The 216,134-nt window shown below is 39.8% G+C and overlaps 5 protein-coding genes and 1 long non-coding RNA gene across 20 annotated transcripts; 2 read left to right on the forward strand and 4 right to left on the reverse strand.

The window, feature by feature from the left end:
• Positions 1–16,924: 16,924 nt before the first annotated feature.
• TLR10 (toll like receptor 10) lies at positions 16,925–85,278 on the reverse strand. 9 transcript variants are annotated; one of them, XM_032495906.1, is made up of 7 exons: positions 62,133–62,174; positions 39,839–39,934; positions 26,310–26,455; positions 23,437–23,553; positions 22,686–22,796; positions 21,337–21,449; positions 17,339–20,084 (listed from the first exon to the last, which is right to left on the reverse strand). In XM_032495906.1, the coding sequence occupies exon 7, from the start codon at positions 19,994–19,996 to the stop codon at positions 17,561–17,563; it is 2,436 nt and encodes an 811-aa protein (XP_032351797.1). In that variant the 5' UTR covers positions 19,997–20,084; positions 21,337–21,449; positions 22,686–22,796; positions 23,437–23,553; positions 26,310–26,455; positions 39,839–39,934; positions 62,133–62,174; the 3' UTR covers positions 17,339–17,560. The 9 variants fall into 9 exon arrangements, with proteins under 9 accessions (XP_032351774.1, XP_032351797.1, XP_032351787.1 ...); XM_032495896.1 differs by having other exon boundaries at positions 20,173–21,449; XM_032495883.1 differs by having other exon boundaries at positions 16,925–21,449.
• LOC116668407 lies at positions 24,121–38,149 on the forward strand. Its single transcript, XR_004325579.1, has 3 exons — positions 24,121–24,200; positions 29,666–29,670; positions 38,138–38,149. It is a non-coding gene; the product is annotated as an uncharacterized LOC116668407 (long non-coding RNA).
• Positions 30,568–41,832, reverse strand: TLR1 (toll like receptor 1). Its single transcript, XM_006185605.3, has 3 exons — positions 41,811–41,832; positions 39,839–39,934; positions 30,568–37,163 (listed from the first exon to the last, which is right to left on the reverse strand). Exon 3 carries the CDS (start codon positions 37,094–37,096, stop codon positions 34,706–34,708), a length of 2,391 nt encoding a protein of 796 aa, XP_006185667.2. The 5' UTR covers positions 37,097–37,163; positions 39,839–39,934; positions 41,811–41,832; the 3' UTR covers positions 30,568–34,705.
• Positions 53,406–85,363, reverse strand: TLR6 (toll like receptor 6). Of its 2 annotated transcripts, XM_032495973.1 has the most exons (3): positions 85,234–85,359; positions 62,133–62,209; positions 53,406–60,093 (listed from the first exon to the last, which is right to left on the reverse strand). In XM_032495973.1, the coding sequence occupies exons 2-3, from the start codon at positions 62,166–62,168 to the stop codon at positions 57,634–57,636; spliced, it is 2,496 nt and encodes an 831-aa protein (XP_032351864.1). In that variant the 5' UTR covers positions 62,169–62,209; positions 85,234–85,359; the 3' UTR covers positions 53,406–57,633. The 2 variants fall into 2 exon arrangements, with proteins under 2 accessions (XP_032351864.1, XP_032351857.1); XM_032495966.1 differs by lacking the exon at positions 62,133–62,209 and having other exon boundaries at positions 85,234–85,363.
• A 10-nt stretch (positions 85,364–85,373) lies between these two features.
• Positions 85,374–149,787, forward strand: FAM114A1 (family with sequence similarity 114 member A1). 3 transcript variants are annotated; one of them, XM_032495987.1, is made up of 14 exons: positions 85,374–85,626; positions 93,705–94,060; positions 104,275–104,362; positions 117,311–117,424; positions 117,550–117,653; positions 120,037–120,171; positions 125,676–125,828; positions 131,557–131,680; positions 137,321–137,412; positions 139,171–139,332; positions 140,163–140,302; positions 143,071–143,143; positions 146,021–146,074; positions 147,869–149,787. In XM_032495987.1, exons 2-14 carry the CDS (start codon positions 93,713–93,715, stop codon positions 147,968–147,970), a joined length of 1,689 nt encoding a protein of 562 aa, XP_032351878.1. In that variant the 5' UTR covers positions 85,374–85,626; positions 93,705–93,712; the 3' UTR covers positions 147,971–149,787. The 3 variants fall into 3 exon arrangements, with proteins under 3 accessions (XP_032351878.1, XP_032351870.1, XP_032351881.1); XM_032495979.1 differs by having other exon boundaries at positions 85,378–85,626; positions 117,547–117,653; XM_032495990.1 differs by lacking the exons at positions 85,374–85,626; positions 93,705–94,060; positions 104,275–104,362; positions 117,311–117,424 and having other exon boundaries at positions 117,553–117,615.
• TMEM156 (transmembrane protein 156) lies at positions 129,530–204,249 on the reverse strand. Of its 4 annotated transcripts, none has more exons than XM_032496002.1 (7): positions 204,046–204,249; positions 188,157–188,426; positions 185,293–185,553; positions 183,360–183,479; positions 181,319–181,402; positions 168,940–169,042; positions 129,530–129,784 (listed from the first exon to the last, which is right to left on the reverse strand). In XM_032496002.1, the coding sequence occupies exons 1-7, from the start codon at positions 204,131–204,133 to the stop codon at positions 129,727–129,729; spliced, it is 984 nt and encodes a 327-aa protein (XP_032351893.1). In that variant the 5' UTR covers positions 204,134–204,249; the 3' UTR covers positions 129,530–129,726. The 4 variants fall into 4 exon arrangements, with proteins under 4 accessions (XP_032351893.1, XP_014418337.2, XP_032351895.1 ...); XM_014562851.2 differs by having other exon boundaries at positions 129,535–129,784; positions 168,940–169,045; XM_032496004.1 differs by lacking the exon at positions 129,530–129,784 and adding an exon at positions 166,059–166,619 and having other exon boundaries at positions 168,940–169,045.
• Positions 204,250–216,134: the final 11,885 nt, after the last annotated feature.

Genomic DNA, 216,134 nt, shown 5'->3' on the forward strand with positions numbered 1-216,134 from the left:
GCAAAATTGAGTGGAAAGAAAAAAGAATTGAATGGAAAGTACAGAGATTTCCCATATCCCCCCACCCCCACACAAGCACAATTTCCCCCACCATCAGCACCAGAGTGGTACATTCGTTATAATTGATGAGCCAACTTTGACACGACATTACCTCCCAAAGCCTGTAATTTACATTAGTGTTTGCTCTTAGCGTTGTACATTCTGTGGGTTTGGACAAATGTATAATAATATGTATCCACAATTGGAGTATCATGTAGAATTGTCTCAGTGCCCTAAAAATCCCCTGTGCTCTGCCTGTTCATGCCCTCCTCCCTAACTCCTGGCATCACTGATATTTTTTAATGTTTCCATAGTTTCACTTTTTTCAGAATGTCATATTAGTTGGAATCATATAATCTACAGACTTTTCAGATAGACTTCTTTGACTTTTTGATATGCTTTACATTCCTTCCATGTCTCTTCATGGCTTGATAGGACCCTGATTTTTGAAAGTATCTTTTCTACTATAGTGTAGTAGATATTTACAAATATTTATACCTTAAAACTAGATAAACACTATACACTTTCACCCATTTCCTGGAATAGTTCTTCTCTTTTCCACCTTCGAGGGAAGGTTCAGGGATCTGATAGAACCCATGGCCAGCCTTTACTAATGTATTTAGTGTCTGTTATTGACCACTGTTTCAATGCTATGACTGTGTAACAAATATTCTCAATATTTAGTGGTGCATTACAAACATTTATTATGCTACAGAATCCGTGGGTCAGGAGTTTGGATATGGCCCATCAGAGATACCTTGTCTCTGCCCTGCAGTGTCCGAGGCCTCAGCTGGAGGACTTGAAGGCTGGAGCGTGGAATCTTCTAAAGGCTCATATTTCCAACTGTCTGGCAGTTGAAGCTGGCTCCCTACATGGTTTAGTTTAGGCTTCCACACAAGCTGCTGCCTGGTTTCCAGGGTGAACATCCCAAGGGAGAGAACATCAGGCAGAAGCCTTATTCCTTTTTATAATCTGGCCTTGGAAGTCAATCGTTCTGCAGACTCCTATTTATGGAGGCAGTCACAGGGTCCACCCTCCCCAACCCAAGTCTCAGGCGAGGGGAAACAGATGATGCCTGGTGGTGGGGAGTGGAAAGTTTGTGGAAGAACACATGAAACTGGAAATATCACGGTGGCTATTTTTGGAAAATACAGTCACCTTTGTGTGGCAGGGGCTTTGCCAGGTCCTGGGAATTTGTAGTGAAAAAGCCATGGTTTCTGACCTCAAGACCAGAGAGTAGGTGAACAGGCAGTGCCACTATCATTTTAAGTTCTAGGGCAGTAAACAACCCAGCTACTTCAGAAAAACGTCACAACCCAACTTTGGAGCTCAGAAAAGGTTTCTCAGGAAAATTCTTGCAGAATCTTATGCAAAATCTCCCCTGCATTTGTGAAAATACATCTGCTAGATCCCACTCCAACCCAGGCCACAGGGCCACCTCCAGAAGCCACTAGCAGAGAAACCGTGGGTACACACCATCCACCTGAGCTGTCACCAGTCTTCCTCAGTCTCCCGGAGAAAGACACGATGCTGGCAGGAACCCGCCACACCTCCTTCAAGGTGGCAATTGGACCCAAGCAGCGCAGAGGCAGTGGCTCTGAACTCTGGGGTCACCTGGAATTGCTGACAGAGTCAGCATGTCATAGAAACAGGCATGTTAGAATGAACTGTTCAAGCAGGTTGTGTTGAAAATGGTCCGAGGTCAAAGATGGCAGAATCAGACGTGGGGTAATGTCTCAGTTAATGCTTCCATTTCCGTTCCTTCAACACATTCCAGGCTTCAGAGAGACTCAGGAGAGCACTGTTTGGAAGAAACTAATCTAGTTTGCACCTTCATCTTACAGAGAGAAAACTGAGAGCCAGAGAGATTCAAGAGATCCCCAGAAGATGGCCCCAACCCCCAGGGTTGCTTTGGGGTTTTTTTTACACGATGCAAAGCACTAGAAAACATTGCTTTGAAATGTGAGAGCAAGTGTCCAATGAGCAGGGGTTTTGGGGGGCGGCTATCAGTCAGTCAGTTCCCCAATTCATGAATTAGCATTTGGGTGGGATGCCACAGATGGACACAGAGGTGGGTGTCCCCACTTCTCCTGAAGGGTCATCGCCCCACATGCTGAGGGGGCCACCCCCCCACCACCGCCCTGCCTGCCCTGCAGCAGACTCAGTTCCCTCAGGGCTGAGAGAGGCGGCCGAGGCTGAAAGAATGATGCAGCCTTTTAATTTGCTCTTAATTATCGTGGCCTGGTAACCCTTCCAAAGACCCTTCACGGAGAGTAGTTTCATTTTTCCACTTATTAACCTCATTCACTAGACTGAAGAAAGAATTCCCATCCCTCAAAATCTCTCGCTTTCATTCTTCTAATTCCTTTTTTTTTTCCTCCATCACCAGAAAAGTAATGTGTGTAAAACCGGAGCCAAGAATATTGTGGTTTCAAACACAAGCCTGTTTGGAGCAGCAGCCCGTGGGATTGTTGCATTTCAGCCTCGGGAGCTGCCCCAGTGGCCTCGGTCTGTGAAAGGGAGGGGCCTGAATGGCCCTTTGATTCAGCCCAGATCTGGGGGCGGAGGGCGGGGGAGCAGGCCTGTCATTTGACACTCTCTGTTGGGCTTGGCCCTGGGCCTCTTTTCCTATTCAGGCCTCCCTGGAGCCTGCTGGCCTCTCTGAGGATGCCCTGACTTGGCTAGTTGCTGCGATGCCAGAAATTCCTCGCTGCTCCTCGGGAAGGATACCAGCCATCCCGGGGGCTCGGTGAATTCCGAGCTTTGAGAATGCTGCTCTTCTTAAAGAAAGTTCCTCCTGCTATTCTATACATACACACACACACACACACCCCACATACACACACCCGACACACACTCCACTCCCTGTCCTGCTTTAATAGGCCATTAACTGTGTGTTCGTGAGTTGATTTTTAAAGTATGTATTATTCTTGATATTTGCATGGAAAACCTAAGACAATAAACAGACAAATTATTAGAACTGATGGAAGGGCTTAAAGAGGTTCAAAGACAAATACAGTGTTGCGGTTATAGCTTTGGATATTGGATGAGTTTGAACCACTGCTCTATCACTTACGATCTTAAGACAATTTACTTAAGCTCTCTGCATGTCTCTGGAGTTCGGTTCCCTCATCTATAAATAGTTGTAATAATAAAACCTCCTTCACAGAGTCATTGTGAGATTGAATGCATTCCATACATATGAAATGCCTGGAACAGTGCCCGGTACAGAGTGCGGATTATATAAATGTTAGCTATTATGATAAATGTCATGGGCTTTGAGATCAATACACAAAATTCGATTATGTCCAATACGTGGCAGCAAATCGTTAAATATTTTTTAAAGATTGTATTTATATTATTTAAGATAGCATAAAGTAAGATATCTAGGAATACATCTAACAAATGATGGCACACTTTAAGAAGAAAATTATAAACTTTTATTGAATGTAGTTAAAGACGAACCAAATAAGTGGAGAGATATTCCATGTTCACGGAGAGGAAGATTTATTATCTTGAGGACCTTTTTTCTCCCCACATTAATCTAATTCAAAGAAATTCCAAGCAAACACTGATGGGTACTTTTAGTGTGTGTATATGTGGAACTTGACAAGCTGATTCTAAATGAAGATTAAAGAGCAAATAATTGAGAGGTGGAGTATCAGCACAGAGGCTGACAAACAAAACAGTGAAACAGAATAGAGAGCCTGGAAAGACACCCCTGTATTTATGGAAACTTGATATATGGCAAAGATGGTTTTATAGATCAGTAGGAATAGGATAAGTTATTCCAAAAACAATGCTGGGAAACAGATCCAGACAAAGAAAACAAACTGTGGTTACCAGGTGGGGGAGGGGGGCGAGGGATAGATTAGGAGATTGGGATTAATAGATACACATTACTATATATAAAATAGATAAGCAACAAGGACTTACTGTATACTGCAGGGAACTATATTCAGTTTCTTGTAATGAGCTGTAATGGAAAAGAATCTAAAATGTATACATATATGTATGCATATGTAAAAATGAATTGCTTTGCTGTGCACCTGAAATTAACACTGTAAATGGACTACACTTCAATACAAAATAAAAATTTAAAAAAAAAAACAACGCTGGGGCAACTGGTCAGCCATTAGCAAAAGCTCAAAATTGGATCCCTGCCTTACCTATACTCTGGAATAAAGACTTAAATGTGAAAAACACAATAAAGAAGAATATCCCTATGACATTCCTGGGTCAAAGAAGAACTTTTTATTTGTTTTCTTTATCAATTTTATTGAGATATAATTGACATATAGCAAAGAATTTCTTGAACAACAGTTGGAACACACAAACCATAAAGGAAAAGGTTGATACATTTGACTATGTTAAAATTAATTTTCTGCTTAACCAAGGTAGGTTAATGGTTCCAGCTTTACACTCTCTCCAGGTAATGGAAGAATACAAACACATTGGTGCCCTTTCCGTGGTGACTTAGCAGTGCCCGCTTATAGAGCAGGCAGAATAGGCATGTCTGTACAACCAAGTGAAGCTTGACCATGGGACTTGCTTTGGCCAACAGGATGCAGAGTAACATACTTGATACATAACAGGGTAACATACCAGAGATACTAAGTGTGCTGGTGTGGTTTACCTTGTAAGTTACCACCTATCATGAGAAGAGCATTCCCTCAGCAGTGGCTGCTGTCCTCAAATGAGAGCCATGCAGAACAGCCCCAATCAGACCTGAGTCTGAAAACAGAACCAGCCTAGGCGACCAACAGACTGTCAGTTAGGAACATAAAATTCTGTCACCACAAACCACTCAGATTTTGAGGGTGGTTTTTTATAATTATTCTAGAAATAGCTGAGTAGCACATTAACTTAATTAAAAGAAAAAAATGGGTGAAGGGGAAGATGCCGGGGGCTCACAGATTCAAGGACAGGGTGGAAGCGTGGAACCAGGAAGGAGCTAGGCTATTTCTGGAGGTGAGGATTCCAAAACCAGTAAGCTGTCTAAAAGCAGGTTCTGGAGGCTGGGACGAAATAGAATTCTTCTCTATTTCTTTGATCCTCTGGTCAAGATTCAAATACCAGGAAGAGAACATGTAAATGTCCTAGCCTGGGCTGCCCAGTCACTAGCAGTGCCAGAGTCTTGGTCACTGTCTCCCAGACCGTGGGAAAAAAGAATGCCTGAAAGGAAATGATGTTCTTTTAAATAGACGGGCTTGAAACTGGGCAGCCAGAAATAAGAAATGGCCAAGACTCATACTAACCAAGCAACCTTCTGCTTATGCTATTTCTTCCTGAGGGCCTGCAGAAGAGAATGACCACCAGCATGTGCACTTACCTGGTCAACTCAGCAATGATATTTTTCACAGAAAACTGGTGTTTGGTCTTGAGAGGCTGTCTAACTGTTACCTGCCAGAACTGTTACCTTGTGTCTGTGTAGGACCTAACTCTGCATTCCACGTGACAGCACTTCCTGGGGAGGGCCACCTTTGCCGCTAGCTGGTCTCCTAGAGGTTTCCTCTGAGGCCACCATTTTCCACTGGCAACACGGAGACCAGAGGAAGAGTCTAGACAGAGCAGAGAGTAGCAACAAGCAGGTTGGTGGGTATTAGATTTTCACTTTGAAAACCTAGGTAATCAGAAAAGTCTTTCTCTCACATAACCAGCTGGGCACAGTTGGAGGTAATTTTGCGATGGGGAATAACTCAAACAGAACTTTGTTTTAAGAAAATTATTCTTTCTAGGGGGTATAGGTTGGAGAACAGAAGGGAGGGGTTGGCCATGGAATCTGTTTGTCTCCATAGTTGTAGTTTTTCAATCTAGAAGTGTAACCATGGGGAACCTTTTTGAAATCAGTTTCCTACTCCCCAGAAGTCTCCCATCCAAGGCCAAGGCAAGCCTGAGCCTGCTGATCACCAGACACTAAAAGAAATCAGCTGTGTTCAGGATTACACAGTACGGCGTCAATAAAGTACACAGGGTGTGCTTCTACATCAGGGCTCCCAGACTGCGAGCTATGAATCCTCTGAGAGCCTTGGAGCTGTTCCAAGAGGCCCCAAGTCTAAATACACCCCCACCGCAGTCTGAGGCCGGGTAGATAACATATCTTATGTGTCTGCACTACTCTTCCCAAAATATATGCAGAAGTGATTGGGTTTAATTCAATGCAAATTCATTTCCAAGAGTTACTAGGGTCATAATAACCGTTTCTTGTCAGTGTAGATTTTTCTCAACCAATAAATATTACAAACAAAATTACTGTTAGGGCTCTACAAACTAGAGATAATATAGCACCTGTTTCACTGAACTGATGTGAGGTTTAGTTGACTAAATGCATGCAGGTGCTCAGAACAGTATTATGTTCAGTAAATTCTAACCGTTATTATAAAGCCAGCCTCATGTTTGAAAGGTGGGGACCACTCATCTAGATGATCTTTAGAACCATCCTTGTGACACTGAGTTTTACCGTCTTTATGAATTTTATGATAAATCTTGTGAAGGGGAAAGAAATATTTTGAGATCTGTTGATCCTGCAGTTTCTGACGCAGAAAATAGTTATGGCTATTCTTCTACTCGGGTAGAAGTCATCCTTGGAAGAGGGCCCATATCTCTTTGATTGACAGCGTGGTGGAGAGAGGCCGAACTTGGAGACCTCCAGGCACTAGTACAACCTTCATCTGTTTCCTCCAGCGATGAATAATTATAACTGCTGTCCTGTCAACAGCAGCTTGCCCACTGGAAAGCTCAACTGCAACTACTAAAGTAACCACAAGGTGTCGCTGTGACCCAAAAATTTCACGCCAGGGCCAGTACCCGGGGGCAAGACCTCGGATCATTTTCAAAGCTTTCTTTCCCAGCGCTTCTGAAACCCTACTGTGCAAACAAACCAGCTGGATCTGGTTAAAATGCAGATTCTAATTCAATAGGTCGGGATGGAGCCTGAAAGCCTGCATTTTTAACAAGCTCTCAGGTGATACCGAGGCTGGAACTTTTAGCAATTCTCCATTGTTGTTGTTTTGATGTGGGCCAGGAATAAGAATTAGGCAGACCCGAAAAGTGGCCCCATTTTACCCTTTCGGAGGAAGTGAAGAGGGAGGGAAAAAAAAGAAAGAAAGAAACAACAGAAGAAAAAGAGTCAGCTTTCTTTGAACGTTCCCATCCCAGGAGCCTCCTGCAGTTCCATCCTCTGAAGAGTGATGGATGTGGCAGGTGCCCCAGTCAAGGTGAGCTGTGGAGAAGGTCAGAGTAGATCCTCCCGGTACGTTCTTCGTCTGACACAAGGGCTCTTTAAAGAACTAATTGCAGAACTTGCAAAACACCAAGTGGCCAGATGCTTCAGCATACACGCCATAGCTCCCCCACTAAAAGCCAAGTCAGGCCGAGAGTCCCTGGAAGCGGATTGGAGAGAGCCAACCAGAGAACTGAAGTAGTCGCCCGACCGGAAGAGACGCCGTGCTTCTGGTTACTCTTGTGTGCACAATGGGATCTATTTTAATACCGTGAACTTCCGCTTTCCGCCCCGGAAAGGCCCCTGGAGGGCAGCCAACCGAGTGAAACTGCTTCTAACCCGACTTCAGCGTGGCGCTGGCTTCAACGTTAGACGCTGCAAAAGGAGAAGTTGCAGTACAGCTGGTTCCCGCTATGCTGATTTCCTCTTTCTTTCCTTCTTTCTTTCTTTCTTTCTTTTCTTTTTCTTTTCTTTCTCATTCCTTTCTTTTCCTTCGGGAAAATGGAAGGGATAAGGGAGGAAGGAGGAAGGAATTGGGAAGAAGGCCTTTCCTTCCTTCCTTCCTTCCTTCCTTTCCTTTCCTTTCCTTTCCTTCCTTTCCTTCCTTTCTTTTCTTTCTTTCTTTCTTTCTTTCTTTCTTTCTTTCTCTCTCTCTTCCTTTCTCTCTTCCTTTCTTTTCTTCCTTCCTTCCTTCCTTCTTTCCTTCCTTCCTTCCTTCCTTCCCTTCTTTCTCTCTTTCTTTCTTCTCTTTCTTTCGTTTGCTGTGATCTTCATATGTCATTTGTGTCCTTTTTATTTTCAGGCCTGAAGCTGGGTTTTAAGACAGAGATTTAAGAATTAAAAACAAATTTCTATCTATTCAGTTTTTATTTATATTCGTTCAGTTTAAAGCTTATCCAGCTTCCTGCTTGTAAAGTCTACGGAAGAGGTCGGCTCTAAGTCTTTTCTAAGGTTCTGACAATGGAGTTAATTTCCCCTTCCATCCCGTCCTGGGCCTTCTTACTGGCAAACCTCCCCATCCAATTTGCATGAAAGATGCAGCAGGGTATCCTAGCTGAACCCAAACTGGAAGAAGAATTTGGCTGTTGGGGTGATGGTCACCCCTCTCCATTTATATGCATAAATTGACATGCATAGTAGGGGGAGAGTATTTGGAGAGTCACAAAGGAGGGGTGGGGAGGAGTACCGGAGGGGGTGGCAGGCTGTTTCATACTCTTTTGCCTCCTGGACTGGTTTGGGGCTCCCTGGAAGGGTAGGAGTGAGTACTAAACAAATGAATTTCATGAAAGACTCAATGAGACTTCGGATCCCAGCAGAGCAGCTTGGGAACTCTGAGATGTTGACGCCCAGTTTGGGTTTTTTTTTTTGTTTTTTTTTTTAAATCTTGCATAACATATGTAGTTCAACTATTTGTTTCGATTCTATAAACCACACACTTGGCTTGGAGGAGTTGATTTCCTGAACTTTTTAAAGAATAAAATATTTTAAATTTCTAACCCAAACTTCCTATATAAATTGTAAAAGCTAAGGAATATGATACAGTTTTATGGTCTTTGCGTAATTGTGAATCCTGAACCGATCAGGTACAAAAACTGGAAAGAAAAACACAAATTTGCCCAATTGGCCAATTATACACAATTTCACCCTCATACATTTATTATTAAGCATCAAACAATTCAGTGATTTTTCTTTAATTTTCAGAAGAATATTATAGAAAAGAGCCCAAAAGAATGTTTGACAATGTTTTAAAAATGAGCAGAAATTTATATTTTCATGTTATAATAGTTACGGAAAAAATCCACCAGATCATTATTTTGATTATACATACTTACGGTACTATTTTTATTGGAATGAATATGCAGTGTTTTCTTCTTTCCTTAGTGCCTCTTTAATTAGGAGAGTTTCTGAGATTGTGTACATAGCCATAGTCACTTTTTATTAAAAAAAGTTGTAGAGAGAAAAAAAAAAGAAATACCAGAACTGGGCAATGAGTGGGCAAGGCAAACAGAAATCAATGTGCTCGTGAACATTTCTGTCCCATTTTCCCCTGTGGGCTAAGTTCTGCCCAAATTATCATTTCTCTACGTTTGGTCAGAATCCATCAATAAATAAGACTACATGAGAAAAAAAAAAAGTTGGCCGATGTTTTATAGATTTGGTAGTTTACAGTGTATATTTTTGTGCACCCAAATTAGTATTAAGTTGTGTTTTTGAAGGTTTATTTATCTAACAGGGTGATTTAATATGACATTAGATTTTAAATTATTAGTCATTTTTAGATAAACTATAAGCACTAGTGCAATTGTCATATATGTTTCCAGATTTTTTATTGAGGTATGATTGACATATATCACACTAGTTTCAAGTGTACAGCATACTGATTCGGTATTCGTATATATTGCAAAATGATCACCACAGTAAGTCTAATTAACGTCTGTCACCATACACAGTTACAAAAAATTTTTTCTTGTGATGGGAATTTTTAAAATATACCCTTTTAACCACTTTCAAATATGCCATCCGGTATTATTAACTACAGTCACCATGCTGTATTACATCCCCATGACTTGCTTTATAACCAGAAATTTGTACCTTTTGATGCCCTTCACCCATTTCACCTACCCCCCACCCCTGCCTCTGGCAACCACCAATCTGTTTTCTTTATCTTTGAGCTTGGTTTTTGGGTTTGGTTTTGGTTTTGTTTTAGATTCAAAATGTAAGCAAGATCATGCCTGACTCTGCCTGACTTACTTCATTTAGTGCAGTGTCCTCAGGGTCTGTGCATGTTGTCACAAATGGCAAGATTTTATTCCTTTTTTGTGGCTGAACTGCATAGCCATTGCATATACACCACATTTTCTTTATTCATTTACCCATCGATGGACACTTAAGTTACTTCCAATTTTGGCAATTGTAAATAGTGCTGCAATGAATAAGGGAGCACATGTGTCTTTTCAAATTAGTGTTTTGTTTTCTTCAAATAAATACCTGGGTGTGGGGTTGCTGGGTGGTATGGTAGTTCTATTTTTAATTTTTTGAGGACCCTCTATACTGTTTTCCATGGTGGCTGCACCAGTTTACATTTCCACCCACAGTTCACAAGTGTTCCCTTTCTCCACATCCTCACCACCACTTGCTGTTTGTGGTCCTTTTGATGATAGGCAGTCTAAAGTTGTAAGATGATATGTCATTGTGGTTTTGGTTTGCATTTATTTCCCTGGCGATTAGTGATGTTGAGCCTGTTGATTTGGTGAGACTCTGGACCCTGGCTTTGCAGCTTTGGAATGGCGAGGTGTCGACACTCGGTTCTGAGGAGACAGATGTTGAACATACCCCGGCGTGGAACTCAGCGCGGCTCCTCACCTTGAGATAAATGGATCTGGGCTTATTGGAGGAAAGCACCCTTTGCATGAACATTAACACCATCTACAAGGCACCTCATTCAGCAATGTCAGTTGTGCAAAGCTCCTTCAAGGACCTTGAAAGGCCCCAGGTCTAGCCACTTGAGATAGCTGGAGTGGACCAGACTGGTGGCAGCAGATGGTGAGTGTAGTGACAGTGTGGGGGTGCGAGCACACGCCAGGCTCCTTGGGGTCTCATAGAAGTAGTCATGGGGACCAAGAATTCGGGGTCACTGATGTTCGTTGCCTTCTGTGTAGCCACGAGCAGTGAGGACTGGCAGCTTTGGGGTTACACACTAAATCATGATAATTGCTCTTATGCAACAAGATACCTTCATCCAAGAACTGGGTCTAACAGGAACAGTGGTTGGTTTCCAAGCTCTTGGGAGGCAGCATTCCAGACAAGATATGAAAGCAGGCCCTGTCATCAGACTGCCTTGGAGTTCTGGCATTTACCTGCCATAAAATCTTAACTTTTTGGTACCTTGGGTACTTTGTCTGTTATATGAGAATAATAATAAAAATTTAATTCACAGACCTATGAGAATTAACAAGTAAAACTCATGACAGCCTTAGAACAGTGACTGGCCATAGACACCCAAGAAGGGTCAGCAATTTGTTTTGTTGTACACGAGACCAGGATGCTTAAAACAGCATCACGGAGACTGAGTCAACTCTTTTCTAGAAATAAAAGAACCAGGAGGAGGTCAAGGGCTGATGGGTCTCTGGATCTCCTCAGGGCTAGTGAGTCTAGGAATCCAAAGAAGGCATTGGTCCTAGTGACAATCAGAGCTAACCTGGTCGAGATTCTTCCAGCATCTTTCTCTGGCTGGTTTTTGCTCCCAGAGCCAAAGGTACTGCTGCCAGGAAGTCAAATGCTTCAGGTCCTTAGGCTTAGAGACTTCCTGGGCACAACTAAAGATCTAGCTTCCTCCCTGGGGAGAACAGATGTTAATAATGCATGATGTAAAATAAGAGATGCCTCTTTTTCTTTAGTTTTTTTTTTTTTTTTTTTTAAATAAAAGCCATAGGAGGGACTTCCTATAACCTTAATAGCTTGGTACTGGGATTTGCCTGTTTCAATCTGTCAGACACATCAGTCTTAGCACTGAATCTCACATCACCCATTAGCACTTGAGACAAAATCTGTCTTGCTACCAATGACTTATTTTGAAACTGAAATAAATTGTTGTGCCACCAAGAAAGAAGAAGCAGTGTAAGTTCTGGCTGCTAAGCCGGGATCTTCTCCTTCTCAGAGCTGCCTCGAGGGTGTGCAGAGCTGCAGGAAGAGATTTTTTTTTTTTTTTTTTTGTAGTACAGGGCTCCTGTCTGTATAAATAATCTGATTATTAAATGTCTCAAATGGTAAGGACTTACATGCAGTATAGTGACTTCTTCACGGAGACGGGTGGAGAAGAGTTACTTACACGTTGTTCCTCGTCTAATCGGCGCATCAGAAGGTTCTTTGTAGGGTCCAAGCATCATCTCTTTTGGTTCAAATCCAGAAACCATCTTTTCAGGCATTTTATTGTCCCATGCACTGTTCCTAGTTACTTTTGCACTTTCTACCAGGAAGAATGGTAGCAGTGCTGTAATGAATCACAAGGACCATGGCTCTTCAGAACCTGTTTCCATTGAACAGTATAGATCTTTTTGTCTCCACAGGTCCCCAATAGCATGCCTGTAATGCTTGTTGTATTATTACTCATGATGCTGCAGCATCTGTCCATGGTCTGGGCAGTACCAGGCCCTAAGAGTGTAATCATCATTACATACATGCCCTCAGGGAACTCCAGAGGCACGGAGACCCTTCAGAAAATTCAAGGAAGTCTCTCCATAAATCTGGGGGCAAGGGAAAGGGGAAGGGGCCTGAGGCATGGGCCATGGCAGAAGCATTATTAGTCCAGAACTTCCCCTTCTCCTCCTAAAAAGCAGATACAACAACCAGAACAGGACAGTGATGGGGGGTTGCGGGAAGGGCAGTTGGAGGAAAGAATCCGTAAAACCCATTTCTGGTGATTCATATAATCTGCAGACTCTGAAACAGTTCAGGGGCTGTCCTCAGCAAGCCCCTGGGGTGAAGCAGATCCCAACCAAAGGAAGTAAAGAGAGGAGCCAATGAGGGGGGCTGGGCAGGGGAAACCACTCAGTGACAGCTGGTCCCAGAGAATGTAAGCAAAAATACACTTATTGAAGGTGAAGAATACTCGCTGATGAGTAAAATCTGTGTGTCTGGTTTACAACAAACAACAAGGGCTGACACTGACGTGGGTGGCCTTGGCTGCCTGCCGGCCTTCAGAAGAGGCCAGTCAATAAAGGGCCCACAAAGTATCCTTGGGAGTGGCTGTGTGCCAGGCATGTCTTGGGCAGAGGTGGAGACAACATCTGTGAGCAAACCACACAATATCTTTGCCCTAAAGGAGTTTGCATTCTAGTGGGGGAAGACAGAATAAGCAAGATAAATAGAAAAATCTTACAGTAATTTAGAAGGTGGCAAATGCCATGGAGAAATAATAAGCAAGGAAGGAGCATAATGCATGCTGCCATTTTCAACTCAGTCATCAGGAAGTCATCACTGGAATGGGATTAGGGCAAAGGTAATACTGACATGTTTTGGGGAAATGTGAATGAATTTAGAATCCACTTGATTGGATTTTCTTTCAAATATTTCAAAAGAATTATTATTATAATTATTAGAATGTGCATGCATTTTTATTTACCCTTCAACTAGCATGGATACCACTAACAAGACACATTCTATGTGTAGTTGAATGGATAAAGGAGATGTGGTATGTATATATATACAACGTATATGCATATAATGGAATATCACATAGCCATGAAAAAGACTGAAACCTTATCATTTGCAACAACATTGATGGACCTAGAGAGTATTATACTGAGTGAAATAGGTCAGACAAAGAAAAGCAAATGCTATTTGATTTCACTTATATGTGAAATCTGAAAAACGAAACAAACTAATAAGCAAAACAAAACAGAAACAGACTCATAGTTACAGAGAATTGGTGGTCACCAAGAAGGATGGGGATTGGGGGGAACAGATGAAATAGGCAAAGGGAAGTTAAGAGGTACAAACTTCCAGCTATAAAATAAATAAGTCCCAGGGATGTAAATTGCACAGAGGAAACAGTAGCATTGCAATGACTCTGTATGTTGACGGCTGGTAACTGGTCTTATTATGATGACATTTCATAATGTATATAAACATTGAATCACTGTTGTACATCTGGAACTAATATAATATTGTAGTTAATTATAACTCAATAAAAAAAATTTTTTTTAAAAAGACACAGTCTGAAGGCAAGTACCTCTCATTGTAAAGAGAGACATGTCTGGGTGCTGTTAGGAGTTGTACTAGTCAGATGGCCCCACCTAGCCTTTCTAATATCAGCCCCAAACAGCCCCACCTTTGCCTTTGGACAACTGTTCTACAGCAACTCCATGGCCCCCTGTCCTTTCAGGGGAGCAGTGTGTCAGCAGCTGGCTGTTAAAACAGACGTCCAGGTGCAGGCCACCTTCTAATCCACAGCCATTGGCAGTTGTCCACTGAGCTTGCCACCACCGGTGAGGACGTCAGGACACACTATCAGACCCACTCCCTCAAGTGGCTTTTCAAGAAGCCCCACAGAGGGCTGAGATCAATGCCAGCAGCACATGTTTCACAGCACAACAGGTGAAAAACAGAGCTAAAGGACCATGGAATGTTTCCCCAGCAGAGTACCAGTGATACAGCTGTCCTCACAACCTCCACAGGAAACCAGGTTCCCACTCATTCTCTGTCCTTTATGTAAAGAACACATTCTGGCTTGTGGACAAAGGGCGGCTCCTTTAGGAGAAACCTTCATTGGTGAGTTACTGATAGAACAAGAGCAAGTTGTTAGGAGTGTGAATCAGGTTGTACATGCAGGATGCTTTGGCCAGTGGGGAGAGACTGCAGACAGAGTCCAGATCTCAAATAATTGTGGGTGGTATAGGCAGGATATGCAAATGACCCAACCCAGGGCTCTGATTTTGAGAATGGAGATGAAACGGTGGAGATACTGAAGTCAAATGCAAAATGTAAAAGCTACCTGATGGCATGTGAAATTCATTTCCTCTTATTTGAGCCATAACAGTCAAAACCAAACAAATTTTTGGATGGTATCTCAGTTTCTGAGAAAGGAACAGTACAATGGTTTGATAGGAAGGAATTAGGGGTTGTCCAACTGCTGAAATAAGAAGTTGCTTTGAGCTAAGCCTAATGTGTTTTTTTTTTTTAATTCTTATCTTTTATTGAAGTGTAGCTGATTTAAAATGCTAGTTTCAGGTGTACAGCAAAGCGATTCAGTTATACATATACATACATATATATTTTTTCAGTTATTTTTAAAATTGTAATAAAACATGTTTATTTTAAAAACTGTATTACTTGAAGGGATATAGCTCAGTGGTAGAGCACATGCTTGGCATGCACGAGATCCTAGGTTCAATTCCCAGTACTGACATTTAAAAAAATTTTTTAAATAAAAATAATGAAAACCATAAATTAAATATTGTATTACTAAATGAGAATTCTACCAGGGAATAACTCAGTCCTGGGGACTTTAGGGCTAATGTTACCTTTTTGGTACTTTCCAAATTAATTCGTCTTTAAACGTTAGAGTCTCACACTGAGTAATTTATGCAAGATTTACAGTATCTTCATACTGCGTCAGTCTGACTCCTCCAGAAGCCACGAATCACACTAATATCAGCAGCTGCTGAGAGCCTGGGGAGTAAGGCGTTCTCCCCATGCTCTGCGCTACTTCCCTGTGGTTTCCTTGGGTTCCCCCTTCTACCAGGCGGACCAAGGTTCACCAGGAAGAAGGAAGAGAGACACTCAGCCTCAAGGCTGCTGAATTCTAGCTCCTCTGAGTAGACTGGACACTGGCCAAGCGGAAGCATAACCTGGCTTCTAGATGGACACCCAGCCTTCTCCCTATATTCTCAGGCTGGCCATCTGCAGTACAGATTTTTTAATGACTACTTGTGTGAGGAATTCATGAGACCACAAACTGTAAGGAAATGAAGTAGATGCAGACCCCAATTTCAGCCTGCTTAGGAGACCGGTTTCATTGGGTCGAACGAGATGAAATAGACGTATATGTAAGTCAAGAGCAGCCAAATATTCGCAAATTCACCTGATTCAAGCTGTGCTCCAGAATCCTTCAATTCTGGGCTCTCTGAATTCTCTTCCTGACTTTAGTCTGATTCTTATCTTCCTCTTCAGCTTCTCAGAATTTGCCTTCAAATTCCATTCTCTACAGAATGGAAGCCAGTTGAGTCCCTACCAAGTTCCTCTAGCTACCCCAACGTCCATTCCATAAATATTCACTGAACACCTTCTCTGAACCAGGGACTGAGCAAACCGCTGCTGATACAAGGGCAGGGGCAGTCCATCCTAGCCTTTAAGGCACTCATAGAAGAATGAGAAAGGCGTATTTTGTAAACACATATAATCAGTTTGGTGATAGACATATGTCCAAATTGTTATGGAGAATAGGGGGCATCAGGTTTGGGGGGAGAAATGAGGAAGGTTTAAAATGAGTCAACATTTGGATTGTACCTGAAAGATTTGTTATTATGTAAGATTATGTAGGATTTCCTGAACAAACCAAGGCAGGAAAGGTATTACAAGCAGGTTGATGCCAAATTCTAGGGTCTAGGGACGTGAAAGGAGATGAACACTCTGGGAAAGGGCCAATAACTTGACAGGGCTCAGTGAGAGGACGCAAGGACGTCCGAGGTGACTGGTGTCAGATCTTAAAGGAGCGTGGCATTTTCTTTCTTTATCATGTGCGTGAGCTACAGAAATTTTCCTAGTCAGGGAAGTAACATGATGTTTGTTTCTGAAATATGATTTTCCTAAATTCAAGAGATCTTGTTTTCTTTCTATGACTTGTGAGACTGGAAGGGAAGACTCAAACAAAATGAGTAGGGTATATAGGCTTTAAAATTTATCTTTATTGAAAAACAACACAAATGAACTTATTTATAAAACAGAAAAGAGACTCATAGACATAGAAAACAAACTTATGGTTACCAGTGAGGAAAGCGGGTGGGGAGGGATAAATTGGGAGTTTGGGATTAGCAGATACAAACTACTTATATACAGAATAAATAAACAATAAGGTCCTACTGTATATCACAGGGGACTATATTCAATAGCTGTAATAACCTATAATGAAAAAGAATCTATGTATGTATAACTGAATCACTATGCTGTACACCAGAAACTAACACAACATTGTATATCATCTACTTCGATTTTAAAAATTATCTTTATTCTTTTCTCTTCTTACAAAAGAAATACAGATTCATTCAAAGAAAATCCAACATCACAGAAATATGCAAAATAGAAAGCAAATGCTTCCTATAATCCCACTTCTCAGACCCAAACCACTGTTAGGACACCAACGTACTGATAGACTTCTTTAGACCCTTATTTCAGTGTATAAACCCACACATAATTTTCTCCATAACAGTAAATATATAGCCACTTCATTTTTAAAAGGCTGTATGATATTTGCCTTACACATTAATGTGCCATAATTTATTAAATCAATCCTTGCATTAATGTACCATATATTATTAAATCAATCCTTATTTTGTGGATATCTGAGCTGTTTCCAATTTTTCATGATTATAAACAACACTAGGACAAACACCATTTTTATATAAATGTTTGCAATGGGTGTTTCTGTAGGATACATTCTTAGAACTCCTTCAAGGAACTGACATGAAGGAATGGTAGTTTTTCATTTTAATAGATATTGCTAATTTCCACCATAAAGGTTGTTATCAATTTATATCCTAACAGGGTATGCAGTCCCCAGTTTCCCTATGGGATCATGGGATTTTATAGGCAGTCTGTTCTTACCAAAGAGATTGTAGAACCTCGAGACCCTTCATTTAGCTCTGTGAATGTCTGTAGTTCACACATCTGTCTGGTTTCTAATAAATTAACATGAATAGCAGCTCGAAGGTTTGTCCAAAAAAGGCCACATTTACGTCTATCCTTGGGCCATTCCAAGTATGCTTTCTTTTCCATGAGAGCTTTCAACTTGGGATACCTGATAGGAATGCAGTAGAGTGGGATGGGTTCCAGTAAGATGATAATTATGTTATCAGAACTTTCATGGAAGAGATTGTGGTGGGCAAAGTAGAGTTCATAATGGCACCACTCACTCTGGACAAAGTTGGGAGACAAGACAAAGATGGACTTGTAGCTTTTCTCAATGCACTTTATGACATCTTCAGTAATGTTCTTGCCAGGGTCAGAGTTTCCCTCATGAAAACAAATTAGTATAGAACCATCTTCTTTCTCTAGATTGGGGATCAGTGCATGCTTTACCCAGGCAGAATCATGTTCACTGTATGAAATAAACACATGGAATTGGATATTTCTCTTGAGTTGTCTTTGGGTTGTCTTCCTAACCCTGTGCCATGTCTGTGCCCATTGACCTAGCATCCTGAGATACCAGGGCAGATCAAAGTGGAAACAGCAGAAGGCCACAGCCATCCCCAGGACTAGCATGATAACCACAATGGTGACAATCAACAAAGCTATGTTGCAAGATAATTCAGGAAGATGAACATCCTTTAACTGAGTCCCCTTCAGATTCAAAGGGTATTCACAAATGTATGAATCTGACCACCCAACCATCATGCCCTCTGAATATTTTTCAAGCTGAATGAAATCTCTTAATTCACAAGTACACCGGAATGGATTTCTTCCTGCATTTAGAATCTTAACTTCCTGGCAGCTCTGAAAAAAATCCAGAGATGGGCTGAGAATTAAGTTCATTTCAACGTTCAGAACTGAGAGTCTTCCGAAATGACTGCACCCAGGAAGATCAGTTAGAAGATTAAATGCAAGATTTAACTCTCGCAAGGATGTCAGATGAATAATCTCTTTAGGGACAGTTTGAATTTTGTTATCATTCATGTCTAGTATTTGAATATTTCTGGGCAAGCACCTGAAAACAGAGTCAGTAAATTTATTGGATGACAAATTCATGCTGATCAAGGTTTCTGGCCACAAGCAATTTTCATCATTTTCATGTTGTAACAGATTTTGGCTCAGATCTAAGTGCTTCAAGGATGTGTTGCTGGCAAAACAACTCACTAAGGAAAGCGTCTCCAACTTATTGTCCTTCAAAATGAGAGTTTTCAAATGAGGCAATTGGATAGGGGTTTTAAACACGTCATCTGTTAAGATATTATTAGCAAAATTTAAATATTTGAATCTCATAGGATAAATAGGGAACAGCATGTGAGGCATTTGTGCATCTGATATTGTCAGGTTTTCTATATCCATTTTGGTAAAAAGCAAGTAGACTCTCTCCTGTGGAATACTAAAAATTCTGAAGTGTACATGCTCCAATTTTATAGTTCTCATTACAGTATTTGAGTAGTCAAATGAATTGTGGTCAAGATAAACCTTACCTCCAAAAGTCACATGTTGGACCTGGAAGTATTCTACTGATGTATGCCAAACAAATTGGAAGATAAGGAGAAGGTCACCCCAGAGTAAATCAACTTTATTAAGTAACAGAATGGATGTCTTGGCATTCTCTAAAGTAAGATTCTGTTGAGTTTCATAACTTGTAGATTGACTTTTGCCATCTATATTCGTCATTTCTAGTATTTTTGAAGTCTTGATTCCATCACGCAAAAGAACCCAGAAATTTGTATTCATTGGTAAAACAATGTGAAGTTTTGTTGTGTTTAAGATAGGCAGGCTACCTTCCTCATAATGGGAAAGAGTTCTCAATCCTAAGAAGACAGTATTTAGATGCAAATGAGAAATTTTCTGGAAATCTGATTTCCGTATTTTTGCCCCACTCAGACCTAGGATTTCCAGGTGTGACATGTTGCCAGTCTCCTCACAGATAGGTATAGTATCAAAGTCATTGAAGGAAAGATCGAGATGTCTGAGACCTGCCAGTGAGTACCAGGTTACCATCTTCAATCTGTTGTAAGACACATCTAAATATCTTAACTCTGTGTTGAATTCAAAGGTCCTGATATCTAGCTCCTGGATTCTGTTATGGCACAGAATCAAAACTTTCAGTTTAGAGACAGAATGAAAATCTGAACGCTGGAGTTGAAAAAGGAGGTTGTAGGATAAATCCAGCATGGTTGCGCTTGGGGTCAAGTCTGTGGGAACCTTTCTTAAAGACATGTTGGAGCAGTTGATAGTCAATTCCCTTTCTTCCAGCAGCTTTGAAGCCCCACCACGCACTGATATAACAATACAACAAAATAGGTAAATGCTTCTGATATGTCTCATTGTAATTCCGAGAATTTTTTCACTGGTTCACCTCATGTGAATTTTATCACACGTCACCTCATATAAATGGTGAAGATGAGTTCAAACCCTGGAAAAACAGCATATAATGTTAAGTGGTTATGTGATTTGTTAAACCCTGTAGGACTTTTTAAGTACTAACATCTGACTATATTCACCTGAGATTATTCATCTAACATCCTTATGAGAGTTCAGTCTTGCATGTAATCTTCTAATTGATCTTCTTGGTTGAGATCATTTCAGAAGACTCTCAGTTCAAGAATTTGCAGTAGGGTTCCAACCCATATACTGAGTCTTTGATTTGATCTCAGAGCTTGGCTCCATAGATTTCCAAGTCCATTACTGTGTCATACCCCCATCACTGAGGCAAGTCAGGATTCCCAGAAGGGAGATAGATATATATAGTTGGCAGAAGTGCCTCTCACCCAGCTCAGATTAGGAACTGCATTGCCAGGACATATTCGACACCCTCTCCCACATCCCCTTTTGATAGCCTGAAAGCTTTAAGACAGTTAAAAGAAATTTTTAAAAATTAATACATTTTTAGAGCAGTTTAAGATTCATAGCAACATTGAAGGGAAGGTACAGAGATTTTCCATATACCTCCTGCCCCCACATGTGAACAGCCTTCCCTATTATCAACAACCCCCTCTCCATCAGAGTGGTGCATCTGTTACAACTGATGGACCTACACTGATACATCATAGTCACTCCAAGTCCACAGTTTATACTATTGTTCACTCTTGGTGCACATTCTGTGGGTTTGGACAAATGTATAAGGACATGTATTCATCATTATGGTATCATACAGAGTATTTTCACTGCCCTAAAAATCCTGTACGCCTATTCATCCTCTGCCCACCCCACAATCCCTGGAAACCACTGGTCATTTTTTTTGTCTCCATAGTTTTGTCTTTTCTAGAATGACATAATAGTTGGAATCAATACAATATGTATCTTTTCCAAATTGTCTTCTTTCCCATAGTAGTATGCATTTAGGTTTCTTCTATGTCTTTGCATGGCTTGATAGCTCATTTCTCTTTAGCACTGAATAATAGCCCACTATCTGTATCTACTAGAGCTTATCCATTCACCTACTGAAGGACATCTTGGTTGCTTCCAAGTTTTACCAATTATAAATAAAGCAACTATAAACATCTGTGTACAGGTTTTTGTGTGGACATAAGTCCTCAATGAAAGTAATCTTTATAACTGAACAGTGTGGGCCCCTGAATTAATGTTATGAAGCTGTTTACTCAACTTTGTTATTTGTGAATATAGAGAGTCTCTTAAGCTTATACCTGACTGTCAATAATACTTACCCATGCACATGGAAGGTCCGAAACACAGAAATAAAAAGAGTGGTTCTGGTCCTTATGCCTCCATATGTCTTCAGGTTGGTGGCAAAAGCAATCTGGATCACTGCCAAATAATACTGATAGTGATAGAATCAGTTTCCATTTCTTGAAGCTTTTCAATGAGCCAAGAGGTACACTAAACCCTTCGCATATATTATCTTACTTATTCATCACGAAACTCTGTGAGAGAAGTGCTGTTACCCACAGGTTACAGATGAAGACAGTCATGCATGCAGAATTCTGAGGACTTTGAGAGAAGAGTCAGGCTTCAAGTGTTTGATTGGACACAGAACAGAGGAGGTTGGGGAACTAAAAATTTCACAATATTATTATTCAAGATCTACTCTGCCAGGAATTTTTCCAGGCACTGAGGATACAGCAATGAGTAGAACAGACAGAATTTCTCTTCTTACACACTTACATTCCAGTAAGGGGTAAGAAAAGAGGCACTATAAACAAAGAAATACATTTCTATGTTAGGTGATGATCAGGGCTGAAGAAAACAGCCAAGATAAGGGGAGGAGAGGGTGTCTGAGGGGTGATATTGGTATAGGGGAGTCTAAAAAGGCCTCGCTGATAAGGTGACCTTCATGCAAAGATCTAAAGGGCAGAAGGAGCAAGCCTCTTGTCGTCTGGGGAAAAAGCATTCTGGAAAGAGAAGAGTAAGTGCAAGTTCAAAGACCAGATGTGGGAGCCTCTTCCGAAAATGTGAGGAGTGACTGGAGCGGAGTTGAGGAAGTGGATTGAAGAGGTCAGATCTTGTAAGGATTTGGGATTTTCTGCTGATTGAAATAAGAAATGAGTGTAGGATTTAGAGCAGCGGAGTGGCAGATTCTGATGCACATCTTAAAGCGTCCTCTGCTTGTTAGCTGGAAATGACTGGAGGGGCGCAAGCCTGGCAGGAAAGACCCCCGGGACACTAACGAGGAATTCATGACAGAAAGAGGGTAGTGAGGAGGGGGTGAGAAGTGGTTAGATCCCACTATTGTATGAGTGAAGTCTTCAACTTTATGTCCCCCGACACCAGGCACTCTGACAACACAACGGAAGGTAATGAGCAGGGTGAAACTTTCCCTGCTTCTACCTGCATGTTTATTGCACATTGACTCCCAGTCTCCCCTAGACTTGTCACCCCTATGGACAAGCAGGAGGGACCAGGGGCAAACTCAGGGTGTAGCGAGACTTCTCTCTAACGTTCACGTTGTTCCATTCTGAGAAATGTGAGCACACATGCACCCACGTGGGTGTTGAGGCGGGGACAAAACTGGCCCAACTGACACAAAAGGACATCTGGATTATTACCTCACTCTTACCTGGATTTTTCTTTCTCTAGAACCTGCCCAAGTTTGTTTTGTTTTATTGTTATTGGTGTTCTTGTTGAAGTGAAGAAATTCTAGGAGGCATGTCTTTATTTCCTAAAACAACTTAAAAATGAAAATACTTTGTATAGTTGTTTCATAGAAAATAGGGAAAGGGACACAGAAATGTTCAACTATCGTGTGATGTGAGTGTGAAGAGAGAATTTTGATTTTTGGCATGCCTTGTCCATTGTGCATTCAGGGGAAAAGGCACATGAAGGGCACTAGGTGGGGGTGGGATTGAGGAGGTGGCCCCCTTCACCTTCCCACTGAGATATTCCCTCCATGTTTATTTCCTCCAATCCATCCCAGGTGGTCCTCTCTTGGTCACCTCTTTTTTATGTAACGTTTAATATAGCATCCAATGACCAGTATAAGAACAAATACCAACATACAAAGAGAGCCTCTGTGATGTAACTTTATGTCCATGGTTATTTCCCGGATTTTACGAATCCAGTAAAATAAATTAGTTGCTAGTACCATCATTTTAATACATTACCCACATTTAAGATGACCCGAGTAACTCTTCTGTTTGATGAATCTATACGTTTATAGCTATTCAACATGTCTGATAGTATGTCCACGCCAAATTTACTCTCATGCAAATGAGGCAGTGGCCACTCAATGTCTTTTTGGGTAACAACTACCATTCACTGGGCTAAGTAACACTGACTTTACACAGATGGATCCTTACAACACTACTCACCATTTACAGATATGAAAGGTGGTGCTTAGAGAGGTCCTGTAGCTGCCTCATGGTCACAAAGTTAATCCATGGTGAGTCCAGAGCCGGGGCTCTTAGCCATTCTGCTATCTTGTGTCTCTAGGGTGAGTCAAGATAAATCTGTTTCCAATATATGCTATAACATATTAACCATGATGAAATTATATCTCACTAAGACATGTTGATTCTTTAACATTTCCTTATACACAGTCCAAGGAACCCAATGAGTAAGTCTGCAAGTGCTACCCAATTTAGGGTTTCTTTTTTTTTTCCGATTTAGGTTTTAGATCAATTACCTACAAGGACAGACACGGATTGAGCCATTATGTTGAGTACTGTCTTGGTGAAGCCATTGTATTTTGGGGTCACTTGTTACAGCACCCGCCTATGTCCTAACTAATGTGCTATTATCCTTAGAAGGAAATCCAAACCCAATACTGGATTACTAAACCCTCCATGGGCTGGTCTTTCTTCCTTGTAGGATCTCATTTCATATTATCCTGGCCCTCTGAACTCCAGTAAGACTGACCCTCTGCTCCATGGCCACATTTTGCTCTAACCTCAGGGCCTTTGCACTAGCTTTTCCCTCAGCTTGGGATGTTCTTCTCCCATCCTTCCTTGGCTGGATCCTTCTTATCATTGAGGTCTTGTCTGACAGTTCATCTCCTCTAAGAAACCTGACTTGACCCCCTAATCTAAAGAGGACATTTAGATTAACTTGCTAGTCATGCACATCATCCTATTTTGTTTCTCTACAAAACAGAGTACTTACCACTCCCTGAAACTTTTATTCATTTATTTGTTTGTTGACTACACCCCACCCTCACCTCTCACACTCAAGAGAAGGGGGTCTAACAACCTTGTTCACCTCTGTATCCCTGGCATGTACAACAGTGCCCAGTCCATGGCATATGTTCAGTAAATACATTCATGTATATAAGAATAAATGAATGATTTCAATTTTTTATTCCTTAGCCTAAGGTGGTATATAACATACTCTCAAAATATGTATCAAATGAATTAATTTGAGTTGTGAACTCCTGTTACAGTGCAGTGCATGATGGTTAAAGAGTAAGTTTACTGTCAGGGATGGACAGGTCTGTGTTCAAGTCCAATCTTAGCCCTTCACTGGATGTGATAACTTAGATAATTGATTTAACTGCTGAAAGGTTCTGCAGAGGCATAAGGAGATAATGTATATAAATCACTTGGTGTCACGCCTAGTATATCACAAATGGTAGCAGTTCGCAGGGCCAAAACTAAGGTGATTTCAGGCACAAATGTTAAGAGGCACCAAGAAACTCAGTAATCAAGATGAGTAATATTTTAGTAAAATATTTTTTTAAATTAAAGTGAATGTAAAATCCATGACAAACAAAAATTAAAATTTTTTCATAAAGACAGAATGAGTTTTACTGATTTCTCCTCTTGTCTCAAGCTCCAGTATGGCTTGGTAGGACACTGGATATAGTCACTAAGTTATGTCACTAAGACAATGAAGGTGTTTTTACCATTATTTTCTCACCAAGTTCTTCAATTCACAGCAACTTAGTTTAAGCTTTTCGGTCTAAGAGCTATGGCCCTTGAAAAATGCAGCAAAGTCTAACTCAGCTGTTTGTCTGGAATCCTCTGTGTTGAGATGTCATAGCTTTCAAGTTTTACCCACCTTTTTTCTCTCTGCCCAGTACCACAACCTCATGTGAAACTTATTCTAAAAAAGTGAAGTTAAGAAAGAAGTTAAGAAACTCTTTCTGAACTTCTCTTAACATAATAAAAGAAAAAGGCCCTATCTCTCAGGCAATGCATACAAGTTATGGTATTTCATTTAAACATTTTTAAAAGTCTGACATAAACTTTTGATGAAAGATGCAGTCAATAAATATATTATTATCATATTCATATTACTGTCACTGTGCACTGAAAGCTGGTGAAAAACAGAATGGCTTTCTTTAATAGTTTATGATTTAAAAGTCTAAGTCAAAAGACACCATGAAATGACTTGTGGTGGCTTGCCAGAGAATACTTAATCATCTAATTTTTCTTTACCCAATGATGCAAAAAAAAAAAAAAATGGAGAAGGGGTTAAAAAGGGGTTAAAAACCCATTGAAATTTGAATGATCTCTAATGAACATAAGAGCAAGGATGACTGACGTTTTATGAGTGTTTCCTATCTGCTTGGTAAGGAGCTAAATGCTTTCCATACGTTACCTTGTTCAATCCTCTCAACAACCCAACAAAATGATGGATATCCCCATTTTACAGATGAAGGCGCTAAAACCCAGAGGTTAAGTAATTTGCCCAAGGTAATCCAGTAAATAAGTGGTAGAACATGAATTTGAACCCAGAATCTGGTCCCTTCTGGATCCTAAATTGAAGGCATTTCAAACTCTGAAATGAAGAAGCTTATGGTGTGATTGCCGAGGCTGATTCCACTGGCAGGACTAGCTACCACTGTGGCCTCTTCCTTCCCCTCCCACCCCATGTCCCTTCTTCAAAGCTATTTATAGTCTGCTCTGTGTCACAACGTTCAAGAAGCCAGCAAAAAGGAAAGTCAAATTCTCAAGCACCTACAAGACAATTCTTCAAATCAATAGTGATCAACAGTAAGCCCCAGGGTCACTCACTAATCATCAATCTTTAGATTAATATAGGCAAAATAATAAAGACTAAAAACCTGAACACATCTGCTTTCCATCTACTGAATCAGTCTGAATATCTGAATAATCTGAGTAAATCTGAATAATCTGAAAATCTGAATAAATCTACTTCCCTCCCACTTTGTTTAGAAAAGACCCCATGCAATTCTTATTTCTTTTTCACGAGTGTTCTAACAAAGAAAGCTAACAGCTCTTACCCCCAGGCTGGCAGCGGCTCCGGCAGAGCTGCAGGTGCGGATGATTCATTGACAGAACCAGGACTGGCTCCAGGAGTGCCTGAGTCCAGCTTTTCTGTGAAGTTTGCACTCCTTTGCCCTCTACTGCATGCTGGGGGCATTACATGCTGCATAAGTTCATCATAATCTTAGATCACTTTTTAAAGAATTGCAGGAAAATACACACGACATAAAATCTACCATTTTAACCATTTTAAGTGTACAGTTCAGTGGCTTTTAGTACATTCACATAGTCGTTCAACCATCAGCACCACCCAGCTTCAGGACTCTGTCATCATCCCACACTGAAACTCTGTACCCATTAAACAACAACTCCCCACTTTTTCTTCCCTTCAGCTCCCCCGTAACCACTGTTCTACTTTCTGTCTCTACAGATTTGACTACTCTAGGCACCTCAAATAAGTGGAATCATACATTCGTGTGATTGCCTTATTTCATTTAGCATAATGTGTTCAATATTCTTCCATGTTGTAGTATGTATCACAATTTCCTTCCTTTCCTGTTTAAGGCTGAAAAATATTCCATTGCGTGTGTATACCACATTTTGCTTATCCATTCATCCATCAATGGGTATTTGGGTTGTTTTCACCCTTTGACTACTGTGAATAGTGCTTCTATGGACATGGATGTGTACAATTATCTGTTCAAGTCCCTGCTTTCAGTTCTTCAGGGTAGATGCCTTGAAGCGGACCTGCTGGACCCTACGGCAATTCTGTGTCTGAATTTTTGCAGAGCTGCCATACTGTTTCCCACAGCAGCTTACAGCACTTTGATGGTGCTTCACTTCAAGGTTCACATCAGTCATCCTGCCCTTCAAACTGGGTGGGAAGGCCAAGTGGTGATGAGAAGAAATGAAAACGGTGGCTGCAAAATTTCAGCAGTCTGATTGGGAGAGAGTGGGAAGGGCCAGAGGCCTCGTCTTGAAATGAAGTGGTAACACAAGCGTGGTATTTTTTAATGTAGTGTGCAGAGAAGAGGTCAATTTTTTCAAAGCATCAATTTTTGAAGTTTTACTTATGCTTGACTTTAGATTCACCTGACACTGCTGGAGCTCACTGAGGAAGGTGAAAATTTCCAAATGGATTTGTCCATGGGAGGAATAGTCAGTTTGAAACTGAATAATTATAATAAGTTTATGTAAATATGAAATTGTGTGTGTGGGGGGGTCCTTAAAACAAAATAGTTTTTCACAATCATATTGGGGATTTTTAGTCAAAATGTAATAACGTGTATTTGTATGTATATTGTAGAGAGAAAATCACACAATGAATAACTGTTTAAAGAAAAACACAACAGATACAGTCCGCTCTGCTGCCACCTTCACAGAGACGAAACCGTCTACACCTGGAAACAAGTACCGGGCCCGGGCCCGTGCCCAGCAAGAGTGCTGGAGAGCATTCCTAGCTTGTTGCACGAACTAGGCGCTAACATTCCCTTCATCTCAAGAATTCTCAAATGACTACAATCAGCACTCTCACATTCTAAACATCCCTGTCAAGGAAAAATAATCACTTGGGGTTTTTGGTGTCCAAAGACACATTTTTTTCAGAGCCCAACATTTTTAAACACTTTACACGGTCAGTGAATGTGGAATTTTTCTTTACTTATTTTTTTTCAATTTAATTTCCAGAAAGAAGCCAAGTTAGAGAGTAGTATTCTGTGTTGTCATCATCCCCATCGTGATCACTACCGCTTGCCTTCTTCCCAAGGGCAGCAAGTGTTACAAACAACATACTGTTGAATCCTCACTGCAAACTACATAGAACATACATATGATTCCCACTTGACAGATGAGTCTGGTTCAGAGAGAACAAGAAACTTGCCCAAGGTCATCATCCCGTAAGAAGTGGAATCAAGATTCAAAACTTGAGTCTATCTGGCTCTGAAGCCCACAATGTTTGCTTCAGGTGCCCAACAGTTTAAATACTATTCCCTCTGCCATCACCTGGAATTTCTAAAATCTTTAAACCCTTATTTGCAATAAGCAATAACAGTATGCTCAGAACCGTATGTGCTGACATCTTTAGCTAGTAATATTTTTCATTCTCATAAAACATTCTTATCCACTTTACCCTCCTTTTTCCCCCTTCTCCTCTTGCTCTGAGCTTCATAGATATCTGACATGATATGCCCCCATCTCTCTCTCTCTCTCTCCCTCCCTCCCTCCCTCCCTCTCTCTCTCTCTCATACATTTCCTCCCTCATGCCATCCCCTGATTTCAGACTTCTGCCTGCCATATAATTTGGAACCAACAGAGAACTTTGGGTTACCTCAACTGGATGGAGGTTTATTTTAAAGACACTACAGAAAAAAAGAGAACCCACAGGAAGTGAGGGAGCCCAGCGGCACACAGGCAGGCTTCACAGAGACCTGGAAGGCCGGCTTGCTACCCTCCAAATTGGGCAAAGGGCTCTTCTCTACTCTAGTTCTGACTCAGCTTCTCTTTGACTCTTTCTTTCTCAGCCTGCTTCTCTTTTTACTCCCAGCTTCTCTTTCCTGCTGCCTTTGCCTCTTTCTTCCCACTTTCTTCCTGCCTTTCTCAGTATCACGGCTGGTGGGCAGCACTGAAGCTCATCCTGAGGGTACAGCCCCCAAGATAAGAAATCTGATTGGCTCCTCTTTTTCTCACCATCCAAAATGGAGCATCTCTATTGGGCAGGGGGCCCCTGGACCACCCAATAGTCTGCGGGCTTCCTTTGTGTGTTGCCCCTGCTAGAGCCTCCCCTGATGCAAGCAGGAAGGAATATCAAGTGCACAGAGTCAGCCAGCCGGGCCCGCTGCTTCCCCCATTGCCCCTCTGCGGTCTGGGAGTCTAGTGTGAAGCGCCTGTTGATTGGGTGGCGCTCCTCTAGTAAGAGAAAATAGTGACAGAGGTTATGTTCCCTGAATTATATTTCGAAAAAACAAATAAACATTTAGTTCCAGAAAGAGATAGATGTGGATCTCCCAGATTTAGGCTCTCATTTCTTTGGGGGAGGGGACTATCATATTTAAGTTCTAAGACATACTGAACTTCCGGGAAGAAGGGTGAACATCTTCATGGGCCTGTCTGTGACCACATCATCAACATGCAGCACTCCTGTCCCTTGCCTCTCAAAGGCATGGTGCCTGGGACCTTGTTGATTAACTTTGATCATGGCTTTTTATTAAGGGTTGTCATCCACTTGTGTGGGTGTTAACTTGGGGAATTCAGGAAGCAACTGTGTCCTAGTATGAAGATGAAGTCTATTAGAGAGCTCTGAAACACCCAAGGAAGGCAGGGGTGAGCTGGTCCACAGTGTTGGGGAGCCACAGAAGACACAGTCCAGGAAGCACAGGAGAGGTGGCCGGGAGTTCAGAATGCCTCTGAAATCCTCAGGAGGGACAGCTTTCCTAAGGCTGGGCACTCAAGTGGCTTTACTTGAAAATACAAGGTGATAACCCCACACCTAGAAACTTTGTTGACAAAAAGAAAAAAGTTTCTTCAGTATAGCACAGGGAACTATGTTCAATATCTTGGAATAACCTTTAATGAAAAAGAATATGAAAATGAATATAAGTATGTTTATGCATGACTGGGACATTGTGCTGTATACCAGAAGTTGACACATTGTAATTGACTGTACTTCAATTTAAAAAAAAAAAAAAAAGAAACTTTGGTGACAATCAGGTTGCACTAGTAAGGTTGAAGTTTTTCACGTGTTTGCTTTGTAACTGGACTCTGTTTTGAGCTGTCCATCTCTTCACCAATAAATCAATCGGGATCTTAGTGCTTTTCTATTTTATCTTATCCTTTATATAAAAAAGGAAGAGAATTTTTATCTGAGATATTTGCTACCAGTTTTACTTCCCAATTTAGTATTTCCCCGTTTGCCATTTTTAGTTGGTTTTGGTTTTTTCTTCATTTGCTTGTTTGTTTTAAGATACAGCTGTTTCCCGGGAAGGGGGGGTGGGGGTGGTTTGTAGTCAAATTCCATCCCTTTTCTAATTTTTTTGAATCTTAGAAAGCCCAGGACAGTCTAGACTGAACATGATCAGCAGCTTAGCTCCAGTTCCACATTCGGTGGCATAAGGGAATGAAGATAATAGCAATCACAATAATAATAATGTCATCATTAGAGCTAATGTTTATCAACCTTTTGCAGACCCACTTTCCTCTGACTTCTTAACCATATAAGAAAGGTTATCATGCCCATTTTACAGATGAGAAAAAGGAGGCTAGAAAAAGTTAAGCACACAGTTACAGAGAAATTGAGCCAGGATTTAATTCCAGAATGCTTGTGTGCAGAACCCAGTTCCATAACCTTTATTCTCTGCTACTTTCAGCTCTAATGGAGACCTAGTTTTATTCCCCTAAACCCCATTTTCTTTTTTCTTGGTCGTAAAAATTTTAAGTACAGAAAAATGTAAAAGCAAAAGCAAGCATCAACCACAGGCAAGTAGTGATAATATTTTTGTATATTTTCATCTAGATTGTATTCTCTGCATATTTTTAACATATTGAAACCATCCTGTGCATACAATTTTGCATTTCAAAATTTCTATGGTTTTCATTTCTGCTGTAATGTAAGCATTCTCTTATGTTAATAAAAAAGACTTCCCATACATTGTTATTTTTAAATTGTGGTAAAAAACACATAACACAAAATTTACCATCTTAACCCTATACACTATTTTTAATAATTGTAAAATATGTCACGAAATGAGCCCAGCATGTTTCTTCCATTGTTGGAAATTTGGAGAGCTTCAAAATTTTCACTGTTAACAATAACCTTGCAGTTAACATACTTGTAAAGAAATATTTGTCCACATTTCAACTTATTACCTTAGGATATATTTCTAGAAGTGGAATTACAGGTCACAGATCATGGCTATTTATATATTGCCAACTCCTTGGTCCTTCTATTACCACTATATAAAATGCCCCCTCCCCTGCAGCCTTGTTAGTAATAACAAGCTGATAAAAATGGAACTGTTTTCATCTTAATTTGGTCGAGAACCCTGGGTGAAGTGTGAGACTAGATAACTGAGTTTGTAACCCTTTGCTTACTTCTAGCCAAGAAAAGGGATTGGAGAGTCTGAGAGGTGTTAAGATTAGAAGAGGGTTTGGAGAGCTTTTGGTGTAATATGAATTCCCTTTTATCTCAATCCTAGGAAAAGGGGCTTCAACAGAACCACTTGGAAAGTTGGTCATGTAAACTCTGCCCTTTGGGGGACATATTGCAACCAGTCTTTAATTCATACCTTGAAATCTAAAGGTCTTGGCTAGCTACTCTAAGGGTACCTTTTACTAATAATGAAATTTAGGCTTAGAAATTTTAATTGTTCAAGATCATGCACATATAAGTAATGGAGCTATAATTGAAACCCAGTTGTTCCAAATCAGAGCTTGCTAATTTATCCAATCTGCGATGTGCCTTCTCATTTCTTATTTTCATTACTATGTATTTGTCCACACTTTGAACTGAATTCCTCATCTCCCAACTTGGAATTCTTTGGCAGGAGATTCCACAAGCACAATCTCAACCTCCTAGCTGCCTCTTTAAAACCACTTAGGAGATCAGATATTTATACACAGATTGATGTAACTTCTCAGAATCTTGAGTTTGTTAGATAAACTTTAACTGACTTTATGGCTGCCTTTAAGGATTTTTTTTTTTTAGACTTGCAAGATGTGATGGGTTGAATCGTGTCCCCTAAAATCCATTTGTTGAGGTCCTAAACCCCAGTACCCCACAATGTGACCTTATTTGGAAATAAGGATAGTGTAGATGTTATTAGTTAAGGTGAGGCCATTAGGGTGGGCCCTAATCCAATATGATTGGTATCCTTATAAAAGAGGGGAGATTGGGGCATAAATAGGCATAGAGGGAAGACCATGTGAAGAAACAGAGAGAGACAGTCATCTAAAACCAAAGGGTAGAGGCTGGGAGCAAATCCTTCCCTCCCACCCCTCAAGAGGACCCAACCCTCCTGACATCTTGATATTGGACTTCCAGCCTCCAGAACTATGAGTCGATAAATTTCTGTTGTTTAGGCCACTCAGAGTGTAGTACTCTGTTACATCAGACCCAGCAAACTAGTGCTAAGCAATTGAAACTTGGAATTGAAATGCAACTAGGATTGCAATTGAAATACACCTAGTGCTGAGCAACTGAAACTTGGTTATGAAATCTTCAAGTTCAGTAACAGGAAGGGCAGTCATCCTAGAGAAAACAGGAAGATCCAGGTCTAGCAACGGTTGCAACTTCCATTACAGAACAAGCGCTTTTCTCCATTTTTAGTATATATTTCATGGTTTCAATTTGTTTTCCACTATTAATTCTCACAGAAGTATAAATGATGACTTTCTTGTATTCCTAAATGTCAAGTCCATAGCTTGTCTTTCCAGACCCTTGACACTATGATCTTAATCTAACTCTCCATGCTTATGTCTCACTGTTACTTTTCATAAATTTCATGGTCCAGTCAAATTGGGACAGTAGTCCCAGAATAGGCCTGGGTATTCCTGTCTTTGCTCCCCCATCTGTCTATTTAGAATGGTCTTTCCATTCTTCATCATTATGCATCAAAAAAATCCAAAGTTAAAGTCTCCTTCAAAGCCCAATGGAAAAATGACCACTTCTAAAAAGATTTTTTTTTTCACTCAATCTAAATGGCCTTTGAACTTCCATTTATATTTTTGTTCCATTGATTTTTATTTTTGTTATCTGGATTCATAGGGCTTTTTTTAGGGCAAGAAATAACTAGTATATTAAGTCTTACTTGAGTTTATCCTCCCAAAAGTGAAGACTCACACAAGAGCTTTATGTGCAGGTCATTTGGTTTGAAGAAGTGGTCTCAGGACTCAAGAGTGAGGGGACTGAGAAGAATGAAACAAGGATGAAGGCAAAGCCAATCCAAGAGTAAGTTATTGAACTGGTTACTCCTGTGGCCAAGGAAGGTTCAATCCCACTGGGGACTCTCTGAGGAATGTGCAGACTATGCCTCATTTTCTTACCCAAAAATAAAAGAGAGAGGAATATTTATCTAATGGCTCCCGTCCGTTTGGTGGCCAAAGATCTCTTTGGACAAGATCTCTGGAACTTCCAGGTGTGTGCATGTACCAGAATAACTGAACAGGATTCCACAAACATCCTGGACAGTGGTATTAGTGAAGTCATGGAGCATAAAGTGAGAGATAGATGGTGCAGCTACGATGAGGTGCTGCCAGGCTACACCTGCCTAGAGATGGCTGTCAGAGTAAAAGTGTCTAGACAGAATGATTGATGAGTATGAAAAATAGCTGTTATAATAAAGCTGGAAAGAAATCTGACATAGCCCACTCCTTGCACTGCTCCAATCTGCTCATGCCCTATTTTAATAGTTTCCCAAAAGACAGGAATACTATGTATAGAAGCAGTACACATCGGCTATATTCCTCCTTTTGCTCAAAAGAGCAAAGGCTCCCATGCATTCTAGTTCAAACAACTAGAATCTCAGCAAGATCTCCAGCCACAGAAAACCAGACTCAGAATTTCCATTTGACCTGAGATGTAACACACTCTGGGATTAAGTTCCAATGCAGACCCTGAGACGAGTATTCAACTGCAAGCAGTTTATTTCAGAGGTGATCCCAGGAAACACCCTTGGAAGAATGAGGATATGAAATAAAAATAGAAAGGAGGCCAATAAAGTCATTTCTACCATAGAAAATCAGGATTGCATCCTACTGGGAGATTCAGCGGGAATGTAAAGTACACCCCAGATTTGTCCCCCCAAAATGAGTGAGAAAGTTGAGGTATTTATCTGCCAATTCTCTTTCTGATATTGGTGGAAGGCTGCTTCCAAGGATACCCTCCAGCACTTCTGAATTTCCCTTTGTGTGGGTAAAGTGGGTTCTCATGGCCAAGAAGAAAATCCTTCACGGAGAGACTCTCCAGCATTAGCAATAAGCAGCCCTCAACATGCAGAGGCGAATGTTGAGTGGAAATGAGGAAGACACCAACAGCTATAGAAATCTGCTATGGAAACCTAGCTACAGGTATAAAAGGCATGGGGTTTTCTAACATTGACCCTGGCACACAGAAACATATCAACTGAAGTTGTTTGAACAGGTGCTTCTCTCGATTACATGATAAATTCAGTGAATTCAGTCCTAGCAAAGAAACAGATGAATCCCTCATGTTAGAAATCAACCATTTACATAGAAATTATATCACTTCATTTACTTTTCTTACCATGTATAAATGGGGAACTGAGGCCTGAGAGGATGTACACATTTTTGTCTACATCTTAAATTTAAAGTCATGTTTAGATTCGTGTTAATGCAAAATAAAGTCATTGTTGGAACTTGCAAAAGCAGCAACATTTTTTCTAAAAGCAGCAGAGGAATATTTTTAGATCTGTGTGTAACTTAATTCTTTTGATTTCTCCATCAATTTAATATTAATAGATGCTCTTAGATTAGCCCAAAAAAGTCCACGTTTGCTATTCTCCTTGGGCCATTCCAAATAAGTTCTCTGTGCCATGAGAGCTTTGAGCTTGTGATAGCTGTTAGGAATGGAATACTGTGGAATGGGATCCAGCAAGATCAGGATTAAGTTATTGGATCCTTCATGGAAGAGGTTGTGGTGGGCGAAGTAGAGTTCATAATGGCACCACTCGCTCTGAACAAAGTTGGGAGACAAGACAAAGATGGACTTGTAACTTTTCTCAATACAGTTTATGATATTTTCCATGATGCTCTTGCCGGGAACAAAATCCCTCTCATGAAGACAAATCTTTATATCTTCTTTTTCTAGGTTTGGTAGTAATTCACTCTTTACCCATGAAGAATCGTGCCCACTGTATGAAATAAAAGCATGGAACTGGAGAGTTCTTTGGAGTTCTGCTAAGGGTACATTCCTAGCCCTGTGCCGGGTCTGGGTCCACTGACACAGCATCCTGAGATACCAGGGAAGATCCAAGTAGATACAGAGGACGGTCACGGTAACAGCCACCAGCAGCCCAGTGACCCCAATGGTGACAATCAGCAGAGCTGTGTTGCAGGATAATTGAGATACGTGGAAGTCCTTTAGTGGGGTTCCCTTATAGCTTTCTGGATAGTCACACTTATAAGAATCAGGCCAGTCCTCTACCACTTCACTTGGTACTTGGCCTATACCCTGGATAAAGTCTCTTAGCTCACATGTACATTGGAATGGATTGTTCCCTGCTTTTAGGGACCTAATCTTCTGGCAGCTCTGGAAGAAATCAGCTGATGGGTTGGAAATTGAATTATAGTCAATGATCAGTACAGAAAGGCTGCTAAAGGTACCACATCCAGGAAGGTGGACTAAAAAATTGAAAGCAACATTGAGCTCTTGCAAAGCTTCTAGACTGGTGACATCTTTAGGGATGCTCCTTATTCTGTTATTGTGAAGATCAAGAACCTTGACCCTGGGAGGTAAACATCTGAAAACAGAGTCAGAAAGTATATTTGAAGACATATTTAAACTTAATAAACTTCTAGTCCAAGAGCAATTTCCTTCATTTTCATCATACCTTAGAGAATTCTGGCTAACATCCAATTGTTGTAGAGATGTCATTGTCTTGGTCATATGAACTATAATTGCAAGTTCTTTTAACTGATTCATTTGTAAACTGAATGTCTCCAAATTAATCAGATTTCCACAATTTTTAAAAACCATGTCTGTTAAGACATTATTGGAAAAATCCAAATACAGAAATGGGCTAATTTGGGATGGGCAAACCATGTGGACCATGTGTGTAGCAGACACTGCGAGATGTTGGATGTTCATATTTGAGAAGATTTCATAGATATAACTTTGTGGAAACCCAAACACATCAGTGACGACTTGGTGTATAGACAAGACCTTCAGTGAAGTGTCAGAATAATCAAAATCTCTGAAGCCAAGGTGACCTTGTAGTTTCACATTTGAAATTGAGAAATACTCAATGCTCGTATGCCAAACCAACTGGAGGATCATGATGAAAAAATTCCAAGTTGTTTCAATGTTGTTTAAAGTAAGATTTGATAACCTTGAATTCTTTTGGAGTTTTGACAGAACATTGTGGAAATAAGGACATCCATCATCACCCAGAACACATTTGATGTTAGACAGTTCCAGACTTACTGCAGTGCTGAGTGACACGTCCAAAGTAAAATGGAATTCCTTTCCTGTGGGGAAAACAATGTGCAGACTCTGTATGTTCAGGTCTTGAAGGCTCTCAGGGTCTTCTTTTCCCCCGTAAGTGTCTCCTAAGACCAGTAAAACCTTATTGATATGCATATGAGCAATTGGCAGCAGACTACGTTTTTGAAACTGTGTGGCACTCAACCCCAGAAACTGTAGTTGAGACATGTTGCCAAACTCTTGGCAAATGGGCAGGGCATCAAATGCATTAAATGAGAGGTCTAAGTGCTTGAGGTTCAGAATAGGGTGGCAAGAAATCTGCTCCAGCTTGTTGTGGGACAAATCCAAGTATTCTAATTCCTGGTTGAATTTGAAAACACTGATATCAAGATACTGGATTCTATTATGAGAAAGTATCAAAATTTTCAGTTTTGATAGTGATAGGATGTCAGGTGCCTGAAGCTCAGAAATAGAGTTTTGTGATATATCTAAGACTGTTGTTTTCAGGGGTATGTCTTTGGGAACACAGATGAGACCTGTTTTTGATCTATCAACTAAAAATTCACTTTCATCAGATAATTGGATTCTGATCTCAAGTGTTAATATGAAGATGGTGGCAAAATGGAAGATGCCAGACTTCATTTTAGTCATTTTGTAACAAGAGACATTCCCAAGGGTAGTTGCTATTCTTCAGAGTATCTTGATACAGATACAGATCCTAGGGGAAAAAAATCCACATTAAGTGATTGTATTAAATTAGGGGTGGCTGACATTAAACATTTTTTTACTAGAGACTCATAAAATGAAGGCTACACTCATTGGAGTCCCACACCCTGAAATCAGGGAAATATATACACTGATAAATAATTATACTACATCTAATCAAATAACTTTTAATATGGATGTGCAATGGACGCCCCCCACCCCCCCAAAAGATATATCCACCTCCTAACCATGTCCTAATCTCCTAATTGAATATTGGGTATTGGTAGAGATAATTAAGTTAAGAATCTTGAAATGAGAAGATTCTGGATTATCTAGGTGGTCTCTAAGTCCAATGACAAGTATTATAAGAGAAAGGCAGAGGGAGCATTATTTACAATTGCCAAGATATGGAAGGAACCTAAGTGTCCATCAATAAGTGAATGATAAAGATGTGGTATATATATACAATGGAATATTACTCAGCCATAGAAAAGTGAAATCTTGCCTTACAGCAGCATGGATAAATCTAGAAGGTAGTGAAATAAGTCAGACAGAGAAAGACAAAAACCACATGATCTCACCTATATGTGGAATCTAAATAACAAAACAAACAAAATAAAATGAAAGCAGACTCACAGATACAGAGAACAAATGGGTGGTTGCTGAGGGGAGGGGAATGGAGGAAGGGCAAAATAGGTGAAGGGGATTATGTGGTACCAACCACCAGTTAGATACTAAATGTTACAGGGATGTAATATAGAGCATAAGGAGTATGGTCAGTAATACTGCAATAACTTTGTATGGGGACAGATGGTTACTGGACATGTTGTGGTGATCATTTCACAATGTATGTAGATGTCAAATTATTATGTAGTACCCTGGAACTAATGTAATATTGTACGTCAACTACATTTTAATCAAAAATAATAATTAAAAATTTTAAGAATTAAAAATTCATTTTAAAAAGGGGGGAGGCTGTAGCTCAAGCGGTAGAGCACATGCTTAGCATGCCCGAGGTCTTAGGTTTAATCTCCTGTACCTCCATTACAAAAATAATTAAATAAATAAACCTAATGACCACCCCCCACCAAAAATAAATAAAAAAGAGAAAGGCAGAGAGATATTTGATAGAGACAACACTGACAAAGAGAAGAAGGCCATATGAAGACAGAGGCAGAGATTGGAACCACACACTGACAAGGCAAGGAATGCCAAGAGCCAGACAGCCAGCAGATGCCAGAGAGGCTCCGGAGTATGGCTCTGCTGACACCCTCATTTTGGACTTCTGGTCTCCAGGACCATGAAAGAACAAATTTCTGTTGTTTTAAGCCACCAAGTTCTGATAATTTGTTACAATAGCCACAGGAAACTAATACAGATGGTTTTACATATTCACAGGAAAGTCCTCTGACCCCAGCACTCTCAAGATCATTTATTACTAGGATCACAGCTGGTGTACCCTCCACCTTGGAAATGTACCTCCCCATGGCTGTCTTGAGAGTTCCCTTCCCATGCAGGTGAATTAGGATTCTTTTCGCATTACCTTTTGTTACCTACACACAATTTGCTACCTAACTTTGATCTTATTAAAAGGGTAATTAGATCATGATAAAAGATCTCTCACAAAATCCATTCATCTGTTGATTTATTTATTCAACCAGTGTTTGTTGATAACCTTCTGACCATGTTTTAGGAACTAGAGATAAAGCAGTGAAGTGGGTAGAGTTGTAATTCTTAAGAGCTTATTATCTAGTGGGGAGACAGAAAATAGGCAAATAAATGACTGAACGTAATTTCGTAGAGTGATAAGTGTTATATAGAAAATTAAAGCAGGGTAAATCGATCAAGAATAACAGTAGGTATATAACAGCGGTTGGTGGTAGCTTTTCTAGATTGATTAGTCAGAGAGGGCCTTTCTGAGAAGATGGTATTGGAGTAGAAACTAGAAGGAAGCGAATGAATAATCTATGGGAAGATCTGGGGGAAAAGCATTTCTGACAAATGAAAAGGCTGGCGCAAAGGTCTTGGGATGGGGCTGAGCTGGGTTTGTCTGAGACACAGTAAGGAGGTCAGCGCTAGCATGGACTGAGCGAGCGTGAGGAGAGTTAGGGCCAAGATCACAGGGTGTAGAGGATTGCTAAGAGTTGGGTTTCTATTCTAAGAGTGATGAGGGGGCAGTGAGCCCTGAAAGGTTTTGAGATGGGAGCAGCTTCCTCCTCTCTCTTATTCAGAAAACCTTTTATCTTTCATTCATCAAGTATATATGTATTCCCTATAAAACGCTAGGCATCATTCCAGGCTGTGCTTGTTGCACCAGTTGTCAACCCACCACAGTTCAGATTCTACCCTGTTATCACCATTCCAATGGCACATGAGACCAGAGGGAGTTCTGCTGGTATGAACCCCAGAAAGTGATACATCCCGCCTCACCACCACAGACCCTCTCGGCAGGGACTACATGGCTACACAGATCTTTCAAGGAACTAATTCAAAATCCCCTAGAACTGCATTAGACAAGCAAGCCATTAATATCAGTGAAGAGTCAAATTCCTCTTCACATGTCCCCTCACATCTCTCTCTCAACAAGCACAGAAGAACCTACATAATTCATCTCAGAAACAACCCTGGGTTGCAAAATTTCCTCAATATGCAAATTTATCTGGTTTCGGGGACATTGCTTGGACTTACCCTTTCACAGAGGTGCCCGATGATGCCTTGGTGGTCCTGACTTCTTCAAACATAGAAGAGGTTTGGGATGCCCCTCCATCACCACTCATGAAGACTCTGTGCAGAGAAGGGGACACAGACATTACAATGAATGTTAAAAGTAAGGGTGGCATTTTTATCTCATTGATTGCATTTAGACAAAAGACCCAGAAATGTCCCAAGTCTTCCTCTCCAGATTCCTGAAAGAGCTACTCATACGAGGAGAAATGCTTCAATGAGAATCCAAATTCAAATCCAGATAACATGCCTGAGCCAGTGCCTAACATCTCAAAACAGAACTATGCCGTAAAACGTAAATTGAAGTAAAAGCAGTTTGGGCTTGGTTCCAGTGGGGTTCCCTACTTATTCCTAAGCCAGAATCAAAATCTGGGGATCTTTCTACCTTCCACCCAACTCCAGAGTTCAAGGAAGCCGTGGTCAGCATCGTCAGGCATGGGACACAGACAGTGTCCAGAGAGACAAGGGGCAGAGATAGGACTCCATGCATGAACATGAGTGCTTAACACACAGTGAACCCACCACAAGCAAGATGAACGTTGTTCCTGTTTCCTTACCAAAAGCAACCAGCACAACAGATTTACATTTATAAAACTGCCTGTCTTCAAGCATTTAATGAAAGCATGGCTTCCGTTTTCTATCTAGCTGAAATCATTGACTCAAATATCTCCTATTTGCCCAACCTCCATCTTGCCCTTTCATTTAGAGTCCTTATTGGGAGCACTCAGTTTATGAAACTATCATTATTTCTGTAATTAAGAAGTCAAAGTGTCATACACACAAGGAACTGATTTTTAGATACTTACAGGAGCTATAAATTGTATATACCAAACTTGCTAGATCAGTGAAAAATCAGTATTTTCTGTGAAAGTCCTATGATCAGCACTGAATCTCAACTATAGTAGAGCCTCAAAACTGTTTTACTACCAAGTAGAATTATTAATTTGCAAACATGGTCAGTAAAAGGATGCTTTAATTTGAAAGTATAAAAGTATTTCTGGTGGGCTTGTGTAAATTTTTATGATTATGATAGGTTTAGCCTCACCTTGTATGATTCAATGCACCAATACAGGTGAATTGCCTCTGTTTGGAGACTTCAGGAGCATTAGATCAGGACTTTGACTTGTCTTAATGGCCAATACTCATGCAATCAATCTGGCCATTAAGTTCAGTCCTGCAAATATTTATTGAGAGTCTTCTTTGCACCAACTAGCTATTAACCACAGGCTGAAAGGATCAGAACCAACTCAGGAGCTTTTCTGCTTTGTTTCCTCTGTGGTTTTGTGAACATTTGCTTTCTGTTGTAAAGTTGCACTCACTTTCAACTCTTTGAATCAAATTGGGTGTAGCCTGGGAAACATTTTCAAAGCCTACCATGCCACCTGACTGGTAGAGCAACCCAGAGCATTTTCAGTGGTTTGAGAAAACAGAAAAGAATAGCTCATGGGAACAGCCCAGAGAAAAAACTCAAATGAACCTGCCCCTAAAAACAAAGGTGGTGTTCAGCAGCACTGACTCCAGGAGTAATTTACCTACATCCCATTGTCCTTGGCATCCTCATGGCCAAGAGACTAAGGGAGAGGACTGGATGAAGAGCAACGCCACCTGCGATCAACAACTAGCATCTCTGTAAGAAACCCTTGAGGAGACATTTATGACCCAAAATTCATCTGCCAACCCAAATATGTCTCTCAAAAGCAAGTCACGCATGAGATGAGGTCCATTCAAGAGAAAAACACACATAAAAAAACCCTTTCTCTGACTTAGGACAAGGAGCTGATAAACAAATGCTAGTTCGAACCACAGTGAGTACACAACAGAAATAAGCCACTTAGAAAAACACCCAGAACTTAATCATAGAAACTTGTGAGATTTTTGTGTCTAATAACTAGTAATACTATTATTTTCTTTTGTAGTTTAAAAAGATATCACTTACCGAGATGACCTGTCCTTCTGTCATGCTGGCAGTCTGTAGGAAAATCAAGTACTTCCTCAAACATTTATTTGGTAACCACATTTAATGTTGCAGAGGGGGGCGGGGAAGCTCTTTTGTGCCATCTACTGAATCCCACCGAAATTACACTATACAGTCAGTGTAAACCTGCTTTCTCCTATTCATCTGTAGAAAACCGTCTGGTTAATTGATAAACCTGCATTAAAATAGGTCCACTTCTTTATGGCTCTCCATATTCCACTAGTCAGCTCACTATTGTCCACACTAACAAAGTGAAGGAGGTGCTATTAATAACCCACAGTTGATTTATTGGCTGAATTCAAAATGCTTATCTTGTAGCTCTGCTGGTGAAGGTGGGAGTACCGGTCTGAAGTATTTCAGGTGGTTTGCTTTCCTTGTCTTTTGATCAAGCCGCTATTAAAAATGACTGAGAGTGGAACGAGGGAGGGGGTCAAGATGTACTTTTTGCTAAAACTCATTCATAAAGAGAGAGCACTCATGTGCTAATATAAAATGCATGCTAATCACGTCTTTTCTGACAAATTGCTTTTCAGAGAAAATCCGGTGCTCAATTTTTTCTTCCATGGATATTTCAAACTTTCTTCAAAAAGTGATTTTTAAAAAATCTTCATGTGACAAACGTGCTGTCTAACAATCTCTTTCCTTGGATAAGGTCCAAGACACTTCCTGTGGGTTAGTTGTCAGCACACGCAAGAAATCCAACCGGATAGCTCCACTCTTGTCTTTTAAAATAACAATAACAGTAACAAAACAACAAGACAAATAAAACTAAGAAATGCTAGCTGTCTTTCCTCTGAGCTTGTGCTCAGCCTAATACTGCATGATGTCCTGTCACAAGCTGGACTCAATTCTTGCTGGAATCAGCTTTTCTACCACAGTGAGCAAGGCCAACTTCCCTAAACTAAAAGCCTTGAGATTATCTTTCACTTCAATATTCTGTCTTTCTCTGTTTCCTCCTATACCCTCTGTGAGCTGGCCTTGAGATGAGTTAAGGCCATGGGACCCAAGGCCACGACTACAGAGCATGTTTGTAGTATGCAGTAAATAATTGCTCCACGCATGCGTCAATTATATAAGGTTTAGAACAAAGAAAATAGAAGTACGCATGTGCTAGAGATGTTCTGTAAGCCTAATGAACAAAGAAACTCAGACCACGCATGTGCTGACAGAAAACAGATAAAAGCAGGACAGGTGCATCATAGGCGTGCACCTCCCTGTGGCAATAAAGTGTTGTTAACCCCGTGGTGTCTCTGGCTGAAGTCTGTCTGGCGGTATGGCAACTCCTTGTGCATTTTTTAATTTGGGCCGCTCACCACCTAGAACACCATGTCAGCCTCCCTCGGCTGACACTTGGCGCTGTGAGCAGGATGAGGTGAGTGCCCCCTCTGAACCCCCTGCCCCTGACAGGGATGCTCTGATGGAAGCAAAGTGGCCCCCTACCTCTGTATGGTACCCGGTGACAGCCTATTTGCTGACGTGGGCTCAGCCTGAGGATTGGGACACAGTGGCACCCCGGCCAGATGACGTCCAGAGGATGTTGGAGCTGTTAGAAAATAATGTCCCATTAGCCCACCAAGAGGCAGCCGGGAGGGTAGCCTGGATGTTCTTATCTGTTTTATGGCATGCTAGCCAAGACATGAGAGATTTACAGATGCAAGCGGAGGAGTTGCAGTGCAGAGAAGAGGAGCTTAAGCAGAGACCCAGCACAGCAGAAAGGTGTCTGCATGGTGCTAGCCCCGCCACCTCTGAGAGCAGCTATGCCTGTGTAGCTCCAGTCCCACCATCTCCGAGAGTGATAAGCCCGGCTCCTAGCCCCGTTCCACTACGTCTATGGCCCATGATGAAGCAGCAGATGGAAGTGGAGGAGCCTATGGCTCAGGGGGGAATTCCTGCGGGGCCATGGCAAGTGACACGGCAAACCACCTATACGTCCTACACATCAATGGAATTGAGAGACCTGGCAAAGCAATGCAAGCAGCGTATGGGTGAGTCAATCCCCGCATGGTTACTGCGCCTTTGGGATGATGGGGCTGACCAGACCGAGCTATCTCTGAAGGAGATGGGCCAGCTGGCCAGCATAACAACTCTGCCCCTCACTGCGGCAGAGGCTGCAAACTGTTCCCCAGTCAAATGCTGATGCTGGCAACCATACGCTGATAAGCTGGTTAATGGCTGCTGTACACACTGTGTGGGAAAGTGCAGGGGATTTGCCTAAACACGTGAGTAAGTGGACCACATATTTGGACTTAGCGCAAGTTGTCCGGGAAATGGGCATGCGCCAGATGATATTTTCTTTGCATTTCCATAGTCCGGATGATGAGCTCCTTACAGCTCGAATGAAAGATTTGATTTTGGCTAATGGCCCAACAGGAACGTTTGGGACTATGGTGGCGCTACTAGCACCATATGTAGACCACCCCATACATGAAGTAACTGAGGCTCTGGCTCGTCTGGGGGACATAGAGGTGTGCCAAAAGGGGGTACGTGCTGCGAAGACTCAAGGTGAGCCCAAGACCCCCTGCTCCCATGCAGTGACTCAGAAAGGGAAGTCCACGCAGAGGAGGAGAAAGGGGAAAGCTCCAATTTTAGGAGGGCCCCGAAAGCTAGATTGCCAACAGATATGGTGCGATTTACTGGCAGCTGGCCTGGACCGTGTAAAATTGGATGGCCAGCCATTGGGGGTGCTGATGGCCTTATGGAAGAAATTATGGCCCGAGCAACAATATACTCCATTGCCAACCTCCCATCGGGCCCGAGAGGTGGCCTTTGCTGATTTCCTCCCAGACTAGGAGGAAGGCCAAGGTGTTCAGGATGTGGGGCACCCCGATGACCAGAGGCCACATGTTGAACTGACTGTCCACTGGTCCCCCATGAATAAACAGCGAGTGCTGGCACTAGTAGACACAGGAGCTGAAATTACATTGGTGCATGGAAATCCGGAGCATTTTCAGGGACCATGGGTTTATATAGAAGGATATGGAAACAAGCAAATGTGTGTTAAATGAGTGACTCTGAGTTTGGGCATTGGCCGTCTGCCCCCTGCTGCATATGAAGTGCATATATCCCCAGTAGCTGAGTACATTCTGGGGATAGACATTTTGCAAGGATTGCAAACACAGATGACTCAAGGGGAATTTCACCTTCGAGTTCATGGTGAAAACAGTTATACGGGGACACCCTCATCATGCACCTTTGATTTTGCCACAGGCCACGCGAGTGGTGAATGTCTGGCAAAATCGATTGCCCAGAGGCCATGAGGAAATAGGACAGACTATTCTGAAGCTTGAGGAAGCTGGTATAATTCGGGCTACGCATAGCCCATATAACTCTCCAGTGTGGCCAGTGCGGAAGCCAGACGGCTCCTGGAGGATGACAGTGGACTATTGGGAACTGAACAAAGTCACTCCCCCTATGCATGCAGCTGTGCTGAATATAACAGATATGATGGACCAGCTGTCCCATGAACTGGGTACTTGTCACTATGTGGTTGACCTGGCTAATGCATTCTTCTCGATAGACATAGCCCCTGAGAGCCAAGAACAGTTTGCCTTCACCTGGGAAGGCAGACAATGGACATTTGTTGTGTTGCCGCAGACTGTGCCATGGCCTGGTGGCCCAGGATCTGGCTACATGGAGCAAACTGGATACTGTTTGTTTGTTCCATTATATTGGTGACATAATGTTAACCTCTGATTCTCTTTCAGATTTGGAAACCAGGGCCACAGCGCTGCGAGAAGCCCTGGCGGGCTGGGGGTGGGCCGTGAATGAGGACAAAGTGCAAGGACCTGGATATTCTGTCAAATTCTTGGGTGTTGTCTGGTTGGGTAAGACAAAGTGCTGCCTGAAGCAGTAATAGACAAAATCCAGGCATATTCCCGCCCTGAAACAGTTAAACAGTTACAGACTTATTTAGGTCTTCTGGGATACTGGCGGGTGTTTATTCCTCATTTGGCCCAAATAGCTAAACCCCTATATAAGCTGATTAAAAAGGGAGAAGTCTGGAATTGGTCTGATGAGACCGAATGTGCATTTGTTGAAACTAAGCAGGTGGTAGCCAAGCACAAGCACAAGCACTGTGCACTATAGATCCAGACCTCCCTTTCTGGTTGACAGTCCATTCGGACAATGATGGATATGGCTGGGGCTTATGGCAGAAACATGGGCAGCGGAAAGTGCCCATAGGATTCTGGTCTCAGTTGTGGAAAGGGGCTGACTGTCATTATTCTCTGATTAAGAAACAGTTGCTAGCAACTTATGCATCCTTGATTGCCACTGACGGGGAGGCAAGAGGTCCAAGTGCAGTCCACATACTCTATTGCAGGATGGGTACAGACATGGGCAAAGCAGCCCCAATCGGGAACTGCCCAAACCCCAACTCTGATGAAGTGGGGTGCTTATTTGGAACAGAGAGCCCAGTACACCGCTAGCCCCTTGACTGCAGAGTTGCAGCAGGTGTTAGGGCCTGTGAGATTTGTTGCACCTGATGTACAGACTCTCCCTCAACAAGAGGTGGATCCTGTGCCCAGTCCCTTTTGTGAAGGGAAAGGGCCACCCCCGGGAACTGCTTGGTATACAGATGGATCTTGTAAGGGCAGTCCACCCACTTGGGTTGCAGTAGCACTGCACCCTGCCACTGAAGCCTTCTGGTATGAGACCGGAGAAGGCCAATCCAGCCAATGGGCTGAGTTACGGGCAGTATGGCTGGTGTTGATGAATGAACCTAGCCCCTTGCAGATTTGTACAGATAGTTGGGCCATATATCGAGGCCTTACGTTGTGGATACCCCAATGGGCCCTGCAAGACTGGATGACTGGGCACCAGCCCCTATGGGGACAACAGATGTGGAAACAGTTATGGGATAAAGGCCAAGAAGGTCAGTATACTGTTTACCACGTACCAGGGCACCACCTGGCCCTGGCACCGGGCAATGATGCTGCTGACGTGCTAGCCCAACTTCACCCTATACAGGCCATGGTTCCAGCACCCGACATAGGTCCCTGGCTCCACAAGAAACTTGGTCATGTTGGCTTATACACAATGAGACAGGTAGCCGACTGGTGGGGCCTGCACCTGAGCCACATGAAGCCAAAGATGCCGTGCGGCAGTGTCCATGGTGTGCTAAGCACCACCCACACCAGCGGTGATGGCCCCAACAGATGGGGAAGATTGCACAGGGAATTCAGCCATTGCAGGTACGGCAAATAGATTATGTAGGCCCCTTTGCTCCTAGTACAGGCTTGCAGTACCTGCTGACAGTGGTAGACACCGCTACTGGTCTAGGTTTTGCTTATCATGTGCCCCGAGCTACACCAGACTCTAGTATTAGTGCACTGGAAGTTTTATGGGACTTTTATGGGACTCCCTTAGAAATACAAAGTGATAGAGGGACCTCTTTTACTGCCCAACAGACCCAGGAATGAGCCAAGGAAAATGACATTAACTGGATATTGCATGTGCCTTACCGTCCTCAAGCAGCAGGAATGATTGAACGGTACAATGGCCTATTGAAGGACAAACTGAGGGCTCTCAGACCACAAGGGCGAGGCTGGAACAGTGTCTTGCCACAGGCAGTACGTCTTTTGAATGAACAACCTTGCTGTACAGGTATGAGCCCACTGGAAAAGTTATTGCAAGGGACTATTCGGAGGCTCAGAGTTGGGCCTGTGCAGAATGCCTCCGATGTCTCAATAGCGGGGCACGTATTAATATTATACGCCCCCAGGGTGTTGAACTTGGGAAAACAGGACACCTGGACATGGAAGAATCAGGTCCAGACTGAAGGCCCCTGGCTAGCCCTTTTGGAACCATGGGGCAATGGGCTAGAGAAAGCCCTGCAGGTAACCCCACGAGTGGGGGAATGGCCTTTTGATGTGCAGGTTACTCTAGGGAAAACAGGAGTGTCCCTACTTAAAGGAGCAGAAGCCCTACGGCTTTGGGCAATTCCACTGACAGCTCCTGAAGCTCTCCCAGAGTGTAACCAACCTAGTGTGGGCGGGCTGGTGTGGTACCACTGCCCAGGGCGAACAGCCCTTCCTGCCACTGTCCTCTCACGGGATGAGAAAGTGGCTTGCATCCTCCCGGAAGGGAGAGATTTGCCAATCATGGTGTCCACCTCTGCTCTGTCCTTCCATCCAGGGTAACAGCAAATACCATGTTCTCCTGGGCACACACATTCACGTGAGTCCATAACATCTCTCACTGTTGGGTCTGTACTGAACTTCCCATAGAAGCAGGAGATGGACTGCTGTGGCACCTCCACCCCATGTCTGGAGCTAATTGGAGCACCTTGATTCGATGGAATGCCAACAGGACAGCGAGATCGCCCTGGGACTTGCGGCGGCAGACTATTGAAGAGATACTCCGACGTGAGCGGGGCAATGCCCCCCCTCCCCAGCTGGAAGGACTGTACGGAATGAGTGGGGATGGATGAATAGTGTTCATGTAAAAGTGAGAAATTAAAGCCCCCTCTATATTGAGCAGTGGTTTGAACACGAGGCTCCAAACTGCACAGTGGGGTGGCTCCCAGAAGAGCTATGTGCCAAAATTACTTATAATATAAATGCCTCCACCTGGTGGGATGGACGACCTTTAATTGGCACAAAACCCACCAATTTCTTGCCACCAGGGTACCTGTGGGTATGCGGCACCCACAGATGGTCTTATCTCCCGGCTAAATGGACAGGGCGCTGTACTTGGGGTAGAGCTTACTTGCCTGGACATGTCCGGCCCACTTTAACAGAGCGCCCCACAAACTGGGACCCACTGCACACCCGGTGGCACCAGGGAAAGCATGCAGCTTGGTGGTTTTATCCTATGGCCCTGTTCCTGCCTGGTGCTGGGACCATCAGTGTCGAATTACAGGTAGAAGCCTTGGCTCAGCACGTATCAGCTGTGCTGAATGTTACTAGGAGAGCTATAGAGGAATTGTTAGATGAGACTATCCAGATGTGAAAGGTGGTCTTACAAAATAGAATGGCATTAGATATTCTCACTGCAAGCCAGGGTGGCACGTGTGCTATGTTACATATTGAACGTTGTATCTATATACCAGGTCACCAGAAGGAAGTAGCTAAGGCACAGCATGAAATAGGTCAGGAATTGGATTGCATAGATTATGTAACTCAAGACCCCCTTAAAAATTAGTGGTCATCCTTGACGCCCTCCTGGAGATGGAGCCTAACTGTCCTGGCTTTTGTAGCTGCCTGTGTATTGGTAGGATGCTGTACTCTGTATTGTTGTGGTTTTGGGGCACAATGCTCTGCCCTATGGGCTAGGGTCCCCACGACCTAGGGGGTGGAATGTGAGCTGGCCTTGAGATGAGTTAAGGCCGTGGGACCCAAGGCCACAGCCAGAGCCTTGAGATAAGTTAAGGCTGTGGGACCCAAGGCCACAATTACAGAGCGTGTTTGTAGTATGCAGTAAATAATTGCTCCACGCATGCGTCAATTATATAAGCTTTAGAACAAAGAAAATAGAAGTACGCATGTGCTAGAGATATTCTGTAAGCCTAATGAACAAAGAAACTCAGACCGCGCGTGTGCTGACCGAAAACAGATAAAAGCAGGACAGGTGCATCACAGGCGCGCACCTCCCTGTGGCAATAAAGTGTTGTTAACCCCGTGGTGTCTCTGGCTGAAGACTGTCCGGCAGTGTGGCAACTTCTCGTGCATTTTTTCGTTTGGGCCGCTTACCCCCTAGAACCCCACATCAGCCTCCCTCGGCTGACACTACCATAGAATATTTCACCCACTTAAAGTGTACAATTCAATGACTTTAGGTATATTCGTAGAATTGTGCAACCATTACCACAATTTAGAACATTTTCATCACCCTAAAAAGAAGAACCATACCCCTTAGCTGTCACCCTTCAATGCCCCATATGCCCCAGCCCTAGACAGCCACTATAGATTGCACTAATCTCTTACAGATTTGCCTATTTTGGACATTTCATATAAATAGAATCATGTACTATGTGGTTCCTTGTGTCTTTTTTTTTTTTTTTTTTTACTTAGCCTAGTGTTTTCAAGGTTCATCCATGTTATAGCATGTGTCAGGATTTCATTTTTTTTTCTACATAACTTTCCATTGTATGGTTATACCACATTTTATTTATCCATTCATCAGTTGATGGACACTTGGGTTGTTTACACTTATGGCTGTCATGAATATATGAACATTCATGTACAAGTTTTTGGTAGACATATTTTCGCTTGGGTGTACACTTAGGTGTGGAATTGCTGCATCATATGGTAACTATGTGTAGCCTTTTGAGGCATTCCAGGCTAGCTGCACCATTTTACATTTCCCTCAGCAGTGCATAAGGGCTCCAATTTCTCCACATCCTTGCTAACACTTCTTATCATCTGACTTTCATTCTAGCCTTCTTATTGGGAATAAAGCGATATGCCATTATGGTTTTAATTTGCATTTCTTTGATACCTAATGATATTGAGCATCTTTTCATGTGTATATTAGTCATTTGTTTATCTTTTTTGCAATCTTGTTGAACTTATTAGTTCTAATAGTTTTTTTTAATTAAAGTATAGTCAGCTTACAATGTTGTGTCAATTTCTGGTGTACAGCATAATAGTTCTGTCATACATATATATATATACATATATTCATTTTTATATTCTTTTTCATTATAGGTTACTACAAGAAATTGAATATAGTTCCATGTGCTATACAGTATAAACTTGTTTATTTATTTTATATATAGTAATTAGTATCTGCAAATCCCAAACTCCTAATTTATCCCTTTCCACCCCCTTCACCCCCCCAGTAATCATAAGTTAGTTTTCTATGTCTGTGAGTCTGTTTCAGTTTCATAAATAAGTTTGTCTTTTTTTTAGATTCCACATATAAATGATATCATATGATATTTTTCTTTGTCTTTCTGGCTTACTTAGAATGACAATCTCCAGGTCCATCCATGTTCCTGCAAATGGCATTATTTTATTATTTCTTATAGCTGAGTATTATTCCATTGAATACAACTTCTTTATCCAGTCATCTGTCGATGGACATTTAGGCTGTCTCCATGTCTTGGTTATTGTAAATAGTGCTACTATGAACATTGGGGTGCATGTATCTTTTTGAATTAAAGTTCCCCCTGGATATATGCCCAGGAGTGGAATTGCTGGATCAAGTGGTAAGGCTATTTTTAGTTTTTTGAGGAATCTCCATACTGTTTTCCATAACTGCTACACAAAACTATGTTCCCACAGAGTGTAGGAGGATTCCCTTTTCTCCACACTCTCTCCAGCATTTATCATTTGTGGACTTTTGAATGATGGCCATTCTGACTGCTGTGAGGTGATACCTCATTGTAATTTTGATTTGCATTTCTCTGATAATTAGTGATAGTGAGCATTTTTTCATGTGCTTATTGGCCATTTGTACATCTTCATTGGAGAATTGCTTGTTTAGGTCTTCTGCCCATTTTTGTATTGGATTGTTTGGTTTGTTTCTTTGTTTGGGTTTTTTTTTTTTTTAACAAGCTATATGAGCTGTTTATATCTTCTGAAAATTAAGCTCAGTCTCATCTTTTGCAAATATTTTCTTCCATTCCGTAGGTTGTCTTTTTGTTATGCTTATGGTTTCCTTTGCTGTGCAAAAGCTTATAAGTTTGATTAGGTCTCATCTGTTTACTTTTGCCTTTATTTCTATTGCCTGGGTAGACTGTCCTAGGAGAACATTGCTAAGATTTTTATCAGAGAACGTTTTGCCTATGTTTTGTCCTAAGAGGTTTATAGTCTTATGTTTAAGTCTTTAAGCCATTTTGAGTTTATTTTTGTGTATGGTGTGAGGGAATATTCTTTTTTTTTTTAAACGTAAAAAAAATACTTTATTTATTATTGCATTATTTAATTATTTTATTTTGGCAGGGTGGGTGAGGTAATTCAGTTTATTTATTTTTAGAGGAGGTACTGAGGACTGAACACAGGACCTCATGCATGCTAAGCATGCACTCTACCACTTGAGCTATACCTTCCCCTTAAGTTTATTTTTGGGGGGTAGGTAATTAGGTTCATTTATTTACTTATTTTTAGAGGAGGTACTGGGGATTGAACTCATGATCTTATGCATGCAAGGCATATGCTCTACTACTTGAGCTATATCCTCCCCGAGGAGTATTCTAACTTCATTGATTTACATGCAGCTGTCCAGTTTTCCCAACACCACTTGCTGAAGAGACTGTCTTTACTCCATTGTATATTCTTGCCTCCTCTGTCAAAGATTAATTGCCCAAAAGTCTCTGTGTTTATTTCTGGGCTCTCTATTCTGTTCCATTGATCCATATGTCTGTTTTTTGTACCAATATTATGCTGTTTCGATTACTGTGGCTCTGTAGAATTGACTGATGTCTGGGAGGGTTATTCCTCCAGCTTCATTCTTTTTCTTCAGGATTGCTTTGGCAATTCTGAGTCTTTAGTGATTCCATATAAATTTTAGGATTATTTGTTCTAGTTCTGTGAAAAATGTCCTGGGTAACTTGATAGGGATCACACTAAATCTGTAGATTGCCTAATAGTTTTTTAGTGTTTTCTACAAACAAGATCATGTTATCTGCAAAATGTCATCTTCTTCTTTCCTGATATGGATGATTTTGTAACACGTTCTTGCCTGATTGCCGTCGCTAGCACTCCCAGTACAACGTGGAACAGGAGTGGTGAGAGCAAACATCCTTGTCTGGTTCCGAATTTGGGAGACAACTTTGAGTATTTCACCATTAAGTATGATGTTAGCTGTGAGTTTTTCATCTATGCTTTTTTATCAGGCTGTGGAAGTTCCCATCTATTCCTAGTGTGTTGAGTGTTTTTCATCAGGAAGAGGTAGAGAGTATGGTTTCTTAGTCAACAGGGAAGAAAACAAATGCTCTAACTACAGTGCCCTGGTTTGGAGGTGCCTCTCACAACAGGGTTAGTACAGTTAACCATTGAACAAAGCAGGTGTTAGGGGCACCTAACCCATATATAACTTTACAGTGGGCCCTACAATCTGTGGTTCCCCAACCATGGATTCAGCCGAGAACTGTGTAGTGCTATGTATTGAAAAAATCTGTGTAAGTGGACTAGTGCAGTTCAAATTCGTATTGTTCAAGGGTCAGCTGTACTCATGGTTGTGTTCCATTCCTTCCCTCCCTCCCTACTCTCCCAGCGAAAAGCACAATTCCTCTCTCCAACTGACCCCAGACCTCAAAGTGTGCCCCATGAAGTTGGCTGGGACTGAAAAATGGCATCACTTAGACATTTAGCTTTTAATTAATTCTCCCTAACTACTTAAAACTTTCCAGCAAATTTTTTAAATTGCCACCTGAGTAAATCTTAGGCAAAGGCCAGCCTCATCTCCAGCTACTGACCTGAAGGGAGGGTCCCTCTTTCAGTTTTACAAAACATCAACAAGCACCTTTGTACACAATCTTGGTCCAAGTGTTTTTTCACTGTCACCTTAGAATAATTCCTGAAAGGAATGAATAAATGCCTTGGATGATTTTTCATGTTTGTTGACAATTTCTATCACTTTTGTGAATTACTTGTTCATGTCATTTGCCTATTTCTATATCAGTATTATGTTTTTACTATTTAATTATACGTTCTTTTTTATGTTACTGATACTAACCCTCTGGCAGACTTTTTGGAAACTTCTTTGCTCATTGCTTACGTCTTTATTTCATGATCTTCTTGTACTTTTTATATAAACAAGTAAGTTGCTTTTCTCTTTGCTATTCCTGTCATTTAGTTGTGTGCTGGTAAACCAAGTTACAAAAAAACCAAGAACCCTCATTTGTAGCACCAGACAATATCTGCAGCATAAGTATTTCCACTGTAATTCATTTCTAGCTACCAACTGACCTGCTTGCAAAATTCCTGAATGTTTAACTAGTGGTTTCCATAAGCCTATACAAACTAGCTCCAGCAGACCACTGCCACATTTTGTGTTTAGGTTTAGAAAGATCTTCTTCATAACAAGGTCAAATAAATATGTGTGTATGTGTTCTTCTCAAAGATAATTTTTTAGTCATTTTAATTTTTATTATCCAAGTAATGTTTACTGAAGAAAAAATCAGGAAATATAAATAAATAAAAACAAAAATTTCAAATCAATTATAGTCTCATCCTATAGAGACACACCAATATCATTTTCATAGCAACTATGCAGACTTTTTCCTATGTACGTGAACATGCTTTAGGCTCTTGACTCCTGCTACCAAATTGCTGTTCAGAAAGTTTGCACAATTTACACACACACCCCTCAGATGACATTGGACCATGTATTCTGTTTTGTAATCTGTTTTTATTCGTCTATACTACATCATAAATATCTTTTCATATCAGTAAATATCCACCTACAACTTTGTTATTATTGGCTGAATAATGTTCCATTTTACTTATAATGTATTTTTAAAATATTTTAATTAACAATGTATTCAACCAATTGGCTATTGTTGGGTGTTGAAGTTGTTTCCAAACATTGTATTATTATTATAAACAACTCTGCAGTAAGCAGCTTGTTCATACATTTCCTTAGGATGTATATGAGCAATTATTTCCTTAGGATATATTCCATGAAGTAGACTTTCTGAACCAATGGATGTATATCCATACCATTATTCTCCGCCTTTTCTTCTATTACTATGAATGCTATGTCTATTTTTACGATTGTTTAATCCAAATATAGGACAGATTTTTAGGCTGTTAATCTGCCATATAATTCCAGAGCCCACCAACAATTTTAGTTTCCCTTTCCATCTGTTGATTCTATGGATTATGGAATAGGGTGCTGACTGGAACTTTTCCTATGACTTGGGTCCAAAACCAAAGCCTAGTGTTACTTACTCCACATTCTAAAGAGAGCTGCCAACAGATGGGGCTAAGCCGTCCCATCAGGGCATTCTAAAAAGCAGTTGAACCAAATAGTGCCTCCTCACCATCACCCCATCCTCACATTTCCCAGATACACAAGAATTCAGGGGAGGGCAGAGAGCACCAGCAGCACTGAGATATTGGTGTTTATGATATAACGCTGCACACTCTTCTCCAGTGGGAGAGGTGGCATCCTCTCCTTCCCAAGCCAAGTGCAATGGGTTTGCTGGTAGAATCACTCATGGAGACTAGACAGGAAGACTAGTTCTCTCTCTCTTCAGGTGGATGGTTGCTTTGATGCACAAATGTGCAGGACACCCCTGAACTTCCCGCCAAGGACATTCCCTTTCTGAGCAGCCTTAGAGAACATTACCCATGCCCTGGGGAGTTCAGGTGTGTAAGGAAACAGAGGGACTGGTATCTACTTTCCTGGAGATTTCTGTTGGAGTAAACCTTGCCAACAAGCAATCAGAGACTGTGGTGGCACATCCCTGGGAATGGCGGTGTGCCTCCATGTCAGCTTGCCTTGGTCCTCAGACTCAGAAGAGGCACAGGAGGACTTCATTCATTCTTGTGATTCCATATAAAGGAGAATGGAGGCCAGAGAAGACAAGAGTATGTGGAACAGAGCTAACTGGCCAGCCTGAGCCCTTGAATGGCTTTGTGGAGTAGAGTCAGCTACCTATCCTGGACTTCCTAACTATATTTGACAAATTATTTAAGAAAGAATAAATTTCTATGTTATTTGAGCTCTACGTTTGGGGTCTCCCTGTCCTGCAGTTCAGCCTGTACCTTAATAGACACAGTCACAGAATCAAACATCTGCCTTTCTGCCCCTCATTCCTGGTCTCCACATCAGAAAGCTAGACCTGGGAGAGGGCGGACCAGGAAGCATGCATCTCAGGTAGACCACGCCCTCCTCACTGTACACACGCGAAGACTGAGCTGTAAGCCTAGCTTATACGTGGGGAACAGAGAAGAGCTTTAGATGGAATTGGAGATTGAAGATTTTAAGCTAGATTCCATTACTAATACCTCAAAAGGACCAAAGAGATCTGAAATCTGCTCACAATATCACTAAGGGGTGGGAGAAGGGGAGAATTTTAGAATCCAGTTCATATTTAGACTTGACTCTGTTGAAATTCCTTATAAACTGTAATTAAAAACCCCCAGAAAGGTCCTTTGGCTTTAAAAATCCCTTCAGGTCCCTTTCACTGCCTGAAATGTATTCTCATTCCTTTCTAATCAAACCAATCTCCAGAAACCAAGACAGAAATTGACCTCCTCCTTTCCCAGTATTGTGTTTTGCATTCTTACTCTCGTTAGCATTCATTCTCTCCTATATCCCTGAGTCCAGTCGTGGAGTCACTGTCTTTCCCCTGCTCTCATACTCATCCAACCCCTTCTTTTTGCCAATCTCTCCCTTTTTTAGACTTCCAGAATGTCAGAACTGTGAGGAATACATTCCTGTTGTCCAAGCCGCCCAGCCTGTGGTGCTTTGTTCTGGCAGCACTGTTGGACCGATACACCACTCTTCTCGATAACCGTCATGCGACAGGCAACCTCACCCCGTCTCCTTGACTCCCATTCTCACCCTCACCGTGACAGCAGGTCATGATAGGAGCTCGACTTTTCTTCTAACTAACTGCAAGGGGAGGTCATTAGAAGGTTTTAAGCAGGGGGCCCTGTCACTTTGGGCCATCCAAGCCAACCTCTCACCTTCTGAATTCCCCAGATGGGAAGCACTTTGTCCATTCATTCAACAAATATTTACCAAGCACCTGTATTTGCAAAGCATTATTTACTGATCTCTATGTTCACAATACCCACCTCACTCTCAAAACTCTAGGGGACATTCATCCAGCTCTTCTGAGAGCTCTCACACCAAACACTGTCTGCTGCACTGGACCTGAGCGTTCCCGTTACTCTGCAAGCTTCCAGGCTGGGAGTGGGATAACAGGCTACTCTTCTAAGCCTAGAGTCCCTCTTCTTAGGCTTTGAAGGAAATCCAAAGCATTCTCCCCATAGGTCTAGAACCTCCCCTTAAAGACTCTCTAGTCACCCTTTTGAATCCAGCCTTCTGGAGATGGGTAATATGAGCTGAGAGATACTGGCCTCTTTCTGCTATTTTTTAGTAAGTCCAGCCTGGCTGTGCCTAGTATCTCAGTTTAAAATGTGGTGGTATTTACTACCTTTTGGCAGCTTTGAGGCGTCGCCAAAAGTCTAACACAACCAGAAAACTCCTATTCCATAACCAGTTACAAATAAATTTGGCTCTGAGTTTCCTCGGCAAGCAGGTAAATCATGTCTTTGGCCTCAACAGCCTATGACTAAGGCTATCTTTCCCATTATATATATAAACTATTATGCCATGCGTCCCCACTGGTTAATTGCATATTTGTGTAGCAAGGTCAAACATGTCATAAACGACTACTCAGATGTGAAAAAAAAGTCTTTATTTTCTATAACTGCTCTAATTTTTTCCCAAGTCCCAAAATTGAGTAGGATGACAGAACCCATCCAGAGGCAAGTGAGGATCCACAGAACAGCCCAAGCACCATTGCATACAGTTCTGAGGTAGACCCTTTCCTTGCTGCCATGAGGTCCCATAAACTGCTCACACAAAATCCATTTGGGAAAGGAGAAGAGAAAAGGAAGGTCCTTGAATGACTGAGCATTTACTCAGAAGAGACTGCTTCAATTTGAAATGGAATGGTTCAACCAGAAGAGACTGAGCTCCCTGTAACTGGCAAGTCTGAGCACCACCTCAGCCCTCAGCCTGGTTTAATTTTTAGGTCTTCCATGAATGCATGGAGATAACGGAGTCATCATCTGAAAATAACTTAAAACCACCATGTTCATCAGAATCCAAGTTAATGAGAGTTTCTTAAGTTGAATTTTCTGGGTTTTTTTTTTCATTAAGTTGGTACATCATCATTTTTGGTGATCAGTGTTAATTTCATATTAAAAGCAGCTCTAATATTAGCCCAAAAAAGTCCACGTTTGCTCTTCTCCTTGGGCCATTCTAAGTAAGTCCGCTGTGCCATGAGAGCCCTCAGCTTGTGATACTTGCCAGGAATGCTGTTCTGTGGAATGGGTTCTAGCAAGATCAGGATTAAGTTATTGGATCCTTCATGGAAGAGGTTGTGGTGGGCGAAGTAGAGTTCATAATGGCACCACTCACTCTGAACAAAGTTGGGAGACAAAACAAAGATGGACTTGTAACTTTTCTCAATACAGTTTATGATATTTTCCACGATGCTCTTGCCGGGAACAAAATTCCTCTCATGAAGACAAATCTTTATATCTTCTTTTTCTAGGCAAGGTACCAGTTCATTCTTCACCCAGGCAGAATCATGTTCACTGTATGAAATAAAAGCATGGAACTGGAGAGTTCTTTGGAGTTCTGCTAAGGGTACATTCCTAGCCCTGTGCCGGGTCTGGGTCCACTGACACAGCATCCTGAGATACCAGGGAAGATCCAAGTAGATACAGAGGACGGTCACGGTAACAGCCACCAGCAGCCCAGTGACCCCAATGGTGACAATCAGCAGAGCTGTGTTGCAGGATAATTGAGATACGTGGAAGTCCTTTAGTGGGGTTCCCTTATAGCTTTCTGGATAGTCACACTTATAAGAATCAGGCCAGTCCTCTACCACTTCACTTGGTACTTGGCCTATACCCTGGATAAAGTCTCTTAGCTCACATGTACATTGGAATGGATTGTTCCCTGCTTTTAGGGACCTAATCTTCTGGCAGCTCTGGAAGAAATCAGCTGATGGGTTGGAAATTGAATTATAGTCAATGATCAGTACAGAAAGGCTGCTAAAGGTACCACATCCAGGAAGGTGGACTAAAAAATTGAAAGCAACATTGAGCTCTTGCAAAGCTTCTAGACTGGTGACATCTTTAGGGATGCTCCTTATTCTGTTATTGTGAAGATCAAGAACCTTGACCCTGGGAGGTAAACATCTGAAAACAGAGTCAGAAAGTATATTTGAAGACAAATCTAACACCACTATACTCCCAACCCAAATGCAGTTTCCATCATGTCTATCATATTCCAAAGAATTCCAGCTAACATCCAGTATTTCCAAAGATAGCATATCCTTAGTCATGAGACCTACTTTGAAAAGGTCTTTTAATTTATTCTTTTGTAAGATAAGTGTCTCCAATCTAGCTAAAGTGTTGCAATTTTGAAAAACACTATCTGTGAAAACATTCTGAGTAAAGTTTAAAAACTTAAATGTGCTTGGTACTTGCGGACAAAGCATATGTACAAAAAATGTGTCTGATATGGTTAACATCATAATGTTCATCTCAGAAAACACTGTGTATAATGCTGTCTGTGAAAAAAGAAAAACTCTGTTTATAACATGTTCCATTTTCAATGCTTTCAATGTTGTTTTTTGATAAGTAAAGTCTTCTTCATCAATGCTTTCAACTATTGTCAAATTGTAAATATTGAGATATTCTATTGGTTTGGGCCAAAGGAATTGAAAAGCTCTAATCAAACATTTCCAAGTTGTTTCTATGTGGTTGAGGGTAAAGTTCAGTAAGTTTGGCCCTCTAGTGAGTTCTGTCAAAAATTTAAGTAAAACTTGACAGTTGTCATCATTCAATTTAATATTAGTCAGTTGTAAGCACCTTAAACTATTAACTGATATGTTCACTTGGACAGAGAAGAAGTTATTTGGGTGAAAAACAAGGTGAAGTTCCTCTGTATTCAGAATTTGAAGACTTTCTTTCTCATTTTCTTTCACATAATAACCTTCCAAGTCCAGAAGGATGCAACTTAGATGCAAGTGAGCAATTGGCAGTAGATCTAATTGTTGGAACTTCGTAGCACTTAATCCCAAGAAATTCAGTTGAGTCAAGTTGCCAAATTCCTTGCAGATGGGCAGGGCATCAAAGTCATTGAATGAGAGGTCTAAATGCTTGAGACTCATGATGGGATGGCAGGACACCTTCTGCAAGCGATTGTGAGATAAATCCAAATATTCCAAATCCTGGTTGAACTTGAAAATACTAACATCAAGGCACTGAATTCTATTACGAGAAAGTCTCAAAACTTTCAGCCCTGAGAGAAAGCTGACGTCAGAGAGGTGAAGCTCTGATATGTTGTTTTGAGACAAATCTAAGACTTTGGTTTCTGGTGGCAGGTCTTTTGGAACATGAGTAAGGCCTAGTTTTGACATGTCTACCACAAATTCGCTTTCATCAGAGAACTGGATTATGGTTACAAATATTAAAGTCATGATGTAAACAAAATGAAAGCTTCTGACAGTAGAGTCTTTGTCTTTGGTCATGGTGTTGAAGTGGCCATCCCTCAAAGGGTTGCTGCTGTACTTCAGAACATCTTGATATGCATCCAAATTCTAGAAACATAATACACGTTAAGATGTGTAAAGATTGGATGATTGCTCTCAAACCTCGACTTACTAAACACAAAGTCTCAGTGAGTTCATCATTCACTACCCGAATCATTTCTGTCCCCATCATTTAATGTGTTCTTTTTTCCAGTTATACCAGTTGCTTGTGCCAGAAAAGGCAATAGAGATCTTGTTATCAAAGAACTGTGGTTGTGTGTTCTAACCTGGCTGGTGGCTCTCTGAGGGATCCACTCAGGACCTTGCCTTTGTTTCACCCAACTCAGAACTTCCTCAGGGCTGGACCAGCCTCCTGGGCAGTGTTTCAAAAACCTTTAAAGGCATATATACCAGTCACAGCTACTTGGAACAAAAGATCACAAATGGGGCAGGCAACAGACAACCAAAAAGCCAGAGAAGGAAGAGGCTGGGAAAGGAGGAAAATGGGAGAAGGGCTTTGGAAAGCTCTGTATACCAGACAACCTAGAAGGTCACGCACATGCCCAGGGCTGGAGGCATGCTCACAGAAGACCTGAGCAAATCCCAGGCTTTTGCCTCTAGTTGATTTTTAGGCTCTGTGCAAGCAGAAAGGAGAGGCTAAGGCAGAGTTGTAAACAGTCTGGAGAAGCACAGAGTCAGTCTGTAAAGATCAGAAATTTTGTTTTTTCTTTCATTTTATTTTCTTCTCCAGATGTTTAAGAAAATCTCTGCCAAAAAAAAATGCGACAATGAATATATGTATGTTTATGTATAACTGAAAAATTGTGCTCTACACTGGAAATGGACACAACATTGTAAAATGACTATAACTCAATAAAAAATGTTAAAAAAAAGAAAATCTCTGCTGAATCACTAGCTGACAACTAAGCCAATGGAACAGAATTCAATGGTCACACATAAGAAGGAATACAGTCTTTATAAATATAGTTTCAAAACATCACTAAACAAACAAACAGCCATAACCCATAGCAAGCAGCAACAACAAATGCTGGGAGAGAAGCGTATCTGAGTTACCACACTCTGATGTTTCCAGAGTCACCCCATTATCATATTCAAAATGTCTGCTTTACTCAAAAGAACTATGAGGCATGCAAAGAAATAAGAAAGTATTTTCTATTCATAGAGAAAAAGAATAAAAAGAACAAAGAGAACTGACAACACCCAACTTCAAGTCTTACATAAAGCTACAGTAATTAAGACAGTGTGGTGTTGGTGTAAGAATGGACAGATAGATAGCTCAAAAATCGACCCACATAAGTATAGTCAACTGACCTCTGACAAAGGAGCAAAGTCAATTTGGTGAAGAAAGGATAGTCCTTTTAACAAATGGTGCTGGAACAACTAGACGTTCCACATGCAATAAAACTGAAGGTCTAACTCAAAATGGATCACAGATCTAAATGTAAAATACAAAACTATGAAACTTCTAGAGGCTGGTACAGGAGAAAATCTAGGTGACTGTGAATTTGGCAATGACTTTTTTGACACAACATCAAAAGCACAATCCATGGAAGAAAAAATTGTTACACTGGACTTCATTAAAATTAAAATTTTCTGCTTTGCAAAAGATACACTTAGAAAAATGAAAAGACAAGCCACAGACTGGGAGAAAATATTTGCAGAACACATGTCTGATGAAGAATTTGTATCCAAAATATAGAAAGAACTCAGATACAAACTACTATATACAGAATAGATAAACAAGGTCCTACTGTATATCACAGGGAAGTATATTCAATAGCTTATAAAAACCTGTAATGAAAATGTGTATGTGTGTGTGTATATGTATGTATGTATATATATGTATTAAACTGAATCACCAGAAACCAACACAACATTGTAAATCAACTATATGTCAGTAAAAAAAATGAAGAACTCGAACTCAATAAGAAAATAAACAACACAATTTTTAAATGGGCAAAAGATCTGAACAGATGTCTTGCCAAAGAAGATATACAAATGGTAAATGAGGGCATGAAAAGATAACTTGATACCATATGTCATCAGAGAATTGCAAATTAAAGCAACAATGAAAAACCACTACATACCTGTCCAAACAATCCTGGCCAATCATGAAACCACATCAAATGTTGCTGAGGGTATGGAACAACAGGGACTCTTATTGCTGAAATTTAAAATGGTACAGATACTTTAGAAGATAGTCTGACAGTTTCTTACAAAGCCAAACATAGTCTTATCATATGATCCAACAATCACACTCCTAATTGTTTATCCAAATGAATTAAAAATCTATGTTCACACAAAAACCTGCACATGGATGTTTATAGAAGTTTTATTTATTACTGCCAAAAACTGAAAGCAACAAGATATTCTTCAATAGGTAAAAAGATAAACTGTGGTATATCCATACAATGGAATATTATTCAGCAATAAGAAGTGAGCTATCAAGCCACAAAAAGTCATAGAGGAACCAAAATGCAGATTGCTAAGTAAAATAAGCCAATCTGAAAAGGCTACCAACCATATGATTGCAACTCTGTAACATTCTGGAAAAGGCAAAACTAAAGAGACAATAAAAAGATCAGTGGTTGCAGGGGGCTGGGGGAGAGAGGGATGAATAGACAGAGTACAGAGGATTTTTAGGGCAGTGAAACTATTTCATATGATATTGTAATGGCGGATATAAGACCTTATGCATTTGTCAAAACCCATAGAACTGTACAACACAAAGACTGAATCCTATGTAAATGATAGACCTTAGTTAATAATAATATATCAATATTGGCTCACCAATTATAACAACTGCACCACATTAATGCGAAATGTTATAATACGGAAAACTGTGTGCAGTGGAGAGGGGGTATTTGGGAACTGTCTGGTCCATTTCCTCAATTTTTCTGTAAACATAAAACTGCTCTAAAAATAAAGTCCATTAATTTTTTTTTAAAGGAGAATAAGAGAAATCAATAGAAATGTCCCTGAGGAAGCACAGGCATTGACTTTCTAGACAAAGACTTTTTTTAATTGAAGTAAAGTCGATTTACAATGTGTTAATTTCTGGTGTGCAGTGTAGTGATTCAGTTTTTAATATATATATATGTGTGTGTGTGTATATATATGTATGTATTTCTTTTCACATTCTTTTTCATTACAGGCATTACAAGGTATGGAATATAGTTCCCTGTGCACTACAGTAGGACCTTGTTGTTTATCTTTCATAATATCTATTTTATAGTAGTTAGTATCTACAAATCCCAAACTTCCAATTTATCCCTCCCTACCCCTTCCCCCTCTGGTACTCCTAAGTTTATTTACATGTCTGTGAATCTGTTTGTGTTTTGTAAGTAAGTTCATTTGTATTTTTTTTTTAGATTCCACATACGAGTGATCTCATATGATATTTTTCTTTCTCTGTCTGGCTAGCTTCACTTAGAATGATGATTTCGAGGTCCACCCATGTTGCTGCAAATGACATTATTTTATTCTTTTTATGGCTGAGTAGTATTCCATTGTATAAATAGACCACATCTTCTTTATCCAGTCATCTGTTAATGGACATTTAGGTTGCTTTCATGTTTTGGCTATTATAAATAGTGCTGCTATGAAAATTGGGGTGCAAGTGTCTTTTTAAATTAGAGTTTCCTCCAGCTATATGCCCAGGAGTGGGATTGCTGGATCATATGGTAAGTCTATTTTCAGTTTTTTAAGGAATCCCCATACTATTTTCCATAATGGCTGCACCAAACTGCATTCCCACCAGCAGTGTAGGAGGGTTCCTTTTTCTCCCCACCCCCTCCAGCATTTATTGTTTGTGGACTTTTTAATGATATGGCCATTCTGACAAAGACTTTCAGTTTTAAAAGTTAACTACGTGCCTATAGTCTCTTTTCATTAGACTCAGAGAATCCTTTATTGTTTTTCAAAGAACAGTCCTTTTATACCCTCAAAATGTTATACTTATCAGTTTGATCATCTAAAATTGTACAAAGGGAGCTACTCCCAGAAACTACAAGATGTTCTCAAGAGCCTACACCAGTATTCAATTTGGCACTATGCCCAGTCATAGGCTGCCACCAGCGACCCATCATGGGAGAAGGTCTAAAGAATTCATTTCTCTCCTTCTCCATGGACTAATCTCATTTCTTTTCTGAAAACCTGATACATGGAGAATGTCAGCTGTGTTACTGGAAAACATTACTTATGATAAAAATGACCACTGAACAGTAAATAGCATCCAGGCTGAAAGGACTGTGTATGAACTATAAACACCAAGTAGAAATTGAACTCTATTCCCCGTCCTGTATCTTTGTGAGTAAACTGGGGCCAAGTGTGGCCTGTTAGGGCTTGTGTGTCTGAACGCTGAGATGAGCCTGAGAGGTCCTCCTGGTGGGCACTCCTGGTGCCAGCAGTGGGCTAGACTTTCAGATCCTCAGCTCAATTTGGCCAAGTCAACATGAGATGAAAAGGATGGGGAGGAAGGTGGCTGACAAGTCCTCGAGGCCCAGTTGGAAGGCCTATTCACCTGTAGCTTGCTGGCTAAATTTCTATGGCATATGGCGGGATCAGTCCTTTTGTGAGGACAAATGAGGATAGGAATGAGGCCAGGTTTGTGCTACAGGAAGAACTATCTAGAATCTTTTCCTCCATGAACTGACCTCACCTAAGCCAACTGTAGCTGGGTTGGCAGAGATGATACTACCATTCATGGAGCCATTTGAGAAGATATGATTAATAATAAGCCAAACTAGCCCGGTCATCAGGGGGATGCACTAGCCCACAGACCCCATGCTTGTGATTGAGACAAAGGGGTGGGACAAAAATTGTGCAAAAGGTCAAGCAAGAAGCCAGTCCCAGAAACTCAGACATACACTCATGAGTCTACACCACCCTGGCTCTGATCTGAAGAGAAAAACATCTATGATCCCCAACAGGGAATAAAACCTGGCAAGGACAGACAAGCCTCCATGCCCCCTAACCCCCACAGCAGCATCCTGAGAGCAGCAATGGCAGCTGTGCGGGCCACAGGGCAGCCTCCCGCGCCTACGCTGGGGAGCCCACAACCACACCAGCCTGGAGCCACCTACAGGTAGACGTTAGAAGTGCTCTTACAGACTGGAGAGGGGCAGTTGAGATAATGCATATACTGCTCTTTCCAGTCCCAGGAGATTTTTTTTAGTCACAGGATCTCATTTTTTGACACAACTCCCATAAAAATGTACATGTGTTTCTCCATCTCACATTAGACCCATAGCAACAAATTCAGAGAGGCAGAGTTTGGCACTTGATAATCTGAAATCATTAAGTTCCTACAGTTGACACATTGATAAAATAGAAGATACAGAAACAGTAAAAGAGTACATCGAAGAAGTCAGAAGACACGCTAGGACAAAGCTGCTGTATGTAAGGGAGAACAGAAAGTCTCACTGTACTACAACGGATTACGGACATTGCCTCTATTGACAATGATGCTGAGTGAATGAGAAAAGATTACCTGGCTGAGGCGGGGAGGCAGGTGCACCAGCCCACAGACCCAGTATTTGCTACTGGGACAGAGGCAATAGTTGCGAGGCTTGCTCAAACCCATGCAGGATCTGATCTGCATACACACAAAAAAGCATCTAGGTGCCCCTCAGGGGACAAAAGCAGACAACATTTCTTAAGTAGGGCCTTGTGTAGCAGGAATAATTGAGAACAGATTTTGACTGCTTCTTCTTGTTCGGTTTTATTAATAAAAGAACCCAAAGCTCATCACTTGAGGGCATACTGCAAATAGCAAAATAGATGAGTAGAGTTTAAATTAGTCATTCTTTGGACAAGTAATAACTCTTCGGAATTGGGGGAATTTCATTACAAAATAGCATATAGTAGTAAAAAGTCCCTCCCTGCTCCTCCAACACAGCATCTCAAGCCAACTGCCCACCCAAACACCCAAGAAAACACAGAAACTCTCAAAAACTCACCTTGCCACCCAAAACAAAGGATGGAAAATTAATGGCAGGATCTAAAAGCATCTACACTCATGAAAAAGTGTGTGGAGCTGTATTAAGGAAAACCTGCATACTCAAGTTTTGTTTCAGGAAAATAGACTCCTTATACAAGAATCGTGTCCCTCTCTCTGTTTGTCTCTGAGTCAAACACCAAAGATGAGTAACAACCAGGTAATTAAGTAGCATTTCTTTTACCCCAATGCTATTGATGTGAGTGGGTCAGAATACTCAGTTTTCCTTCTACAGACCATCACCCTCTAGTTCTCCAAGATTTCTACACCTAGTTAGTGATGGACATTATCATGTGAGAACTGGGCAAGAAGCACTCTCACCACTCCTATTTAACATAATATTGAAAGTTCTAACCAGAGGAATTATGCAAGAAAAAGAAATAAAAGGCATCCCAATTGGAAAGGAAGAAGTAAAATTATCTCTGTTTGCAGATGATCTGATTTTATATGCAGAGAATCCTAAAGCTTCCACCAAAAAACTGTTAGAACTAATAAACAAATTCAGTAAGTTACAGGACCCAAAACTAACATACAAAATCAATTGTGTTTCTATGCACTAACAACAAACTATATGAAAAAGAAATAAAGAAGATAATCCCACTTACAAATGCATCAGAAAGAATAAAATACCTAAGAATAAATTTAACCAAGGAGGTGAAAAACCTGTACACTGAAAACTATGAGGCATTGATGAAAGAAATTGAAGAAGACACAACTAAATGTAATGATATGCCATGTTCATTGATCAGAAGGCTTAAAGTTGTTAAGATGTCCATACTACCCAAAGCCATCTATAGATTTAATGCAATCCCTATCAAATTCCAATGGCATTTTCCAAAGAAATGAAAAATAATCCTAAAATTCATATGGAACCACAAAAGACCCTGCATAGCCAAAACAATCCTGAGACAGAGCAAAGCTGGAGGCATCACACTTCCTGATTTCAAATATTACAAAGCTGTAGTAATTAAAATAGTGTTGTAATGGCATAAAAACAGACAATCCACATTAATGGAAAAAATCAAGAACTGAGAAATAAGCCCAAACATATATGATCAACTAATATTTGACAAGAGAATCAAGAATACTCAATGGGGTGATGGTTGTCTTTTCAATAAATTGTGTTGGGGAAAGTGGATATGCACCTGCAAAAGAATGAAATTAGACTCCTAATTTACCCTACTCACAAAAATTTACAATGGATGAAAACCTTAACTAAAAGACCTGAAACCATAAAAATCCTATAAAAAAACATAGGAGAAAATTCCTCAACATTGGTCTTGGAAATGATTTTTTTGGATCTGGCACCAAAAACATAAGCAACAAACGCAAAAATAAACAAGCAGGGCTTATCAAACTTCAAGTCTTCTGCACAGAAACAGAAACAATCAAAAAATGAACTGGACAGCAGCATTTAAAACAATGAAGCTAGAACACTCCCTTACACCATATACAAAAATCAACTCAAAATGGATCAAAGACTTAAACATAAGACAAGATACAATAAACCTCCCAGAGGAAAACACAGGCAAAACATTATCTGACATACATTTCAAAAATTTTCTCCTAGTAGAAATAAAAGCAAGAATAAACAAATGGGACCTAATGAAACTTATAAGCTTCTGCACAGCAAAGGAAACCATAAGTAAAACAAGAAGACAACCTACAGAATGAGAGAAAATTTTTGCAGATGAAACCGACAAAGGCTTGATCTCCAGAATATATAAGCAGCTCATACGACTCAATAAGAAAAAAATAAAACAACCCAATCCAAAAATGGGCAGAAGACCTAAACAAGCAGTTCTCTAAGGAAGACATACAAATGATCAAAAGGCACATGAAAAAATGCTCAATATCACTAATTATCAGAGAAATGCAAATCAAAACTACAGTGAGGTATCACCTTACACCAGTCAGAATGGCCGTCATTCAAAATCCACAAATGACAAATGCTGGAGAGGCTGTAGAGAAAGGGCAACCCTCCTACACTGCTGGTGGGAATGCAGTTTGGTGCAGCCACTATGGAAAACAGTGTGGAGATTCCTCAAAAGACTAGGAATAGACTTACCGTATGACCCAGGAATCCCACTCCTGGGCTTGTATCCAGAAGGAACCTTACTTCAGGATGACACCTGCACCCCAATGTTCATAGCAGCACTATTCACAATAGCCAAAACATGGAAACAGCCTAAATGTCCATCAACAGGTGACTGGATAAAGAAGATGTGGTATATTTATACAATGGAATACTACTCAGCCATAAAAACCGACAACATAATGTCATTTGCAGCAACATGGATGCTCCTGGAGAATGTCATTCTAAGTGAAGTAAGCCAGAAAGAGAAAGAAAAATACCATATAAGACCGCTCATATGTGGAATCTAAAAAACAAACAAACACAAACAAACAAAAACAAAGTGTAAATATAGGACAGAAATAGACTCATAGACAGAGAATACAGACTTGTGGTTGCCAGGGGGGCGGAGGGTGGGAAGGGATAGACTGGGATTTCAAAATTGTAGAATAGATAAACAAGATTATACTGTATAGCACAGGGAAATATACTCAAAACGTTATGGTAGCTCACAGAGAAAAAAATGTGACAATGAGTGTGTATATGTCCATGTATGACTGAAAAATTGTGCTGAACACTGGAATTTGACACAACATTGTAAAATGATTATAAATCAATAAAAAATGTTAAAAACAAACAAACAAACAAACAAACAAAAAATGAAAAGCCAACATACAGAATAGGAGAAAATCCAAAATATGTAAGGAACTCATACAACTCAATAACGAAAGCAAAACAAAACAAAAAGTCCCAAATTATATTATTTTAAAATAGGCAGAATGAAATAGAGATTTTTCCAAAGACATAGAGATAGCCAACAGGTATATGAAAAGATGCTCAACATCACTAATTACCAAGTAAATGCAAATCAAAATCACAGTGAGGTATCACCACACAACTGTTAGAATGGCTGTTATCAAAAAGACAAGAAAAAACAAATGTTGACAAGGATGTAGAGAAAAGGGAATCTTTGTGCACTGCTGGTGGGAATGGAAATTGGTGCAACCACTATGGAAAACAGTAGAGGTCTCTCAAACAGTTCAAAACAGAACTACCATATGATCTAACAATCCCAATTCTGGGTATGTATCTGAAGGAGATTAAATAACTGTCTTGAAGATAATGCACACCCATGTTCATTGCAGCATTATTCCCAATAGCCAAGACATGGAAACAACTAAGTGTCCATCATTGGGTGAATGGGTAAAGAAAATGTGGTGCAGATATACAGTGGAATATTATTCAGCTATAAAAAGAAGGAAATACTGCCATTTGTGACAATATGAATGGATCTTAAGGGCATTATGCTAAGTGAAAGTAAATCAGACAGAGAAAGACAAACACTGTATGATCTCACTTGTATGTGGAATCTAAAAAAGTCAAACTCATAGAACAAAGAGTAGAAAGGTGGTTGCCAGGGGCCAGGGAATAGGGGAAATGGGAGGATGTTGGTCAAAGGGTACAAACTTCTAGATGTTCTGGGGATCTAATGTACAGCCTGGTGCCTATAGTTAACAATACTGTATAATATACTTGAAAGTTGCTTAAAAAAAAAAAAGTAGATCATAAATATTATCAACACACACAAAGGTAATTATGTGAGGTGATGGGTATGAATAACTAACCTTATCATGTTAATCATTTTGCAATATATGTGTGTATCCAATTGTCACTTTGACCTTGAACTTACACAATGTTGTATGCCAATTATATCTCAATAAAACTAGAAAATAAAAAGAACTGGGCAAGAAGTAAGGAGGAACTTAAGGGGGCACACTGCATTCTGAGTGATGTAAACCATATAGCAATACTTGTAATGGGGCAGAGATAAAAACATCACAAGTGTATTTATCAGGAATTTCAGTTTGTATATATAATACCCCATTAGGTCACAGTATCAGAGAATTGGGTAATGAGAATAAGAGAAGCTACTATTTCATACCAGTTAAAACAAATAGCTCACAGTGAAAATACAACAGATAAGAACACATATACAATCAATAACTGTGCATCAAAATTTACAAAGTAAAAGCGTTGAAAATACAAGGAGACATTGATAGTAAAATTATTTAGTCTATTTCTCTGGGTAATAGTTAGATCATGTAGCAAAAAATCAACATATATGGAGAATTTGAATAAAATAATAAAGGATCTAATAGAGACAGAAACTTTGATCCTACCAAGAGAATATTGTGTAGCTAAGTACCCAGGGTTCATGGAACATTTACTAAATTTGATTGTTTCTTATGTCAAATAAATTTTGAAATAAATACCCCAAAGCAGAAATTGTTAAAGTCATATTTCTGACTACAAAATAAACTTCTAAAATCGCTTTTTAAATGTTCTAAATATGTTCTGGTTACAAAAGCCACATTTTCAATTATAAGCATTAAAAATTGGAAGTCAACAGGGTGATGTGCACATGCTTCAGCCTCCTCCTCTTGCCCTAAATCTCCAAAATGATGAAACACACACACTTCAAAGCTGGAAGGGAAGTCTTTAGGGGAACTGAAGCCAAGAGAAGTCTCTGAGAACCACAAACAGACTGGGCTACAATAGACAGAACACTAGCCTCCCAGAGATGTCCACTTCCTAAACCCAGAACTTGTAAATATGCTGTTACATGGAAAAAAGGAATTAAAGTTGTAGATAGAATTAATGTTGGTCATCAGCTGACCTTAAAATTTACTCAAGTGAGCCCAATATAATCAAAAGTGTCCTTAAAAGTGGAAGAGGGAGGCAGAAGAGGCCAGAGTGATGTGATGTGAGAAAGACTTTACATTCCTTAAGGAAGGGGGCCATGAGGCAAGGAATGCAGGCAGTCTGTAGAAACCTTTAGAAGCTCAAAAAGGCAAGTCAGTAGATTCTCCCCGAGAGCCTCCAAAAGCAATACAGCCTTGCTAACATCTTTACTTAAACCCAACAAGACCTATGATGGACTACTAGCCTACAGAACTGTAAGATGATAAAGTGTGTTTTTTAAGCCACTAAGTTGTGGTAATTTGTTACAGCAGCAATAGAAAATTAATACAGACTAGTTGGTCCACCCTTCCAACAAGCAGGCTGTGAAAAGAGATCAGCAAGCAGTTTTACACAAAGCCTCAATCAACCACAAGTTGGGTTGAACCACCAAGAAGCATGACACGTTTACAAAGCAAACACTGTGACAGAAAGGATCCAAATTCAAGATACGAGAGGCATTCACACCCAGGGAGGCATTTATAATAGACAGAAATGCTCGGAGAGGTATGATTCTAAAAAAGAATGGAGTAGGAATCATGCAAATTAAAAACTTAATAATTCAAGTGGAAAACTCATTGGCTGAGTTGAATCACAGAGTAGCAATGCCGACATGAGAAGTTGAGACAGAAGTCCAAGAAAAGAAATTGTCTCAAAACACAGTCCAAGAGGCTAAAGAGATGACATATATGAATGAAATGCTAAAAGACATGGAAGACAGACCCACTAATTACTAAAGGATAGACGCTATCGTCTGAAAAAGAAACTCACTCCAAAAAAATTAGGACTCAAGAGGGAATACTTTGTAAAGAAAATTTATTGTTAAATCCCAATAAGTATTGATGACAAAAATTTTAATAACAATCTGGAATTGAAATTGCCAGTGATAACAAGGGTGTTAGTAGACAGAAGTGGAAGGAGAGGGAGAGATTGGACCAAAAGCATGTTAAGATACTCACCTGATTGAGGGGAAGCTATAGATACCAATTAACTCAAGATTCTGTTAGAAGAATATAAATTTAAATATGTATATTATAAAATTAAGAGTAAATATTAGAAAATAAAAGAGATAAATTCCAATTATTTGGTAGTGGGGAGAAGCTCAGAATGAAGAAACCCAAATCAGTGTAGCTTTATGTTGAAGGAATGGTACACAATAATTAATTTGGATGTTTCTGGGATTGTAAGAGTGGTGTATTGTCAGCAAATCTATGACAATAACACAGCAATAGATAAAAGGAGAAAAATAGATGAGCATCTCCATAGATGTTAAAAATTCACTTGATAAAATTCAGCATTCATCTTTAATCAAAAATACATTAATTAAAGTTGATATTTAAAAGATACTTTAAAAGCTTGATAAATAATATATCAAATATCTACCTTAAATCAATGTCCCACCTTCAAAGCATTTCTGTTAAAGTCAATGTCAAGGATGCCTACTGTTATTTAACATTATTTTAGAATTTCTAGCCATTGTAATTAAGGGGGTGAAATGAGAGATAGAAATATTGGAAAGGAGGAAATAAAATTATCATTATTTTTAGATATGACTGTCAATGTGGAAAATCCAAGAGAAGTAACTGAAAAACTGTTAGAACCAGTAAAGGAGTGTAATAAAAGACGTAGTATAAAATAAATTTTTTAAAAAGAAATCTGATTATTCAAAAAAAGCAAGTTGTCAAATAAATTACAGTGTCTCCATATAATTAAATATTACTGAGTGGCCTTTAAAAAGAATAAAAGTCTAATCCCATGGAACATTGCTTACTATCTCTATGTGACAAAAAGTTTTTTTTTTTAAAAAAATGTACAACAGTTAATACATACACATGCATGTGGAAAAATTAGTAAAATACATACCAAGATATTAATGGATTATCTCTGTGGTAAAATTATAAAAGGTTTTATTTTCCTCTTAGCTGTTTCCTGTATTTTTCAACTTGTCAACATTTAAAATTAAGTAGAACACATTACTTGATCAGAAAATTTACCCCCCCAAGATCAATAGATAATATCAACAATGTCCAATCTCACAAAAAATAAAAATGCATATTAAAGCAAAGTAGGATATAGCATCTAAATGAAATTATGATGTTGGATTGGGTCTCAGTTTAGACAGAGCTGCTGTAAAAGTTAACAAGGGAGAAAGGATTTTAAGATGGACCAGGTATTAGATTCTATTAAGAAATAAATGTTAATTTTTGATAATGTTATTTGGCTATGCAGGAAAAGGTACTTTTTTAGGAGATAAACAACGAAGCATTTAGAGATGAAACATTAGAATGCCTATAATTTAAGATATTTAAGCATAAGAAGATAAAGTGAATCAAATGGGAATTTTTGCTTCTTACATATTTTTAAAAAGACATGATTATTTGCAGCTGCCAAATTGGGAAAGTTCAAAAATATAATACCCAGTGTTGGCAGATGGGACTAAAACAAGAATTCTCATTTACTACTGGCAGGAAAGAAAAATTAGTAGACCCCTTCTGAAGGGCAATTTGGTCACGTATATAAATTCCTTAAACGTATGCTTACCCTTGTTTTAACAATTCCACTTCTCAGAATTTTCTTCTAAAGAAATACACATAAAAATATTACTGTGAGGATGCTCATGACATGATGGAAAACCGAAAAAAATCATGACTAGTATAGAAAATAGATTAATTAATTACAGTACACCCATCAAATGGAGTAACATGCAGCCTCAAATGTTTTAAAGAAAAGTCTACAATATAACGTGCAGTGAATAAAAGAATACAAAATTGTGTATGTAGTAGGACTTTAATTTTGTAAAATGTGGTTCAAACCTGAAAAATACACAAAGCCTGGGGGGGAAATGGGAAGAAATGTACTAAATGTTAATAGTGGTTATCTCTGCATCTCTAAATCACAGATTAATTTTATTTCTCATACTTTTGTATATTTTCAAAATTTCTAATTGTGAGCATCTCTTACAAGTTGAAAGACTTATCTTAAAATATAGCTGATATAAAAATATTTTATATTTAAATAAACACACCTATATTATTTTATACATATATATACAAATAACATATAGACAGAGAGAGAGACAGAGCAAGAGAGAACTTTCATATGATACTAGATAATTGACATTCATGAAAGAGAACCCATTCAGAGGTCTCTCCATGGCGTCTGTGTTCAGGGGACTGAAACTTAGCCACTATATAGGAAAGTTGATCAGTTCCCTTTTATCACCCAGTTCCCAAAACACAAGTATTCCTCCTCAGTCATTTATACCCTAAAGTCTTTCCTAGTGTATACACTAAAGCTAGGAACTTCTACACCTAAGGGGGAAAAGAAAAGGAGAGAAATAAAGGGAGAAGAGAGCAGATCAGAGAGTTCACAACTTCTTTTTTAAAGGAAGTGAGAAGGGATAAAAGCTAAAAGTTCCTTTTTTTCTTTAATGCATCAAATGAAAAGGGGGAGAAAAAAGACAGATGGAAGAAGCTCTATATCAAGGGGGGAAAAAGCAATGGTAGATAGGCTCTGCAAAAACTAAAACTACAAAAAAAGGAAAGACTAGAAAAACATTGTGTCATTCCATAATCAAATCAACAAATATGCAAGAGAAATATTGTATTATTAGTCAAAGTTTAGGTGAGAAAGTTGAGTAAGGCAAGTTCTCGGCCAGTCCCTGCCACTTCTTCCATTGAATAAATGTTTATTCAAAGTGTACTGTGCGCCAGCACCGTGTTAGACGTTAAGTGCTGGGGATATAAAGACAACTAGTCCGGGCACAATCCCTGCTTTCAAAAGCTTTTACATTAGTGATAGACACAAAGAAACAATGACAGCGATCAAACACTCCTGTCTAATATAAAAATACATAACGTGATAGGTGCTGCATGAGTGGCACAAACTACTGTAAACCTTACTGAACACCAGAAACTAGGTAGGGAAAGGTGAAAAGAGAAAATGCAGCAGACAAAAACAGAAGAAATAACATCGGTTATTTTTTTCCCTTAACAATGACAAGTGCTAGTTATTTTTATACCTTTCAGGATGGTCATGTTTCTTTATCTTTCTCATATAGTTAAAAAAACGATTGCAGCATTAAAAACAAACAAAAAAAACCTTAAAATCATCTTGCAATTACCTATTTCCTATACCATGTTAGCATTTTCTTGCTTATTAAAAGTAATTAGTCCACAATTTGAAAAAGCCATCTTACTTACCACGACTTCTTTCTCAGAAGAACAGAAAATAACTTTCAAATGCTCGGAAAAAAATGTGCTTGACAAAACCGCAAGTCCTTAGTTGAAGTAAAGCAAGACCATAGAAACGGTTTTGCGCCACCTGTCGGACCTTACTGGAATTACTCCTACATGTGAATTTCCCCTTCAAGGGTCATGTGCAAAGCATGTGGGTCAGTAGGTTTCCTGGGCTACGGACTAAAACAGTAATCAAATTTTTAAGTTCACATGAGCACGAGGCTTATGACAATTTCAGTGTGAAGAAAAATGTTTTTCTATGTTAATATTTATCTGTAAGAGTTTGCAGCCTCAATGTTAAGGTGTCACCACACTGGAAAGTTATTCAACTTTGCCTGTTTTCTGTTTCACCATATGTAATATATTCAAAAAAATGACAACTACCATTATCAAGCAAATATGGAGCATTATTTTAGCTGGCTGAGATATTTAAAATAAGCCTAGGTTCAAGAACTATTTTTTTAAAAATCAACTTTCAAGGAAAATTTAGTAGTTGCTACACCTGGGGGAAATTGCATCCTGTTTCTCCACGTTCCGACCAACATTTGGCATTATTAGATGTTTTCATCTTTGATTCTAGAATAGTAAATAGCATTGAGATCCTGCAAGACTAATCAATTTTCTAAAGGCCATTTAGAATAATTTTAGAACAGTATCAACAAAGGTTGATGATACAAAAAGAGGATGTCTGGTTAACCAGATACTTCAGGCAGCCAGGATAACTGTTCCCAAGACTTTCCCTTGACTGAGGTTCTGTAAAGAACGGGACATATGAGTTAAATAATCCTTCTATAATTAATCCCATTCTTCTGTAATTAATCCCACTGTCTGGCATTATCTCATCATTAAAAAAACAAGACAAGACCCTACAGTCTGACCCACAACAAAGGGTAAGAATTACTCTGCTTTCAGGAGGAAGGGAAAGAATAAATTCTTACTGTTCATTCTTACTCATCAAACATAACGGGAAGCCTTCTTAGGTCTGGAGAGGGTCAGCAAGGAGTGGATGGGTCTCTGCTGAACCAGGATGAGATGGCTAGAGAGGAGCCAGTATCTGTGATACTGGGAAACCAGTTTTGTGAAACAGGCAGAGGAGTAAGGCACTGTGGCTCTGAGGGAATTTCAAGCAACAATGGACCAAAGTCTTAAGAAATATGCACCCACACTCACAGGCATGCACACACACACATCACTGCAGATTTGGTTGCATAATACAGTGACAAAATGTGAGTGTTTGGTCACAAATGCTCCTTAGGGTATTGCACAATAATGCTGGTTTTCAGGAACAAGGACACTATTGTGGTTGAGGCTGTTATAATTTTGAGAAATGCCTTTAAGGAGATGGCAAAACCCACAAAAATCAGGTAATGTGGAAGATGGCATGGCAGTGGATCAAACAAACAGTGCTGCACTGAACTCTTCACAGCACCATGTACCAGCTGTGTGGCCTTGGACAGTCACTTAACCTCAAAGACTCCATTTATTCATCCATAAAATGGGCCTGGTTGTGACTTTTAGGGAAGATAATAAATAAAAAGTAGCTGGACTAGTGACTGACATAGAAGACAAGTCATTATAGTAAGGAGTTTTAGAATTCTATGCAAGCCTTATTTTTTTTTATGCTGAGGTGGAAAGACTTTTTAATTGAAATATAGTTGATTTATAATGTGTTAGTTTCAGGTGTAGAACAAAGAGATTCAGTTTACATATATATATACACACACACACACATTATATATAATGTATGTATTTACACACACACATTCTTTATTAGACTCTTTTCCATTATAGGTTATTACAAGATATTGAATATAGTTCCCTGTGCTATACAGTAGGACATCATTGGCTATCTATTTTATATATAGTAGTGTGTATATGTTAATCCCATACTCCTAATTTACCCCCTGTCACTTCTCCTTTGGTAACCCCATAGTTGTTTCCTGTATCTGGTTTGTAAATAAGTTCATTTATATCATTTTTTATTTTTAGATTCCACATATAAGTGATATCATATGATATTTATATTTCTCTATCTGACTTATTTCACTTAGTATGATAATCTCCATGTCCATCCATGTAGCTACAGATGACATTATTTCATTTTTTATGGTTGAGTAGTATTCTATTATATATGTCACATATATATACCACAACTTCTTTGTCCAGTCACCCATTGATGGAAATTTAGGTTGTTTCCATGTCTTAGCTACTGTAAACAGTGCTGCTATGAACATTGGGGTGTATTATCTTTTTGAATTAGAGTTCCCTCTGGATATATGCCAAAGAGTGGTATTACTGGATCATATGGTAGGTCTATTTTTAGTTTTTTAAGGAATCTCCATACTATTTTCCATAATGGCTGCACCAAACTGTATTCCCACCAACAGTGTAGGAGGGTTCCCTTGTCTCCACACCCTCTCCAGGATTTATTATTTGTGGACTTTTCAATGACGGTCATTCTGACCAGTGTAAGGTGATGCCTCATTGCAGTTTTGATTTTCATTTCTCCAGTAATTAGCAATATTGAGCATCTTTTCATGTGTGTGTTGGCCATCTGTATGTCTTCTTTGGAGAAACGTCTATTTAGGTCTTTTGCCCATTTTTTGATTGGGTTGTTTGGTTTTTTTTTGATGCTAAGCTATATGAGCTGTTTGTATATTTTGGAAATTAATCCCTTGTCAGTCTCATTGTTTGCAATATCTTCTCCTATTCCATATGTTGTCTTTTCATTTTGCTTATGGTTTCCTTTGCTGTAAAAAAGCTTTTAAGTTTAAAAGACAATATCTTGATTTTGGACTTCTGGCCTTCAAAACTGTGAGAGAATAAATTTCTGGGTTTTTTTTTTTGAACATAGATCATGTCCTTTATTTCTGTTATTCTTTTTTTTAATACAAAATTTAAAATCAACTGTACTTCAATTAAAAAGCCAAAAAAAAAAAAGCCACCAATCAACCCACTTAATACATGGGCAGAAGAACTGAACAGACATTTTTCTACAAGAGGAAATGCAGATGGCCAACAGCAACATGAAAAGTTGCTCAATATCACTAATATCAGGGAAATGAAAACCAAAATCACAATGAGATACCTCACACCTGTCAGAATGGCCATCATCAAAAAGAACACAAATAACAAATCTTGGCAAGGATGTGGAGAAAAGGGAACCCTTGTACATTGTTGGTGGGAATGTAAATTGGTGCAGCCCCTATGGAAAACAACATGGACGCTTCTCAAAAACCTAAAAATAGAACCACTATACGGCTCAGCAACTCCACTCCTGGGCATATATCTGAGAAAAACAAAAACATTAATTCAAAAAGACACGTACACCCTGCTATTAACAACAACACCACTTAGAATTGCTAGGATATGGAAGCATCCCAAGTGCACATCAACAGATGAATGGACAAAGAAGATGTACCATATATATGCAATGAAATACAACTCGCCCATAAAAAAGGATATTTTGCCATGTGCAGCCCTTCATTCACTTTTTTTTTTAACTTCAAAAACCAGAATTTTATAACTGGCATAAATATTTCCATTGCATCAAAAACAAAATACCTGGAAATAAACTTAACCAAAGAGGTTACCCATACTCTGAAAACTGTAAAATACTGATGAAAGAAATTGAAGATGATACAAAGAAATGGAAAGATATTTTGTGCTCTTGGATTGGAAGAATCAATATTATCAAAATGGCCGTACTACCCAAAGCAATCTACAGATCCAATGCAACCCCTGTTAAAATACTCATGATATTTTCACAGAACTACAACAAACAATTCCAAAATTTATATGGAATCATAAAAGACCCAGAATTGCCAAAGCAATCTTTTGTAGGTCTTTTGTTTTTTCTTCCTTCTTTTTGTTCTCTTTTATTGTGGTTTAATGACTAGAGAAGTCTCTAACATTTGTTGTAAAGCTGGTTTGGTGGTGCTGAATTCTTCTAGCTTTTGTTTAACTGTGAAGCTTTTAATTTCTCCATCAAATCTGAACGAGAGCCTTGCTGGATAGAGTATTCTTGGTTGTAAGTTTTCCCCTTTCACCACTTTAAACATATCGCTTCTGGCCTGTAGAGTTTCTGCTGAAAAATCAGCTGATAACCTTATGGGAGTTCCCTTGTTATGTTATTTGTTGCTTTTCTCTTGTTCATTTTAGTTATTTTCTCCTTATTCTTAATTTTTGTCAATTTGATGACTATGTGCCTTGGTGTATTCCTCTTTGGGTTGATCCTCTGTGGAACTCTTTGCACTTCCTGGACTTGGGTGACTGTTTCCTTTCACAACTTGGGGAAGTTTTTGGTTATTATCTCTCCAAAAATTTTCTCAGGTTCTTTCTCTCTCTCTTCTCTTTCTGGGACCCCTATAATGAGAATATTACAGCACTTAATGTTGTCCCAGAGTTCTCTTAAACTTTTCATTCTTTTTTCTGTTTTCTGTTCTGCAGTAGTGATTTCCACTAATCTGTCTTCTGGCTCATTGATCCGTTCTTCTGCCTTATTTAGTCTATTCTTGGTTCCTTCTAGTGTGTTACTCATTTCAGTGATTTTATTCTTCAACTCTGTTTGGGTATTCTTTATATTTTCCAACTCTTCATGAAAAACTTCGCTCCGTGCATCTATACTCCTCTTGAGTTCTCTGAACATCTTGGCTATCATTACTTTAAATTCTCAGATAAGCTTCCTATCTCCTTATCACTTATTTCTTCTTCTGGGATTTTTATCTTGTGCCTTGGCCTCGAAGATATTCCTCTGCCACCTCATAATTGTCTATCTTCCTATTTGTAATTTTAGGTAGGTTAGTTACATTTCTCGTCTTTGGAGAAGTGGCCCTCTGTGGGAGACGTCCTATGTGTCCCAGCATTATACTCCTCTCTTGTCACCCGAGGGCCAGGGTCCAGCCAGTCCCAAAGTAGAGTCTGGCCTGTGTTTGTGGATTCCTTCCACAGGCTTTGGGATTGTCGTTTTCTTTCTTTCTTTCTTTTTTTTTTTTTTAACATTTTTTTTATTGAGTTATAGTCATTTTACAATGTTGTGTCAAATTCCAGTGTAGAGCACAATTTTTCAGTTATACATGAACATACATACATTCATTGTCACGTTCTCTTTCACTGTGAGCCTCCACAAGAGGGATTGTTGTTTTCTTATTTCTGGTATCTGCCCTCTGGTGGGTGAGGCTGGACTAGAGGCTTATGCAGGTTTCCTGGCAGGAGGAGCCAGTGCCTGTCCACTGCTGGGTGAAGCTTGGTCCTGGACCTCTGGTGAGTAGGGCCATGCCTGGAGTGTTTGTGGCTCAGAGAGCCTGCTGATGGGTGGGGCTGTGTTCCCAAGCAGTATGTTGTTTGGCCTGAGGCATCCCAGCCCTTAAGCCTACAGGCTGCTGGGTGGGGCTAGGTCTTGGTGCTAATGATCCAGTCAAGATGTCAGCCTCCAGGAAAGCTCATATACATCAACACTCTTGAAATATCCACCACCAGCTTTTATGCTTCCTGGGTGAGCCACAGCCATCCCCTATCTCCCCAAGAGACCCTCCAAAACCAGCAGGCAGGTCTGGCCCAGCTTCCTATGAAATCACTGCCTCTGCCCTTGGACCTGGCGCACATGAGATTCTGTGTATGCTTCCCAAGAGAATGAAGTCTCTGTTTCCCCATGCGGGCTCCTGGAGTTAAGCCCCACTGGCCTTCAAAACCATATGTCCTGGGGTCTCCTCCTCCCAGTGCCAGAACCCCGGGCTGGGGAGCCTGCCATGGGGCTTAGAGCTCTCACTCCTATGGGAGGGCCTCTGCAACTTAATTATTCTTCAGCTTGTGGGCTGCCCACCCAGGGGGTATGAGGCCTGATTATATCATGAGCACGCCCCTCCTACCATCCCACTGTGGTTCCCTCTTTATGTTTCCAGGTAAAGATCTTTTCCAGGAATAAGATCTTTTTTGCTAGGTTCCAGTCTTTTTTTTCCCTGATGGTTATTCAGCAGTCAGTTAGTTGTGGTTATGTTGTAGTTGTGAGGAGAGGCGAGCTCGTGGTCCTACTACTCTGCCATGTTGACCAGAAAGTCCTTAAACTTCTGTTGTTTTAAGCCATCTGATTTGTGGGAGTCTGTTACGGCAGCCACAGGGATCTAACACAAGGGTCTACACACTTGTGCTGGTATATGCAGAAAACTTTTTTTCTGAAGGGATATCTAAGAAACTGTTACCTGTGAGCAGAAGAAACAAGGGAGAGAGAGAGATTTCTACTCACCATTTTATGCTCTTTTGTCCCATTTGAAATTTTTTACATGCATTAATGTACATACATTACTTTTATTTTTAAAAAATAAAATAGCATTATAGTGGGATAAGTAAAATAACATAGCCCAAAGCCAGCAAACATATCGTCCCTGTACGAACAGAAGTAAAACATTATTTTAATGATTTTTACTCTAAAAAAACTACCTTACTCTTTCCCTGGAAAATCAGTAAATAAATATTCGTGCCTACCAACAGCTTTGAAATAAGTTATGTGAAAATTATCAATATCATAAAATATACAAACCACTAGAAATAAAATTGGTAACTCAGATATTAATATTAAAACCAAAATCTTCTGCTGAATTTAAAAAAAAAAAGCCACATTCCAGGAGAAGATATTTGCAACACATATAACCACAAAAGGATTAATATCTAAATATGTAAACAATTCCTATAAATCAGTAATAAAATGGCTAACAAACACAATTGGGGAAGGAATTAGCAAAAGATATAAATGAATGGATAACAGGAGACACCACTGTATACCCCTGGGATGGACAAAAATTAAAACATCTAATAACACCAAGTGTTGGTCAGAATGTGAGGAAACAGGAGTGCTCATACATGTCCAGAGATTCTGACTTCAATAGTCTGGGATGGGGCCAGACATCAGTATTATTTTGCAAGCTCTTCAGGTGATGCCACTCCACCTCAGTAAGGATCAGGTAATGCTGAGACATGATCACCATTCTGAACACATCGCCCTCTAGTGGTTCCTGTTTTCCCCAACTGCACTCCTCACACCTCAGGGTTTGGAGGTGATGCAGGTGTCCTTGACTCTCCCTGCTACTTCCCGATCACTAACTGCTTTGTTTTCAACAAGAATGATTTGGCAAATGTTTAGAGTGCACTACCTCCTCCTTTCTGCCACCAGAAATCCTTGAAAGAGATGTTTACTCACTGTCTCTAATTATTCTCCTCCCATTCTCTCAAATCCACTCAATTCAGATTTCCCTCCCCACCACTCCAGAGATATAACCCTTGTCAAGGTCACCAGTGACCCCCTACATTGCCAAATCCAAGGGTCAATTCTCAGATTTCATCTGAGCTATCAGCAGCACTGAACACAGTTACAAGATCTTGAAAAGTTTTCTTACTTGGTTTCTGGAACCCCATATTCCCTCCTCCATTCCCACTCCCCCCACCTTCCTCCCAATTTTCCTGCTAAATCACTGGCATTCCTTCCTAGTTCCCTTCTGGGTCCTCCTTATGTCTCTGACATGGAACATCCAAGACTCAGCCTTGGACATCTTTTCTTCTCTAACTCCATGCACTCGCATCCTAGCTCATGGCTTCAAAACTATTTATTTGCTGATGACTCTCCAGTTACCACCTCCAGCCCAGACTCTTATATCCAACTGCCTGCTCTAAACATTTGCTAAATCATTCTTGTTGAAAACTAACCCTTGAATCCTCACTACCTCCAACCTCCCCCTTTGGCATCCTTCCCCATCTCAGTAAATGATACTTCTATTCCCCTAGGCTAAAATCCTTGGAGTAATTAGTGACTTCTTTCTTTTGCTCCAACTCCGCATCCAACCCATGAGCAAAAATTTTGTTGAGTTTTTCTTTGAAATATACCTGCAAGCAAAACCACTCTCTTGCCCTCCACCATCCCCATGTGGCCAAACCATCATCTCCCTCACGTGGGTAACTGCAGTGGTCTCTGAACTGGTCTATCTGGCTCTACCTTTCCCTCCACCCACCCACCCCACCCCATCCCATCCCACTCCAACCCAATTAGAATCGTGGCACACTCCTACTCAAAAGCTGTAAAGATTCCCTTCTCACTCAAAGTCGAAATCCCCACCATGGTTCACAAGGCACTGCCTGGCCTGCCCCAACTCTCAGTCTTCACTACCTCTGTGGACTCATTTCCTTCCACTCTGCCCCATCTTCCCTCTGCTCCAGCCTCACTGGCCACCTCACCATTCTGTGATGGCACCAACCATGCTCCCACACTGCTCCTGCAGGTCCCCCTGCCCAAAACTGCCCCCAGACATCACCACTGTTCACCCCCTTACTTCCACAAAGTCTACGCTGAAGTGCTGCTTTACCTGCAGGACCTTCTCCGATCACAAGTGCTCCCACCCATCCTTCTCTAGACCCTATAGAGTCCATATTCTGCTTTATTCACCATCTAATAAACTATCTAGTTAGGGTCTATCTCCCTTTCTCGTTGTGGGCAGGACTTTTCTTTGCCCCTTACTTCATTCACAACACCTAGAGCAGTTCTAGGTACGTAGCATATGTTCAAAAAGGTTTTGTTGAATGAATGATTGGACCACACTGTAGGACAATTTCAGGCTATCTAGTGAAGATGACCTGGCTTATAGCCTGGGATACAAGAAAACATACACACAGATGGCCACAGCAGCATTATATGCAATATACTATATAGCACTCTGTTGGCATTCCGCACATCTAATACCATGCAACAGTGAAACGTGAAACACACTAAACACCCATCACTTGGGGAATGGATAGATTGTGGCACATTCATACAGTGGAATCCCACGAAGACTTTAAAATGAACGTGTTAGAGCTACACGTGTGAATGTGAATGGTTCTCAAAAATATAGTATTGAGTAAACAAGTGTACAGGATGTTATTTATAACATTTTAAAACACTGAAAAATAATTCTATATAGTGTTTATGGATAAGGAGATGTGCAGTAAAGTAGAAATATGAGTGGGAAGTATGGACAACAAGCTCAGGACACTGGTTTCTTCCAGAGAAACTGGAGAATAGAAGGAACAGGGTTTCAAGCATATCTGTAACTTTCTTCTTTTAAAAGAAGATTCCAAAATAAATATGGCCAAAAAAAATTTACTAAATCTACATTTTGTTATATCATTCATTAAATTTTTTTACAGAAATAAGTATTTGTCATTTTATTCTCTAGTTTTCTATGTCTTAACTACTCTGGAATTTTTTAAATAAATAAAACATTTTTACATTGCTAACAAATGAAAGTTTTGAAATAAACCTGGTGGACTGAGAAGCAGCAACATTTGAGTAAAAAAGCATAATTACAGTCAGTAACAAAACCTGTTAACAGTGTTGCTTGGTTGATATCCTGTTACTGGAACGGTGTGTTTTGGGTCCAAGGAGAAAAGGAAACCAGACCTTTAAAAAGGAATGTCATCCGGTTTCTGTGGGTCAGCAGGGCAGGGAGGAGCAGGTGTGGCAAAGGTACTTGCTGTGCCTAGGCGAACACAGAAGTCACAGGCATGGTGTTTGTGTCCAGGGAACACCAAAACACACCTGCCACACCTGCTATACACTTTGCGAACACTCACAACTGCAGACCTCAGAAAGAATCACTTTTTAAAATTGAGTTTTCCCTAACTTTTATATAAAATATAAATATACATATATAATTACAAGAATAGGTTTACACTCTACATACACTTTTGTAAGCTTCCCCCGCCCTCACCTTAATACTTGGCTGTGGCCTGCCTGCCTTCCATGTTAACAAACTGGACGTACAGTTATAATTTTTAATGCGTACAGTATATCCGACTGTTTGAAGTTACTGTAGTTTACTTCACTCATCTTTTATCGGGGGATAAATTATTTCCGGGTTATTTTCCTTGGCATAAACAACCATAACAAACATCCTCGTACATACATATTCGACTGTTAGGACATTTGACTGTTAGGACAAATTCGCAGACGTGGAATTCTTGGGCCAAAGATAATGCATTTGAATTTTCATCCACATTTCCAAACTGGCCTTCTAGAAAAGGTTTTTGTTTGGTTGTTTTTAAATCAGATTACTGTTCCACCAACAGGGTAAGGACAAGCTGTTGAAAGCAACATCGGGGGAATCGCAAACACTTACTGAACTTGAGTGATCCCTTCCCGGCGAAACTGCGGCGTTTCCGGGGCGCTTTTAAAGAAAGGGGAGGGATGCAGAGAACCCCGAGACCCGCCCAGGGTGGGGCTGGGCACCCCCTCCAGCTCAGCCAGCGGCTCGTTTCCCCAGGAGGGTCAGCAGCGAGGCCCGGACGCTCCGGCCAGGGAGACGGGGTGTCGGGGCCTCCGCGGCTGCGCTCGAGGCCGGGGCGGGGTCACGCGGGGGCGGGGCCCTGTCGGGGCCGCGAGGCGGGGCAGCTCGGCCCGTCCAGCCCGCGCCCCCTCCCGGCCCGCCCTCCGGCCGCGTCCCCGCCAGCCCTGCCGACGTGGCGGGGCGGGACCCGGCGGGCGCTCCCGCGCGCACTCGGCCGCCTGAGCGGTAAGAGCCCCGGGCACTTCTCGCCGTCATCCCCTTCCCCGGGCGGGGGGCTGCGGGGACAGCAGCCGGTGGGTGGTGGGGAGACCCTGCCGCCGCTGCTCGTCCTGCTCCCCGAATCCTGCCCGCTGCGTTAGTGAGAAGCCGTCGGCAGAGACTTGGCACGGGGTGCGGGACCGGGAGGACCGGCCTTGGGGGTGAAGGTGCGGGCGGCGCGGCCGAGGGCCCTGCGTGGGTGCGGGCGTGTGAGTGTGTGTGTGTGAGTGTGTGTCGCTCCGGGTCCACGCTCATGCACACACCCACACGCCCGCACTCCGGCTCTGCCCCCTCGGCCGGCGTGAACCTCTGCAGAGCCTGTGCTCCCGAAGTATCTGGTCCCAGCACCAAGCAAGTCTGAAAAAGTTTCCCCAAGGTTTCAGGTCCGAGTGAGAGGTAGGCTGCAGGGTCCCGGCAGCCGGGGGCACCCAGGGAGCAGGTCCTACCCCTGGGCTCGCCGGCCTTTGGCCTCGGAAAACCGAGCTCAGGCCTTGACCTCGCACCCAAGCTCATCATTTCTCCCCACGCAGACGCCCGCCCTTCCACCTCAGCCCACACCCGAAGCCTGCAGCATCTCCATTCACAGCCGGGTTGAGTTCTGTTCCCTCCCCTAGGTTGAGTTGTACCCACTACCCAGCTCCCCAGCCCCCCACCCGCCCACCCAATCGGCTCTTCTGCCCGGGAATCCAGTGAGTCTTTCCAGCCGTCTCAGATTAGGCGCCTGGACTTCACTGCCCTTTCCTGGTGTAGGAAGACCTCTCTGTATGAGCTGTAACGGTGACATCTGTGTCTTACTGATCCCGTCAGTTCCCATTCTAAGCATCTTGAGAGATTCAAGCGGGTGGCTTTTAAAAATCAGTGTCTCTTGAACTCCAGAAGACCTCAGCTAACCTGAGGAAACAGAATGAGGCAGGCTTTCTCCTCGGAGGCCCCTCTCTGCTCTCTTTTCCTCCTAATGCCCCTTTCCCACTTCACCCCTCTCCATTCCCTGCTCTCTCCTTCCTTTCCTCCTTCAGAACCCGACCTCAGGAAGGAGTCTGATAAACTCCTTACACTGTAAGCTTTAAGCAAAAGAAGGAAACTTCCAAGGTGGAATTAGAGATTCCAGGGAGCCAGTGCATAAGGAATTTGAGGATGAGAGGGGGCTGCTAAGTCTTAGGGATTCAGACCATGCCATTTATCTATAAGACCAGGCTTATATCAAATGTTGTTTCTCTTTAATCAGTATCAAACAATATATTTCAGTTCCATAAATATTGGAGGGTCAGAAACCAAGCTCGGTGCTTGTTGATCACAGTTCTGGAGGAGAGAATGACACAGAAACAAATACTCCTTATAAATGCCATAGAAGTCCGTGCAAAGCATTGTGAAAAACATGGAAGAGGGAGTAAATAATTCTTTGAAAGGAGTGGGGCAAATTAAGGAAAATTTTAGAGTGAAAAGTGACATTAGACATAGAGAAGCAAATAGGAGTTTGCCAGGCAAATGGAGGCAGGGCATCCTGGGCAGAAGAACCAGCATAAGCAAAGGCGAGGAGCTGGGAATGTTTATGAGCTGCGCAGGCAGTGATGGAAAGTCTGGTGAGGCAAGAGTGTGCGGTGTGTTGAGTCACAGGAGGTGGATAGAGAGATTGGAGCTGGTTTATGGGTGGCCACAGATGCTGTGCAAAGGTGTTTAAATCTAATGGTTTGTAAACAAGGGAGCAAGTGGGTCCCATGTGTGTTTCATAAAAATATCTGGCAGGCACATGAAGGCTAGACTGGAGGAAAAAGAGACTGGGGTCTGAGCACGTGTACTTGTCTAGTGCCATAGGACTCTTACAACCTGATTAAGACTCTATTATCCACAGTTTTTGTTCCTCGTCTTTCACTGAGCAACATTTTTTAAAATTGGGGGCGGTGATTTCACACAGGGTATTGTATTACCAAATTCTTACTTTGCCAAGTGAGACCATTAAAAAAAAATACATCCACTGCACCACTATTTCATAAGATGAAAGACACTTGAATACCAAGAAAAGCTTGGAGGCTAAACTGGCAAGGTGAAGGCAGTCCTCTACATGTAATAAATTTAGATCGATGAAAAACTCACTATCTTGTCCTCATTTTTCTCTGCCATCATGGACTGGTCCCTGTCCTACAGTCTGGTGTCAGGGAAGAAAATATATAAATCACTTTGTCCAGCCTTACTCTACAGAGGAGGAAGTGAGCAAGCCCAGCAAAAATGAGGGAGGTGTACGCCCACAGAGGGATGGTAGGACCAGGGCATGGCTCTTTCTGCCTCAGAATCCACCCCTCCCATCCCTTACTATTTCTTCTTGTGGCCAGCCACGCAGCACCCATTCTGAGTATCTCAATTCATTCCTGGGCATTTGCACATACTCTGATCCCATCATGCCTGAATAACCATATCAAAGCCACTTTCCAGATTCTCCTTTGCATGAGATCAGCCTAATTCCCTGCTTTGATGTGTTGTTTTACATCATCATTTAACCATTTCGTGTTAGGTGGAATAGTTTCCTGGACCTTCACTGACCAGGAGTAAAATGAGAACAGATTATTCACTTTCTGAAGGATAGTAACCATGTCTTCCGTTTTAAACCTATTTCTGGAGCCACAGTGTTGCTGTTCCAATACCTAACATAGTTCTGGGAGCATTTTAGGTGATGAATGAATTTGCTCATGAAAAACTAACTTATTCCCAGCCCACAAAGGCTTCTTTATATGCCACTCTTCCTCTCCTTGGAGTTTTACTGAAGAAGCCTCCTTGTTTCTGTGGATTGAGTCTCCATAGCATCAAAGCCACAGGACGTGGCTGCAGTGATCAGCGTTCCAAACCGTAAATGAGGAAAGGTTTAAATCTTGACTGCTTATGGGGCACCCAGGCAGGGATGGAGACTGTCCCAGGAAACACAGCACGTGTCATGGCTGTAGTCCTCGTGGACTCCATCAGTCACTGAACAGAAACAGCTGTGTCTTTAGAACACACAGTTTCTAATGGCTGCAGACAGAAGAGCACCATCTTAAAAATGATTACATCTCTCCTGTCGTAATAACATCCAGAGTAGACAAAGGTCTACCAGAACATGCAAAAAAAGGTTTTTGGGGTTTTTCTTTATTGGTTTTGATTTAGGGAAAATGTGGACCAGTAACAGGTAGAAGTTCATGTAAAATTAGACTTTAAAGTAGGCTGAATATGATGGTAAATTTTTTTTTTTATTATTTGAAGAGATGTAAAAATAGAGCCTTTCTGAAATGTATAAATTATCCATAAATGTTTCCTAACAGTATCAGTTCAACACGGCTGATTTGGGGGTGTTTCTGAAGGAATGGCTTCATGTTGCTGGTGGAACACAGAGTAGCCACGGGAAGAGTCTTTTGTTGCAGCAGTTTTCCCACAATTGAGAGGAACTGACCAAAAACAATTTGACCATCCGAGATGGGTGAGGGCCTCCTATGCAACCTCCCTCCCAAGAGCGGTGTTTCCAGGAATCCACCTCTCAGGTGGAGTTCTGCCGCTCACTCATGTGTCTTTCAGCAGCCGGGCTCAGTTACAAAGCTTGTTCTTGTGAGTTGATGAAGTCCTAGCTCTCTGTCCTTTTAGGCCTCTGGTGAGGATGGCTGTAGAGGTAGGAGTCAGCTAGCCTTCTAATCAGGCCTTGGGGTTCTCCCACAGTGAGAAGAACTAGAAAAACTCTACTGCAAAGCGCAAGAGCTGCTGGACTCAATGTAATGTTTTGCCCTGGAAATAGACCAGCAGAAACACCTGTACGTTATTTCTTGCCAGTCCACCGTAAGCACCATTTGCATTTTGTCAGTGAAAAATGATTTCTAATAGCCCTTATGCTAAGTAGCACACCCTGAAGTAGCGATCAGGGACAAGGATAGTTGAACCCTCTCAAGAGGCGAACACTCAATTACAGATTCTGAAATGTTAACTGAAGACCCCTGGAGAGCATGTTCCTGAATAGGGCATTTCAACTGTTAACCAACCACCCCCAGGGCGTACAGTACGGCTAACCCGCAGAGAGGTCACAGGGTATGTGGTGAAGTGTTTTAGCATTAGGAACAATATCACAGCAATTTAGGGCAAAGCAGATACAAAGTTGTTTATAATGCTTTTTATTTGCCCATGAGTGTTTATCATAACCAGGTTTATTCTCATGTTCCTGCTTATAGAGAAATGAAAGAGTTTGGAGCTTTTTAATAATCCAGATTAATAGTAAGGATTGTCCAACTATCTTACAAAGAAATTAAAATATCAGACAGTGCCCATGGTCAGCTGTTGATGAACTAAAAAAGGGGATATAAGTGATGTCCAAGTATGGGACCTATTCCCTTTATGGTCACGGCCCTAGGACCCAGGTGAGGAGAAGGTAAATGAGGACAGAGAACTCTAGGCCGTGGCAATCACGCAATGTCCTAGATCTTGGGTCAACAAACATTTTCTGTAAAGGGCCAGAGAGTAAGTATTTTGGGCCTTGCAACTTTGTGGGCCATATGGTCTCTGTCATGACTGTTCAACTCGGCTGTTGTGCCAGAGACGCCAAAGACAATACAAAAACAAATGAGCATGTCTGTGTTCCAGTAGAATTTTATTTACCAAAACAGAGGGAAGGCAAGACTTAGCCAGCAGGCTATAGTTTGCCAACCTCTGTCCCAGGCCAGTCCTAACTCAAAGGTTTTCCCAGAGACTTTATGAGCTTCCACGTGATAATAATTTTTCAAGTACCCTCCCTTAGTCTCATCCACCCCCCACGAACCACAGTAACTACCCTTTTTCTGTAGAGTGGCCTTTGTCACTCTTTACTATTTCAATTAGTCACTGACCGCTCTCATTGACTCGTTGAATATCCAAAACTTAATGTCCCAGCTAAAAAGAAATATGCGTTATTTGCCTTTCTCACCTGCAGACTTGCTTACAGGTGTGTTGTCAGAGAATCCAAGGATTTTTGTTTAAAAAGAGACAGTCTAACTCAGTTATCTGGGAAGTGAAGGAATGAAGGAAAGCCCACGTGGGTCATTTGGAACCACTTGCTGTAAGATAGCTCCTGAGTAGTGAATGGGGGTAAAGGCATTTTCTGCTAGCTTTCATTTCAAATTACATTTTCATTTTAAGTCTCCACAAAAATATTAATGTCACTCAGCACACATATTTGTTGAGCGTCCCACCATACTCAAGAGACCATGTTAAGTGCTATATGACATATGAAGACAAACAAGAAAGATCCTTGTCTTCATAGAATTTACAGTGTTATCGGAACACAAACAACTGTAACCAAAGATGATTGTAATCATTGGAAGTGAGCTAGATACAAGGCACTCTGGGAGTTCAGGGGAAGAAAAATTACACCCAGCTAGGAGGAACAAAGAATGAGGAGGTGGTTATTTTAAATGGGCCTTAAATGTGTTAAAACAACATATTGAACCAACAGCCACCTGAGGGTCTCTTGTTCACATACTTATATTGTCTCGTTTAAGGATTTGGAAGGTCAACATGGTGGGTAAGCCTAGTGGGGTCAGAGCACAGAGGTCCTTGGATGCCAACTGAAGGATGTAACTTCATCTCAGTAGGAAGTGGGGAGCCCCTGAGCATGTCTGAGCAGGAGGTGACATAACCAGAGCAGTGAGGAAAATGGTGGGGAAGTGAACTGAGAACAACAGTGAGGAGGGGGTGAACCCAATATTAATATCATCAATGTGAATTAAACTGAGGACCTGATCAAAGCTGATGGTAGGGTAAATAGAAGTAAAAGACAGGCTACAGATTTGGAATAAAGAGCCTCCAGGATTTGAGCCCTGGTTGAATGTAAGAGAAGAGGAAGGTAGTATTGCAGATGGGGCCCTGACGTGGTTCAAAATCAAAGTCAGACGTGGGCTCAGATCTCAGATCTGCCACATCCTTAAAGTGTGACCTCTGAGCAGCAGTTGCCTCATCTGTAAAATTGAGCTCATAATATCGAACTCGTAGGAGATACCCATTTAAAGAGCATTGATTTAACAGGCACTCAATAAATGATAACTATTGATATTATATATTCTTGAGACAGTGAAGATTTGGTCAATGACAGCCTTAAGATTTTAAGCCTGGGTTATTGGGGAAATCTAGGTGCCGTTAAAAGAAACCCAAAAGTCAGGAGGAAGGTATAGAATTAATGGCAAAGGTTTTCTCTGGGACACGACGAGATGTCCAGCTGGTCATTAGAACTGCTTATCTGGAGGTAGGGTAAGATTTCAAAACAGTGTATTGAGATATAATTCACACATCACAAAATTCACATACTACAAAATTCACTCATTTTAAATGTGCAGCTGAGTGGTTTTTAATATATTCATGGAATCATACAGCCATTATCACTATCTACTTTTAGGACATTTTCATCATCACCCACAAAAGAAATCAATGCTCAGTAGCAGTCATCACTCATTTCCCTTCCCTTCGGCACCTCGAAACTACTAATTTACCTTCTGCCTCTATGGAATGGAGGTAGATATTTGAGAGTCACAATACAAAAGTATGTAAAACTGTGAGAAAGGAACCTCATTCACCGAGGGAGAGAATGTAGTAAGGGGAAAGAAAACAACTGGACAACTTCAGGCAATGACTGTCTAAGGGGGCATGAGGATTAGCAGGTGCATGTGAGTTCTCAGCTTGTGCCATCATGTGGCCGGTGTCTTAAATGGCTTCTCACATACTGTGGTTTTAACAGCGACCTGAGATTTGACTGGTTGTAAACACTGAGGTCAACCAAAAAACCCACTGATTTGCTGGGGCTTGGCTGCTTGTGTAGTGAGAACACCGTGTCTTTATTTTAGACTAAGAAAATTGTCACGTTGAATTAGCCTTTTAGATATGTGTTATCCAGTAAGGTGGCCACTCGGCACACGTGCCTATGTAAATTTAAATTTAAATTACTTAAAATTAAATTAAATTTAAAAATTAGTTCCTCAGTTGCACTAGCCACATTTCAAGTGCTCAATAGCCACATGTGACCATATTAGACAGTGAGGACTGAACATTTTTATCATCATTGAAAGTTCTGTGGAACTGCACTGTTCTACGTGATGGCAATAACTTGCAAGCTTCGTAAAGAGTTTTCTGCTTTGTAGGTTATTTTGCAATGGCTACATTCCTCTTTTGGCTTAACATGTCACTTCCTTCCTTTCCATTTCATCCTTGTGATTTCTTGTCTAAACTATTGTCCAGATAGAGCCTAAGCTTTCACCCGCTGGTACCCAGCAAAGCACACTTATGTGTATGTAACTCTTTTTCTCAGTGTGACTCTCCGACTACACTGCAGAGGTCAATTTCAAGTATGTTTTGATAAGCTCTCAGGTATTTGCTCTACTTACTCCCATTATGAATACAAATATAACTAATAAAGTCATATTAAATAAGTACTTTCACAGATACAGATAATACTCTTAGTTCCCCATGCATATTTCTTCATGCTAGGTAAGATATTCATGAAAGTTTAAAGATAGCTCTGTAGGTTTGTATTAGTTTCCAATTGCTGCTGTAACAAAGTACAACCAATTTTAGTGGTTCATAACAATGCAAATGTACTCTCTTGCAGTTCTGCTGTCTGGGAGGGGAGAATGGTTTCTTTGACTTTTTCAGCTTCTAGTGGCCACTTGTGTTTTTTGGCTCATGTCCCCTTCCTTCATCTCCAGAGCATCACTCCAGTCTCTGCTTCTGTCGTCGCATCACCTTTCCCTCTTTGTAGTCAAATCTCCCTCTGCCTCTCTCTGGTAAGGACATTTGTGACTTCATTTAGGACCCACTTCAATCATCTAAGATTCTTAATTTAATCATATCCTCAAAGTCCTACTTGCCATATAAGGCAATATTCACTGCTTCCAAGGATTATGACATGGATATCCTTGGGGGCCATTATCAGCCTACCCCAAGGTTACATAAAGTTTCTTCTTGGTAGAAGAAAGGTGACTCCCCCCCCAGATTTAACTTAATCATTCAGAGTTTTGAATTAAATTTTAACAATTCAGTTTAAAGCATACAATGTTTGTTTGTAATCATGTTGACAGATATTAAAATGTCCGACGATGGCAATGACACCTTAGTCACTGGAGACAAAACAGAAATTACTGACGTGCCCAGTAGTGACACTTCACCCGAAGATGCAGAAGTGCACTGTGATTCAGCTACAATTTCAAGTGAGCTAACGCCAGCTGACCCCAGAGGAGACGTGCAAGAAAATGCAGCCATTCAGGGTGCAGAGACGGCTGACACTGGGCCCACTGAGCAGCTGGAGGACGCCCAGGCCGTGGAGCCCCCCCTCAACGGAGAAGTGGCTGAGGACGCCCTGGCTGAATGTGTTGACTCCGTGAGCCTCGAGGCAGAACCTGGATCCGAAATACCCCTGAAAGAACAGAGTCATGCGGTAGGAGTGGTTCATTTGACTCAGTTCAACCTAAGTTCTTACTGATACCTACCACAGGCACAGATTTGTGCCAGGCTGTGTGGGTAGTGATTGGGCGTTCAGAATATGCTATGACATCACCTTTGTTGTCAAAGATGTGTGGTGAGAAAAGACATATACGAGAATAATTGGCCATTATAATATTTGCATTTTGATAATTACATTATTATTAATATTAACAACCACCAATTATTGGACACATTCTGTGTTCCAGGCATTCTGCTAGCTACTTGATGTGTTATGTAATTCACTCCATATAGCAGTTCTTTGAGGTTCTAAGCTGGATATTATTAACCTCAAGTTAGAGAAGGGGCAACCAGGCTCAGAAATATTGAACAACCCAGTAAGATATGAAGCTGCTCGGTAGTGAATGGAAGATATTGTGATATTGAACATAATGAGCCCAAATTATGAATGAGCATGATTCCACCCTAAACAAGTCAATGTTTCTGTAATATCACTTAAATGTTAATGCGTATTTGCAAATCCACTATGAACATCTGAAACATTCAGATCACTGATTTATTATCACATACCAGGGGACCAGAGGCAGAACACGGTCCTGCTTCCCTTCACACCTGTCTCTCTGGGAGGTAAGACAGGCTGGTGTCTCCCAGGTGGTACCTCGTTCCACATCGATATGATCAACCAGCTGAGTTTTCCTGACACCTTCACTTCCATCTACGTGGGGATTGGGAGGGGTGGGGAGGCATGCAGTGTAACAGGAGGAGGTGGGCCCCTCTCCTCCAATCCTGTCTTCTAGAAGGATGCTAGAGTATGGGGGAATCGGCGACTTCCCTCTGCCAGACCCAGCCCTGCTCATCCTGAAATGTGCCACCACAGGTGACCTCCTTGCAGGGACTGCCATGTGCATTGAGGGAAGGGGACTGAGCAGGGAGTCAGGGGCCTGGGCTGTCATCCTTCATCTGGCCTTTACTCTCTTATTTGGACAAGCCACTTCAACTCTCTGTGCTTCAGTTTTTCCTCTGTAAAATGAGGAATTTGCACACAAAGGCCTCAAGGTATCCTTCTATTTCGTGATCATTTTTTTCAAAATCAAGCTTCTTGGGCCTTAGTTTCCTCAAAACAACTCTTAGAATTGCCCTAAGATGAGATGGTCTTCCTCAGGGAAGTGGAGGTTTCCCGTCGCTGGAGATGTGTAAACAAAGGCAAACAATCATTTTGCAGGGATGTCAGGGGGGCGATTTGAGGACCAACTGGGAGTTGTGATCAGATATGTAAACATACATGCAAAATTTTGTATATGTGTTCCATGAGTTCACAGAGTCTTTAAAGCCATCCATGGACCCCTTGAAGGACTAAGAATTCAACTCCAGCTGAACATTTCAACCACTGAGAGAGCTTTAAAAAATAATGATGCCAGGGCCTGTGTTAGTCTGGGTTCTCCAGAGAAACAGAATCAATGGGATCTATCCTATACCCATATTTACCTGTATGCCTGACTGGAACCTGTTTTCTCTCCATGCTGTCTTTCTAGGGGAGCATCGGTTCCCAATTTTTATTATAGGTGCTACCGTTAATAAATATATTTGTACATTAAGAAAATATCTTAGCCACAGTGTTCTGGCCTGAGATGACTTAAAGAAACTATATATGCTCCACTGCCTCGAAATACATATACTCCTGATGGCTAGGGTATACGTTTCAATTTCAGACTTCCAAAAATTATAACAAGGTTGTTAATAAAGATAGCACAATAAAAATCAGTATGTTCCTACGCATCTGCTGCCTTCTTAAATTCTGAGCAAACAATGAGTCCTGCTTTTGAAAGCTCTTTTTAAACCTCCTTAATGCTATAGGGATAGAGCTGATTGACTGACAGATTTCTGATTCTCTCCCAGCACAGCGCTGAGAGCTTTCAAGGACTTTGGAAAGGTGAGCATTTCCTCATAATGACACATCACAAAAGTATCTGGACGGAAGTACAAATGTTGGTCACAGAGCTGGGGCCAGGGCCCTGCGTGTATGTGTGTGGCGTTGCAGCAGCAGCTCGGACAGAACCACGGTGTGGGAGGAGTACCTGTGGGTACCTCAGCTCCAAGAAGGCAGAAGGCTGGTGTGGGTGGCTGGCAGGGCCTTGCGGGGAAAGGAGGGCTCTTTCACCAAGGGCACATTTAAACCTCTCTACATAGGTGCGAGTTTAGTCTCTTTTTCATAATTACCAGAGAAGGGGATTCTACTCTCTCTCTCGGCAACTTCTCCTTCTATCTTAAGTTAATATCAGAAGAACTCAATTTTGTGCCTCATCTTCAAGCATTGTTCATTTGCTCTATTTTGTTTGCTCTTTGTTGAACACTTATAAGGAGTCCTTTTGCAGTGATGAAAACAACCATTTTTCTGTTGATCCAGAAGAGAATGCATTCTACAAAAAATCTTGAATCAAAGTTCATTTACAAGTTGGCCCTTTGAATTTTGAACCCAGATCTGCTGAGGAATGGTGGGTCCTATAGGAAAACAGCCCAGCTCAAAAGCCTATTTGATCCCAGCTATATCTAAGCCTAAAAGAATAATCAAACTTTAAAAAAAAAAGTTTCTAAGAGAAATTGCCTGCTTTAAAAAAAAAACAGAATAGCCTTTAAGGAAGCATAAACTAGTATTTTCTAGGACACACTAGATTTTGTGATAATGTACTTAAATGTATATATATTTTTCTATAAGTAGCCTTGGTCCCCTTAAAATCCACATTGTTATCTTCACCTTTGCCTGAGTCAGCATGGTGGCCATAACTTGGCAGGTGGTAGGGTGTGACTACAAGGGGGCCTGGGGCCAGGATTTCTGCCAGCTGCTGAGCTGGCACCTCTGCTTTGAAGGATCATACCATCCACAGTTGATGTACTCAGAGAAGCTACCTCTGTCTTTAGGGCCTCTTCTCTTTGTCATCCATCCTGATGTATAGACACAGAAGCCACGGAGTTAAGACTTCCTGCAGAAGTCCACTCTACAACATCCATAAGAGATGGTCCCCAGCCTCACTTGAACCTTGGAGGTTGGACTAGATCCTCTAAGGCCTCTACCAGCCCCATAGCACCGTGCGTCATGCCCTGGAATCTGAGTAGTGCAGCTGTCTTCAGGATGCCTGCAATCTAGCTGGGGAAGGCAGTGTTGCACTAAAGCAATGATGGCATGTCTTATAGTACTGGATAGGACAAGCACAAAGAATCCTGAGATGGAGCATTTAATCTGAAGGAGACAGTGAAATCTTCAGCCTCAACTCAGAGATGTCTGTCTTGGTGCTAGTCAGGAGTGACATTTATTCCTCGAGCTTGTGGGACCTTTATTTTATACTAGAAATACCAAGAAATATCACCCAAAGTAAAAGAATGTCATCTGTATTGTCCTACACCAGTGCATAAGGCCAATATGAAGAGGGTGAAAAAAGCCAGCATTCTCAAGGGAAACATAGACTACCACTCGATAGATCGCTCCCAAGCAAAGGAAAAGTAGAATGTTTAAGAGCTGTAAAATTGCTAACAAGAGAGATGAGAGAATATAGGCCAACCAAGACACGCTGATGACAGATTTTTGCCCCTTAAATGTGTGGGTAGAGTTTGCTCCAGTTGTATTTATTTCCTCCTTTAAGCCTCTCTACATGATAGAACCCAATTTTTGACTTGGGCAACCAGGTGGATGCTGTTACATTTTGGCCCTATTGGGCGGTGCTTCCTCAGTCTGGTAGTGTGTTAGAATCCCCTGGGAAGCTTGTTAGAATTCAGATTCCTGGGCTTCACCCTGAGAGATTCTTATTCAGAAGATCACAGTGGAAGCTAAGACTCTGTATTTTTAATAAGTTCCTCCAGATAATACTTTTGCAGTCAGTCTGTGGACTAGTGTTTGGGAACCACTCATACTAGTACACAGAAAGACCTAGTTGGAGAATCAGGTGAGATTGAGAAGATGGTGAGCTCAGTGTTGAACATGCCATGGGACATCCAAGTGAAGATATTTTGGGGGCAGTTGGGTATAGGGGTCTGGAGCCCAGGAGAGAGAGAGAGAGAGAGATTTGGAGGCCATTAGCCATTGGATGTTTAAGTAATGGGAGTGGGTGAGATTGCCCAGGTGTTATGTATAAATAAAGACAAACAGAGGCCAAGGACTTGGTCCTGAAGTCTCCTGCCTCTAAGCCAGTTCGGTCATGCACAACTCTTAGATGCTTTCTGGTAGGTTGTGGTTGCCAGTAAAGAAGTTGAGATGGTAAGAGTTATCTCTTTTCTCTGTAATCTCACCATCACGTTCTATAAATGAAATCAAGTCTCAGATTACATTATAGTGTACTGACATTTTTAAATTAAATGTTAATTAACAAGAAAGTTAAAAATAGCTCATGAGAACTCATGTAGGCTTGGCAATGTGCCATTGTTCTAGACTTCTAGGTGCTTTGAGCCCCACCCTGAGTGAAAGGTTTATTCAAGGCAAATGCCTAGAATTCTGGAGGCAGGGTTTCCTTTCCTTACACCTGGCATCAAGAAGCCAGAATTCCCCAGAGTTCAGAGCTGAATAGAAGACCATTTAGCCCTGGGCAAAATCCTTTCTTACACCCTACCCATGGAAAGGTAGAAAGAGGCTCTAAAATATATTTAACCATCTACAAGTGGTTGAATACCTTTAATTTCACCGTCTAGAGCCCCTTTCACATATTCAGAATACTAGTTAGCAGTCCACATTTACCCGTTAAAACCCATTCCTGCAATTCAGTGTGCTGATTAGCAAAGCATTGCATGTTAATACAGGTACAGATAATGGAAGTGCTCATTATAGCTGCCTCCAGAGTATGGCTTTCCTGATTAGGATGCCAGCTGACCACCCTGGACAGTGCTTGAAGCAGTTGGGTTGTGACCTAATCTAAGGAGCTCCCATAATATCACAATACGCATGTAGAAACTTTCTAAAGTAAGCTGAAATCATAATAATAAAGGGTGGGCAGAAAAAGCAAGTGTCAGAAGACAGGGCATGGAAGCCATGAGAATAGTCTTTTAAGAATTGAAAAGTGGTTAAGCTTGTAATGCTACGGAGAGGTCAGGAAATAAAACAACTAAAATGAGTCCATGACTTTGACAACAGGGAAGCCATTGTGACCTTGATGAGAATGGTTTCATGAAATAGTGACCACGGGACAGTCACTGTGGTGGGTAGAGGAGGGGAGGTGGGTGGATATAGAAGGTAGGCACCTTTTTTAAGAAGTGAGGATGGAAAGACATGGAGCAGAAACCAGACAGGTCTGAAAGAAACATTTTGTCATTGCGATTTTCATTTACTGGTTTTAAGGTAGAGGAGTCATGCACATTATTAAGTATGGGAAGCAGCCTGGAGAAAAAGGTTGAAAAGCCAGGAGAGAAGGGAAACCAGGTGGAAGTGATTAGGTATCAGTTCCATTATGATAGAAGGAAGTAATTGTGAGTGGGGGGCAGTAAAGTTAGGTTTGTGTTGAGATGGGTTTTTGGTGTAGGCCAGTATGTGTTTTGTGCGTTAAAAAAAAAAAACTACTCTGACTTTTAATTTGGTTTAAACAGTTAGTGTTCAATTTATTAAGGTTACAGATTCATAATGTCAATTCTCCCTAGTATTTACATTCATCTCACAAATCTCACTCTATGTAGAAGTCTAGCATAATTGAACAGTCACTTTCAAGGGGCTTTTGATTAATACTTCATCCTTTTTTTACCAACTTGAACATGTTCAAATATTTTTAAACTATATCGATAAATTTAATATATTCTATCTACTTTTTAAGTACCTCATTTATCTACTTAAACAAAATCTTGCTGAATACTTAAGAATTGTTGTAAATCTATTAAATTAAGCTTATAGAGTGGACCAAATGACCTCTTCGATGGTTCAACATTATGCATAAATTTAGGAAGAGTGCAACTTAAAATCATAAGTTTAATAATTCAATTACTCATTTTAAATTGGTTTTCAAAAATTGTCACTCTAATCGGCCAAATTCCTTAAACATTAGTAGAACAGAAAAGACCAAATATGCACAAAAATATTAATGGCATGACTTTTATGCTTTAAACCTTTCTATACATGATTTTAAATCTTCCTATAGTTGAATGATGAAACTCACCAAGGTAGAAAATTACGTGGGAATCACAGGCCATTTTCAAGCAAATAGTTGACAGATCTGAAGGCATCAGAGCAATTTACATCCTCCAGGATGTCACACTGAGCCCCTTTTTATAACAGCTGTATCATGGGTTACAAAAGTTAAGAAGGGTTTGGGTCACAACTCCTACTGTCTACACCCCTAGACAAAAATTATACATAGTATCTGATTGTTTTTTTTTTTCAGTTGAAGTGTAGTTGATTTACAATGTTGTGTTAGTTTCAGGTGTACAGCATAGTGATTCAGTCATACATATACATTTTTTTCAGATTCTTTTCCATTATAGTTTATTACAAGATATTGAATATAGTTCCCTGTGCTATACAATAAATCCTTATTGTCTATCTATTTTATATATAGTAGTGTGTATTTGTTAATCCCAAATTCCTAATTTATCCCTCACCCCCTTTCCCCTTTGGTAATGGTAAGTTTGTTTTCTGTGTCTGTGAATGTGTATCTGTTTTGTAAATAAGACCATTTATATCATGTTTTTTAGATTCCACATATAAGTGATATCATATGCTATTTGTCTTTCTCTGTCTGACTTCACTTAGTATGATAAATCTCTAGATCCATCCATATTGCTGCAAATGGCATTATTTCACTCTTTTTCATGGCTGAGTTTTGTGTAAATATATGTTTGTGTGTGTGTGTGTGTGTGTATATATATACATATATATCTTCTTTTTCAATTCATCTGTCAATGGACACTTAGCTTGCTTCCATATCTTGGCTATTATATACATAATGCGGCTATAAACATTGGGTGTCCATGTGTCTTTTTGAATTAGAATTTTCATGTTTTCTGAATATATGCCCAAGAGTGGGATTACTAGATCACATGGTAACTCTATTTTTAGTTTTTTAAGGAACCTCCATACTGTTCTCCATAGTGGCTTCACCAATTTACATCCCACACAGTATCTGATTCTTGATCTATTCAAGGAAATAGGACAACCAGGTTGATCTTTGATCTTTAAGAGAGGTACATATATTCTCTATCTAAATGTTAAAGACCTTTGAATTTCATGGAATTCTATTTGTACATTTTTAATACCTAATGATAACTTTGAACTTGATAGTCTTAAATAAATAAATATATTTTCTATTTAATGATAGAAACCTTTAAATGGGATACCAAATATGTAAATATCCTTCTATTTAAAGAACTTTGAACTTGATAGACTCTTGCACTCTTTTACATTCTTAGGACCACGTAACAGTTATAGATGTCTAAATGATCTCCAGTTGAGTTTTGGAGATCCCTCTTGATCAAGCCAAGTCTGATTTGCTCTTATAATATGAGATCATTCTTCTGAGAGTTTATGGAGAGTGGGCAGGAACGTGAGAGAGTTCTCATCTGATGGCTTCTATTTTCTCTGTGAATTAGGATGTGAAGTTGTCTGTTAAAGGAGGTAGGGGTCTCAAGGATGAGAGTGAGAAAAAAGCTTTTGAATACCCATATTTGATAATGGGAGTTCTGAGTAGATCCATGCTGCCTACTTTATAGTCTCATAATTATGTGACATTAAAGCCATTTAAAGTGGAGACAATACTCAAGTTGAGATGTATTTATAATTTATGTCAAACATTTCATTGATATGGTTTTTATATTAACCATACATTCATATTTAGTTCATATTCATATTTAGTTACTTGAGTATTTGCCATTGATAACAGATATTCTTTGTAGCTAATCAAGAAGTCACAGCTCAGTGTCAAAGGAGCTTTATTAATAAAGCAATTGAAGTAGTCACTTACTATACTGCAAGAAGTTCTATACTCATTTAACATTTATTTCCATTTGCTAGTCAATTACCAGCTGTCAGAGCATATTAAGTATTGTAATTTGAGTCAGAAGCTGTCACCCCTAAGTGTATTAACTCTTCCTAATCACATAGGTAGTGATTTGTCCCGTGAAAGAATTATATTAATCACTGACTTAAATCTGTCTACATGATGGTATAAAATTGCCACTGGTTTCTGTTGCTGAAGTGAAGTAAATCAATGTAGACACCAAAAATGAAGGCAGGCTGTCATGAATCATGAGTATTTCAATTCATGTTAACAAGCTTCTCATTGTTTCCAAACAGAAAAAAAAAAGTCAGCCAACTTTCAAAGCTTTTTGCATCTTAATGTTAAAAATGTAGTTACTTTTTATTATTATTTTTGCTAGTTAACATTTATGGAGTATCTATTATGTGCTAGACACTATGCTCACAGCTTTATGTGAATTATTTCTTTTTAATTTTCATGATAACCCTGTAAGGTTGTTGGTTCTTATGGCTGCATTTTGTAATGAGTAAATGATGGCTTAAAAGACTTGAGCAACTAATTTGTCCAAAATGTGAGAGCTGGAGTCAAACCCAAGTAACCGTTTCTCTTGACCAGTAGTCTACATTGATGGATGGTGTTTGATATTTACTAAGTGAATCAGTTAGGAATGCATTTGGGTGCAAGTAACCAAAATCTAACATATAGTTGCTTACAAAATAGTAATGTATTATTTTTTTCCTCACTTAACAGAAAGAATAAAGATAGGAAATTGCTCACATTTGTTAAGTAGCTCAGCAGTGCCCAGGACCAGTGACTCTGTGATTCTCTAGCCTTTCTCTCATGGCAGCAAAAACAGCCACTTCAGTTTCAAGTATCAGGTCCACATTCAGGGCAGGGAAAAGGGAAAGGAGAGAGTTGACAACAGCCATAACTATATAATTTTATCATGAAAGCAAAAACTTTCCAATTTATATCTCATTGGTCAAAACTGTTTCACATGTCCACCCTTATCTGCAAGGGTAAAATACTACACATAGACAGAAGTTGGGGATGATTGATGGACAAGACTTGAGTCAAAAGTTACAGAATCTGGAAACTGTAGGTATTTTTCACTTCCTCCGTAATTTCTTCCTTTCATTTTTTGGAGCGAAAGAGTTATGATTCTCCATCTCCTAATGTACTCTTACCTTATTTTCTAAAATGCACTCGTGGATATTAGGGAAAGCTATGGTTCCGTTAGTTGAGTTAGGATGCCTTAGTTACAAGTAATGGACACTACTGCACACCTAAGAAGATGGGTGAATTTCAGTCATATACTCAATAACTGAATTTACTAAGCACTCATTATTTGCCACGCACTCGTCTGTGCTCTGGGAATACATCAGTGAACAAAACATTAAAAGAGAGAGAGAAACACTATACTGAAATCTCAGACAACCCAAAGGTAGGAGTGCAGCAGGGCCTTGAAGAGGGACAGGAACCAGGGGTTGAGAAGCTATCAAGAATCCAAATAACTTCTCTGAGCATATTGCCTTCCTTCTGCTCACTCTGCTTTCTCTTAATTCTTAGTCCGTGTGGTGGGTAGAATATGGTCACCCCACGTTGCCTGAGTTTTTATGTTCTGTTCAAGCAACCAGCTCAGGCTGAACCAGAATATCTCAGCCCCAGTTGAAATACCTAAGAAAAAGAATTTGAACCGAGTGAGCCCAGGGATAGTGAGAGATATAATTACAGAGGTCATTGTGCGTGGAGTGGACGCCTCAAAAGCTCTCTCCCTCAAAAGGCTTCCTATTGGTCCTCCCCACGTCCAAGCTTGTTGACGCTTTTCTAGACACTGTCTATCCATGCCAGAGCTCCCTCCTACCACTCCATTGAAGAGCACATTGTTTAGTGCTGTAAAAATTGCATGAGTCAAGACTGTTTTGGACTTTTTCAAATCACCTTAAAATACTAAGTCTCCCCCCTCCCCACCACAGCCCTGTTCCTGTCTTCCATATAATAGGAAATTTGGGTCTTAGTTGACATCAAATTTCCTTCTTCTCACTTCAAGCCAAGTGCTCAGAAGCCAATACCACTATAAATCAATTTGGCTCCAAAGTGCACATTGCAGTGTGGGTTGGTATATTCTTTTATGGCCGTTATAAACTGTAAGCCAGTGAGATGTTTGCTGGTGACTTTTTTTTAACCTTCGCTTTGTTTTAGACCGGTGGGTGTTTTTCCATTCAGGGATAAACTGAATTGCTGACCTTGTGGCTAATCTGGTTTTTTGCAGGCTGTGGATTCCGCTCCACGTGGAGGGGGATGGGCAGGCTGGGGCTCCTGGGGCAAATCTCTGCTCTCATCAGCATCTGCCACAGTAGGTAAGCATTTTGTGTTACATTTGAATGGATTAAGTTCAGGAGCCAAGTAGGATATGACATTTTGATCATACCATGTACTGATAGAGTTTAACATTCGCTCATGAGATAATAAGAGCAAATCGTTTTTAGTGCTTACTGTTCTGAGTGCTTCCTGTATGATACATTTATTCTTCAAAATAACCCTACAAAGAGGTACTCTTCTCCGTTTTAGAGGTAAGGAAGCTGAATCACAGATAGGTTAAGACCTTGTCCAAAGTCAAGGGTAGCTGAATTGGGCTTTGAACCATACAGCATGGCTTTTAACTATTACATTATATTGCCTCTTAGAATAGAAGATTTGGGCATTTATAATATATTCTTTTTTTGAGTTTTTTAAATTGAGTTATAGTCAGTTTACAATGTTATGTCAATTTCTGGTGTACAGCACAGTTTTTCAGTCTATAATTTACTCTTAAAGCATTGTGCTTATCATCCCACTTGAATGTTTTAAAATATACAACTAGCCTACTCCCCCAAAGGATTTGAGGTGTCTCAATAAAAGGCACTTCATCATGGGCATTGAAATACAGATAGGAAGGATATATACATATATATAGAGAGAGAGAGAGAGGGAATTACTACAATTGAACATTGACCTTGACTCTGAGATTCTTGACTGCCAATACATTATCTATCTTATTGAATGATGAAACAGAACTTAGTTGATCTAGATAAGTTTATTTTCCTTATGTTAAATTTTTGAAGAAATGTCCTGCATTGACTCTTATACAAAGAGAAAATATAGTGGCCAATGTCGTTATTGGCAAAGATTTATCAAAATGTTCTTCTTTTTTCTGAAAACATATACCTTGTTTAGTAGATATACCAAAATTTATACATCTCAGTCACACTTCATAAGTTAAAAAAAAATTCATCGAGTCTAACATAGCTATATGCATTGAAAATAATGCAAATAACTTATTTATATAGTATTTATTTACATAGTAGATAGTTTTACAAAATTTAGAGTGGAAAAATTAGTTTTTTTTCTTTCACAGTATGTAAGTTAGTTCTAATGCCAATCATAAATGACAAACACATAATTTATTTGCCTGTTTGACTCCCCAGTGTCTAAGTTGTCACTGAAATCTGCAGTAGCTTTTGGGGGGGGGTAATTAGGTTTATTTATTTATTCAATGGAGGTACTGGGGGTCGAACCCAGAATCTCATGCATGCTAAGCATGCACTCTACCACTAAGCTGTACCCTCCCCTCTGCAATGGCTTTTTGATCAATGAGCTTCTAATGGTCTTTGGTGATGACTATCAAATGCCTATGCATATTCATGTGACCATTTCTTATATCCATTCTACATGAAAACTGAAGGATATAACGTAACGTAAACATGTCTAAGATAATATAGTAAAGGCATTTTCTTGAGGTGGAGAGTGAGGAGCAGGACATGGGGAGCCACAGGTAGCATAGCGTTTAGATCATTTAACTCAGGTGTTCTTAAAGTATATAGTCTGTGGCATGAGAATCTTGTGACGGGCCATGAATTGGTCCCATTCATTGTTACACCTAAAACTAGGAAGGATGGAAGGCCTCAGGTCTTTTGCCCCACTTCAGTGGACCATGGTCACAAAGAGTTGAAGGGCCAGATAATTAATTTGATAGAATTTAGGCTGCCTGGAAGGATGAATAGATTGCATTCTCCTGATTCCATGTCTGTCAAGTATCAGGAGACCTCTGGCAAGAAGTGGATGCTGGTCACTGAATAGTGTCCTCTCTGGTGAAAGCCTGGAAAGCAGAATTTTTTCTTTTTTTTTTTAATTGAAGCATAGTCACTTTACAATGTTGTGTCAATTTCTGGTGCACAGCGTGATGTTCCAGTCATACATATACATACATGTATTTGTTTTCATATTCTTTTTCATTATAGGCTACTACAAATACTGAATATAGTTCTCTGTGCTATACAGTATAAACTTACAGTTTATCTATTTTATATATAGTAATTAGTATCTGCTAATCTTGAATTCCCAATGTATCCCTTCCCACCCCCTTTCCCTCCTGGTGACCATAAGTTTGTTTTCTATGACTGTGAGTCTGTTTCTGTTTTGTAAATAAGTTCATTTGTGTCTTTTCTTTCTTTTTTTTTTTTTTTTTTAGATTTTACATACAAGTGATGTATCATATTTTTCTTTCTCTTTCTGTCTTACTTCACTTAGAATGACAATCTCCACATCCATCCATGTTGCTGCAAATAATATTATTTTATTCTTTTTTTATGGCTGAGTCAGAATCTTTTTTCTGTTGCTAATTGAATGTCATGGATATTACATGTGCAGATGGAAAAATTAACTAAATTCAAGTAGAGGGGCCTCTTTTGTTTTCTGAACAGGAGGGAGTCTCTTCGTGTGGGCCACCTGCTTCCTAGGGAAAACGTTTTGGTGGCTCTTGAAAGGACCTTGCTGCTGGCAGCATTTGGGACTGGCATGCTTTCTAAACCAAAAGTTGGAAATGTGGAGTCCAAAAGCTTTTGAACTTGGAATAAGTCATGGAACAGTAGATAATATGGTCACTCAATTATACAGCTTTCCTCATGGTTTATGTCATAAAACAGTACAGTGTTTTGGGCGTTTCCAGGTCTAAGGGTGTCCAGAACTGCCCTGGTTTATAATGAACTCAGTGCTACAGAAGTTTCTATTATAGACAAAAGATTTACTTCCTCATTAAAATTTTAAATGTAAGCTCCTTCCACAGTAAATACAGAAGTCAACTGCCCTGTGGGGAGCAGGTGCAGGTGTTTCGGGTGCGCTTACAGGTGCACGCGCCTGTAACTGCCCTGCTCCTGGTTGGTCTGACTCTTTGCTATTGTTTCTCATCAGTCAGCGGCTACATCTCATCACTTGAGTTTAGGCTTCGCTGGACCCTTATAAAATTTTCTGTCAGCCAACTAGTAGCTTGCCTGTGGAATTTGCTATTATCTTCTTAGGTGTCCTGTTGTAATCTGACCTTTGCACATATACAGCCTAGTGTAGCCTTCATCCAACGGACTGTGCTCCACCGCCTCTGGGTTTTGTTACCTGATTCAAGTATAACCAGTAGATGATACTGGCTTGACTGCTTAAAAATCAGGCTGTGACTCCTGTGGCAGGTCCCAGCCCATAAAAGGCACTCATCTTTTAATTTGTTCTGAAGTCAGTGTCTTAATCTGTAGCCTGTGCTTGTGTTTCGTGTTGCTCTTGAAGTTTCCCTGTATCTAAGGCACCACGAAGACGATAAATATTGTATCTTGTTAATGTCACAACCGCTTGAAACTTGTGGTGGTCTCTCACCTGGCTCTGTGCAGTAATTGATCCAGAGGAGCCTAGAGAGATAACTGCCTGTGGACCAGCATGATCACTATGCATTCACTACTGCCACTGTCCCTCTTTTGGTTGGTGGAGATAGGGTTCCTTTGAGACAGCATGACAGTTGCACATTGCCCTATCAAATCACAGAATGAAGTTCAAGTGGACCCTCATGTATTCACTTCTATTGCTGTGTAACAAGTTACCACAAATGTGGAGGCTAAAAACAACACACAGTGATTATCTCACAGTTTCTGTGGGTCTGGAGTTGAGGTACGGGATAGCTGGGTTCTCTGCTTAGTGACTTAGCAGGCTGAAATCAAGCTGTAAGCTAGCTGCATTCTCATCTGACATACAGGGTCATTTTCAAGGTTATTCAAGTTGTTGGCAGAATTCAGTTCCTTGTGGTCACAGGGCTGACACCCCTGTTTTCTTGCTGGTTATTGGCCAGGGGTTACTCAGCTCCTAGAGGCTATCCTAAGGTCCTTCATCAAAGCCAGCAGGATAATCTCTCCTAGGCTTCAAGTCTCTCGCTTTAGGAAGGGCCTGAGTCCCTTTTAAAGGCCCACTTGATGAGTTCAGGCTCATCAAGGGTGATCTCTCTTTTGATAAACTCAGATTCAACTGATTAAGGACCTTAATTACATCTGAAACGTTCCTTCACTTTTGCCATATAATGTAACCTAATCATGGGAGTGAACTATCATATTTACAATCCTTCCCACACTCAAAGGAGAAGTGATCACATGTTGTATATGCCAGGAGTGAGAATCTTGGGGGTGATTTCTCACACTTGAGGATGACTGCACATCCCTTTTCTGTTACACTACCAACTTCAGAAACTTAGTATTTTTTTATGGCTCTGGCTACATGCTAGAATTATAAAAAAATATTTTAATCTTGGCATTTTCCTCTTGTTTGCACCCACAATGACCACAAATTAAATTCATGAAATGCATCCTTACCCAATAGATGGAGAATATTTGTACTATTCAAGGAGCTGAAAATATACTCTGCAAAATAGTTTGGAGAAGGCAAGTTTCCTTCTCTCAGACAAAGGGGCACATGAGGGAGAGCAAAGAAATTGTGAAATATTGATACCCATTCTGAGAATCCCTTTGGACACTATCTTTAGAGACATAGAGACTGAATTTGTTTGTCACCACTGCTCATCACAGCCCCAGTGGATTCAATAGCAAGATAGCTGAATACCATCCCTAAGTTGTTCCCAAGGCCTATTTTGGAGATTTCTGGTCAAGACAGGCTGTAATTTTACAAAGTAATCATAGCTAAAATAATAGCAATATATACTTTAAAATAAGGTAAGTATTTTTGTGGACCTGATAGAGAACTAAAACTTGTAGCATAAGGGGAGGCTGAAGTCATAGGTTCCAAAGCTGGAAACAGGCAGTGGGGGTGATTGGGAATTTGACTCCCAAAAGATAATAGGGATTACAAGTGTCCCACAAATGGACAAGTGTCATAGTCAGGCTCACAGCCTGAAACAGAGAATTGGAATAGAGTTCAACCACCTGTGAATGGAAGCTTGAGAGAGTTATAGGTGCTGTCCTGGGTTGTGGTTTATCTGAGCTGCTGTCTTTGGATTGAGAAGCAAGCTGTTTATATACAGGCAAACAGTGCCCACCAGGGGCTTTGCAGCATTAATAGTTTATTATCACAGGGCAAAGAAACTTATTGGAAAACAGAGCACTCACAGCAGTAGACAAGCTCTTGAAGGTTTATAAATTGCCTGTGGAAAGCCAAGAAAGAAAATAACCACATATTCTATTGCAATTGATTCCCACTCAGAAACCTCATGTTACCCCCAGGGTAATTCCAGTTGCAGACTGATCTATGTGCAAAACACAAGAGTCTGTAACAAAACTCAGAGCTGTCAATTGAGCACTAGAAATAGAAACCAATACTTCTTACAGTTGTTGAAAAACTGCCGTCACAATTGTTAGAACTGTTTAGATTTGGCAGGAGAGTAATTGGAGAATGGAAACATTTAGAAGATGGTTCTTTCTTGGAAAAAAACACTGTATCAAGAGTCATTAAGACCTGAGGTCTGGTCCTGACTGCTACTAACTTGTGATGACAAAGAATGATCACTAACTAGCTGCATTATGCACTGAACCTCTCTAGACTCAGCTTCCTTACTTGGAAAAGTGTGGGTGGAAGAGAAATTCTAAGATTCCTTCCAACTTCTGGAATATGATGATTCCATGGTCTGTGGCTATTTAGAGCAGGAGAAAGATATTTGTAGCCACTGTGCTAAGTAGAAAAATACAGAAAATTGACTTTTTGCTACTCTATATGTTTATATCTTATCTTTTGTCTCACCACTTGGACCCCACAGTTAAGGGAAAATGAGAAAAAGTGACATTCCTGATGCTTTTATAAAATCAAACATTTCTCAGCCAACAATTACTTTTGGAGAGGCCATAACTCATGCATTAGTTCATTCACAGCTACATTATCATCACATTCTAAGAAGACTTGATTGGCTGCTATCCATGCTTTTGGATATGTTCGTAAAATGCAATTGATATGGTTATTATTTAAGATCCAGGCAGAAACCAGAGTGGAAAAGGAACATGTTAAAAAAAATTTTATTATAATTTCAAAGTACTGTTGTGAGAACCAGATGTGATTTCCCACAAGCACTTTAGAGACTTGACATATTCATAGGATATATTGCTAACCAATAGACCAGTGATCAAAATGAAAGCTGACAATGCTAAGACATACCCAGACATACCAAGTAAAATGTCTGTAGTGGAATGGAACAGCTTATTTCCAGTTACTACAAAAGGCCTAAATGTTTATTTAAAATTCTAGTTTTGACAGTTTTATGAATCTAAACACCTTATGCAAGTTCCCTGAGGAGAGGAGGCGGATCTGATCTGATCTGTATATTGAACTTTCCAGAATTACCATTGTTCCCCTTCCCCATCCTCTCTTGACTTGCACAATTTTTTCCTTCTGCACATTTTAATGAAACTCTTCTACCAGCGATGTCAGAAATAATGACAGTGTTTATCACAGAGAACGACAAACTTGTCAAAATGATACTACAGTAAAAACTCTTCACTAGGTATTTCACTATCAATATCACACGGGTTCATTTTTGAAGGTGACATTGCTGATGATGTGAAAATTCTCAAGGATCATCAATAGGAAAGATAATAGGATTAATGCTTGGAGCTTGTTCGCAATCCTTTACAAGCTATGAATAAGACCCAGAGTTTAATGAATTCCTGTGTGACCGCGAGGCAAACACTATGAGTTCAGAAACTCTTCTTGTCAATTTTGAACCTAAAGAGAAGTGAGTATCTGATTGCAGAGTGGACATCGACCATCATTATGGAGAGGGAAGACTTTCCCGGAAGAAAGGTTGGCTGGCCCCACTTTTTGCTGCCCTGATGTTTGCTTTAGTTGAGCGCAGCAGCAGCATCTGTGTGTGTTTCTAACTACTTCACACGATTTTTATAATATCTTGAATTCATTGATAGTAGAGTCTGAAATGCAGGCAATCTTTTTAAATTGTTCTATTTCTCGAAAATTCACCCAAAGAAGAGTAAAATGGGTGCAACTTTCAGAGAAGCAGTTGGCACATCCATAAAATATTAAATGCACGTGCCCTCTGTCCAGGGCTGGAATCCCTATCCGACAGGTCCACTGTTGATTCTTTGCAAAAGTTCATTAATATATATGTGCAAAGATGTTCAGTGTGGAATTCACTCAGCAAATACTTGTCATGCTAGCCACTATTCTAGGAGCTTGAGATAAAGCGGTAAGTAAACAAGACAAAGACCCTGTTGTAGACTAGTGGAAGGATGCAGACAATAAACAATACACATAATGAATAGAAAAATTATTTGGAGGGTTAGAAAGTGGTAAGTCTATGAAAAATATAAAGTGGAGTCAGGAATACAGGTTAAGGTTCTAAAAATGGTGGTGAGGGGTAGACCTAGTGAGGCGATATTTGAGCAAAGACCTGAAGGAAATGAGGGAGTTCCCCAGGCATGTACGAAAAACTGGAAACAACCCAAGGATCTGTCCATAGAGAATGTTAAAATGTGACATAGCCACTTGGTGGAATAATTCTCTGCAATCATTAAAAAGAATAAGGTAGATCAGTGTCCCAGGCTGGATGCCCAGGGGAGAGACTGAGGCAGAGATGAGTTGCTGGAGTTTTACTGAGAAGGGCTCTCAGGAGCAAGGCTTGCAAGAGAGTGAAGGACTAGGAAAACAGAACGGGGCTGCGGGAGAGGCCGAACTGCAGTGCAGGTGCATCAGAGGCCTCAGCCCATCTCATAGGGAGCCTGGTGGTTGGGATGACTCTTCAAAGATGTCCCCTGTTAATGCACAGGACCAGGCTTTTGTATCACCAACTCCCCCGTTGACCAGACTTTATAGTACAGTCGTGGGGGAGCCAGTTCCCTTTGGCCAAGGGCGTTTCAAAGGTGGGCGTTCAGCTGAGAGCTGTGAGCCGGGGAGAAGAGCCCTGCAGTCCCAGGCAGTGCACGCAGCCTCCCCCACTGTCTGCGTGTGCTAAGGCCTCCACGGTGCGTGGTGAAGGCAGGTGCAGAACACTGATATGTACCCATATGCTTTAAAATTTTTTTTCTGAAAGAAATCAACAAGAAACAAATCAGAATTGTTATTGTTAAAAGGAAATGGGGGGTTAGGGGAGAGGAAGGCAGGGCCGCTTTAAGCCTTTTAAGAGCCTCTGGTATTCCTTCTTTTGGAGGTCTCTCTCTTATCACACCAAATATAATAAAATGCACCCACACCCTCATTAAATATATAATTTATATGTAACTATGGAAGAATTGAATTCACTTAAACTATAGTTGACCAATTGACCTAATACTACATTTTGAATACATGTAAGTAAATATTATTTAATTTCCGACTTGCAAATTTTCTTCTTTGTCTTTTAGAACTAACATATTTTTTCCAGGTCAGATATTTCTGTAGGTCCTTACATGCTCATACGCTCTATTGCCTACTATGTCAGTGGACGCTGTCTAGGGAGAAAGGCTGTTCCACCTCCTGTTTTCTGTGTCTATACTCTTTGATTTTACTAACATTATGAATTTTTACTTTTAAAAATCAACCAGATATATCAGGGAAGTGAGATTACGGGATTTTTTTAACTGTCTTTTTTATATATCCACTCTTTTAAAAGAAAAGAAATTTAAAAAGAAGGAAATGTTATATTAAAATTAAAACAATCGAAAAGGGGAAAACTCTCTAAACAAGTTAGCTAGTGCCCTACTTGGGGGTCCTTTACAATAAGGGACCAGTGGAAAGTACGCATAGGGTTATGGTGTGCATCCAGGTCCTGTAGAACGGCTGTTGCTCCCCTAAGTTACCAGTTGGTCAAAGAGACCCTCCCACCAACAAATGATTATTTTCATCCTTTGAAAAGAGGAGAGACCTCCCTTCAATGAGATTTTGATCTTGGTGGAACTCACAAGAAGAGGGGTTGATGGAATCACAGTGTTTTTTGAGAGGGGAAAAAAAAAAAAAACTAGAGGTGCTATTAAGATATAAAATATTTCATCCAGCACCACACAGTACCTTGGGATCCTGCCTGCATCAAGCTTTGCCAACCCAAGGCACAGCTGGGAGGGGCAGGGTTAGAGTAAGATTTCACTGCAGGAGTGACCTTCAGCTTGCTGTCTGGTCAAGGTCAGGTAAGTCAAGCTAACTTTAGCATAAACCAGTGTTTTAAAAACAAGGAAACTCCTAATCGAGGATCTGATTTCCAAGGAGCTATAGAAATGGGACTAAAATGATATTTAATAAACTATCAATGGGGGGTGGGAAGAGGTTAATTGGGAGTTTGAGATTTGCAAATATTAACTACTATATATAAAATATATAAAAAACAAATATCTTCTTTATAGCATGGGAAATTATATTCAACATCTTGTAGTAACCTATAATGAAAAAGAATATGAAAACGAGTACATGTATGTATATGTATGGCTGGAACATTATGCTGTACATCAGAAATTGACACATTGTAAGTGACTATACTTCAGTTAAAAAAGGTAAACTATCAACGGCATGTAAAACTTTCTTAATGTAACATAGTGATTGAGTGTTCGAGTTTTCGAGTCATAAAGATTGAGTTCAAATCCTGTCTCTGCCACTTACTGGCTTGGGACCTTAGGCAAGTGACTTCACGTCACCAGGTCTCAGGTTTTCCAGTGGTGAAATGGGTATAATAATATCCCTTACTTTGTAATGAGAAGATTAAATGAGATAATTATCTATACTAGAAGTATTTAGTCCAGTGCCTGGGACATTGTAAGTATTCAATCATGTTGGCCAATACCGAGGGTTTCCCATATTTCTCCTCAGTGACCTTACAAACCCCTGGGAGGTGGATGTTATAATCCTCCTTTCAGAGAAGACGCAGCAGCAGTGACTCAGGAAGGGCCCCAAGACCACACAGCTAATAACTGATGGAACCAAAATTCCTCCACAACACTCCTGACTCCTGAGTTTAGGGTGTTTTCCACTAGAGTATAGATGAGAAATTAAACACCAGCTAATCATTTAACATTTGTTTTAAAATGATACAGTATCGCAGCGTGTATTACCTTCTCTTCTTTGTAGTATTCTTTTTACTGCAGTAAGTCAGAGAGTAGAGGATATTCCATTTTAAGAACCATATAACTTGGAGGGGGTTCATTTCCTGAGGATACTTAGGGTTCATGATGACAAGTGAGGAGATGAATCCATGAACTAAACCCTCTGGTATTATTCATATTGCTTGTTTTTCTCTGTTATTGGTAGAACCAAATCAATCTCTCTCAGAGTGAATCACTCTCAGTCAAAAGGCTACAATGACCATATTATTACTTCCTTGTTCTGGGCACTAGATGTCACACTAAGTAAAGTTTTAGAAGTTATTCTTCAAAGTAGGGTGTGGCATAGAGTAGAAACCTTAACTGTGGAAAATCCATAGCTTTATGTTCCTAGTAGAATGTAGTAATGATGTTCTTTCATTCACAAAAGAATGCAGAAAAAAGAATTGTTAGTCAGAAAATATAATTGGAGGAGTCTTAAATAAGTGCAAATCTTTGTATGTCAATTATACCTCAACAAAGCTATTAGTGTGTGTGTGTGTGTGTGTGTGTGTGTGTGTGGTTGGAGTAGCAGCCTATTGTCATGTCTGTTAGACAGACACATTCCACTTATTATACACGTAACAGTGGTGTTTCCTTCCAGAAACCAAGTGATTTTTCTAGAGGCAGGTAATTCATATTCGTCATTATTTGTGTTATGAGATGGTGAGAAGTTCTTCTTCTCCAGGAAAAGATTCAGTCGAGGCCCTAACCTGCAAGGGGTAGAGAAGGAGAAAGAGGAGTTAATGACAATGAGGCCCATTAAACCCTGAATGCCATATGAGGTTGCTCATATGTGGAATCTAAAAAACAAACAAAAACAAAGCATAAATACAGGACAGAAATAGACTCATAGACAGAGAATACAGACTTGTGGTTGCCAGGGGGGCGGAGGGTGGGAAGGGATAGACTGGGATTTCAAAATTGTAGAATAGATAAACAAGATTATACTGTATAGCACAGGGAAATTTACACAAAATGTTATGGTAACTAACAGAGAAAAAAATGTGACAATGAGTGTGTATATGTCCATGTATGACTGAAAAATTGTGCTGAACACTGGAATTTGACACAACATTGTAAAATGATTATAAATCAATAAAAAATGTTAAAAAAAAAAAAAACCCTGAATGGTCTCAGGGAAGGATGTGGAATCATCCCTTGAATGGTTTTATACAAAGAAAATGTAGCAGATGCCTCCAGGCCTTTATTTATTCCTTGATTTTAGCTCTCAGAAATCTAGATAAGAATCATACATTGAGATTTGGATTTACATTATTTCCTTTTGGAAAATATGTATGTTTTTAAAGGATGGCAAGGGATATGGGCTCATTATGTAAATGTAGATAATTATATCCTGTAACTTAAATGTGTTATGGAAACTCCTATAAGTTTCCATCGAGATGCTTGGAATTTATTGGAAGCTAGAGAGAATTCAAGTCATAGTTTTAGCAATTATTGTGCATCTTTTTTAAAAGTAATTCAGTAATAAACTTGAACTTTGTCTAATGATCTATACATGAATATATTCCTGTATGTAATTAATGTTGTAAACATTAATAATAATGTTTCTTAAGTTTCAGTGTTTTCTAGATGGTGTGTAATGACAGGTGATTCCCATTCGGTATAATTAGTCCTATATCAGTTTGGTAAATATCAGTGCTGTGATTACTTTAAGATCCCTCTGATATATAAGGTTACGGTTGACAAAATGTGACTCTGGGTTTGGGATGCACCCATGCCTTTCTCTCCCTCAGGAGGGGGACGATCAGTCATTTTAACACTGCCCTCTACGGCTAGGTGCTTCCCTTTGGCTCTCAGATCCTCCTGTGACTTGGGACTTTTTTCTCCATATGTAAATATTGCTGCTGCCTTGAGTCTTAACAACCTGAGGCTGCACAGGTCCTGAGGGAAATAGCCATTTTCTCCCTATGGGGAGGAAAGCGCCGTGGTGACGGCAGCCCAAGCTGCTTCTCCTTCAAGAACTCAAACAGCCACTTAGGACCATCACTAAGCTATTAATTTTCGTTCAGTTTGGGAACTCTGAGAACCGTGGGGGCCTCGAAGGAGAAAAATACTGCTCCAAAATAAAATGTAGACAAGACTATTTCTCTGTCAACCCAAGGGTGGTGTGTGTGCGTGTGTGTGTCGGGGGAGAGTGGATGAGAAGGTCAGCTCTGTATTTACTAAATAGTTACTGAATACCCCCTGTGCTGGGCTCTAAGACAGGGATTGTCCTGCTCAGATGGAGCAAAATCGGTGCCCCTCATCCTGGCTATCTATTCTTATGTCTTGTTTGGCCTGTTACTGCTTAAAATAACTGTCAGAGCTCTCGGGTGCCCATCCTGGTTTTCCTGCTGGCTTGCCTTTTGACTTTGACACGGCGTCTCCTGACACCTCTCACACACACAGACCGTGCTAAAGCAGTGACTGACACTTTTGAAGAGCTTCTGAAGGCTCAACTGATTTTAATTCAACAAATAGTAATTGAGCACCTGCAATGGGCTAGGTCTGTAAGGAATCAAAAAGTGAATGATGCGTACTTGCCTTGAGAAGCTTAGGAAAGAGGAAAGAGGGTAAGACTGGGACACCATTCACAAATATATCTTGCGCTGAGAATCCCAGGTTGCTAGTTAGCTGGGGTGAGAAGCAAAAGGAGATAATAAGGCACCTGGGAGCACTTGACTTGCATTTATCTCATTTGCTCCTCACAGCAGCGCAGTGGAGAAACTGAGTCACAGAGAGGTTGGAAACTTCTCGAAGGTCACCCAACTAGGCAGTGGTGAAGCTGAGTTCAGATTGGACCCCACATCTGAGGGCTTGCAAATTCTATGCTGTTAATCACTGCATTCTCTTACAATCGGATACATGCCTACCACTTACAGGAGCCCTGGCAGATGGGCTCTAGGACTGCAGACCACGGACTGCTGCTGTATCCATGAGCCGTGTCTTATTTCCTGACAGGTCATGGACTGACGGCGGTCAAGGAAAAAGCAGGGGCCACCTTGAGGATTCACAGTGCAAATTCTGGCTCTTCCGAAGGGGCCCAACCTGATACCGAAAATGAAGTCCCTCAAGGTGAGTGGTGCATTTATTTGGGGGTTTCTTGAACTTGAGCTGTATTACACTCTGTGTGCAAATTGAAGATTTCCAAGTTCAGATCAGCAAAATGAACTCTAAAAGGGTGTTTTTCTCTTTAGTAGCAGATGCGGCCTCAGAGCAGAGCCCCGCGGAAAGTCCACCCACTTCACCTTCATCGGGGTCCCGGGGCATGCTGTCGGCCATCACCAGTGCGGTTCAAAACACAGTGAGTCCTTAGCTGCTTCCTCTGTTTTCCCTGAGGTCTGCCAGTGCCTTCTTTTGATATTTCTATTTACCAGTGACCTAGATACATCTGATCATAACTTTGGATTATGGCTTTGTTATGCTTTCTCACTTATGGAGTAGGCATAACCTTGGAACCAAAATGATAAGAACAAAATGAAATATATTTTATGTTTAAAAGGAAGGAGCTTCTTAGAAGGAACATTTTTCAGTCTGCTTTAATAGTGTCCTTTCCAACAGCTGCAAGGATAGCATCTATTTGAGGGGGAGTGAGGGCTCTTTCTTAGAGCTGGGACAGCTGTTTTTCTGAGATGCTCTGTGTCTCTTAACCTTCAATTTGAAAAATTATAGAGCAATTCAAGTAAATATTTATTTATTTATTTAGAATCAGAAACATCCTGAAATGTTTCTAAAATGTTTCCAGGTAACTAAGACCAACATTCTCCTCCATCCCTACCTCCCAATTCCCACTCCCCTCTTTCCTTGAATAACCCTAATACCCACCTCCCCTTCCCAGGCCCTGCCTCTTAAAGAAGCTGAAGTTGCTTGTTCTTGGCAACGAAACACTGATGGAGAATAAGGGAGAGGCACCCCAACTGAGATGAGGCAGCTAGCTAGTCTTTGGGATGAGGAACAAAAGGTTTATTTTCTGCTGTGTACAACCAAATAACTAGTTTCTCAAGAAATATGGCTCATGTCCAATTTATTTATTTATCCATTTTTTAAAAATGGTGATTGGCCCTCATTATATACCAGGAGCTATGCTGGATGCCGGGCACAGGCTGATAAGCAAGCGGGCACAACATCCCGGAAGACGGAGGGGACTCAACAGTTGTCAGATGCACTGCCATGTGGGAAGGAGAGGGGGCTGTGCTCACACATATGAGGGTGCCTTACCCAGACTCCGGGGTCAGGGCATGCCAGAAGTGGGAGGTGACTCTTCCTCTCCTTGCTGCTTGAGGACCCCTAGACTAAGTAGGGAGAACGGAGATCAGCGAATATGTTTTAGGGGTCAGATAGCAGTACAAGTCCAGGGTGCCCATGGGGGCTGTAGGGTCAGGTATGGGACGGAGCTCTTTTGTTATCCCTGGTCTAAGGAAGGAATTCGTAGTCCCCCTCTGCTACAAGGCAGGGCCCTCTGAGTTTGTCCTCAGCATCCTCATCTTCCTTTCTGTGTGCCCTCCAGCCTTCCAGTACTCAGTTTTCCCAAGCTCCAGACACCCGCCACCAAGTCTGCCCTTACTCAAAGTCCCTGCGTCCTTCCTTCTCCCATTTTACTCTCTCCTGAAATAACCACTCATAGGATGTTAGGAGAAAAAGTGTGAAATGCTGATATCTGCTAGTCCTCCCAACATACGTACATTTTAAAATCTGTTTGGTAGTATGATTACTGATTGTCTCCCAAATTTGGAAACAACGTCTAAATGTCCAAGATGGAGATGACTAACAAAGCATATTACGTGAATGCACCACTTAGTGAATGCATCCAAATAAATGCACCACTCAGTGAAATCAAATGTTGCTACTGAAGTGATAATTATGAAAAATGGAAAATGCATATAGATAATAATGTAATCATAAAATATAGCATATTCAAACTCATGTAAGATGAGAAAAAACACAGACATATGCATATTGTAATTGTAGTTGTGTAGTTGGGTTATACGCACAGAAGCTGTTGCAAAGAAATGCAGGCAGTTCTGTTTATATGAACAGCTAATGTGAATAAATCTTAGCTGTTTTGATCTTTTTTTAAAAAGAAGAACAGTGGCTGGCAAAGGGATTTGCAAAGAGATAACTGTATAATAAAAGTTTCTAAAGCCAAAAGTATATGGAAGCCAACCTGTCTTATTTCATGAATATACTAATTACAGGCGGTTATTGCTATTTTCTGGAAGTGTACAAGAGCCATCGACACAGCCCGAGGGGCCTGCGCTCCAGGGCTCTAGATTAAAGGATTCCCCAGAATGGCAAGAGTATTTGACATTTTAATGGACTGCTCCAAATAATTCTGTTACTTGGGTTTAAAATTTTTTCAAACAAAAACAGCAATTGGGTCACCTATTAATTTTTTGTCTTAGAAACATATCTATTCATATACACAGAGCCAATAAAATTAATCCCCTAATGTGCCCTGGTTTTCTTAAGCATCCTTTTAAAATAACATTATATGTCCTTCAAATTATATGACATATACCCTTCCAAGGGAAAAAAATAGGATTAAATGAATGATAAATCTCCTGATGGGAAAAATTGAGACTTTTTATTGATTTCAATATTTGAAGATAGCGCCATGTAGGAGGTGCTGACTGCTGTGAAACAGCAAAACATAAAAATCTAATCTCACGCAATGATTCCATCATCAGGGTAAAAGCGTCTTAACGGGTGGTCTCGATGCTTTGGAGTTCATCGGCAAGAAAACCATGAATGTCCTTGCAGAAAGTGACCCAGGTTTTAAGCGGACTAAGACACTCATGGAGAGAACTGTTTCCTTGTCTCAGGTGGGATTATATACTTTGTGATTTTTTTTCTTTTGGTCAATAAAGTAAATACATTTTTATTTATCTTTTTTATTAGATATTTTAAGGCACATGATGCAAATTTAAATGGCACAAAATAGCTGAGAGTGAAAATTGAGTTTCTAATACACCCTTTTCCCCAGCCATTCCTCATGGGAGACAACCACTGTTAACAACTTCTTATGGATTCTATCAGAGACATTGTATAGACAAATTATATAGATACAGATATAGATATGGATATATAGATAGATGTAGCAAACATATATATGCACATATATACATATATATACATATGCACATATATACATACAACCTTTTTCAACCAAATGGTAGCATACTAAGCATATTCCTTTGTACCTTGCTTTATTAAGTTATACTTAATCATTTCTTGAAGATTATTCCATTAATGCCATTTGTCTTAGTCCATTCCGGCTGCTGTAACAGAATACCATAGACCGATGGCTCATAAACAACAAACATTTATTTCTCAAAGTTCTGGAGTCTGGGAAGTCCAAGATCAAAGCCCCAGCAGATTCGGTGTCTGGCTTTCTGATTTATAGATGGCAGTTTTCATGCAGTTTCTTCACATGGTGGAAGAAGGTGATAAAGCTCTCTTAGTCCTCTTTTAGAAGGGCACACTAATCCCATTCATGAGGGCTCCACCCTCATGACCTGGTCATCTCCCAGAGGCCCCACCTCCTAATACCATCACACTGGGGATTAGAGTTCAACATATGAATTTTGGGGAAACACAAACATTCAGCCTATAGCACCACCATATTCCAGCTCTCCCACTTTCTAGCTCCATGACCTTGAGTAGGTGACTTAACCCTTCTCTGCCTGAGATTACTCACCTGTACACTGGGGTAACAGCAATAACTACTGATAGCTCCGTTGCAAGGATTAACTGGGTTAGAATAGAACCTGACTCTTAGTAAGCCCCCACGAATGTTAGTTATTGTTGTTGTTATTGTTATGTGTCAGTATGATAGTTAGAAATTGTATCTCATTGGAATTTTAATTTATGTTTCTCTTACTCTGGCGCAGGGTTGGGCTTCTCTTCTCACACTTCCAGCTCTGAAGTTTTCTTCTGTGAGAAATATGATATGAACAAGTTATTTTATATTTTGATCACTTGTAGTAGCCAAGAAAGTTTTAAATAATATTTCTCATTTTTCCAAATATAAAACTCTAACATTGAACTTGCCCTTTCAGCTGGTATATGCCCAGCCCAGACACCACAGTGCAAGCACAAGTTCAAGCACCCCCCTCCCCCTTCCCCCTTAAAAGTCTGATACACCGGGTCTCTCTGTGTCTTACCAAAATCAGGAGCAGCAGACGCAGGATTTTGTGAATTTCACAGGCAGGACAAACATATCTTCTATGGCTCAGTGCTGGGAAGCCATGAAGGAGTTGTGTCTGACAACAGGTTAGTGGTATCCCCTGAAAAGTTTGGTTTTTAGGTTATTTCTCCTTGGCTCTTCCAGAATAACCCACATATAACCCCTCTGATATCATAGCCCAGGTAGGAACTTGGCAGGATCAGCTAGACCACTACCCACTATGGATCCTTAAAGAAGAAAATAGATTTTGTGTTAAGCAGGCAATTAACACCAGATGTTGTAAAAATACGAAGTGAAACAAAACCAAAAATAATAATAATAACCCAAGTATCAACATGGCTTAGAAGGAGAAAGGTTTATCTTTCATTCCTGTGGTGTGAGTGTTCCTGTTCAGGTGGCTCCTCTGGGCAGCTCTCTTCTGAGCCTGCATCTTGTGGCTCCACCATCTTAAAATCCTTTACTTGCAGCCTCATAGAAAGGGGAGGGACATGTGTGGATAGCCATATGGGACAATTTAGGACTAGCCGTGGAAATAGCATACATCACTTTTACCCTCATTCCTTTGGCCAAAACTTATCACATATTCTACCTAATTCGACTCAGGAGGACTGAAAAATATCATTTAGCTATGTGTCTAGGAGGAAAAGGATATTCAGTAAGCACTCAGAAATATTTTTGCTGCAAGATTTTATATATATATATAGAGAGAGAGAGAGACATGCATAGATATATATATTATATATACACACTTATACATACATCTAAACATGTATGTGTACATACATAAATTTGTACATATATATAAATTTGCTTCTAGTCAAGAAGGAGATAATGTGATGGAAAATGTGACCAGTCCAGAAGCTGGCTAACTCTGTGGCATCTTTGACTTAAATTTACACACTTGTAAAGCGAAGACTTAGACCTGGTCCATTTTCTAGATTACCATAGTTTTTGTGGCACCTTCATAATTTTTATCACATCTGCATTCAATCTACCGCTAAAAAGCAAATAGCAGTGCTCATAGAAATGTGTCACCCAAGAATCCACACGGTAGATGTGAACACTTGCAATGTTTGTCATGACACATCTGAAACGTGTGCAGGGAGTGTGGTACAGAACATTCTGGGGCACATCTGAGTGTTGCACCTGTAATTCACATGGCCACCTTACACTGATTGCCACATTACCCACTTCAGTCTCCTTCCAAATGATAATTTATTGTTCATTTATTCATTCCACAACACAATCCACGAATGCGTTTTGAATGTCCACTACGTGCCAGGCACCATTCTAAGCACTTGAGATACACCCGTGGTTTTTATGGATAAATATCCCTGTCACTATGGAGATTTTGTCTAGTGAGGAGGGACAAACAAATAATAAACATTACCTCATATTTTAGAAGATGATGAGTGCTGTGGGAAAAAAAAGAAAAAGAGAAGAGGGTAATCAGGAACACGGGAGTGAGGGGCAGGTTAAGTATTAAGTCAGATTGTGAGGGGGGACCTCATGGAGATGATGCCATGTGAGCAAACACTTGAAGGAGATGAGGGGCTTAGCTATGCAGAATCTGGATGAAGCATATTCCAGGCAGAAAGAGCAGTTTGTGCAAAGGCCCTGAGGCAGCAGTGTCTGATATGAACAAGAAAGAGCAAGGATGCTATGTGGTAGGAGAGGAGTGAGCCAGGATGAGAGTTGTTGAAGATGAGGCCAGAGTAGTAATGGGGAGCAGGTGATGGTAGATCATGAGGGCATTTTTAAGGACCTTGGCCTTTACTGTTAATGAAATGGGGAGACTTTTGCAGTATTTTGAAGTTAGGATCTGAGTTTAAAAGTATCACTCTAGTTACTGTGTTGAAAATAGACTGGGCTAGGGGAGGGTCAAGGGCAGGGAGACCAGTTAGAGTGTGTATCAGTCTAGATCCTCCCAGAAGCAGATGCCAAGATGATCTTAAATGTGTGAGGATTTTATTAGGGGAAATGACAATGTGAGAGAAAATTGTAGGGGTTGGGAGTGTCCAGGAAGACTGGGAGAGCCATCGTGGGAGACACTATGATGCAAGTCCCCAGTGAAGGGGAGAGGGAGGAGACCAGGTGGAAGAGGAAGTGTCCTGTACTGTCTAAGAAAGGTTTGGCAAAGCCATGGGAGGGTCTTTCAGTTGAAGTCTGCTGACAGAGGAGTTCCCATCTCCCAGGAACAGGTCTGCCCTACAGACCCTGCTGCACCAGTGCTTGGCAGGGAGAGGTTGTGGGAGGCATGGCCTCGGTCAGAATGAGGGATGGATTTCAAAGCGCAGCATCTGGGGCCCTTGCTCATTTATGCTCCACTCTCACAGCCTCCTCTGGAGGTACAAGCAGTTATCTAAGGAAGGGATCGCGGTGGCTCAGAGCAGTGTGAAGCCAGGAAGGTAGTGATGAGTGGCTGACTCTGGGTATGGTTTGAAGGTCAATCCAGAGTTCCTGGTGGATCGAACCTGGGGTATGAGATAAAAGGAGGAGGCATAATTACTCCAGTGTTTTTGCTTGAGCAGCTAGAAGGATGAAGCTGCCACCAACTGAGACAGGAGATCAGTTATGTTTTTCCTAATCCACACTAAGTAACTGTAAACATCAGAAATGTTCATCCACACCTGCCCGAAGTTTCTTACGTATTCTATCTCGCTGTTTGAATAACATGGGGGCAGGGTGGTTCTCAGGTCCCACCGATATCTAAGTTTCCAGAGCTGCCCTTCTGTCCTGAAGTCTTCCATGCCAGGATCACTTCCTGCTGTTTAAACCCACCTCCTCTTCTTCTCCAGAGGGAACGTGGAGGCAGCATCCTGAAAGCCACTTAGTTCTTCTTTAAGCCACTTTAATTTCACTCTCCGTTTCTTGAGTGAATTCAGATCATTCTGGAGTGACATTTTCCCTTTACCTTCTATTTCATCTCTTTCCCCCTCTGATCTGAAGTGCAGATTTAAAGATGCAAGTTGGTGTAGAGAAAGGAAGCAATTTCAGTGTCACTTTCTAACTTTTATTTCCTCACCACCAAGCCAGTGAGATCAGCAGGGATAATAGGGTCTTACTGTAAGTGTTAAAAATTCCTGGGAGTGATTTGATGGGGTTGTTTTGAAAACTTTAAAATTCAGATCTTGTACTTACTTAGCCTTGAAAACAGACAGGAGGGAGAATTCCTTCTGCAGCCCAGGGGGTTTTGGGTTAACACCACAAGAACCCAAAAAGAGAATGAGGCTGATCGTTTTATTGACACATAATAAAAAACAAAATCTATTCTTTCATGATCTTCCCCTTGTGACCTTGTGGTGGCCAGTGCATTTATGGTGCTCTTTACAGATATTAAAGACCCCTGTAAACTGAATACTGCAGTAACCTTGATGAGGGATCAAGTAAAAGATGCTTAGAATCAAAGAAAGCAAATGCAGGAAATTAGGAGGGGTTGGTGGACATGTGTTCATTTTATTGTCTTCTTATTTAATCAACAGAAAAATAACTGGAGAAAAATGATCAACCTGGAGAGGAACTCAGTTCACAGTGATACTTCTCAAAACCAGTCTATCTAAGAATTGAGGAGCTAACATTCTTACTTATATTCCGTATATGTTGAGGAATACACTATGAGTTAATATTTTACTAATTTTTTTCACCAAAGGTGTTGAATAACCACACACAAAATTTTAAAAATAACTCAGAGAAGATCAGACCTGCTTGTTTCTGCTTTGGAGTCTGCCTTGGTGCACAGATTGCCATGATTCCTGCCACAATAGATTAAACTTCCCCAATGTACATAAATGTGCTCATTATAGAAAATTTGGACATTAAAAAAATACAATTCATCACACACATGGAAAACACTTTAGTGGAAACCACTGTTCAGCTTTTGCTTTGCTTCTTTCTGATCCTATTCCTAGGTGTAGAATTGTTGCTTTGTTGTGTTGTGTATGTATGAACAGGAAAAGTTCGAAGTGGAATATTACGTAAAAAATTGAGTAAAAATCAATCAAAAAATCTTTTTTAAGAAATTCCAAAGTGACTAAAGCCTACTTTTCGCAAGTACCACGTCAGTGCTCACCGCCCTGTGTCTCAGGCAGGAAGTGGGGCTTGTGAGCCTACGTCTAGTATGCAACATTGTGTGTTGTGCAGATGCTACGGGAAGCCAAGGAGAAAGAGAAGCAGAGACTGGCTCAGCAGCTCACGGCCGAGAGGACCGCACACTACGGGATGCTGTTTGATGAGTATCAAGGTCTGTCACACCTGGAAGCCCTGGAGATTCTGTCCAATGAAAGCGAGAGCAAGGTAGGTCTGTCCTGGTCATCTGAAGTAGCAGGTTCACAAATGTGTTTCCTTAAACATGAAAGAAAATCTGTTATGAAAATGTCTCTTTTTTAGAGCCTCGTAACTGTGCTGAGGTCACAAGTACTGTCCAGCCTGATGACCCGTTCAGGTTCTATATTATTTCCTCCCTGTCCTGTGCTGAGCTGTTCCCCCTCACCAGCCCCCAGAGGGCCAGCATGGACGGAGTCATCACTACCCCCACCTCATGGTGCAGAGGGCTGCTCAAAACTGCTGTCAGGTGCCTGGCCTGGGCCTCCCTTTGGTGATACCTGGGTCAGAGGTGCCCCCGCACCAGGGCCACACCTTCATTCCTACCTAGTGGAAAAAAAGCAGCTGGTGTTTCTCCCAGAGGGCAGAGTTTTAATATATTTACTTTCATGGGCGATATAGTTATTTATTCACTCATTTGTTAGAATGCCTGGGCCACAGAGGGCAGGATTCCTTTACTGGGGGTTAAAGTTCTACTTAGGATCGCTCGTGAACGGAACCCCGGGAAATTACCTAACAGTCCTGCTCATTCCCACTGTCCTATCGGGACCCCCAAGAAAACAAAACAAGAGTAGAAGTCAGCAGGATTGGTGACTTTTTTTTAATTGAAGTATAATTGATTTACAATGTTGTGTTAGTTTCAGGTATACAGCAAAGTGATTCAGTTGTGTGTGTGTGTGTGTGTATGTGTATACATATTCTTTTTCAGGTTCTTTTCCATTACAGGTGATTACAGACTATTGAATACAGTTCCTTGTGCTATACCATAGGACCTTGTAGTTTATCTATTTTATACATAGTAGTATGTGGTGATTTCTTTTTTTTAAAGGATCTATGTGATGTGAGTGTGTTTGTGTGTGTCCCAGATGTGCGTGTGTCCCCAAATGTGTGTGTTTTTATTTAGCAAACACTTATGTGTGTTTATATAACCACTAATTTATATAATCACTAATCTAAGCACTTCAAAACTATTAATTCATTTAATTGCATATACAGCTCTTTTGTGTGAATGTCAAGCTGACTGTACTCTGGAATGTTTTTCCAGTGGAGGCCACAAGGCAGTACCTCTGGGCCCTCTGTGAGGGGCCACGGGGATCCCAGTGATGCTGGGGAAAGGCAGGTCCTCGCTCACGAAGCTGATCTTGGAAGTGAGCCTTACAGGGGAGCAGTGATTTTTGACTCTTTCTAGGCTTTGTCTTCTTATGTTTGGACTTTGAGGAAGTTGAGACATTTTTGAAGCCCAACTAGTGAGAGAAAGATGACCTCTGCCACCAAGAACCAACAGGATAGACACCACCCCCCCACCAAGATTATAGAGTTACAAGTTACTACCTGTGTTTATTTCCTCTTTTGTTATCCATAAGGCATCACTGACAGTCTCATGGTTAAACTGTTAACGGATAACTTTTTTAAAGCAAGATCATACAAATATCAAATGAACACAAATCAAAGGATTTATTTCACTCTTTAATTAAATGAAAGAATCAGATATGTTATAACCAGTTCAAAGGAAAAGCCAAAGAAGCACAAATTCATATGGAATAAAGCAATTTTGAAATGAATGTACAGATGGGCACAAGTCTGGCTTTTCTATGGGAGGGGAGGTTGTCCCTCCACTGGGCAAAATTCATTCACGTGTCTAAAGACAAGAATTATTTTGCACTGCTCTCAGCTACCTACACTTTACAGTTATAAAATTATTCCCGTGGAATCAGAGCCTGGCAGTCTAGGAAGGTGAGCTCTAGAAAAAGCAGTTTTCCACTGAAGCACCAATTTTTCCCTACAAAAGCAGGGTTTGTGGTGGGGGAGGTCATACATTATGTGATCCAGTCCACTCAGTAGCTGTATGATTTTGGACTTATCTTACCTCAATATCCTTATCGATGAAATGGGAATGATAGTAATCTACTTCATAAAATTATATTAAAAGAATTAAATGAGATAATCCATGTGAAGCTAGTGTCAGCAGGCCTGGTACAAATAAACCGGTCAATAAATGTTAGCTGCCATTTTATGCATATATATATATATATATATATATATGTTGGTGACATTTTATTTTTATATGCATTCCTATGTTTTATAAATATGTGTGTGTGTATTATTATTATATAAAACATTATGGAGGACATGGCTCCTCAAAGCGTTCATGGTAGCGGAGAGACGTTCCACTCTGGCCGGTTCTATCAGATGTGAAACAGCCCCAGGCCCCTAGAAAGAGCCCAGCGGTCTGCTGTTGCCAGGAAGGAGGTTTGGTCCCTGGAGGGGCGCGTTTCCCTCTGTCTGCATACTCCTCCCACAAGCTCTGCTTTTGTTCTCCAGCCTGGAGAGGTTTGTAGTTTTCATAGTAAGAAATGCAGAATTTTTCCTTGGCTTAGTAATGATAAAGTTACTGGGTGCTATGATAAATAGTCCCAAAAATATATGGATCAAAAACAGCAGGAGTTACCCTCACTCCTGTAAGTCCAAGATGTGGGTGCCTGGTGGGCAGGCAGCTTTCCAGCATCGAGGAATCCAGAAGCCAGGCCCTGTTCACCTTGTTCATGGTGCGGCTCCACTAGGCCCATCCTAATGTTCACAGGCTTCTGGTAAGAATACCAATGGAGACCCATACAGGGGTTGTCAGATTCAGCAAATGAAAATGCAGGATGACTACATTTTAACTTTAGATAAACAAGGACTACTGTTTAGTATTAATATGTCCTGTGCAGTATTTGAGACACACGCTTCTACTAAGAAAACATTTGATGTTTGTCTAGAATTCAAATTCAATTAGATGTCCTAGATTTTTAGCTGGCAACCCTACACATACCCAATATTTAAAACTTAAAGAAGTTTTGGAAACCAACCATTAAAGAAAATATATTCTGTTGTCTTTCCTTGACAAATACACCTTCACAATGGCCTGAAAAGCCAGGTTCCCATCTAGAATTCTCAGATTTCCACACCACCCTCCTGCCTGCTCTCTTCCCTTTGTCTCCAGCTGTTTCTCACCTCAAGGAGCCTCGTCAGCACGCGTGAGGATAAACCTTGACCGGGAAGTGATACACATCTCCTCTGCTAACCTTCGAGGAAGGAATTATCATTCCTTCTCAGGGAAAAGATTTATAAGGCAGGCTTTCTACCCTTGTGTCCCTGACAACACTTAAGCATGGTGTGAAGCATGTAGTCAGCATTCTGCAAATATTTATTGAGGAGTGCATGGTTATTTATTATTTATTATTGGCTTGAAGTCAAGATTCAGTGCACATCATCTTGGCATAATGGAATGAACTTGGAGGAAGCAAAAGAGATGCCTTCATAGAAAGATGCTGACCAAGAGGACTAAGGGGAACCCTTCCTGGGGGATGCCAAAAGCATAAAACCCCAATGCATTCACTCCCAGAGGATGGTCACCCTCAAAAGACGTGGAGAAACCAGGAGGTCCCACCTGTGTGTATACATTTTCACTAAGTGTTGTAGTTGAATACATTTCTTCAATTACCTTTTTTTCTTTACTCTTAGAAAACTGCTGCTTAGAAAATATATCTGTACTGTAGGAATGTGATGTGAGCGTATCTAGGATCATGAGCTCTATGCATGCGTGTATGAGCTGAAATGAAGACTCTGGAAAGGTCAGGGCAGAAAGGCGTGGTGGCGGCCACCATGCAGGGTGTATTTGCTTCCACCTTCTGGACTCCGTGCCTGTGGGTTTTGTGTTGATGGCTTCCCACCACGCTTCCTCTCAGAGCCTTGGCGATCGTTGCATTATATCCTGATGACGAGCATTAGCAGCTTTCAGGAAAGTGGCATCCTGGCATCGAGGACACCCTCTCTAACTCTCTCACTTATCCTGATGTGCGAATCCACTACTGTGATGAATAATAAAACATCATCCAAAGAATATGGCAGCTTCTCTGTGGGCTGTTCTTCTAGAGCAAGTGTTTGGCCTGCAGAGTGAAAAAATTAAAACCTTGCTACTTTAGAGTCAGACTTCACTTTTCATACGGTTCTCCATGCACTGTGACCATTTTGGACTTTCAAATCAGTCTTCAGATTCACAGAGGATGACTGGCCATCTGTACAAATAATGTTTAAGTATTTATGAAGGATAGTTTCAAAAGAGGGGTTCTGAAGACACTGAGCAGGGAGGACCAGTTCAAGCATCATCCTCTGTGCAGTGTCCCCATGCACCCTCTCACCTCCCCAAGAGGCCCTGCAGCCCCCTTGCTGGCGCGCCCACCGTCACTGCACTCACACCTGGTGTGGCTGTTACCAGTTCACAAGGGCCTCCCTCCTTGAGACTGCAAGATCGTTGAGAAGAAAAGTGTGTCTCATACATTTTTGTAACCCCAGTACAATAACACATTCAGCACGTGTATTTGTATGTATATCTGTAATATGCATATAACATTTATTTATTTATAACTTGTTTGCATACATGTTTGTTTACATTATATATATAAGGTATTGACCATCACTATAAGCATCACTACAAGTACTCTTAAGTACCTCATTTCATTTAACCTTCAAAACAATCTTGCTAAGGTAGATGCTGTTAGTTCTCATGTTATAGCTACGGGAACTGAGGCATAGAAAGCTTAAATAAATTACCCAAGGTCACATAACTAGTAAGTGAAGAGCTGATATTTGAATCCAGGGTTAACTCTGAAGTGTGTTTTTAGTCGCTGTGGTAGAAGAGCGACCACGACCATTTATTTAGTATCTGTTGTGTGTACATGCAATGTTCTTCCCATTTGTTCTTGCATTTACCCCACAAGGATCACAATGAAGTGTGGATCTCACTTTAAAATAGAAAACCTCCTTTGGGTATATACACAGAAGTGGAATTGCTGGATTGTATGGTAGACCTATTTCTAATTTTTGGAGGAAACCAAAAAAGAGGATTTCAAAGCAATATGTGCACTCCCACGTTCATTGCAGCATTACTCACAGTAGCCAAGGTATGGAAACACCTAAATGTACATAAACAAATGAATGGATTTAAAATATGTGCTATACACATTGGAATATTATTCAGCCATGAAAAACGAGGACATCCTGCCATTTCTGATAACATGGATGGACTTTGAGCACATTATGCTAAGTGAGATAAAGTCAGGCAGAAAAAGACAAATACTATATTGTATCACATATATGTGGAATCTGAAAAAGTCAAACTCATAAAAAACAGTAAAGTGGCAGTTACCAGGGGATGGAGTGGAGAATAAGATTGATGTTGTTTAGGGGTACAAACTTGCAAAAGTAGTAAATAAACCATAGAGATCTAGTGTGCGGTATAAGGAATGTGGACAGCAGTACTGTACTGCAATCATCAAACTTGCTAAGAGACTAAAACAATTATCCCAACCACTAAAAAAAGAAGGATAATTATGTATGTAATCTGACAGAGGTCCTAAATACTGCTACAACAGCAATCAGGTTACAATATACACTTGTGTCAAATTAACTAGATGTACACCTTAAATTTACACAATGTTATATGTCAAATATATTTAATCAAAAACAGGAGAAAACTGAGACCCAAGGAGCTTATGTAACTTACTTAAAGTTGCACAGTTTGTAAGCAGTAAATCCAACATTCAACCCAGCATTACCTCCCACACCAGGACTCACCTGGGAGACCTGGGCACAGCTGTACACAAACATCATTAATGAGAAGAAAAGATGACAGTTATACTGACCTATTTCTTTTTTTCAGGTTCAGTCATTTTTAGCATCACTTGACGGAGAGAAGCTGGAACTCTTAAAAAATGACCTAATTTCCATTAAAGACATCTTTGCAGCCAAAGAATTAGAGAATGAAGAGACTCAAGAAGACCAAGGTAAATAACCAGTTAAATAGCAAGACAGACTGTTGGTGAAAACCCTTATGCAACTGCTGTTAATAAGCACAGCCCTTGGAACAGGGCAGAGTTATTTAATTCAGGCGCTCCTCCTTCTCACTTCCAAACACTCTGTGCACCTGCTCTTGTTACGGGGGCTGGTCACGTTGACCTCTAATCCTCTCTTCTGCTGGGTGGGGACTCCAGAGTCAGGCGTCTTTATTTTTCTGGACGGCGCAGTCCCTGGCACATCACAGGCACACAGAAAATGCATCTGGTCAAATGAACCAAGGTCACAGTGCACTAAACAGGGCCCAGTGACTACAGCTTATGCTCCAGTGTCTAATTTTTTTTTATCAGCATGTGAAAGTTGTTGAATGTGGTTGATTTGTTGGTGGGCAGGTCTTTCAGTGGATTTCTTTTCATATTTTTCTTCTTTTTTTAATTGTAGTATAGTTAATTTATAATGTGCTAGTTTCTGGTGTACAGCATATATATATATGTATAGATATATAGATACATATCCTTTTTAATATTCTTTTTCAGAATTACAGGCTATTGAATATAGTTCCCTGTGCTACACAGTAGGTCCTTGTTGTTTATCTATTTTATATATAGTAGTTTGTATCTGCTAATCCCAAATTCCTAATTTATCCCCCTACCCTTCATATTTTTCTTCTTCCTTTTGATTTACATGTGTAGGAATCAGGGTGTATTTGTCGGTGACCTACGCTTCACGCAAAGAGTACAGTTCTGACAAAGGTCATTTTTTAAGAGTTCTAGCTTCTCTCCATCAAAGGCACGAAGGCACGCAGTACACCAGTGTGCCATGTGTGGGGTTGTCAATCACTGAGTAAGCCAGGTACCCGCTCCCAATAACCTTCCAGCCAGACAATGACATGACCCAAGGAGACTAGAACCTATTTTGTGAGAATCAAGGCTCCCTTAAGGGGGAAAAGATGTTCTCAGAGTTGGATGTGCTTAATGACTAGGTTGTCCATTTGGGAGCAGAAGATAGGAAAGCATTGGCTACATACACAGAGGGTGACTGATGTCACCACCAAGCACTACAACCACAACTGTTTTGTGTAGGTTATGCTGAAAATTTAAGCAACCGTGGACACACAAGGCTGACTTCTCCTGGGATCATCTGAAGGGTCTCATTTGCAACATTTTCACTACTTACTTGCTATTTGGCCTTGAACAAGTTATTTAACCTTCCTGAAACTCAGTATCTCACCTGCAAAATGGAGACAGTGATATGTATTCCCAAGAGCTATTGTAAAGATCAAATTAAGTAATACATGTAAAAACATATATTATAGTGCCTGGCACACAGAACTACTCAAAGTGTTAGCTGTTATTATTATTTAAAGTGCTAACACAATGCCAGGAAAATAGTAAGGATGCAATAAACTGTAGCTTTTATTTCTAATTGTATCCGTGATAATATGCATGCATACTCAGTCCCTGGAAGCATTTTGTGCCCAGCTGTGTTACATACCTTTAATGAAAGCTCAGACACAAGACCTCAAATGCTTCTGCCTCGATGCTCAGGGCAAAATTATTCTAAACATTTACAAACTATCATTTAAACACTATCCCCTGCTTTAGCCCCACATAATGACCTTATGTGCCTTCAGTTTAATGAGATTTATGCTCGTTTGCATCAAAATAGAATAATCAATTATACTGAAGCATAGAGGCCAATATCAAAGAGACAGCTGGAGAACAATGTTTCTGAACATTTGTGTGTTTCTACAAAGTCACAAAGGATGACAGCCTTGTCTTTGTTTTAATAATGAAGAAACTAAGACACTAGCTGTTAAAGTTCATGCAGCTAGTGTTATGGACCCAAGGTGAGTTCATGTAGATGCTTCTTTTCCAGAGTAACAATCAGCAAAAAGATCCAGGCTATTTCTCTTCAGTCTCATGATACCTGAGGCAGACCTTGGTCCTCTTGGGGTGTCATTCAAAAAGGATAAAAAGAAGATCCTAGATTCTCCCTAACAGCGAAGAGATATTGTTGCCAGTGCAAGTAGTTAAGGCAGTTTTGCATCCCCAACTAGTGCTTTTTCTTGGAAAGGAAACTTGATTCAATACTGTTAAATAAAAAATGTTACTACATGTGATATGTTCCAGGCTTAATAGAGACTTTTGAATATGTCCAAAATAAAAAAAAAAAAATTGGGGTCTTGATAGCATGTTTAAGAAATGATAGATTCATTTCTCTTTAAGTGACAGAATCCTGTTATCTCCCATAATATATCCATTTTCCCATAGGGCATCTCCAGATTATCAAAACAGTATTAATTTTAATTAATTTAATTTAATAAATAAATGACATTTGAACACTGAAAGAAGAACAGGAAAGAAGAATAGCAGGGTTGTCATTAAATCAATCCAATTATAATGGAGTGTTACAACTCCAGGAAGGTGAGGGATTAACTGAAAGCTATAGAGAGCAGTCTCATGGGTGAGGGTGAGCAGGCAATCCAGGAGCAAAATTCAGAGAGAAACCAGAGCATTTTCATCATATTTTTTTCTTGTAAGCACTTACATTCTTAAAAGCCCTCTAACACCTGAATAATTTATTTGATTGTCTCAGGAAATGTAATAAACTGTCATTTTTAGATAAATTTAATATCAGGCTCCTCTGCATTTAATAACATTAGCTAATGATTTGCATGTTTGTCTTTCCAGCAGAGTGTAATTTTATCACACTGCTATGGGTCTCTAATTTGGTTTACCACTGTTGTGAGGAGATCTTTGAAAGCTATTTCCTCCTTTTATTGCTTTGGTAAAGATCTTCTCGGCCACATGTACAGACCAAGAATTGTGGCAATAGGTATTCTTTGTTGCATCATTCTTTATCATCTGTTTTTTATCCACTTGCACTTTCTCTGTGATTATTTTCCTAAAATACTTGCTGCAAGCTATTGGTGTATTTCTCTGTTTTATAGAATGAATGCACATTGAAAAGTGGGGGCTACACAGGGTGCTTGTATCCTAATTTAGTGTTGATTACTTTCAAATATCTTTAATCTCCCTGTGTTTATATCTTTGTAGCACATAGCAATATAGTAATGTAAATCTTTAGTGTTTGCAAAATACTTACGCATTTGTTGTATTATTTGGTCCTTACAGCAATGCTAAAGAGGGGATGGGTGGCGTTTATTATCCCATGTTTACAAGGGAGGAAATGGAAGGTAAGAAGCCCTGTGACTGGCCCCAGGTCACGTAGCAGTAAGTGCAGGAGCTGGGGAAGAACTCCTACCATCCAAGTCTCAGGCCAGGGCTTTTTCTGCCCTGCAGCACCACCTCACCCAGAGGAGAAGGACTGGGCAGTTTGGGAATGAGACCCTGTGGGAGCTGCCCCTCTTTGCCTAACTAGGGAAGATGGGTTCAAGATCTCCGCCCAGCAAAGACATAATCTTAGCTTTTGTTGAAATCGCACTCTCTCATTCTATCCTGGACTCTGTAGCCCTCCAGCTCTCCCTTTGTGCATGTGACTAATGCCTTCTCATTCTTTTGTTTTCTTTAATTTCCGTTGTTTTTATTCTCCCTCAGTATTTTTTTTTTTTGGAAGAATGGCTGGTTTACGGTGTTGTGTTAATTTCAGGTCTGTAGCAAGGTGATTCAGTTATATTCTTTTTCAGATTCTTTTCCATCCATTATTGTATATAAAGTAGATTAACAACAAAGGCCTACTATATAGCACAGGAGCTCTATTCAATTCCTTGTAACAGACTTCTCATTCTTGAAGGCTCAGTTCAGGCATCACCTCCGGGAAGTTTTCTTAATACCCCTGAGGACTGGATTACGTGCTGCAAAATTTTGCTCCATCTGAGCCCTTACCTCTTTGGGTTTTATGATTTGCTTATATCATCTTCATCGTGAACAAAGACAGCCACCTCTCTCTCTACCCGCAAGGCACACGCCTCCCTCCCCCTGCCCCGAGCCGTGGCCGCCTTGGCCTCCCAGCTGTCCCTTAGCAAGCCAGGCACTCCCCTCCTTCCTGGACTTGGCTCTGGCAGTGTCTCTGCCTGAAGGCTCTTCCCGGGATCTGTGCGGCTCTCCACTCTCCTCCTCCTGGTTATTATTCAAAAGGCAATTTCTCCATTTGAAATTCCTAACCCGGAGCTGCCCCTATTCCTCTTCCTTGGTCTGCTTCTCCATCAAACTCCTCACTGGACACATGTGCTTTACTTCTCTGGTTTGTTGTTTACTGATCTGCTCCCAAATTCTAGGTGATGATAAACTGATTAAGCCAAATGTTTTGAACACAGACCTACAAGTCGCCCTGGCTATCTTCACAAGCTGCTGATTAACCATTTTGTTTATAAAACAGAAAACAGCACAACTAGACGTGTTCGATACAGTATTTCTCACATAGCTTTGTCGTCCCTGAACCTGCTGCCTTCACCCGCTGACATAGGCCAGAGTGCTTTCTTCTCAGAGGCTTTTGAGTTCATGTAATCAGACCAGACGAATGATGCTTTTAGTCCCGTCCACCACCCCAAACTGGTGATAAATTCGTTGTGGAATCAATGCTTTAGCACGTACCAGAAACTTTTTTCACTCTTTAAAAAAAATTGTAAGTGTTTTTAATTGAAGTATGGTTGATTTACAATGTTGTGTTAGTTTCTGGTGTACAGCACAGTGAGTCAGTCATACATATATTCTCTTCCATATTCCTTATCATTATTGCTTATTATAAGATATTGATTATAGTTCCCTGTGCTATACAGTAGGACCTTGTTGTTTATCTATTTTATATATAGTAGTTAGTATCTGCAAATCCCAAACTCCTAATTTATTAATTAGTTTTATTTTATGATATATATAACATGTTATATTATATCATGAATATATTAGTGTATACGGTGTAATTAATTAGTAAATTCCTTATTCAGTAAATACTCATTTTATCACCTGCATTGTTCCAGGCACTGATTTAGATGCTCTGAATTTAGAAATGAGCAAAACAAATACTGTCTGTGTCCTTAAGTAGCTTCTAATCTGGAGGGAAGACATATCAATACGAAATATTGTAGGACCAAGCAGGTGGCCTAGGAAATCGTGGGAAATTTCTCTAGAGGTATAATATTTTTACATCAGATAGACAATCCACGGAGACTTGCTTGATTTCCACTTGCTTAGCACTGCGGCTTCGTGGACATAAAAAGGTGCCCTGGGTATCATTAAGGGTTGCAGTGCTAAGCCTAACAATATACTGTAAGTCATAAAATCAGTGCTGTCCCAGGGCTCTCAGACCTGAGAAAGGTCATTCATCTGTTCACTCAGTCATTCTTGCAATAAAGAGCCACTGACCACCTACAACTGGGAACAAGGCCGATAGGGCCCTCCCTGCCCTCACGTGCCCTCCAGGCCAGCCCGGGGTGCCCCGGTAGAGCTGCGAGCAGCCGGGCTCCACCAGCCCCGGCCCCGGCCGCAGCCTGCTGCCTGGCTGCCCTGCTGCCAAACCGGCACAGCTCCCCTTTGCCAGGCGGCTGGAACATGGGCTGCTGCCGCCCCCACTGCCACTCTGACCGCAGGCTGTGAGGTTGGGGGAGCTGCCACATTCTGAAGGATGAAAGATAAATCATGCTTCTTACTTCTGTCATTTTCTGTTTCCAGGCTTAGAAGAAAAGGGTGAAGAATTTGCGAGCATGCTTACAGAGCTTCTCTTTGAATTACATGTTGCGGCCACACCTGACAAACTCAATAAGGTCAGCACCATGAGTCTGAGTTTTTTTTTTTTGTTTGTTTCCTCAAAATGGTCTCAGTTGTAACATCCCAGAGATCCACCTGAAATAGAGAAGCTCCAAGCCCCCAGTGGCACATGGCGGGAGGGGCATCTGAGCGCGGTAGTTAAGGTTCCAGGAGGCAACATCACGAAACCTGGTGATGGAGAACATGCTAGGCTGTCATGGGACCTACACTGGAGTTGCAACTTCACTAGTAATTGCCTTGTGGCCTTGAACAAGGCACTTCTCCACAAAATAGAATTTTCCGTCAGAGCAGTGGTTATCTTCAGCATAGGGGAGGACAGAGGGTGCAGAATCACCAAAGGGCTTTTTTAGATTCCGTCTCCCCTCCCCTAAAGCAGCATGTCAGAATGAGGCAGAGAAATGCACGTCAGCCAGAGCCAGCTCACCCACATGCCCCTCCCACTGGGAAGCCAGTGCTACCCAGTGTCTAAGGCCATTCGAGCTCTCTAATGGTAAAGTAACACAGGATGTTTTGCAAGTTAGTACAGGGTCTTGCTATGTCATTTCTTAATGAGGTCACTGATCATTAATTACTTTAAATGGCATCATTTTCCCCATTTTCTCTCTCTCTCTCTCTCTCTCTCTCTCTCTCTCTCTCTCTCTCTCTCTCTCTCTCTCTCTCTCTCTCTCGTCTTTTCTTTCCTTCTCTTTAGCGATCAGTGGTTGGTGCAGGTCCTCACTCATCAAGGTGGGTGAGGAAAGGGCAGACTGAGGCAGTGAGGTGGAGAGATGAGTAATTTCTTTATCTCTGATAGAGGTCACTGATTCTGGCAGGTCAGCAACTTGAACACAGCAGGAAATTGCCTCATTCATCTCCGGGCAGCACCTGCCACCGCTCAGAGAGTGCATAGTGCCTCCAAGATCTTATTTACATAGTCAGGTAAACCTTTGTCCCTCAAAGAGGATACACCAAGGGTAGTTTTGTGGGGGTTTTGTCTCCCCATTAACTTGCCATCAACACCCTGACATAATAAACTTTGACATGCAAGCTTTCACATGAGAAGTACGTTTAGCCTAAGCTCAGGCACAACTTTCTCTTAAGCAAGCAGCTTAAACTGTAATGTAAAAGCTGGTGAGACTGCCCTTTCAAAATTCAGGGAATAACAGAGAGAGCAGGTGGTTTCTGCTTGTTCAATAATTTTTAAGGCCACAGGTTGCTCAAACTGCACTCACGTGCAATGAAACTAATCACAACCCTCCTCCCTCGTGAGGCCGGGAGACCCAGCCTGGCTGGAGAGGAGCAGAGCCATCCGGCATCTTCCTAGCATGACACATTATTAGTTTCATGAAGCATCAAGGGCCTCGTGAGACATAGCAGATGAGGAAATTTGCTTTAGCAATGACCCTGGCTAATTCATATAGATACGTAATTCTTTCATAGTTGGTCACAAAAAGTGAAAAATATACTATGGCTCTTCCAAAGTGACTGTCATTTTTATTCCTCTCTGAGTATCATTTTAGGATGCTTTTCAAAAATTCCTCTGGCCCTGCAGTGTTCTCTCCATGCTTTCTATTTGGTCCCTTTTTCCTACTATATTTTTACCAAACAACAACAAAGTGTTTTCAGGGAGCTTGAGGAATGGCCCCATCATTCTTTAAATGTACAGAGAACCACCTCTGATGCTTTAGGGTTTGATCTGAGTCGTGGGACTGGCATTTCTTATGGTTTCCATGTTTGTACAATAAACATATTGCTTTGGTTGGGGGCCTTTGCAGGCCATGAAAAAAGCTCATGACTGGGTGGAAGAGGATCAAGCTGTGGTGCCAGTAGATGTGGCCAGAGAGTCAGAGGACACAGCCAAGAAGGAAGAAGAGGAAGAGAAACCTGCAAACCCCAAAGAAGACAAGGAGGAAGAAAGGAAAACTAAGACAGTTGAGGTAAACGAATTTCCATTGTCCACCTAAAGAGCAGTAATACTATGTTAATTCTATTAACAGCTCAATTTTAAGTGAGGCGAAGCCATTTCGTTTTCATTTCTACCCTGTTACACATTATAGAAATATGAATATCAATGTCGTAGACGCTAGGATTTCTCTACTCCAAGACATTTCGTGACTTAGCATAGATATTATAGCTTTCCTCCATAGCTTTACAATTATAATTTAAAGGAAAAAAGATCTTTAGGAACATAGTTGATTTATCTTTAAGGTAAAATTCTATCCTATATGCAAATTTGTAATCATAAAATGTCTTTATGCCCATAACTAATGATGTAAAAGAATTTCATTGCCGCAGTTTTTATTTCATAGTTTAATAAATTTATAAGTGCATAATTTACACTTTATGTCCGAAAATGAATTTGCAATAACTTCATTTCACACTGAATTTTAATTTTAGAGAAAGAATCTTTCAAATTAGGTCACTCTGAAGACAAATGTCACTGAGGTCTATTCATTCTGGCACCCTCCCATACACTTTCTTAAGGACCTGCCTGTTGTGTGCCCAGCATTGCTCTGAGAACTGGGGACCCAGCTGAAGAGGGCTTGTCATGTTCCTGTTACCTGATGACACTTCTGTTTTGTAGTACCATTTCCACTTAAAAAAGACCTAAGAGTACCCATTAATCTTTAGGTAAATTTTTTCGGGTCATATTTGTGTTTTGGAGTTTTTTCCCCCAGGAATTACATAATTGTTTTAATGTTACAGAAATTTTTTAGAAGGCATCTGTTCAGTAATTAATTTTCTGCCTTGTACTATTTGCTTTCAGGATGTATACATGCTGTCCATCGAAAGTCTGGCAGAAGTAACAGCTCGCTGTATTGAGCAGCTTCATAAAGTAGCAGAATTAATTCTTCATGGACAAGAAGAGGAAAAGCCAGCTCAGGACCAAGCAAAAGTCCTGATAAAGTAAATGTTACTTTCTTTTTTAAAATCTATTTTTATATATAGTAGATAACATTTGCACCCACCCACTTTCCCCGGTAACCATACGATTGTTTACTATGTCTGCAAGTCTGTTTCTGTTTTATAAATGAGTATATAGTGTCCTTTCTTTCTTTTTTTTTAACAGATTCCACATATGAGTGATATCATGTGGTATTGTTCTTTCTCTTTCTGGCTTACTTCAGTTAGAATGATGATCTCCAGGTCCATCCATGTTGCTGCAAATAGCATTATTTTATTCTTTTTATGGCTGAGTAGTATTCCATTGTATAAATATACCACGGCTTCTTTATCCAGTCATCTGTTAATGGACATTTAGGTTGTTTCTATGTCTTGTAAATGTTACTTTCAATTCTTATTTTTCCAGTTTTATGTATATGTGCCATTCAAATGCACGCCCACAACACCCCCTCCACACACACACACACACACACACACACACACACACACGAATGTATACACCCTCAGGTCTTAAAGATTCAGAATTCAAGTTAACTGATTCCATTGTTCTATGGTCATCTTAAGAAATAAGGACTCTCAAGAACCATGTTAGCAAGAATAGTAATAATTAGCTAAATATTCCAGAAATTACTTATGAAGAGATTTAAGAGAAGATACCTTAAATCATTCAGAGCTAAGTGTTTGTTTTAATAGATCAGAATCTGGAAGTACAGACTTTTGAAGATAATTACATTTTCGACATGCCACACAAATAGAGAAAGGACACCTTATTGGACTTCTCAGCTGGCTTCACAGAAATATGCAAACACACCCCCACTGTTCCTAGGGACTTACACCAACTCTGCATAGTCTGAATTCTGGCAGTGATGGTCACCAGTGTCAGCCAGTTCACTGTGGACTGCTTGTGTGTGCATGTTTGCTGTCATATGTTTGTTCTTCAGTAAGTGGTATCTACTATTATTAGTTTATCTAGTGAAATAAAAATGTGTAATATGTTATGTTCTATAAATGAAAATAGCTGGTATGGAGTATTCATTAAGATAGTTGATTATGGAGCTGAAGAAAAAAGCCATTAACTTTTATGCATATGACTGTGTGCTGTGGCATAGACAATTAGCACAAGTCCACATGCCCTCTCATTATTACACAGACACAGGAGCCAAAATAAGAGCCTCCTAAAAATATATGGATACACACACACGCGCGTGCACACACACACACATACAGAGCTCAACACATTCCTTTACTTCGCTAGCTAACTAGTCTTCGTTTATTACTGCACTTGGCGTTGTAGGCTGGGGAGCAAATTTTTAGTGGCAGGACCTTCCAAAAAATCATTATTAGTGTCTTTGTACTACTGGTAGCATTTTTGCCTCACTTGTACAGATTTGTCATCTAGTCTAGATTTTCATACCTAAACATGTGAAAATCAAAAATATAAGAACTACACAAGTCCTGCCTTTAAAATGCCTACAAAGAATATGTACTTACCTCATTGTATAGAAGGAAGTGGAAAGAGCAGAATAAGAAAAGGTTAAAATATTGAGGAAAACATCTGAGCACTGTTTTATATTTGTGGTGCTGATTTGAAAGAGGAGGGCTAAAGCCAGAAGCTCCTGAGTATGGAAAGCAAGACCTTACCCTAAGCTCCTGTCCGATCCCCAGCCCCTGACTGTCCCCACCTTACCAGGTGGCACCAAGCAAAAGGTAACAAGGCCTCATGTATGTCTGTATGATTAGTGCCTCTTCACCCACCTGCCCGAGAACAGAGAGAAATGCTCTTAGCTCTCTCCTGGCCTTACTCCTGACCCTTTCTGTAGATAAGTTCTGGATGGGTGGATGGGTATATGGATAAATGGATATAGCTCAACAAACTTGAACATACAGCTTAGACAGAATCCTATTTATCAAAACAAAACCGAGATTTACCTCACTGACGTCACTAGACCTTTTAACATGTAAGATTCTTAACTTGGAGTTACTGTTTTACTAATAGCATTTTAATCACTATTCATAAAAGTCATATATACTTATTGTTTAAAAAAATCGGACAATACATTGTTAGGTAATTAGATTGTTTTCAGTTTTTGTCATCATCTGCAGTGTTATGACGAGCATTGCTTTGTTAAATATTTGTGTCTGTCTTGCATTATTTTCTTGGGGTTAAGTCCTAGGAGTGCAATGGCTGGAATAAACGTGGAGTTTCGATATAAGTCTGAAAAACATATTCTACAGGAGTTTTATCCTGAGGCATCTAATAAAAACATAATCAAGATATCAAGGGACATCTGAGTTTGAATCCCCCCTCTTTCATTTCCTACTACTTGTCCTAAGCAAGTTACTTAACCTTCTTAAATGTCAGTTGCTTCATCTATAAAATGGGAATAATAATGGACCCTAATAATGTCATTATGAGGATTAAATGTGAATATGCACCCAAAAGTACTTAACATAGTACCTCAGTGAATGTCCGTTATTATTTTTAAATAACAGAAAAACTGGAGAAAAATCACTTGGCAAGACCCTATACATGTGAAGCTCAAGCCTGGTATTTTTCCTCCATATGCTTTTGATTCTAGAAAGCAGTAGGGGAGAAGTAACCTGTGACTGTGAATCCTGGAAGGTTACTGAGGAAAGCATTTCTATAGAACATCTTCAAATGTGTGTGCCGTTCTTTTAAAGGGAATGCTGTATTAATATCAACAATTATGTTGTAGTTCAACTATTTTTCTTTATTAAAAATCCCCAAACCTCTTTTTTTCTTCTTTCAGATTAACTACTGCAATGTGCAAGGAAGTGGCCACCCTATCAGAGAAGTTTACAAGAACTTTAACCGCTGTTGGGGTAAGATTATGATATTGATTCTTTCTTTACCTTTTTTAAGGAGGATGGCCTATGAGGGGCTGTGAGATGAAGTGGAGGGTGCAGTGCCGCGTTTGACAGCTCCCCAAAGCAGAAGCCCCGCCGTGACATTTACTAAAACGAGGTCAGAGCACCTGCTCTAGCGACAGGAGGCTCAGGGCGCTCGTCTCACTGCGCTCCAGCCCTGCTGCTGCGTCTCAAACGCACGGGATACCGGGTGGAGTTTCAAACCTCTCTGGCCCTCATTTCCTTGATTTGTTTTTTATAAAGTCAAATGAGGTTTCCTTCTATAACTGAATATCTGGGATATATAATTCAAAAATCTCTATTAAAATGATTCATTTTTGTGTGAAAAAGATGCAGTACAGAATGATAAATTTATCTGAATTTTTGAAAACTAACTCAGAAGTACAATATAGTATTCATGGGCGTGTGTATGAGTGGTAATCTTATACTCACTTGATGATACAAGACAGATTATGAAAATGGTTGTTTAGCCAGAGAAGGGGACAGATTTGCCATAAAGATAATGGATTTTTTTTTGTATATATTTATTTCTATTGACGTATAGTCAGTTTACAGTGTTGTGTAGGATAATGGATATTTCATGTTCCTTTTTAAAAAATAAACATTTGAATGGGAAAAAAGTCATTTTTAATATTCACACTCACTGTTGCCCTCAAAGCCTGTTTAATAAGCCATGCAAGTTGGAAATGTCCATGTTTTATTGTTGCATTTTAACTTTCACCGAAAGAAAAAATTATACCTATCGCTCTGTAGAAGTGTTTCTGTTCCAAGGTAACAACTTTGAAAGGCTTAGTGTTCATTTGGAGATGTGGCTTCTGGTTATTTTCATTAGAAGTCACTCATGTTATGTAACAAAGTGGGATTCGGGAAGACAAGTGGAAATTAGCCCTTTTTAATCTTTCTACTTTTTCTTTTAAGGGCAGGGGGTTTTTCCATGAGAAACAGCAAGTTTTACTTCCTATTTGGACTGGGGTGCTTGGGTTATAAATGTGTTAGTTGCCCAGGGCTGCATTAACAAGCAGCATAAACTGGGGGCTTGAACAACAGAATGTATCATCTCACCGTTCTGGAGGCTAGAAGACCAAAGGCAAGGGGTTAGCAGAGCCATGCCTCCTCTGAAGCCTCTAGGGGAGGATCCTTCTCTGTTTCTTCCAGGTTCTCAAACCTTAATGTGCAAGCAAATCACCTAGAGATCTTATTAAAACGCAGGTTTTTGATTCAGTGGGTCTGGGATGAGGACTGAGATTCTGCATTTCTAACAAGCTCCCAGGTAGTAACAGAGCTCCTGATTCACATTCTACGTCTTGAATAGCAAAGCTCCAGAGGATAAATATGTACTTGAATGAGTATCTATACACACACACTTACACACAGAATACACACATACACACACGTGTACAAATGATTGCATGCACAAAATCAGGAACACACAAGTTATCTTCTGGAGAAAGAAAAAGCCGAATCTAAATCGCATTTACTGATCTGCTATCTCACCACAGTACCCGCCATCTTGTGCACTGATGAATCATTCACATCAAGTCATTATTTCTCATCTCTAAAAGAGCCATTATTCATATCTTGAAGTTAATGAGTGTGTATTGCTCTCCAGACTCTATTTAAATTGCTTGCACATCTCATTGATTCTGAAAACCAATGTCATTTTATTGCCCTCATTTTGATTATATTTTAGAGGTTTATTGATAATCAGATAAACATGAAAGCAAACCATAATGGATTTTCTGGTGATTCTCTAAAATGACTGGGTTTTTAAAGAGCTTTTTCCCAAGACTCCATTATGGTTTCCCTAGTAAGACATTACTTAGCCCTCAGGAGAGCGATGCCAGTGCAAGTGGGCTGCTCTGGGAAGATGTGTTTCGTTTATATGCTTTTGTTTACCATAAAGTCTTTCAAGTAGAGTGAGGCAAGCAGTCTTTTAAGGTTGCCTCTCTCTTGCTAGTCCATTTAATTATTTATTGCCTAAGAGTGGATTGAACATTAGATAGAGAAGACTGTTGATTGATGGACCAATAGTGGACATAGTAATAATGATGACACTAACACCAGTTCTCACTTTTTGAACACCTCCTTAATACCAGGCTCTGTAGTCTGCACTTTACATATATTCATGTCTTGGAACCAAGATGTACCAACGTGTTTGCAAGTTATATTTTAGAGCATTTTAACTTTGCTGCTAATCTGGAAGACACACCCTATAATCAAGTACCCAAGTTTGCATTTAAAATAAAAAAGACTACAGACCTGGGCTGGGACTAGGGGACACAAGTAAAGGAACTTAACATGCCTACAAAATTTAAGGGAACCCCCACCCCCAACAGAAACACAAAGAAACAACCTCAGTCTTCTAGATAGGTATTTTAGTGCAATATGTTTAAAAATCAAGATGAATACCAAAAAATCAAGACGAACAAAATATCAAAATTTTAAGTAAAGACTGAGTCCAACCCTGTACAACTCAGCCTCCCTCACCTCCCCCTAATCCCAGACTTGCTACAAGCTCGAAGGAGTAGAAAGGTCTGAGTTTACAGTTCTAACTTTGTGACCTTAGTCAAGTTACTCAACCTTCCTGATTCCCATTTTCTCAAGTTAGGGTTATTGTGAACCCTAGCTACTTCCCAAGTTTTCTGTCGAAATTAAATGATATCGTGTGGGGGAAGCACCAGCTCTGAAGCCTTGTCTGCGGTAAGCATCCACTTCTCCCCTTCTCTAAGAGATCCCTGAGCAAAGCCGGCATCTTACACGTCTGACACTGTGTGTGACGAGCCTTGGGGTATGAGCACCTAATCTGTCAGTTTCATCCTTTTGATTCCACAGAGCCACCAGAAGGCCGAGGTCCTTAACCCCATGATCAATAGTGTATTGTTAGAGGTAAGTGGACCCTCCGGAGAGAAAATGCTTGTGAATCAAAGCAAATGATAGAGCTACTTTTTTTTTTTTTTTTTTTTTGGTCTCTTTCCCAGGCAGCAAATGTCATTGCAATTCTAAATTTTATCGTCGACAGCGTTTTTTGAGTACATCTGTGTAGCTCAACCAGCTGTTAAACCCTCGGGTGAAGCTACAATACCTAATTTTCAAGAATTCCTGATTATAAAGAGAAATGCTAAGCTTGCACATTATTTCTGTCACTGTTTCCCTGGCAGAAGCACATTTCTGCTGCCAAGTTTGACACCAGATTTAACACTGTGATTACTGACTGCAACGACAGATTCTTGCACAAGGGTGATTTTTGTAAAAATGGACACTTCCCTCCATTCACGATTACTTTTGGTTTAGTTAGGTCTAAGCTCCAGACTGGCAGAAATGACAAGTAGAATCCTAAGCAACTGCCTGTTCAGTGACCAGAGGCAAGATCCTCTAGGACCACAGCACTCACTTCGTGGGCCAGGGCTTTGTAACCCAGATACACAGCTGCCCCTCGCCGCTGTGGCTTTGCCAGAAGCAGTGATGTAAGAGAGAAGAAAAGCAGTGCAGGAGGTCTCACTTATGAGTCATAGGCACTGTGTTCCACCTGTGGCCAGTGGAGGAAAACCTTCTATTAGGGACCAAACCATAAGGAACTCGCACATCTGTAGCCCCAGGGAACCCAGCTGAAGCCACAGGGTGGTAGCAAGTTAAGTCTGAACATGGGCAGTGCGTATACAGTAGTTGTTCGCTGTCTGAAGTAGCCGTCAAATGCAAAATTTGGAAATGACAAAACCTCAAGGGAGAGCTACCTGTATATTGATAGCAATGCATTTAGGAATTGGGTCTTACTGTTAAGGGAAACTACCAGGGTACAGGAGTAACAAAGTGGTGACACTAAGTGTTATTCCTTAAGACACAGCCACACGGGGGATGGAGTTGAAAAGAAGGGACAAGGGACCATAGTGGCAGCTAAGAGGAAACCCAGGCAGTCAGAGGCAGAATACAGAATGAGAAAATCTCCCCCTTGGCCATCCAAAAGGCATTAGCAGATCAATTACCGTGTCACCCATGAAGAATATGAAGTCAAATGTTTATTTATTCCCCCAGTGGAAGTTTTCTCCTGTTCTAATTACCTGAAACTTTAAATAGCCTCTTGTCAAATACTGTATGTTAGAGCACCACAACGTGACTAGCAACATCGAATATCCAAACCAAGGAGAAGGTACCAACATCCATGGGAGGATGACGGCGTTCAAGGATTTGCCGTAAATAATTACACAGTGGTATCTCCAGGAGCCCATTCTTGTTTATTCAGCTATAGGTTGGGACAAACTACAGCCTCCTACATGCTTTGCTTTTATGTTATTTCAGAGCAGTGGGGTTGATCTGAAAAGAGGATAAGTAAGACTGGACATTGGATCATGAATATATACATACATACATACATACATATATATATATATATATATATATATATATATATATATATATATATATATATATATCGATATATCCTAAAAGTCTATGGAAATGGCTTGCCTCGTTTTAAGTGAATTCTTCTGTTAGCATAGATAATTCAGAGCTGGAGGTACTCCATCTGAAGAAAAGCATTTACATTTGCTTTAAGCACCAACATTAAAAGAAAAACATCCAAAAAATAGTGTGGGGTTTGAGAAGAAGGAACATTATCAAATTGGAAGAACTGTCAAGATGGAACTCTGACGATAACCCTTCTACTACGATTTTCTCCCTTCTCAGGGCTGCAACAGCACGACGTACATACAGGATGCCTTCCAGCTGCTGCTGCCTGTCCTGCAGGTTTCACACATCCAGACCAGTTGTTCCAGAGCACGGCCGTGACCTGGCCAGACTCCATGGAGTTCAAGGAAACGGCAGGCCCTGGTGCATTGTTACATACCATTTCATGGGATGTTTTCCACGCCCCTGGCCACAGATGCCCGTTTGAAGACACTATAAGCAATTTTGCACGGACAGTATTGAGAATGCAAGTTTAAAGAGAATATCATTTCTCTTAATGTATATGGTTATTTTACAAATAATTATGTTTCCTTAATGTTAATTTAAACTTACACAGCTTTGTATTGATAATTTTCTTTAATCTGAAGTTCACTCACAAATACTCATTTCCATTTTCCTGCTCAAGCACACTACATTTAGAAATTCCTGGGCAGACCTTTGACTTTAAATTTCCACTTTTAAGTTCCCCATTCTTATAATATGACTTTAAATCAATTCTTATACTGAACTTAGTTTTGTTTTATAAATACCATGGGTAGAGATAACACTACTTACAGATTTTACCAATGATGGTGAAAGAGGAACATAAGTATCTCTTTATTGTCATTTATTCTCAAAATAAGCATTTATTGAGCTCTTACTGTGTGCTCACAATAGAGGAACATGCTCTCACCCCAATAGAGGCAGCTAGTCTGAAAAAGGATTTATAATAATTCCTAAAATACTTTAAAATACTAATAAATTTTTTAAACCTGAAAAAAATTGAAGAACAAAGTATACTAGTGGGTTTGTTTTTTTTTTTTTAATGTTTTACTTTTCAGTTGATTGTATTTTTTCTCACACTTCTTGAACTTTTTTATCCCAAACTTTACATCTGGAGTGAAAACATATATGAAAAGGGATACTAAAGAATATTTTGTATGAAGTTGACTTCTTAGGGCCATACACACACGAGAGTGTAGTCACAAAGCCTGCACATACGCGAACAGCAGATGGAAGGGAGCCCAACACGGCAGAGCCCCAGGGATGCACTTTTAAATCCACTACAGTTGAGTCACGCTGTTCCATGAATGCACAGGTCACACTCGCCGGTGGCAAATGGCATCATTGCTTCTAAAGACAGACAGTGCTGATGTGTGGATGACTACATGGTTTCACAGTCCACGAAGCTGCACAGAAGACCCTGCAGCCAGGAGAGGCTTTGTCAATGGACACTTCTGCCCTGAGCCCCACACGTCACTCCGGCTGGGGGTTCTGTACCATATTCCTATTTCAGAGACCATTAACATCCCTACAGGTACTGTCACAAGACGTCTTGCCCAGTGGCTCTCTCCAGGCCAAGTGAAGCCTGTATTTTTGCCAGGGTGAAAATCCCTCATTCACATTTGCTTTTATTCCTCTGATAGAGTAGACTGCCTTTGTTCCACCCAGGCAAAGTACAGATATTTGAATATCATCCTACTTACTAACATTTCATTTTCCTATATCCTTTGTTTCATTGGTATATCTCCTGAAACAACCAAATGAAAAATACAAGAATTTATTTATAATCTAGAAAAAAAATTGCTCTGAGGAATCAATTAAAGATGGTTTTTCCTACTTGCTTTTGGATTGCCTGAAATGTTTCTGCTACTAAGTCTAGAGAACAATTAACTGATAAAAATGTTGCATTTATTACCTCTTCGTAAATTTTACACTTCTTATGTTCAGAGCAGAAGAAAGGATTTAGATTTACGATTTCTTCACATCAGACTTTTTTAGCATCAGATGGATTTATAGACATTAACTGGAAATGTAAAAGAAACATAGTTTCAGAGGAGCTAGATCCCCAAAATTAGACTTGAAGCCTAACAGCACCCATTGAGTGCATAGCAAAATTTTTTATCATAAAATAGAAATCTGCACCAAAAAAAAAAAAAGGAGAGAGAGAATTATTCTCTAAAAAGTGGTTGATGTTATTTAAATGGCACATATATATCTTTTAGTGATGGAATGTTGCCAGGTGGAAACACAGTCTGAGAGATGATTCCTGGGGCCTAGCTCCACAGTCTGTGAATTACATTATTTTAGGAGAGAATAATCACTTAAAATATATCCACCCTTCAGGATTGCTCTTTTTCAGTACTGTTTTTCACCATCACTTTTAAATAATTGCTTCTTTACTTTGCCTTTAAAGCCTAGAAAGCACAGGCTCCAGATCTAGGCAAATGGCAATCAGTTAATGAATGAATGAATGACTCAGCAGGCTTGCTTTGAAAGTTTTGCATTCCTTCAATAATCCTTTACACAAATTGGGTTCATTTCACTCTATGCAATTACCCTGAATATGCCTGCCAGTTTTTTTCTTTTTCCTGAGATCAAGTGCAAAAGAAGTTCTAGTCTAAATAATGAATGAAGTCCTGCACCTGTGCCTTATTAAATAAAAAGCATCAAAAGCATATTTCAAATTCAAAGCAAAATGCGTCCAAGAAAAACCACTTTGGGGTGTTGATACATAAAGCTTTGAAGGTGAAATTGAGTCCCAAATCTTAAAGCAAAGGCCTAAGCTTAAATATTCTATCCCACTGAGGACAGAAGTCTCTTTTCTCTGAGTCTCACACTGTGCTGTACTTCACGTCCATGGTTAAATGAGCAGTGTGGCTCGCCGGGATGGTGGCAAGGATGAGCTGCTTCAGCTACACCCGCTATGGAAGCATGGACTTCAGCTGCAGAGCACAAAGGGAAGAAGCACCAGCCTTGGACGGGCTAAGGAAAGTGCTCATTATATGGGAGAAGTCTGAACCTAGAAATGAGTGTTTCCTGTGCTTTCTCCAGTCAGCTGCCCCGAGGTGCTCGTGCATCTGAGAAGTCAGCTTCTGCACAGCCCGGCTGGGCTGCGTTCAAGTTAGTAACAAAAGCAGGCATATTCCAGTCACAGCCATCCTAGCGGTCCACAATGTAATGTCTTAGGAAGTAATTCAGCAAAAATGTGAAATAAACTTATTTTTCTTCTTTTCTAAAAAAAGAAGGTATGTATGTATACTTACATACTGTGTGTGTGTGTGTGTGTGTATATGTATATATACATATATATAGCAATGTAGGTATGTATGTATGCTGAACAGATGGGATGGATTTTACCACATGACTTCAATCTGTATTTGATTTTATAAAAGCAGTTATCCTTCAGGGTTAAGCTAATTTTTGTAATGTAAAAATTGCCCTTTGGTCTTCCTCTTAAGCATGCTCTACATTCTGATATTCAGATCCAGGCTTCAACTTGGTTTCTTAAATTACTGTGTTTGTAAAAGCACGTCAGAAGAGATCATACTGAAAACTCATTTCAGAACTGCAGTTTTGCCTTGGTTTTGTAGTTGATTAGAATTCAAAAAGCCATAGGAGTGGATTCAGATCAGCCATTCTTCACATTAAAGGGAAAAAAAATCATGTGGTCAACGATTTGTTCCATTTTTCTAGATACCTCATAACTTATTCAGGTTTATGTTTATTTTCTGTATATTCACCTAGAATAGATGCTCCACTGCAATACATGCTATTAAACAAATCTGAGATTCTTTCTTGTATATGTGTGTATTCAGATCCTGAAAATAATCTGAACTTTTCTACCCTTTGAGCATTTTACCTTTAGCAATGATTAACCTGTTGCAACCCAACAGTAAGAAATCCGTTGTGTTTCTGATATTTCTGGTGCCTGGGGTCAGCATAGACTGTGAATAGAAGCTGATTGTGGCGAGTGAGAATTTTGTGTTGGCATTGAAGCTGCATTTACCTTTGTCTGCATCAGAGAGTATTTTTCTCTGCATGAGCTGTCAGCCAAAAAGCAATAGGATTATGTCTGCCTGTGGTCACCGCTGACTCACTCGACAGACCTGTCTCTTCTGTTGGTCTCAAAGAAATCCCATACTGCAAAAGAATTTTACATACGTTTCATATATGCCTTCACTGAGCACAGAGGTTTAGGGTGATTCAGAAACGGTCTGTCTCCCTGCCATGGGTTTCACTACTAGGTTTCTAGAGCTGCCATTTGGAGGGGAAAACCAGCACAGAAGCCAAGAGCAGATGGATGAAACCTTGGCGAAAAAGCAAATCTAATTCTCTGCCTCTGAGTCTCTGCCATCGTTACCCTTTTTCCTCTCTCAGAACTTCTTTGACGACTGTCATTAAGGGCCTCTCTTCCAGGATCAGCTTTTAACATCCTGCCTCTCTTTTTTGTGTCTCCTCTTCTTCCCTTTCTCTTTCTCTACATTTATACTTTCCTTTCCCCATTTATGTCACCAGAAAACAATCTATCCAAAAGATTCCAATAATAATCACTAATATGTATTTACTGTGTGCTGGACACTGTGTTGAGTGTTTTATATGCATTATCCCATTTAATCTCCATAAGTACCCTTTTGGGTAGATATTATTACAAATTCCACTGCCCAAATGAGAACATTTAGACCCAGAGAAGTTATGTAACTCATTCCATGTGGCACAACTAGTAAAACAGAGCCAGGATTCAAACCCACGTCAATTTGACCTGACCAGCTAACATTGTAAACTATTATGCAGAGCCTCCCAGCAAAAGTAACAAGTTATTTTTAGAGACATTCAAACACTTGTATGTTTAGCTCTCTTTGCAACATTAGGTAGATTTGTAGCTGAAAGATTTGGTCGACAACTTTGATGGTTTCCACGCAACTGAGAACACACTGGGACCAAAGAGACACAGAACGAAGCCATACGAGGTTATTGGGCCCCTGGGTGGTTCTACCAGAGGCCTCTTCCCTGCTTCACAGACATTTCCATCTGGCAGCTTCCTGGTCAACTTCATCACAGCTGCCTGACTCACAGGTACCTTTGATAGTCCTAAAGTGGCTCTATTTCCTCCTCCCGCTCCCAGATCCCACTCCCCCTTCACTGGTGCGGGGTTGGGGGGGGGTGGGCATTTGCAAATCACTACCCTTCCTGAAAATCCTTAACCCTCTACTGCCTGCCTGGAGCTTGGGGTTGTTTTATGCTTCCCTTGCCTTAAAGATTACCAACTTTAGGCAGCCTCTCCACTGAATCTTCAGTACCAGGTGTTGTGAGATACTGATAAATGTTTGAAAGATGTACTCAGTAATGCCTACTTGTCCCTGAACTTGGTGCTGCTCCCTGTTAAGCCCAAAAAGTGATGGTTGTGGTAGTGGTGTAGAAATGATGGTGGTGGTAATGATGATGATGGTGGTGGTGATGATGATGGTGGTGGTGGTGACGATGATGGTTGTGGTGGTGATGATGATAATGGTGGTGGTGATGATGATGGTGGTGGTGGTGACGATGATGATGGTGGTGGTGGTGACGATGACGGTGGTGGTGGTGGTGACAATGATGATTTTGGTGGTGGTGGTGATGATGGTGGGTGTGGGGACAAGGTGATTATTTACTAAGTACTTAGTGTGCTCCAGACACTTTACCTCCATGATCTCGTTTAATCGCTAATGTCAACCTTATGAAATGATAGTGACTATTATATCCATTTTATGAATGAAAAGTGAAGCTTAGAGAGATTAAATAATTTGCCTTAGGTCACCCAACTGATAAGTGCAAGAACTAGGATTCATACCCAGGCAGTGTATAAAATGCTAGCCAGAGCCCACAGATAAGCAGATACCTGGTCATAAAAAGGAAAAGTTGCCCATTTTCCCTTGGGTTGAGTTCTTCTCTTCCAGCTAATACCTGGGCTCTCCTCTCTCTGTCCTGTGGCCCCAGGCAGAGACAAATTGCTCCACAAATCTCCCTGTCAGGAGGCTAACCACATTTTTCCTGCTGATGCCTCTGATCCCAAGAGAGAGTGAGTAGCCTGTGTGTCCCATTCTCCCTCATGTTATAACTCTCATGCTGAGTGATCCATTTCTCACGGAAAACTGTGATTGCCTTTTGACACTTCGGCAAGAAAGCGCTTGTCTGCTATCTTTAGGGGAAAAATCCGCTGTCAGGAAATGTGATAAAGGTCAAGAAACCAAATGATGAATTGCAGGGCAGAAAGACTCTGGCCATTTCTGTCAAAGAGAATTATTTGGTCCTAGAGGGCATCTTAGTCAGGGATACATAGGATAATTTTCTTCCTGACAGCTTCACAGCTCCCTCCCTCATTTCTTTCAGGTCTTTCTTCAAAAGCCACCTTCTCTGTGAGGTCTCTCCAGATAAAATTGCAACCCTCCCAATATTTCCTTTCTCTGCTTTGCTTTTTTCTCCATAGGATAATACATCACTATCTACCATCCTTTGCATCTTACTTATCTATTATTTATCTCTTTTGCTAAGATGTAATTTCCATAAAACAGGGAATTTTTTTTTTAGTCTGTTACCATATTCCCAGCACTCAATGCAGTGCTTGGCACATGGTAGGTACTCAGTAATTATTTGTTGAATGAACAAATACATTAAAGTCTTAAGTGTCCAATCTGTAAACATTGAATGAGAGAATGGAAACAGCCATATTATAGAGTAATTAATGATGGAGAATATCTGGTCAAGTTATATCATGACACGTTAACCATAGAAGTCATTGTGTCCATTTCAATGGTATTTGGTGTTGTTGCATAAATAAGTATGATTTGGGGGTTTAGAAGTGCATAAACATTTTGTCCATTAAAATGGATGGAATTTACATTTTTAACTTAGAAGAATTCACTCTATAAAGGATTTTTTAAGACTCTTCATCAGGCAGGGGTAGACTATAGTGAAAAATTAGAGCCATCTAAATAAATAACTATATGGAATATTATGTAACAGTTAAAAAGAATAGAAAAATGTGTCTTAGTCAGTTTGGGCTGCGGTAACAAATATGCCATAGACAAGGTGACTTAAACAACAAACATTTATTTCTCCAATTCTGGAAGCTGGGAAGTCTAAAATCAAGGTGCTGGCAGATCCAAAGTCTAGTGAGAGCTGGCTTCCTGGTTCACAGTTGGCTGTCTTCTCATTGCATCCTTACAAGGCAGAGAACACAGAGAGAAGAAGCAAGCTCTCTTATGCCTTGTCTTATAAGGGCACTAATCTCATTCATGTGGGTTCCACCCTTATGAATGAATTACTTCCCTAAGTCTCTACCTCCAAATACCATCACACTGGGGATTAGGCTTCAACATATGAATTTTGGAATGATACAAACATTCATTCCATAGCAAGGTGGAACAGATCTCTGTACTAACAGAGCTCCAAGATTCATCACTGAGTGGAAAAAGAAAGCTACAGTATAGTACTTGTAGTATATTTATCTCAAATAACATGTACACACACAAATATCTAACACACACACACACACACACACACATTCCTAGAAGAAGATATGGAAAGATCTACACAAAATCATTAGTAACATTTGTGACCAAGAGTGGATAGGGTAGGGAGAACATCTGAATGTGACACAGTAATTAAAGGGAATTCCAATGTTATTTGTAATATTTAAATATTTTTATAATGAAAAATATTTTCGTTTTTCCAAAACGGATTATTTATTGTAATGAAATTTTTAAGAATCAAAACAAGAAGCAAAGGAAAATAGCTTCTGATGAAGGAGATGAGAGGACAGGGCCCTGCCAGGGATTTAAAGTGTAAAATGCACAGGTTATTTTTCAACAGTAGGGCCAGAAGTGTGAGTGAGAGCATCTACACGATCTGGATTTCTTTGTCATTAATGTTACTACAAAATTCTAAGACCATTCTGATGACTATACAAGTCTCTCCTTACTCTCCATAGAAAAGCCCAAACCAAGTATTCTAAATGCATAGTTTGTGAAGACTCTGATGGTATAAACAGAAAAGTATGTCATTTCCATCTCACTGGAAAGAGCCAACTTCTTTAGCCAGGTTGTGTCTCTAATCTTCCTCTAAACCTGAACAGCTCTACATCTATGTAATGGCTACAGAAGCAATTTTAGAAACTTCTGGAGGGAAACACCACAGAAATGAATGAATCTGTGTTTCACAGTTATTAGCTTGATCCCCAAATGTGTATCATATTTGCAAGAGGCAGTTTGCAATCTGCTCATCCTGACAAATGTAGCACAAGGGGATTTAAATCTCTGTATTTGCCATTTCTGTCTCTCCCGCTCCAAATTTATGGTGAAATTGTAGACACAAATAATGTGTCAGGGCTGAATGAACTGAGGTCTCTGCTCTGCTCCTACAGCTCCATTTCACTCAAAATAATAAATAGAAAACAAAGAAAAGCCTCAGCAGATAATGAATCTGTGTCCTAATGACCTTCCTGAACTACAAAATGGATTTGTAATTTACTTGGCACTGCCCAAACCATTTGGTGCCCATAGTGAGTTATGAAAACATTTTGACCATTTGGGGCTACAACTGTGCATTTTATTTCCTCAATGATTCATGAAGCATTAGAACTACTTTTCCATGGGAAGGTAAAAGTCATCCATCAATGGGAAGACTTGTTTCCCACCTACCCTATCTGTTGCCTTGATGGTGGTGTGATTGATTATTAAGGAGCCTTGGGCTATTCTGCGGCCCCTGGGGCCATAGTATGGCCATTTATAATAAGATATGGGTGTTACAAGCCAATGCCTGAGATTCTGCATCTCTCTTTCCTTTAAAATCACTTGATTTCTGGCCAAAAATGTAGAGACTCGCACTCAAAGAAAGTCATGTGCAAAATAACATGTTTGTTTGCTGAACAGTAACAAGTCTGTCACTTTCCTGGTCATCTCCATCTGCATTTGCTGCAGAGGCAGCAGTTGGTCAGTCACTGCAAGGGCACTGATACCTCAGGGGAACAATATACATCAAATGGTCTGAAATTAGTTGGCCTAAAAATGAAAGGCTCATTGATTTTTAAGAGCAGGAATAAAGTCTTCCATGTACTGCATCCAAACAATCCCTCCATTGTTGCCTTTTTGCTTCTTTGAGTTATATTTTTTCTTCTTTCCAGAGCTAAAAGTGAAACAAATCATAAAGTAAAGTAAAAGAGGAAAATATCTATTGATTTTCATAGGCCTATACCCTTCATTCATTCAATCAGCCCTTCATCCATATATTCATCCAGTCAATCCACAACATTCATTGCAACTGTCGTGCACTCTACCAAGTAAAATAGGATTCAGTTTGAAATTCACTTTGCAGTTCTCTCAGCCAAAATTACATTAATCAGTTGGAGCAAAAAAATCCACTAGGTATATCCGTGATTTCTGCAACCACCCAACTATAGGTTGATGACCCCCAAATTTCTACCTGGAACCCTGATATCACTCCTGAATTCCATTCATAAAGTCAGCTTCCTACCAGACACCTGTACATCAGTATCTGGGGGGTCCCACTAAACTTAATCTGAACATGTCTGAATGGAAATTATCTTTCCCCTTCCTCCTATGTTCTCTGTCTTAGTTGGATGCTTAGTGTTACTTCTGCCAGAAGCCTAGCTATCACCCCAGGCTCTTGCTTTTCTTCACCCTCAACACCCAATCAGTTTCCAAGTGCTGTCAATTACTTCTTTGTGTCTCTTCCTCCACCCCATTGCCTCAGTCTTGTTTCCCTTTCTTGTCATCATTCCTATGAACTGGTGTGATAGATACTGAAGGGGAGCAGCATATGCCACCCCAATATATGACTGCAGGAATTCAGGACACGCCATCCCCCAATATGCTGCTGTGGTATGTTGATTATTGTGAGCTCTAGGCACTTGAAAAAACAGCAAATACAGGGAAAGTCTTCCTCTGAATTTCACTTATCTGTCTGAAGACAGAGCTTCCAAAAGGAACTCAGTTATCATAGATTCCCCACACCAGGAATTTCATCAACCAGGGAAGATTGACTCTTATCACAGGAGAGGAGACTGGAAGTCAACACCATCACAAACTATCAAACGTCTCACCTATTCCTCTAAGGGCCTATTCATCTTCCCCAAAAATCATTTACTCTCCACAAAGAGGTTGACGTCCCTCTTCCTTCTCCTTATTATGGTAACACTTAAGTCTGAATTTTAAGCCACCTCTTTGAGTTACTCATTTTTCCCTGGGTATCACCCGTACATGAGGTTACATGCTAATAAACTTCTGATCTGATTGTTTTCTCTTGTCAATCTGCCTTTTATTACAAGTCTCAGCTAAGAACTCAGAAAGGTAGAGGGAAAATCATTTTGATCCCCTACAATACCAACTTGGGGTCAGCGTGGGTCTTGGTCTCCCTCTAGCCACCCATAATGGTAGTGTCAACATACACTCTCTAAGAGTGCAAATCTGGTTACTCCCCTAATTGACACTTTCATTGACTGACCCCAGCATTCAGGAAAATACCCAAACAAAGCCCTTTATAGTCAGGTCCCTGCCTACCTTTTCAGGTACTTTCATCAATTCCTCACCAACTTAATGTGCCCCTTGCACCATGCTCCCTCTCAGCTCTATGTACTGGCAATTTACCTTGTGCGGCTGCTACCCTGCGTTGATTGGAGCCCGTGAGGGGACCATATGAACTGAGGGACTCAACAGTACGGATAACGTCATAGACCAGTGCATTCCTGAAATCAGCGTAGCAGCGTTAGCACAAATTGTGCTTTAATGGAATTTACCTTCGACTGAACTTTTAAAAAACTGGCTATTGTATAACCCCAAAAGAGGGATGACATTTCCTCCAGTGTCTCCATTCTCTTACTGCAATGATTCAAAAACTGGTATTCAGGGTTAATTGGGAAGAGAAAAAAAAAGAATATTCCTGGGAAGTGTGTTTAACCATTAATAAAGATTTAAAAAAAAAAAAAAACCTCAAGGGACTTCCCAAACGTTTCAGATTATTACTGTGCATTGGAACTCTCCAAAAGTGGGACTGAAGGTGCGGCTTCTCTCAAAGTTGAACAGGGAAGCCTAGATCTGTAGCCCCAATTAACAGCTACCGACAGTGGTGTTCCTCTGCAATCTGGCTTCCCTCTCTTCCAATATCCTTGTGTGTAATAAATCATTCTTTCAGTTGTGTAGTATCATTTAAAGTCTGCCTGCTTAATCTTTAATTGGTTAAGCAGTTACAAGCTTAAATTATAGAGTGTGAAAAATATCACAATAGATCACAGTATTGTCAGTTTTCTCCTGCAGAACTCTGACATTCTCAAGCTTAACAAAGCCCAGTTCTCTCCCACGTTAATTACTGCAATGTCCTTGAAAGAGAATAGCATGGTTATTACTATTTGCAAAGAGAGTATGCTTCTGTCTCTTGCTCGGTAGGAGCCCGTGTGTGTGTGTGTGTGTGTGTGTGTGTGTGTGTGTGTTAGAGGACACAGAGATCTTAAATTAGGCCCCCCTTTTCGGAACACAACTGCCTGAGTGACTGTATGTATGTTCCTTCCATCCTGGCCAACTTATCCTTTAAGACTCAGACTGTGTCCCCTCCTTCAGGAAGTCTTCCCTCACTTCTGTCTTCCTCCTTGATTTAGGTGCCCCTTGTCTGGGTTTCCCATAGCACTCCATTCATTAAGTCCACACACACTTATTGCATAATTTCTCTATCAGATACCAGTACTTGGAACTGGTACTCACACACTGGTGTATTGGGGTACAGGTAGGCCAACCTGCATCCCCAGAGGAGGGGGTGCCTACATGACAAGGGCTCATACAACCAGTTCCCAAGAGAGGTAGGATAACCCCCTCCTTCTCTTACCTCCCTACTGGTCCTCCCCTACTCTCCATCCCATGCAAACCGGCAGATTCTCTAGAATACAGCTTGTGTGAGTTCTATCTCTGATGGAATTTCTGGCACTAAAACATGTCATTCAAAAAGATCCTTTTTGCTCACATTGATCTAATTATTTTGTTAAAAAAGCAACAACTACTACTGAATAATGAATTTTTCTTCCTATATTAGCCTTTTATTTAGATAGCTGGAATAAAATAGACAATTTTTAAAAACACCCTTTTTTTCTACTGAATTTTTCACTCTGAAAAAAATCTCACTATGATATAATCATTAAGCACGGTTGATTTGTTTTGACATAGTGGAACTTTGTTATGATAAATTGCTTAAAAATAAAACTTACATTGTCCATTTGCCAAAATAGGAAGGAGAACAGAGATGATTTCCTGTCTCTCTGTGACTAATTTCAAGTAGAAAAATGTGTTTCGAACCCAGTAAGCAGAAAGGGACTTTCCAGGCACTTAGTTCACAGCCTTTTCTCATCAATATTTGGGTGTTTTGCATTGTAATTAATATCTTTCACCACAGGGCATCTTGATATGAGTTCAAAGAATTTAATGCTTTTAAATAATCTATTAAACAATTTACTTTTGATCTATTTTATGAGCATTCAAAGCAAAAAGCTTCATTCTGTGCAGTTCCTCTCACAACTACCAAATAATTGAGTTCTTTAGACGTACCTTACTACCTGGGTAGAGACAAGAAAGCATTTGTGGTGTAGGAGTACTTGTGGTAGAGGAGTGCTGACAAGTATACACTCTAAGCGTGACTGGAACTCAAGAAATTCATGCTACAGAACCCCATGCTAGAAGGAATTATGAGAAGCATTGGACAATCTTTTTTCCCTAAGAAAATGAATCTACTTTTACCTCCATAGAGAGAGATTCCATGATTAAGGTGCATCAGAGCAGAGGGTTAAGGGCATAAACTTTAAACCCAGACCACCTGAGTTCAAATCTCAACTCTGCCACTTAAATCTATGTGTCCTTGAGCAAGTTACTTAAACTCTCTTTGCCTTAATTTCTTCACCTTTAAATTGGGATGCTGATGAGAGAACTTACCTCCTAGTATTGTGAGGTAACATGAGATAACTGATATATTCTTAGTGCTTAAAATAGTGCCTGGCACATAATTAGTAGTAGTAGTATTAAACTGCTCACCAACTCTGACTTTAACCTTGGGCTATTTTGGCAGCCATTGTATGAGCTTTGACTGCCCTAAAGCAACTGAAAAAATAATGCAAATATATATCTTTTAGTAGGAGTTGAGGAAGGCTCTCCCCAAATGAAGCTAGAGTTAAAAATGGTAGATAATCACTTTCAGAACCTTTGCCCATATATTTCCCTAGAGCAAACTACTTCCTTTCCAAACATGAATTTCAAGAGGAAAATAAACATTTATAGATAACTGGAAAGAATTAAGGCTCCATATAAGGATGTAAACTGATGCCTGTCTTTACCAGATGCCAAATCCCTGAAAGGACTATCTCTGAAGCAAATTTTTTAACCACACAAAGCAAATTGTCAGTTTAGGGGTGTGGGAAATGAAGATTTTTAAAGTCATTATTCTGTATTAAGCATGAGAGAGAGAGAGAGGAGAAAGGCAGGCTGTAGTTTATACTAAAAAGGAATTAAAATCAAAAGCAGACTGCATTACCCTGAACAAAGGAGACACTGTCTTATTCCCAGTTCTGTCACTGAAAAGCTCTGTGATGTGACCTTGGGTGAAACCCTCATCTTCTAGAAGCTTCAGTTTCCTCAGCTGTAAAATCAGGGCATTGACCAGATGATCTATAAGATTTCTTACAGCTCAGACATCCTATGACTTTATGAAATAAAGTAGATGTTAGATGCTGTATCTAGCAGGCAACAGAAACCAGCTCTGGAAACTAAAGCAGGAAAAAGATCTCTTTGCAAAGAGGTCACTGGTAGCTCATGGAGTCCAAGGGAAGGCTGGAGAGCCAGGCTCAGAACCAAGGCAGTTTGGTGGGTGTAGGGAGATACTGAGGTGTCTTAAAAGAGGAATAACTTAGCTGCTGGAATGAAGAAACTCAAATCGTTTTTTTTTTTTTCACCCTCATGTCACTATAAATGGAAGTCCTGAGATAGCTGGTCAAATTGGTCACATGACCCCCCCTTGACTAATGGGCAAGAAACCTAGATTTACAGTTTCATCGAGATATCATTCAATAGGCAAGAGGTAGTTCCCTAAGAGGAAAGTGGCATAAGATTTCAAAGGAAAGGTGGTGACCACCAGGCAGTTCTTCACTACAAATGGTGTGCCTGCCTTTGTAATATCACACACTGACATCACTTTTCTATATGGAAACAGGTGGACTATTTTCACAGTCCATCTGCAAATAGACATGTCTTTGGAGGGAGCTAATAGCCCCATGATGATATTGTAGACACCATCACGAAATGTGAGGCAATGACACATGCTTGACGAACAGCCTGAGCGTGCACTCCAGAATCGTTCTAGGGGTAGAAACAAGTCTGTGTTTTGTTTTTAGTCAGTTTCTCTCCGCACATCTCCTTGGAATTGAGGAGGAACATTCACAGAGGCACCCAACAGTCATTTCCTCTTCTTCCACGTATACAGAGCCCTGTTTTCATTCTGATGGTCAGTTCCTCTCCCCTCCTTGAGAACCAGGCAAATCTTGATCCTTCTCAACGAGTCATGATGGTCCCAATTCCCCTGTCATCAGTAGATTTAAGGGTGAGTCTGTGACCCAATTCTAGATGATCTGACACGAGGAGAAACCTTTCCAGGATGGGGCTCCTTATAAAGCTTTCTTTACTCTTAAAAAGGAATCGTGGTGTAAGACTGTGATGATTGCTGGTGCTGTGGCACCACCACTTAATACAAGCCTAAGAGGGGAAGCCTGAAGACAAAAGCCAACAAGTTGAAGATGGCAGAGGGGAAAAGGAGGGAGGAACCCAGGCACTTGGTGATGTGAGTTCTTGAGTTTCCCAGTTTGGAAAACACCCTATTCAGAACTTCTATTGGTTCTATAGGTAAGACAGTAAATCTTATAACTTATATCATTCCGGCTTGGGCTTTTTATTATTTGCAGATGAAAATATCTCAGCTGATAACCCACAAAATACTCTCCCAGTCAGCAATAAATTTGTCTCCATAGTTCCCTCTGACAGCCTTAACTCTTGGGGGTGGGGGTGGGGAGTGGAATACCTCATTCAAAGGATTTTGTAAAGTATTATTTTTTGCCAAATGTCCCCTGCTTCTATATGCCTACTTCATCTGCAAATCACAGAAGCTTCTAGACTACTCTATCTTTACTAAAGTACATGATTCCCAGTTCATAGAGGATTTTTAACTGTTTCTTTTGGTTGTCATATCTCTAGGTTAATCAACAACATACCTTATTTAGATTTTAAAAACGTAAGAACTTCCTTCCACTTGGTATCCTAAAATTGCCACTCATCAGAATAGCACCAATACTTGGAGATGGTTGAGAAAGATGTAGACAGGCAAAAAAAGAAGTAAAATTTAAAAAGAGACAGAGAAGGAAATAACAAGGTCAAATTATGGAAATTAAATGCCAGAAAATTGAGTCCAAGTCTTTATTCTACTGTATTTTACATGAAGGGAAAGAAATACGGTTGGGAGAGTGAAAGATAGACAGACAGAAGGAGAAAGGAAGATGTAATTTATACAATATTTGTCTCTTGGGAAATTTGGTTTTATTAAATTTAGAGTAGGTAGGTACAAAAGTATATTTTAAAACATGTAAGCTACATAGAATCATGACACAATGACTTCCATACACCTACCACCAAGTTTATAAAAGAACATTACCATTGTGTTAGAAGTTCCTGGAATGTCGATGTCCAGCCCCATCCCCTTCCCCATCCCCTGAGAGCTAACCACTATGCTGAATTTACAGCCAACATCTGTCAAGCTCCATTACCAAGATGAGTATCTTAAGGGAGGAGTGGGCAGGGAGCTCTGGGTACCTGTCAGCTGGAGATGATGTGGTTCCCACTCTCACTCACAGTCTGTTGGGGAGACATACGTAAGTATAACTAGTGCGGTATGAGGCAGGATGTGAGAAGTACCCTGGCAAGAGGGTTAAATCCCAGGGAAGCACAGTAAAGAGATATCATTCCATTTGGAGTCAGCAGGGGATGCTCCATGGACAAGGTAGACTATCTGCCTTTGAAGGGTGGAGACGATTTCTGCAGATGGGAGGAAACGGGCAGATGCCACAGTCAGAAAAGAGGCAGAAGGAGCAAGGTGGTCTGAAGAATGACTGCTCCGTCCAGGATGACTAAGTATTCAGGGTAGAGGGTGAGGGAAGTAGAATTTAAAACTAGGATGAAAGTCAAGTTTGAAGGGAATCCTCTGGAAAATGAAAATCTTTCTAGAAACCAGAACTAACAGCTGTCAGTTTGGGCATTATTGTTTTTCCCACAAAGATCAGGAAGGTTGTCCTCTGTATCTGTTCTCTCCCTCTTTCCCTGCCCCACCGTCCCTCCCGCACGTGCATCAAATCATTTGCCAGGTGTCACCAATTCTTCATAGCCTCTCATCTACCTACCCCTCTTCCTACCACTCTGATTCCACTGTGTCTGCAGAGACTGGATGCAGGCAGCCTTCCAGCAGAGTGCCCTGATTCCTCTCTGCCCCTCCAATCTGCACCTGAATTCCTTCGCATGGCGGGCTGGGGTCCTGGCCACTCAGCAGGACACAGAGGGCAAAGAGGTGAGTGTGGGTCACAGCTGGGAAGGGAAGCCTGCGGTGAGAGCCACAGACACACGACGAAGCTGTAAGTCCTAGGGAGGGGATGCGAGGTGAGTCAACGTCAGACTGGGAGCTAGTTGAAAAGAGCAGAGTGTGCTAAACATCAGGCTCAGTGGTGCAGATTGGAAGCCAGGAATTACACCAGGCACCAAGGAGTTGGTTTCTATGGGACCCAGGTGGGCGGGGAGGAGAGCAGAACTGCCAGGCTAAGGGAGACACGCAGGACCAGCACCCATGCAGCAGTTCCGGGCAGAGGTCTCCTTCAAGGGCACGGTCCACCCAGCCTCCTCGCACCCCCAGGAGAGCACCGTGCTGGTGCTCTGAGCTGGAGCCCCTTTTCTCGGGCACCCCTTCCGAGCATCCTGCTCCCTTTTGTCCCATCTCTACCCTGCATTGCAAGTACTGGGAGCAGCAAGTTTTCGCAGTCCCAAAGACCTCGACTAAATCCAAATATTAGTCCAGAGAGCAGGCAAATTGCTGAGCTTTCCTTGACCTCAGCTTCCTCGGGAGTGACGATACCTGTCTTGAGAGCAGTTGTGAGAAAGAAATAAGTATACATGGCATGTGCCTAATGTATGGGGTGGAAGGCTCAATAAATAGTCCTTTATCCAACAAATATTTATTAAATGCCTACTGTGAGCCGAGCATTCTACCAGCTGCCAGAGATACTAGGGTGAGCAGAATCAGTCTAGAGAGGGAGCCAGACATTAGTTAACAACCATGAAAATAATTGTAAATGACAGATACGGAAAGAACCATGAGGGTTGAGAACATGTAAAACGGGAGATTTGACTTATACTAAGAGATCAGAAAAAGCCATCTTCTGGACCCTGCTTGATAGTGGCCCTCCTGAGAAGCTGTCCTGATTACCTGCAACTGGAAATGATTCCTTTGGCCTGTGAATTCCCAGCAGGAAGCTGGGAATGTTAATGACATTTATCCTTTCGTCTAGTGTCACAACTAGCGGCACACGTGTGCTGTCTCCTCCACCACATCATAAGCTCCTTGTGGGCAGACAGTAGGCCAGCTACATCTTTCAGTGCTTCACAGTTTCTGATAGAGTTTATTATTTTAATAAACAAGTGAAATTAGCTTCTAAAAGCTGCCACAATGTAACAGAACTTGAAGCTTAATTTATGCCTTTTGTAAGCCAAGTTCCCACTGATTTCCAAGTCATTTGTCAGAACATAATAGGTGACATGCAAGGGAACAATAAGTTGGCTTCAGAGAAATTGTGTAATATTGGTACCTGAGAGAATGTGACACCCCTAAATTCCTGCTGAATAATCCCAGACCTGAGCCTGACTCACCTATTAGTCAGGGGTACACAAATAAGAAAAAGTGAGACTAGTAGAATTCCATTTGCCACATCGTCAATTCCTAAATTTTACAATTAGAATCTCAGTTTGTGATCTAACAAAAAAAAAAAAAAAGAAAGAAAATGGAATACCAAAAACACCTCTGTGTGCTGAACATGTGTTCCTGTTAGGTTGCTTAGTATCAAACCTGATCTTGCAGTTAAACTCTGCAAATCTACTCAGATAAGCGATTTGAACCATATAATGATGTCAGGAGGTTAAGTTCCATCTTAACTCTGGGAAGGTATTCTTCTATTTTTCATAGTTAAAAACTGCCCTCTTGTCCAAGTTTTCACTGTAAATTAATAACTATAATTATTCTTGACATCCATCAAAACTATAAAAAGATGAAAGCCAAAAGAATCAGAGGAAACATTGTATTGTTAGATTTAAATATTCAAGTATTTCACTTAAATTCCTTTTATTTTGGTATCTTTGAATTTTTAAAAAAATTCCAGTGCCAAAAGGAAGCAATATTTATAAATGCAAACAAATGTATAAACAAACAACCCTGGTCCTCTTAAGCAATTTGCCAAATAGAAATGGTCCATCTGAAAAGGCAAACCCATCAAATCAGGATCTACAATGTGGGTCAGTGAGAGGAGGGATTTTCCTCCTAACATTGTTTTTGGTTCCTCAAAATCAAAATCTTGGGGCTGTTGTAGGCTGTATAAACATGGATAAACAAGGAGAGTAAGCATTCTTTTACTGTTTCCACCAGTTTCATCAGCTTGTTTTCCATGAGACTCATAATGGCTTCCTGAAAAAACTCATTCCTTTAATCTCCTGGGTCTAATGAGTGCTCTCGCGTTAGTTTCCGTCCACCAGTCAGCATTCCTACTGGTTCTATTGTGCATCCTCAGCTGGACCAAATGTTTACCAGTTACCTCATTCCCAAAACGAAAGTATGAGTACTCTTCAAAAGGGTTCAGTCTAGATTGTCCAGAGGAAATCATAGAGATTGTCTGAAGATTAAAAAAAAAAAAAAAGGCAAATATGATTCACACAAAAATCTTGTTAACCTGAAAATAATTAGTGGAAAACAATTTTAAAAACATTTATTAAAACTGTGTCTTACAGACACAGTAAACAAACTTACGGTTACCAGAGGGGAAAGAGGTCAGGAAGAGATAAATTGGGAGTTCGAGATTTGCAAATACTAACTACTATATACAAAACAGATAAACAACAAGTTTCTTCTGTATAGCCCAGGGAACTATATTCAATATCTTGCAGTAACCTATAATGAAAAAGACTATGAAAACAAGCATATGGATGTATATGTAGACTGAAACATTATGCTGTACACCAGAAATCGACACATTGTAAACTGACTATGTCAATAAAGAAAAATTTTTCTAAAAAACTGTGTCTTATAACATCACCCTAAAACTTCCTAAAGTCACTGATTAAGGGCTCTTTCCAATGCAATGGAGCCTCATTTACATCCCCAAGAAGACAGGGAGGTTAGTGGTGGGTGGTACACGTCTCAGCTAGGACCCAGGAAACCTAGGGTTTCCTCTTGCCTCTGCCACTACATATTTTGGCTTATTTTCCACTTTTATAAAATGAAAGTGAAAGTGTTCACACAGGTTTCTTTGGTTGTAACAGTCCATGATTCTAGTAGAAAGATACAGAAGTTGAGATTTATTTATTCACTCGACAAATACTTATTGGACATCTATTAAATGCTAAGCAACATGTCCTCTGAATGAGGATTTCCCCATTTTGCTCCCCAAGTCCCCCATGAGTGCTTCTATCATGTTAACTTGACGCTCGGTTGGAATTGGGGGTTCCCTAATCTGATTCACCACTGACTACATGTTTTTTTGCCAATGAGTAGCAGAATTCTTGGCACACAGTAGGTGCTCAAAAAGCATGTAGTGAATGAACAGAGGAGAGCTCTTCATGTGCAAGGTTGAACGTCCCAGAATGAGGACTAGAATGAGAAGTATCAAGCATAATATCCAGGAACGTTTCACTAAAACAATTCTATGATGACATCATATTCGCCCTAGGAATTTCTGAGCCAACAGCAGATCCTGAGCTCTAAGGAAGCCCTGCCTCTCTCTAGTCCTAAGCACAAAGGTATCCTTGGCACTTAGTTTCCAGTTTGATGCATTGAGCCACCTATGCTGAAAACCTTTGGTTGCCTTTCCAGATCTGCTCTCTCCTTTTGTTCACCATGCTTGGTGATCTGGGAGGCCATTCTATATGAACTGTCTCAGTCTAGCTTGTGTCCTGTCGCTCTGGGTGGGTTGGGCCAGTGCGGAGTACTACAGTGGGAAAAAGGAGTTCAGCCACATTGGGACATTGATTCTCTCTCCTCAGGGCAACCACAGGCTGTCGTGTCCATGACCAAAGGCCCCAGCAGCTGTCAGGCAGCCCTCCTCACAGGTTCCTTCTGTGCGTGTACCTGCGAGTGTGTGTCTGCCTCTGACTCTGTCTCTATGACTTCTTTGTCCCTTTAGTCTTAGGGACAGTAGCAGGGCCCCACTGTTACTGGTCCCAGGGGGCTGCACTCTCCTTTTTTGGTTTTCCCACATCCTGGTTTAATAGGTCCTTTATGAAACTCTTTCCAGGTTATTCAGTGTGAGCATACCATGGGTTTCCTGCCAGGACCTTTGACTGATAACTACCCAGATATTACGAAGAGTAAATGATCTGGTCTACCACCACCCAGCACAACAAAAAAATGCTAGTTTCCCTTGTTTTCCCTGTTATACCCTCCCCAACGGTCATCATTAGTGCCGTCAACAAAATAGCTACTTCATAAATATTTGTTGAATGAAAGAAAAAAATTTCTAAACACATCTGATCACAGTTTTGGGTTCAAATACATGGAAATCGATGTGAGTTAATCTAGATTACCAAACATTAAATTTAGAGGAGCTTTTTTATTTCAGTAGTTGAGGGCCAGTGAGTAGCTCTGCTTTACAAATTTACATTCTTTTTTCATGCTCCAAGTGAAGCAACGACTAGCCTGCTGGACTGAGGACTCAATCCCAGGAAACAGTGCCAGAGGATAAGCTGACATCTCGGTGCATCAGTACACATGTTGTTCAACAGACCAAGAGGTTAGTTGACTGGTCCTTCCTAAATTTTGGAGGAAATAGTGACTTTATTTCATACTTTCTAATCCATATTAACTGATTTTGCAAGTTCCTCACTTTCTATCTCCTACACCCAGATAGAAATGCAGTTTGGGGTTAACTATACCTCCTTGGATCTATTCGCATTCATAATGAATAGTCAAATCATTGGTAAAACTGAAGCATCACTCACCGTGTGTGTTGATCTTGCTGATGTGCTGTGGAAGAAGCTTCTAGTTCTGGTATTGGAGGAAGCACGTCCTTGACCTGGGCCAAAGGCAGCCTCTGCGTGGTCTCTGCTGTTTAAGAAGGAGAGCGGTTCTAGTCAATATTTAGTCAGTAGCAATGCAAAAGCAGGCACGGTATATTCTAACATGTTAAGAGGACCATGCGCTCCCTCTAGACAGGATTTTGGCAGTTTCCCCCACTCACTAAATTTCCTGCCTGCAGCTCTGACACTTTGAACCCATTTCTCTCAGCTCTGTATCTTTCTTTTCATTCTTCCTCTCCCACCGCCTTCTGGGCACAAGACCTGAAGCATAAGGAGGAGCAAAGCAAAGAAAAAGACAAAGTACGATGTCAAGTAACAAGAAAAGAATTTGACTTTGGGAAGTGCGAACATTTCCTTCCATTGCATCTTGTTGAAATATGTCCCTAGGGAGAATATTAAGGACATCCTTGATTTCAGGGTCTATTTTACCAAAAAGCAAAGTTACAAATTAGATAAATTGACAGGTTAGAACCTGTCTTCCTTTGCTACAACTCTGTGACTTTATAAAATTCTTCTAATATTATCTTCGCTGCCTTCACGTAGGAGATTCAACTTGATGTCCATGGCACAATGGTACCTCTTTCATTCCACTGGGGTTTTGGGTCTTGCTTTTCTAGTTTTTATATTGAAACTTGAGTTCTACATAATACAAGTGGTTTTGGCTACACAGATGTCTCTACTTTTTATTCAAAGCCCTGAACATGGATGGAAATGAGGTGACTTATAATTTAAAGAGAAATTTGAGTAGTTGCTTCTTAAGAAGATAAATCAAAACAGAAGATTTAAGTGTAATCAAGAATATGATGCTTCTTGTCCAAGAAGATAATTAAATACTGGGGTAGTTTACCAAAATAGAAATACTATCAAACCTTCTCTCAGAATTATATTCCTTTAATTAGAAAAAAATTTTTGATATGAAAATGAATATATGTATGTATATGCATGACTGGGTCATTGTGCTGTACACCAGAGACTGGCACATTGTAACTGACTGTACTTCAATTTAAAAATTTTTTGATAAGAAAAACTTATTTTTTGGGTTTAATTTTTTGAATAAGGAATACATTCACATGATTAAAAATTTTTAAACCATGAAAGGCTATTCAGTGAATGTTCCCTCTTGCCCCATCTCCCACCCGCATCCCACCACATCATGTAGTTCCTTCCCTTCTCCTGTTCCTCTGCCACAGACAACCAAGGCAACCAATTAGTTTTTTGTGGGTAGATGGATAGAGGATAAATTTGTACTTTTATATGCTATTAAAATGTATTTTTGTCCTTATTTACACAATTGGTAGAATATCATTCATATATGTCATTAATGATATATCTTAGAGATCTTTCCACATAAGTGCTTCCTCATTCCTTTTTCACAACTTCGTGGTATTCCAAATACCTGGTATTACAGCTACCTGGTATTCTTGGTACTCCATACCACCGTGTCTTTAAATGGCCTCTTGTTTAGATTGTGTCTAATGTTTTGATGTTGCAAACAAACTAGCAGTAACTTGTACATATGACATTTCTCTCTTATGTAAGTAAATCTATAGGATAAATTCCTAGAAATAGAATTGCTGGCTCAAAGGGCTTGTACATTTGTAACTTGGATAGTTATTGCCAAATGACCTATCCAAGACGTTGTACCAATTTTGCCTCTCAATTTACCTTAGTATATGAGAGGACCTATTGCCCCTTGCCACAGAGTATGACGTCAAGCTTCTGGGGATTTTTGCCAATCTGATAGATGAAAATGGCACCTCAGTGTAGCTTTAATTTGCTTTTTCATTGAATGTAAGCCCCATGAGAGCAGAAATCTTTAGTGCGGTTCACTACTGTATCTCCTATACCCGATGGCCAATATTGGCACATAATAAACACCCAAAAATATATATATTTTTGAAAGAATTTAGTCTGAGTGAGACCAAAACAACCTTTCATATGTTTAAGAACTATTTGTATTCCCTTTTCTGTAAACAGTCCATGCTTACCCTTTACCCATTGGCTTACTGGGCTATGATCTTTTCTTCCTCAATTATCAGAAACTCCTTCTGTGCAAGGAAAGGTTGCTGATCTGTTATGAACTGCAAATAACTTTTCCCCAGTTGTTTTTGCTGTATACATTCTTTTTCACACGGTCAAATTTATTAGTGTTTTGGCTGAGTTTTGTGTCATGAATGGAAGGCCAGCTTTGAGTTAGTTATAAATAAACTCTACCATCGTTTCTTCTATAATTTTTGTGGCTTCGTGTTTCCATTAAAATCATTGATCTGTTCGGAATTTACGCTGTATTAGTATTAGTGTGAGCTCTGGATTAAGTAAATTTTTTTTTCCTAGATGACTATTCAATTGTCCCAGCATCATTTATTCAGTAATTCTTTGTTTTCCTATTGATTTGATATGCCATTTTCATCATTTACTTAAGTCCTGAACTTTCTAATGTTTTACTGGATACTTTAATCTAGTTAAATATCACTGCCATAATGGAATGTACACTTCTCTTTATTCTTCTATGTCAATTTTTTTTGTCTCATATTGCCAGCTTATTTTTCATTGGGATATTGAAATGAACTTGCTTATTTATTGATTTAGAAAAAAATGGCATCTTCTTATATTCAACTTCCTTTCAAGAACATGATATACCATTCCTTTTGTTCAAGTCATTTTCATGTCTCTCAGAAGCATTCTTCTGAAGTTTTCTTCAGAAAGACCTTACACATTTCTTATTAAGTTTATTCCTAATTTATCTTTTGCCCTGATTTGAAATGCAGTGTATCCTCCAGCTGGTTGTTGTTTAAATATACAAATGCTATTTGATTTTTTATATTAATTTTGTACCCTGCCCCTTACTGGATTTTTCAAAGATTTTTTTTTTTAGGGAATTACCTTAGATTTTTCAGGTACACATCATATCTTCTGCAATATAAGTGATCATTTTACCTATTCTTTCCAACTTGTGAACCTTGTATTTCTGTCTCTTATCTAATTGTGTTGATAGGACTTCTAGGACAGTGGTAGATAAAGTGGCAATAGCGAACATTCTTGAACACTTCTGGCTTTAGTTGGGCATGCTTTTCGTGTTTCCCTTGTAAGCATGATTCTAGGTTCTTGTCTGAGACAGATATATTTTACCACATTAAGGAAGTACCTACTTATTTTTATTAAGAGTTTTTATGAAGAATGGGTATTGTATTTTGTCAAATACATTTTTAGTACCTATAGGGATGATCCAACAATCATTCCCTCAGATCTGTTAACATGATGAGTGACACAGTAGATGTCCTGAACTGTCCCTGTATTCCGGAGTAAGCCCCACAAGACCATAGTAGGAACGTGCGTGCCAGTTTGCATATATGCATGTTTTTAACCTGTGCTACTGTATCCTTTTGCTAATATTTGTTGAGGATTTTTGCATAATATACATAAGTAAGATTCCTCGATGCCTTCACTTTAGACAAATCTTCCTTAGGTTTAAATATAAATGTTTATTTCATAAAAAGAAGCAGGAAATATCCTTGTTTTCTACGGTCTGTAACAGTTTAAATACCATTGGAAATATCTGTTGCTTAGACACTGTTAAAATTGCCCTGTGAACTGTTCTTCCTGATTTTTTTTTTTTTTGAGAGAAAACTGACAAATTCTGTTTCTTCTATGACAATTGTTTTGTTTAGATTTTCTATTCTTCTGGTATCAGCTCTTATAAATTTCTCCAGAAAAATATCCATCTTAACTAGACATTTGAAAAATTAAGATAGCAACTACTCTTCAAGGGGCAGGAATAGATGCCTCTTTGAAGCATTTCCAGCAGAAACTGAGGGCCCTTTCATTCCTATAGAAATGCTAAAATAACCACCAAGTTTCAAATTTCTTATGGAGCATATAACTCTAAAGAGTAAATGACAGAGCTCCCCTGACTGATTAGAACAGAGGTGGGAAAACGAGACCAGTCTTTACCAGAGTTCAGGGCTCCCATCCCCACACTCTTTTCCTCACAGATCCAGTGCATTGGAGGCCCTTAGCATCTTTATTTTTATTTTGTTGTCAGTAAGTACCAACCACATCTATGGGATTAGATCGATCAACCTTGTCTGTCACACTAAAAGTTCCCAGTAGTCTGTGATTTTTGTCTTTTCAGCCCTGTACTTCTCAAGGCTGGTTGCGGGAGGCAGAATTCTAAGACGGCCCCCAAGATTCCCACCCCTGCCTTGTAATTCCCTTCCCTTGAGCGTGGGCAGGGCTGTGAATAAGTTCTCATTCTTGTGATTGGGTTTCACTAAGATGAAGAGTTTTCACAGGTGTAATGAACATTCCAAATCACTTGATTTTGAATTATTTAAAAGGGAGACCACCCTGGGTGGGTCCAACTTAATGAGACGAGAGCCCTTAACTGAGAGCCTGGGCTCTCCCTGAGGTCAGAGGGGCTCTCTCACTGGGCTCAAAGAAGCAAACTGGCATGTCCTGAACTGTCTACAGGAAGGGTCATGTAGCAGGGGTCTGCAGGCAGCCTACAGGACCTAAAGGTGGCATCTGGCAGAGAGCCAGGTAAGAAGCCAGGGCCCTCAGTCTACATCCTCAAATAAATGAGTTCTGCCAGCAATCTGAACAAACTTGGATGGGGAGCCCCAAGATGAGAATGCAGGCCAAGTCACATTTTGAGCTCAGGCTTGTGAGTCTCTGAAATCCAGCAGCTGTGCCCAGATTTCTGACCCACAGGAACTATGAGATACTAAAGGTGTGTTGTTTTAAGCCACTAAATTTGTGGTGATTTGTTACACAGTAATAGAAAATGAAGAAAGTGGTCAACAGATCCCTGGCCTGAAAAATCACAAGAAGTAGTAATTTAAAATGCAGGTTCTAGGACCCTGTCCCAGATCTACTGAATTACGACCTCCCTTCACAAAGGCTCAGGAGTGTTTGATGGTTGATTCTGATGTACGTTAAAGCTTCAGAATGAATTGCCATGCGAATAATTTGTTTAGACATCTTTGACAAAGCATCTTATTAACGTCCAGAATTGGAGATTTGGAGATAGGTCTTTTTAATGGTTAAAATCCCAAAAGAGCCTATTCATGAAACCAAATAATGACTGAGGAAAATTAACAGCCCTCCTTTGGTTGGAAAGCCAAACTGCTCGTCATTTGCTTATTCATTCGGTTTGTTGATGCTTCATAGCATGGTATGACCATCATTCAGAAAGCCATTATCTGTCAAACTGATGGCTGGTCCAAAGTAACTCTCTACCAGTACATTATCTTCTATTTCTCCTAGTGTCCAAAATCATGTAAGTTATATGCTAATAGGAAAACTTCTGAAAAATTTATAAAAAGGCAAAAAGGTAGGCTACATGTCATTTTAATACCTTCTTCAGAATAGCTAAAACAGGTGGAAATTTTTTCTAGTTTTACACTGAGAAATAGAGTTTCTTTCAAATCATATTAATTCAGCAACACTAGTTAAGGCAGCAGAAGCAGTCTGAAATATTTTAAAACTTCACAGAAGTCTTTTCATGAATTTGTCAAATCTCTGAACCATTTTTTTGACTTTTTCCAAGAACCTCAGCAGAGCCTAAAAAATAAAAGAAGCCCGGTCTGAGTTTTGACCTGGCTAAACCCAGTGAACAAAATGAATTTCCAACAGAGGAAACTTTGATTGAAAATAAATCCCCACACCTTACGTCTCGAATAAAGTCCTTATCATTCTGACCACGACAATGTCCAGGTTAACCTCTGATATTTCTTTTTCTCCTTTTTGAAAATTTCCATCACTTTTTAAAATGCTTTATATCTGTGACACCAGGTAGCCAACGTCAATTCATCCTTCCAAAGAAATTCTCAAGTCCCACTGAGTAATGGAAACTTATGAGGTGTTTTCTTCACTTAGTTCCTGATGATCTTCATGTCAAAGACAAGGTCCATCTCCCACAGTCAAGGCACATTTAAAACTTCCCCATCCTACTCAGGCTCTCCTGTCTGGTAAGGACATTTGCCCCACCAATTTTTGATATTCCTATCCCCAAAAATACTTTTCAGGTATATTTTACTTGGCTGTTAAATTGGAAAGCCAAAAAACAAAGCAAGGAGAAGTAAACAGGTTTAGTTTACTATATTTGACCCTCTCTGATCTCTTCCTCCCCATAGTGAATTTATCCAATTTTGTTTTAATTCCTTATTTGTCTGCCTCCATGTGTGCAAAGATTGTATTTTATGTATGGTTATATTCCCCAGAACCCACCTTAGAGCATGACACATAATGTGTATTCATTAAAGATGTGTTGAATGACTGAAAGAATGTTATTTAACTTCTTTGTGCCTCATGTGAGCGGGATGACACCAAGGACCCTTCCTGCTGTGCTTCCCCTGCAGGAGGCTGAGCCCCCTGGCCTGCGGGGAGGCACCGGACCAGGTAAAGTCACCTCCACGCAGCACCTGTGTGGCCTTGTGGGCAGCGGCAACCGGGTAGCCTCTCGCAGCAGGGCCCGGGCCTCCCATGACATGCTTGGTTCAAAGCTTGGCTGGCGGGTACTGATGTCTGAACTGCCCAGATCGTTTCTTTGTGACTTGGGCAAAGCTAGTGAGGCTGCCTTGAGGCTAAGAGGAAGAAAATAAAGGTAAGGGTAAAACAAGGTAATAAAGATGTATTTTGATGTACTTTGAAAAATAGTAAGCACCACTAAGTGCAAAACAGTATTTTCCCAGCATCGTTTGAAGCCCAGTCAAGAGCCCTGCTCGGAACTTAGCAGGCCCAGTGTGTGCGCGCAGCAGGGGGGCTGTGGCAGCTAACCCTGGAAATGATGACCTCATACTTTGAGGTATTCAGCCACAACTCTGCGAACACAGTGGCACTAAATGGCTAAACCTTTACCTGCAAAGTACTTGGTTTCCTCATAAGAGCTTTTCCAAAGATGAAGGAATTCAAGTGAATCCTCACAGATTACTTTGATCAAGACAGATGTGAAGATCTTCAGGTGGTTTGGTGATTCTTAGTTCTCTAATCTGACTTCCAAAAAAACCTTTCAGTCTTAATTATTTCTTCCTATTACCATAGAAATACAAAACTTCAATATTGCATCATTTTGGACTTTCCATCACATGAAAGCATGAGCACTTCTATGCAAGCCCAAGATAGCCAGCAGCTTTTTAGGGCTAATAGAACCAATTACAGTGGCTTAAAATAGATTTCCATTATTCAAGGTGCCAACTCCCTACTATGTTCAAAGCTCCATCTGTTATCATTAACAGTGGTCCTAAAACTACTCAGCTGTTCCCAATCTGGCCAATGTGAAAATCAAATGAGGATGGGAAAATAAATGACTACAGAATTATCTGGAATTAACAATTAAAGAGGAAAGAAACTCCTGGAACAGACAGCTGCCAGTATTCTGCGCCATTGACTAGGTTTCTGATTCATTCACACTGCAGGTATACTTAATACTCCAAGGAATGAAGCTGATGAAGCGTTTAACCATTCTCCTTTCATTATTTTGGATAAGCATTATCAAAAGTTATAATCTAGGGGGGAAAGTATTTGAAAGGCCTATGTAAGACAGCAGCAGCCGTTTTTTCAACACTGAGGATGTAAAGTTGTATTTATTTGACAAACAGTTATTGAGTACCTACTATGTATCTTTATATGCACTGTGCTCTGAGCTGGGGATGCAGTGATGAGAATTATCAGTGTCCCCGATATCAGAAGCTAACTGGCTCATGGAAGAGACATCAATCAATAACAAAAAGTAAAATAGCAACAAAAATGTAAATTAATTGCCACAAAGAGAGATGTGTGATGTTGAGGGTGTAATTTACCTGGTCCACTAGGTCTGAGACAACTTCCCTGAGGAAATATTAGTTAAGCCAAGATCAGAAGGGCAGGGTAGGAGCTAACAAGGGCGGGGGAAAGGGGGAGGTTTGCAGTGGGGTGGTGAGGGAGCCTTGATGGTTGGTAGGGAGAGTCTGTGCAAAGAGAAGATGTTTATCTGCATATGTTTCATCATCAGTTCTTCCAGACCAGGCACAATTGGCTGTCACATAAAGTCATTCAGTGAATGAATAGAATAAATTAACCTCTTTTGCCTACAGATTCTTCACACTTAAGAATTTCTTCCTGCAGGCAGAGTCACCCTCTGCATTTTGATCTAGTCTGTAACCAAGCAGATGGCTATAACCTTTTCTGTTTTATGAACCCAAATCTGTATTTTAAGAGTCATAAATATCATAGTTAAGCAAGTAAAAATTAAATTTTCATGTTATCTTGCTTGGTTGCTGGACATCTGGCACCAGTAAATTATCTTCCCTTCCATAGGAAATTGAAACCTGCTTAGTCTTTATTTATACTGGCCTTAAACATGTTGCAAATTATAATTTTACATTGCCATTAGTTTTATTTTGGGGTAATACATATTACTGGGTCATCCGCTTCCTTTTGGCATTTGGCAGTTCTCATGCACAGCAAAATTCTGTTTCCTTTGCTTTGTGGTCCCCAAGAGCCCACCCACGTTAACTGCCAGTGCCAAAATGTTACTTTGCAGATGACTCACGTTGTCTCACACAAGCTCCTTCCTACTTACTACCTCATAGAGAAAATGTCTCATCTCTGTTTCCAGTGTTAAATGTAAAAGAGCAAGAAGAGTTTTGATCTATGGCTTGAAGCAGCAGGAGAAAACGTCCCCGCTCGTCACTGCCTTTAAGCGGTGTGCCAGAAAGTGCATCCACTGGACAGAACTGAGTTTGGCCTCTCACCCTGCTAGGAGCTGGCAGTGGGTCAGTTACTTTCAACTCTCTTAGCTTCAGTTTTCTCATCAGGAAAAAAGTGAAGTTTTTATGAAATAAAACAAAATGATGTGTGTGAATGTACGGTGCTTAATGAGTTTTTATAGTTTAATTCATTTACATTCTCCTAAGGAACCAGGGTAGACTCTCCTGAACTGTGGTGTCAGCTCTGCACAGGCAGGGACCGTGCTGTGTTCTGGCCACTGCATTGTCAATGCTTAGCACAATTTCTGGCCCATAGTCAGTGTTCAGTAGATTTTGACTGAATATTTGAAGGTGAAGAATTTCAAGTTTTAAAGATCTCATCGTTTTTGATGGACATAGAAGGGAGAGATGAAAGGACTCCCTTAATTGACCCATGCAGCAGGAGTAAGCGGACGCTCTAATCCTGGGAACACAGTGTCCTATACGTAGGTATGTATTTATTGGCTGTCCAGCAAGTGGACATCTCAGGGGAACTGTCCAGTACACAAGAAGCCAGAGAAGCAGATAGCCCCTCTCCCTGCTTCCTGGTACCCAGAGAACCAATCTGTGGCCTGTATTCCATCAGCCAGATACCCCTCCTTGGGGTTTGCCATCCTGGACTGTGAGGCAAAGCTGCAAGGTGGTCAGAGGGTAGCTCTGGCAGCTCCGAGGGAGTGTCCAGCGGTGGTGACACTGGCCGAGGCATTCTCACCAGACCTTCCTCCTGGGACAACTTTGGTTGTATTTTTGGCTGTCTGGCCTCCCTTGACTCCTGCTCCTTTTCTAAGCCCAGACTGCCCAATGTTCCTGTTGCTGCCAAGGGTTACCTACCGGTTTTCCAATACATTTCCTTTCTGCCGAGTCAGCCAAGCTGGTCTCTGTTGTCTGCATCCAGCGCTTCGGGTCTTAGCACACTGCTCCTGCCCCTGGCCTTGGTCTCTCAGTGTGGTCAGCTCATTAAGGACTGTTTCTAGGGATGCATTTCAAAGCTACTTTTGCATGGTTCTCAAAATCTCTTCTTCAAGATGGTCAGTGCTTTTCATTATTCTCTGATATCCTTAGCAATTCTGTAAAGTGCATCTTATGCTCTTTAATGAAGTGGAATCATGTTCCCTCTGATCACTGCTTTGTCTCTCTGTTCGTTTTCACCTTTCCTGACCCCCAGGATTCATTTCTCCTTCATCTGCTCTTTTTACTCTATACACATTTCCCCTTAGGGTTTGTGCGATTTAATAAGCTTTTATTATGCATGGACTACATGCCAGATAGTATGCTCGGGACAAGGCTCCAAAGAGGAATGAGAGAGTCATCACCTGTGTGCAGATAATGAATAAGATGTAAAATAGATTAATGCCAAGGCAGGCAACAGAAGCCATCATGCTTCCCAGAGCAAGGAGGGAAATACTAGAGACGCATAACAGCCTGGGGTTGGATGCTATGACGTCGCTCTCTACAGTGATGAGACTCATGTATTGTCTCCGTCTCTCCATGTTTCCTCTGCCCCCAGTACGTGGCAGCCCCGTGCAGCGCCAGGGTGTTGGTAATCTCCCCTTAGTTCTCTCTTATCGTTTTTGAGGCTGTGAGGCTCTCCATATCTCTGTGTGGATGTGTGCCACAATACTCACTTTGCGATACGTGAACAACTGGAGAGACATTCTGGAACGTACAGCCGAGGCCGACAGCAGGCTGCTCTGCTGAAGAGGGCATAGTCACTGCTCTCTTTGAACTACATTTTTTTTTCACTTATGTTAATGCTTCTCTAGAGAACCGTACTGGCACATTTTTTCCCCTTACATTCTCACTCCTGCCTATAATCCATCATTACAAAAAGAGGCCTTAAAAACAGCCCTCGAGGGAGATATTATTTCCTTCCCATTTCTCCCTCAGAAAGAGCAACTTATAATGGGAGGGGGAAAAACGCATTTAGGTTAAAAGAATATATATATAAAACAAGAACAAATCTTCTTCTTCCCCTCTTTAAGATGCCAAGCCTCAAAAAGGCTCTTGGTTTTTAAAAAAGGCCATCACCCCTTGGCCCACTCTGAACATTAATATTATATGCCTGGTAATAAAGCCAGAGGATTTTTAGTGAGAGCTATTACACGGAAAGGATGGCCCAGACAGATTTCTCTGGTGAATGAAAATCATAGGCTTGTAAATAGAACCTGAGAGGTTAGTCTTGTGGTTTGCTAGGGCTTTAAATCGGCCGCTCCCCCGCTGACAGGGGTGGACGGGGAGCTACTGACTTTTTCTCAGACGAGGCTGCAGTGCTCAAAATTATGACTTGAAAAGAGAAAAGATGAGAATTCCAAAGGCAACCAAAAGCCCAGCAGCACCAGGTTAAAGCATGCCTGGGACCTGCGTGTCAGCACGGGTACTGGCCAAGAGGGGAGCGCAGAGGAAGCGCCATTTTTCTCTCTTTAAAAATGGATTTTGCCATTTGAAACAACCCTCTGATTCTTACCTCATTCACCAAATAAAACTCTCACTGACCACACAAAATTTCTATCAACTTTCCCCACATTTATCTAGTATCAAGTAATTACTTAGCTAATGCTTATTTTTAGCCATAGGTTAGTCATTTTAATGCTAATGCTGAGATTGGAAAGTCTAAATTTTTTTTTTAATTGAGCTTTTTAGGTGCACCCAACCCAGGTTTTCCTCAGGCCAGGGGTCTGAGGACCTCCTGGTTTAAATAGCTCAGAAAAGTCTCCAAGCACAGGCGCCAGTGAAATGATGTGCAAATCTCTAAGTGGCCACAGATGCAGCTGCAGTGAGGAGCTCAGGGTTTGTTCCATTTCCTTTCATTTTTGAAACCTGTTTACCCACCAGACTTGAAGCTTCCTTGTCTAAGTTCTCATAAAGTACGAAGGAGCCTGCTCACTGGCTGTGCGTGGAAGCCGTGGGGCATCAGTCATAATTCTGCGGTTCTCAGAGTCAAGGATATTATTTCTCCCCGATGAAGAAGAGATTTGCCCATGTCACCTTCTCCCTCTCTTTCTTTTTAATACAATTTGACAACTTGAATTCAGAAGGAGTCTTCACAATTAGAAGAAGGAGATCGACCCACAGCATCTGTGCTAACAGCCCCCTTAGCTGCTCTAATTAGATTCCCTTATTCCATTTCTAGTTCTCAAGAGAGGACAGGGGACTTTTTAATTGGGGCTATTAGATGTTCTCTTTGTGCAATGACACCCTCGGCTAAGTGAAGGCTCTAGCAAAGAGCTGTGCCCACTCTGCAATTACTTCTTGCAATTCTGAGGAATAATGGTATCTTGTCTCATTTAAAAATAAACCTGAGGCTTATTCCTTATTGCTTTCTCCCCTCTGCCTACTCACATATACTTCTTCTTGCCAATTAAGCAAACTTTCCATTACTTAAGGAGGTAGTTTTGATCGTAACTGTCCCTTGATAATAAGACATACTACACTAGATTTCATTTGCTCACAGCTCCTTTCTTCCAGATACAAGACTAATTTAAATGAGCTCAGATCATTTGATTCTCTGTTTAGAGTGAAAGGGTGGAGAGTTGGGATTCCAGAGCGGTGCTTTTTTTGCATGTCACTGAACTCACCTGAAATAACCCGCACGTTCAGGGTTCGAAGTTTCTCAGAATCACTTCCTCTTAAGAGAACAGATGTAGATTTGTATTTATGACCTATTCCAAGAAAATAAATTAAATATTTAGATGATAAGCTTGCACATTCTTAACATGTATTCCCCATGTTGTTTCAAAGGATTACCAAGGAAAATGGGCCATTCACACCAGAGCCCGGAGTAGCAGGACATTAAGAGCTTTTCCCTATTAAGTTATTTTCCATTAATAAATAGGTTCTTTCTAAAACCAGTGGCTTCTCCACTGCTATAAATGCCATGATGCATCTCCTCTTATATGCACAATATTATTTATATTATTATATATAATAGGTATGATATACAGAATATTTGATGTATATTTAATATTTAATAATGTTTACTGTCCTAAGTGGCAGGATATTTCTCACTACTTCATATGCTTGGATTCATAAGGTCAGCCTTTGAAAGCCACTAAGCCTGCCATTTGGGTAGATGTTCCTAAAAACTGAATGTCACTCCCCACTATGGGTTTCTTTCTAGACATTTTTTTCTATCTGGCTTCCATCTCTCCTAATATGTAATCATTTATAGATAAAGGGATCAAAAAAATTCAAAACTATGTACTAATTGCAAATGACACACACTTATTTCAAATAATATAATTTTCAAAATGAGAAAGACCCTGGGTCTTAATTCTGAAATTTTATAAGCTGTATAACTTCGGACAAAACAATCCCTCTGAGGCTCGGGGGTTTTTTATCTATAAAATAAAAGTAATAGCACATACCCAGAAACAGAGAATGTTTATTCTACAAATATACAATGCTGATGATGTTAGTAACCAATTCATTTAGACCCTTATATACTAAAGTACCAATGATAAGACTTGATAGGAAACTTCTCAGAAAGATCTCCAACAAAGGCTTAGCCAAAAGAATGAATGATAGTTTGATTCCAACCTAGAGGCAACCATTTGTTCTGCCCACCGAAAGGACTAACACAGCCTCGCCTGGTAAAGAACATAGGAGCCTTGGGAAATACTGCACCCACCCAGCACAATGCTACTATCCTTTATTGAAAACTACTGGGCACTGGGATAAATTTCTTATATAATCTCTTTAGTTCAATCCTTACCTCAACCCTATGTGGAAATGATGATTATTATTGTTTTACGAAGGAGAAAAGGGACACTCAAACATGGTAACTTGCTAGTAGTGACAGTACTAGAATTCTAACCCAAGTCTACTTGTCTTCAAAGGCTATTCTCATAATGATACATTTAATACTGTCTTTAAGAGATCAACCTCTCATACTATAAACTGTCCATCAGGTCTCGCATTCAGCCAGTATATGCATTGGTACATAACACTGGAGCCAGTCTGCCCATAGGTACACACCAGAGGGGCATGTCTACATGCTTACCCACCAGTAGGGCCAGTATGCACAGGGGTACATGCCACAGGGCCACACCAGGAGTTGACAGTCACTGTCCATTCTGATAGGTGCCTATATCATACTAGTTGTTAATTCTTTTTGAGTATCATTTTTACTGTCCTGATTTCCAACTACACATTTGAGCTCTTCATAGTCAAAAATCTAAAAAGTGTCACTTCCACACTTATCAAAGATTGACTTCTGCTCACACTCATCACCTAGGACCACTCTGCTCAAGATCTCCAACTCTGAAATTCTTTATCACCACTCCCTATTTTTCTGCCTCTCTTCTGCCTTCACTTCCACCAAGCTCCTGCTCAACCTCCAGTCCGTCAACTTCTTCCAATTCACCCAGCCTTTCTTCCCCTCTTACTCACTTGTCTGGGCAGGAGAAAGACACACCAAGCTCCTTGAGAGCTGGCACTGTGTCTTACTTATGTTTATGTTCCTTGGGCTTCCTAGAATCACCACCTACACACAGTAGGTGCTCAGTAAATGGTAAATTGAACTTAAAAAAAAGATAAGTGGAATCTATACATAAGATTAGGAGTTCCTTGACATTAGATGAATTATCCCAAATGATGGATTTATTTCTCAATACTTACTTTGCCACTTCTTCACTCTCCTGTGGCCTTCAAGTATTTTGTGGATAATGAGGATGAACAAAAATATAAAAACTAATAGAACTAGAACATACCAAGTGATCTTCATGGAACAAATAAAACCTGCAAAGAAAAATGTACTATAAAAATGCAGTAAAATAATGCAGCAGATAAGAGGCTATATGGTGGGTGGTGCAGCTGGATTCTACTATATATTCTGCCCTTAACTGAAAAGTTGAATATCTAACCATCACTGTTACAGGGTCACTTGCTCTCCTGAATTCTTTCCTAATGTATTTAAGGAAGAAACTTGACCAAGTGGCATCCAGGGATCTGTTTGGTTTCAAAATTCTAAGGTTAATTTCACTTACAGGTCATGTTGGTGTTAGTTTCACCATCATCACAATCACTAGGTCAAGACTGCAATAAGCAGAGTACCATAATCAAAGCCATTTGTGATTAACAATTTGGCCCTGGGTCAAGCAGCCAAAAAATGTGCCCTCAAGTCAACAAAGATGCAGTAAGATGAGAATGGGGAAGAAAGTGTAAGACAGAAAAAGAAAGAGGCTGGATTGAGGCATAGAAGAGGCCAGGGTAGACGATTAATCAGACCTCCTTTCTACAGGGGCTCTCATGGCCATGATCAGGTCAAGTGCATGCATTAGTTAAACATACAGTTACCCTAGCCTAAATTTAGTAAGGATACAGGTAAAAAATTGTTCATTCAAATGACAGGCAATGTGGAAGGATAGTCACCATCCAGCAACAGCTTAACACGGTCTCCTTTGATCCCATAAAGACACACTGGCCAGCAGACCCAGGAATCAGTGACTTAAACGAGGTTGTCTTCCTGTCCAAAACACAACTGTCTACTGATTTTCTAAGCCACCCTAAGTACCTGCTTCCCTGCATGCAAAACACAGCTAGTAATTATTCAGCTTAGCAGGATATATAACTTGCTTATAACCCTTGGATAACTGCTCTTGTGGGACTCATGGTCTGGGTATCCCATTCACAGGCACCACAATCCATAGACAGATTCAGTCACCTGCCTCATTAAAGAGGCAGTCAACATTTATTTAGAGAGGAGGCTGCATGGAGAAAGTGCAGGTTGACTGGAATGGCAGCATGCAGCCTCCCCAGCTGTGACAGCACCTCCTATCACAGTGATTGCACTTGTTTGATTGTTTTACATTCATCTATCTCTGTGACCCCAATGCCTAGCACACTGCTTGGCATACAGCAGGCACTCATTAAATGGTTATATGATAAAATGCTCTTCAAGAGTAGGGTTTATGGGTGAAGGAAGGGCACCCTGCTTAGTAGTGGGGATCAATTGTGTTAATTCAGAATAGAGTGACCAGGAAGCTAATCAACCTTAAACAGGGTTAAGAAATACGTAAGCTTTCTCTTTCAGACTCCTGCCTTTCCTTTATTTAGAGTCATCCAGTGACCCAAAATGCCTAACCTATACCCCACCTATCTTCACAGCAGTACCTCAAAAATCTCCTTAATTCAGGTATCTTTCTCAGCTGTAAAAGAAGACATGTTAAATCAATTCAAAAGTTAAGAGCACATCACAATGTACATGTATATTTACATTTAAAAAGAAATCTCACCCTTTAATACATGAGTGTGATAGTGTTACTTCAAGCACAGCGGACAGGTATTCCCAGAAGTTATTCTGGAGCAGAGGGTCTTTCTAGTGCCCCTCAAATCGCAACCCACAGAAGCCTCCTGGAAGCTAGGCTCCACAGAAAGCACATTTTGAAAGAAAAATAAACAGTTAAAAGGGCTGACATTCTTTCCAGCCTTGTTATCTCATCAGTAAAATTCTTCAACTATTTGACTTTCAGTGAAGTTAATGTGGTAGCCCTTACTTAATTTTGTGTCTGTATCAGATTCTCTTTTTCCCTTTAATTTCCTTAAAACTTACTTTTTACATCCATTTCTAAGTACAAAGAAATGTTAATACAATTATTTGGGTGTTCCATAATTCTACAGGCGTGGTTTATGGACGTTTCCTTGGTGGGGTCTTCCTCTTTGGTGGCTGACCTTCTAGTGCGGGTTTTTAGGTTGCAGGTGCTGTTATATTCCTCCAAGCGGTCAACTGAAGGCATTACAGTGAAGTTAAAACGTTGACAAGGTGAGTGAAGATCATTTGCCTTCACTTGCATTGATCCTTTCATGATGAGAACTAGAAAGAGATTAAGGAAATGCTATTTACAAAACAGTACTTCACAGTAAGAAAACAGATACAACTCAAAATTAAATCTCCTCCTTCCTATACAAAAAAAAAAAAAAAAGGAACAAGAAGTTATCAGCTTCTAAAAGTATCAGTTACTAAAAGTAACAAAGTGCTTACATTTTTTAAGAGTGTGAAAACCTGCTAACAGTAGGGTTGAAATAGAATTGGAGCATCTCAAAGAAAAAAAACAATTCCCTGATGACTTGTGGGACACACTGTATTTTCCAAAATGGTCACAACAATGTTTCCCACCCCACAGTGCACTAGTTTGCTAGGGTTGTCATAACAAAGCGCCATAAACTGAGTATCTTAAACAGCAGAAATTTATTGTCTCACAGTTCTAGAGGCTAGACTTTCAAGGCTGCTTCCTTCCCAGGGCTGTGAGGGAGGGTCTGCTCCATGCTTCTCCTTTGGCTCCTGATGGTTTGTTGGCAGTCTTTGGTGTTCCTTGTCTTGCAGAAGCACCATCCTGATCTCTGTTTTCATCTTCACATGGCATTCTCCCTACGTGTGTGTGTGTCTGTATCCGAATTTTCACTTTTTATAAGGATGTCAGTCATACTGAAGTAGGGCCCACCCAAATGACCTTATCCTAGCTTAACTGCCTATATCTACAACTCTATTTCCAAATAATGTCACATTCTGAGATACTGGGGGTTAGAACTTCAATATAATTCAACCTATAACACATGTTAGCCTAAAACTTCACCACTCCACCGTAAATAGATAGAGTCTAATATCTTTCCCCTTGAATCTGGGTGGAAGGAGTTACTTGCTTGTAACCAGTGAAATGCAGAGGAAATGACATTATATGATAAGGCCAGAAAAGGTGAAGCAACTTCTACTTTGATCTTTGCATCACTAATATTGGAGCCTTGAACCATTAAGTAACAGTTCGACAACTTAAGGCTGCCCTGCTGTGAGGAAGCCCAAAGTAGCCCAAGTAGAAAGACCACATAGAAAAATTCTGAGATGACATGAAGACAGAGAAATGCCCACCTGCCTCTAGCTGCTCCAGCCCCACTTCTGTCTTAGCTCGTCACTGTCTGACTCCCGCAGCACGAAATGCTTCAAGGCAGAAATGCCCAGTTATGCCCACTCTGAATCCCGGACCCAACAGGTAAGGAAGGAAGGAGAAAGAGAGTGGGGGGAGAGAGGGAGAGAGAGACAGAGAGACAGAAAAAGAAAGAGAGAAAGAAAGAGAGACAGAAAAAGAAAGAGAGAAAGAAAGAAAGAGAGAAAGAGAGAAAGAAAGAAAGAGAAAGAGAGAAAGAAGAAAGAGAGAAAGAGAGAAAGAGAGAAAGAGAGAAAGAGAGAAAGAGAGAAAGAAAGAAAGAAAGAAAGAAAGAAAGAAAGAAAGAAAGAAAGAAGAAGAAAGAACAAAAGAACGAAGGAAAGAATGAACGAATGAAAGAGGGGAGGGAGGGAAGGAGGGAAGGTAAGAAGGAAGGATTGCTGTGGTTAAGGTCACTGAGTTTTGGGATGATTGTGACACAGCCATAGCAACTGGAATAACTTATCAATGTTTTACTTTTCAAGGAGGCAGAGAAGTAGCACCTGTGAGCTGCCAGTTCTTAAAACACTTCCTAGTTCTCTATCATAATAAAGGTATTTTCCCAAATTGTTTTCTGATTAATTTGACCCTACAACAGTTACAGCACTACGTGAATAAGAACACAGAAAAAGACATATCTATCTTACTTCATCCACAGCCAATGCCAAGAAATCTTGTTCCCATCCTGAAAGAATGGGAAAAAATGCCAGTATGAAATAATATAGGAAGTGATCCCACTAAATAGGTATAAGCAATGAATTTGATGCTTGGGCTTGAGGCCACCAGTATATTTTATGACTGTAAATTAATTATTTTAATTCTCAATGATCCAAATTGATTTGATTTAATTAAATAATATATATTTGTCTCATAATAAATGCAAGGTTCAGTTAGACATTACAGAAAATACATAGTCAAATTTTTATTTGTTCATTCAATCATTAAGCAGGTATTTTTCAAATGCCTCATGTAGACACTATTCAAGATCTTAAAATGTCATAGGGAACAAAGACAAAGTTCCTGCCATCAAGAAGCTCACTGGATCATTAAACAAGTAAAAAGACAATTTATAGATAATGGATGAATGTTAGGCAGGAGTAGGTACAAAGAATAGGTACAAATGCATCGAGGATTCAATGACTCCTTGGGGAATCAAAGTGTGATTTTACTATGAGAACCTACAAGTTTACTTAGAATTTTATTTCAATACCTTTGAAGACAGCATGCTAAACTATCCTTTACCCATCAAATGTAGGTGGATTACAGTGGCATTTTGATGTATTTTCAGCATAGATATTTTCTTTTCAATAAATCAAAGTAAACCAAGAACAAGTTAATATACAAAGCCTGCAAGTCATTCAGCGAGCACCACGCCACTGAGTGCTCCAATGCAACTGGACTTAACGTTGGGATATATTGTCAATACTTCTTGTTTTTTTAACAGAATAAGGTTATTTATCCTTGATAAATTTTCTTCTCATTCTTCTTTTGTATTTACCTTTTGATGTTTGTTCCTGAGACATAAAATCCGTGTTTCCTTTGGACTCACAAGCCAAACACAAGGAGCACATTTTAAATTCACTTGCGATGTCTTGGCAAATCCTGGTGATGTTTTGAAAGCTGGAGTGATTTAGAAACATTCCCATAATAGTCTGAGTTTCTCTTCTTGGTTGCAGAAAAGTCACGAAAGGAGAATTTAAAGAGGAGAATGAATAGGTGAAATTGGGTTGTAAGCACACTTCCAAACATGATAGCTCCAATACGTTTCCTATAAAAGGAAAAAAAAAAAAGCTTTCTTTACTGTAAAATTTTCAGTTTTTGGCATTCAAGTAAATACACAATAAGCTCTCGGTGTTTCTTAGGCAGATTCAGTGTACTTCAGTTTATCAGTGACAAAACTTTCTTTTTATGTGAATTAGCAATATCTACTCCATTTAAATATTTCTTTTCAAACTTTGTCAACATTCCCTATTAATTTTCAGAGAAGAGAAGTACTCGCTGAGAAGTTCTCAGAAACCCCAGCATTTGAACCATTCTCTCTTTTGGGTAAGTTTTAATGAACAAACCTTAGGTCCCTCTGAATCCATCTGTTCTGAAATAGAAGTTCAAGCCAATTGCATGGAGTTGAACAGGGAATGGAAAACTTGCACAGTATCTCTGTGTTAGTTTCTGAGGGCTGCTATAGCAAATTACTACGATCTCAGTGACTTAAAACAAGAGAAATGTATTCTTTTACAGTTCTGAAGGCCAGAAGTTCAATGCCAGTTTTACTGGTCTGAAACCTAGATGTCCACAGAACCACACTCCCTCTGAAGAATCTGTTCCTTGCCCCTCTTTCAACTATTGGTGGCTGCTGGAATCCCTTGGCTTGTGACCCCATCACTACAATCTCTGCTTCCATGGTCACATTGCCATCTCCTCTGTGTCTCTACTGTCTCTGTCTTCTACTCTGCTGTCTGTGTCAAATCTCCTTCTGCCTCTCTCTTATAATGACAATTGTGATTGGATTTAAATCCCACCTGGATTAGGCAGGATAATCTCAAGATCCTTAACTTAATCCATCTGTAGAGACACTTTTCCCTTATAAGGTAACCATTATGGGTTCCAGGGATTAGCACCTTTGGGTGACCGTTATTCAACCTACCTGAACCTCCAAAGATGAAACTTAACAGGATGACATCATAATGTTTATTTTTGTCTGAAGCCAAAGATCAAATATGGAAATAATGGTATAATAGAAAGCACACTGAGTTCAAAACAAAAGACAAAGACTTTAATTGCTCAATTTGTTACTAGCCAAGATACTTGAACAATTTAGTCTCCACAAATCTCATTTTTTCACTAGCAAAATAGAGATAACAGCTAGATCCTGCTAACCTCGTGGGGTTGTGGTAGCATCAAGTGGTGCAGTACAGATGCAAACCCTTTTGAAAATTGTTCAAATGTGTATTATTAAAATGCAAACCCATATTCCAAAGTAAAAATCAAAAATTCATCCTTTATTTAAGATAGAATTATCTATGATTTAATCTACACAAGTAATTAAAGCTCACTACATAAAAGTTGGGAATCCCTTTGTAGCAGTAGTGATGAACTTAGGAACAGGTAACCTCTCTCTCAGACAGTCTCAGTCTTACAGTCATTTACTAGGATGAGAAAAATTACTGACAAACTCAGTTCCACCTTTATGTAGCTTTCTTCAGTATTTCTCATGTAATCATATGGACAAAATATATTTTTAAAATTTTCTAAATAATGTGGAGCACAATGAAAGAACTACTTGATTTTTAAGAACAATTATTCCTACTTACACATCTTTTTTTTTTTTTTGAAAAGTAGTCAGTTTACAATGTTGTGTCAGTTTCTGGTGTACAGCATAATGTTTCAGTGATACATGAACATATATATATTCCCTTTCATATTCTTTTTCATTATAAGTTACTACAAGATATTGAATATAGTTCCCTGTGCTATACAGTGGAAACTTGTTGTTTATCTATTTTATATAGTAGTTAGTATTTTCAAATCCTGAACTCCCAATTTATCTCTTCCCATCCTACTCATACATCTTGATTCAAACTTAAAAGAAAATCAAGCTACTGATTGATATTAAGGTACTTTTTTTACTACTGGAATTTGTACTTTGATAGTAATTCCATAAGTGTTTTATTGCTGGTGATTATATTTTTATTATTTTTATAAATTAAAGTCTCATTTGCCAGCCCTCTACACTTGAAATTGCTTCTGTAATAATTCACATGTGATTTATGTCTATAGATATAAATCTATAAACACATTTTATCCCTGAGTTGCTATAAAGGTTCTGGGATGTGGAGATTGTATTTTATACAAATACACATTTTTTTAATGTCTCAATATATTTGTAAACAAAGTTGTAATCAAGTTGTAACTAATTTTTTAAAAGAATGTCTTCAATGATAACGTCCCAAGAAGAAGATAGGAATGCACCATCTGATGAAACTATAATCTATAGCTTTTGATATTACTAAAACACATGAAAAACTTATTTCTTGCCATCTTTCCATTTTCCTCACTAGCATTTTTCATCTTACGAAATTTTCAACCTCTTGAATTTATATTGCTATGATGTGACCTAGAAGGGAGATAGAGAAATCTTTACTGTCCAGATTGCTGTCCTCTTATCCAGTAAGTGACAAACCGGGCTTTCTAGAATTGATGATATATCCTTCATATTTGGCTATAAGGGCACTTTATGATGGTTTTTAAACCTTAATTTTAAATAATTCAATTAGGAAAGAAATAGAGGACACATCCTTCCCTGGATATAATTTTAAGAAATAAATGACTTCTGCTCAGTCACTTTTGTTATCAGGTGGGCTACAGTCTCATCTTCATAAATAAGGATTTATGAATTTCACTACTGCCATTAATATTGCCAAGAGTCAGACATCTAAATTTTCACTCCCAGAGATAGAAATGCATTCCAGAGTCACTCCAGCACCAAGACTGCAGTCTCTCAAAGTATACAGACTACTAAATAGAATTAGGAAAATAAGTTACCGTATAGGACAAATGCCCATGTCAATTATCTCTTCTTTTTAAAGAAAAGCAAAGAGTGAGGCTAAATAAACATTTACTATCTTTATTTTCTTTTTACCTTTTATTGTAAACATATATCATATATAAGCATATATAAAATATATTGTGCCTGTTAAAGAGTAAACAAATAAACACACACCCATGTATCTACACACAGCTGAAGAAGCAGAATATTAGCAACATCTTTGGAACGCCTTAACCCTCTCCAGCCCTGCACACTCCTTCTTTCCCAGAGGTTGAACACTACCGTGAATTTTGTGTTTATCAATCCTCAGAGTCTTCACAAAATGTATATATTCCTAAATAGCATTATTTCATTAACATAATGCATACATTTATGGACTATATTGTATGTATTAATCTTTGACTTGCTTTTTTGCTTATTAGTGTCGCTGCATATAGCTGTAGTTAATTATTTATGGTCTTCTTTTGAATGAATATACCACAATTTATTTATTCTTCTGACAGTAAAAATTTAGGATGTTTCTATTTTTGTTGTTCTGGATATTATTGCTATGAACTATACTCTTACACATTGTTGGTAGAAATATAAAATAGTACAACCACTCTAGGAAACATTTTAATTTTCTTTAAGTTAAATATATATCTAGCATATGACCCAACAATTCTACTCCTAGGATTTTACAAAAAAGAAGTAAAAAAGATATGTCCACACAAATACCTGTATTTTCATGGCAGTTTTAAAATTTATCATAGCCAAGAACTGGAAACAACCCAAAAGTCCAACAATTAGTGAATAAACAAACAATTCCTGACATATTCATATAATGGAGCACCACTCAACAACAAAAATGAGGAAACTGCTGTTACAAATAACGACATGGGATGAATTTCAAATGCATTATGTCAAGAGAAAGCAGCCAGGCACAAGTGACTACATACTATGTGGTTCCATTTATATGAAATCCTAAGAAATGGAAAACTATACTGATAGCTGGTTCTTCTGCAAAGGAGAAAGGGGGACATTTGCGAGGTACTGGCAAGTCTTATATATTGATCGTGCCGGTAGTTACATCGCTGTTAACATTTGTCAAACCTTGAACTTTATACTTAAAAGCAGTAGCATTTTATTGTATGTAAATTATACCTCAATAAAGCTTACTTTTGAATAATACTACTATGAATATTCATGAACGTGTCTCCTGGTACACAAATACAGAAGTTTCTCTAGCATACACACTGAATGAAATTGCTGGGTATTCAATATGCACATCGTTGATTTTACTAGAAAATGCCAAATCATTATACGAAGCAGTTGTACCAATTTATACACCCACCTGCAGTGTACAAAGGTTCCCATTGACACATATGTTCGCCAATGCTTTTCAAGTTTGACAATTCGGTGAATGTTAAATAGAATCTCATCATGGTTTAAAAATGCATTCTCCTAGTTTTCCCTACTTTTTCTATTTTTTCATTTTTCTGTTAGATGGTTTTGTTTTTCTTATTAATGTTCAGGATTTCTTTAAATTTTCTATTTGAAATTGTAAGAACTTTACATTTTTTATTAAGCTATCTTCTCACAGTTTGTACCTTGCCTATTCATTTTCTTTATGATCTTTCAGTTAAAGGAAGCTCTTAATTTGAATGTATTGAATGTATCCATCGTTTTCTTTACAATTTGTCTTAAGAAACCTTTCTCCTTTAAATTCAAAAAGACCCTCACCCACATTTTCTTCTAAAAGTTTAAAAAAAATTGCCTTTTACATTTAAGTTCTTAATCTATCTGGAATTATGTACAGCATGATGCAGAAAGCCAAATTAACTTTTCCCACATGTACTAATCAATTGTACTAGCAATTATTAAGTAGTTTATCTTTTCCTCACTATATATAATGACACCTTTGTCATATATCAAGTATCCATGTATATAAGACTGTGTTCTGGGTTCTCAATGTTGTTCCATCAGTTCATTTTTCTATCATGACAAAGATATCTTACTGACCTAATTACTTTTGCTGTGTTAAGCTTTTATGTATGATAGGAAAAATCCCCTCACCTGGTTCATTTTCTTTAGGAGTGTCAGAGCTATTCTTGGCTAAGAATAAATTTCCAAAAATTTTAGAATCATCTTATTAAGTTTGGTGACGAACCCAGTTGTGGTTCTCACCTGAAGCTCTAAAACAACTGGAGAAGAAAGATGATACTGAGTTTCTCCTTTCAGTCCTTTCTCCCTTTCTAGCTCTCTGTTTATATAGGTCTTCTTTGATATCTTTTAACAAAGTTTCCAAACTTTCACCATTATGGTCCCATACAACTTCTGTTAGATTTCCTCCTAGGTACCTTATTTTTTGTTGCTATTGCCAGTACTATCTTTTAAGAAGTATGTTTTCTATTTGTTAGAGGTATATGGAAATACAATTGACTCTTGAATATCAATTTTATTTTTTACCACTCTGTAATCATCCTTATTAATTTTAATTTTTTCCCTGTAATTCTTTTGAGCTTTCTATGCAGATATACATATTGACCATAAATAATGATACCTTTTTTCTTGCTTTTCTTTTCAGTCCTTATACCTTTCACTTCTTTTGCTTGTCTTTTTGCACTGACTAGGATTCCAGTTCATGAAGAATAAAAGTGCTGAGAGTGGGCATCCTTGCTTGCTTCTGATCTTAAGAAGAAATACGATTTTATCACTGAGAGTGATATTTTGTATCACTGTTTTTAGATACCGTGTTTCGATTTAAGGAAGTTCTCTTCTATTGCTAGTTTGCTAAGAGTTTTTAATTATAAGGATGGTTGAATATAACTGAATGCTCTTTCAACAACTATTGAGATGATTATATGGTCTTTCTTCTTGAATCAGTTAATACAGTGAATTACATCAATAGATTGTCTAACGCTACCTCAATCTTGCACTCCAGGAATAAATTTCATTTTGATCATTTTTAATACATTGCTGCAACCAGATTCTTAATGTTTTGTTTAAAAGGCTTTTTATTTATGTTTATAAATGATAGATTGGCTTGTAAATTTTTCCTTTTTTGGACTGTCTTTTTTGGGTTTGGATACTAAGATATACTAGCCTTAAAAAAATAAAATGGAAAAGATTCCCCTCTTCCTATTTTCTGAAAAGGTTTATTATAAAATCACATTTATCTGTTCAATACATTTCTTGAAAATTTGGCACAATTTATATGTAATATCATCTGAACTTAGCGTTTTTGCAGGGAAAATCAAATCATTGGCTCAGTTTCTTTTATTGCTGTTCGATTCTTGAGTTTTCCATTTCTTCCTAAGTAAGTTTTGGTAAGATACATTTTTCTACAAGTGTGTCCTTATGTTTCAAATTTATTGATTTAAATAATAAGCATAATCATCTCCTTACATTTTTAATTTCTATGTCCCTTTTTCATTCCTTATGTTAGTTACTTGTGCCTTCTCATTTCTTGATTATTCAGTTTTAGTAGGAAGAATAATGACCTCCCAAAGATGTCCACATGCTAATTCCCAGAACCTGTCAATATGATACATTACATAACATACATTACATGATACATTACATGACAAAGAGAAACTAAGGCAAAAGATAGAATTAAAATTGCTGATAAACTGTTCTTAAAATAGGGAAATTATTCTGGATTATCTGGGTGGGCATAATGCAATAATAACTGTGCCAGAGTGGTAAGATGCAAGAAACACTTGACAAGCTATTGCTCGCTTCAAAGATGGAAGGAAGCAGCAAGTCAAGGAAAGCAGGCTGCTTCCAGGAGCTGGAAAAGACAAGAAAATGGATTCTTTCCCAGAACCTCTGAAAAGAATGCAGCCCTACTAACACCCTGCCTTTGGCCCAGTGAGAGCTCTGTTGGACTTCTACCTACAGAACTATAAGATAACGTATTTGTATTGTTTTAAGCTACTAAGTTTGTGGTCATTTGTGCAGCAGCCATTAGAAACTAACACATCAATCACTCCAGAGGTGGGTCCATTTAATTAGTCTTTCCAAAGAACCAACTTCTGACTTCATTGATCCTTTCTATTCTATCTTTTAATTCCATTGACTTTTGCTTCTGTCTTTATTATTCCCTGGCTTCTACTTCCCTTGGGTTTATCTCACTGTTCTTTTGATATCTTATATATAAGTATTTAAACTTTCTTCTAAATACCTACCATTTTTATATCCCACAAGCTTTAATAGATACTATTTGTATTATCATTCCATTATTACCACATTCTAATTTTCATTTTGATTTCTTCTCATTCATGGGTTGCTTAGAAGTCAACTTTTTACATTTCCAAATACATTGTTTGTTTTTAGTTTTCTTTTTATTACTAGAGTCTAGCTTAATTGTATTTAGTCAGATATGTATATCAAAGATTGTTTGAAATTTATTGTGGTTTATTTACTTTCATGACCTAGGATATGGTGAATTTTTATAAGTTCCATAAGTGCCTGAAAACAATATGTATTTCCAGATATTAAAGCAAAGACTGTAACAAGAGACAAAGAATGACATTACATAATGATAATGGAATCAATCCAAGAAGATAGAAAAATTGTAAATATATATGCAGCCAACATACATAAAGCATGTATTAACAAATATAAAGACAGAAATTGACAGTAATGCAGTAACAGGGAATTTAACACCCCACTTGCATCAATGGACAAATCATCCAGACAGAAAATCAATAAGGAAACACTGGCCTTAAACGATAGATTAGACCGGATAGACTTAATAGATATATGTAAAACATTCCATCCCAAAGCAGCAGAATGCAGATTCTTTCCAAATGCACATGAAATGTTCTCCATGATAGACCTCATGCTAGCCCACAAAATAAGTCCCAGTAAATTTAAGAAGATTGAAATCATATCAAGTATCTTTTCTGACCACAATGTTATGAGACTAGAAATCAACTACAAGGAAAAAGTTATGAAAAAACACAAACAGATGGAGGCTAAACAATATGCTACTAAGCAACCAGTGGGTCACTGCAGAAATCAAAGAGGGAATTTTTTTAAATACCTGAGGACAAATGCAAATGGAAACAGAATGACCCAAAATATATGAGATACGACAAAGGCAATTCTAAGAGGGAAGTTTATAGTGATACAGGCTTGACTCAAGAAACAAGAAAAATCTCAAGTAAACAATCTTACACTTAAAGGAACCACAAGAAGAAGAATGAACAAACCCCAGAGTTAGTAGAAGAAAAAAATCATAAAGATCAGAGCAGAAATAATGAAATAAAGACTAAAAAAAATTAGAAAAGATCAATTAAACTAAGAGCTGATTCTTGGAAAACATAAACAAATTGATAAGTCTCTAGCCAGATATTCAAGAAAAAGAGAGAGAGGGCCCAAATTAATAAAATCTGAAACAAAATAGAAGTTACGACTAACATCACAGAAATACAAAGGATCATAAGAGATTGCTAGGAACAGTAAAATACCAATAAAAAGCAATCTAGAAGAAATGGATAAATTCTTAGAAATGTACAACTTCCCAAGACTAAATCAAGAGGAAATAGAAAACATGAACAGACAAATTCATAGTAATGAAATTGAATCAGTAATTTAAAAACGCCAAACAAACAAAAGTCCAGGACCAGAGAGCTTCACGGGTAAAGTCTACCAAACATTTAAAGAAAAATTAACAGCTATCCTATTCAAACTGTTCCAAAAAACTGAAGAGGAAGGAATGTTTCCAAACTCATTCTACAAGGCCAGCATCACCCTGATACTAAAACCAAAGATATCACACACACACACACACACACACACACACACACACACAATTATAGGCCAATATCACTGAAAATCTTAGCAAACTGAATTCAACAAATATTAAAAAGGTCACACTCCATGATGAAGTGGGATTAACCCAGGGATGCAGGGATGACACTGTCCACAGAACTGGAACAAATAATTGTAAAATTTACACGGAAACACAAAGACCCCAGATAGTAAAAAAATCTTGGGGTGGGGGGAAGAACAAAGCTGGAGCTATCACATATCCTGGTTTCAAATTATACAACAAAGCTACAGTAATCAAAACAGCATGTTACTGGCGCAAAAACAGGCACACAGATCAAAGGAAAAAAATAGAGAGCCCAGAAATAAACCCACACTTAAATGGTCAATTAATCCATGATGGAGGCAAGAATATACAATGGGGAAAAGACTGCCTTTTCAATAAATGATGTTGGGAAAACTGGAATGATACATGCAAAAGAATCAAACTGGACTACTTCTCACAGCACATACAAAAATAAACTCAAAATGGATTAAAGAATTTAAATGTAAGACCTAAAACCATAAATCTTCCAGAAGAAAACATAGGCATTATGCTTTTTGACATTGGTCTTAGTAAGATTTTTTGGATCTGTCTGCTCAGGCAAGGGAAACAAAAGCAAAAATAAACAAATGGGACTATATCAAACTAAAAAGCTTTTGCATAGTGAAGAAAACTACCAGCAAAACAAAAAGGCCACCTACTGAGTGGGAGAAGATACTTGCAAATGATACATCTGATAAGGGGTTAACATCCAAAATATACAAAGAATTCATACAATTCAACATCAAGAAACCAAACAAACCAATCAAAAAGTGGGTCAAGGATCTGAATAGACTTTCCAAATAAGATATATAGATGGCCAACAGACACATGAAAAGATTCTCAACATCACTAATCGCCAGGTAAATATAAATCAAAGCCACGATAAGATGCCACCTCACATCTGTCCAAACTGCTATTATCAAAAAGACAACAAATAAGCATTGGTGAGGAGGTGGAGAAAAAGGAACCCTCATGCACTATTGGTGGGACTGTAAATTGGGGCAGCCACTATGGAAAACAGTATGAAGTTTACTCAAAGAAATAAAAACTACCATTGATCCAGAAATTCCACTTCTGGGTATTTTTCCAAAGAAAACAAAAACACTAATTCAAAAAGATATGTGTACCCCTATGTTCGTTGCAGCAGTATTTACAATAGCCAGGATATGGAAGCAACCTAAGTATCCAAGGTGAATAGACAAAGAAGATGTGGCATACATAGGTGACCCTTGAACTACACGGGTTTGAACTGCGTGGGTTCACTTCTCCATGGATTTTTTTTTCAATAGTAAACACAATAGTATTCCACAATCCACAGTCAGTTGAATCTGCAGATGCAGGACCATGGATGTGGGGGAACTGCATATTCAGAGGGTCGACTATAAGTTATAGACAAATTTTTCACTTCCAGGACAGTCAGCATCCCTAACAACTGTGTTGTTCAAGGGCCAATTGTATATTCACTGGAATATTGGGCAGCCTAGAAAATGATGAAATCTTGCCATCTGTGACAACACAGATGCACCTAGATTGTATTATGCTAAGTGAAATTAGACAAAGAAAGGCAAATACTGTATGATTTTACTTACATGTAGAATCTAGAAAACAAAATAAACATAACAAAACAGACTCACAGATACAGAGAACAAACTGGTGGTTGTCAGAGGAGAGTAGGGTGAGGGGAAGAGTGAAATAGGTGAGGGCAATTAAGAGATACAAACTTCCAGTTATAAAATAAATAAGTCTCAATTTTGTAATGTCCAGCATGGGGAATGTAATCAATAATATTGTAATAACTTTGCATGGTGACAGACGGTAACTAGACTTACTGTGGTGATCATCTTGTAATATATAAAAATATCAAATCATTCTGTTGTACACCTGAAACTAATACAATATTATAAGTCAATTATACTTCTATTTAAAATTTTTAATTAAAAAATTCTGAAGTCTATAACCACATATACTGCATAAAGATATTAAGAAAAAAATTAAAGCCATAATAAATTTATTTTTCACAGGAATTAAAATATATATATTAGCTGCCAGGATAGGAGTTTATGGCTTAGCTGCCAAATTTACGAAGACATTAGTTAAAATAGTTGCTACCCTTTGGTCACAGGTCTGCCTCTTTAGCAGTTGTCATAGACTCAAAAGAGTATCGAATTCAATAGCAAAAACTCAATTATATTTCCATTTGGGTCCAACAGTTGAAGCTTCCCTAGTAATATTGAGTGGGAAAGCATGAAAAAGGTCATGTTGTGTATAAATGATACATCCATGGTGTTAACCATTTTAGGACCGGAGGAGTCTAGACAGGATATAGATTTATTCATAGATCATGTGGGGAAGACCATTTAAAATATTTCCTTGGAGGAAGGGGCAAGGTTTGGGGTCACTTTAAATTTACAGTAGTAGTCTATGAAAGGCAGATTTGGGACATAAGAAAGAGATTGCTGATTTTACTTGTCAAAACAAGAAAAGTAAATGCACATAATGAAATTCTCCATTGGGGAAAAAGTAAGAAGAATAACTCAGAGTAGAGAGTTGCATATCTTTTAGGTATAAGATTCTGTGAAATAAATTTCAGAGGCTGCACAACTTCAAAGTTCTAGGTTTATGATGAAATTTTATGTTTCAACAATGTAAGATGAGGAAAAAATTGCCTTGCCTACCTAAATCAAAAGATGATTGTCAGGCTCTGATGAGAAATGCTTCCTTCCAGAAAGCATTTTCTTTTTTTATTTCTTTTACAGTACTTTTAATTTCCTTTACAATATGACTCAGAATTTTTATTTAATCAACAAATACTCGTTGAGGGCCTTCTAATGTGGCAGGTATTGTCCTAAGTGCTTGATATATGAACAAATAGACAAAAACCTCATTTTCATTGAGTTTGCATTCTGTTTGGAGAAATCAGGCAACAACAACAACAACAAAACACTAAATAAGTAAATAATATAGGTGATAAGTGCTAAGGAGAAAAGGAACAGAGCAGTATAAGGGGAAGATACAGCACTATAGTAATGCTTTAGAGAAAGCCGTTTTTTCTATAAAACCACAAAGGATATACAGAGAGAGCATTTATCCACCAGTGCAAATGAATGAGACGGGTAATTCGAAAGCATCCCAAGCAAGGGTTGCTGGCATTGTAACCTAACCCAGGAGACAACAAGGCCATTTCCACCAAAGCAGTGAAAAACATTATTTTCAGCAGTATTTTTTTTTTTTTTGGCAGTATATATTGTCTGAAATATATATGTAAAAATACTGTGTCCATCAATAGGCATTTTAAAACTATAATGATTCAGGAAACTCAGTAAGAAATAAAATCTTTCAGCAAAGCCAATTTATCCATCTAGATTTGTTCCTTCTTTCCAAAGATTTTCCAAATAGTCTCCCTTGAGAATGATGCTTCACCATCAATGAGTTGAAATATTTAATGAGTTGAAATGAGTTATTATATGTAAAAAAAAAAAAACTTGGTATGTAGTAACTATATATGTATGTACAAGTATTTATTAAATTAAAAAAATTTTAATGATCATGACTATATCCCAAACCTGATTGGGGATTACTGACTGAATTATTAATGAGCCAGCCAATAAGAAAATAAAGTGCCCGGTTTTTGAGAACTAGGTAACAATTTCACAAATTAATTGCAGTTACCTTGATAACACTGTTCTTTATGATATAGACATAAGTAATATGTACATATCCTTATATGTTTCAGGGTTTATCCTATAGTTTGTGAATATTTAAAGTTCCTGTTATCCTTTGTTTTCTTCAGTTTCACTGCTTACTATAGTACCATTTCCATCAGAAAGTGTGAGTTGTGGGAGGAGGGGGCAATGAAAGCTGGTAAACATCTTTTGTCAGTTTGGCTCTTAAGAGAGGAAGTCAAAACAGCTAGGTAAAATTAGGTTTGAGGTGTTTTCACCTGTGCTATTCCTGGCCCTTGTCACCACAATCAGGAACACACACCCATAAGTCACTAAAATTTCTGGTTTCAAGAATTTCTGAGATATCAAAATAAGTATATTTTATTTGAAAATCAATAACAATTGCTTCTTTTAGAAAGTGTTCCTGCAAGCAGCTAAGGAGAAATATTAGGCGATCATTAGAACTCTGATACTTACTTCTCTATGCAAACAAAAATGGAAGAAACATCACCCCCCAGACAGGACTGGAAGCCACATTTATTTTCCCTTTGCACCTCTTTACATCGCTATTTTAGTAATTTCCATGTTGTATTTAATTATTTACCAGTCAGTCCTCCGCTTGACTGAAAGCTTTTTGAAGGTAGAATTGCCTTTCATTTTTGTAGCCTTGTGTTCCTAGTATCCGTAAGACACTATTCATGAGTGAAAGAATAAATAAATAAAAGACCCTGAAATTTAGATGAGTTAATCAGATCTCTCTTACGTACTGTAAGTCCACCAAAAGCAGGTTGGTAAAGTCACTTGTTTGGGACAACCCAGCTCCCTTAATTTCAAGAAACTCTGAATAAAAACATACCCATCCCCTTTTACATCTCTATTATCTAATTCAATCTGAGAGTATCAAACCATTATATTCACCACTGTATCTTAGTGTAAGCTGCCTTTCCAGTAAACTGAAAGCTAGAATAGGCTATCTTGCCAGCACATACCAATGCAAACTCATTAAAAGCTCCAAACACCATTGGAGAAGTTCCCTTTGGTAAAGTTAGGTAAATAACTTATCCTATGTGATTATAATAATTGAATATTCTGAGTAAGATTATTCAGAGACTCAAATATATTCTTGATGAAAAATGATCAAACACAGTGTTCTATTTTTAACTTAGGCCTTCAGAGGGTTTATTATTTCAAAATCAAATCTATTAAACCTTGTGAATACATTATTCCTCATTAAGATTCCTTTTGAATTCATATGACATGTTAAAGGCAGTGTATCAGTAAATAATTTATAAGTAAAAATCATTTTATAATATTTATCCTGGAAATTAAAGTGAATAGAACATAAAAAAAGAATGAAAAGAAGATGCAAATAACTGATAGGGAGGGTAAGACTACACAGGCGATTCTCAAGGTTAATTTTAGCACTCCTGGAACACTCTTATCATCTAAATAATCTTACGAGATATTTTATGAAGTACACTAGTTAACAAGTCAAATCATTTCATAAGGCAACTATTATTGTGATTAAAAAATACTTTAAAAAGGCAAAACAATTATGTTTCCTTTGTTTAATCAATATAGAACTGTATAAAATAAGGTTATATGAACTTGCTCTTGGTAATCCATAAACCATTATAAAATATAAAGCATTATTATTACACTATTGCATGTGTAAAACATTTTGCCTAATAATCAACTTTTCATTTGTGGTGGCTCTGTGCAAAATTCCTGCTACCACAAAATAACATTAGGACAAGATGGTGGTTTTCAAGCAGTTTTGTCTGTTGGCAACAAGGATAGTTCCTTTGAAACAAAATTCTCAAATAAATCCATCACTTCAGAAAGAGTTGGAGGAAATATCTACATTGCTTTTGGACCAGGAAAAGAGAAATGGCTATTTTAAGTTTGAGGAGGCAGTAAAAATAGTATTGGAAGCTAACGTAATTAGTTAGAAAACTAAACAAACAAATATGGTTGATTATCCTTGAGCTATCTGCCCCCACAACAGAAAAACTTTTAACATACTCTTAGTCACTGATCCTCATAAAACATTAGCCAATGGTTAGCAAGTAGATCATTAAATCTTTTTAGGCTGATTATCTGGTTTTTATTAGATCCAATCCATTTTTTTGAAGGTGCTAGATAAAACTAATTGACCTACCTTAGACAACTATTAAATGAGCTTACTCTCAGCCCACAACAGCTTAAAAATTGAAATAGGTTATGTCCATTCCAATTCTAACTATTCTTTTTATAGTTTCACTCAGTGAAATCAAGAATTAAAAATATATGCTATGATTGCTTAATCTAAGCAACATAATCCCAGAAAACAGAGAAATTTGAAAAATTCAATTATTCACAAAATTGCACATTCAGTGTTTATTTAGCAAAAATATTTTATCTGCTACTTCACATCATATATATGCAATATTAAGTAATCGTTGCAATACGTAACCAAATGTAATTAGCAAAAATGTTTTATGTGGCCACTTCGTATTATATATACGCAGCAATAAATAATCATTGCAAAGGTCATCAAATATAAGCTTTTCTCTGATTTTAATCAAATTTATATGATAACTTTTTAAAAAATAGAATACAGCATTTTCTTTTTACTATTTCTTCTTATTAAATGCTAGGAAGCACAATTACCATTCAAACAATCACACTAATATATTTTCAAAGTTTTTACTGACATATAAAAAAAGTTTAAATTTACATCTATTTCTTTTCCTACCCTAGGTTTCAACAATCATATCACGATTTTCTGAAATATCCAGAGTTCATTTTGTTCCATCTTTCTCTAGTTACAAATATACCTCTGCTTAAACTTATACCCATCTTATTTTAGCTGTATTTGAGAAAAAAATCTTAATACTATTTTTTCCCCAAAAAGTGACAGTAAGTTATTTGTGTAAAATAGTTGTGATGGAGGGAATTCAAGCATTTTTAACATGGTAAATGTTACTTTCTTTATAAAATAATTCCAGGATGTAAACTATACTTAAAACCGTTTTGAAAGAAACTTTCAAAGAGCAAAATCATATTATGAGGTTTTTGTAAACTCGGTGTTTGAAAGCTAGACTACAGATTTTAAACATTTCTTTTCATTTTTTCATTTCATTATTATATGCTACAATACTTAAGTACTGTGAGTAAGATTGCTATACTATGTAACAGTCGACTAAAATTGCAATCTCATTTTATTAGCTTTTCAGACATAGAAGTTCAGCCTATGCAGCATGTATCCAAAACAAATAGGCCTTTCCTGTAACCATTAGCTGACATAATTTTCAAAAACTCAAAAAGGAAAAGTAGTTTGTAATTAAATACTCACCTTTTGGTGTCTTGAAATATTCCGGCAAAGTTAAAATGAACATGATCACTATTGCCAAAAGTAATTTAAGGAGGGCTGTTTTTGTCATTTTCTATTCACATGATACACGTGTTCCCATCAAGTACACTGATGGCATGTTTCTTCCTGGTTTAAGTTTCATCTCTGCGGTACTTTAAGTTTATGCAGTTTACCTCATACTCACTTCCTCTTGGGTAAGACTTTATAAAAAGTAAGCCTTGAACTGAGATGTCTTCATTTTGAGTTACTTTCCACTAAGAAAATGATCTTCTATCTAAGCACTTTCATACTGTCTTCTAAACAAGAAAGAATAAAGAAATGATTTCAGTAAGTAAAGGAGTCTTGTCTTCATCTAGATTTGAAGCTATTTTCCTATACTTACCAATCTGTGTGAGTAAATGCAAACCCATGATACACTCACCAAAAATGAAAGGATGAATGTCAGTTATGTCCAGGTTGTAAGGACATCATTCATTGATTTACTTATTGAGTGACTGCTGACCCCCTTTTAAGTGCCGGGCACAGTCCTGGATTCTGGTGTTCAGAAAACAGTATGTCTAGAAGATAGCAAACAGTACACAATGTCAGGATAAACTAGAGACACGTGTAAAATTTTGGTTCTACTTTGCTACATTGTATAAAAGCAGAAGAATGGGACTCATCATTCTACCTATAAACACTGTGATTATTGTTACAGAATCCACATTTTCAGTTCCCATTTCAAAAAACAAAAATCTTTCATTGTGGTAATCCCAGTGAAATAAACTGCATTGTCTTAGAATACAAATGAAGGGTAGGCAAAATTCATGGTGAATAAAGAATATGTGCCAACAAATATTTTTATTCTCTTGTTCTTGTATTCTGGTTTAAAAAAAAAAATGGTACCAGATATTAGCAAACATTTTCTCCTTGCTCACTCCCTCTTGTACCCCTACCACCCATCCCATTCCATTTACCCTATTTCTTGTTCTTACCCACCCAGCCCTGGGCTTTATGGAATGATGGGTGAGCCAGCACTAAGAAGCAGGGAACAAAGGTGAGTATGAATTAACTGTCTTTTCTTCTGATCGGCTGCAACAGTTTGATGAACAAATGGAATCATGGGATAAGAGACCTTATGACCTGAGTGTAAGAACAGTCAAAACGGGAGTAGGACGTCAAACACAAGACTTATTTTATGAACAGCATCAAGGAACATTCAAAAGAAGAGGGGAATTGATGAGAGTTATGGCCCACACCAATTACTGCACTGAGACACACTGAATTACAGGTCAGGCAGTGTCTTCAGTAGAGATGCTGGTAGGGACGGGTGGGATATCCTGTTCCTTAATTCTTCCCTGATCTTACAGGTGTCACTAAATGGTCAATGGACACTCTACTCCCCATTTTGACCCCGTTTTGATTCCCTCAGACATTCTCTTACTTATGAATACAAACACTCCAATCATAACTTTACCGATGGAGATGAAATTGTTTAAGAAAGTATTTACTTGATATAACACCATTAAGTCAGTTTAGTTCCTGGTTGAATTTTCCTATAAAGGCAGTTAAACCACTTCTATACTTTTCCTCTTTAATTTTGATTTTACTGAAACTAGTTTTGTTAGAATCTGTTCTTTTCTATGAATGACAGTGCTTTGATTCATTTATTAATTCTTTTGTCCATATTGCATTTTATGGATTTGTGAGGGTTTTGTGTGTGTTTGATTATACTTGTAGATCTTCTGTCTTCCTCCCCACCTCCATCCCTCCTTCCCTCATATGAGCTCAGGCTGGTATTCCTATTCTTGAGCACCTGGAAGACAAACTTCCCTGGCAGTTCCATGGGTTCTTTGTCATTGTTGGGCTGTTTCATGTTCTCTGCAGCTGACTTCTCTGGTGCTGTACAGATGGTGGACATCAAGAGACCAGTCCAGGGTCCCTAAGTCCCAGGACACTGCCTGACTGCTCTGAGGACACAGGGATCATTATCTCATATCTAGTGGTGACCACTAGCTGGACACCAATGTGTCTCTCTGATTTAGTAAATCATAAGAAAATCATGATATGCTCTCAGATATTTCATGAACCTTTTATTCCCCTCAATTGTTCTATTTTATTTTAATCTAATTGTTACAAATACTTTTGATCATTCTACCTACAATGACTAACTGCTGAAAGTGTTAGAAGAGCAATAGCCAGTAACAAGTTCCAAATATCCCCTGGGCCAAATCCTCCAAGATTCAGTAACAAGGGTAAAAAGAGTTGAAGCATCTTGCTTTTTCTGACTGTCATAATTTATCCACTAAAATATTGCATTATTGAAAATTGCCACATAGAGTATGTCATTAAATATTTGCATTTCAAAGACCAGCAATCACTAAAATTTAAGAATTAAGCTGCAGTTTCTTGTAGGTAGTGCCTTAGAAATAAATAAATATGGGTTGTGCTAACTCTTGATTTTATTTAACTTTTCATATTATTTTGAAGATAGAACTGAAGCAACAGAAATGTTGGAAACAAACAAATCTGGAGCAGACAAGCATATAGTGGTATATAAGAAGCTTTAACAATGTTATTTGTGGCTTGGATTTGTACACTATGAAGGACAGAGATGTGGCAAGCTCTAAATTTTTAAGTGTGACTCTGAATCATGGTTAAAATTTAATGTGGATATTTACCCTAAGGAACTGTGAAGCCCTGAGTTACTCCCAGAGCTCAAGGAATGGGTAATGGTTCTCCTCTCTGCCTGATATTCTTCTTTAGATAATATTTTTTAGATTCCTCCCTTGCATCTGTGCTCAGTTTTCTTTTGTATTTCTGGACCACACCTCTCTGTCAGCCAAATGTGAAAACTCTGCAGAGTAAGTTATTTCTAAGGACTTTATTTGATTTTTAATAGCCCACAGATCAAAATTTATTTAACTGTACTCCAATTGTGTCTTTAAAATTTTTTTGATATAGCATTACAGTGTGAATAGTCACATGTATAAATGTGTGCAAGTCTGATTATAGGGTAGGATTATGAAGACCAATAGCATAAAGATTTTTGAAGTTCTTAATTCAACAGCTGTCTCCCAGAAAAGCTGTGTCAACGTACACTCTACCAATGGTAAATGAGCATGTCCATGTAGCACCAAACTTTGACACTGGCCTTTTGTTCTTTTAACCTTTGTCAGTTTGAAAGGAAAAAAAAAAAACTCAATATGCATTTCTTTGATTGCCAGTAAATCAGAACATTTTTGATATTTGCTGGCAATTTGAATTTCTTCTCTTGTGAATTGCCTCTTCGTGTCTTTCACTGGAGCACTCATATCCTTGTTACTGCTTTACAGGCCTCTTTTCTCTAGTGGGAACATGGATCCTTTGCCATGTATATTGCAAACACTTTTCCCAGACTGTTCGTTTCCCTTCTGTGGATGATTTTTTCTCCCTCAACTAGTTTGTGACAATTTCCAAAGCATCTTCACAAACATCAGACTATTAAAGGAGCATGACTACAATCCTTCAATTACTCATCCACTGTGGGCTTCTCCCTCCTACCTCAATGAAGGAATAAGACATTAATATATGTAAAACAGAAGAGATAGTTGATACCACACTAGTGTTTAACTTTCCTAAGTCTTATAGTTCATTTTTGATACTCAGGTTCTCAAAATGCTTTAATGTATCTACACTTATGATCAACTGATAATCTTAATTAAATAACTGTACATTGTGTGCTAGATACTTTTTTTAATGAGAAAACCCCTTATTTCAAGGAGCTGCTCTACCAGGAAAGTAAGTGCAACATACTTTTTAAAAATAATAATAAGTAACCTTAAAAATGATGGTTTGGGTTTAATGTCTATGTGGTTATCTCTTATGTGAAATATACACTTGTTGTAATACTTTATATGAGCAATATTTTTTCTATTTTTTCCCTTGCTGAAACTACCCCCAACCCCCTCACTATGTTCTGTGGAAAAATCTTTCAAGGTGAACAAAAACAGTAGCAATGATCAATGACATTTATTGAACGTTTACTATCTGCTACTGTACATTGTTGACCTAAAACAATTAGATTGCCAATTATTTCTCCAGGAAAAAAAAAAAAAGAATGTATTCAGGATCAGCAAAGAATTGCAATTCAGAGTCTGCCACCATGGCGAGCCACATGCAGGTCTCTTGTATAGAGGCAAGAAGGAAAGGTGAAACGGCTGTAGTAAACAAAGAGTCCATGGCTTTTCATTGGCTGGGTTGTGGCAGCCTCTCATTGGCTGAGCGCCTGCCCAGCCCAGAACAGGGTCTTTCTTCTCCCTGTTGGGCTTTGCTCTTGTTGTAGGGTGTGAGAACTCCCCCTTCCAGCCTCCCAACTCTATTTGATTGAGGTTTCTGTTTATTCATTTTTTACAAAGTTATTGAACGTTTTATGTGGATTATTTTATTCAATCCCCCAGCAACTTTCTGAGGGAGTTTCTATTGTTATTCCATTTTTATAGGCAAAGAGTATGAGCTATAGAGAAGCCAAGTAATGTGCTTAAATTCACATCGTGAGTAAACAGTAAAGCTAAGCTTCAAACCCACAGTCTGACTGCAGACTTAATGCTCTCAACCATTGTGCTATACCCCTAGTTTCAGACTGCATGAGAACACTTGTCTGTCAGGAAGGGTCACTTATAAAATAATAATAGTAGCAAACACAAACATAGCCCTTTCTGTGTGCCAGACACTTCTCTAGTCCAGGGTTTCTCATGGGTGGCACTACCGACAATTTGGGCTGGATAATTCTTTGTCAGGGAGTGGAGGGGCTGTCCTGTGTGCTGTAGGACGTTTAACAGCAGATGCCTGTAGCAACCCTCCCCACCCCGTTTTGATAACAACAACAAAAAATGTCTCCAGACAATCCCAGATGTCTCTGGGGTGGGCAAAACAGCTCCCGGGTGAGAACTACTGTGCTAAACACTTCACTTACATTAAGTCATTTAATCCTCACAACAACCCTATGAAATAGTTACTATTATTTCCATTTTACTGACTTCAGACCAGTTCTATTCTAGGTAATCTAACATCCAGCAAGTGAATGTGAAACACAATTCATAATCTGGATCAGCCTAATTAAGTCTGATTGTATTACCTGTGGATAAGCCATCTACTTTGGCAACACACCAATGCTTGGATTAACACATTTTGTTGGGGGAAATAAGCTTCTATTAATGAGGTCTGCCTAAGTATAAAGGGGGTCTGGGGAAGCTCCAAAGTCCTCATTCATTTTGCAGTTCATTCAATATACTTACTGAACACCTGCACGGAGTCAGGCAGTATCCCGAACCCTGGAGGTGAAGTGGTACATGAAACAAAGTCCTTGCACTCATTCTTGTGGGATGCACATTCCAGAGACAGCAGTCAAGAAAATAATGACAATAGTTTATTTTCAGATAATGTTAAGTGTTCTGGAAAAAAAACCAAGGCAGAGTATGATATGCTAACAGAGAGTCGAGCAAGACACATGTTGGTTTAAGTAAGGGTGTTAAAGAAGGCTTTATATGATTTCTTTTATACGGCACTAAGGAAAAGCAAAAGTGCAGGGACAGAAAACAGGCCAGTGGTTGCCAGAGGCTGGAGATGGAGGGAGGGGTTGACGACAAAGGCACACGAGGGAGTTTTTAGGGTGATGGAAATGTTCTAAGTCTTAGTTATCTCTTGATGGTGGTGATTACACAACTGTATGCAAAAACTCTAGAACTGTATACCTAAAAGGGTAGGTTTTACTTTATGTAAGTTGTAACTCAATACACATAATTCTCTCTCTCTCTCTCTCACCCATCTTTCTCCACACAGGCTTTTTACTGTTTTACGAATGGAGGCTGTTGAGAAAGGGGCGTGGGTGTTGTGTCTGAGGCTGGACTGTGTGCTAGAACTCGCATTGCAGAGCAATTCAGAGAGAGCCTCAGGTCAGGCCGGCAGGAGACCACAGCCTTGCCCCTGCTTACCCTGCGACCTTCAGGGGCTGTGGTGACGTTGTTGCAAAAAACCTCAGAGCACGTGGGCACATGGGAGGTCACCCTCAGCAGCCAGTTCAGCTGGGCCAACCTGGGGAGTACAGCCGGCCCCAGAACCAGAAAATGTGCTCAGCACCGCTCAGACCACAGGCTGCGGTTCACTGAGCAGCCTGCTCTCTGTTCACCTCCTTTCTCGGGGAAGATCTGGTTTAATCTGCCACCACCGTGTTTAGAACGCTCGAGACTGGGCAGAGTTCACCTGAGGTCTCACCCACAGGCCTCCTCAGAAGTGTCACGCCCTCACGTGCCCAGCCCATATATGGCTGCTTGGCCCCCACTGTCCCCACACCACCACCTGTGGCAGGAAAAGCAGGGTTTGTTTCCACTAACAAAACCTGCTGCGCTGAGATAGCAGCCTGTGCAGGAAGGAACCTGCTGCGGTCACTTTCCTTAAAAGGAATATGAGGCAGGCTGGTCCGCCCCAACGGCACACTCAGAGAGGGGAAGCAAGAGGGAAAGTCTTCCTGGAATGGATTCCTAGGACCATTGCTGTAGCTCAGCCACTGGGAACAAAGTTTCTGGAAATTAATTTGACCTTGAAATGTATTATTGTGTTAGTTACATGTATAAAGAGATAGAAAAGCACAATCGAAACATTCTTCATGACGCTAGAATAGATCACCTTTGACCCTTTAGGAAACAGAGTGAAATCAATAGTAGTTGAGTGTCTGATAGTTTTAGGTCCAATAGGTCTAGTCTCAGGTAAAAAGAACCGGCTGCAACAAGAAGGCTCTTCTAAATTTCAGTAATACTATTTCTTGATTTTCTTGGTAATGGAGGGGAGGAGGATGAAGTGTACTCACAATTTGACATTGAAATGCCCTATTGTTGCAGCCAATTCTTTTTATCTGAAGACTGGACCTACTGCATCCAATACTTTCAGACACTGAGCAATTGATTTTATTCTATTTCCTGAAGAGTCAAAGGTGCTTATACTCTAGCATCCTAAGGAATGGTTTTGTGTGTGCATGTGTGTATGTGTGTGTGTGTGTGTGTGTTTTATTTTTTAGGTTTTAAATTGAATGAACAATGTTTTGGTTGTGCTTTTCTGTCCCTTGATATATGGAATCTATAAGTAGCACTATTTCTTTATTTTCTTGGGGATGGAGGGGAGGCGAGTGAAATGTTTGTTTTCTTCCGTCTTCATGCTGCTGAGACCATTGGCGCTAATGTGTACGGTGCGTGCCACCTTCGATTCACCCACTGTTTTTGAATCTCAGGTCAGCTGCTTGTTTCTCAGCCAGAATCTTTCCTCAAGAATTCTGTGCTAAGTATAGTCACTGAATATAGAATGCAAGTGTGAACACAGAGGGATGCGTGCTTTTAAAAAAGATAAGCAAAATGGAGGAGGAAGATGAAGCATGATGACTGATAAGAACTTTCGAGTTTGCATGTCTGTCTGAATCATCTTTGTTATTCTCTCCCCCGTAACAAGCAGCACAGGGTCTTCCATGTGAAGGCCTCTTCATCATATCTGGTAAGTATTGCTGAATGAATATTCTATAGCACAGTGACAAACCTGAATTCTTAACCCTACATAGTGGTGATAAACTTGTTCTCTGAGACCATTGAGATGGAAGCCAAAGAAGTGGTTCCTGCCTGTTAGGCAGTGAATCCAGAAGCAACATATTAAATATGAAAATACATCCTAGAATATTGTTTAACTAACTCATAAGAAATCAACATTAGTAATTATGCAACTGTCATTTTAAAAGGCAAAACAAGCATATTGAGGTGCTGGAAGAGTCTCTTTAATGCATGAAAATAAATGCAAGTACTTTGTGTTTATTGCCTTGCCTTACGTGTTTATAGAATCCTAAATTAAAGGCCTTCTAAAGTTTTGTAGTCTAACACTATGAATTAGAGGAAAGGTTCCATCCATGCATGTTATAATGCTAAGGAAAGGAAATGCTCACAATCTAGTAAGTTGCCATTTCTTAAGGCTTTAGAGGCAAAGGGTTTTTTTTTTTTTTTTTTTCATTCATTCATTCAACAAATTTTTATGAGTACCTGCCATCATAGAGCCCTCAGTCAGTCAGGGAGACAGACAGTAAATCAGTGTTCATATCCCATCAAGTACCTGCTTCTTAGAGGAGCCTGCAGGGTATTATGGGAGCACAGAGGAGAACATGCTCAGCCTGGAAGATTCAGGAAAAAGACTGCCAGAGGAGGTGACCCTTGAGTTGAATCTTAAGGACTCGTGCAAGCAGAGATTAGAAAGGCAGGGCATTCCAGATGAAGGAAATGTATTTAAAAATATAATTATAGAAGAAATGATACATCTGGACACTGCAAATCATTCAGAATGGTCACAGACGTGGTGAGGTAGAGAGGGGTGAGATTATAAAGGATCTTACCACCACACTAAGATGTTGGAACTTGACCTTGAAGGCAACAGAGTCACTAAAACTTCTTAAGCAGGATCCTGGGGGATGAACAGAATTAGGTTCCTGTTTTAGAAAGGTTACAGAGACTGGCAGGAAGTGTTTAAATTTGTTTTACAAATACCATTTTTTCCCCATCAGAGTGTGGCCTGATTATAGGAGGCCTACTTATGAATGAGTGGATGGAAATATATAAGACAACACACATTCCTTCCCCCACATCCCGCACACTGTGTAAGGCAGGGGCAGGTTGTGGGGAGGGGGGTCCCTGGTTTTTTCGTTTTTTTGGTTTGTTTTTTTTTTGGTTTTTTTTTTTTTTCGGTTTGGTTTTTGGGTTTATAATGAGAAATACTATTAAAAGTAATCCTAAAGCCTCTAAAAAAGATACCATTCCTGGGATCTAGATTTTGAACACAGATACTGTATATAATGATATTGAAGCCTTTAATTCTCCCCACCCACACAATTGGTAGTCAGAGCAGAAAATGAAAAGTCAAACCATTTCTCTACTAAGGGCATACTAGGATTAAGCTTCATTTGCTACCTATCAGTACTACTCTTTAACCAGATTAAAACATTCATTGTTAACCTTACTATCGTGATTATTATCAACTGAAGTCATTTGAACACTCACAAAGGACACTGTATTAGCACCATCTATCAAGTTATCAGTAGAGCAATCACATTTTATGTTCCATTATTCCATTTCTGATTACCGCTACATCGTTTCATCTCAGGGTAAAATATTAAAACTTTGACAACATTTTCTTATCTATCATTACTCTCTGATTCTGTGGATCCATTTATTGGCCAAGTTGTTAGATGTCACCATAAATTCTTAACTATGAATGCTTCTTCAATTTCTGTTTCTTAGTATATTGCCAGAATAAGAGATTAAAAGCTGCCATTTTCAAATTCTAATTTTAAACTGGGTAAAACCAGGCTGTATTTTAGACCTTATTAATACATGTAAGTCATATGATTCAGTTATAAAATAAACTTCATGAAAGCCCTTTGGCCATTACAAAGGAATACAAGCTATCTTTCCTAGGTGAAGTTGATACACAAAAAAATGAATGTGGGTCGAGAGGAGGGCCGTGTTCCAGGTCTTGGCTGAGTCCCTGGGATGTGCCCTGCCAAGTGTGGGTCCTTGGCTTTGCGCAGGAAAGAATTCAAGAGTGAGCCACAGTTGAGTAAAGGTAGATTTATTTAGAGAGATAGACATTCCATAGACAGAGAGCAGGCTGTTTCAGAAGGCAAGAGAAGGGTCACAAGGTATGGGCACTGGGTGCTCAGTTTAAAGTAAAAGTAGCTATAACTCCATAGACAGAGTGCAGGCCATCTTACTCAGAAGGGAGAGCGGCCACGAGCTGTGGGGGTTGTTAGTTTTTATGGCTCAGTAGCTTCACATGCTAACAAGTGGGAGGATTATTCCAACTCTTTGGGGAAGGGGCTGGGATTCCCAGGAATTGGGCTACTGCCCAGTTTTTGACCTTTTATGGTTAGCCTTGGAACTGTCATGACACCTGTAGGAGTGTCACTTATGATACTAATATATTACAATGAGCATATAGTGAAGCTCAAGGTCTACAAGAATTCAAATCTCCCACCATCTTGAGCCTCAAGGCCTACTGGGAGTTGAATCTTCCACCATTTTGGTGTTAACTTCTGTGTCATTCCTTGAATGGCCGTACTCTGCCCCCTTCCTGTCTCAAAGTCATTCATTCATTCAAAAAATATTTGCTGAGTATCTACTATCTGACAGACACAGTACGTAACAGACACTGGAAATACAGCAGTGAACTAAATGGACAAGGTTCTGCTCTCAAGGAGCTGACATTCTAGTGGGAGTAGAGAAACAGATATATTGTCAAGTGGTGGTAAGTACTGAGAAATGAGCAGATGGTGTGGGAGTGGGAGTGGCAGTTTGCAGGTTTCCATAGCATAGTTGGGAAAGGCAACAGGAAGGAAAAGGGAGACGGTGAACGGCTAAGAGCCTTCATAAGACAGAGACATGCAGAAGCTTCACTGGCAAGTGCTTGGTGTGTTGGCAGAAGAGGAAGGAGTCTGCTGTGGGGCACGGCAAGCGTGGTCTGAACTGAGGCCAGCATCAGGATGTCAGATCATGAAGGATGTTTGATTTGATTTGCCTTCACCAGGGTGGTGGAGCAAATGAACTGAAAATACAGAGTAGTAAATCAAACAAAATAGATTTCAGGACTGAACAAATAATATAATTAGCATGAAAAAAAGAGAAGAGGGTATATGGGAATTCCTAGTTCTTAAATTAGGATTCATTGTTTGTTTTTACTGCAAATGTAATCTGATTTGATTGTAATGCTTTTCTAGCCTTTCTCACTGTAAATGCAAAAGAAAAAAACTGAATTAAGTTTCCAAAACGGAACAATAAATATGAGAGGAAAAACAGGAGTATGAGAAGAATGTCATTTGCTGTTAATGTACACAAATGTTAACATTGAGAAATCAAATGAGGGCTAAAAAATAGTATCAAATTCCAAAAATTCAGGCTATGGGTATACACAGCTGTCTTTTGTACTTGAAGACAATGTTACTGAAGTAATTTTTATCTGTGCGTGTAGGTGTGATTTCCAAGAGGGAACGGGGAGTCTCTTCCAGGTGGCTCTGATCAAAAAATGTTTCCTGTGCTTTGTGGTTGGAGCCCTCAGTGGTAGATTTTGTGAAGTATCTCTTCCTGATTGTAACAGTTTTAAATCAGCCCTTTCAACTAGCAGTCCATGTCAGTGCTTCATTGTTTTATATTATGTTGCTTTTTCTAACCACTTCCCCAAGTGGGAATGTTGAAAATAGATCCCTAAATAGATCTCCCAGCCACCTGAGTTTGTTGCCACAATTTGGCTACGTTATTCCACTAGTAACTTAACTCATCAGTCTTCTGAACCATTTGCTTGCAGTTTTCATTATGGACACATATTGAAGATCTCCTGATCAAATGTCATTTTGGGAGGACTAACCACATTCAACCCTCCCATACTGGATAGAGATGGCTCAGAGTAGTAAACATTTAATCTGCAAATAATGAACATATGCATTACTCTGCGAACAAAAGCAGTTGGACATTGCCTTTACACATCACTTGAGACAAACTAAGGAAACACCTTCCCTTTATCCACCATGAGCTCAATGGGGGCAGGGACCTTAGCTGTTTGGCTTAAGATTGAGTCATCATACGTAAAGCGTTTTAGATTTGTGTTTGGCATCTAGGCGCTGAATAAACTAGTTACTTTCAATAAAATATACACTGGCTAGAGAAGACTAAGGAACCAACTTTTGTGGAATTCCTATCATCCCACCATTGGAAAACAATGCTTATGGCCACAAAGTTGAAGATCATAATTGCTATGGCACAATATCCACAAATCCACTACCTGGAGCACAGTAATTATCAGATAGTTGCTAGGGGAAGGGTTGCAGAGGCTGGAAAAGAGAGGCAACTCTTGCTGAGTTCCCTCAAAGCTCTAGGACAAAACAGCCCTATTCTGCAAGGAATCAAAAAAACACAGGCCGTTCTCTGATCGTCTTCCAGCCCTGCAGAGGGACCTCTTCCTAAACTTCCACCCCCAGGGGCCGGGAACAACTGGAATCTTTGTCAGGTCCTCCGCGCCCCTTCCCCTCCCCCCAGGGCCCG

The sequence above is a fragment of the Camelus ferus genome, chromosome 2 (assembly GCF_009834535.1).
Source record: "Camelus ferus isolate YT-003-E chromosome 2, BCGSAC_Cfer_1.0, whole genome shotgun sequence".
Taxonomy (NCBI): Eukaryota; Metazoa; Chordata; class Mammalia; order Artiodactyla; family Camelidae; genus Camelus; species Camelus ferus.

Coding starts and splice junctions, on each gene's coding strand:
- TLR10 (XM_032495883.1), bottom strand. CDS start 19,996: ATGAGACATATCAGAAGCATTTACCTATTTTGTTGTATTGTTATATCA.
- FAM114A1 (XM_032495979.1), top strand. CDS start 93,713: ATGTCCGACGATGGCAATGACACCTTAGTCACTGGAGACAAAACAGAA. Junction 120,172..125,675: donor GAACTGTTTCCTTGTCTCAG/GTGGGATTATAT, acceptor TGTGTTGTGCAG/ATGCTACGGGAAGCCAAGGA. Junction 143,144..146,020: donor GAACTTTAACCGCTGTTGGG/GTAAGATTATGA, acceptor TTGATTCCACAG/AGCCACCAGAAGGCCGAGGT.
- TLR1 (XM_006185605.3), bottom strand. CDS start 37,096: ATGACTAAAATGAAGTCTGGCATCTTCCATTTTGCCACCATCTTCATA.
- TLR6 (XM_032495973.1), bottom strand. CDS start 62,168: ATGTGGTTTCATGATTGGCCAGGATTGTTTGGACAG. Junction 60,094..62,132: donor GGCCAGGATTGTTTGGACAG/GTATGTAGTGGT, acceptor TTATGTTTCTAG/AATTTGGATGCATATCAAGA.
- TMEM156 (XM_014562851.2), bottom strand. CDS start 204,133: ATGACAAAAACAGCCCTCCTTAAATTACTTTTGGCAATAGTGATCATG. Junction 188,427..204,045: donor ATATTTCAAGACACCAAAAG/GTGAGTATTTAA, acceptor TTCCTTTTATAG/GAAACGTATTGGAGCTATCA. Junction 183,480..185,292: donor CTTAGAAATGGATGTAAAAA/GTAAGTTTTAAG, acceptor TTTTCTTTGCAG/GTTTTATTTGTTCCATGAAG.